This window comes from Plectropomus leopardus, chromosome 2, assembly GCF_008729295.1.
Source record: "Plectropomus leopardus isolate mb chromosome 2, YSFRI_Pleo_2.0, whole genome shotgun sequence".
NCBI classification, from domain to species: domain Eukaryota; kingdom Metazoa; phylum Chordata; class Actinopteri; order Perciformes; family Serranidae; genus Plectropomus; species Plectropomus leopardus.
This window is the reverse complement of record NC_056464.1, coordinates 17,017,603-17,227,281: the sequence shown is the minus strand read 5'-3', so window position 1 is coordinate 17,227,281 and position 209,679 is coordinate 17,017,603. Positions and strand designations below refer to the sequence as shown.

General features: G+C 40.0%; 11 protein-coding genes and 1 non-coding gene across 17 annotated transcripts; 2 read left to right on the top strand and 10 right to left on the bottom strand.

Moving 5' to 3' along the window:
* Positions 1-19,838: 19,838 nt before the first annotated feature.
* tada3l (transcriptional adaptor 3 (NGG1 homolog, yeast)-like) lies at positions 19,839-25,218 on the bottom strand. The gene is made up of 9 exons (XM_042503002.1): positions 24,770-25,218; positions 24,099-24,349; positions 23,632-23,879; positions 23,350-23,455; positions 23,073-23,208; positions 22,233-22,336; positions 20,787-20,893; positions 20,453-20,644; positions 19,839-20,366 (listed from the first exon to the last, which is right to left on the bottom strand). Exons 2-9 carry the CDS (start codon positions 24,306-24,308, stop codon positions 20,174-20,176), a joined length of 1,296 nt encoding a protein of 431 aa, XP_042358936.1. The 5' UTR covers positions 24,309-24,349; positions 24,770-25,218; the 3' UTR covers positions 19,839-20,173.
* Positions 25,219-25,322: 104 nt separating this feature from the next.
* On the top strand, positions 25,323-28,603 carry LOC121955168 (actin-related protein 2/3 complex subunit 4). The gene is made up of 6 exons (XM_042503013.1): positions 25,323-25,427; positions 26,327-26,445; positions 26,837-26,948; positions 27,051-27,146; positions 27,766-27,936; positions 28,092-28,603. The coding sequence occupies exons 1-6, from the start codon at positions 25,425-25,427 to the stop codon at positions 28,095-28,097; spliced, it is 507 nt and encodes a 168-aa protein (XP_042358947.1). The 5' UTR covers positions 25,323-25,424; the 3' UTR covers positions 28,098-28,603.
* Positions 28,604-30,098: 1,495 nt separating this feature from the next.
* LOC121955139 (6-phosphofructo-2-kinase/fructose-2,6-bisphosphatase 4-like) lies at positions 30,099-48,038 on the bottom strand. Of its 4 annotated transcripts, none has more exons than XM_042502989.1 (14): positions 47,854-48,038; positions 39,954-40,070; positions 39,744-39,840; positions 39,586-39,652; positions 39,418-39,492; positions 39,273-39,329; positions 39,069-39,190; positions 38,112-38,319; positions 37,877-38,023; positions 37,682-37,786; positions 36,300-36,429; positions 35,175-35,237; positions 34,982-35,046; positions 30,099-31,336 (listed from the first exon to the last, which is right to left on the bottom strand). In XM_042502989.1, the coding sequence occupies exons 1-14, from the start codon at positions 47,906-47,908 to the stop codon at positions 31,277-31,279; spliced, it is 1,368 nt and encodes a 455-aa protein (XP_042358923.1). In that variant the 5' UTR covers positions 47,909-48,038; the 3' UTR covers positions 30,099-31,276. The 4 variants fall into 4 exon arrangements, with proteins under 4 accessions (XP_042358923.1, XP_042358905.1, XP_042358914.1 ...); XM_042502971.1 differs by lacking the exon at positions 47,854-48,038 and adding an exon at positions 42,847-43,157; XM_042502980.1 differs by lacking the exon at positions 30,099-31,336 and adding an exon at positions 32,251-33,080 and having other exon boundaries at positions 47,854-48,037.
* Positions 48,039-51,800: 3,762 nt separating this feature from the next.
* On the bottom strand, positions 51,801-71,404 carry mapkapk3 (MAPK activated protein kinase 3). Its single transcript, XM_042502953.1, has 11 exons — positions 71,227-71,404; positions 70,638-70,984; positions 64,225-64,364; positions 59,290-59,354; positions 58,985-59,064; positions 58,751-58,877; positions 58,491-58,566; positions 58,233-58,357; positions 57,005-57,090; positions 56,800-56,880; positions 51,801-52,451 (listed from the first exon to the last, which is right to left on the bottom strand). Exons 2-11 carry the CDS (start codon positions 70,950-70,952, stop codon positions 52,296-52,298), a joined length of 1,251 nt encoding a protein of 416 aa, XP_042358887.1. The 5' UTR covers positions 70,953-70,984; positions 71,227-71,404; the 3' UTR covers positions 51,801-52,295.
* A 96-nt stretch (positions 71,405-71,500) lies between these two features.
* Positions 71,501-108,618, bottom strand: dnah1 (dynein, axonemal, heavy chain 1). The gene is given in 80 exon segments (XM_042502941.1): positions 71,501-71,974; positions 72,397-72,631; positions 72,829-73,035; positions 74,012-74,156; positions 76,008-76,138; positions 77,279-77,449; positions 77,971-78,147; positions 78,363-78,542; positions 78,656-78,826; positions 79,875-80,006; positions 80,617-80,775; positions 81,054-81,198; positions 81,309-81,505; positions 81,619-81,770; positions 81,919-82,114; positions 82,458-82,683; positions 83,329-83,489; positions 83,599-83,748; positions 84,016-84,135; positions 84,297-84,422; positions 84,718-84,849; positions 85,408-85,586; positions 85,589-85,598; positions 85,732-85,811; positions 85,814-85,898; positions 86,547-86,738; positions 86,841-87,026; positions 87,285-87,395; positions 87,504-87,695; positions 88,772-88,943; positions 89,093-89,301; positions 89,826-89,961; positions 90,454-90,650; positions 90,794-91,024; positions 91,332-91,510; positions 91,807-91,836; positions 91,965-92,138; positions 92,285-92,442; positions 92,526-92,686; positions 92,900-93,040; positions 93,140-93,241; positions 93,356-93,514; positions 93,952-94,071; positions 94,183-94,377; positions 94,456-94,633; positions 94,720-94,874; positions 94,987-95,078; positions 95,173-95,359; positions 95,488-95,574; positions 95,905-96,054; positions 96,143-96,256; positions 97,132-97,237; positions 97,361-97,549; positions 97,799-97,912; positions 98,033-98,196; positions 98,373-98,513; positions 98,651-98,830; positions 98,928-99,033; positions 99,387-99,508; positions 99,636-99,800; positions 99,895-100,107; positions 101,475-101,728; positions 101,830-102,028; positions 102,122-102,277; positions 102,506-102,647; positions 102,760-102,842; positions 102,938-103,057; positions 103,249-103,474; positions 103,585-103,778; positions 103,903-104,053; positions 104,246-104,544; positions 104,905-105,116; positions 105,235-105,392; positions 105,532-105,787; positions 105,903-106,073; positions 106,162-106,294; positions 106,411-106,561; positions 106,841-107,022; positions 107,144-107,323; positions 108,579-108,618. Coding segments are annotated over 79 exon segments (12,561 nt in total). The 5' UTR covers positions 107,321-107,323; positions 108,579-108,618; the 3' UTR covers positions 71,501-71,852.
* An 11,302-nt stretch (positions 108,619-119,920) lies between these two features.
* On the top strand, positions 119,921-127,013 carry si:dkey-202e22.2 (netrin-4). The gene is made up of 10 exons (XM_042502910.1): positions 119,921-120,446; positions 121,271-121,740; positions 121,983-122,303; positions 122,662-122,788; positions 124,167-124,355; positions 124,613-124,829; positions 124,950-125,077; positions 126,099-126,167; positions 126,278-126,448; positions 126,662-127,013. The coding sequence occupies exons 1-10, from the start codon at positions 120,380-120,382 to the stop codon at positions 126,796-126,798; spliced, it is 1,896 nt and encodes a 631-aa protein (XP_042358844.1). The 5' UTR covers positions 119,921-120,379; the 3' UTR covers positions 126,799-127,013.
* Positions 127,014-127,702: 689 nt separating this feature from the next.
* On the bottom strand, positions 127,703-131,020 carry chchd4a (coiled-coil-helix-coiled-coil-helix domain containing 4a). Its single transcript, XM_042502919.1, has 3 exons — positions 130,874-131,020; positions 130,349-130,447; positions 127,703-129,354 (listed from the first exon to the last, which is right to left on the bottom strand). The coding sequence occupies exons 1-3, from the start codon at positions 130,893-130,895 to the stop codon at positions 128,987-128,989; spliced, it is 489 nt and encodes a 162-aa protein (XP_042358853.1). The 5' UTR covers positions 130,896-131,020; the 3' UTR covers positions 127,703-128,986.
* A 1,845-nt stretch (positions 131,021-132,865) lies between these two features.
* On the bottom strand, positions 132,866-138,851 carry LOC121955097 (protein transport protein Sec61 subunit alpha-like 1). Its single transcript, XM_042502897.1, has 12 exons — positions 138,755-138,851; positions 137,538-137,605; positions 137,366-137,431; positions 137,193-137,271; positions 136,812-136,943; positions 136,525-136,634; positions 135,913-136,066; positions 135,657-135,817; positions 135,343-135,540; positions 134,169-134,360; positions 134,003-134,079; positions 132,866-133,901 (listed from the first exon to the last, which is right to left on the bottom strand). Exons 1-12 carry the CDS (start codon positions 138,759-138,761, stop codon positions 133,715-133,717), a joined length of 1,431 nt encoding a protein of 476 aa, XP_042358831.1. The 5' UTR covers positions 138,762-138,851; the 3' UTR covers positions 132,866-133,714.
* A 13,547-nt stretch (positions 138,852-152,398) lies between these two features.
* LOC121960536 (inositol hexakisphosphate kinase 2-like) lies at positions 152,399-157,368 on the bottom strand. The gene is made up of 5 exons (XM_042510302.1): positions 157,104-157,368; positions 155,675-155,870; positions 154,610-154,770; positions 154,050-154,225; positions 152,399-152,889 (listed from the first exon to the last, which is right to left on the bottom strand). The coding sequence occupies exons 1-5, from the start codon at positions 157,351-157,353 to the stop codon at positions 152,413-152,415; spliced, it is 1,260 nt and encodes a 419-aa protein (XP_042366236.1). The 5' UTR covers positions 157,354-157,368; the 3' UTR covers positions 152,399-152,412.
* Positions 157,369-163,731: 6,363 nt separating this feature from the next.
* On the bottom strand, positions 163,732-163,804 carry trnaf-gaa. Its single transcript has one exon. It is a non-coding gene; the product is annotated as a tRNA-Phe (tRNA).
* Positions 163,805-171,224: 7,420 nt separating this feature from the next.
* On the bottom strand, positions 171,225-189,985 carry LOC121952654 (G-protein coupled receptor 22-like). The gene is made up of 2 exons (XM_042499457.1): positions 189,803-189,985; positions 171,225-173,104 (listed from the first exon to the last, which is right to left on the bottom strand). The coding sequence occupies exon 2, from the start codon at positions 172,991-172,993 to the stop codon at positions 171,473-171,475; it is 1,521 nt and encodes a 506-aa protein (XP_042355391.1). The 5' UTR covers positions 172,994-173,104; positions 189,803-189,985; the 3' UTR covers positions 171,225-171,472.
* Positions 189,986-191,434: 1,449 nt separating this feature from the next.
* Positions 191,435-198,283, bottom strand: cidec (cell death inducing DFFA like effector c). Of its 3 annotated transcripts, none has more exons than XM_042497307.1 (6): positions 198,185-198,283; positions 194,950-195,018; positions 194,702-194,855; positions 194,081-194,230; positions 193,235-193,425; positions 191,435-191,877 (listed from the first exon to the last, which is right to left on the bottom strand). In XM_042497307.1, exons 2-6 carry the CDS (start codon positions 195,012-195,014, stop codon positions 191,697-191,699), a joined length of 741 nt encoding a protein of 246 aa, XP_042353241.1. In that variant the 5' UTR covers positions 195,015-195,018; positions 198,185-198,283; the 3' UTR covers positions 191,435-191,696. The 3 variants fall into 3 exon arrangements, with proteins under 3 accessions (XP_042353241.1, XP_042353232.1, XP_042353224.1); XM_042497298.1 differs by lacking the exon at positions 198,185-198,283 and adding an exon at positions 197,984-198,177; XM_042497290.1 differs by lacking the exon at positions 198,185-198,283 and adding an exon at positions 195,341-195,474.
* Between the last annotated feature and the right edge of the window lie 11,396 nt (positions 198,284-209,679).

Here is a 209,679-nt window from a genome sequence, read left to right as displayed (position 1 = left end):
CAACCACTTGTGTTTTTTGTGTTATTGCACTCAGTGTTGCTACATTAAGAGCACTGATCCTACTGTGGTGATACTGTGAAAAGCCTGTGAGGTGACAGGGTTCACTAATGTATGTGTGTGTGTGTGTGTGTGCGTGTGTGCGTGTGTGCGTGTGTGCGCGTGCCTGTTATCAAGGCTGTGTGTGCTGTTAGATCCTGCAAAGGGGGAGAGGGGAGCAAGAGGCCCCAACTTTATCAAGCCACAACACTACCACCTGCCAGGGGTGCTGGGTGTTCCCTTGGCCAACACGCTTATTTTCGTGCTTTCTCACCGAGTTTTGCAACAAAAAAAAAGGAGTTAGTCAGAACGGGGTTTGAAGCCCCATAACCCAGGGCTGTAATCAAAAGGGTTTTTTTTTTTTCACTCTTCTAAACAAGCTCAGCTAGATGTGTCCCAGCAGCGTCTCTACATGTTTGTGCTTACATCAGCTACTTTAGAAGATGTGTCACTACTAAACCTCACTTAGGCCCGGAGAACAAAACACAGGCAAGGTTGTTCGAAATAAAAACACATCCATTATCTTTTTGTCCTTACCCAGGGTGTAATCTATCCACGCAGTAATGATTTACAATACAGCCTTGAGTTCAATAGATGTTTTTGTGGTGCTTTGTTTTGATTGAAATCCATTCAGACCTTATTTACTCATGAAATTAATTATGTGCCTTTTCATTTCAGTGAGTTTATTTCATATAACTGTATACTGATCCATCATAACAAGGTTTTCTTTCAGCATGCTAAGGTTTTTAAAGGGCCGCTCCTGCTATTTAGTAGCCTGCTGTATTTCAGTTAAGTTCAGAGACGTACTAGAGGCAGATAACAAAACACTTAAGTGCCATCCACACCAAGAATGGTAATTATTGCAATAATGATGTGAGCATCCAAACTGGCGAACAACAACGTTCTGTAGAGTGGCGGCAAGCACACTATGCACAATCCAGCTGTGGCCTTTTTTGAATTTGGACAGATTTTGATTGGCAGTCAGTGTTTCTATTGTTCATCAAGTGGCTCTGTAAGTGTCATTCTTGCTTGATGTAATGTACACTCAACCATTCACTTGATTTCCAACCATCTTTAAATAGTATATTTATATCTAATGTTAAAGTTACTGTTCTTGGTGTGGACTTGCTTAAGGGACAGCTGTACTAGCAGCTATGTGAGGCTATACTGAGCCACCGGAGTGCTTTGAGCTAAATGCTAACATCAACATGTTAACATGTTTTACAATAAAAAAGTAACAGCCTGTAAGCATGCTTATTTTTTTCCAATTAGCTAATCAGCAATAGAGTGGTGCGGGGGTGACGTATTTTCCAATGCAGAAGTTAGCGTCGCCCTGGTTCACTTGTTAAAATACATGGGATTTTTCATTGGATTTTGGATTATAGCAGTCAGCTTTTGTGGCAGACAGAAGTTCATGATACTTGCATGTTGTGTCCAGCATGATATTCTTTGCAAATAAAGACCACTTACATGATTTTTGAATCAGACTGAACAACATTTTTTATCAACAATGGTGTAAAGTCATATTCAGCATGATGACGATCTGTAGTCTCACTTAGCCACTTGTTGACAACGGCCTTTTTTACGACACGTGAAAGCTTCGAAATTCAAGGGTTGGGTATTTATCGAAATATTTTATGTCACAGAACAAGACGTGAAAGTCTCTAAACATTGGGTTAATCACAGATCTTACTTCAGGCATCTCAAAACAAAAATATTGATGTCCAGATGAGGGAACCGGCAGTGCTAAAATGCTAACTCAATTCTACATTTTAGGACTCAGTACCCTGCAGTACTCTATTAGCCTCTCCCTAAAAATACAACTACATTTCCTGTAATGCAACTTCAAGGTGTCTTTTGTCAGATCCTTGACTGATAAATGCCCAAATCTTTTAAACTTCAAACCATCGGTTAGTAACCCACACGTTGTCCTATAAATTCAAAGTGTCCAAGATGTCATCAGGCTGATTTTTTTTTCCCCCAGAAATCTCCCAAAGACCCACAGGAGACATCCTAAAAGTGTTTTCACGGTTTGAGTGAGTATGATGAGTTCACTGACTTTGACGCTGCTTAAATAGATTCAGTGAAGGTGTGTTGATGTGTATAATATATCAGCTTGTTTTTCAGTGATGACAGCGTCTTGTGTTTGTGTTCAGGAGCTGTATCCAGGAACAAGACAGCAAATATAAGTCAAAGAAAAAGTTGACAGAAGCCATGTCAGTGTGTTGGGACAAGTTGCACTTTTTAAAGCTGAATCATGTCACAGATTTTTAAACACACTTGAGCTCAGCAGAATTGATGTCCTTGTTGTTACTGCATTTGCTGGTTGTTACTAGTGAAGCAGCTCTGGTCCCCCTTCTCTTCTTCACTGTTTATCTTTCACTATCTCACCTCCCTGTTCTCTGTTTGTGACTCACGCAAACATTTATTTACTCAACTTTTTCTGCTTGTCATTTGTGGGGTTTTTTTTTCCTCTAATGTCTCTACTTGTCTTCCCCACTTCAGCACTCACAAATGGTCCTGTTTCTCCTCACACGCCACTGTTTTTCTCCTTCCAAGTCTCCTCTCTATCTCTCAATCCCTTCCTCCTCCTTGTGTTCTCCTTGTGAATCCCACCAGAGAGGAGCAGAAACAGAGCCGGGTGTCAGCTTGATGAACGAGGTCATACAGGCCCAGCAGACCTTGTTATGCTGAGTCACCATAAGGGCTCGCTCTCTCTCTCTCTCTCTCTCACATGAACATAGGTTCAGTCAAATCTCACTCACAACACGCTTCTCACTCTGTCATGTAACTGTTGCGTCAAGGGATTCCTGAGAACTGTCATTAAAACAATCCCACCTTATCAGACCGCAGCTCAGCTTTTATCACTACCAGGCAAAGACGCCTCTAGTTTTCATGGGCTGTACCATTTACAGGACAAATATGAGTCGGCGAGAGTTAGCGTGCAAAAAGTGCACTCTACTTTACGTTATCAAATTTGTGATCAGAAATTTAATCCAAATTACCCAAACTTTAAGGTTTAACAATAAGACAGTTTCTTCATAATTTTAGGTGATGCAGTTGAAGGCTTACAGTGAGATTTTTTGGATTTGGAATATATTGCCATAACTACAACATTATATTTGTAGCACAGCTATATGTAAGCAGTTAAGACACTTTATATGCCCTGTATTATAAATCTGTGACTATGACTGAATCAACAGCGATACCCACCATAGATAGCTAGATAGCTATCTTGATGGGTAGCTAGCTTTAGCTAAATCAGAATCAGAGATACTTTATTGATCCCTGGGTGGAATTTATGCTACATTACAGTCACTTTGATGTAAAGCATATATAATTATAGGAAAGAAAAATTATAAGTATGTAGGCCTAAAATACAAAATAAAAATATGTGCATTATGCCACACTTTTAACACGAGTAGCCTATGTAAGAAAAAAATATGTATTATATGCTACTTATGTAAAGTGTGCAGAAAAAATATGTACATTATGCTACATTACACTGTAAGAACTAGTATATAATGTTTTAGAGATATAAAAAATATTGCAGATAAGCTAGTTAGCAACCTTGATGATTTAAGTTACAAAGCAAAGTATTATAATCATTTCTCTTTTTAAAATGTGGCCTTAATTTTAATTTAATACAATATGTAAACTGTAAGGGCCCCCCTGGTCTTTGCCAGCAATATGTCACCCAAATTAACACTTTCCAACCAGGAACACATTCAAACTGGGTGTCTTGCTCCAATCTGTGCCCAGAGACCTGCTGTCTCATAATCTCCTGGTGTCACACATGAAAAGCTTGCTATAAGGGGAGTATTAGTAATAAGTAACGCCGCTATATTCTGTAAATACACTCAACTCATGATAATGATTTACCTAAAAATGTAATAAATAAAAATGTATACTTTTTCTGTTTTCATACATGCAAAACAAATACTGAGCTACAAATTATTTACCATGTCAGGCATAAGTTACACAACTAAGTTAATAAATAAGTTTTGAAAAATAATTAAAAGCTTTATTTTTGTTTTATTTTTCATTTTGGCTTGCTGTTTGGCTATATACTTGCTGTATTGACAGTAAGCAAGTGCAACAGCATGATAAATTACACCTAAACAAAGCAGCGTAATATTTAATTCATAAACCACTGTACATAAATTTAAATGATTTATGACAGTTAATAAGGGAGCCCCTCTTGTTTCATCTCTCTTGGAGGTTAATATTTTGTAGAGAATCATAAATAGATGTTTTATGAGCCCCTTACTCTGTCACTGGCTATGATTACGCATTAGCATTATTTGACGTAAATGCTACCTTGTCAGATGGCCCCTAAAACCCAGCATCTCACACCTGACTGGCTCCGTCTCTAGATCCTCCAGTGTCTGTGTGTCACGACACAGTCCAGTCCCACATGGACCTGTTTGGGTCTGGAGAGTGTTGGTGCCATGGTGTCATGATAGGCTTCAGATACAGGCTATATTTACCCAGGCTCTTAAAAAAAATGACCAGACCACAGAAAACCTGTGGCCTTTTCCCCACGCCAACAACCTATTCAGATAACATAGTCTGGTCTGGAGAGAGTCAGGTCTGAACAACAAGTAGGGCCGGTCAGGTGGCTGAAGGGGCAAAAGTAAAAGTTCCTGTTAAAACAGAGTGATGTTCAGCAACTTAAGACAGTCTGTGGTAACCAGTCAAAATGCCTGATGTGTGAGTTATTTATTTTTATTTGACGTATAATTATAGTTATCTATCACACCCCAAGCTAACTAGGAAAAATGAGATTACCTGTAAGCAAGAGGAACTGGAGCTCAGAGCAACAAAACCTGAATTTCCTCCCAGTTAGGACACCTGTGCTGTGATTAATCATAATCTCAGCCTGTGATGCCACCTCAGCGCGAGAAATGGCGCTACAGAAGGTATTGTTTACCTTGATGACGTGTTGGAGGTTTAAGATTTATCCAGACAATAAGTGTGGGCGGAGGAAGAATGAAGGAAAAACTTTTAACAGTAAAGGGCTACACAAATGTAGAGGTGCATTAAGCACTCAGACCTTTAAGTCATAAAAGTATCACAGTCTAAAAATAATCCATTATAAGTAAAAGTTCTGAATTAAGTAAAAGTACATAAGTATTATCAGCAAAATATACTTTTTTATTAGATTATTAAAGAACCTGATATTATTCTGTTTTTATCACTAAAAAATATTTGAGCATTTTTACATTGTAGTTCATCAATGTGCAGCCAACTTTAAATACTTTAGATGTTCTAATGGGCAGTTCAGGAGTAAAGTCCTTCTTGGTATTGTTTTTCTTAATGTGAAAGTGACTGTAAGTGTCAGATTAATCGTAAAAAATGCAACCTTTCCTTATAGTACATAAAGTAGCAGAAACTCAATTCAAGAACAGTACAAGTATCTCATTGTTCTTAAGTATACTACCTGAATGACTATACTTAGCTTCTTTCCATCACTGCACAAATGCTTCAAACTTGAAAAAAAAGGATTGTAGGATAAGGTAAAATGAGGACACAAGGATTAAAAGCAGTTCAACTGGGTGCAAAGCTGCCAATAATCTCTAACAAGCTGAGCGACCTGATCATTCAAATGAGTACTGGAAAAATCTGCTGTTTCAGCCAGTAATACTGAGCACATAGCAGAGTCTTAAACCAATATACTTCTATCTGCTACTCAAACACGTACCTTTGTCTTTATGTAATTGTTGTTTTAGACAGCAAGTTCACCATGGCCTCTCCAAGGCAGCAGGCTGTTGAGGAAAAACAACAGGCGTGAGTGTAGCAAAGAATTATGCCCCAAGTGAAGCTATATAACTGTTGAACAGCAGGCACTGTGGGGCCACAGTTAAAGGCAAACTTTACTCATTTTCAACCAGCTTTGTGTCATAACAATGCAGTACCTGGATTTCCCTGCTCAATGCTAAGCTCAAAAGTCTGCCAAATGACGCCTCTCACTCGCTCAAGGGCTGTTGTTGAAACTATAGATTTTATTTTCAAATTTTCCCAAGACTCTGTTGCCTATTTCTTGTCTAAAATGTCTTTAGAAATACATGTTAGTGCACTGCTTGGCTCTAATATGCCAACATGTGAACAGGAAGCGGACATGATACTATTCCCTGTATTGTGAAAAAGGAGGCTGAAAAAACTGATATCAAACAGCAGTACTGCACAAATACGAACTGAGGTGTCGAACTGTGTTTGTGTTGTCAGAAACTCATTTGAACATACTGTTTAACTGTAATTTGACACTGTCTGTCCATTTCAAAGCTCGCATTATGTCACTCATCAGCGGGAGTGTTTATTGGTTTGTTATGCAGTGCAGTGTGTTGCATTCTGGTAGTTGTAGGTTTTCTACCTGTCGAGCAAACATGAATGGCACAGTCATTCTTTACTTCCGTGACTTTACTGATATGAGACATGATGCACTGTGTTTATTATTAATTCAGCCTTTGCAGGAGAACAGTTTTGTATTTCTTGTTTAAGGATTTGCACGTAGTGTCTCTTTGACTGTAAGAAGAATGCAATTGTACTTTCTTCCCCATACACAATTTCCTCATTGGAAAACAATAAGCCTTTTTCTTAAATCCAGAAATCAGAAAGTGAAGATGTCACCAACTTAAACTGTGAAAAACAAATATACTGCATAGAGTGGTTCATACTGTATTGACCCTCACTAATGACACTTAGACATGTTAAGGAATATGCAGCTTAGTAACTTTTGTAACTGACTGAAAATGTTACCGGAAAGTGTCTCTGAGAGTGTGCAGCCAGGGCTTTGGATTCTGGGTATAATAAAGATTGAGATATTTGTGGATCAGTGTGAGTTTTCAGGCTCTGGCAGAAACAAGTGCTTATCCAACAGCAGGCCTGTATCCTATCAGCTGCTCTGATGGCCCTACGCAGCACTCTCACACCTCCTGCTCCCTCTGGCACTTCGACTGAGGGCTGGTGATAATGAGGTGAGCTGGAGGAGATAGGTCCAAACATGACTGATACTTGTGGTGAAATTTATCCAAGTTAATGGAAGTAAGGAGGAATTAATTAGTTGGCAAGACAGCAAAAGACACAGCTGGAACAGGTTGCACTCTGGCTGAAATAAAGTAATTAAGTGTATTTAAATGAACAGGAATCATGCACTCTTAGTTCTTTGTAAAACTAGGAGTTCATTTAACAACCATTTTCATCCAAAGAACCCTTTTTTGGAAGAATGAGTTCTTATGTTTCAAATTGTTTCTTTAAATCTGGATGTATCTGGAATCAGTTCATATTATTAATGTTCTGCCATAGTTGATAACTCTACCACCTTTTAATGCCATACCATCCCAGGCCGAGTTTTGGTTCCCAACTCTACTTCACAATTAAAAAAGTAAAGGCTGGTAGTAATAGTAACCTTTATTTTTAGAGTGTAGGTACATGGGTTAATGTATTAATATGTGTGCTGTCTGTGACCTCACTAAAGTGTTTCCCTTCAACACAGTAGTTGTTGTCCTCTGCAAAGTCCCTCAAATCATCCAAGTCTCCAGCTCTGTAATGTGATCTTGTCTCACTCAAGCAGAGCCTGGGGAGCCCCATCAGAGCCATGCTGCAATCACAAGCCCCAACACCCCCACACTCCCCTCACCAACAGCCCCTATCTTACCCCTCAACGGAAAGCAGAGCTGAGGCGCCACAGACACTTTCAGCCTCACATCCTCTCCTCATGTCCATTTCACACCACACCAGCCTGGCAGTGTCGACATGTGTGCATAGAAATTATTTTCTCCCCCCACCACCAAACGTGTAGCGAGTTCTGCAGAGAGATGTTTTGTTGTGTATCATTCTGCACATGAGCAGCTCATGTAGCATGGTTAAAAGCCTGCACAGGGTGAGACAGAGCAGTGCAAGAGAAAAGAGGGGATGCGTGGGTTAAAAGTGCTAAATCCATGGGTGAAGTGAGGTCTAAGTACTGTTTGCAATATTACATATTACTGATTAAAGCCTTGACCTTTGGCCACAATATTCCTGACACTGTATGTATAAGTTGTTTAGCCCAGAGGGAGGTTTGTTGGTCCTGTGACATATTTCCTTATCTCTGACCAACATGCTTGTACAAACCAGCGCCTCCACCTCAACCTCAAACCCAGCCAGTTGCTGTTGGGGAGCAACAGAGAGGAGGAAGGGAAAAAAGGAAAGGGGGAGGGGAGTGAGGTTAACTACAACAGCATCAGCAAAGAAAGAGAGAGAAGCAGAGGCCCAGTGCCTGACAACTACTGACAGCTGAGCTTCCTCTCTCAGCGGGGCTTTCACGACCACAAACTGACACACATACACACATACACACACACACACACACACACACACACACACACACACACACACACAAAGATCGATCCACTTCAGCTGTACACATAGCAACTGAGTGGTCATGCACGAATTATACCCATTTTCTCTCTCATGCAAAATTTGACATTGACTCTGTCAGACTGTGCTGCGGAGTTGTCTGTGTGGAAGAGAAGCTCTTATGTAACAAGTGCTGATGCTCAGTGTGTGATGTTATTCCGGTTCCTTTGCTTGCCTTCGGTGCACAGTCTCAGCTCAGACAGCCACGATGGAACCACTGTGTGTCTATGTGTGTGTGTTTGTCCACAAGTGTCTCAGTGTGTGGCCACAAACACACACACCGCAGGGAACAGCAAGCAACAGGTGTAAAAGAGGATGTTAAAACACAGTGAACCTTTTCCCCCGTTTGACTTCTGAACTTTTGCTGTCACCGCTGGCATACGAGCACAGCTGTGAGAGTGACCTGCTGTTTGCTTCACACAGAGCGTAGCAAACATTACATGTGTCTCTGTGTGGATAAATGCAGTATTAGTGACCTGCTTTTGCACCTTCTGTTGAAGCATGTCAGTCTGTGGTCTATTTTGACCTGCACATGACTGGTGTGTAACGTATGTTGTTATTTAGTGGTAGAACACAGCTGCTGATTTTACAGACGATAACGAGCAGAAAACAGAACAGGCCGTCACTGATAACTGCACTGACAGCAACAGTGAAGGATATGGGAGTAAATCACATTAGTTACTCACACTGATGACACTGATGGATTTGTTAATTTCTCATGAGGGTAAGGTCCTGAGTGAAGAGGTCACCTTTATGTCGCTGACTGCAGCCTGATCATTTACAACCAATCAGGTATTTTCTGTACCGAACAGTGCGGAGCTTCAACTCTATTTCAGCCAGAAAAGGACAGGTTGTTTTATTCAGCTTCAAACACAAAGTGGTACTCTGAATGGAGTCACTAGAGACACTATGTGACTAAAAAAGAAATTTTAAAAACTTTTGTTGCTATATGTATTTGCAGGCTCCATGGAAGTGCATTGGGCTTTAAAGCTAATTTTCATAAAGGCAAAACAGGACACTAGAGAAATTTGCGTAACAGAGTTACATCCATCACGAGATACCATATGGCCCATAGACTTACATGGTAATAGAGACATCTGTAAACCAGTGGATGCATTTTTTTAGCATCACAACACTGCAGCTCTCCTTATATCTGGCATCCTATTAGTAGCTGTTTGAGAGCAAATGAATCCAGACACACCACAGAGTGTTTGACTCCTTCTAATTAGCAATATTGATTTCATTGGTGTTAATATTGGGCTTTATTTGGGTGTGACTGCAAGCGATAGAGGCTTTGCAGCCATACTGGCAGCAGAAAAGAACCAATGATGTTGTTCTTTTCATCACCAAGCGTGAGATAATGTAGCTGTCTGAAATGTTGTTATTCTGATATCTCTAACTCAGAATAACAACTCAGTGGCTGGATATTTATAAGCAGATTGTGTTACTTTTGGACACAACATGGCTAGCTGTTTCCCTTTGTTTCCAGTCTTTATGCTAAGCTAACCAGCTGCTGGCTGCAAATTTCCTAAGATGTCAAACTGTTCCTTTCAGACAAATCCAAGTTTAGAAGACAGATCGCTCTTTAGCAAGACATAATGACTAGGGAGAAGGGATTAGAGAAGTAAAAGAGCCAAAAAGGGGCATCTTTGGATGGAAGCTCGGAGGTTGTGTTGATATAAATTTAAATGTAAAATCCATCTTCTGAGATATTTTTGGCCATCAATTCATCTGTATCTTCCATCCTAATCTCCTCCGCTGTCTTGACCTCTCAAGCCAAGAGCCTCCCCCCATCACTCATTTCTCCCATTACTTTTTTTTGGAGGTTTCCTTAAACCTCTCCTATTTTAGTATGTTCCACCAAACATGATTTGCCCTCTGGTGTAAAGAAAAAACTCACTAAAACCTCTGTCCTCACTCTCTCATAAAACAACGTAGCCCTGTGTGTTTGTGTGTGAGTTTCCACGCACCAACGGCTCTGTCTGTTCCCAATCCTGGAGGGAGTGATCAGCTCTAGGCACAGTGAGGAGGATAGTCCACCCGGATTCACCAGCAGCTCTTTATAAGGACAAGGGGAAAAAGGCCCTGCTGTCTCTATATTTAGATTGACTTTATTGGGCCTCTTGTCTTCGTTTTTCTCCCCCCTCCTCCTGTGCTGCCGCTGTTAGAAATCTCTCACCAAAGCCATGTGGGCGGCCGTCCCTCCTCTCCATAGCTGCGATGGGAGAGTGAGCCTGATAATGATCTGGGCGATAATAACAGAGTAGAGGAAACTAAAGAGAGATTGGGAGGGGATGGAGGGAGGATGACAGAGAAGTGGTGGGTGGTGAGAGAAGTGTTTTTCATTGTGCTCTTCTGCGCTCCTCAATGACTATTATCCACAGTGCTGGTGATGTCCCCTCTCTGCCCCATCATCTTACAGCTTGGAGGAAGTCCCATGAAAGGGGCATGTTATCCGTCCAGCACCATGCCAGGGATCAGGACTGGCAGCCCTCTGATGGGTCCCCCTACTGACTGGGTCTCTTCCAGTCCCATTGCCCAAACTTACATACCATATAGAGAAGCTAATATGACAGACTTGAATCTGTGTGGAAATATGAGCATATATATCCATACATAGTCCTCTTATAAGTCCCCTCTACAAACCTCTGGCCTTATCTCCAAAGGGAAGCATATTTCTCAAGAGCTTTGACCTCTGCTGTCCAAATTTATAGCCAATGACAAACAGCGCTCTAACATGGCACACTCTTATCCACCTTTCTCTCTCCTTCTTATCTCACTTATTGCCTGGTGACTCTAACAAAGTATAGTAAAACATTACTGGCATCTCGCCAGCTCTCAGCAGACTTTGCTATGGAGGTGAAAAAAAGAAAAGAAAGCTGTGTATTAGCATCAGATGGGGGCTAATGGAGTTGAGCCTTAGCAAAGAAAAGACTTGTGAGACTTTAAGCAAACATGGGCTGAGAATTTCCCCTGCTGAGCATTAACAATGCATTATAGTGACTTGTGTAGTAGATCTTGGGTGTAACAGCAATCAAACCTCATGCTGGTTTTAAGTCCCTAATCCTAATCTCACCAAATTTGATCAGATTTGTATCCATTTTGCTTGCATCCTCTTTTTAGATAACAAGACTAAAGATGCTGTCACACCACTGCGTAACTGCCCTGAAAACCTCTACCTGCATGAGAGTTCCCCCCAAAAGGAAAGCGTTTTTACAAGCGTCCCTGCTACAACAGGCAGGTGCTTCAGCGAACACCGGCAGAGGTGCAAGCTATCTTGTAGCTACATACAGTACAGTTGCCCTTGTAAGTTAATAATGCTGTAACTCCAGGCATTTAGACACCAACATTATCAGCTCCACCACTTGTCTTCTTTTTGCCTCCACGATGCCCACTATTTTATCAGCCAAACCTAGGCGAAAACTGCCCAAAGTCCAACATAGTGAACATTACATGGCAGAGAAAAGTCTGTGCACATGCACATGGGCAGTGACCGCTTCACACCCCTACCACCGTGTTGAAAACCGCTTCCCCTTTGCCGCCTTCCCCTCATTGAAATGACTGAAATGCAGTTTAAAGGGCCGTTGGCAATGGTTCTTGTATGAAACGTTAAAGTTTTGTTTGCGGTATGGCCTTTTGTTCACATGACAACAGGGGACCTGAAAACGCAAACAGTTGAAACCGGGTTCCAGAGTGCAATGTAATGAAAACGCCACCGCCTTTGTAAACTGACAGAGGGCATCCTCTGTCAGACCACAAGACCACAGAGAAGAAGCTACAGCCCAGGGACTGCAGGAGGCACTGGTTTCTTGGAGCCTGCAAGAGGACAGACTAGTCTGTATCACAACAGACAGTGGCACGAATTTCGTCAAGGCAGCTTCTCTACATAAATGGATGAGACTTCAGTGCTTTGGCCATAAGCTCCATTTAGCAATTGGTGAGTAGGATGAATAAAAAATACAATTTAAATATGCACATATGTGAATTGTAGTCTATACTAATATAATGGAGTGAATGTAAATGGATGAATTATCAGATGTTATATAATATTTATTATTAATTTATTTATTACAATTGACAAGTGAAATAACAAAAAAATAAAATTATTTAAAGTTTCATTTTGCACTGAAAACTTTTTACATATTGTTTGTTGAAAAGTAGTGCAATAAAAATAAAGATGTTTTCCCTAACATGATGAATAATCGTGAATAATAATTGTGATAACAATATTGATCAAAATAATCGTGATTAAAATTTTGGCCATAATCGTGCAGCCCTACATTCTTCTTTTTGCAGATCCATGTACACAACGATTGTTCTCACTATGTTATCATGTGAACACAGATTTTGTTTTTTGTTTTTTAAACGCAAAGTAAAGGCTTTTCTGTTTTTAGTAGGGCTATTCTCATCTAATCATGGTCTAAGAGTCTGCAGCAGGGGGCTGCAGCAGTATATCCACCTCTGAAAAGTGAAGCCAATGCAAGAGTGCTTTAAACCTGCAATTTTTTCTAATGTCTATGAGAAAATTACCCAGATTCTCACATGATTTATTACCTCACTAAACATTTTCTTGATGAGTTTATGGCCTTAATCTCTATAAAAAAAAAAGTTTTCCTCAATACAGCAGGATGCTTATTTTGAAAATGATGGCATCATTAAGATTAAAAAATACACAATAAAGCACAGTATGCTTTGGGGCATGGCTACTTTATAACTGACAAGTCGCTACAACAGCAGTGTCATCAGCTTCTCAGTCAGATCAAACCCTCAGTCCTACACAGCTCCACCGTCTAGTCCAAATATGGTCACTTCTGGCACAAAAAAAACCAAAAACAAGATGGCGACAGCTAAAATGCTAAACTTGAGGATTTAAAACTGTAGTCCATAAACCAGTGGGTGACATTATGGTGACTACTTACACTTTTTTATATTGTCTATGGTCTAAAGCATATATATTAGCATATAATTAGGCACAGTGGTGCTTTAAGCTTAATGCTAAGGCTAGCATGGCAACATGCCCAGAGTGCTGATGTTAACATGATGATGGTTGGGAGCTATACAACCACGGTCAGCATGTTAACATGCTAATGGTTATGATAACTGCTACACACAAAGTACAGCGTAGGCCAACAGGGGTGTCATTAGTTTTATATCATCAATACTATTTGACAAGTTAATAAATGACCTGATGGCGCCAGAGGATAAGTCAGGGGATCACCAAACTCATTTGGATGTTTCCTGAGGGGAACATGAATGACAAATCCATCTAAAAGCTGTCATGATATTTGGCGACTTCTATTTATTCAACATTTTACCAGGTTGATCCCGCTGAGATTAAGATTCTCTTTTTCACGGCAGACCTGGCTGAGACAATCAAAACAGTGAAAACACAAAGTTGCAGACGGAGACATAAAGGGAGACAAAATACAATTCACAAGCACTGAAATTTTTTTAAAAAAAAGAAAAAAGAACTATCCATGAGTCAGCTCTGGGAGTAAGTTGTACAACCGGGCAGACTAAAAACATCGACATCATATAGAATATTCTTCTAAGTCTCATTTTAGATTTAAAAGCCTTTTAACAACACCAGCTCCTTAAGCTTCAAATCATTATGCAACACATTCCAGGCCAGGGGTGCAGAAAACCCAAAAGGCCTTTTCCCAATTTCTGTTGGAGCTTTTGTGGCAGAGAGCACTTGAACTTCATGGTGGCAGTAGAGCAAAAGTCAGGGGTTGATCCAAATCAGTAGGAGTCATCCTCTGAGGATCATGAAAGTCTGTACTAACGTTCATGGCAATTGATGAGATAGTAACTGAGATATTGTAGTCTGAAGCGAGGCGTTGGACCAACCAACCAACAAACTCACATTGTCATCCATGCAGCCATGCCACCATCATGGTTAATAATGCCATTACAGCTTATATACCACTCTTGTCTAACTGGGTTTGTTGCCCTTCAGTGAATGGCGTGTCTGTGGCTGATTGTGCTTATTTTGTAAAAACTACCCTGGAGGCATGACAGTCTGGAAAGGGGACCTGAGACTCTTTACCTCACTGAGGGGCAAAGCCCAGGCAGGCGGAAGCTGAACGAGTCAAAAACATTTGCATATGAACTACCAAATTCAGGAGTCACACAAGAAAAGCATCAACTGCCATGCAAATGAAAAGCAAATCAGATTCAAACCATACCATTGTAAAGGAGGGGTTGAACAGGTGAGAGCACAGGAGTGTTTTTTTTTGTATGTGCGACTATATAATGCATGTAGTCCTTTGTGGCACTGTCTGTGGGCTAAAGGGTCTGTCAAGTTTTACACAGCAGCAACAGCAGTCCTCTGGGGAGGGACAAACCATGACATCAGAATAGTGGAAGCAGCACTGAAGACAATAGTTCACTGTGCGGGGAGTAGAGCCGAGGCGTGGCCTGGCTGGACAGAGGGTCTTCTCAGCGGAGCAGCCAGCCTTAGCAGCTGTCTCAACCTCTGTCTATATCTCTGTCACACACACACACATTTTCAATTCAGCAGGAAAGCTGACATATTAGGACAAAGGATCAACACATTTATGGTAAATCCCTTTACTCCTATATCTGTGAGTGTGTGTGTGTGTGTGTGTGTATGTGCGTGTGTGTTTATCCACGCTCAGTACCAGCTCAGGAACGCAGGCCCGGAGGTGGAGTAGGAGGAGAGCCATGGAGAAAGAAGCGTACTAACTGGGAAAACAAAGAGCTAATGGACAGAAAGGTCCCCACTGACAGAAGGTCTGGGGTGATAGCAGCATAGATAAGTGTGCACTCATGTAAACATGCAACACACAACAGCCTGCCCGCATGATAGTACCGTATTTACACTCTATTTGCCATCTAGTAATTGCCTGAGAAGATAGAGGGAAAAGGTCCCAGACATGCAGCCGCTGCACGTCTTACGCTAGAACACTGAAGTTCAAGTTATTTACCCAGACTCTCCAGCGGAGAGCCCTCTACTTAAACAGCCGTAAACATTTACAGGGCATGACAGAGAGGAGTGAAGAAGCTCACCACGGAGCTGAATTTCACATGGTGAGAGGAGCGAGAGCTACGTGATTGAGTTGCTGAGGCTGAAGTTAGAGAGCCTCATAGATCTGTGAGGGATGTACCACCTGGGCTGTCAAAAGGAGTCTGCCTGGCCTTTAAAAAAGGCAGCTCAATACAGGATGGGCAAACAGCGGACGAGCATCATTGAGCGTGTATGACCAGTGCATCAACACAAAACCCACCTGCCCTTCAGTTTAGGTCTAATGACAACAAATGCAACAAAAGCCCTGTGCAATACGCCCAGCCTCCAGGGGCCGCCGCGGCTATTTATTCAGCCGTTCATTCACCTATGAGGAGGATTCAATAGGTCTGTGTGTTATTAAAAGCTTTCATACACATGGACTGATGGCATTATGAATTTGCAGAGAGGACACCGACCTAAACTGAGGGTGGGGGGGGGGTGTTACATGATGATTGGGCCATTGTTGCAGCCTCCAGTCTGGCTGTAAGCTCTGAACTCAAGGACACTGATCATGAGCTTAAATATTATTATTAACCAGTCAGCTCTGAAAAGATGGTCGAGCTGTGTTGTTGTGGATTTAGTCAGTTTCCAATCAGGGTTTCGCCAGCATATTCTGTATATCCTACACCTGCAGGAAATCCTACTCTTATTTATGAACTCAGATGTAGTGCACTTTAAAACCGTACACATAATGTAAAAATTAAAAAAGAAAAGATGCTCCCAGACAGCATCCAGAAGTTGTTCCAAATTAGTCAGTATGAATAACGAGGAACCCGCACACATATATTAAAATAAATAATAATAAAGATACACAAATGTAAAACCGAGATGTACAGTATAAGTCAAAGCAGTACATTTTTAGTTTTTAAAAGGAGATGAAAATATGCAAAACACTAGATGTTTAACAAATATAAAACTGTGATATGAACACTACTATGTATATCCATTTTATTTGGTACTATTGCCACATATAAGCTATGTATATTTTGTTTTCTTTCATTTTCAGTGTATAAAACTACAGGGAACTGTAAAAATATTTAATCTAATAAGCCTGGGTGCATGAGCTAAGGCTTCAGAAACCTTATCTGTCAGTATAAACTTCTTTTGGTTTATCACTGCTTCAAAAGTAACAACTTATTGTTTTTAGATATATTTTATAGGCTATGATTTTGAGTTTAGTTAAGTTAAAAATGACCAGAATAAACTACAATCAATACCTATGCATACATGCCTGGCTAGCTAGAAATCCGACAGCCCTTCCACGGGACCTGTGAGTTGATTTTTGCTGGTTACCATATAAAACATCTGCCTTTTTTCGCTGTTATTTGAGTGCTGCACAGTAGAGTCCTGCATTCAGACCCAAGTCTTGCAGGGGCAGGCGGTATTGATGTTGCTGAGAATGGGGTCAAAAAATACTCAGTGGTCGGCGGGCTGCCAGCTGGACAGAGATACACTGTGAATTTGAGTAATTTTTAACAGTTTAGATAAAATAACTATCTGTTTGCGGGTCAGGGCGGGAGTGAAACAGACAGACCCGTGGCGGGAGCAGGTGGAAACAGTCATAAATCCGGCAGGAATGGCATTAAGAAAACAGTCCCGCTCAGGGCTCTGACTAACACAAAGCATATCAATGGAAAACTAGCTTACTGTGGCGACATTAATGCTGTCTATTTAAAGACACTCACCACCACAGCTGGCTTAATAAACCATTCTGTCCGACAAACTACAAACAAATAAACAGTTATTACTTACCTATGAAGTGTTTGTGACCCAATAATCCATATTTGTTGCCATTCTTTTCCAACAGAAACGCTGCTCGTTAACTCCCAAACGTCCACACAATCTTACTCCAGTGAAATCTTTAGTCCAAACGCATTGGTCATCTACCACAAACAGCCGTCGCATCGTTTTAAAGATTCATATTTCATTAACACTGAAGTTTTATATCTTTAATTGGGATTAATAAACACTTGCTAGCCGCCATGTTAGAGAGCCGAAGTTTCGATACGTTACTCACTGAGCCAATAGGAGCTTCGAATGGGTTGCCAGGTGACCTCTAGCCAATCACGGCCTGAGCTGAAGTTTTTGTAGTTTCAAGGTAGGAAAAGCGACAGCGCGCGGCCGAGGCACCCTGGGTCTTGTAGTAAAGACACTTCTAAGCCCCACGGCCCTTTGCTTGTACCATAGACTGTAATACATGTACAGAAATGATAAATAAATGGCTCCTATGTGGTCCAATCAATTGAATTGCTTTCGAAGGGTGTTTTATATACAGTATACAGTATACTGTACAGTAAAGTATGTAAAATACTATACAGTAAAGTCCTAAATAGACATTTATGTCTGTGTTGATTATTTTTCTTTTTTATTTGGTAGATTATTTTATCCTATAATAATAATAATAATGACCTTAGAGAACATGTGGAAAAAAGGTTTATTTTCTGTGATGTTGTTATATACTGAATATGGACTATACAAGGCTTCATTCTATGGCCCCACTGCTTTTTTTCCCAGCTAATACCTCCCAGTTCTAGCCATCTGCAGCATTTTTTAAAGAAAATATTCGGGCAAACATTAAAAAACATGTTTTATTCTGTGTGTTTAAGCTGATATTATTCAATGACAGAAGCACTACAGTGATTCTGGCCATTGAGGAAAAACTGAAAAAGAGAAAGACTATGCATGTACAAAAAAAGTGGAACATGAACGGGTTTCAGTTTACTTTGGGTATTCTTTGGATATGTGTTTTAGATTGATTTTTCAGTAATCCAAAACTACTTTAGGAAAAAAAAAGTTGGCAACTACTGCCGTGGCTGTTAAAACTTTGACACTGGTTGTCGCATGTCTGTGGGGGTCGAGAAACAGCAGTGTGTGTCTGACTGTTGTGAACCGAGTGACCCTCACAAACACAGCTGCACACTTTGAGACACACAGTCTCCAGCTTTATCCTGGGATCAAGATCAGTGAGGATATCTTCAAGTGAAGACTGGACACAAACGGCACTGACACACACTGTGCTGGGCTGACGCCAACCACAGGAGCCTCTGCTGTGTTTAATTCTGTGGCTCCAGACAAGAGACAGTGACTGACATCTAGTGGTGCCTCAGTGAAGAGGAACTCCTCCCATAGTTAATGTGAAGGGGAGGATAAGGTGACATGCTTTTTTAAATGTTTTCTCAAAAAGGGGAAATGAGCCTGAACTAAAACAAAAACTGTATCCATATCTCAAGATATTAACTTACTAAATAATGAAAAAACAAAACTGAAAATACAGTTTCTCCAAACTCTGACGCAGAACATTTTTCATGTGCTATTTTGCATTTTTTGCAAGTCTCAAGTTTTTGCACCAAAGTCCCAAGTACACACTGGCAAGGTCCAAGTCCTAAACTCAGTTATGAGTCCTAAGCAAGTCATAATTTGCCCTTAGCCAAATGTAATGCAATTAAAATTAAAAGAGAGTAATAATATATAAGATTTACAAATCTCATCAATGCTTAAATATGTACTTATTTGTTAAAAGTAGTTATTTTGGAAGTCAGTGCATCTCCATCTGTAATTTTCATCTCACATGTCAACTTAATTTGTTTTGTGTTTACCGCCACATAGTTTTTACATGCAAAAATTATATTTGGTATCTGTTTTGGTTTGGGGAATAAAGGGTGGATTTAATAGTGTTAACATTAGCTGACTCAGGAAATAAAGAGAAATGGATTTATTTGTGGCACACCTATTAAATAATGGATTTTAAAATTTTTGATATTAGGGAAGGTATCAAGTGAAAAGGCTGAAGTCCAAGTGAAGTTATGAGTCAGTGGTGTTGAGGTCAAAGTGTGCTTGCTCATCTTTTTTGATATTGTCAAGTCCTGAAATCTTCAAGTCACTTGAAATCCACAGCTCTGGAGTTTTAGGTGTTTAAGACATGGTTTTAAATTTAAATACATTTGCACTGAGATAACAGCTATAAAAACATTCATCCAAAATTTTTTTTTTTACCATGAAAACACTGGTCTTTCTGATGACCAAAGTTATAGATCCAGCACTGTGTCATGTTCAGGGAAATGGATGCTGCCACTGACTCACTAAAACAAAAAGAGCCCTTTGTTGTAAAGTTTAGTAAAATATATTTGACAAAAAAAAATCTTTCTATAAAATGTGGTAGTTATAGAAAATAGTCAAAATTAGCATACAAGCATGGCAAAATAAGAAATATTAATGATCCAATGATGTTTAACCATTATTTAAATCACTATCAGAGGTCTATATTTCGGTCTGTTATTTTTGACGCTGGTAACCAGACGGCTTCCAGGAAGACTCATCGCCTGCACTGTAATGATGCTCCTCCTCTAAAATGTGCATTTCACACACAAACAAAAGCTTTCTTTAAGTGATTTATTCAAACATTCATGTGTATTGTTTTCATTCCATTACAAAGATAAAAATAAAAAACATAATTTTAATGACAAAGAAAAAAAAATCAACAAAGGAGAAAAAGTCTCTGATGTGTACTAAACGTTAATGATCACATGAGCATTCTGTTGTACAGGACATAAAAACTACTACACAAATGTCTTTAGTCAAATCACGCAGACCTGCAGTAGACTGTATCATACATCATCATAAATACAGCTGTTCACTGACCGTCTCACAGCTGTCACAGCTGCTCTAATCTGTGTCAATCTGTTGGATAACAAACACACACTAACTGTTCCTTTATCCATCCAGTAACTTGAGGATGCTTTCCCTCTCCTTCAGGGCCTTCCAGGCCTGGTCCTTCTCCTTCTTGGTTGGAGTGCGTTTCTTCTGCCTGGCTGCCATGATTCGCCGAAATCCCTCCATGACCTCGTTGTCAGACACCCTGACTCTCTGCCTCAGCTCCTGCTTGCGCATCTCCTCTTTCGCCAACCTGTGAGGCAGCACCAAATACAAAGTGAATACATCTGATGCACAGGTTACTTCACGGTAGATATATCGACTGTCCTGTGTCCTCACCGGAGCAGCTCCTGCTTACGCGCTCTGTTGTGAGCACTCAGGGCTTTGAGCTCTGCTTGTCTCTTCTGCAGCTCGGCCAGGACCTCGTCCTCAGAGTCTCCTCCTGGTCCAGGTCGCTCCTCAGAGTCCAGCAGCCCCTGAGCCACCAGCTCCTCTTTGATCCGAGCCTCCAGAGAGCGTGTGTGAGGAACACTGCAGGAGGAAACAAGACCAAAGATGTGAGATAATGTGGGTAAGCTTGTGTTTATTATCCGACGTCAGATTTTGGGGTCATTGGGTGAAATAACTCACGTGTGAACGTGGTTGCCAACATGCTGTGTTATCTAATAAATACCTAAAAGCTTTTCCTTGGCTTCGGGGAGAGGTCCCAGCACCATCCATAGCATCCTTCCCTGAAATGTCAGGTATAGGAGAATCCTCCATGGGTGAAATAATGTTCTCCTAAAGGAAAAAACACAGAGAAAATATATCATCATGTTTCAGCGTTTTCACAATATTTAAAACATGAATATTTCATATCTCATTTATCATTTGCATTTTCAAAAGCCACTGTGCATTATTGGAAGTTTCATTCAGGAATGATAAAACTTTAGAAGTTCTTTAACTTGCATTAGCAAATATCAGTTTTATTTAGGTGATAAAAAGATTAATTTTGTAAAGTCTTGTTCAAGGCCGAAAAGTCCTCTCTGCGTCAGCAGGCGGAGGAGGAGTTTTTGGTAAAATCAAGACACCTAAAGATATTGGGTTTCTTACATAAACACAACTTTTTCAGGCTTGCGTTAGTTCAATTCTTCACTAAGGTTCTGGGATCTTGGGTCATGGGAGTTATTCTAAGAGTGTAGCGGTCCATAATCGGGGCCTCCGTTACTTTCTGGGTTTACATAAATATGCACCACTGTTGGCAGTTTCAGGAGAAGCAGGTTAGGAGCCCTGCGAGGTGCAGTGGAAGGTCTGCACTGCCAGGCTATGGAATAGGCTACTCGATATGGATGACAACAGACTAACCAAAAAAACGATTTAAATGGGATTTACTAATGGAGAATGGAGTGTGGGTAGCGGACATGCATGGCATGTGTTGTAGGTATTCATGAAGGTAAACCTAACTGGGCAGGTGAGATTTGGAGTAAACCAAAGCTATGTACCCGCTGTGAAATTAAAAATGAATAATCCACTAAAAATTATGTCCTGTTTAAAGAGATCACTTTGTGCTCAGATCAGAGCAGGTATACTGCCACTTCATACTGAAACCTGTAGGTACGGAGGGGTGGAAGAAGAAAGTTGATTTTGCCCAGTGCATGACCTTAAAGTAATAGAAAATGAGTATCACTTTGTTCTGTATTGTCCTTTTTATTGGAAAATTCATGAGGATTTTTTTACTAATACAAAAAATGAAGTAGATTTGATAGATATTGATGACTCACAGCGACTGACCTGGCTGTCTGAGAGAGACATTTAAGTTAGCAACATATTTAGAGAAAGCTTGGGACATGAGGATGGAAGCATTGTTTCATTAGGGGGTACTATGTGTATTAATGCATTTTTATTTGCCATTGTATTTATTCTTTTATTATTATTACTTTTTTAAAATTTCTTTTCTTTGTATAATTTTGTGTCTGTTGTTCAGCTGTAATTATGATTTCTGGCCAGCAATAGCAGAAGCTATCTTCATGTAATGAAATATGTACTGTGGACTATTGTTCCTCTTGTTGTAAAGGTGTCATATAATACCTACACTAAAATAAAAGCATTCATTTATTCATTCAGATTACATCATACTGACCTCTACAAGGGCCTGGAGCAGACGCTGTGTAAGAGGACCGAAGGGACAACCGTCTTCTGGAGATTCATGCTGGGACTCGGACTTTTTCAACAGGGAGTCCACATCTACAGCAGGTGAACATGAAGAGGAATATTTACAGCAAACATAGTTGTTCTCACGTCTGATACCCCCCCGTAGACACTCCTGTATTTTGTGAATGTGTTTTCTTTTATTTGTCCTATTTTAACTTTTAAAAAGCCTCCCGTGGACAATTTTTGCAAATTAGTACATTTTTGCAAACACTAAAGGAAGTGCATCTGACTCTTGAGTGTAAATTTATGTTACAATTCTAATACCACTGTGCTGTCTGTACAAAATGAACATATGAAAGCACGATCGAACGAACGAACGGACAAATTAACTAATGTGTATTAATGCATTTGCAGTATGGCAGTATTTTAGTTTTTAATTTGCATACTTTATTAATAAAATAAAAATTAATTCAATTTTTCACTCTGTTGTCATTTACACACACCTAAATTACACACACATGCACAGACCTGAGCTATACATGCATTAAATGGAGAGATGTCAGAGTGAAGGGGCTGTACATGGACAGGGGCCCCAAGCAGGTGGGGGTTCAGTGCCTTGCTCAAGGGAACCTCAGCAGTAGGAGGTAAACTGGCACCTCTCCAGCTACCAGTCTAAGCCACATACTTGGTCCAGATGGGGACTTTAACCAGCAACCCTCCAGTTCCCAAGCCAAGGCCCTGTGGGCTGAGCTACTGCTGCCCCCAGTGTATTTTGGGCAGAATGGCCTATATTCAGTCATATAACGCGCAGGCTGCAGTCTTGACTCACCTTTAGCATCCAGCTCAGACAGCGGCCCTCCCATGAGGCTCTTTTTCTTGTCGTTGGCTCGAGCTCCTTCCCTCTGCTCCTCCAGCAGATCTTCCTGAGCCCACCGCTGAGAGTAGTGTTTCCCCAGAGCTGGAATCTACAGTTAACACAGACAATATCAACAAACATCTAAAATGACACATTCTACTTAACACAATTAAAAAACAGATTTTGGTCATGCCTTGAGTAAATGAAGGTGAAACATAACAACAGATAGGTATGTATTTGTATGTCATACTTTGAAATACTCAGCCTCATCCTCCGGGGGTTTGAGAAGCTCTTCTAGCAAACGTGTCTCTTCATTTGTAATATCAGCACAATATGGCTCAACTGATGCCCAAAATCTGAAATTAAAAACACATTTTGAAAACAGAGATACCTCCCTAGAACAAACTCATAAATGTTGTTCTTACTATAGCACACTTAGAAGCTGAGTACAATCTGATGGGAGTACAAAAATCATGGAGGCAAAGCAAATACGAGACTACGGGACATATCATGAAGCGCAGCTGCTTCTGACCTGTTGGGTGCATCGTTTTTAGGTGTGCGGGGAATGTCTTGTGGGTCGTCTGTAAACTCATATTCTTGGACTTTAGGCTGTAGATTTTTGGATTTGGGTCTGCCAGGACCTGGACCTGGTGCATGACCGCCTTTGCCGTCCAACTTCTGCTTCTTTGGTTTGTGGCGAGAAGACGCAGCGGGGTCTGGATCTTTTCCCAGCTTCAGAAAGCGTTTGTCTCCCTTCTTGTCCTGCCAGTCTGTCAGGATCTGATGTGAAGGACAGATGGCGAGTTAGCAACCAACAGGGGAGGCAATGGGAACAGTGGTGTATTTGATGCCTTCATCAGGGAAACTCAGACACAGAAAACAGATTCTTGTTAAGTTGCTCATCGTCTTCTTTCCATCTATTTAAAAGAAATCGAGACAATTGCTCAGGTTTCAAAGGGTCAGCTAAAGAAGAGGGGCCCCCAACTTTCTTCCTCCTACCTGTCTCTGCTCCTCCAGGGCTCGGAGGCGGCGGCTGGCTGAAGACAGGAGTGTCTCCAGCTCCAGCTGCAGGGTGTCCAGCTCCTCAATGCCGATGCCATCGTCCTCTGAGCGGCCGAGCACAGCAGTGTAGCGGGGACAAACCTTGACATGCTCGACAGGCTTGAAGTCGTAGTATTTCAGTGGGGGACAGTCCTTCAGCTCGCTCATGATGCTGCTGTGAGACAGAGACCTGGCAGTGTCTGAATCAACTGACAGAAGGAAATGGACAGGGTGGACAGGACAAGAAGATGAGACACATACAGTGGAGTCCAGCTGTGGTCCTGTGTTATGTGTTTAGCTATCACACACACACACACATACACACACACACACACACACACACACACACACGTACATACATACACACACACGCGCGCACACACACGCACGCACGTACTGAACAGACTCATTCACGCACGCACACAGATACACGCACACGCAGGTCTGCCTCATAAAGCGCGAGCTTGCTGGGCCCACACTGCCCAAATTACGTTTACATTTTAATAACGGTCATCATAATTTACAGTTTAATACAAAAACACTTTACGTTCTGAAATTAAGATACTTGAATGGTACCAATCAAAAGCAATAATACACATTTTTAAACATTTGGGAGCTACGATATTTACCGTCAGTGAATGGCGTCCATGATGGAAGAAACCATTGAGGTTGAAGGCGGGGTGTTGCTGAGAAACAGTCAAATGAAATTGCAGTCTATTATCAATATAATAATAATTTCAAGGACAAAGTGTATGAGACTTTAGTTTTAAAAAATCTAGGGGCGTGGTCTCAAGCGTCACTACCCGACAAAATAAAACTGAGATTAAAACGGAAAAATATGTCATTGCTACAATGGTATCAGTGGCGCAAACCATAGTGTGTCATGGTGCATAAAAAATATATTACTGCTAAAGCCGTCATTTAGAAATTCAGATACGTCATATTTAGGTTAAAACATTGTAATTTTATATATTTTATTGAGAAAAACAGGCTAAAAAATGTCAAAATAGGTCCTGAACCAACGGCCGATGAGTGATATGTCTCCTGTGCACAAACCGGAATGGACGCGTCGTAGGGTATGCTCGATTAATCGAAAACGCACTCCACCCGGGCGGAGTCATACGCGAAAGCAGCTGCATTCGTGTTTTGTGGATGAATCCTTCTCTTCAAACGGAGCGTTAAAAAACAAAAACGAGCGCACCCTGTGCGTACCAGACGATGTAGGATTTACGGAAGAGGAGTCCCAGGCGTGGCTGAGGAACTTCCGTCTTTTACGGCACAAAAATGGTAAGTCTCTTGCACCAAATGTATCTTTGTATGTTATTATTTAGCCGCTTATCTCCGTTAACTACGTCTACATTTAAGGCGAGGTTAGCTAGCTAGCTTCGTGTTTCTCACAGACGAGGTTTTCTGGTCGGCGACAGTGAAATGAGAGGACGGGCATCCTTGTTACGGTTTGCAGAAACTGAAGTGATCGAGCTGTCTTTTCCTCTCGGCCTCTTTTCACATCGTTATTATGACTGATAGCTCCCCAAAAGCTCTGTCAGTGGACAGTGGGGAAGGTGTGTGTATGTTTGGCGAAAGTAGGGTGATGGAGATGGACGTAAATATTTTGGATCTGCTGCAATGTCGGTCATCTGTCGACTGGCGTTAATGCAACTGAAATCATTGACGTTTTTAAGGACCGTGTTTTATTTTAATACTTAATAGTACTATGTTTTTCAGTTATGTGGATCGTAGATGAGCCACTTCATCCCCGCATACAGCTTATTTTTGGCCCCTGATCAAAGCTGACCCTGCAGGTTGAGTCACCACTCAACTAACTGGGAGGTTTAGTGTGAACACTGATTTAAGTATCAAATGCATCCTCCAAAATTTCTTGGGTTTATAGGATACCAAAATTGCAGTCGTATCAGTCAAAAATAAATCATTTCATTACAAATTTTACAAATTATTTTATAGCTTGGTCGTTAACAAAATATTCTGACTTCTTTCCCAAGCTTGAGCAAGAAAAACTTGCAACAAAAAAAAGTTTCCTTCCTGAAGCTCAACTCAAGTTTTTCATATTCATCCAACCAAAAGAAATCGGCGTATAAACTGATGACATTTTTGTAAAAAAGTACATTTCTCAAGTCATCATACACAGGGCAACAATACAAAAAATGAACCTCATTCTCTATCCACAGACAGCAACTCTGCGCCCCTACTTAAACGCTGTGAGGGCCACACTGCAGGCGGCCCTCTGTCTGGAGAACTTCTCCTCTCAGGTGGTGGAACGTCACAACAAGCCAGAGGTGGAGGTCAGGTAAGTGTTTGGAGCTAGCAGGCTCACTGGTTTGCCTCCTGCATTGCAGTTTCTCCTCTTTTCTCCTGCCCTTGAGCTGTTTGCAGAGCAGCTACAGCTGCCATGCAGGTGCAGGCTTGTGCAAACTTGCATAAGAAAATCCAAGAGGGAAAAAAAATGACACAAGTGTAGGCAGGGCTGCGAAATTAGCCAGCGGGGACTTGCTGCAGCCTGTTTTCAGGTGTCTTCCTAATACAGGGAGAAGATAAAGAGTTTTTCATGAAGTCACCATAACTCCTGAGGTCCTATGTAGAGTCTCAAGCACAATAATTTCAGTATCTGTAAAACAAAAGGATTTAAAACTGACAGAACTGTGTTCATTTGTAACGGCTGGACTGTGCTGTGGTTACAGGAGCAGTAAGGAGCTGCTTCTTCAGCCTGTGGTGATCAGCCGTAATGAAAAGGAGAAGGTTCTCATCGAGGGATCCATTAACTCTGTCAGAGTCAGCATCGCTGTCAAACAGGTGATTAAAAGCAGCAGGATTTGACTATTTTTAGCTATGAGCTATTAAAGTTTCTTTTTTCCCCTCAAATTCTGATATGCATTAATAAAATCTTCCCCGCAGGCTGATGAGATTGAGAAGATCCTCTGCCACAAGTTCATGCGCTTCATGATGATGAGAGCGGAGAACTTCTTCATTCTGAGGAGGAAACCAGTAGAGGTAAGACAAGAGAGACATTGATGTCAACATGATCTGGGCTTTGTATAAAGGAATTAAAGACAGTGAGTCACAAAAGAGGAATCGGTACAGAGGAAGGATGATTTTAAAAAAGGAACAGCGTGACCATTTAAATACCATCAAAGGGCTCTTCATGCACAGATGTTTTAGAGAGCTGTGTTATCATGAGACTGGAATTTGGAAAAGTTTTGATACAACACCCTGAAAAAAACCCATAAATATTCAAAATTGACATTGAGGGCAAACAATTCCAAATTTTTATTTAAAGATGAATATAACAAGGCTGTAACATGACAATGACGGCTTTTCTCTAATACGACTCTTACTCAAGCACGACTCTAATAAACACAAATAATAAGAGAGAACGAGGAAGCGCAGCTGGCACCGATGTGTCAGTATGTCGGAAATGAAAACCCAAACTGTTTCAAATATTCAGAATTGTTATGTATCAATAAATTAATATTTTTTACAACACTAGTAGAAACTATATACAAACACAACAATCCTCAATATGTACAATGTGGTATTTTGTAATACCTTTTGTCAAATTTCCAAAGTGTTGACCAGTCTCTCCGACTCACTTCTTTGACTGTGATTTCAGGGATATGATATTAGCTTCTTGATTACCAACTTCCACACGGAGCAGATGTACAAACACAAGCTGGTGGACTTTGTCATCCATTTCATGGAGGAGATCGACAAGGAGATCAGCGAGATGAAACTGTCTGTTAATGCCCGGGCTCGTATTGTTGCTGAGGAATTCCTGAAGAACGTAAGAAACTTGTTCTCTGGTTTTATAACTTCAGTTTTACAGTTTTGTTTTTTTCTCTACATCTTCTATATATATATGTATGTGTGTACAAATGTCTATATTGTAAAAGACAGATGTGTTCGCATGGAAAATAATTTGACTTCTCCTCTCCACAGTTCTGATGGCAGTGTTGGTCCCTCACACGCCATAAAAACGCTCCAAAGGGCCAATCAGCACATGAGTGGAGTAAACAGTCAATCAGCAAGGAGATGAGAGGACCATGACCAATCTGGCAGTGACACCCTTTGCACCAGTCTCGAGTATCTCCCTGTACTCATGAGTATCAATGACTGTATATAATGAAATATTTACCAGTTTCATTTTCAGCCACTTAGAACAAATCCCCAAACAAAGGCGGGTCCTTAAAGTATTAATCAAGTTGATAGCCATGAGTACAGGGGCGCCGAGGACGTGTTGTTGCAAACGAAATGGCCAGGTTTTTGTATTTTGGTGTCTGTGAGTCTGTGCGTTCTGTCACTGTTGTTTCAAATTTGTCTCCAAAATTTCTCACACGTTTGCAGAAAGTAGTCTGTGTGGTGTCAAATCACAGACACGGAGAGGAGCTGTCAGAGGCTACCAAAACACATGAATGAAAATAATGAAATATAATAAAACTCTGTTGTTTATACCTTTGGCGTTCTTATTTCAATGCTGTCAGTTGTTCATGGTGAGCGTTTGTGCTGCTGCACTTTTAAGCAGATTTATTCTGCGTCTGAGGAAGTTGATTTTAGTCAGCACTCTGACCACATCTCACCTCATATGCAGTCACTGTTATTTCAGCTGTGAAGAAGAGGAAGTAGTATCGTCATGCTGCTGAATGTGTGTGTACCATTTTAGTTGTGCTCCATTTGGTCACATTTACAATGTTTTCCAACTGATTTGGAGTAATGAAGTTTGCCCCCACCTCTGAGCTTAACTCCACCCCCTGAATATTTCTGAAAAATGTGAAAAAGTGGGACAAGAGGCGGAGGTGTTAGGAGGCGACGGGGTGGATTTGTGGGGCAAGAGTTGACTAGTTAAAGTTTTGATTAGTGTATCACTAGCGTCTTTGTCAAATTTTAATGACATAGATAAGTCCTAACTAGTTGACTCTTATGTCAGCAATGGTTTTGCAAGATTCAAAGCCGATTTAAGACAGCAGATGGCCGATTAAGCCATTTTCTACCCATGACGTGCTGATTTTTTAAATAAAATTTGGTAAGAAATATTAACATTAACATCGGCGCTGATCTCACAGATCCTTAAAAGTCTTTAAAATGTTTAAATCAGTCTTTCAAAAGTCTTTCATGTGCATGAGGAAGTCAGAGGAGAAACCTTAATGGCATCATTTTGATTTTAAAAAAGGAGAAAATGGACAGATAATAGATGGGATCCTGAGGGTCTCTGAAATTCTCAGTCTGTGAATTTGTGCGGGGAAAAAACTAAGGCCTTGAAACTTTTAGAAAACAGACATTGATAGACAAAGGTTGTTAAAAGTGCTCAAATGTATGCATTTAGTTAAAAATAGACTCCCCATCTCTGTCCCTCAACCTTCATGTTTTTTTTTGTCTTGCTGTGTTAAAGAAGGCAAGAGACCGCAGTCTGTCATCACTGTAACACCTCAGAGATGTTCACACATCCAGGCCTCCTTCTTTTTAATTGTGTGAGCTCCTGTAAAGCCTGCTACTTTATTATAAAAATGACCACTGTTGCAATGCAGTGTTGGGTCCTTGAATTTGAGGGAATAAGGCCTGGAAAGTTCTTGAATTGGATGTGTGAATAAAGTGTGGGAACCCTGAGCAGATCAAATTATTTTCTTGACACTCACTGCTGATGATCATATATTTACATTGTGCCAGTTTATGTGTTTGATTCTGATCACGCAGCCTCCACCTCATCATGCACCACCTGTCCCTCACTTTAGGAAACCCACATGGGACAGAGAGACAAAGAAAAGCCTCATTCAACCTCCATCCGTTGACCAATTCACCCAACACATTATAGTGCCAATGCACTCCAGCGACACCTCCACATGTTCTCAATAAATAACAGCTGAGACAATCAGTCATTCAGTTCATCAGCATTAAACTCACTGGCAGCAACATTGATTTGTGACTTTTTAAAGCAAAAATTCAGCTACTAGCTTTTCCAATGTTAAAAGTTTATTTAGTAGAACACCTTTCAAAGAGCAAGGTCACAAAGTGCTTGACAGGAGTAAAATTGTTAAAAATACGACCACGAAAAACAGATCGCATAGTTTAAGATGATGCGCTGGATATCTTTGGGTTGTAGATGATTGGTGAGACAAAACAGCATTGTTGAACACGTCAACTTAGCCTCTGAGAAAATGTGATGCCCATTTCTTCATTATTTACTGACTTTTTTTTAGACTCAAAAATGAATCGATTAATTCAGAAAGTATTGGCATATGAACCAAACATGAAAACAATTATCGGTGCGGCCAAAATAAATAATTGAACCCTTTAATGGCAGAGATAATGACCAATATGTTTACAAAAATATCACATCTTCATTACAGTGGAGCTGGGATGTACATCCGAAGTCACGACTGTATCAACACCAACAGCTCTGAGCTGATATTGCATTGTTGAATTTCCAATACTGCTAATAATCTTCACTAAAAAAAGTGTTCAGATCTCACTAAAAGTTAGAATCATCGGAAGAAAGCTGAGATTTGATTTAACCCCTCTATATAAAATTTAAGTTTGTTTTCACCATAGAAAACCTAATAATGACCCAGTCCATTCATTCATTGAATCATCACATATTTTAAATATTATAAGCTTCATCATTTTGTTTCCAGGTAGGTTTATAACCTTCACATTGCACATTATCACTGAAGACACGTCACATAAAACGATTTCATAATACAGTACCAGGTCACACATGTAGCAGAAAAGATCACTTGATGAAGCCACATGGATAATAATACTTTGACCTTCAGTGTTAATTCTACTGCTGCACAATATCAACACACAGTAACTCAACATATTAACACACAGACAAGAACCTGCCGTGAGCAAAGTGTTCAATTCATAAATAATCTGGACCAGCTGTGCTGAGTCAGCTTTCAAATATGAACACTGAGGCCCGAACACTCACTGTGTTCAGGTTCCTTCAAAACCAAAAAGACGGACAGTTATAGAGAGGTGTGTGTGTGTGGCAGAGGTGTTGACGGAGCAAGAGGAGGCACATCACCCAGACGGTCACCGCGGTGAGCAGGTCGTGCACATTGGAAAAGTGAATTTACCACAAGAGTCCGTCGAAAAGGACAGCGAGAGAGCTAGAGGTCCAGCTGCAGTCAGAGGTGAGGAGGGACAGTCTGCAGGGCGTCTTGAGTCGTACGGTGAATGTTCACATTCTGGAAAGAGGAACGAGTCAGTGTCAGACGACTTTTTAATAAACTTTTACAGGGAATCGATAAAAGCGCTGCAATTTAAGTTGCCATACACAAACACAAGTTACGTACAGTGGCATACTGCAGATCCCTGCTGTTTTTGCACTTGTGATAACTTCTTTTCTTTTCTCTCTCTCTCTCTCTCTGTGTGTGTGTGTGTGTGTGTGTGTGTGTGTGTGTGTGTGCAGACGTTTGCCAGTTCAGAAAAGGTTATACGTTTTAAGTGATGTGCTTACAGTTTGGCCTCAGAGGATTCCACCTCTTTAAAGCTGCTCTGGATGCAGATTACCAGACCTGTTTTACAGCCTTAAGATGCTGCCATCAACATATAATGAACCACGATAGCAGCATTTATTATGTACCTCATGATTTAAGATTTTTAAATGTTTTCTTTAGTCGAATCACACCGTGCTCATGGTAGCATGTCTTGGTAAACTTGTACTTTCTGCAATATCATCTTTTATTCTCAAAAACCGACTAAGCCTTTTAACAAAGTGCCAGTATTATTAGCTGTGAATATCAGCTTTCATTTTGTTATCGCTCTCAATCGAGCCAGAAAGAGATCTGTGTGTGACAGTGAGTGTTTTGTTCAGGCTGATGAATGGCACCCCAGTGCAGCCCTCTGCATGTGAATGAATAGGGAAATCTCTTGAGTTTGCACAGCAGAGTGCACAGGAAGGGCACCGCACTCAGCATCTGATCTGTGGACTGTACGAATAGGAAGGAAGTAGTCAGACACTTTTGATCTCTGAGTAAGATTGAGTCGAGATGTATTTAATCGTACCATCAAGGTAAAGCATTTCACCAAAGATCCGAACTTTCGGAGTAAAACTGCTTTCATGTCAAATTTTCTAAAATGAAGCACAAGAAGAGTGTGGTAAGGATTCGTTAAATTGTGGAGTGGAGTTTATTTAGAAACATTAACAGAAATATCTCCTCTTCAGTGAGATGAATATACTTTGAAGTACCTTCACATTGTTGAACAAAAAAACAATAAAACAAAGTCTGCACTTCCAGGATCTTCATAAGACAGTGTTGGACATCTGAAAACTAGAGACAAACTGTAATAGAGGACATTTAATAAGAAAATTAACATAGAGTTGATTTTTTTCTGTGCAAAATATAAAAAGGCACAACCGTGTTTAGAGTTGTGCGATTCTGTAAAACTGAGATTAGAGTGTCCTGAGTCCTACCAACAGAAATATAAAGTGATACTGATAAAAGTTCACATTGTAAAATCAGTTCAGATCAATGAAAAAACAAACTACATCACGACTCGCTACTTTCATAAACAAAAAAAAGGTGCTGTAGTTTCATTCCTTCATAGCTGAGATTACAGCGTCAGTTAAAAAACAACAACAAAAAAAAACAACCTTCACAGGCTCTTCAGTTATTCTCCAAAAAAAAGGGAGAATGTGCTCGAGACACAAGATCCGTGTCATAAGATTAATAATCAAAATTAGGAACTGGATTCCAGTCAATTACCACCATCATCCCGTCTTTAAATATAAAAAAAAAAACCCAGAAGGATAGAAGAGTGAAGTGTGATTCAATCAGAAAGAAGATGGAGAAGAAAGACTGAGTTTGGCAGGTGCGTTGTGCGTAAAGAGGGGTAAAGGAGGATGGGGGTGGGGTGAGGGGTACTGCCTCATTGGTGAGCTGGCACTGTTAGCAAAGCCTCCTCTGACATCCGCGACACTTCTACGTTCTGTTTGATAAAAAAAAAACACACACAAAGAGGGGGAGGGATCAAAACACATCGGAAATCCACTGCACACAGACTGGGCCAAGACTTGAAAGATGTGACATTTTTGTTCCTGTCTTTGTCGGTTGTGTGTTCGCAGTGAGAGTCAAGAAGAAATTAAACCACTGCAGCGGCTTTTCTTAGGCTGAGCTAATGTTTTTTTTAAATCCAATAAGATGATTTCACATCTACAAAGATATAAGAAAGATCCCGCAAAGAGGGTTTATGAAAAATGGACAATCGACAAAAAATCCCTACCTTCACCTGTGAGTGTGAAGAAATAATCATGATTGTACAGATTTTTTAAGCCTTACATCACATTACTCATATAAGGTACATTACTATATATTCCCTGTCATAGTCCTTGCTAACAAGCCAGTGTTTGCATTTTGACAAAGGCAGTTCTGAATGTCATTTTTTAACATTTGAAGTTTCTGTTGAGGTTTTCAAATGATGCTTTAAATGTCTCATCTCATCATCAAACCAAAAACCAAAGCAAACAAAAGTGTTCCTTAAACCAAATCCTTCATTTCATACCACAGAGGGCCACAATTTATTCATCTATTTTTTGTAACAACTTAAACATCTAGCGTTTGGGATTTAATGGCATGTAGTGGTGAAGCTGCAGATGCAACCAACTGAATCTCCTGTGTGTCAAGCAAAAAAAAAAAAAAAAAAAAACAGGCAAATGTTTAACCTTTTCTAGAGCCAGAGTTTGGTTTGTCCGTTCTGGGCTACTGTAAAAACAATTTGGTGGACCTGCTCCATATGTAGACATAAACAACTCATTCTAAGGTAACAAAAACATCACAATTCTTTTTTAGGCGATTATAAAATAACGAAAATATAGTTATGATTATTATAAACCATTTTAGCCAATAGGTGCCCCTTATTCTACACACAGGACCTTTACATAATTTACTATAACAGCGTTAGAGTAATATTAATGGGATTTATGGTCCTGTTAGACTGGTGCCACACCGCCTTATTCGCACAGATGCGTGCCTCCCTCTGTGTGTGGTAACGCAGGAGAGCAAACAGTTTTTTGACAGCAGTGAAAATGCTTGTTTTGAAAGGCTAAACACTAACAAATGTGGATTGGAGTAGAATATTCCCTCAGATTAAAACATCTTGTGAATTTTGGAAATGATTGCCTCTTTTTTTCCGGTCAGAAACAATCCTATGCAACCATCGGTAGAATCTAATACCGCAAATGACATAATGCTAATAATATTAGTGTAGCCTAATCTTTGTGTGCGACTGTGCAGAAACACAGCGTTCAAACAGAGTCGACTGACATGCAAAATAAAAAAGAAGAAAAAGAAAAACTGCACAGCATTGTAAGATTGATTTAGACTTTGAATATCAACATTTTGAATACATCTTCAAACTGTTTGGTATGGCTGTAATTATTATTTTGATTTTTTACACTGAGAACTATAAATGGCTGTTGTTACTACTTTTATCAGTTCTTTTCAGCATCAAACTTTGGAACCTGATCCGCTCACAGGCATATTTGTTTAAAGGGTGTGAGGAACAGGAGCATTAATCATTGTTGTTGTCCTGAGAACATATAATCCACATATAAGACCTGTTCTGGGCTCATTATGATTCACACCACTGGTTCTAAAAACATGGCCATCAGAAGGAGCGGCAGCTGCAGTGAAACATCACATGACGTTCAGCACCTGAGGCTGTCGGATCAGCCTGTTTGTGAACCATCTCTTAGCTTTATACAAAGCGGATCAGCTGTAGTATGTGTGTGCTTACTCTCTCTGTGTGTGTGTGTGTGTGTGTGTGTGTGTGTGTGTGTGTGTGTGTGTGTGTGTGTGTGTGTGTGTGTGTGTGCATGCCATTATACCCACCTCTGGCTTTTCTCGGTGTGTGTTGACTGCTTCCACATTTAAGCAGATGGACTCCACCTTACAGCCTAAGTATGCACACAGAGGTGTTGTTTCATTAGTTCAGGAGGCAGAAGAGTGTTTGGAGTGTTTTAATTATTGTTATTAGAAATGGATTCATCATGCGCATTAAATGCTAATAGGAGACCAGTCCTACCATAGGCCACCGGCGTTAGCTTCAGCACAGTGTGCAGCGGGCACTTGAGGTACGGCAGCTCCTCTGTGTAAAGAAAAATTGCACAGGTTCATGAAAATACCTGAACAATCAAGGAACTCTTACTGCTGTACATAATTTATAGATTCTATTTTTTTGTCTGTAATTTTTATAGAGGGGACAACAGTGAGGAGGGAAAGATATTACTTAAGTTAACAACTATGCTTTTTTTCTATAATTGCTATGATATATTTGAGAGTAAATGACCAGAGTAATTTATCAAAATGCCTGTTCAACATGTATTAACTTGCAGAAGAACGATATTTTCAACTGTTAGATCCAGTGTTGTTCCTATACCGGTACTGGAGAGGCCTCCGATACTTCTTAAAATGCTGGATCAGGTACCAGCGAGTACAAGTGTCTATGCACTGATGAGATGGCACAGAATTTATGAATAAACTTTAAAGTACTTTCACAAACAAATCAATTCTTCTTCATTGCTCTAAAACAGTAGCCTGCACTGCAATTTGCACTCTGGCGACTGATGTAGAAGAAGAAGAAAAGATTTGTGGTAAATAATGTAGCCTTAGCCGTTGGCAAAATGTCAAAATGTACTCTGTATTTGTGCATGTTTAACAGAAGATTTGAGTTTTTCCTGTTTTTTCAGTCAGATATTTTGCTACAGTGATCTGGTCTACAAAATGGAAATCGGGTCAGTCAGCCAGGAGTGAAACACACTTTTTAATGTGGGCACTGTCCAAGTATGTCACAGATTTACACTGAATGTGCCAAAGTTTACAAAACATTTTATCCAGTGCCTTATGAAAGACCAGGACTGGAGACATGAATACCTTATTATGGTGAAAAGGTAACTGCATAACTACGAGGGGAAATGTACCTTCAAGATAATCTTATTCAAAGTCAAATCTTTGCTGAACCCTATATTTGGAAAAGCATTAAATCCACTTTTCCCTATACTTACTGTATGTATTTCTATTTTGTAAATTTATTTCCTACATCCCCCACAGTGCTTTGTGTTTATCTGTGTATGTTTTGGTGTGTATGTTTCTATATGTGTGCTAAGGTGCTCTACTTAGCTGCCTTCAGGGGTTCAGTTAAAGGGCTGACCTGCTGTCTTGTCCAGGAAATAGGCCAAAAGGCAGCGCATGACGGCCTGGTGACAGATGACCAACACGTTCTCTTGCCGCTCGAGCTCCATGATGACCGGCTCCAACCGCTGCACCAGGTCCTCATAGGACTGAGTCACAGGAGACACAAAAAGCACTAAATCAGACAGGCAGACAGCAAAGTACAATCTAATCTGAGGATTATTATTATGTGCATAAAGGGACAGTTTACCTTTAGAGCTATTTATCAGTGCAGATTGTTGCTGAGTGCTGGCGGCATTGAATTGAAAAAAGTTTGGGAAAAAAAGAGAAAAAAAACGACAATGTCTCTTTTCAGAAATCCTGATTCTGTTTGTTAGAAAGAAAATAGTTCCTACGTGTAACTGCTCACAGCAGTCTGTGGGTTATCTTGAGTAATTGGGTCGCGATTTCTGGAAAGTGACATTGCTGTTATGTTTTCAAAAAAAAAAATGTTGGCCCTATGAGCACCATTTTATTAAGGAGAAAGCAGACATCTCTACGGCCGATATCTCCAACACGCTGCAACTCACACAGACAGCACTACAGGTTGTTGTTATTTTGGGTTGTACTGTCCCTTTAAGACATCCCTGTCCATGTTTATTTTATTCCATTAAATTTATTGTGAGATCATCACTAAAGAAGAACATATTAGCACCTTTAAAATGAAAGTAAATGAATAAATAAATCAGTGAAAGAGCTGTAAATCTGTTCATTACAACTTCAGTGCAATCCATTTTCTTCACACAGTCTGCTGAATAATCGTTTAACAGTTAAACAGACTGACATTTCAGCGGGGGGAAAATCGATACGGGCTGTCTAGACAAACACTTGATTTAACAAGATTCCCCGAGGCTATACATCAGCACTGTCCGCCCAGCAGCCAGCTAATGCCCGTATCCATCTCTCTGTGTTAGATTAATGGAAAGGTAATGGGATGGACTTAAGGTGAGAACAGACCGGCGGGCATTCAGACACACAGTAAACAACCTAACCTCACATTTTTCTCTCTCACACACACACACACACACACACACACTAATGTGAAGTCTTTGTTTACTGTATTCTGGTGTTGAGCCAAATCTGTTAAGAGGCTGCTCGTCCGGGCTGAGGCTCATTAGCGGAGAGTAAGTGGCCGGCAGCCATCTGGATACAGTTTAATTGTGTTTGTGGTTACGTGTGTTTCTATGAGAGAGTGAGTGTGGCCTTATATTCACAAAGGAGCTTTGGGAAATTCCAAAATTCAAACAGAGACACATTGTCCACAAATATGCTACTCTGACATTAACATAAAAAATACACTTAAACAGTTACATAACTACATCACATCATTAGACATAATGGCGTTAGATTTTAGACACTGACCTCTCCTTTCGGGTAGCGATAGCGGTATTTGTCCTGGTCCCTCAGAGCAAACTCCAGAGGATAGTGCTCCTGGATCTCCTCATACATCATCTCCTCACACACGCCCTGAAATGACATCACACGCAGATTTGTCTCCATTAATACCGCACACATCACCAAACAGCTGTGTTCAGCAGTCAGGAACGTAGTACTCACTGCATCGATCTCGTTCAGGACCTTCCACTGTTCGTAGGGCACACTGAGAGCCTCGGCTGTCTGGATGGTTCTCTTCATCTGACTGGTCCACACCTTCAGGTCGCTGATGCCCTGCGCCTGGATGAAGTGGCTCAGCTTCTTCCCAAACTGAACGGAAAAGATTTTTATATTTTCAATCAAGTCACGTGAAAAAAAAAGGAAAAATATCCCCGTTGTTGAAAAAGTTTTGATGTACCTCTTTGCCTCTAGACGTGAGGCCGGAGTCTCCTCCAATTCGACCATTGACGTTCAGCTCGCTCTCACCATGGCGACACAGGTAGATGGAGCGCGGCGTGATGTGAATGTTCATGAGGTAGTAGACGATTCGGCTCTGGATGTGGTCCAACACCCTGTTGACCAAGTACCGCTGACCCACGTCCATGATTTTAATGTAGGAGAGATCCCTGAGAGGAGAGAAAACAAACACACACACACACACACACACACACACACATGAAAACTTCAGTTCAGCATTCTTCATGTGACTGAGCCAAAACCTGTGTTTGGATTTGGGAACCACAGCATCATTAGTAGAGCTGCGGCCAGCAACTACTGATTATTATAATTAATTTTTTCTTTCTTTTTTTTTTTTTTGGTCAATAAAACATCAGAAAATAGAGATTAATGCCATGTGTTATTTCCCAGAGCTCGATGTGACATCCTGAAATAGCATATTTTATCCCACCAAGAGTCCAAAAATACAAAACTATTCTAATTTATCATGTATGATAAAAAAAACATCACATTCTCACATTTAAGAAGTATGACCCCAAAATATATTTAAAAAACAACAAAAAAAGATTAATTATGATTATTCAATGATCAAAATAGATGCCAATCTATTTTGATCATCGAATAATCGACTAATCAACTAAATGTTGCAACCTAATAATTTGCAGTTTGAGAAATAAACTTTTTTTTGTCCATCTGCCACTGGGGCTAGTGGATTCCAAAATCTACCATCTACTCATTACTTCACCATTGGTTTTTTTTGGATGGTAAACTCAACAAATCTGGCAACCACTTGCATAATTTCCCTGCGTTTGGCTGGTGGCTGCAGCTAATTTGAAAACCTATGCTTAAATGCTTAGATAGTTATTCTCCACATTTTTGCACAGCCAGGACGTCTTTCCTAACACACTCTCCACCTCACCTGTCCAGGACTTCATCGAGGGTCTCATAGGAGTTTTCATAACACTTGATCCTCTTCATGAAATCTTCCACTGCTTCCTCTGTGTTACAGTTGGTGTAGTCGGGGCTCCCCAGCTTCACTTGCTAAACACAGAAACGGCAGAAGAGTGAGTGCAACGTAGGCAGAAGTTCATTTCCTTAAGAGATAAAACAAACAAACACCTACCACTATGTTCTCCTGTATGACATCTGGGTCTTCACACACAGACTCTACGAAGAACACCTGAGAAAAAAAGGAGCAACAGATCGAGCTCTGTGTGAATGTAAACTGATGCAGCGTGTCCTCGCAGAACTATGACCTAACAGGTTACCTTGAAGCCATTCTGCTCTGCAAACTGGATGATGGTTTCCCTCCTCTCTCTGGTAGTGTTTGTTGCATCAAAAACCTGTTTCACAGAAAAAGAACAAACATCAATAAGCTCTTATGCAATGCGCAGTGTCTTTGACCTTCCTAAGACAGCATTTAACATTTCACCCACCGCCACTTGGCCTCCCTCTTCTGTGAGATACTGTCGCACATCGTTCAGCGCTGCTGAGGCACACTGGCTGTAAACATCACAGATAACCACAGGAAATGTCACATCATCGGTGGTCACACAAATTACTGAGGAAGTTTGAGGCCACTTGAAACTCTTACCGTCTGATCTTTAACCCCTCCTCGTTGTCTGGACGGAAGAACTCAAAGGACTTGTAAATCTTCACACACTCCCTCCTGTATTGTCCAACATTGAACTCTATGGGAAAAATGGAAGCAAGGACACTTAAATCTAGTGAATCAAGTGTCTTTTCTCTCTTCACTGACGTTTCTAAGATTCAGAAGAGAGCCGACAATGCTGAGAAGTCGTACCTCTGGTGGGCACACCGATCCAGTTCAGATAGCGGGTCAGCTTCTTGGAGATGTAGGTCTTCCCCCTGGCAGGAAGGCCCACAGTCACGATCAGGGTGGGACAGTTGGTCATACATACTGGAATGAAAGATGAAAAACAGAAAGTCATGTGCTGATCACACACAATGCACACGGGAGACGTTAAACCAATTTCTGCGTAAAAACGTGTAACACCTCAGCACAAACATAAAAGGTCAACAAGGTCTTGTTCAACTATTATTTTCACAGCTGCAAATATGCCTTCATCACATCCAAAATCTCTATACTATCTTACATATTTCAGAATTCATAAGAAATAATATTAACATAAATATTAGATTGTCCTTATTATTGATGTGTGTGCAATCGAGTCACACGTCACACCACTCTGAGCATCGTCGGCCGGGAGCAGAGGTCACGGTGGCGCCAGGCCGTGCCCGAGGAGTTGAGAAACACTGCACTGCTCAAGACATCTGGAGAGAGCTAACAGCTAGTTTCCACACACAGACGCAGTGTGTGCACAGATGACTGGGTCAGAGAGCGTGATCAGTTCTGAGGGTGCTCCTTCGCCGTATGCAATGTCTTGCGTACATCGGAGTTGCAACGTCCATGTTTTAACATTCCCTGTCTGTGAAAGTGCAGAAAGACGGCACCGTCTGTCCAAACAGGTCTGCTGCATGCATGGAATACTTTACAAAAAGTACCTTTCACAACTACCTCCCTGATACTGCAGTAACGCAGAAGTATCAGGGAGGTAGTTTTGGCAAGAATCCGACAGGAGATCCACACACTGTACTAAAAGCTCCGAGCAACTTCCAATATGCAAAGCTGACCAAGCAAAATATAGACACAAACATCGCCATCACTCAGGAGATTGTGATCTTCTCTCAGGTTGAAACAATCAGATCAGAGTTGGCTGCAGCTGTCCGACGATTCTCCGTCTCCAGACCCACATTTCAGAGAAGTTTTAAAACTTTCATATATGTATCATACACACAAACGGCCAAAACAACCCCGTGGCTGCGCATTTCAACACAAGTATACTGACACTGAGCATGTGAACCCCCCCCAGAAGAGAGGGGACATTAACATCTGTTTACAAAGAGAGGCACTGCATATTTTTACACATAATACTCTATCTATCACCTACGGGCTAAAATGTAGCGTTTGATCTCAATCCTTTTTTGTAAGTGATTATAGTTTGGAAGAAAAGAAAGCATTTTTTTCTACAGTGTGACCTGAAAGACCTGACTTTACTTTTACAAATCATCTGTATGAATTCCCTTTTCCAAAAAGTTTATTTCTGTTAATGCAACCCTTGTTTTCACTGACCTTTTTGTTTGTGTCATTCTTCCTTTCGTAGGTCCAAATACAAATTTTGTCTCTTTTTGGGCAAGGAATACATTATATTTTGTATTTTTCTACATATTTCTCAACATAGTAGCTTTCAAGATAATTCCATTCTCTCAAGGAGTTACTACATTAACTTAACTTTTGATGAGCTGAATTTAAAATGTATTCAAAATTCTTATCAATTGCTAAGCTGAATTGGCTGTATTCCTAAAAATATTTTTGGGCAATTACTGTTTTTTGTTTTTTTTTTACTATTTCTCGGTATTTTTTTCTACATTGAAGTTTTTACGATAAGTTCTGGATGATTTGTGACATATAATATACATCTGACTTAACTACTGTTGCATTGTGTGTGTGTATATATATATATATATATATATGCCTGTATAATATTGTTTGTGATGTTTCAAATCCCTTTGAGGTATGCTCTCTCCCCACTCTGCAAGTATCAGGCTGTGGGAGTATCAGACAATGTTGTTCAGCTCTGCTCTGAATATTTCAGCCTGAGAGTAGACTGACCCTCAGTCATACAGCCCAAAATCGCCTGTGTGATTAATGTGTTTGTGTCCATATACTGTTTCTTCTGCTTTGTGATGATTTGACAATGCCTTATGATAGTGTTTCCCAAACCTCTCCTCGAGTACCTCGAGTCTCCTCTTCCCGCATGTTTGAGATTTCTCCCTGCTGCAGCACAGCTGATTCAAATGATCAACTTGTTGTGAACTTGTGAAGCTACTTGATGAAAGGCTGATTGTTAAATTCAGCTGCGCTGCAGCAGGGAGAAATCTAAAACATGCACGACTAGTGCTACTGCAGGAGAGGTTTGGGAAACGCTGCCTTATGAAGATCTCTCTCTGCATTGTTAAAATTGCTGGGAGCTTTTACTACAGCAGGTTGACTGATTGCCTCAGTCTGATCACCTTGCACCTGTAAATGTTTTTGGCTGTGCATACCCTCCACCCCCAGTGTTATAGTCTGCCAATCAACTTTTTAGCCCACTGATTAAAACAAATTTCCACAGCGAGGAGACACTGACCACACAGACAAGTGACCTATGTGTGAAAAAAACCCCAGCACATCCACAGGGTGCAAATCACTCACATGACTGCAGGGATACAATTCCTGTTTACCCACAACTACATTTGGCACACAGCAACAACGAGATGGACTCCCCTAGTACCACCAGTCCTTTCTCCTGGCTGCGAGCACCCTTCATCTGCGGGGATCATCGCGTGGATCCTTACATAACCGTGTGAGCCAGATGGCTGCAGCGACAGCAAGACATCTGAGCCACGCGCACCGAGCTCCACGCGCTGATAACCGTGGTAACGTCATCTAACATCACAGCAGGGAGGTCTGCGCTCCGTGCGGAGGGCAGATCAGCGGTAATTATTTCACTTACCGAGGTGCTTCTGGTTTGCAAATGCGAACGTCGGACGAAAGAAACGACACATCTGTTGAAAACCAGTCACCATACAGCTAAACATACAGTTGCTAACCGGCGCCACGTCGCCATACGCACCCTTTCTCTGAGAAATGTGTTTTTCGGGAAGGCCATTTTTATACGGCATCCAGATCTTCTTGAGGGGGTTTTGGGTGAGTTCCCGCGGATTTGACGGTGGTCTGTCCTCCATTCCGGCTGGCGGTGAGGTGGAGGCAGCCGCGGCGGGAGCACGGGGCCTTTTGCCGTGATGCTGCTCTGAAGGTGACCGGTGTTTCATCCGCGCTGCTCCGCTGTGATGGAGATAATCCGGTATGTCTCGCAGCGCAGCGGTCACGTGCTCCGGTCTGGCCACAATGGAGGCCAACGGTCGACCGTAATGACTGCAGTACAGGCGCAGCGCATTTTCTGCTTCACCGTAATTGACACGAGCTGCGCAAAGAGCTCAGACACGTTTCTTTAGGCGGGATGATGCAAATGTAGCAGCAAGAAAAGGCTACAGTGTTTCAGGTTTGACCTCGATTAAGGTTAAAGTTAAATTTAACACTGAAAACAAACAACATCTGATAAAACAACAATGAACATTTTTCATAATCCCACTTGTGGAGTGAAACTGTGGGATAGTTTAAACAGGGAACTGCAGGAATGTCAACAACATTATCCAGTTTAAGCCTAAATGGATGAGGAAGGGCTTTCGCAGGCACTGGTTGTCATATGGATTTAATAAGCAGCCTATGTGTTTTTGTGTATATATGTAGACAACTATGATATATTCCATGTGTATAAATAGATATAGGAAGTTAATGTTTGTAAAGATAAATCTTGTTAATTTTTGAATATGGGAGATCAAATTTGGAATCTGATCTGCACATCAGACTTGGTCATGTAAATATATTTAGCTTTTGTGTATGTGTGTATTTATATGTATAGACACATCAGTATAAATTTGTACACACTTACACACACACACACACACACACACACACACACACACTATAGATAGATAGATACTTAGCTGAGCATACTTTCTGTATCAGTCCAGTAGAACTGTAACACTACAATCTTTCACCCTCCAAATTTCCTAAGCTCTTAAAAATAATATTCTTTGGTGAGCTTTGTTCTGTGGAGGCACAGCCATCTTCCCATTTCAGTAAGGAGGAGATTGTCTCTCAACCACCTGTTTGCTCATAACCAGCAGTAGCTCTCCCTCCTTATTACACAAGTCCACCGCAAGCTCTTAAATTATGCTGACGTACAGTTCCAGGCTGTTATTGCTGCACCATCGACCAGAGAGGAGACCTCATTCCTGTGAGCTGTCTCATCTTTACAGGAATTAGACCTGCGCCTTTCCCACTATAACAAGTCAAACCATCTACTGGGAAAAAACTCTGTACATGCTGACTCACTGTCATGACTTACTGGACATCTAAGCTAAAAAGTGACTGTTAATGTTCTTAGTAACACCTTTGCTTTTCCTACCATAACTAGTCACAATATCTTCTGGGGAAACAATCTATTGTGACTGGGCTGCAACTAAGTATTATTTTCATTATTGACTGATGTAATTTTTCACTATTAATTAATAGTTTAACCTATAAAAATGTTTTTAATAAAGTTTTCCCATTTTCCCAGAGGCCAGAGTGATATTTCTAGATTGCTTCTTTTGTCCAGAACCTAAAGACTCTTCATTTACTATCATAAATGACAAAGAAAAGCCGCAAAATCTCTCACTCAATACACTAGAACCAGCAAAGGTTTGACATTCAGTTATCATTTATCAAAATAGTTGGCTATTAATTTTCTATCAATCAACTAAATGATTCACCGGCAAATTGTTATAGCTCTTGTGACAATTAATACAATCTGCACTTTTTCTCGGTACTGTAATTTTTTCACAGATAAAATAAGAAATCAAGTGACAAATGTTTTAACTTCTCATGGGGGCATTTAAGGTAATCCAACAAGACTGAGCTGACAATGTCCATGAGATGGCAGCATCTCTCTCCCTCCCTCCCTCTGTGTGTACTCAGGCTCATACTCTACCAGTGTACAAGTATGCAATGCAATCAGACTCAACAGGCATGTCACAAATTATACATTTCCTGTTCATGACATGCTTATAATGTGCAGATGTAAGAGTTTTTATTACATCAGGATTATTGAAACTTTAAGATTTGGCTGAGTTACAGACATTATAAGATATGTATAAGGCAAAGAGCAGAGTATTACCAGAAAATTTACTAAAGTTGTTTGTTTTTATTTCAGAGGACAAGGAACACAGAGGGAAATTTTAGTTTAAGTTTGCTTGGACTACATTAAAGCAGATGTGTATTTCAGTGGTCAGCGTCAAACTGTGGATTACAGTATTATTGTGTTGGGAAAATATTTTCAGTTTAAGAAGATAAATAATGACAAATTAATTAGACTGTGTGAAGTTGTCAGGTAGAATCTGTCCCCTTGTTGAATGTGACTTGTGGCTTTTAATTTTTTCTATGTATTTTTTTTCTATCCAAGTTTACTGTAAGTGTTGGTTGTTAAGCAACTGTAACTGACAGACCATCTATTTCTTTTGTTTATATATGTTTTCGGGAAGGGGCATGTAAAATAAGATTATTTCTTCCTTTCCCTGTTCCTTTTCGATCATGGCATGTGAATTAGAGTTGTTTTGGGTGTAAATCTTATTGTTGTGCTTTAACATGACCTGAACTAGTGACAATTAAATGAAAATTGGGGTTGGAAAGTTGTAAGAGGATTTTTGTATCAAGGTGTTTTCTGATATTCTGTCTGTCTCAGGTGCCTTAGGAATGAACGCAGTTCAGTAACTCCACCTTCACAACGGTCTAAGAAACTACAATAGAAATACATCCAAAGTGTCAACAAAAATAACCATTATAAGCTTTACAAAAACAAGACTGTTTGCAGAGTTGTTGCATTGGATTGCACTGTGCAGGTGTGCATAATACAGTGGTGATCCACAGTCTATCTGTGTGTTTATACGCTCCGCGTGGACTGATGCACAGATTAAGTTGAGCTTTACAGTCAGTCTTTAAAGCAACAGGGCCTGTGACCTAAATATGGTGAGATGGAGGTTTTCTAATTAAATAGCTCCTACTCTCTCAAATTCCCTGACTGTGAGTAGACTATAATATATGTCAGGTTCATCACGTCCACAAATAAATGGCACACTAAGTCATGCTGGGGATATATTTTTGGCTTTCTTAGCCGAGTAATAGGCTACAAACGCTGCAGTGCAGAGTTTTGTGGCACATACTGTACATTGTTGGCTGCAGAACAATTGGTCGTGTCATACATATCATATTTAAATGGATAATTTTGATGTTTTGAAGTAGAATTGTATGGGGTAATAAACCATATCATATAACATACAGTAGATGTTAGTTGGCAAGTATATATATCAGTCTTTTTATTATAATACAAAAAAAAGAAAACAGGGAACATGTACAATGCATTGAAACACCCAAAAAAAGTCGGCACAAGAAGTTAACATTTAGTGTGACCTCCCTTTACAGGTAGCACGTTCTTGAATTCTCTTGGACAGACTATCTTAAGGTTTTCTTAAATAATCTTCTGGTATACCAGCAGATTGGTATAGTAAATCCCATATTGTCTGCCCAATAGAGTTCAAGACATGTTAATGTAAAGGAGGTCATACTAATTACTATTTTATTGTTTTATTATGAAATATTTGTGTTTTCAATACTGTATACATATTTCCTGTGTGTTCTGGTTGTATTTTATTATCAAGACTACTGAGAAATAAACATGCATGAACATTATTACCTTGCGGTGGCCTAAGACTTTTGCACAGTACTATGTGTTACAAAATTCTTAGCATTTTTTCCCCAGGTCATTTCCTTGTCATTATTAATATAATTATTATCACCATCATTATTATTATTATTTAGTTTATTTTTAAAAAAGCAACTTTTTCTTCCTTTTTTCTTTTCCTTTTGAACTAATTTTCAGGGAATTTTCCTGTATTTATTTAGTTCTATTAATTTCTTGCTTTTTTCTGGATAATTTCTTCAAAGGGTTATTTTCAAAGGGTTAAAGGTGGCTAAAATAGTTTTAGTTGCTGACCCCTCCATAGCAGCAGATTGCTTATTCCATGTCAAACTTCATCCTGCTTCTCCAAACCTGTCTCCTACTGCATGGAATAAACTGACTATGAATAAGTAGTCCATACAACCTTACTTTAATAAAAAAACTACTGAACTATCCCTTTAAAATAGCTTATCTGCATAAAGCTTGTGCAGCCTGTGTGAAAACAGCAGCTGGCAACCATTCATACTGTATGAAACATGCCAGCTACTTTTCAGTGAGGTCAAATGTGCATACACTTCACACAGGGACATGAACAGGAAACAGCTCTGAGCTCCTCCTCTCCTCCTCTCCTCCTCCTCCTCCCAGCAGCTGTCAGGCTGTGATTGCAGCTAGCAGCGTTTAGCCTGTACTATACTGGACAAGTCATTTCCCAATATAGTGTGTTAACATTACGCTCGGCAGTTAACCAACATCCAACACACCGAGAGACTTACTCAACTCACGAGTCAACACGCAGCGCTTCAGTATGAGCAGACACAATGTTACCGCTGCAGCCCAGTGAGAGCCGTACAATCACAACAAGCATAAACACAACAAACGACCAGAAAACCATAACCCGCTGCAAAATCTCCGTCACGATCTGTGTATGAAAAATCAAAATAACAGCCTCATAACAACCACAGACACCTCGGATCAGCTCCAGCTACACGAAACTAGATTTTTTTTTTTAAATATACATTTCGCAAGCAGCCCAAAAGCATCCGTCTGGCTCTTCATCCTCAAAGCACAACTGCTGCTGTCACAAATGAGGCTGTTTCCTGTAATAACAGCAAAGATTGTCGCCTGTTGTTGTAATGTAGGGTAAAGGTCTCGGTGACAGCGCCAGCACAACAGCAGCACATCGGCTCTTGTTTACGTCTTGTCGTTGGCTCCGCTCGACTCTGCCCCTCATCCGGTTAAAGATGCACAATTTTCACCCCACAGCACGCGCTGTTCTGCCCAAAAAAAGCCTCCGTGTCTTACCTGCTCTGTCCTGGTTGTGTGTGAGCTTGGTGCGGCTGGAGCAGCCTCTCATCATGGGCGTCTGTCTGATGGAGCGCGGTGCCTGGCTGACGGTGTGTGTACGTGCGTCCTACAGCAGCGCCTCACTGATGCTGCTCACCGCTCTCACACACCCACTTCTCTCTCTGTGTGTGCGTTTTTGTGTGGGACCTCGGCCCGGGAGGATGGCTTTTTCCAAAACTGGATGGAGTGAGGTGGCAGCCTACCTGCCCCCTCCCACCCCACACACCCTACCCACCCTTTGACTGCTGAGAAATGTCCCCTCAAGTCCTCTCAGGGCCTGATAACACTATATGGTTAAACTTAGGACATTACAGCAAACATTGCAGCATGCAGTCATACACTAAAACTCATCATCAGACTTCATATGAATAATTTCTATAGGATACTGTGTGAATAGACTATTTTAATACATAAAGTGACACATGTCACACTGTAAAAACTAACACTTGGTTTTAACTTTAAAAAGTGAGCGTCTGGGCTGCCTTAAAAATATTAAGTTGACTGAACTTGAGAAGACAAGTTTAATCATTACAGAATTACTTCTATTTGTAATGTTGTAACTTTAGCCTGTTGAAGGTCTTTTATTCTGAAAAAATTGCATTTTTTAAAATACTGTATACATGTTTCCTGTATGTTCTGGTAGTATTTTATTAAAGAGACTACAGAGAAATAAATATGTGTGAACATTATAACTTTGCTAAAATAACAAAGTTTAAGGTGGCCTAAGACTTTTTCACAGTACTATATGTTACAGAATTACTAACATTTTTAAAACACTTTTTCCAGGCCACTTCCTTGTTATTATTATTATTATTATTATTATTATTATTATCATCATTTACTTTTTCAGGACACCACGTTCACTTTTGAATGTTGCAATGCAAAACTTAGGTCCATACCGGTATAAAACAGGAAGTGTATGGACATTTTCTAGTAACAACTTGCAGAACTTGTTTTTCTGCATTAAAAGTATCCTTGAGTTTTCCTTGGTTAAAGAAACAGTGTGTGGGGTTTGGTGGCATCCAGTGGTGAGGACTGCAGATCGTAACCAGCTGAAACTTCTCCTGGGCTGCGTTCAGCCCTGACAAAAACGTAACAAAATGTTTATTTAAACAGAAAAAGTCATATGTTAAACATGCTGTTGTACATCATTGATTTCAGGTGAGGAAGGGAAAGCCCATTCTTGACTTGAGGCAATTACAGTGGCAGAAATTATAACCTTATCAGCAACCTGTGATAGTGATGATACTAATTGTCAGGCACAAGACCTGTAACTGCATATCTGTGGACGAGAGACAATCACACACACACACACACACACACACACACACACACACACAAAAGACAGATAAAACATACAGGGAAGCAAATGGAGCTCAGATAACTTGGATTGAGCACAACAGAAAACAGTGGAAGGTCAGACGGCACTCAGCTGACCCTAAACACATTCCTCCCTAAAGGACAGAGAGATCGAACCCTACCACACATCCTACTCATCCTACTCTCGCTGCCACACACTGCACACACCCACGCCTCAGGCAGCTCGCCCCGCACACACTCGCTGTGTAACACCCTGGTCAGACCTGTCTTGCTGGACTTTATCACAGAGCGTAGCATAAGATAACACATTTAGATAGTAATGTGCAGAATAAAACTTAGTGAAGTGGCCAGCATGTCCTGATGTAGCCTATCCACCTGAATCCCTTTTGGGCATCTGTAACAGCAGATTGACAATAGCCTTACATGACTGTGATAATCAATATCCAAACGTCATTCTTCTCCTTACAGCGGGGTATTTCATACATCATTTTATTGCACAGTTTTAATAGATATATTATGTTGTTTTTTTTTAATCAGGGGGTAGCTTTGGTCTGACTGTATTCTATAATCATCAGGGAACAATGTGATAATGGGCCCCTGCATGGGCACAAAAATGTATATGCCCTGCCACCTCTCTTTCATAGGAGCATGACACATAGACTTTAACTGGTTCAAAACGCAGCTGCAAGACTTCTGACTAGGATGAGCCGCCAGTCCCACATAACACCTTTTCTTGCATCCCTCCATTGGCTTCCTGTAAAGTTCAGAACAAACTACAATATTGATTACATACCAGGCACTGCACCTCCCCCCCCCCCCCCCCCCCCCGTTACATTTCCGATCTCCTTGTTCCTTATTCCACTTCTTGACCACTCCGATCCTCAAATTTTGGCCTATTTGGTCTATCTCCCACTCCAAAAGCAAAACAAAATGTGATGGTGCATTTGCTGTTTTAGCCCCAGCCCTCTTGAACAGTCATCCCCAGTCCATCAGATTTGCTGAGTCACATTTTAAGCGTCTACTGAAAACCCACCTTTACAGGCAAGTCTTCCTTTACAGCCACTCCATGTGCTGTTTTTTTTTTTTTTTTGGTCTTGTCTGTCCCTTATTGTACTGAGTTCCTATTGTAATCTATTGAAACTTGTGTAATTAATTATTTAATTGGGTCATTTTTGTATCATTGTAGTTGTTTTGTGTCTCTTCGTATTTTCTTTGCATGTCTTTGTTATTGTTTCATGTCTCTGTGTATTTTTTGTCATATTGTGTCTATTTTAAATGATGTTTTTGTCTTTTTGAGGTATATTTGTGTCCATATTTTTGGTTGTTTTGTGTCTCTTTGTAGTTCCTTTGCATGTCTTTGCTGTTGTTTGTATTTCTTTAAAGGCCAATGTTTTTCTTTGAGGTACAGTATGTTGGTGTCTTGTCATTTTGTTTATCTTTGTGATTATTTGAGTCCTCTTTTGGTTAAAACATATTCATTTGAGTGACATTTTGGGGGACAGAGGTGACTTGTTGTTTGGAATAACACAAGTAGGAAGTGTGCCAGATGCTGTTATGTCAACATCACATTAGTGTTAGAGTTTCAGCATAATCATGACTGCACTTGTCTCTACAAAATGACTAATGAAGGAAAAGTACTTACCAGCTGCCTTCCTATATGAGGAAGTATGTCATTTGCAACACACTGTAAATTTCCACCCACAAACACTCTCTGTCTTATTCTATTGTCTGAGAACTTTTACACTTAGACATGTAACAGCAAACACAAACTGAGCGGTCGCGCTCTATTTAGGCCTCATCTGATCATGGCCGACATCCCGTATTTACAGCAGGGAGAGCCAAGTAGTTTTTATGATAAGCTTCCTCTCACCCATCCCCCAAATACTGTAGCTGAACCATGTGATCCAAGTGGGGGAAAGGTACTTACCATATAATCTAAACATAATAATGTTGACCTTTTCCAGACGAACACCAAGTCAGATGGCTGCGTCCCAAATAACTGCTCCACTCCTGCTATTTATAACAGCCTCACAAAGCCTGAAAGGCACAACGGCAAAAACAATAGTCTCAAGGTCTTCAGAAAGACAACATATTGCACTTTAAAGCCTTACTTTATAAAGTTTTATTTACAACCGTATGGACAATCCTCTGCACGGAGTGTGTGTCTGACACATGAGGTTTCCTTAATCAAAAGGCTGCTCTGTGTTATTCATGTTTTTAATGTGAAGTTTAACTGCGGCCCCTATTCAGTGGAAGCATTTTACTCAACCCCCATAAACACACACACACACACACACACACACACACACACACACACACACAAGAGATTTCTCAAGAAAAGTGTCACAACTCATCCATTTGGCACAACCAAACATTACCCCACTGCAGCTTGCATATCGCTCTCTGGCCTCACTGACAGGAAGCAGTGTCTGCTGCCTCTCATGGCTCCATTCAGATCACACATGATGATCTGCGGCAGTGACTGAGTGAAAGCTACGTCTTGATAATATATCTTGGGCCGATTTATGATTAAGTCATTGAAATATACTTCCTTGGGTGGAGGCTACATGATATTAACGAGACAGTCAGTGTCAGATGTTGCTTTATTCCTGAAAGGAAGGAAGCAAACAATGTTAAGACAACGCAGGTAATGGTGAGTGTTCTCGTTTCACAGTCGCTTGTCTGTCTGTGTGTGATTTGCACACTAGTGCATAGTTACAAAAGATACCTCTAATAGGCAACCCAACGTGATCACTACAAATACTTCATGTCTGCACACAGACGCTCTGACAAACCTGCAAGGTCTAAAAATGACATAGATACATAAAAATAATTAAAAACCAATATAACCCCACAGTGAGTAGAGCTGCTGATTTCCACCACTGACAGGAGAAACATGATATGTCTTATTAATGTCCATCTCTGACTTTGCTGGTGTCTCTATTTCGGAGAACATTTCCTCAAAACTCAGTCTTTTAAGTGACCCGAGCAGGGGTATGACCCGAATCAACTTTTCCTTCCTCTTCTGAGCTGCTTTTCTTCCTCATTGGTTGTTCCGCCTGAATTTACCCAAACAGTCCTCATTGACTTTGGCAGACTGTGGACCCACTCTTGGCCCCCGCAGCGGCCTTTTTACGCCTCTTGTTGAGTAGCGGGTTGCTGGAAGTGTCCAGATCTTTGATCTTCACCTGGTCGTAGTCCACACGCATGGTTGCTAAAGCGCTGGTCATCTCCTCCTGTGAGAAACAAGGCAGAGGAGCAGGTGTGTTAGTTCAGTGAAGAGCACACCTGTAGCAGACTACATAGTGCATGGTCAATAATAAACAGGACAATACTGTGATATTAGTATTGTGTCATATTGAAAGAACAATTTTGTTGAGTCCTCCTCTAAACCCATCTTTACAAATGTCATTTTAATTGGTGCTTTAGGAGTTTTTGGATGACTGACATTTCTGCCTTTTCTCCTTTTACAACCAGAATTCAAACTAATCAGCACATACATGTTTAAAGCTGGACGTTTTGTTAAAAACCCTCATAGAGAACCCTAGTAATGAGTAACAAAACCTAGAAATTTGCTCGCATTTCAGCACCTCTGGTCCTCTTGTCTCAAAATCAGTGGGTTGTTGAATTGGTTTTTGGTTTTGTGTCTGAAATAAGGAAGACTTTCACATTTTTTTAATGATATAAAATATGTCAGTAAATGCTCCACTCACAAACTCTGAAGATTTTATGTCTTAAAAAATGCAATTTCTAACAAGTGGTAAAATGAGTCTACAGAACGTCATCACACTGAACACAGCTTTACGGCCACGCTGTGGTGGCAACATTGAATCATGCAACCATGGTGTTGTTTATTTATAGCCTAATGTCAGCTTTTTACCTGTGGTGATTGCATTTTAGCTTCAAAAATCAGAAAACTGGTGTTCACTTGTGAAGATAATCTTGGTGAATAGAATGTGTAAGTATCACAAACGTTTGTTCGCCACAGAGGTTATTTTCTGCAATAATCCAAAAGCTAGTGAAAAAATCTCATAGGCTTTCTAGCAAAAGAACCAGGATGATGCAAACTTCTGCGTCAGCCTTCAGAAAAAACTCATCCCTACGGCACTCTATTTACTTTACTGCAGAGAATTAGACAAGCATATTGATGCCAGTCTCCAATGTCTATGCAGTAAATAGTGGCATAGTTAGCATAAAGACTGTAAACAGCTCTGTCCAGGGGTAATAACATCGGCCTACCGGCACCTCTAAAGCTTGATAATTATCACATTACATCTGATTTGTTTAATCTAAACAAAAATAGTGTAAAAAGGTCTAGCTGTGGTTTGCCAGAGGCTAGCTCCTCGCTAAGACAGTCTGGCACATAACCCTCGGTAAAAACACAACTTGATCATCTTACACATTGGTTTTGGAAAAAACAGAAAGATTAGATGAGATGTTATAAGTGAGCTTTAGAGGTGCTGGTAGGTGGATTTTATTACCTTTTGACAGAGCTAGGATAGCTGTTTCCAGTCTTAGTACCAAGAACACTGAGTGGTTGCCGCAGCCTTATACTGAACGCACAAACTAATAAGTGCTATCAACATTCTTGAACTCTCAATCTCAAACAGTGAATAAGTGTGTTTATCAACATGTCAAACTACTCCTTTGAGGGCTGCTCTGTAGTACACAGTAATTCACGAATAGGTTGGAAGCACTGGGGGAAATAAATAAAGGTTGACAGAGTAGAGAGAAATCCTTCTGAGAACATTTTTATTAGCTGGGGAAAGCTCAAGTAAGTCCTCACTAGCCAAGGCCAAGACAAGCTGGAGCGAAAACAGGCCTCAGACCCTAAAAGATAAACTCAAATGTCAGAAGACTTGTCTGCATTTGGAGCTGAGAGCTGCAGCCCTGGATGTGTCAATGCTTTTAGAAAACGCTTGTCGGTCGTGAGACTGCCTGTGTGGTAAGAATGTAATGTTATTGTGTTTTTTGAGAAGTGGTTGTTCTAAAGTGTGATCCGTGAATTTTTTACGCAACGTAGCACGGCCCATTGCAGAACTGAACAGTGACACTTTGTGTTCATATCATTTTAGAGACATGTCCTTTTCACACTTTATCGCCACAAACTTGCTCATTCAGCTGCTGTGCAGGAACGTGCCATTCCACTCATGATTTTTTTTTGCACATTTACTGAAAAAAATATGTGTTTGCACGACTGAGACATTTTGTACAATACTGGGGCTTTAACCCCACGGTGACTTGATGAGAGCAAACAGCGCTCTTGTTCCTTAAACACATTTCTTTGTGTGAACCATAGAGACAGAGTTGGGAAGAATGGCACAGCTCCTTTGTGTTTAACTATGTGTGTTATATGTAAACTGTGTGTGTGTGTGTGTTGAACTCAACTACCTGTGCAGACTAGACTGTGACCACTGTTTCCCCCTGGTGGCCATCAGGAGACCAGATGTTAATGCACCAAATCAGTGGTTCTCTTTTACACCACATACCACCTCAGAAAATACTGAGCTCTCAAGTACCACCACTATGGGATGTTAGGCCAGCCCAGTACTCCCACAGCAGTAAACTGGACTTCACCGCTGGGCTAGCCCCTCATCAGGTGCTGTAAAGACTTCACTGGAGCTGCTTAAGTAGCCATTAATGTTTGCATTCAGTTAATTCTCATCCACTGAAGTTTCAACAGAAGCTTGAATCTCCTCCCGATCCACACATCTCTTCCTAATACTGCAGCTCCAATTTGGAGCCAGCATTGCAGTGCTTTGAAATCATACATTTTAACTCTGCTTACTACCATCACGGCTTAGGACATAATGGGCAAGAAACAATATACAAACAATTTTTCTCTTATTTTTGTTCATATCCGCAAACTAATTATATTTACTCAAGTACTGTACTTAAGTGCAAATCTGAGGAACTTTTACATTACTTGAGTATTTTAATCTCATGACACTTCTGCTTTTACTTTACAACACTTCACAAGGAAATATTGTACTTTTAACTCCACTACTCATATTAGACGACTAATTTAAAAATTTAGATTTTTGTGCAAAAATATACAAGTGCAGCTTCAACAGTTAGTTAACTAATTAGAACATTTTTTTGCAACTCTTTTAGTTTCATTAAAAAGCATGTCGTGGTTCCAGCTTCTCATATATGTGTATGAGGACTTGTGGCTTTTAATTATTTTAATCATTTTTGATTTATTTAATGTATTTTAACTTGTCTGCATGCGTATTTTTACGTGTAATAATTTCCCTGATTGTACTTACAATCAGACAAATGAAATGACAAATGTTTTGTCATCACAGGTTTTTTGATTCTCCTGTAACACCAGGACTGACACTGGAAAATCATGTTTACTTTGTTTAGGTTTATTAACAGTAGGCCTACGTCAATTTCACTTCTGTAGAATATCTTCTTTCAGCCTTTTTTGGTGGCGTCTCTCCAGTCTTGGCTATGTGCCAGAGTCTTTGCACACAGCACCACACATGCCCTTATATAGTACTTAGGGGGTGTTACCTGTAATAATAGGTGACTTATGATCAAGTGGGATTCAGCATTGAGCACACCTGGTAAGGGGAGATTTTTATGGTTAAAGGTATCTGTTGCACCTGGAGCTGACTTCTCTTAAATTTTCTCTCAGTAGAAAATTAAGAGGGAGTATAAGAGAAATTTAAGAGAGTGTTGCTGAGGCCCAATGGATGTCTGCACAAAATGTTCATTAATGTGATCCAAACAAAAATGCTAAAAGACTGACAAAACATATTTTTAATTAAGTGTTTTCACTTGAAATGTAGTAATCTGAGAGCAATATATGCATGTAATTAATTTATATTCAAATTAATTATTTTCAAAAAATATTTCCGAGATTCCTCTGTGTACCACCAGAGGGACTTCACTTGCCACCAGTGGGTCATGCAACATAGTTTGAGAACCACTGCACTATATATGTATGTATATATATATATATATATATATATATATAATCATTGTAACCATTAAAGGGTCAATCCACTGAATTTACAAATGAAGATTAGTTTACTAGTCATTTTGGGTACTACTCAAATTGTGAAAACTGTTGTGTATGTCTTCTGTGGCTCTGAAGGGGATCTGTAAAGGCTGGGAAAAGTGCCCAGATGATGCCATAAGAATATCATCATGGGTATCTCAACTTGGGCTTGGAACCTCCAAATTTCAAGAGAAAGCATTACATTGTGAGGGAGTGGAGTTTGGCATTTACTTGGCATGCAGGGTGTCATGAAAGACATTCATGAGTTGCATTATGGGAAATGTAGGATCCAGAGCTTTTGGAGCTTGTCCCATAAAAAGACTAAAAGTCAGGATATCTGACTCTGGATATCAGGATGGACTCAGAATATCTGACTCTGCTTCTGCTCCATTGACTCTGACAAATCTTTTTTAAACTCTGTCTCTAAATAGCCCATAAGTTTGACAGATGTATAAAACTTTGTCACTGGAGCGCCTCCTTAACACTGGGCCAACTTAATGCTCTGACAGCTCTGCAGTGACGGGATGTAATGTTATTAAAAGACCAGAAGGGGTCAGTATTATTGTGCGTCTGACCTTCACATCCTCCCACATCTCCCTGTCTTCAGTCAGGACCCGCGTGGTGTGAAGCGGAGTGGAGGGAACCACCATGGACTTCTACAAAGCGCAAACACACACACACAAACAGATAAAGATTTGAGGAAACAGACACACAGATAAAACAGGAAGCAGTATGGGAAAGGAAGCATACATTGTCTATCTGTACTTGACAGATACTTACATTAATCCAGGGGTGGTTCATAAACTGTGTGATGGTCATTCTCTCATTAGGGTCTGTCTTCAGTAGCTGATGGATCAAATCTTTGGCTGAAAGAACAAAGGCAATGCAAAGTATTAGTAGCAAGATACACACATACAAATCTCGTTTCTTGTGAAGCTTCTCCTGGTCTCAGGGACAGAGTGGCCTACTTCAAACAACTTTTGACACATACTTAAGAATTTAACAAACACAGCACACAGAAACACGACTAATAATGTGTAGCGTGTGTAAAAGTCCCTTTTACACTGTTTGATTCTGATGCTGCTTTTATTTTGTCTAATGCTGGTTTCATTTTATTTATCGTGTTTGCTGCTGTGTTATCAGTTGTGGTGCCTCTCTCAGCCAATTAAAGTTTTGTCTTTGTCTTCATCTGGCTGTCTTGTTTTGGATAAGTTTTAATTCTCCAGAGTAGCCAAACAGTGACAATGAAGATCAGTCTTTCATTCATTTATTGATTCGTTTAATCTTTCATATACAATCACTTGGAAAAGAAAAGTGAGATTGAGTGAAAAAACAGAAAAACAGCAGCATGTGCACAGAGCCATGCACTGTTATTGGCGCTGGTTAAGAGGAAGACACCGGCTGGCACTTGTCTCTTGAGTTATCTGTAAGATATAGAGTTTGGGCAGCATAGTTTACTTTAAGCCTTTAGAGATAAAAACCTCTAAAAACCTCTAATGACCTGCAGGGCAGCACTGTACTTACAACAAAGGCAAACAGTGAACATTGTTTACCTAAAACATAGTTGAAACGTATGTGTTTGCAGAGACAAGCACTTCACGTAACTTTCCACAAGCGTTTGCAAAATGGCTTAGTGTCATCATCTTACTCTTTCTTTACTCTTTTGAACTGCGGCGCTTCCTGGTGTGCAGATATCTGACATTTTTTAAAAGACAGCCTGTGTGGTCTAGGCAGGAAAAGTCAGTCTTTTTAACCCCATACTCTTACATTTGTGTTGAATAAAGCTAAACACACAATAATGTGTTGTCACTGACATATATGCATATTTATAGAGTATTAAATGGTAGTGTAATAGCTATGAAATATTGAACTGTCCATAGATGTGCAGTTGAAGATGTAGGTTTACTTTTGACAATAAATTTGTCCTCTCTGAAGCATGTTTTTGAAAATCGACATTTTCAGTTTTTACATTTGTGTCAGTGTGGACACGCCTGTATGAGCTTCTCACCTTCCTGTGACACCTCTGCCCACTCTGGGTTGGGGAATTCATACTGGCCCATCCTGATCCTCCTCTTCATACCTGGAGAAATGGCCTGGCCAGTGTTGGAGTAAAATGGAGGGAAGCCACACAACCTACAGAGACAAACATGGTGACACAGACACAGCAACTTTAAAACTTTCACCTACATTTTTACAAGTGTACAGAATGCATTATATAAAAACATCAGTGACACCCACCCTACCCAGCCCCACGCCCAGTACTCACAGAATGTACATAATAACGCCCAGAGACCACATATCACATGACTTGTCGTATTTCTCTGGACCCAAAACCTCAGGAGCTTATCATTGGCAAACACAAACACACAGAAATAGATAGAATTATGAATGGCAATGAAATTGGTTTTGAAAAATACATTTACATAAAATACAGTTTTTTTTTAATCTATCTGTAAAACCTGTAAACTTAGGATAAGAACTGTACACAATGCCACTGTTTCCAAGCCTAAGCATAAAGCAACTTACCCACATAGTACGGTGTGTAACAGGGGGTCTGTAGGGGGTTGTGTAGCGTCGTCTCCTTTGCAAATCCAAAGTCTGTTAATTTGAGCACCCCATTTCTTTCTTTAGTGGTGTACAGTAGGTTCTCTGGCTGGTTATGAGGCAGAAGAGAAAGAAAATTAATTGACAGAAGATCCTCTAATGACCTAGAACGGATGACATTGTGCATGACGTGTGGCGGTCTTTATCTCTGTGCACCTTGATGTCTCTGTGAGCCACGTTGATGCTGTGGAGATAATCAATAGCCGTGCCGATGTCCCTCATAATCTCTGAAGCCTCTGGGAAGAAAAGAAGAAAACACACTCTCAAACCAAAAAAACAGTGTCACACAACAAAGAATACAAATGAAATAGAGATCATATAAAAGAAATAAACAAACGTATTTTGACTGTCAAATGTTATCCAAAATGTCTGCCTTACATCCGTCTGTCCTGGGAAAACTGTTCAATTCCTTCTCTCTTACATCCTGTGATGTGTTTATGACACAGTCCATCAGTCCTCACCTTTCTCAGTGAAGGCCTGGTCTCCTCTGGCCTGGATTCGGCTAAACAACTCCCCGCCTTCCATACTGAAAACACACACACACACACACACACACACACACACACACACACACACACACACAGTTTGCCAACTGCACAAATTAAATTAAACACAATGTCTCCTGTGTATAACATACATCAACCTTGAATGAAGGAAATTAATAACATTTGAGCATTTCTACAAATTTTGGTAATCACTAAGCTATTTTCTCTGTTGATGAACCTCAACCTGTCATCATAATAACATTATCACCTGTGTAACTGTGTGTGTGTGTGTGTGTGTTTTTTTTTTACATGTTATATCATTTTTCTTCTTTTCTGCTGTTTTTTTTTTCCTGACTTACGAGGTTTACAGTGCATGTCTAGGTGATGTGCACTTTAAATAAGCTGAAGTTGAAGTTGAGCAGATCAGTGTTCTTCATTTAAATATTTACTTCTTTTCACACTTGGAATCTGCCTTTTGCATGGATAAATATAGGAAGAATGTTTTTCAAGTTGTTCTGCCAAATAAATGTTTTCCTCATATGAATTTCTACTTGCATCATGCAGCGCAGTGCAGACACTGTGAAACAATAATGTGATTAATAATGGATGATTTTTGGGATATTTTCGACATTTTTTTTTACGCAAAGCACCACAATTACAAAATGGGTAAACTACAAAGGGGAAGAGTAGACTGAAGAGGACTTTACCAAAAACAAACAAAAAAAAGAAAATGATCAGCTGATTTAATCATAAAAATTACATGTTAATGACAGCATGTAAATCCCAGCAGTGTTGTAGTCGAGACCACTAAAACTAAGTCAAGGCAATGGTATGACCAGAGTGAGTCTTGCACTGCAGGAAACACTTAAGATAAAATGTGGAACATGTAAACCACAGGCACTTCTCAAACTGATCCTGAAAGATTCCCATTACTATAAAAAGACACACAGACAACAACTGATGGTTCCTCTATTGTCCTCGTAAGGGTCGCGGGGGGGCTGGAGCCAATCCCAGCTGTCATCGGGCGGAAGGCGGGGTACACCCTGGACAGTCGCCAGACCATCGCAGGGCCGACACATATAGACAGACAACCATACACACTCACAGTCACACCTAAGGGCAATTTAGAGTCACCAATCAACCTGAGCTGCATGTCTTTGGACTGTGGGAGGAAGCCGGAGACCCCGGAGAGAACCCACGCAGACACGGGGAGAACATGCAAACTCCGCACAGAAGGGCCCCCCAACCCTGAGATAATCTGTTAATTTTTTGGGGGGGCTAAAAAAGCAATGAGCAGCTTGGTAAGAAATGTTCCACAAATTACAAGAAATTAGTAGATTTAAAAAAATATATTTTTTAAATCTATGGAAAAATATATTTTTAATGATCATAATTACATATTCAAAATTATTTTTACAAACATATTATAATTATATTATAATTTTAAGCCCTTGTTCTTTTAAAAACTTTCTTTCTTTCTTTTTAAATTAATTTTCAGGTATTATTGCTGTACTTTTCACAAATTTCTTGCAAATTTTGGGTGATCTTTTCTTCTCCTGATTTTGAAAGAAATCAGGCCAATTTGCTCAGGTTTTAAAGTGGTAACCATCTTTATAGTCTTAAACAGTCTCAAAAACAAAATCCTGAGTCCTGCTGGTTTGAGATCAAGACAAGACAGAGTCAAAATGGGGTTGATTTTAAGCCCAAGATCTTTAAAAACACGGTCTTGGGACAAAGACTGATGTTGAGTACTACAACTGACAACAATAATACATTGCCACAACAAATTTGATTAAAAGATACATTTACTGTTTGCTTCATCTACACAGTTTTACACTGTGAACCACTGGGTTGGATTTCGGTGGAAATCCATTGAGTTGTTTTGCAGCTCAGAAGCTCTTTGGGGTTTCACCCACAGTTTTCAGTTCCTTACAAAGAAAAAAAGATAAGTGAAATTGGAATTATAAAAATACAGAGTGAAAGTCTATATCAGTAAAACAGAGAGGAAACCCGGATCAAAAAAGGAAGAAGGAAAAAGCACCAAAATCTTCTCACTGAAAAGAACATACAGGGTTTATGGAACTGTGTTTTATTATTTTAACTATAATGTGTCTACTTTTGGTCTCCTCTGTAGTCTCATTCATTTCTGCTTTTATAATTAGTGACTTCGACAATAATACACTATTTAGAGATTTCATACCTGAGACCTTGACCGAATTCTTCAAAAGCTCAGACACTCACCAACAAAAATGTTACAGTTTCAGAATCACAATCACACATCAAACACTGAAACTCTCCCCCTGGTCCTGTGCTAGATGTGCTCTGCGTGACGCAGATTTGAGTTACTGTGCATGAAGTAAGAGCGTACTTTCTGTGGTTTATGAGCATCCAGATGAACAGATAGCTGATAAGAAAAATGTGTGTGAAAATGTGCTTAAACTGACTGTGATGGGCTGAACCGCTGTCCTCCTCTGACCCTTGCTCATACAGGAAGCAGCGAGAGAGCACACACACACAAACACACACACAAGGCCACTATATACAGGGCAAACACAAACAGTTGCAGTGTCATTAAATGAGATGATGAGAACCAGTTAGTCACTAGTTAAAATTCCTTTGAGCGGAGGACAGTGACATTTCTCTGTTTTCATCCTCTGAGGTTTCTCTCTATTCCTCTGAATTACTGCACGTTTTTTTTTCCATTCACAAGTGGAAGGCAATAAAAAGTACAAAGTTTAACTACATGTACACACATACACACACACACACACCCAGTGTTTCAGCAGTGTCATTGGAGTCGCTCAGGGGTATTATTATGTACAGTTTGTAACGACATGTGAAGCCCAGATGGAATTCTGTCCCTCTATCTCACCATCAGGCCTGACGTCTTCACTTTGTCCCATCTGGGTGTCAGGTCTTATGACTGACCTTTAGACTGCCCTAAGCTAAGAATTGAGGGGTAAGTGCAGTATTTTTCACCCTATTTACCTATGTTTTGGTCTTTAAGAGACCAATTGGAACTCTTTTTTTTAACAGCGGTCCACTCCTGAGTAAGACAACTGCTGTCGGTAACAGCAAAACAGACTGCAAGATAAACACTCGGGGCATGTCACATCATCTATATACATACATCCACAAACAGTGCTTGTTTTTGCCACTGACAGGCACAAATAATCATTTTAAGTGTCTGAAAAATTATGGAAAGGATCTCTTCAGAGATCGACCTTTTGGTAAGAGAGTAAAATCCTTTTTGTGTAACCAGAAACAACTCTGAAATGGCTATCGCCAAACACACCAGATTTCATTTAAATAACCAGTTATCTTATCACTATAAAACATTTAAAGTGAGCAAAAACAAAATAAAACCCAGAAGGACCATCTTGGTTTGTTGCCCTAATGTTCCAACAATCACTAACTCACTCTGGTTTGGTTGAAATAAACAAGGCAACATTTACAAGCAAAAAAAAAAAGAATTAAAAAATCTGTCCGAAGCCGCAAAACATATTTGAGCCTTATAATTAAGGTAACAGTAAGTCTGTATTAGCCTTTCCACATTACCAATATTTCTAAATGTGCATTCATTAATATGTCCACCACAAGGTGGCCACTCTGCAGTGGGCTGTGCTCTGTTCACTGACCTTGCAGCACAGCAGCTGAAAGCAAACAAATCTGTCCAGCAGCTGTCAAATTTTCAGTTGGTAAAATGTTAAAACCTTGTTTTTAAATTCGGTGTAAAGGCAACACATTTTCACAGCTGGAAAATATAAGAATCCCTTTAGGCTGACAACAATTAAAAATTAAAATCAAAAACTGTTATTCATATCAGTATCATTTTTTGTTAAAGCCACAGTGTAGCCGCAGGTTGCCTACCCCTGAAATGAACTCTTGATTCAACAGGTTAGATGTGAAAATCTGCTGGCTCTATACACGTTAAAATGAATATTTAAAAGGAGTCTGGTGGAATTGGTGTTGTTGACTTTACTTTAGTAAAGTTTTGAATGATATTACTTGTTAAAGCATTTCTAAATTGTTGGTATTTCACCTAAAGGTGCAGTCATTGATTGTATTCTAATACTCTTTGCCAAATTTAGCAAATACCTCTTCATAGTCCACTAGCAGTCTGTTCTGTCTGTGTGCTAAAAAAATCTGGTGTTCATTCAAAGCCCTGACTCTGTAAATGGTGAACAAACAAAAAGGCTTGGACTGAGCTACAGAACACTTTTCCAGCTACTCTCCCCTTCCTGTCCTCGCCCCGGAGGAACAAAGCTACACCATGACAGTAACGAAACCTAAAAAACATCTAACTGCAGCATCTGGCGGAGCACTGGTGGGAGGGGTGTATTTGTTTTGATGCTGAGTATCAGCGATATTTCTCCTTAATCGCAGACTCCACCTTTAAGTAAAGGATGTGAATACTTCCTCTGCCGCTAAGTGGGACAAGTCTGTATTGGTATTTACTACAGAGCTCTTATTCTTTATATATCACAAAGCAATGCAAATATTCCAGTGGAAACTTGTAGGATCTAAACAGAGTGACCGTCACTTCCCATTTTCTGGTCACAAACATCAGTTTAAAAGAGGCTTGTCAGATAAATCCATAACATCCTTTTTAAGGTCTGTGCTCTGAGCTACACAGTACTGCAACGTATATTTTATGTCTGATATTAAAAAAGCAGGACACATCACAATTCAATGGAAATCTACAGTGTCAACTTTTCAAAGTTCATATTTGTTTTTTTGTTTTTCTAAATAATCAGTGCATTTCTAATTATATTTTTAGATAAGGGAATGTAATCATTCGGTTTATCTAATAACTTACACTAAATATCACCACAGATTGAGACATAATAAGATATACAGACAGGTTGGGTGTGTAAAGTGATGGGTAGAGCTGTGAAATGTACATCTCACCACTCCATGATGATGAGCAGGCACTTCTTCCCATGATGCATATTCTCATACAGGCTGAGGATGCGAACAATATATGGTCCTCCGGACACTCGCCAGTGCAGCTCCACCTCTCGTCTCGCTTTGGGGCTGTCGTACAGAATCTGAGAGACACAGAGAGAGAAAGAATGATGATGAATGTATATTTAACAATTTGAAACCTGAGCAAATTTAGCTTGATTTCTCACAAAAACATTGAAAAAAAGCAATAAGCAACTTACCAAGAAATTACCCAAAAATTAGCAATGTCACTAAAAAAAAAACATTGCAAGAAAATGATGTGAGAATTACCTAAAAAAGGTGATAAAATAAAAAATACTACAACTAATAATAATCATGATTTTTTTCTGTAACCTTATTTTAGGTAAATGATTATAACAATTGTGAATATAGCTTTCTTGATAGTTTTCCCAATTTATTTGATAATTTTCTAATGATTCTCTCTCTTTTTTTAAAGGTTGTTTTCTTTTCACTTTTCACACGTTTTTTTTAGCAGTTTGCGGGACACTTCACACCAAGTTGCTGTTGGCGATTTTTTTCAGTTTTTTCTGAAAAAAATCAAACCAATTTGCTCACGTTTCAAAGGTTTAAAGGCTTGTGAAAGGCATCTGAAGGCAGCACAAGAAAACTAATTTCGATCCAGGTTTCGAAAGGTTAAATAGTGATTCATTTTCAGTGTATGACGTACCTGATAAATTCAACACATTCACTTCTATTAATAAATTCCACGCTGGGTTTATATTGTTGTTTATCTTTCAGTGAAATCACAGCGTCATTGTGGTTTTTTTCTGCTGACTAAATTAACAATTAAGAGCATTTTCAAATACAAAACTGTAATAAATAACAAGTATTACTTATTTGGTTAACAACAAAACAATATTTTGTTTTTCATACCTACCTATACCATAAACTATTGTCACACATGGTTGAATGATTATTACTTTTTTTAGTAATTAACCCTCACTGGTATTAATCTAGTGAAAGAAAAATAAAAATAAAAGCTGAACAACAATGCAATTATTGACCGTCTTCACTGATCCACTTGTGTAAGACAAATACATATAATCTTTAATAAAGTCAGCCTGGATACATGATAGGGTGTGTGTTTGACATAAGCAGATGCTTGTAAACACACACACACACACACACACACACACACACACACACACAGCAGGTGGTGGTCCTTGACATAACACACATCTTCAGTCAGGATGTATTTTTGGATGTGATAGGCATGAAGCGATCTCCCACTGTTCAGGAGGCCTGAGCCTGGAGTACATAACACACAGCGAGGCTGACTCATTGACCCATGACTGACACACACACACACACACACACACACACACACACACACACACACACACACACACACACACACACACACACAAACAAACCAAACAGGTGATTTTAAAATTCACAAAACGCAAAAAGACCATTTGTGAAATTTCAGATTCTGTGGGTGGAGGTGAAATAATATCACAATTCTGGAAACGTCAAGTGTCAGAGCAGCCCACAATGTTGTCTTTCAGCTCACTAATGTGAAAGAGGAAGTGAGGGCGTGAGGGAGTGTTTCAGAGCAGTGGGGTGTTGAAAGTAGAAGTTAGGGGTTTCCGGCGTCTGATCAACTACTATATGTGTCCTAGTTTGTAAAGTAAAGCAGTGGGAAGGCTTGTTTCTGCTGTGTCATTTATAGTTTTATGACTTTAATCAGAGCTGGCAGCATGTGAGCTGGTTTCTTTAATTTCCTGCCGTGAACCCGAATTGGCTACAATAAAAGAGGTCCGTTTTGGATTAAATACACATAAAAGGGGAGACAGAGATGATTAAAAGAATAAAACAGACGCAGATAATCTCTCTTTCTTATGTGAGGGGACATACATAGACTAAACGCACGCTTGTCTCTGATCCTGCTGTAAACCAATCAACCACATCCTCACACTCCTCTAAACCAATCAGATCGCTGTACTTAACACACACTCACACCTTGACCTGATAATGAGTTTAACAGCACACTTCCTCTTAACTGAAGCTCCCTCCTCAATAACACACACACACACACACAAATGGCTCCAACATGTTTACACTGCTTGGCAAGCGCTAGTCTGCATGTCTTAATAAAAGGTGGTTTATCTTTACAACTTCTATCAATGATTCGCTGTTCATAAAGTCTACAGCAAAGTGAAGTGGTATAAAGTTAGTCAGTAGGTGTTCGTATACATTGTGTTCTATTGATTGTGTATTCCTGCTTTGTGCACCTATAATAATACAGCATTAAAGGTCCTTAATATTATGACAGTTTAATATTAAGACATATAATCGCTTCTTAAAACAGTGCTTTGTGCTAAATGCCGACATCAGCGAGTCAACAAGTTCACAATGACAATGCCATATATATGTGTGTGTGTGTGTGTGTGTGTGTGTGTGTGTGTGTGTGTATGTAACCCATTAAGATCCTTAATAGGAACCTGTTTATATATTTTTAAATTATATATATTGGACATTTATTTCTTTTTGGCATTTCATATATTATATATATTTTGGATTTGCAAATTATATTTTATCATATCTTAAATTCCTCTGTTATATCAACTAAACAGACAGCAGTGATCAAGTGATTTAGAGCAATACTTTCAGCTCTTATGAATACTACAGAGATCTTCAGGTACAAAGCATCTCCTGAGGCGTTCATTCAAGGCCACCTCATGGAGCTTCAGTGCTGTAGCATGTTTCTCCATGTTACCTTTAAAGCAGATAATGAGCACGCAATTCACAATGAGCAGCTGAAGAGTCAATGGACACATAAAGCTCAAACCTCTGAGACTGATTAACTTGTTAACCAGCACACAGATTGCCCGCAGAGAGCCTGCGTAAGATCTAACTGCAGTTTTCCCGCACAAGATCTCCTCCATGCAGCGTCTGACCAAACCACTGAGAATTTCTATGACATTGGCCTCAGAGGAAACCCAGATGTGCCATCAGCGTGCCAAAGGCCTGACCACAGAGGTGAACACGAACAAACATGTGGAAGGGAAGACTTTGACTATGAATGGAGGCCTGTGCGCAGAGCTGTAACTTTGTACAGCTTTCCATGCTCTAAGCTGGAAGGCACTTGAGGCACTAAAATGGAACAATGACCGGCCAAATAAGTGCTTCTACTGGTATTAACAGTTAATGGGGTCTGAGGACTCTCCCAGGTCCCTCCCCTCCCAGGAGCCAGAAAAATCCAAGTTAAAAGAATCCTGATTAACTGAATTACATTAAAAGGATGGCTCCCCTCCAGCTCCACAGCAAAGTGGATTAAACCTACACTCATCCATTACGTTTAGCGCTCAGAGCAACACTTAATTAAAAAGCCAGTGTGCTGGTCACCCCCCCCCCCCAAAACACTCTTGATTATTTCCTTTAGCTTTCTATTTGCCTTGAGATTAAAAACATACAAGTATGGTCGGAAATTAGAATTGGAACAGCAATAAAATAGAGTAAAAACTATCAGTTACGTTCTGTCAGATAGTCCAGTGCAATCCAATTTACAGGCACACCAACACAGACGCTAGTAAGAGCAACTACAGAGAAGGCATATTGTGATTTCATGAGTGTTTTCTTTCTAATCGCTCAAAGCTTTTAAGGGTCTTCAAAGAGCTAAGAGGCTTCAGATGCTGAGAGTGGAGAGTTTGTGGTGTTTACTTAAAGCTGGGGTCACCCAGACCTGCTGTCAGCTTTCCCCGGTGGAAGCTGAAACTTGCCGAGCAGTAGGTGATGCAGTCAGGAGTTACATGACTACAAAGAACAACATTTTCACAGATGAACACACCTTCTCCTAACAGCCACCAATACTTTTCTAGAGCAAATCCCTCTTCTGTTGTGGTACAATGAAAATAGCTCAGTGTATTCTTAAAAATTCTGACATTTAAAAAAAAATCAGCTCTGACATGGGAAAAAATGTCAAATTCAATTCAAAAAGTATTTTTGGTGACATGTATATTACTATGGAAGCCCATTTCTGCCAGTGTGATGGAAAAAGATACTATTAGTCATTATAATGAGAAAATTTATCAAAATAATAAGTTAATATGTCAAAATAATGGCAGTATATCAAAATAATGACTTAGTATCTAAATAATACTGAGGAGCTTTCTCATAATAATGACTTAATATATAAGTATTATATATTATATCTATTATATATATATAATAGATATAAGCTCAATAATTAGACATAATTTAGTATCTCGAGACAGTTTGTCATTATTTTGAGAAACATTATCATTTTGAGATACTATGTCAAAATTTTAAAACATTTTCTCATTACTTTGAGATATTTAGTTATCATTTTCAGAAATGTTTTCTTAAGTTTAAGTTACTAAGTCTCAATTTTGGGAAACCTTTGCATAATTTTGAGATACTAAGTCATTATTTTATGAAAGATTTCTCATTATTTCAAGATACAAATACATAATTCTAAAACAAAGTTTCACACTATAATGTCTTACAGGACCCTTTTTTCATCACACTGACAGAAATAGATTTATATCATTCTCTCTGCTGTGATTTTAAACAATAATTGTTTTTTTCTCCCTCTCAGACTGACATGACGCTATCAAGCATCCTATCCCTCTTGCTCTTGGCCTTTAATGTTTTGTTTGTGACTTCGTATTTTCTGCTGCAGTTTATCTCTCTTTCTCCTCATCGGTTTCTCTTTCTGCCCCAGAGCCTGTGTCTACAGCTCTGCTTGTGACACTGCAGCCTGCTTTGGCACCTCAGATCCAGATGGATTACTGTAAGCCAGTAAATCTCTGAGTCTGTGCCCGGGTGGTGACAGTCAGACGACCCGTGCTTGTGTGCCTCTACACATGTATGAAGGCATGCCCAAGTTTCCACTGCCCCCAGAAAAAGGTGTCACTGTTAAAATTCACGTGTCTCTGTGAAGCACCGTAACATGTTATGGCATATGGCTGGTGCCTGTGCACCTCTTAACTGGCATCTGATCCAATGACAGACTGAGATTTCATGAAACACAGCTCCATGATCACATTCAGCCAGTCCACATGCACAGCATGTGAGTTTAGAGGGCAACATGTGCAGTACCCAGTGTGAACAGCAGGTACACATACATGCACCAAGTATAGACAACAGATGCAGTCATAGTCTTTCCCAAAAATACACACAAGAAGCAGCATGAGCATAGATCAGTGCACCGATCAGTGACTGAGGGCCATTCAAAGGCACAAAAATGAGTTTTGGTTGTCACTATCACCATCACTAGTCCTGTATGTCTGAGACAGATTGTCAATTAAGGTCAAAGTTCTTCTATAATATGGCTTAAGACTTTCCAGACAGGTATTCATGCCTGGACCTTGTAGCCAATGTAACAAACAGTGTGATCTATTGTCTAAAACTAAACAGATATGTGGATTCAGCAAGAAAATCCTCCTCTGCTGCTGGTTATTCCGTACTGATAGACAGGTTTGGACACCAGACAGCAGTTCTGGAAGAAGTACATATATATTTTACAGAGGTAAAAGCAGTAATACTACAGCGTATATGTACACTGTTACAAAACAATGCATTCAAAATCTTACTTAAGTAAAAGTACATAAGTATTAAGGGTGTAAATCATAGGGTTTCATCACAATACGATATATTGATTCTTTGGATAATGATATCTGACCATATAACAAAGTCTGCCACATTTCAATTTTGATTCAATTCGATTTAGGGGCCCGCGACTGATATGATGATAGTGTATGCCTATTTAACACAATCAGTGACAGAAGAAGCTGCCACCCCTTTCTTGTATGCTTTTGGCCATTCAGAGTGATAAATATATTCTTGGATTATAATTATTGATGCATTAATGTGTTTACCACTTTAATGTTGCGGGTAGTAAAGGTGGAGCTAATTTTAAATACTTTGGTTGCTGGGTTATGGATAGACCAGAATTGATTTATTTATATTTCAAGTTATTTATCTGAATTTGGAAAGTAACAAATATCTAAAGCCGCCTGATAAATTGGAGTATTGTATTGGCGTAAAAAGTACAATATTTTTCTCCAATAAAAGTACTGTACAAGTGCTTTAAATTGTACTAAAGTGCATGTAATTACAACTTCTTCTATACACAGTGAAACATTTCTCAAATCAACTTGATGTTTGTAAACACAAACATAGCCTAAAAATGTTCAAGTACTGTCATTTGGGAAACAGTCTTCAATTATGCTGTCTTTTAGTGACCATACCTTAAACCTCTATGGTTAAAAGTAGTGACTGGGCTGGTTGAACTTTACTTATGAGGTGTGTAAACTGACCTGGAGGGTCTACCCTCTAAACTACCCTGTTTATAACGTACACATACAGTATGTGTCATGTGACTTCAGTACCTTCAGTGCGCACTTCTCTCCCGTCTTCTTGTTAAAGCACTGAAGGACTTTGCCATTGATCCCTAAGCCCAGAACCTGAGTGGAGATCTTGTAATCGTCCGTCACTGCGTTGCGCTTTATCTCCAGTTTGGGATGAGCGGGCATGGCGAAGTGTGCGGGTTCGCTATCAGCAGCTGGGGGGGCGGGCTGCGGCTGCTGCGGCTGCTGCTGCTGCTGCTGCTGCTGATCCTTCGGGTCGTCAGCCGGGGAATCCGGCTCTGCCTCAGCCTTTGGCGCCTGCAGCGGAGTCTCCTTTCCGTTTCCATTTTGTAGCATGGTCACACCGACTTCTTGTAACCAGCGGTAGTCTGGGGGAGAAAGCGTGAGTAATTTACCAAAGCAATGCGATGACGCCTGCTGCTCTCCGGTAATTGCGTAAAGCTGAAGGCAATCCCTGAGCCCTGCTGGAGCGTCTGGTTGTCCTGGGCACCGCAGTCCCTGTATGGACTCCAGAAACTTACTCACTGTATCTACAAAATAGCTTAGAAAACTAACAAAACATTTTTTTTTTAACACTATAACAGTTTCTTCACAGAACTGAAATACCCGCCTATTTTTCAAAAGAACTATTTTGTCAACCGGTCAAAGCTGTCACTTCAGAAAAATCCAAATAATATGAATGTCACAAAAATCCAGTTAGGAAAGTCTTTCTCTGACAGCAGTGGTGAGGATATTCTTTTGATTCTGCTGATCTCAGCTTCCCGTTGATCAGAAGTCCTTTGGTTGTGCTCACATGGCTAGTCACTGTCACGGTTTGCCGAAGCACCACCCTCCGCCAGTCATATTTCTCAACAGGCCCTATGTGCAGGTCTTAAAGGAGCAGGACGTCTAATCTGTTCAGTGAGCTCTGTGGAGAACAAGGGAAGCTGGTTGAGGACATATGAGAGAGTAAAGGAGGAGATTTAGAGCAAAACTTACATATTGATGGGAGGTCCTGAGGACTTGGAGAATGAGGAAAGCTACTGGACTTGTGAAGTATCATGAAGTGATTTAATCATGCAGTCTTACACATAAATATTACACTAATATAACCTTGTGAAAACAGTTTATTAAACTCATAGTCTCGACGAGCTTATTTTTAGTGACATATGGTGCAAAGACAAAGTGTCTGTGTTTGATTTGATCGCTGTGCACTGTGAAACAATATTTTGTGTATGTAAAAGTGTGTGTGTGTGCTCAGTAGTCCAGTGCACAGATAAGGGCGACTCCCCGTTTGATCCAGTGTCTCTGACTGCAATCAGTAGGCAGCTCCACCGCGATCACATAGTTGGTGGAATGACCGGTTGTAGACAGAGTCCCTGCAAAAGCAACACAAAGCAGTTCAGTGACATGAGGACATTTAAATTGTTTTTGTACTTTTCCATCACTGCACTAAGTTCAGTGTTTCTGAGCAGTGCCAGCATAAGGTGTTGGATACGTGCTGCTGTGGGTGGAAAATACAGAGCTGCACTTTCAGACGCTTCGTGAAACAAGACACTAACTGGAGTCTATTTTGGGTGAGTAATAAAACCGCTAAAAGGAGATACACACAAATACTGGAGTGAGCAGCTCAACGTGTCATCACACTAAAAACAGAGTCAGTACACAAAGTAAAAGTTTCAGTTAGTCCATTTTCTTGACTAAAACACAAATTTCATAAATAACTTGTTAGCCAAGCACCATTTAATATTAGTTGTAGTATAGACGAGTCCAGTCACGCTGAGATTGTGTGTGTACTAACCAGCACGTGTGAGGGTCTTGTAGATGGGGCAGACATAGACCCCAGAGGTTGGAGGTTTGCGGTTGGGTTTGGGGATTAGCCAGATGAGAGCCATGTCTGTGTAGAGCTCCTTGGGCCGAGACTCTGTGAGCTGACCTCCTTCGTTATCCCAGCGAGCCCCCTCCAGGAATAGACCGTGGATGTAGCAGCCTGTGTTTGGTTTCTCTGTTATCTCTGATGCTGACTTCACTACAACCTGAGGGATAAATGAGAGATGAGGAGGAGATGGGATGATAGTCAGAACGAACAACTAAAAACTGAAGGTATATGTTGATATACATACACGGGGAATTTAGAGTGGAAAATATTTAGCTGAAATCAGTATGTTTTAGCCAGTTGGGAAGAAACTGTGAAAGTGACACAGACTGTTAGTCATACAGCTTACTGTCTGACCTCAAAGTCAAATCCAATTGTGTCGATGGATGTGCCGGAGCGGCGGGCGTAATTCTGAAGGGTTCCAGTCAGGAAAGCCTGGGGGAAAAAGAAGCCGCTAATCCAGAAAACAGGTGGAATGCCGTTATGGATCCATCTCTGCAGGAAATTGATCCTCTGAAGCAGGTCTGATACCCAGGATGCCAGAGGCTTCAGAGACGGGTAGGCCTGGAGGTGGAGAGACACATGGTCCGTCAAAGAGCTGCGTATTCTTAGAAAGCAGAGCCTGGAGTTACTTTAGCAGAACAGAAATGTCCCCAAAAGTTCATCTGATATCACGTACACTGAAATCTCAAATGTCAAATGTCTCATTCTTCAAGTCTCATCATCAGCTGCATAAAACACATGGATCGATGTCATAATATTAATTCAGTTCAAGGCACACTGCCGTATTCTGTACTTTTGACATTTTAGGCTTGCATTACCTTAAAGGAACATTAATATAGCAGCAAACAACTGTTTGCTATGTAAAGACACAGTGGAGTAAGTAAGTGTGTGTTATAATCTGAGTTTCTCTGTTCATTTTAGTTGTAGACGGCCTGGCCACATGTACATGAGAGTCCACTGTATGTGTCCCGCTGGCTAGCTACTCGCCGCCGTGCTGCACATTGCTCATATGGCGGTTATTGCTGATATATGTTTGGCAGTGATGCATAAGCATAGTGCCCAATTTTGAGCTCTGTCAGGACTATTGGTGTTGTTATCAATATTGGCTGCTAGCTGCCAGCTCAGCCACTAAAGAGTCATGTGCAGATAATCTCTGAAACATAGATATGCACTGAATATTGTAGAGAGTTCCTTTTAAAAAATATTTTTTAAGAGACTATGTGCACATTGACATAATGTGTGTGAGTAAAAGTTTCTCTTTGAAATTATCCTGGATGAGCCACCCTATCTACAGAAATGTTAAATGTGTAAAAATGTGAAAAAAAAATCTCAATATGATTTTTAAGTAAAAAGAGAAAACTTCCACATTAAAACTGCATTTTGTGATGTATCCATTATCGGGTTGTCTTCAACATGTCATGCTACATAATGTTTTGCAGTAGTTGTAACATGCCATCTGACCACTGGTGCCCACAAGATATTCAGAAGGAGAATAACTGTGTGTGTGTGTGTGTGTGTGTGTGTGTGTGTGTTTTGCCTTGGCTTTCCACATATCAGGCACCACATTGTTGAACAGGCTGTTGGCCATAAGCTCCAGTTCTGATGACATCACCACTAAACCCTTCAGAGCCTTCACAATATCACTGAGACTCTGAGAGATGACCGCCAGGAGCTTATTGTATCTGAAAGACAAATGATACAAGGACTAATTACTAAAACAATAAAGAGTTAAACTGGTAATATAATGACTGATTACACTCATTCATGTATCCTACTTTTAAACAATTACAAGAACATGTGCATCATTCATGTTTATTCATTTGATCAAGTTATGCAAAAACATAACATGACAAACATGCATCAATTCTAAACCATGAAGTGAAGTAAAAATGTAACATAAATACTTTAAACAATTCCTCTGAGGGCCCAAAATAGGTAGTTGTGTAGTCTAAGTGTAGTGTAGTAAGTAGTGAAATAATTTTCCACCCTGATATAACTAAAATATAACAAATATGTTAGATTAAGTTACATATCTAAGAAATAATATGTAAATTACTAATATATAACTTAAAATTCCCAGATGGAGTTTATAAATGTAAAATTAATTCATTGATCAGTCAAAGGACAAACAAGACACACAAAGAAAAAGACGGCAGCGTATTGCTGCCACTCTAGAATATAAAAATACGGATCAGTATTACGTTATAACGTGATACGTTTATTGTTCTAACAATAAACTTATCACGTTATAACATGAAAACACATTGTTAGAACAATAAAAGTCACTTCATTACATGATGCTTTTATTGTTCTAAGAATATAAATTATCAAGTTATAAAGTGATACTTTTATCTTTCTAACAATATAAGTTTTCACATTAAATTGTGATAGGGTTTATTGTTAGAACAATAAACCTATCACGTCATAGCGTGAAAATATGTTATGACAATAACTGTATCACGTTATAACGTAATACTGATCCATATCTTTATATTCTAGAGTGGCAGCAATACACTCCAACAACAAAAAACAAAAAAACAACAACCTACTGGCCACCAAAGACGTTGCTTATAACATGATGACAACAACTTTTAAAGGAAAACTTAGAAAAGCTTTGACTACCCCACAGTATACAAAGGTACATAATGCATTTGTGAGAGGCTGGTAGGACTGTGAACCAATACCAATGACTCAGCAGATACAATGCCAGGTTCAGACATTTCTGGCATCCCAAACTCTCTGGACAAGTTGCTGACATCACAAGCTCCAGCAGCTCACACGTAACCAAATGAAAAAGTTGTTATTTTCACAGAATGATCACAAAGCCATATAATTATGATTACTGGCTGTGATATTTAAAGGTACAATTTCAGCTACTGGACTCAAATAGAGGTATTACATTACTGGTTACACATTTAATTACTGTTTTTTAACCTCAAAGGTGAAACAATTTTACATTTGCATTTGGAAGAATCACTGGGACTATTCTGGGCACTTGACTGGCTGCATATGGTGAGCTTAATATTGTTAAAGATGATTTCAGTGCAGCACAGATGGCAGTTTCTTTCTCTGATCTCCAAGAATTACAAAACTGTAGACACTGTTCTGCTGCTAGATGAGTATTTCCTTTTAATATCTTAAAATAAATGGTCATATTATGCAAAAGATAAAGGACAGATTCATTTGCTGATATGACTTATTCGGGGTCATCCAAGCTGATCCCCGTGTGACTGATACATGATGCTAGATCAAAGCACTGCCAACACACACAGAATAAGTATTACTGTGCTAGAAAAGTATCTTATACAAAAGCCATTACAACTGATTGCACAGCTACTTTCAGTTGATAAAAACTGTGACCAGACAACTTACTGTTTTTACAATAAAAAGTTAAAAGAAAGAAAACGGAATTTTCCTCCATCCTGTCACATCTTTTGAGCCCTGATCGTGAGTGTACAGCAACAGAGCATAGTGACGTGTGTTGTTATTATACCTGGGAGACTTGCAGTGTGGTTTGCGATTTTGTCTGTTACCTGATGACCTCCTGGATGAGCACAGTGTTCATGGACTCTTCGTAGAGGACCGGATACTTTTCCATTACCTCCTGAACACTGAAAGGCTGAGGAATCTTTTCAGCAATGCCCGCCACGATCTCCTCCACTATCTACGGTACAGGAAGACGCACATCAGCAATGAAACAAAACATACAGGGTTCCCACACATTTAGGACAAAAAATTGAATGAAAAAAATGTCAAAACTTAAACAAAAACAAAACTTAATGACTTTTCAAAGGACCCTAATAATCTTTTTTTCTTTCTCCACTTGTCCATCTTTTTTTTCGTATCAGATTCAAACTCTATTCATATGTAACTTCAGCTTGTTGGCATACATGAGGGGAGAGACAGATCACATGGAGAAAATGGAAAAATGTGTTTGATGGTAAACAAAAATGTTTTCACACGTGTATAAGAGCTACGTACATTACATCATCAGCTCCAGACAATGAATTTGCAGGTATGTTGCATTATTTGGAAGGTTATACATGTAAGATTGTTGTAACAATTTCATAATACAACAAAATTCAATAACGTTCCAAAACTTTCAATGATTTGTACTAATTCCATGACTTTTCCAAGCCTGGAAAATGTGATTGTGAAATTCCATGACTTTCCCAGGTTTTCCAAGACCGTGGGAACTCTGAAAATGTGAAGAAGAGTTCCCCTGTGCATCTTTCAAAAGCATACAGCTAAAACAGACAGAGAACGTCAAGGGAAAAACAAAGGGCTGGTGGACTTTGATTAATTTGCAGTATTTAATTAGAGTAAACAAATTAACGTTTCTACACATATGTCTTCAAGAATCAAACATTGTCTTTTTTACTCTGATTAAGACAGTTCTGTCAAAATGTTCGTTTGTTTGCACAGTTGGAAGCTGCAAATTTATGAGTGTTGTCAGCCGATTCTTTCCCTTGAAACTCAAGAGGTCACATCTGTAGTCTAGGCATATAGAAATACACACATCACAACCAATTTCCTGACGAGGTGACTCCAAATTGCTCAGTTAAGTATGTTTGGCTAAAAACTTGTTGATGAAGAAAATTATGTTTCCTGTTGTCCTGTACATCTCAATCTGTATTGAATTAGTGTATATACTATAATATGATTGCCTGATATCAGACAGAATATTCAACAAGTTACACTCAGCCCATCAGTCAACTCAAACTCGGGGTGGACCGATATAAAGGTCTGGAATCAGACCGCAGGAGTCCTATAAAGTTAAGAACAAAGAAAATCAAATCTGTACCTCCTCTAGAGTTTTGCCCCCAGAAGATGCAGCTCGAGGCTGGAGACGAACCACGGCTCCCAGCAGGGCAAAGGTCTCATTTTGGGCGAAGCTGATGTTAGCGTTGTCATGGAGACCAAAAATCTCAGGTGTATCATTGATGGGCAAACCACGAATGTACACCAAGTAATCCTAGAATCAAATTGCCATGACAACAAGTCACTCACTCACTGTCATTATTAGTTTGATAGTCAGTAGTTCAGAAGTTGGTGTGACACTATAAATACTACAGCATATAACTTTCAGTAATTTTGTTGAAAAAATGATCTTATACACAGCCTGTGGTTCAGCTCATTTCATGAAATTAAAGTCAGGCTTCTCAAAAGAAAACTGTTGTTCATGTGTCACTGTTGCTGTATCTTAAAGGGTTGTTCCAAACAATTTAATGCCATGGATAAACATTGCATGACAGTTATCTGCTTTTAAAGGAATCATCTATTTTTGTGGTATGTTGCTTAATTACACATATCTCTTTTACTGTGACTCACCTTAAGACTCAATATTAGATATAAAGAACAGTGAGTAACCGTGTGATGCTCTTACTTTGAATATATATGTATTTTGTATATGATATACAAACTGATGCAGACAAAGGTCAAGTCTAATGCACTCCTCTTATCACAGTCTTTTCAGTGCTTCAGTGCTTATCTCACCTTGATATCCAGATTTGTGTCTATCTGCCGGTAGACTCCAGACGTAGAGTAGACATGATCATCAATAAGCACAGCGGGACAGTAGAAATCCTCCAGCACGCTGAGTAGACATCGTCTGTCCCAATCATCTGTCACACGGCCGCCATAATTAATCTCCCCTGCAGTATATTTTAGCACCTGGACAGGTGGAGGACAAGAACAGGAGACAGATGAACATTCTCAAACACACACACACACACACACACACACACACACACACACACACACAGAGAGCCTCTCTCTCTCTCTCTCTCTCTCAGGACAGGATCACAGTGATTGTAACTGATGTAGATTTGGAGCTACTGTTGTTTCAATAGGTTGTTAAATATAAGCAGACACCTTCTCTCCCCCACCTTATATGGGATGTCCTGGTACTCGTCCAGGAACATTTTGAGTTGGCTGATGCAGATGTTCAGGTCTCCATCAGTGAACTCGTAGGGAATGTTAAAGCCTAACGGGCCAAACTTTCGCCGCTCCAGAGCAATTCCATGGAAGAGACACAGAGACAGGAGCAAAGACTTGAGGTGTGTTTTCTGGAGATGAAAGAGGAAAAGGTCAGAGATGTTACATGTTGTCAATAATATACTGGCAGGTTTTCTAAAGTATGAGGTGGGAAATATAATAAGCAGTAAGAGACAAAGCAGACCTTAGTGGAAGAGGAGATAAAATCATTGGTGAGCCTCAGGTAGGTTTTCTGGAGATTGGCTTTGATTCCCTTGGGAGGCTCAATGGTCATCTTTGACCCATTTTGGAGAATGGACACAGGGAACTTGTTGCTGGGAAGACTTGTGAGCCACAGACGGAAGTCCTTATGCACCTGTTTTTGGATTGTGGGGCATGTGGTAGGCAGCAAAGGTAGTAAACTAACATGGGCAAAGTAAATGACAGGGTTGTCTGACATACAATCAATGTTCCTACACATTTTTCAGTTCAAAATTCCATACTTCTCCAAACTCAAAATTTCAGACATCTAACTTCCAGCATCATTCAGTGAAGCATCCATCACTGTAATGCAAAGAAAGATAAAAAACCAATGGTGCTCCTCCTACAGGCCAGTTTCTTTATCAAAATTCTTGCCAAAGTTTTGGACCGTAGATTGGAGAATGTTCTGCTAACGGTCATATCTGAAGACCAAACTGATTTTATCAAAAACCACCACTCTTATCTTAATGCATGTCGTTTGTTTAATATTTTGTACTCTCCCTCCAACGCGGTCTCTGAATTTGTCCTTTCTCTGGACGCCGAGAAAGCTTTTGACCATGTGGAGTGGAGGTACCTGTTCGACTTTGAAACTAATTTCATCACAAGGATTAGATTATTGCATTTGTGCCCTACCGCCTCAGTCCTCACCAACTGTCAACAGTCCCTACCTTTCAACCTCCAACTGGGAACTCATCAATGGTGCCCCTTAAGCCCACTACTTTTTGACCTGGCCATAAAGCTGTAGCTGTAAAGAGTTCACAGGGGTTTGGAGGAAGGGAGTTAAACTCAAAGTGGCTTTATACACAGACAATCTTTTACTTTTCTTATCAAGCCCCTATATTTTACTACCAAATGTGCTATCACTACTCATCCACTTCAGCCAGTTTTCAGGATATAAACTAAAATTACACAAAAGCCCACCTGGCTGCCTGGCCATGAAAAACACTGTTTGTATGAGCAATTTATTTTAAGAATTTCAGAATTTTAAATTTTGGAACACAGATTAGGGGTAGTAGTCTGGAAACACAACTATTTTTCCAAACTATGTTCGTTCTTATCCAGACCTTGAAATTACTAAAATCAAACTCCATGTTTTCCACATTGTGCAAGAACCCAGTACAGTACTACTGTAATGCATGGTATGTGTCTGCATATGCTCTGACCTTTACTGGGTTGATGTTTTCGATGAGTCTCTCCAGGGCAGGCATCCAGCTGGGCGCCAGGTGACAGTTCTGGAAGAAGACCCACTGACCTCTTTCCATAGCGGTGTGCATCATGATCTCAGCCCAGGGGCCCTGAATCACACAAACAGCAGCAGAAGCAAAGGCAGATGTGAAGACAACAACAAGACTTGTGATCTGTATCTAAAGAGACAGGAAATATTTTGACAGTGGGATGCAGCACATCTATCTACAGCCAGTTTGACATTTCCAGGAGTCTTTTAGGAAGGTTTGAGAGCCCTCGATTTTATGTGGACCTAAACCGAGGACATGGTGATAGAGCACCCCAGCATTAGCCAGGTTTCTAACTCACATAATTGTAAGTAATGTGATAAACACACACTAACACCTATTGAACAGCCACAGGGGTAGTGTGTTGCTGGGAGAAATGTTTGTCTGGCCACTTGGTTTCAGGTTTGTGGAGGATGAGTCAGCATTTATCCTAAAACCTACACATGAGGTAGAATCTAGAATCTATCAAAGTAGTATTGTGCATTTTCGTGGGCTAAAGCCATAAATAGGGAAAACCATTAGCACAGAGGGGACCATTCTCAACCAGACAAATGAGAATGGCATGGCTCTGTGAGACAGTGTTTTACAGTGCCTTTCTGAAGGGTCACAGAGAGTGTAAGAAGGGGAGAGTGAGGGTGAGAGAGAATTCACAGGCATTAACCCTAGCCCTGACCTGGCCCTGGCCCAGAGAGATGGCACTCATTTTCTTGGAGAACTGCATGACATCAGCAAACTTGTAGAGGTCAGCAGCAGGGTCAGTCCCAGGGGACAGGACGAAGATGAGGGGAGTGGACGGGGACGACTCAGTGAATACCGCAGACAGGTCTGACGTCTGTGGAAAAATGGAGAGAGAAAGAGTATCAAGCCATAAACACTGCTCGTGCATACTATCAAACAAACAACCGGAAATCATTTCTAGCTGAAGTTAGCATAGTTAATTCTGTGCTTCAAACATGAACCAATGTTTGCACTGCTGCAGACCCAGCCAGAACAAACTGAACCATTATTAACACACTTGTAAGCCACTGTCACAGAGATAAGGCTCACTTTGTGTCGACACATAAATATTGGTTTTATTATCAACATAAAGGCAAGAGGGAGGTATCCTACCTGAGGCTCTATGAAACGTTGTCCCAGCTGAGCTGAGACAAAGTCCTGTAGGCCTTGAACAAGGCAGTCAGCCCTCAGACAGCGCAGGACCAACAATTTCTGGAATGAGTCCAGCTTTGTGTCCCACTCTCCTGGGAGAGGCTCCCTGTAGGCGAAACATATGAACACACCTTGTTAGATATTGGAAACTTCTGCACAGTACAAATGAAGGAAACAAATGTGAATTTGTTAAGAGAGTGGTTATCTTATGCTTGCCTGTGAGGCTGGTTGCTGTCAAAAATTCTCTTGAAACCCTGCAGATGTTCAGTGAAGCTCTCTGCCAGGTTGCTAAAGTTGTCCAGCGTGCTGAGGCCCAGGATGTCCTGCCAGGCACGCTCCGAAAGCCAGCTCACTGCTGGGTTGGTCAGCTCTTGGACAGGCATTCCTCCAGATAGTAGATAGTGCCACTCAGCCTGCAGCAGAGACACATGCCCAGATTCACTATATGTACTAGATTAACTCAACTTGTGTATTTGTGTACTACTTAAGAGGGGTGTGAGAAACTGCATACTCATCTGTTGCTCACCATGTCAATTTTGTTCTCATTCATCATGATGCGAGCACACAGGAGAAAGGCGAACATGAGTTTGTGCTTCTCAAACAAGCTGCGACACACATTGCTGTATAGGCTGAAGGTGAAAAATTCATTGATGTTGGCGATTCTCTGCTCCACTGTGTCTATGAGATATATGAAAAAATAAACATTTAAATCTGGTTTCAGCGCCATTAACCAATTTCCATGATTTTTCCACCTGCACAGACATAATTCTGTGTATAATCTTGTAATCGGAGAGGATAATGGAATTTACTGTGAAAAGTGTCCTACCTGCTCTCTCAGAGTTGGCAATGCCAGCCATGAAGATGCCAAGGAACCATTCAAGTGAGTACTGGTACATGGGGTCAACGTTGCACAGGTCTGATACACAGAAGAAGAGGATTTGTGTGCGCACAGCCACCGGCACATACTCCAAACGGGTGGCGTCAATGTCCTGCTCTGTCTGCTCTGCTGCTATCACTTTGGCCTGCCAGTAAAACCAGTTTGCATTAATACAATATCCAACAATAGTAGCACATTAGTTTGATGGCACATCACCAAAGCATCACACACTGTATGAGGTTTTTAATCTGGTTATTTAAGACCTTGATGTTGGGACATATAAGATATTACATCAAGTCCAACAGTAAGCGGTTGTCCAAGTATCTTGTTGCATCGCGCAACATCTGATGCACCACATCGGTTTCTCCATAATATATGTGTGTGTGTGTGTGTGTGTGTGTGTGTGTGTATATATATATATATATATATATACACATACATACATACATACATACATACGTACATACATAGCTCCCCCACTGTCTGACCTTGATCTCTCCAGCTTTAATCTTGGAGGCCCCTAACACTTGAATGAGCTCCTCGTTGTCCACTGGGTTTCCCTCTGTGGAGCTGAGTCGGAACAGAATCTCATCCTCAATTCCTTTTAGTTCCTGTTTCATCTTTGCATTGCTGATGATCAACTGGTTCTTAGCCTCCTCCAGGTCTGGACGTTCTTCAGCCACAACCTGGCCCAGTAACTGGTCCTCTAGACCACTGGAAAGACACACGTGTGCATTTACAACACAAACACACACACAATAAAACCATAATTGTCAGAATGAAGGTCATATCCCAAATTGATGATGAAAAATTATTGGTTCTTTTTGGGGAGTTTTTCCTTGGGTGATGTGAGGGTCTAAGGGCAGAGGGATGTCGTACACTGTAAAGCCCTCTGAGGCAAACCTTGTTTTGTGATAATGGGCTATATAAATAAAACTGACTTGACTTGACTTGACTTGGTTTTCTGTCTGGTAGACAATCACAATCATTTTTTAAACTCCTCTTAAAATCCTTAGCTCACAGTTTTATTTTAAGATATAGAATGCAGACTATTTTGGTTGAGTATTTATCTGCAATTAAACAGCTGAGACTGAAAGACTGTCATATGAATTTTCAGACCTACCAAATACATGAACTTGCATGTCATTGCTTTTAAATGTTACTTATTATTGCATGTTTTGCACTTGTAATACTTCAATAATCAGACCACTTGTGTATTTTGGATGCAGGGTCCATTGAGTAAAGCAGTAAGACTCTTCTGCCAGATCTCAGCAAAAAAGGAGCTGAGTAAAATGTAATGTAATAAATGATTAAAGTAATGACAAAAATAAGATATGTTATCTATTTAAAATGTGTTACCTGGGTGATAGGGTAAAGTTAATGAGGGTAACTTTGGTGGACACCTCTGGAGAGTAGTGTGGGTTCGGCAGCTTGGTGGTGATGTACATCTTGAAGCTTTCATGGTAAGGGATGACTGAATCACCAAGCTTCAGCACTGTGCCGCCTTGCTGCTTAAATGTCTAAGGGCCAAACAGTCACTTAAGCATACCAGTATGTGGTAGATTTTTGTATAACAGTGTCGTACAGTGCAAGTCATTTTTTATTTGTAAAAGATGTGTGTGTAGTCACCTGTTGCAAAAGTACAGGTTCTAAAGCAGGATCTAACTCCTCTCCCACATTCTCTAAGAGGCAGGGTTTACCAAATTGAATGGCGTTCTCAAGACTACGGAGGAAGTCCCGGTCACTTAGCTTCATAACCTCCAATCCATTGTCCCTCTCCTGGGTGACAACAGGAAGTAAGTATGAATGAGCAGTGAATTAAAATGACCACAGAAACCATGAGGCTTTCCAGAGGAGTTGTGAGTGATGTGGATTAAACGGTAACCCCAGATATATACCCACCACCCACTGGATACTGTTATGTTAACTCTCAGTACTGGTACATAAATTATCATTACAAACAATACATGTACTTTTCATGTTGTTTTATCTCACTGGCACCCTCTGCAGTTACAGATGGATCAGCACACAGATAAGCATCCTCACCATGTTTTTGATCCACGTGTTGGCTTGCCCCTGAGGATCAATGAATAAAGCCCAGCGCAGAGAGTATTGGGCAATCACACCATTCTCTACTGAAAGGTTATCCTTAGGCAAACCGGATATCTGTACACAAAAATGACAAAGTATGATGGTAGAAAAGGTAAATAACTGAATTAATTTAAGCACTCAGAAAAAAATTACAGTCCAGTGGTCTTATTGAAATTTAAGATTGGTCTTAAGAGGCTTAGACGCTGAAAATCAGCTTACAACATATCGGTTCTCACCTGCCATGAGCGGATCTTGACCGCATCTCCCAGGGTGCTGATCAGGTTCGGTTCATCAGTGTGTGGAACACTTAGCTCTTTGAAACAATGCAGCCACTCCTCAGCCATGGCAGTCCTGTACTCTCCCTAATCACAAAAACAATATTCAGTCCTAGAAATGTCATTAATTATAATTGGTGTGTGTGCATGTGTGCAGTTTATTATGGGTAAAGCAACTTTTTTGCATTCAAAATTTATTGTCATGGTATGGCAATAAAAAATGTTATAATTGGAGTGTTGTCCTGATTTTGACTGCATTGAGATGCACTTTGAGGAATCAGCACCCAGTCTGAAAACATTTAATTGCGAGTGAACACGTTATGTTTGATTTTAACCTAAGCCACTTTTTCCACATGCACTCACTTAATTGCAACCAACTTACAGTGAATGGTCCCAGGTACGCCACATATCCAGCAGATAGAAGCACATCACCTGCCACATTATTGACCATGTAATCCAGATGTTGCACTGTTTCTTTCCAACGCACCTTCTCATCTGCCAGTCCTCCTATAAGCTGGAGAAGAAGATCAATGCATCAATATGATATAACTATCAAATGCATTATCTTTAGTGGTGCGATTTATGTGGTGCTAATACTGGGTTTTACACACATTTTTATTTCTGTATCCAGTTGTATTCTGCTGTCCCATACTTAGAACTTATTATGTGAATACATATATATAAATGTTTGTAAAACATATTTTTATGTATTATGCAAACATGCATATAAAATATCAATATTATACTTTGATATGTATGGGACAGCAGAATACAACTGGAAACAGAAATAAGATTTATTTGCACTGTATGCTTGATTATCTTCAAATGCATACAAACAAATCTACATATATTCAAAGTATACTGTACTCTGTATCTACTATTTCCCTTTTGCATTACTGCTTTTAAGTACTTATTACAACACACTTGTTTAGGTTATTGTACAGTATGTAGCCCCTCTAACTTCGATTCATTTGTTATCTGTATATGTTTTTTTATGTGCTGCTGTAATACTATATTTCCCCCTGGGGATCATTGAAGTGCTGTCTTATCTTATCTTATCCCTCCTTCTGACCTTGTCCGCTCGGACGAGGCGGGCCTCACACAGTTGGTACTTGTTGTCCAGCTCGTCTTTCTTAGCCACACAGTCCTGGTACTTGGCCTGCAAAGTCGCAATGCCGCCCTCCACCGCTGCCAGCTGTTCTTTTGCTTCATCCAGGATGCGCTGTGTCTCTGCTAAGTCATTCTGGGCCCCTGAAGAGCTTGCTGTGCACATATTTACACCATAATATTTACATCTACATTTACATCATCTTTAACATTTACATGACTCTCATGTAGGTACAGTGATGTCTAACATAACCATAGCAATGGCTAAAATGTGGATTTCTATTTTTACCCTTTTAGGTTCCACTGCCTTGGCCACAAAGTGATATATATGCATGGCTCGCACCCACTGGCAAATAGAGGTACAGGCTTGGAAACTTTGGCAATGGAGGCCGGCTGGAATTCCTCATTATCTATGTAGGGCTGGACTAAATTGATCACGTTGTCTGGGATGTTGTCCTGCAAAAATGATTGTTGGAAAAAGCTGATTTAATACATCTTACAAACAGGAAATGACCAAATCAGCTACAAACATACATTACTTTACATTTAGAGAACTTTAGAGGTTTACATCAAATTGGAAAGAGACAATAATCATGTTCTGGAGATACTGTAATAACATACAACCGTGGATTTAAAACATTTTTTTATGACTGCACCCCCTTTAAAATACTTTTCTAGCTAACTACCCACTGACCAGCACAAAAAGACACCTCTATAAGGGGGTGTAGTACAGTGCTGCATCATCAGTGTCTGATTTACTAAACAACAACAACCTTTAACTGAAAAAAAATCAAAATGCTACATTTTAACTGTTAGAATCCATCACTAAATTCATGGCAAACCATTTTTTTGTCATCATGCAACAACATTGAGACTGCATTGTACCTGCATTGAGCTTTGTCTTTTTTATAAGTTATACTTTAGTGATACAATTATTTTAGGAATCATGACTTATATTATTTAAGTGAACAATTTTAAAACATTGAACATAACCTCTTCAGTACTTTAGAGTTCCACTAGCAGTATGCATACCCCCATTTAAGAAACACCAATAAACACTCAATACAATGACACAGCACTAAATCCACTTAATGTTTGCTCTACCTTATCATACTTGAAGAGGCTCTCCAGAAACTTGCCAGGGTCTTGTAGCAGACCCTTACCAGGTTCCCAATAGTCGTCAACCTTTGTGCCAGGCTTCTCTCCAGGTACCCTTTTGGGTTTGATGCCCTTCATAATGCACACTGCCTCAATAACCAGCTTCACCCCCTGGGGAGGTCGCTGCATGGCTCGCACCTATGGAAAGAAAACATTCAGGAGGTTATAATCTACTTGTAAACTAACAATACAGTACTATTTGAAGAATATCTTCAACCAGTCATCATCTAAATCCCTCACTTCAGTGACATCATTCTTGTTGAGTGACTTGAGGCTGGTGAGGGCAGCATCTAGGGCTGGCAGAGCCTCATCCAAGTCTCTCTGGGCATCTGCTGCAATGGCTCCTGCAAAACGGGCTTGCTCTGAAGCCTTGGCCTCCTCTGCTTGCACTGACTTCCGGGTTTCCTCTGCAACCACTGTGTCTTTCTGTCAACACAGAGTATAAATCACACTCAAGGTCCATAAGTTATAAGATGTGTTTTCTAAAAAACAGCTCATACATGTATACTAACACTAGAATAAAAACAACATTGGCCCCAGTTTTTGTTCCACTATTACTGACATTCTGTAAAAAACAAAAGCATAAATTTCCATACTTTATATATAGAAATGACACCCTATGGGATTCATACAGAGACAGTTTGAAGCCTAACTGTAAGACTTTTTGTGTGTTAGTTTTCTTACTTTGATGGTCTCCATAGTGACTTCAGTGTCCTTAGCGGCCTCCTCCAAAAGAGGTCTCATCGTTTCCAGCTCCTCCTGCATCTTACTCACATCCTCCGCTGTGCTGAGAAGCTACAGGTACACAGAACAGCAGGTAGTCCGTCAGTGATAATTAGGCATATGAACACAAACTACATATTGAATTTCCATTATGGTAATTTTTTTGGATAAGCATCTTGCCTTGTCTAGGCCAGTCTTCATGCGCTTACGAGCCCCACACAGTTCTTGCTTCTTGAGTCCAATGAGATCTGAGAAGATGTTGAGCAGTTCCAGGTAGCTCTTTGGTGTGACATAGTTGTGTCGAGAAAGCTCTGCCAGGTACTGTTCACACTTCCTGGCTACGATCTGGTGGATCTTCACACACATCAGTGTCTAAAGAAGGCAATTAAATAAGGGGAGACTGTGCTTCATCAGAAGTTATTTTAGTATTTCAAGTTTTTGATTACAGTTTTTCCCCCTTTTTCCTTTTCTTTTCAGGCGGCCAGTTTCCACTTATTTAACTCGAGGTATAAAAATGCATTTGCAGAGACTTAAAACAATTGCTTGAGTAAGGCGATCCATCACAGCAACCTACTTGTTGTCACTGGTCTCTCATTGTTACATGGTTATGCTGTGAAAACCTTTGAGATAACTTTACAAATTCAAATAAATGTGTAGTACACAGGCTTCATGGCCCCAGCAGTCCTCACACGCACCTAGTATTGCTACATAGTAATACTTCCAATCTTTTTACACTAAAGGGTTATTTCCTTCCCAAACAACGCATTATCCTCATTTATGCCTGAACAATTTCCTTGATGGTTACCCCCAAATTCAACCAATATCATTTTATTTTTACCATTTTATTACATGTGAAATATTTGAGAAAGTGAGGGAAGTTAGCCCAGTTCATGTATCATTATTATATGGCAGTTAATCAGCTGTATGCTGATCACTGCTGGTTGAACTCCATTACCATCCAACACATTTTGACAATAACTATATTGTTCACAACCAGATGTTGACTGTGTTTGATTACTTTCCTCAAGAATGTTGTTGTGACCCACATGCCCGTATCTACTGTCTATGGTATCTTATTTCTTATTGTAAAAACTAAAACACAAAGATGAACCCTTGCCAAACATGGACTCAGTGTGACAAACAATTAGCCAGTCACACGTAAATATAAAATTATAAGCTGGTCTCACAGTTACAGAGGTTTTATATTATATGAAATTTAACTTGTTGACACATTTTGTTTATGTCCAGTAGCTGTTTGTTTCTACACATTATTTAGATTATCAATATTGTATTTTTCAACACACAAAACCCATTGACACACATGCACGCACGCACACACGCACGCATGCGCACACACACACACACACACACACACACACACACACACACACACACACACACACACACACACACACACACACACACACACACACACACAGAATCCTCACCAGTCCTGTCATGACTGTGGGGCTGGCTTCTAGCTCAGGCAACTCATTCAAGAACGATGTGGCTACAGCTTGCAAAGCCTCCTCTGGCCAGGCGCTGAACCAGTCTATGGTGCAACATGTCACCAATGAGGGAAACTGCCTCAGCCGTGCACGGAAAACCTCACCGATAGGACTGTAGAGGAAGGAATGAAGAGGAGAGGGGTTAGTGGGAGTAAGTGAGAGAATAAAGATGTGTATAAGAAGAACAATGTGAAGGCCACAGTTAGACACTTCTTTTATTTGTCTTTTGACATTGTGATCAAACTTATTACAATTACTAACCTCATGCAGAGTACAGTGTGGATGTTGCTGCGGACCCTCCTGATGTATGCAGCCATAAGGTTGGATTTAGTTGGCTGCTGGCCCAGATCTTGCACCACTGGCTTCATGGCTGTCAGGATGCGCTCCTGCTCGTCTGTTGCATACAGGTTTGGGACGTCCCCAGAGTTCAAAATGCTGTTGATATCCTCCAGGAATGACTCACTCTTAATCTGGGAAATTGACACAAAGGTACTAATGAGTAAAATGCTGCATTGTCTTCTGCAGGTAATAGAAATACTGTCCATTGCATCATGCATTACATGCTTTAGATCATGTAAATACCAATACAGTATGCTTTGAATCTCTGTTCATGCTTTATTCAAACTGACTTTAAATACATGCCAACACTACAACAACATTCCTACCACACAGCCCCAGCACAGTTTATGTGGTAGTGATGCTATTAAACTACCAAACACATGGAAACCTGTAGCTCAGTAGGTAGAGTTGGCAGTCCGATCCCCAGCTGAAGTATCCTTTGGATACTGACCCCCAAATTGCTCCTGATGGCTGTGTATGAGTGCAAGTGTTTTAAAAACTGAGTACCAGGTGGCACCTTTTACAGTAGCCTCAGCCACCTGTGTTTGAATGTGTGTCTGAATGGGTGAATGTGACACATAGTGCGAAAGTATGAGTGGTTGAACTCAATCCGTACATGCCGTATACTGAATCATGTGACAGGAGAATTCTTTACCTGTGTGTCCACAAATAGGAAGGTGATCTGCTGGTTCTGAAGGCCGGCCTTCAGCATGATGCTTTTAATATCATCTCTCCACTCTGTCTGACCGTAGTTTTTAGACAGCTCAATCTGGAAACACTCATACTCTGACCTGAATATGGACAAACACACTTTGAGAACTAGGGCACAAGACACTTAAAGAATAACACTGGTGTTCCTGCATGTTTTAGCATATTAACAGTAGAATGTGTTAATTCATGGTTGAACAGCCTTAGAAGAATTTTCTGTTTTTTAAAAAATGTTTTAAGCAATACCTAAACTATTGTTCAATAATTAATAAATGATGCAATTTTGACAAAGCAGGCAACAGAACGTCCATTGTTATGTATTACTATTTCTCATCTCTCATTCTGTTTTTATAGTGTGCTGAAATTAATGGAAACCATCAGCTGATCATAAAGTCAAACATCAACCCAAAAAGTTGTGTTTGCTTTGAGAAACAGTCAGCAGTAAAATAATAGTATTGAAAACATGCAAAACCATCAGTGTGATCTTTAGAAAAAAGCAGATTTATGACGAAAAAAACTCTGTTTCATGAAAGTTACATTTTGCTTGTTAGATGTACAAAATATGACAAACTCACATATGTGAGGCCAGCTTAGTAAGTGACTGTCGCCCGCTCCCGCCCACTCCAAGCAGCAGGGCATTACCCAGAGGCTGGCGCACAATACGGCTAATACGACACACATGCTCAATGGCATCCATGAAGAGCACCAGCTTCATCTTTTTGGTATTGGTCTGGTTGTAGTCTTCCATGTATTCCTCCATCACTTTCACCAACTAAATTATATAATATGGGGTTAAAAAAACAATTAAATTAAATCAAGCATCCTCACAAAATACAAGGTAACTACCAATAAGCCAACTGTGTCAGTGGTTTAACATACTTGAATATATTTCTAACACTGATGGGCGCCACTCACCTTTTCATTGTCCTCAATGAGTGTGTAGAGTTTGTGGTCAGCTCCAGGAATCATGAAATCTCCATACAAAACAGGCTGGCAGGGCACAGCCTCTTCAAACCTGCAGTCAAACTCCTGAATGCAATCCTTCAGTAGCCTGTTGAACCAGTCTCTGTCCTCAGCACACACCAGGCGATCCTGGAAAACCCGGCAGCTTTCGTGGTACCACAGCCTTAGCAGCTGCAACTTGTCCTAAAATCATCAAAGTAACTGTACTTTTATTAAGGGGATTTTGAGATGTAATTTTAATGACATTTCTGCTTGGTTCAAACTTCTTTAAATATATATAATTATTCTGGGGCACCCATATTTCTTGCATCTATTTTAAAGGGGTCATAAGCCATACAGTACATTGCTGATACTAGTTGTTTCAAAAGAAATTAAATTTGTAAGTACTTAATGGATCAATTGACTGAACCAGAAAGGAAATACCAACACTGTGTTTCATTATAGAAACGTGCTTATTTCAATTTAATGTGATTCTGTTGGATCTGACTACCTCTATCATTCCAGCCTCAGCCATGAGGATGCCCTGAAAGACTTTGGACAGGTCTCTGAGGTTGAAGGTGTAATGTGACTTGGCTGGAGTTGGGAGGAGCTGGGAGGTAATGGTAGAGTAGACTCTGATAGTAGTGTCGACAAGTGACTCATTCAGGGGCTGGATTGCTGGCACAGGTCCTGATGAGAAACAGCAGGATAGAAGACAAAAGTGATAATAATAAAACATGAAATGTTAAAATTTGTTTTCTGTAGGATTTGAGACAATGCTTTATCAGAGGACAGTTTTACTTTAGTCAATGGTTTGTTTTCAAATGTTCTGCAGGAATAAAATGACTGAAAATGAGAATTATTCACACATGTGATTTGTATCTTCTTATATCATGCAAGCTCAACTAACTGATGCTGAGTATTGAACAACATCTCACAAACTTTGCACTCTTAATTTACTTCCTTCCTCTGTGTCCCTGACTTACTGCCTGGCTCCCTTCTACTCATAAGTCCATCTGAAAGAGAGCAGAGTTTCAGTAAGAAAATGTTTTTTTTCATAGCCTGATATAAGTATCATCTACTCTCCAATCTCCATTCTGCTGTCCTACCAGTGAATTTAAATACAATGGCAGACCAAAGTTACCCATCCAACTGCCCAGAATGGTGGAGAAAATCTTTTTCTTGCTGCCATCTTCCATTTCAGTAAAAGACAGGAAGTTGAAGTGGCGTGTGAAGCGCTGGGTGATGGGGTTTCGGCCTCCACCTGGGGGTCCCATGGCACAGGCAAAGTTGATATCAACAATGCGCTTGAATGTCCCTATGGAGAAAGGACAGGAAAACAAATATGAAACCTAATAAATAACAAAAGCCAAACTATGCATTAAAACAGCAACAATTATTATTTTTGGCATTAAGAAACACTTAAAGAAAAGCAAGGTGGGAAAAGGCCTACAGTTTTCTCACCTATCTGTTTCCTGTCATACCAGCCTCCATGGTCCATCCATTGCCTCAGCAATTCAATAGGAGGCTGAGCACCATAGGTCTCCAACATGGGCATGTTTAGGTCATCAATAAATATGATGAAGTGCTTCCCTACTGGAGGTCCAAACACACCTTTCCGCCTGACACACAGTCACATGCATTGTTAAGAAGTGGTGGGTCACAGATACATTGTTGAAGTGTAAATAATGAGTAGCAAGCAAACCTTTTGTCTAGTTTACTGTCTATGTAGTCTTGCGTCTGGTTGGCTGAGGTGCGGGCAGAAAACATGAGGAAGTGTGTGATGTACTCAGCAGGCATGTTCCTCAGCAGCTTGTCTGACATGGTCAGGGTCTTTCCTGTGCCAGTTGGTCCAATACAGAGCAACTGGATCACACATACAGACAGACAAAAATCTAACCTAATGCTGCATTTTCAAAGGAATAAAGACATTAAAACATTTATGAACGCATTCTGAATAAGTGCTTCAGTGTAAAATGTTCACAGTTTATATTGACAAGTGATTCCATTTTTCACAATGTTAAAATAAAAAAAATTGTAGACAGACGTGTGAAGCTCAACTGCAATCAAAGTACTCACAGGTTTCTTATTGGTCAAAAGCATATCCATGAGGAAAGACATTCTCACTGTATCAGGAATGGGAACCATGATGTCAGCATAATTTGTCTCTGGGGTTATGACAACACTCTCTGCGTATTTCATCCAGTTGACCCATTGAACCTAGAGTGAAGGCAAAAGGATAATTGCATTAAATGCATAAATGTATTTGATGGTTTTTGTTGCATAGAAAATCTGTATGATTATGTTTTATCTGTTTACTTTTCTTTCCTCGTCTTCATCATCATCCTCAAAGTTACTAATCCCCGCATCATCAAGCCTGTAGTCATACACCAGAGACTCCTCTGGAAAGCATAACTCAATCTGAAGAACAAATGCATTTACATTAATCTCTGTCAAGATATAATCCAACTGTCAATACAAATGACACTAATCTATTTTGGTATTAGGATGCCAAAGCGGAAATGCTGATATGACCTTTTCATCTGCCATCTTGTTCTTGAGCCAGGCACTAAAGCGTTTACGACTGCCTGCATCTCCTGTGGCTCCTACGCTCCACACCAGCGAGAAAAAGAACCAGGGCTCAATCAGCTCCTTCAGGCGGTCCAATTTCTTTTGGAGTGGTGGCTTCTGGTCCTAAAAGACAATATTGGCCAAGACAGAATATTGGCCAGAGGATCACAATCGACAAAATGCATACATATAAAAGAGTGGAATATTTTTTATCAACTTTCCTGCGCATGAATTTACACCCATGAAATTGTTGCCGAAATAGTGAAAAAGTTATTAAATCGCAGAGCATCTTCTGTGTTTTTTCACCACACATGACTGCAAAGACAGATATTATAATAACACATAAATTAAATAACACACAAATTAAATTGCCTTTTTTTAACAACTCAAAACCTGATGCTTATAGTTGCTTGTACAGCTTCCCTAAAGCACTCTCAATTGACCATCGAAACTTAAAATACTGCTTGGGTTGTAATTGATTCAAACATCATATTTGCATTACAAATCTCTTTATATTCACTTAATGGGGTTTAATCTAAGAGGAAAAAAACTGCACGCACCTCTTTAATTTTGAAGGGACTGAAGAAGCAGTCCATAAGTTTAAGCAGACTACAGGTAAGGTTGCTGTCCAGAGATGTGATGACCTCCTTTACAGAGGTATGGACAAATGTGATGGAGTCCTGGGTAAAATATAAACAAAAGCAGAATATTGTGTATAGCATCATAATCTACTGTATTGAAAACCTTTAGGATTCCCTGCTAATGTCTGTCAATTATGTCAACCCTCTGACCTGCAGGAACCTGGAAAATAGGGAGTCGAGCTGCTCTGTGAAAGGTTTCAGGGCTTTAGGGAGCCGCTTCAGCCAACACTCTGTAAATGGAATGAGGCCGAGAATACTGGGCTCAAGGTAGACCATACCGCAGCGAGACACTGTGGCTGGAGAAGCCACTGCCAAGTCTTGCACCTCAAACATCATGGTCATCACCTGCAAGAGGAAAACATCTTAATGCACATGGTACAACAAAAGGGCCAAAAAATTAGGACTGTGAAAACTTAACCGTACATCAGTGAGCTTGATGATTTCACCAGAGCTAAGGCACAGTTTTTTGTTGTCATCCAGCACAGTGTTCATGTTCTCAATCCATACAGCGTCCACTGGTCCATCAAACATGTACCACTTTTTGTCTTTGTCCATGGATGAGGCACCTCCACGGATAACAGATGAGAGGATACCATCCGTCCTATAGGGGTGGAGAAAATGTGTGTATTTGTAAGTCTAACATTTTACATTTGTTCTGTAGTTTATGTAGAACAAAGAATCACTTACCACTCATGTGTGAGCAGGTCATACTCCCCATAGAGCTGTCCCATGGTGATTGACTTTGGGTTGAGGACATATATCTGAACCGCCTCATACACACCACCGCTCACAGAGGGCTGGCCCTTCAAAGCTGTTATTGCTGCACCTAGTATCTCATAACACTGACACACACAACTCTAATACTTACAAACAGGACTCTACACTGCAAAATAAAAATCAATTAAATCAATCAATCAAATGATCAACATGCTAGTAAAACTGTAAAAGACTCACCTTGGTTTTACCTGATCCAGAGGGTCCAACCAACATCAGGCCATGTCTTACCACAGTGGTCTCATACAGTTGAATACACTTATTAATATACCCTGCAATCACCACAATACTATCATCTACTCATCCTTAAAAAACAGGTACCTGCACATCTGAAAACATATTTTCTTAACTTCCAGAAAAACTTACCATCCACATCTTTGAGGTTTTTCTTGGTGCAGATATTACGCATGGACTCTTCAAGTGTGCCATAGTTGATTGGCTCCTGTTTTGTCTTCGGAAAAAGATCAGACACAATACCATTGAAGAGCTTCAAGTCTTCCTGTAAAAACTTTGGTACATTGACATCTTGAATGGCTCGCAGACAGATCAACTCCTGGGAGACAGCGAGATTGCAGAAGAATAAAATATTAAATTGGACAGGTAGTTTTTCAAACTTAATTCAAAATCTGTCATATTTTCTGACATCTTATTTCCATCATAAACAAAATAAACATTTCCAACCTCATTCATGATGGGATTTTCTCTCTTCAAGTTTCCAGCAGCTGAAATCACAGTCTTCACAGCTCTCATTCCAAAGTCATAATGATCCTTTATAGACAATGAGCAAATGTCAGCACATCTTCATATCTTTGTTATTCCTATATACATACACTTAGATTCTCATCTTTCCATTTATATGTAACTATGTGTTTGGCATTTTTTATAGTGTAATGCTGTAAAATTAAAGTTGTATTAAAGTTTTAAAAAGTAATGTCTATCACAATATACATATAATATACGCATGCCAGTTTAATTTGCTTTTTCAATACCACATATGCCCACTTTAATAACACAAACTGCATGTTTTCTTGGCTGACAGAAATTGATGTGGAGATTCAGCTGATTCTTATTCAGATTTCCTTTGAATCTATACAATACCTGAGAGCTCAGTTGTTCAGAGGAGAGCTTGAAAGTGGTGGTGATCTTCTTGGAGAGGAGTTTGGCATCACTGAAGCCGAATGAGTACAAGGAGATCTCAGCTATCATAGCATAGTCAGGGACCATCATAGCCACAGGACGAAACAGTGCCTGTAAAAGATACAATCTCCTTTGTTCAACCCTAACTGGTTATCCTCAATGTTATTTAGTTATTTAAAATTAAATCACTGTTTCATACCTTGAGATTGTCGGGCAGTTCAGTGCGTCCAGCATAACCAGGGTTCATAGTGATGAATACGGCGCAAGAAGGGACAAGAGGAATCTCTGCCCCCTCAAACACAAACCTCTCTGCCTAAAATCACAACATACACCTATTATTTAGAGATACATATAACTGCTTCTTTATGCGTGGAATGCAGATGTGGTAAAAAAAAACAAAAAACAAACACTCTTTACTCTTACAATTTCTCCATTCTGCAACTTCATAATATGAAATTACTATATTATTATTAGTTCAAGGTACAAACTGATTCCAAATAATACATGTAGTAAAACTGGTCACTATCAGAATATAAATAATTGGCATTAACTTCAATTCTGGAAATGTTAAGTCCTGTAGTTGACTGATCTACTTTCTATACTGGTGTGTAATGTAATCTAGCTACATAAACAGCATCTTTTATGATATAACTGTTCATATAAAACATCATTCTGTTATTACCAACTTTAAAGACTAGCAGTGTATTTATTTTTTTTATTAAAGTCATAGATAACTTAGTTGTTTTTACTGACAAATATAAGCAATATTTGTCATTTTAGAGCAACATGACCATCTCTGACATATGTGCAACACAGTATTTTATCTGTTCTTGTGTTGGCTTTGAAATAACACACACACACACACACACACACACACACACACACACACCCACACACACACACACACACACACAGATATATATATATATATATATATATATATATAGTCCCACTTCCAAGTCTCTGGAATTGCTCTAGAGGGTTAAGTCCATTGAATCAAATATATAAAGCATGTAAAAATTACTGAAGCAAAACAATCATATTTGTTTTTTTCTTGAAATGCAGTCGAAATATATACATGATGTACACAACGGCTTTACTTATGCACAGAACTTCTACAACTCAAGCACTCTGTGGATATGTACAGTAGGTACCAGTGTGTGAAATTCTAGTGAATTAAATTCTCACCCTTTGCTGTTGGGCTTTTTGTATAGTGGTAATCTGCTGTGCCACCACTGATAGCACTTCCACATCTATCCGATTAAACTCATCAAAGCATGCCCAGGCCCCAGAGCTGCAAAAAGAAACACAAAAAAAGCAACATGAATGTGATTAGTGGGAGATTTTGGATATTTAACAGCAGACAGACAACTGCAACAGCAACAACAGACATCACACTTTAGTAACTGCCTCGAACCTGGCCAGTCCTTTGAGGAACTTGCCCATAGCAATGAAGTCTAGCTGATCAGAACAGTTGAAAACAACTGTCTGAATAGCCAGCGCCTTTCCCAGATCTTTGGTGGTTTCTGTCTTTCCTGTCCCTGCTGGACCTGCAGGAGCCCCTCCAAACTTTAGGTGTAGAGCTCCTGTTAGGGTCAGGTAGCATCTGTAAGAGGCAGGAAGTAAGGTATTGATTAAACAAAAGATCCGCAAATTGTATTAAAAGTTCCGAGTACACTTTAGTTGTACAACATTTCGATCTAATAATCTTTGTCAGGCAAATCATCATCACAGAGCAAAGCCAGCCATATAAAGACACAAGCACATTCATATCTCAGTCGGAAGAATGGTATTCAAATGATTACACAACATTCAGGAAAATAACAGAATGGACAAAAGTAGACTTAAAAACTACCTGTCAGTGAGCGGGGTAATGACCAGACGTCCAGAGTTACCAAGGTACTCATATCCATACAAAAACTCTGCATTCACTGCATGGATGTACAAGTCATCTTTTGCCCAGTAATACCTACAAACAGTATCAGATCAGTATCAGACTGACTCTGCACCCACAGAATTACAAAATGATGGTAAAGACTGACAGAAGTGAAAAGTAAAAGATTACAGAACAACAAAACAAAAAGATAACCTGAGCTGGCTGATCCACTCAAAGTCATTGATGCTTGAGACCTCCTGCTCCACCAGTTTGGCCGCAACATCCTTAGCATGGACCTCTATGACTATGAGGGCGGACAGCACTGCTCGTTGCATCTTAGACAGTGGCCCTCTCACCAGCTGCACCAAGTCACCCAGCTTCAGAAACAAAAGGGAACATTTTAAGAACGTCAGTACACAGTATACAATAGAATGGCCAACATTCGATGCAAATGTGAGCAATAAATAATGGAAAGTGTATGTTTTTCATTAATTATCAATATTTAAAATGTTATTTAGTTGGAATATTTGCCAGTCTAATACTACGTCCACACCTGTGTCTCTAGCTGGGGATAAAGACGATCAGCCAAAACTCCTTGCTCCAGGGCCTCAGACACCTCAGCAGTCCAGAAGACTTGACAGCCAGCTATCACCACTTGACCAGGCCACGCTAACACCCACTCTGCACGTGGTTGCTGAGAGGTCAACAGAGCACACACAGATGACACAAAAGCTGTAAAACTTTAATATTCCCACATTTTGGAATTCTAAACAAGTGATAAAAGAGTACAAACACACTAAAAACATCAAAGTAAGAATCAGGGTCGCAGACCTCAGGGTAGACTTTAAGTGAACGGTCAATATTATCCCTCAATGTGGCTTTCATAGATTTCTCGACTTCCCTGAGCCAGTCCTCCACATTTCCAGTCGGCCACACTGGCAGGAACAGCTTAACCTCCTCCCCTTCTCCAGAGTACATGTGAGTAATCTGTAGATCCGACTGGAATTGAAGCTGAGAACCAACAGAAGTCTCAGTCATATGTAGTACATGTTACACTTTCAGTACTGTAAAAGCAGAGTAACTGTTAAAGACACTGGCCATAAAATACCCGTGCGATGTTCTCAAAGCATTTGCGTAAATGCGGTTGTACAGCAGTAGGGTCTTTGGTCTGGGACAGAATCTCCAGGAGCTCATCATCTGACAGGAAGTAAAATCTACAAAAAAATATGCACTGTACAGTAAATTGTCTGTGTAATCAACAGTGTGTCATAATTTAGCTTAGAGATGGCCACAAATCATCCACGGGTTATTGTACATAAGAAGCCTTTACTTTTTCAAGATATTTGCTTGTTTTCCTTCTGGTACCATAGCTTTTCAAATTTATAGCAAATGAAGAAAGTTTCTTTGGCCACTCACTGTTGGTGAGATTGTGGTATCATATGAAAATGTTGTATCAATACATATCTTCCCCAAGGAATGATATGTAAAGTCATGTCATAAATCTGTTATCACCACAATCACAAAGTGAAAGCCAGGAGAATTTTAGGACACCTTCAGTGAGGCTTACCTGGGGAAGGCACCTCGTTTTTTCTCCAAGTATTCACTGAGACCCTTCTGCACCTGTTCCAATAATGTGTTGCACTCCTTTAGTTTGTCTAGCAGACGTGCATCTGGACACAGCTCAATCACCTTGAGATAAACGTAGAAACACACATTAAACAGTTTACAACAAACACGTCAGTATTATCTCTCTACATTATCTCTGTATAAAACCAAAACCTCCTCCTTTAATATGAAGCTGTGTGGAATCTCTGACCTTTCGATTATTAAAGGCATTTTTCATGACTCTCCTCCATGTCTGATCCATTTGCTGGTATCTTTTTCCTTCCACAGGCAGCTGCTGGTTGATATCATCAGAGCTGAAGATGGGCTCCAGGTAGAGCCAGGAGCGCTGGCAGGTCAGCCACTCCTCCAGAACATCCTGCAAGCACCAGAAGAGGGCAGCAGCACCACATAAGACACTGCATGAAAATGACAGAAGACACAAGACCCTCATTCAGTGTGTTTGTGTGTACTTGAGTTATTCTGAGTTTGCTCTCCCAGGAGTTGATTCGGTCCTCAAAGGCTTTTTTGAAGGGAGAGAAGGACATGCTCTGGGTCATAACAATGTGGTCATCCAGTAATTGTGATGCTTCATCTGGGCTCTTCAAGATGTAGGTGCCTGTCTCTTTGTAGGGCAACACATCAAAGTCTACTGTTGACCACTCTCGTTCCATCTTTTCCAGGGCCTGGGTGAGAAGGAGTGAAAAAAAAAAGTAGGTGGAGTTGTTGTGAGCTAAAAATGAGTGGCTTACTCTGTTATGTGCGTCTCAATACCCATACTACCATACTATTTAGTATGCCAGAGAAAGATTTATGTATGTCCGAATACACAGTATGTCAAATGCAGCATGCTAAAAATACCAAAATATTCCACTGCATCCAGTCGCATTTTGCAGCATGCAAGCCAACATGTTTTTGTGGCTACTCTGACCCACAATCCCATTGAGTTGATCATAAATATGACCAACAACAAAATGACATAACTATGAAAGTAACAATGACAGAGAAATGCATATGTAGTCTCATTCTACTGCTGTGAACATATATTAGATTCAACAATGTATGTGGTTATAACTTACACATATAACTTACACATTACAAACTAACTGAACAGCTCTCTGGATTAACCTCCATCTCTTATGATCTTAATGAATGGTTATGTGTTTTATCTCCAAAGTAATGGATATATCATCGAGAGTGTCAATGTTCAGGCCGCAATGTTATAACAAAATAGTATATCGCACTAGTTTGCATTATTGTATATAAAGACTGACAACATGACAGCTCCCCATAAGTGAAGCCAAAACATTTCAATCGCCCCCTGGTGGTTGGCTGCTGTATAGATCATAAACCCCACCCCCACTTCAGTTTCTGATAAGTTAAACGTTTTTTGATGATATATATATGGTGCCAACAGACATATGACTTAGTGCTATTAGAGGTCCAGTGTGAATTATACAGCCCTGAGTTTGGGTTAACCCTAAATTACCAACTTGAGTGTAAACAGAGCCAGCTCTAATCCAAGAGCAAATTCACTCAGTATAAAAAAATACACAGGTACTACTGGACACCAACCAGACTACATAGGGGGGTTTACTAACTAATAACTCATGTTGCAAATGCCAAAAAGAAAAGGGCACTTTTTTTAGACTGTTTTTGAGATTGTCTGCCTAATAACCCTTTTGGAGTAAAATTCTTAGACACATGAGTAAGTGTATTCAAGTAATTAATTTATTTTTTGGAGGGAATGATGACTTTTGTGATGCACTCTCTTGTACAGCCATTTTATTCTTATTGCTGCCAATGGAATGTCTCATCTGATATGTTAACCTGCCATGTACCAACCCATTCAAAATCAATAAAATTTCAATTAAAAAAAACATAGAAGAAGAAAAGGGACAACTCCTAACCCTGGGTTAAGGATAGCCCTGGGAAAAGAGAATGGCGCAACAAACTTTGCTTTTCCACGGTGGCACTCTGTTCATCAGACATCTGAAACAAACACAACTTCACACTTCATAAAATACTATACATGACTCCCACTCCAAGGTACCTGTTCAATGGTGTACTCTTTCCCAGCCACCTCAGCCACATGAGCTATGTCATCCACGTGGTTCTGTAGGCCAAGCTCCATGCAGCGGGAGAAGGTTAGGTTAGCTTTGGGCTTGACTTTCATCTGAATGCGTTCTGAAAGCATCTCCCAGTGGCGGCTCCTCATCCCTGGGTTTCTCAAGCCCTGAATCAGAGGAACGTAAGGAAGGAAGTCCTCAATCTTTCTGCGGATTACAGTTGCCACCAACTGGCAGTCTGGTGTTGCGAAAGACAAAGAAAAGAACATATCAGACATATTACTATAACAACCACACTTAACTTTATCAAGTTTGAATGGTGATAGATGTACCACCTACCAGGAATATCCTTGAACTGTTTAATACATTTGTGCATGGTCTTGTGGGCATCTGTAACGTTGTGCTCAAGCTGCTCGGGGTCTATGGAAGACAGCGGGTCATTGAGCCAGCTCTCATGCCAACGTAGCCAGTCTGAGGTTGTGGTCCATAAATCTTTAAAAGGCTGGAAATCCTTTACCAGCTTCTGCAGCCGATCGTACTGTAATATACATTTAGATTTCATTATCAGAAAAACAATACAAATGTATATTGATTCTCAGTATGTTTATTTGATGGTTTCTCTTTCACTTACATTAGTGATAGGAATACCAAACAGACGTTCCCTTGCATTGTAGGTTTGAGCCATTGTCTGACACTCCTTAAGTTGCTTGCTTGTGCGCCTCATCTCATTGGCCACCTCATGGGCATGCTCAATGTCTGCATGACCCGCAAAGCCAGCAACCAGCATCTATAAACACAGTTGCTGTGATTTAGAACGAAATGGCCTCAATTTGCTCTCCTGAACTTATCATTTATAACATGTTAACATAATAGATTAGAGATTGTTGGGTGGACATCTCACAAGATGACCACTAAAAAAATAAAAATCACAAAGGACGTCTACTATCAGATGTGGCCAAACAAGGCTGTATGTTCAGTTAATGTTGAAAAAAAAAAACTTGTTGGCTCAGCTGACCTGTAGAGAATCGAGCTGCTCCTCAAAGTTGTTCTGATTAGCCAGCTGGATCTTATGGAAGCGCGCCTCATCCTCCACACTCTGGACCGCTACTGCTTCCATTTGGCCGATTATTTTATGAGGCCACCCTATAGCTCTCCACCTGCAGAAATAAGTTACACTAGCAATGACTATAATAACTCCTCAGTTTCCTCTGATCACTCTAACCACTGCAAACAACTTTTCCAAACATTAGCATGTTATTTTACACTTACTTTTTAGTGACATCTTCATCTGAAACACAGTAGGAGAGCTCTTCTATCAGCTCATAGTCAGACAGGGTCTTGCCAATAAGTTCCTGTTGTGGACGCATTGGAAAAAATAATCCGATTTATTGACAAAGTATCCCTTCATATGACACATAACAGAAATAGCCAGTCCATAAATGCGCACCTTGTAACTCTTGAGCTGTTCTGGGATTTGCTTCATCCAATCCCTTTTTTCAGTCAGTTCCTCAATACTATTGGGCTTCTCATTTAGCTTTCTACTCATTGTGTTGCACTCTTCACATGCCTACACACATACAAGACAAAACATATAATCGAAGTTAAGAAGGCAGGGATGGGGCCGCTTTCAAACTGAAATAAATGCAGGTCCTGTCTAAAAGTAATTAACAAAGTACTTCAATATGAGATACACATGCAGTATATACTGAATTATTAATTTCTTATAAGTGTTTTCTGGTCTCTAAACAAATGACTTACATCATCAACCTGCTTGCGTAGCTTCCGAACAAGGTGGTCCAACATTGCATTGGCTAAAGCCTTTCTTTTGTTGCACAGAGCCAGACGTACAGCCTCCACACGGACAACAAATGGACCAATAACAATGGAGGATGGCAGAGAGTGCTCCAGCCTTTCCTTGTCTTTGAGATGTTGTTCCACCTCTTTTTTTATTTCTTGAGATGTCTGCTCTGCATGTGTATGAGATCTGACAAAGAAGATTTAAATTACTCCATTTAATGAAGAAAGCATGCTGAATGGACCATAAATCTGACACCTTGTTGGAGAGCTTGCATTAAAAATTTCAAACAGACTTACTTGACATAGGTTTCTATGTCCAAGTTGTGTAGCTCTAGGTGTTTTTCATATTCAGTAGCATAGGCCCTGAGAGGTACGGCTGCTTGTATCAGGGCACTGTGGACCTTCTCTCTCAGCTCAGTTACCTCTGGTTCCCACAAATTCACTGATTCGAGCAATGGATCACCACCAATGAACAACTTCTGCATCACAAACTGGCATGGACAAGAGAGGAACGGTTAAATCACTGTCCTGCAAAGTTAACATGTCATTATCGTCATCCATTTCCAATGGTGATTTAATGCTCTACGATTCTGTTGATTACAGATTTTATTTTACCTTATCAAGTTGCGGGACGTTGTACGTGGCCAAAATGGCCTTATCAAAAAGGTTAATGATGGATGTTGCAAAGTTCTCTGGTGGAGTGCTGTAATGAACCCCAGTCTGATCCAGAACCAAGTCCACCAGGAACAGAGGATTCTTTTTTGGCCTAGAGAGAGAATGGAGTAATATTACCAACACCATACTAAATCCTTCACACACTCCTTAAAATTGGACTAAGCATACTACAAGATATAGAAACATCATAAGAAATCACAGATGCATACTGACATAAAAGTGTGTGAAAATGTTCAAATAAATGTGAGTGTGTGCCAATGTGTGCAGGCGCATGCCATCTTACTTGTAGGGGCTTGTGACAAGATCATGGCCCCAGACCAGGTCCTGAGGACATGTCAGCATACTGTGGCAAGCGTTTAACAGCAGCTGAGTCAGGCTGGCCAGTGAATCCTGCACAAGGAAGCGCAAGGAGTCCTGCTGGTTAAAGCGCACCACAGACATTAGTCTGTACAGCTTAGACATCTTGTACATCTCCCAGTGGTCTTCGTACACGTTGTACGAGCCCGGGCCAATATTCCCCAAGTTGGAACGTATACTGTTGCTCAGCGTGATGATCCATGCCTCCCTGAGAAACAAGTTTATCTGGAGAAAGAGAAAAACACTTGATACATCGTTATTCATGTGAAACGTAGGCGTCTTCTTCCTCTGCAAGTTTTTTTTTTGTCATTTCCAGTTAACATGAGCTGCATAAAAGTGTCCATGATTAAATGTGAAATTGTTACCAGTATCACAGAAAAAAAGAGATGTTGATGTTAATCTTTTACAAATGGTTTGACCACAAATAAGTTGCTTCATAAGTTGCCCTGATGACAAACTGTTTTAGCACGGGTCATGCTTAAATTAGGACAATGCATTCAAATTCGTATTTAAAAGAAATCAAAAATTTAAAGCTACTTAAACCCTAGTATTGGCAGAAGAAAAGCAATTCCAGTATTACAGTACCTGGGTGTGCATTTGAGACTGGATGGTTTCAAACTCGTCCAGTCGCAGTGGTTTGATTGAGGCAACATTGAATAGCCTCATGGTTGCTACTTTGTTGCACTCAATCCATATTTCAGATAATGCACAGATGACCTGTGGCTTTGTCAGCAGGGAACGGAAGACAACAGTAGCTTGGTTCTTCTTAAAATTATGATGAGAAACTTCAATGCTCTCTGTAAATAGATAAAACAAACCAGTGTTTAGATTCTGGGGTGAATGTCAGGTACAGAGCTGTACTACATTTGTTAAATCTTGACACCACTGACTCAAAGAAATGTATAACTGTCTTACCTTTTTGCGGTACATTCTCAGGATCCCTCTGTGGCAGGGTGATGTGTGAAAACTCCTCAGGGTGGCTCATCACTACTTTATCAAAGCTCATGCGGTTCATTGTACAGTCGTATTCAAGTTTGACCTCCTTCTCCAGATCCTCTATACACTTCTCTAGACTGAACATTACATATTTTTTAGACACCTTATTCACCCTACTTGTTAGTTCACATTTCAATTCAGAGGGATCTTTAATCAAGTAGGTCATATTGAACAAGTGGATTGTGACAGCAGTAATATGACACTGGCTTTACTCACATTTTCAGTCGAAGCCCAGGGGTTGAAAGGGTGTGTCCTTTGATACGCTGGAGACTGCGGGTATCAAGAGATGGTGTTCCCCTCCAGATGGGCATGCAATCCACAGACAAGTGGTAAAGAAGCAGGGCTTCTGTGTCCTTCCTCAAACACAAGGCAAACTGAATCCGTTCAACAAAGACTCGTGGGTCCTCAGCACTGAATAACAATCGGATCCTGGGTACCCAGAACTGAGTGCCCGCTCGCATGGAGTTTTCTTCTGTAAAACACCGGGAGATGGAAGACATACACATATGATCAATATAACAATTGGTAACAACGAGGACAAGATAAGATAATACTGTGTCATTACAGCGCAAAGACATGAAACCAACCACAATATTTCCTCTTTTTGTGTTCTGCATTCAAAATAGGATTTCCTTCGTCATCTGTCCGTTTGCTTTCCTGGTGGACTTTCTGAACCAGGTACTGGCATTTCTCTTTGCAATAGTCAAGAACCCCAACTAAATGCCAGTTGTACTCCAGAGGGTAGCTTTTTGGGTCCTCTTCACAAAAGAGAGAGAAGAGAGTAATCGTCAAAGAACAGAAATGAATGTCTATCTCTGTTGACACAGTATGACTCTGACATTTTACCGGAAGGAATCTTGTCTTCTATAGGCAGCAGGGCTTTTGCAGGAATAGGTTTTCGATCAGGTGATCCTTCAACATTGCCCAGAGCAAGCCAGTCCTCTGGAGACCTGCAGTCATACTCCTCATTGTCAAATATCTAAAAGCGAAAAATAGGAAAAATGAGTGTTGGTTGTGCTGTTCCCCAAAATATGGGATGTAATGGTAAAAGGCAACCAAAATGCCACAGAAAAAAAGCAGCAGTAACTGACTCACCTCCAGAGGGAGATAGGGTGATACAGGATTGTCTGTCGTAGTCATATGCTCATCACTGCTGCTCAGATGTCTTGGTATTAGGAGACTGGAGTATATGCCTTTTTCTGCCAAGAGCTGTTCAAAGTCTAACTTTGAATATTCCCTTCGAAGTCTATGAGAAAACAATATAAAACAATAAAAATACATTTTAAAACAGACTGTTAAAATAAAGTGACTCGTGGACCTCAATAAACAAGCTAATGTACAGTAAGACAAAACCATTAAATATGTATCATATAATGGAATCCAGCGTCTTACTTCAGCGCATGATCAGTGAATCTTGACACACAGTATATGGAATACCCTCACTGTGGGAAATGCAATCAAAGCTCTACAACACTAGATGAATCATCCGCTTCTGTCATACATGGTGCAAACAAACACTGCATACCTCTCTATCGCTAACTTGCGGGGGATCTGGCCAGAAATGGTTTGGTAAGGTATCTGGACCTTGGGTTTATCTCCACCACAGCAGAAGTAAGAAGTCTGTGAAAGCTGTTCAGCAGGTCCATGGTTATCCTTTTCAACAAGGCCCTGTGTCATCTGCTGGGTTTCAGGTCCCGCTGTACAAGGCTAGTCAATAAACAGTTACTTTTGATTTTGGTCAGAGAACTACAGAAGATCAACATTTGGGTGTCATGGGCTTCATAAATGTCAGTCAGAATTAGAAGCATCAAATGCATTGGGCTTTTACCTGGTACTTGGATGTAGTGACGATATCTGAGTAGATGCCTTTTTGTTCAGTCACAGAGCATTTACTGATTGGAGGGAGTTTGCACCTGTGACCTGGAGCTGGAGGCTTGAGCTCTGGAGGTTTGCTGGGGGGACGAGGCACCAGTACACCAAAACCAGGCAAATATTTCGTTGCCATCCTCTTGGAGAAAAAAATAATTTATGTGGCAACAATGGAGCCTGGATTTAATAATTTCAGCTGCTTCTAAAATAATCTGAGCAGTATGGACTATTTCCTCAAAATACTTTATGTTACGTGCAAAATGCAGTTGCCAACTATAAGTTAATATTTACATTACAGCAATGGAAGAAGAAATATTCAGATCTGTTACTTAAGTAAAAGTACAAATACTACCCTGTGAGAATACTTGCTTACAAAGAAGTCCTGCATTGAAAATGGTACTTAAGTAAAAGTACGTAAGTATAATCAGGAAAATGTACTTAAAGTATTCAAAGTAAAAGTACCCAATGCAATAAACACACACACAATCAAAAAACTCAAAAATTATTAGAAAAACAAACACCCCATAAATTCAAATTTAAAAACTAAGAAGAAAAATATTTTGTAAAATCCAAATTATCTGTACAAAATAGAAAAAACACCCCCAAACTCAATATTATTTAAAAATAAAAAAGATAGAAAAAAAAATCAAAAAAAAAATTAAAAACAAAAGAAAGTATAAAACTATAAACAAAATTGAAAAAAGCCCAAAACAAAACCCAAAACTCAAAAGCATCTGATAAATTTGAAAAATTCTTCAATGTATATCAACTGACTGGCAGTTAATTTCCTGTGAATCACAGATGCAATGATTAATCAACTAATAATTGCAGCTGTACTAGTATAAACTGTTTGGTAATTTAATTTATAGCAAAACATCATATTTTATAATCTCTTATGTTTTTTTAATGCACAAGTCTTACTTTGTAAAGTAACAACTGTGGTCAGATAAATGTAGAAATGTAAAATTATGCAAGTAAAGCAAAAGTACATCAAATTCATACTTTAGTACAGCACTTGAGTAAATGTACTTAGTTACATTCCACCCATATTTGTTTCTGTCCTAGGAGCACCCATAGACTTTAAATAGCCCATGGAAGAACCTAACAAACTCATTTTTAATTTAATTTTCCCATAAGTAAGACACAGCTCAGGTTATATTTAAAAAGAAGAGTAGAAACCAACATAATTCACAAGCAAATTGCTGCACACTAAGTTACAGTGACAAGCGTTAGCTTACGCTAACAAAGGGTAACAAACTAGTAAAACGACATTCCAACGTAAGGTAGTAAGCTAGTGCTAGCTGTTAGCACATTTAGCGCATCACCAGCGCTCAAACGTTTGCTATTTTAATTTTATAAACAACAGGGAAAAAAACACTCTTGACATACGTTACCTTGTTTTAAAGTCTACATCAAGTTGTAACGGATCTTTAAAGTATCCTCTACATGAATAAAATACTGTCGAGACGAACTTGTGAAATCTCGGTTTCTCAGTGAAAGTTAACTACTGGTGTGTAAGCGTTGCACGCGGCAACAGTTGTCAAGGAGACGAAGACGTAAAGCCCCACCGACGGCACGGAGAGCGTCTCACAGCAACCTGAGGCTTTGAGACAGACTGAAGAAAGACCAGACCAAAAGAAAGAGCTTTAAAATGTCCACTCAGTGAACAAAAGTCACACACTCTTGCACGAAAAGAAAAGAAAAGCAAGAGAAAAGTACAAAAATAACCGGAGGCAGCCTTCCCTGTAATCTGTAGGCCTAATAGTGGCTATTTTGCTGCATAATGAGAACTTGAACAAAAAATTAAACGTATCAGGTTTGTCTTTGCCCTCATTTTTCACAAGTTTAAGATTTTAGACTTTTGTCATGCATGCTGTAGATATATCTCTCTCAAATTTTGTTTGCTAATTTGTTAAAAATCTTTATTAATGAGCACTTCCCTTTTTTCCAGGATAGGCTGATATGATGTGGCATATCAAGATGCTGATTAAACAACATCATTACTGTGGTACCTTGGATTGATTAAAATAAAAAGTCTCGAATGTAATTTCCCTGAATTTGCAGGCAGCGGTCAGCACGCCAGTGGCACGCTCCCACAAAACTTAAGGCATCTGTTGCAACGTATTGTGCGATCAAACCGCACATTTTAGCCTTTTGTTGTGATCAGCCCAAGACACACCTGTATAGTGGGCTACTGATGCAGTTAAGTCAGGATCTTGAAATGCCACACTTGTCAGATAGATTGATTATCATGGAAATCGAAAAGTGCTCACTAACACAGACCGATTAACAAACAAAATTTGAGAGAAATATATCTATTGAGTGCATGAAAAAGTCTTAGATCTGTAACTTAAACCAGCAAAAATGGGAGAAGTGATGTGTTAAAATTTTGTTCACTGTAGCCTACCAAAGAAAATTTAACAGTGTTGTCACATTATAGCATTAATAATTTTGTATACAGTATATCTGAATATATCTCTTATGGGAAAAAGTGAGTGGAATAAGAAAGCTATGCAGGATAAATGAAGTGAACTTGTCTTGCTCATATCTGAGGGAGGTGATGTGGCCCAAGGGCCCATTGCCTCATAATCCGCCCATGAATAAGACAATTTCTCATCAAACCACCCCCAGTCTCAAAATTCTATTGTCCTCTGACTCAAACAGCTGATTAACTGTGGGAAACAAGAATAGCAATAATCTGAAAGCAAAAGAAGACCTAAACCAAAGTCACAGCTCAAAAAATTAAATACAGTTTTTATATATATGTATACATACATATGTATTTTGGACAGGTTAAGCATCTAGGAGGTTGGTTCTCAAAAGTGATAGTAAGTTTACATAATCACCACAGAAATTTCACATGACACTGTTCTCCACAGGTAAGCACCACAACACTCACATCCCATGCTGCTCATGTTGGAGATAGTGACGGTAATGGCAGTAATGATAAGCTAATGGAATTTGATTGGAATGCATTCTTTCCTGTGTGCGCTTTTCCAATCTCTTCCTTTCTCACTCATGTATCCACAAGGGGGGGAAACCCCATTGACCCGTGCGATCCCCACACTCCTGGGTCACAAGGGCATCATAACCTCGTCTGTTTCCCAGGGCAGATCACAGGCATCATGCACTGCGGCCCCTGCTCCTGCCCCTGGCCTCTTTAGTTGAAACCCATCAGAGCAGCCTGAGATTGGGTAGCCAAGCACAAACGAATAGTTTCATGTGTCTGAACCCTCACGTGTCACTTTCGAAGGACATGCTGCCACGCAGATAGGGATAAATTAAGGTCGAGAGGGGACCAGAGAGTCATTGAGGAGGTATAGTGTGGCTGGGATCATGAGGACAGGGGGTCAGAGGTGAATTACGTCACTGTAATGAGCTTTGTGAGAAGGCCGCGAACAAAATGCTTTACAGTGGAGACAAAGAACAAAGGTCAAAGAGAGTGACTTGATATGGATCCTATGGATTCTGTGCAGCTTTCATTACCGAAATAGGACTGCTGAAATGTTTAGTAAGAGGTTTTCTGCTTCATTGGCTTCTTTTCAATGGAAAGTAATGACTTTAGCCAACATGGAAGCCTAAACCAAATAAAAGACTTCCCCAAGGGTCGAATTTACCCACATCTAATAATGGCATTATCATATCAGAGTGGCCTCAGTACTCAAAGCATCCTGACCACAGCAATTTATTAATCATTAGCACATGTCTAATGGTCGACGAAATCAGTGAGGAAATCCAGGTTCCAAAGAAAACCTCAGAAGAACCACAAGTCTCTGATGAGGTGGTGGTCCTCGAAACATGGTCGCCTACCAATGTTCGTTTGGTAGCCATCTCTGGAGCTCACTGTGGAGTTGATTGGAGAGATGTGGCCAGCAGCTCTGGGTGTGTGGAACTGATTAAATCCTAACAAGCTTCGTTGCAGCTTTGATCCACCCTGTCCTCGTCCATTTCTCACATCTCATTCTAACAGTCCATCAGCAGATATAAGCCGCCATGAAAGATCTGGCTCAACTATTGAAGAACATCAATATTAGTCACTTACATAACCACCCAGATGTATTATCCATCCTCTCCCCTCTTCATCCTAAAATCCTCACACTATTCATCCACTTCTCTTCCTCCCTCTCTCCTACTTTCACAGTATTGGGATGTTGTGAGGGTCATGGCTCTGTGAATATAACTCCCATTTTACGCTAATGACATCAGCATGTGCTGCTAACTTTAGCTCCTCCTGAGGGCCAGATGTTGGCTGATGGGATCAAACACTGGCTCTCCCCCCTCTAACTGTCACATTGTTGGGAAAGCCAGGAGGGTTTAGCAGTTGCACATATTCCCACATACCTCCAGGAGAAACCCACAATCCAACCACAAATGCTGGCACGCCCTCAAGTCGCAGTGTGATTTTATTTTTGCATTTGCACACAGAAATGGAAACATACAAAGGCATGCTGTGGTTTCCAGTAAAGTCTCATTAAGCTTTCTTGAGAATGGATTGAAATTTTGTTTAGTTATATCTAAAGAAAGTGTGGAAAAACATGCAGCCGCAGTCATTTGCCACAGAGCTATAAAGCCTTCTTCATGACTTACACTAGAGTGTAAGGAATAAATAAAAGTCCTGGACATAAATTTGCCAATCCTAGGATGGTGAGGAAAGGGTCCTCCTTACTCTGCCTCTGACTGACTTACTCTGACAATCTTCCTAACTAATCCAACCAGTGAAGGCAACGAGTTCACGCCACTCATAGGGAGAGTAGCGCAAGTCATTCCTTCATTATCCTAGGATTCACAGATTTGCCTCCAGGACCCCAGAGTTGTGGACTTCAGCTAGACTCATGTCACAAATTTGATGACTTTACACTTGACAAAATCCAAAAAGACCTGCAACTCCACTTGGACATTAAAGCTAATGACTCGTGACTACACTTGGACTTGAGTCTTTTGACTTGAGAGTACTTGATACCTTCCCCCAAGCTGAAAGATTTAAAAGTAGAATATTTTAGAAATGTACCATTAATTAATTAATTATTTCCCTTCATTTCAAGTGGACACTTTATTCCCCCAATCCACTTTGTTTGCATCAATCCCACAGCATCCAGTCAGGTTGCAGGAGAGAACTATGACGAACTAATGTCATGTTACTGAGCACCAGTTGAAAAATAAATAATAAAAAGATCATTTCAAGTACAAAAACTACTCAGTGGTCAACAACAAATGAATAGGATGCAAAATGTGCAGGTGAAAATTACAAATAGAGATGCAACAACTTCTAACAGACTTGTCTTTTTACAAGTAAATACAATTTCCTAAAAAGAATTCATGATTTTTGTAAATGTAAGATATCATTACTCTGTTGATAAAATGGCATTACATATAATGAAGAACGCATAATGACTTTAGGATTTGAGACTTGTCAGTCTTGACTTTGGACTTGAGTACAAAGACTTAAGGCTGACTTGTGACTTGCAAAAACAATTAGCCTACCTTTGCTAGGGCCCATTTCCAAAGCACTTTCTCTTTTATTGGGCATCTGATCTGAGTGACAACACCACTGTGGTCAATGAATGTCACTGCTGTCAGTTCATAGATGAAACAGAACCACCATGAGGGCGGCTAGTGTATCGTTAACATCACGGTGTTTTGTAGCAGCGCACTTTACGAGAGCAAAGCAGATACCAGCAACGTATGAGGCTGTCTCCATGCAGATTTGGTTTTTGACCAGTCATATGAGGTACTGTTAGTTAACGGTGACCCTTGTGCCTGGCTATACATTGAAGTTGCCGTCACGGCTTGGATGACTCACAGGTGGACTCTTAACATGCCAGTAAAGGCTTGTTTAATGACCTGAGAAGGGCCTCAAAGAAGCGAAGTGGCCAGACATGAGAGACAGACTGGAACCCCCAACCTGTGGGCCAGGACCTCAAACAGCTGCGTTTGATTTTTTCCTCTCATTTGCTACATTTGTTAGTGTGACCCTAAGGAGGAGAACTTAAGTCAGAAAACATAGGAAAGAAATATTCATCACAGCGGGAGAATCTTAGTGATGTTAGGTTAAAGAATTGAAGTTGTTTGTGTGTACGTGAGCATAAACACTATATTAGTGGCTCCCTGCAACTAACTGACATTGAACTCCAGTGAGTGAAGTATTTATCCCAGCCTCATTGTGCTGACCTCTGACCCCCAGCACACTTGATGGTAGTTAGCTTATTTCAGCTTGTTTACACTTGTGCCAAGCAAAGGACCTTTGAATCCACTGAAGTTCTTTGAGACTTGCTGAGGTGTCCCCAAATGGAGGCCAGCAGGGTGCATGGCCTCTTTATACAAATACTAATGAAAATAAGTGGCTGACATGAATGTCTTTAAAACGCTGTGGCATGCTCATTTTTTTAAGCTTGGTAGCGAGGAGGGTTATGGCGAAATTAGACACCCTAAGGCATCCAATGGTACCAACCATGTTGGCATAGCTTGTCAGGTTGGGAGCTAATTAATGCCCTAAATTTAGGCAAAACTTTGGTGGGGGAACAACTATCACAGTCCTTTCCAAAGGGGTAGCTTGAACTCTCACCTCAAGATATCTGAATGAAAATGGGTTTTATGGGTACCACAAGTCTCCCTCAAACCCTCCGAAAGCTTGTTTCTGTTAAGTGTTTTGTTCTTTGCAATCAATGTGCTCCTTCAGATTAAAGCTGTATATTTGTCTTTTTAAGGAAAAGGACTAGTCATTAAAGAACAATCAGTCAAATGTTAACTGTATCTGTATTAGTCTGTGCACATCAGATAAAAAGTATTATTATCTGTAACATAAGAAAACAAAGTATATCAGGATGCAATATCTTAACTCTCACAGTAACATAGTTTTCATCTAGCCTATCGCTTCAACAGCATAAGCAAATTTATGACATTTGGTTGTAAACATATAGATATATAAATTAAACAAAGTCAAACAGTTGAAGTGTTGAATCTCAGCTAATAAGCTGATGAAATATTGCAAATACTCTATAAACTAACTGACTATCCACATAAAATGTTACCGGCATAATAATATGTTAATTGCAGTACAGGAGAGACTTTATGATCTCTGCAATGAAGTGGAAAAAAATGTGTATATATCGGTATTGGCATTAGCAATCAGCTAAAATGAACTGGAAAATGTTGCTATATCGGATATTAGCAAACATTCCAATATTGTGCACTCCCGTTTGAGACAGTTAAAATAAATCATGATGTACACCAAGTGACTATGCTTTATCTAAGTGGGTGTGCTAATATAAGACAGAAGATTAAGAAGGTGGTGAGTAGAATCTGTAACACATGTGCATGTGTGTTTCTGTGGTAAAAAAAAAAAAGAAAACAAACTGTGTGTGTGCTGGCATTCCAGTTTGTTTATGTGGGTAGGCAAGGGAAAGCTGAGAAAGCGTTATCAAGAAGTTGTGTCTGCGTTTGTGTGTGTGTGCACGCTTGTGCTTGTGTTTGTGTGTCAGTGACAACTTGTTTATGAGAGCCCGATGGTGACGCACAAAGTAAATCTTGAGCTCGTTAGTTGATGACATCATAGACAGATATAAAGAAGTCATACAGGGACACGAAACTGAGGGGGGGAGTGTGTGTTTTCAAGTGTGCTTGTGGGTGGTAGGTTAATTTGCTGTCTGATATTAAACAGGAGTTTCAGCTATAAATAAGTCAACACCACTCAGCTGAAGCCTCCTCGAGTGAGCCGCTCTTTAATATTCCTGACATTCCTCCTTGTTAAGAATTAATAAAGAATAAATTGAAACAGTTCTGCATGGTTTCCACTTACACATAACCCACAAATCCACACACAAGCTCACATATGCACACATTATTGGCTTGGCAAGTTGCCTGAGTGCTTTACCGGGGCCTTGATTCGTCATCCTGCCTCATCTGGCCTCTATCAGTTTTTGGTCTGACAGCTTAATCTGTGTCATTCATCCTCTCACATCAAAGAGGCAGCATGCAATCTAAACCTATTATGCTCACACACTCACACACAGAATAGATGTGCAAGTCACATTTTAACAGACTTAAACTGTCTCTTTGTGCTTATTAAAAAGCCCTCCATGACATGAGGATCACAGAAGACATGAATAGTGAGGAAACTGTCTTTTATAAGCTGTCCACACTGATTACCATACTGTCACAATAATAATAGATTCAAACAGTTCAACTGAAAGTATCCAAAAGAATTACAGTCCTCTTGGTTTTATTGGACTTGAACTGTAGACCTCTGACTTATCACCTTGACATTTTAACTTCAAACTATGTCAACTGGTGGCCGTAAGGGTAAAGTATTTAAATGTAAAGAGTGAAAGATAGAGTTTTTTGGGTGTCCAGTATATACTGTACAGCATAACTGTGTTCATTATACTGTAAAAGCAATGAGTCTGTCTTCAAATATTCAAAAGGATAATTACCTCTGACCTCAGTGCTTAACTGAGGCACACCCTTTTGACCGTGGCACTCACTGATTGCTCTTTTGGCCAGTGGATAACGTCATAGGAGACTGTACTGTTTGTCGTTATAGTCTCCATAACAACAATGCCATAACAAGTGAAGACATTTAAAATAGACTGGCATAGACTTGATTGTTCTGAATCCACACATACTAACTGAGTAGATGTATTATTTGGAGAAACAAATCAAGCATGGATTTTACTCAGTGGGCCTATACTGGGCAAAAGCCCAAGGGCCAAAAGAGAATCAAAATGACCAAAAAAAGCTTGTTTCTCACTGGACCAAAAAACCTTAACACCCACTTACATCTGGCTTTTTTATTTAATGGGAAAGGTTATATGTGGCATTTACTCCTGGGATAAATGACTCTGCCATAGTCACGGGTATTTATCTGCTCCAGCTCTGATTGGGAGTAATGGAAATACCAAATTCAGGTGGACGCACTAATTTTAGCCCCTTTGCTGGAACATTGCAATGACTGGCTGCCACAAAGTACCGTCCATCTCCATCCAAGCAATGGTCTCACATTTAACATTTAGTTGGCACTGAATTTGAAAGAGAGACTGAATAAGTAACAGATATTAAAAAAAGTAATCACTGTAACATTTTCACTGGTCTCCATGCTGCTTTCTACTGTTTACTAACCTGTTTTCTGGCCTGTCAGTGATGTCAAACATGACACACCAGAAAAAAAAAGGACAGACAGGCATACTCGTCTAACATTATTGCTACTTGCTACTGGCAATGGGAAAGGAAGCTTTCACCTAATTTAACTTATTCTTACAGTGTTTGAAAAACCTGCATACACATACTTATTTTTGTGGGAAAATGGTTAAAGAAAAACAAAAACACCGGAAAGACAAACAAAGAATCTGTAAAGAGATACAAAATAACTACATAAAAGGAGGAAAGGGGGACAAAAACAACCAAAAAAAGACCCATTATGACCTTGAAGAAACACAAACCCACAAAAAAAGAGGCAAAAACCACAAAGTCTGTGTGTCTTACTTGTTAAGGAGATGTGATGGGGCCTTTTGCATATCTGTGCTCAGGGGCCCATTGTCTCAAAACCCGCCCATAAAATCAAGGCCTGGCTTGTGAGGCCTAACCACAGTAAAATCATGCAAGAAAGCAGCTAATCCTCTTCATCCCTGGAGTAAAATATATGAGCTGACATGTAGAACACAAAGACCAAGAGAAGACTCGGAGATGGAGAGGTGTGGAGTGACACCGTGTGCTCGACACACACATGTACGAGCAGCCTGGACAAACATTGAGGATTATAAGAGCGAGAAAGGTGGAGTCCCTGTTCGTCTGACCCCAGCTCTCTAACCCCCGGCCCCCATTAAGCTCTGGAAATGAGAGAAAGAGGAGCAATTAGAGAGGCAGTCACAGGGCAGGTAGGGGATCCCTGTGACCTCTCCTTGCTGGTATTTGACCTCTCACAGCTGGGAGCCATAATAAATATACATCCTGAACATTGCAAGTATGTATTTTCTGAAAGGTAATGGGAAACAAAGACATTTTCTCTCCGCACTGAAAATGACATGTTAAGTGTGGTGTGGACTCTTGTTTATTCTCCTCACGTTCTAAACAAGCACTTTATTGGCTGTGGGCTTCTCTGCATTCCCATATCGCAGAAATTACCCTTAATTACAATTCAGTCAATTAAGATGTCAATGTGTTTTGCATTTTGAAAGCGAAATGAGCAACAAAAAATACTTGCACTTGAACCAGCTGCTCTTAAAATGTTTTACAGCTCTGCTGCAAACCTTGACCTCAAACCTCAGTGACGGAATTTGGTGCCTTTACAGAAATCAGCATACAGTATGTACTTCATCCAGAACCAACCTGAGTCTGTCAGTGAAAGCAAAATCACAGCTGGACCACACCGATGATTTGACGCTGTGTTTTATCCATTACCCCCCTCTTCTTCAACACACAAATGCACACAGGTCCTCCCGTCCTGCATCCCATGAAAAGATGTGAATCTCATTTCAACATGTGAGCCAGAGCTGACTCCAAATGACTACAAAGCAGCCATAAACTCTGTCTGTATGCCACTCACACAACCTGATAACAGCTAATCCCTCATAAATGGCATTACCCTAATCTCTGTAAAGCTATTCTTAGCATAAACTGCACCACTGGAGTGAGACGAAAGGAGAAACTGTGAGAAGCCAGAAGATGGAGACTGTACGGGTTTTATTGTGTGAAGGCCTGCCAGACACTGTAGCTGGTGTTAGAGCAGAGAGCAGGAGGATGGAGAGATGAAAGGACAGACCAGTGAGGGGTGAACAAAGACAAATGTACAGCAGAGAGCGATGGAGTGATGTATGAGGTGAGAAAGTGTAAAAAAGCAGAATAAAAGCTTTAACTGGAAGATACATTTAAAATCAGGTGGAGAAATGTCAGATTAAAGGGGTATTTTCGTTTTTTAAGTGGGGTTGTATGAGGTACTTCTTGGCTGTAGTCCACCATAAAAAACTAAGCAATGCACTGATGTAGATGGGGTCAGCAACAAAACATATTATTGCGCACTTAAAAAACAGGCCAGTGTCTTTTTAAATGTACAATGAGATTCAACAACAATGAGATTTTTATTTCTTTACTTTAATGCCAGACAGATGTTTTCAACGGGAAAAGGAAGCGATGATATTGCTCTCTTCAAAGCCAGATTCCTTTGAGAAATACAGTGATTTAACACTGCTGAATGCAGAAGCTGCTACTGCCTTAATCAGTAAGTATGTGTGTGTTATTATGTGACTTTGGTGTTTGAAAGGGTTGGCTTGGACTCACCAAAGTCACAATAACACAAACTAAATGATCAACACAGCAGCAGACCAGCAGCTCCCGTGTTTAGTAAGCTAAAATGATTTTTTTTCTAAATGAGTCTGGTGACTTTGACAGGAGCATAGATGGGAACTGAAGCTACCCTATCAGAATGATTTGTCTGACAGAAAGGCAAAGCAGTAAAAATACTCTCAGTATAAAGTTTGCTTAAACTGATATAGATTTTTTTTCAGGTTGGATTTTTTTAGGTGGCTAAAATACATTGTTTTGCTAACCCCCATCCACAGCAGTGTGTTGCTTACAGTTTGTCTCAGCTCTTAAGACTGCTTCACCAAACTGGGAGCGTGCTGACAGACTTTTATTGTGTGTAACACACTGACTAGGGATAAGTACCGCATACAACCCCACTTCAAAAAATCCAAACTATCCCTTTGATGAGGATGGACAGCTGGAGCAAAATGATGTGAATGATCCACTGCTATTAAACATCATATAGTATTTTCTGTCAGCAAAAATAATGGTCCATATGCCATTCTTCTGTAACTCTGTTTTTGTTCTCCATTCTGCATGGAAAGCAAGCAGGCAGGTCTGTAAACAATTTGTATGGCATTAAAGACATTTATGGAAAGCAATCCAATTCTGTGCATCGACTCCAATTTTCTGAGCCCCCTAGTATTTGAAGCTGAGCCATAAAACTGAAGAGACAGGGTGTTTATTCTTCAGTATGCCAAGAAAGGAAAATACATCAGGCTCAGCAAAGCACTTAAAGATTTCCTGACGTGTGTGGTTAAAAAGAATTTTAAAAAAGAATGACTGTCATGTATCACACCATGTGTTGATTATCCAGCACTGTAATGAAGAATGGCAGAGTAATCTATCCAGTCAGGCAGAATGATGGGAGAAAGGCTCTTTTCTTGTCCTAGTCATTTGCATGAAACTCCAAGCTGTCAGATTCTTTCAGTTCCACAATGCGCCATCGCGCTGCAAATAACTACACGGAGGACTATTTTTGTCTCCCTCCTCAGGTTTCCAACTAGACTTCAAAGAGACCTTTAACTTGGAATTACTGCAGCTGAAAAACAGGAGGGCAGAAGCAGATAAACTAATTTCCTCGCCCCATCACGAGGCCCTAGTAGGAGAGAAGGGACCTGGTTTAGCTGGTATGCGCTGTGCGGCTGGTTCGCATTATCTGCGTTGATGAACGCGTGCAAGTCGCAGGTCTGTCCTCGCCAGCATGCGCGCGATCTTTTGTAAATTCCCAGTGGATGAAAGTCAGCCAGTGAGTGGAGGGAAAAATACACCTTCTCAGTCCAGGGGAGTTTTGGTCAAGTGTTGTTGCAGTCTTCGCAGTGTGTGTGTGTAATGTATGTGTGTGGGCGGGGAGGGCGGTGGATAAATAGAGCGTGCACTCCTCTCCTGTGCGTAAATTCAGGGAGCGCTGGACCTGACTGCAATACAGAGCTCTCAGGTTGGCGTTGAGTTAATTTAAACATTCACATGAGCTAATTAGTACGGAAATGAACTTTATTGTAATTTCCATCACTTTTTTATTGCGTAAGATGGATGAAGACAAACTATCATGTGGAAATTAGTAACATTTCGTGGCTAACATGGAGCCTTCACGGACTAACCAATGATTCATATTTGGCTGCAATGGGGACGCACAATCCACTTCTTTCAGAGAAATGTACCAGCTGCTTCTTAGGATGCTTTGAACTTTAACACGGATTTTTTTTTTTTGTGCCACTATTGTCGCTTGGAGAACATTGGAAAATACTCCAGGATTTATCTTTGCGCATTGCGTAATTGGCAAGGAAATGCGCTTGTCTGTTAGATAGACTACGCATAATGTTGAGACTAATCTCTGCTGGAAGGCGTTTATCGCACCGTGTATGTTGTAAACACAAATTAAACAAGAATTAGAGTGTTTAGTATGTGTCGACATCAGATGCTGGTGGCGCTCTGTTGGCTGTTTTTGGTTGTGACGAGGAGCGGAGCAGGTGAGGACCGTGCATCATCACCATTTTTGCTGATGCTGTTCGGGGCTTTTTCTCTGAATCAGATGCGTCATTCCTGTTGAACTCAGGTTTTTCCCCGTTGTGGTTAGGCTTTGTTATTGATTGTGTGACAGTTAAGGTGACTCAGCTGCGTTAACCCTTTAAAACCTGAGCAAACTGGCTTGATATCTTTCAAAAACATGGAAGAGGGGCAATGAAAACACACACACACACACACACAGAGAGAGAGAGAGAGCGACACTCCCTATAGCTTTATTTTTAATCTAAATATTTTCATTTCTCACAATTTTTCGAACATTTCTTACCAAGGTGCTCCTTGCCCCTTACCCCATTTTTTGGATAGAGATTGCATCAATTTGCCAAGGGCTTAAACGTTTAAATACTAGTGAAAGGCATCTGAAAGCAGCACAGGAAAAGTAATGTGTCTCCAGTTTTCAAAGGGTTAAATGTCAAAGAAAATTATGTCTTACATGGTTCTTCATTTGCAGGTGACATTTTATTTGCATAGTTTTTGCTGTCCTAGAACAAAGTCTGTGTTTTGCAATTGCATGTAACCGGAGAGTATTAATACTGTCCAATGGGAAAAGTGCAGGATTCTGTGTCACATCAGCAGTGGCACAATGCTCAGGCAAATTAAATATTCATGGCACAATGAAGAGGACTTTGTCCTTGATGTCAGTGCTGGAAAGTGCATGTTCCTTTTTAAATGCTTTTCTTTCACCAGATATGCTGTAAAAGCACTGATGTGTGTTAGCTAATATACTCTGCTATATCATAAGAATCTAACAGATCACCCTCTGTGTCAGTTTCCAGATGTGTGGACCACGCCTGCAGTCCACCCATTGGGAACCTGGCTAGTGGCAGGACTCTCCTCACTCACTCAAGCTGCTGTGGGAACAGCCCTTGCCCCCATCCTCCTATGATCCCCCACCCCTGCCCCGAGTACACCCACCCATCTGCTTACATGACTGATGACCCTTTCTTGCATCCAGACACCTGGTGGGCATCAGGTGCAGCCATGCCGGAGCAGCAGGATGAGATTCGGTTGGACCTGGAAACACAGTTCTGTCTTTCCCATGTAGTCTTGGTGTTTAGGTCACCGCGGCCTGCTGCCATGGCCATCGAGCGCTCAGCTGACTTTGGGAAGACATGGGAAGCTCTTAAGCTCTTTGCGCACAATTGCATCATAGAGTTTGGTTTGCCTGATGATTTAATTCAGCCAGGGTCTTTGTGTACATCCCGTTATACCAGCGCTACACCTTGCAGTGGAGGGGAGGTAAGAAAATCTAATAATGTCTTGTTTTGTCCACAACCCAAAGATATTCAGTTTACTATTATAGAGAGGTAATAAAACTGAACATTTTCACATTTGTTTTCTTAAAAGTCATTCAAACCAATTAATGATCAACTTAGTTGGTGATTAATTTAATAGTTGATTAAAATACAACTGATTGATTAATTGTTGCAGCTTTAGACGTATTATCTTTTGATAGATTAGTGCTCTGTTTCTCCTTGCAGGTAATATTACGGACACTTGACCCCAGCAGTGCTAAAACATTGGATGCTTACAGTCCAGAAGTCCTCACCCGCCTCACCCTCACTAACCTCCGCATCAGACTGCTAAAACCTCAGAGCTGTCCTGCATCTCTAAACCCCCCTGCAGCCTGGACAAGCCACACAGCCTCAGCTCCGACTTCCACTTCCACCACAGAAAGCCCAGACTCAGCACCTTATGCTATTTATACTTTACTGGCCAGAGGGACGTGCCTGTGCCACGGACATGCTGAGTATTGTGGACCACAGAACAGCAGCCAAGACACAAGACAGGACGGCAGCACGGTGAGTTTCTTTTCCTGTGTGTGTGTGTGTGTGTGTGTGTGTGTGTGTGTGTCTGTGTGTGTGTGTGTGTGTGTGTGTGTGTGTGTGTGTGTGTGTGTGTGGGTGCGTGTTGAAGAGTCATTTTTTCATTGGCCTGTGTTCTATTACAGTCTTGTATAACACACATGTCAGGATGTTAGGTCCAGATGTAAAATGTACTCACTGATGGAAAAATTGCCAGTTAAAGAGCTTTAAATATCTTGATTTACTCTTTACACCACCTGTCTGGACCTATTTTATGGCCGTCTCCAGACAGCAGGTGCCTGTAATGTCCGCTTGTGTAGGTGAGGTAACTGAGCTGCACAGATGTGTTTTCCAGGTGTCTGGTAGGTGCCTTTGTACTCACCACACAGAAGGAGATCACTGTGAGAAGTGTGCCCCGCTCTACAACGATCGTCCCTGGAGGCCTGCCAACAGCAGCAGCGGGGAGTCCAACCCATGCCAGAGTAAGTGACCACCAACAGGACTGCACGGCACTCATCTTACTGATGAAGAAAAAGTCAGAGAAGAGCCTTAAAAATTAGCTTCATTAAATGCTTTCTTCTTATTAAGGCTTAAAATAGCTGAGCTTTAAATACATACTGAAGACATATTTAGATAGCAGTAATTTAACAATAAAGTTTATTTAGCTCCTTTTATATAAGAAATGCAGCATAAAGTTCTTTACAGTAATGGAGTTATGCATTAAATGCTTCACATAAAAAAATGACAGTATGAACATAAAACAGGCCAACAGGACAACAGGTAAAAACAAAAATAAGATGAAAATAGAAAAGATAGAAACTACAGAGAGCATCATAGCTCAGGAAGAACATAAATCACAAAACTGTGAAACCATAGATCACAAGATCAAGTGAGGCACAACATTTTAAAAGAACTGTAGCACATGAAGCATAAAACAAAAAAGTTTACTACCTGTATAGGGAAAATAAAAAAATAAAAGTGAAATGCATTTTAAGCTTTCTTTTAAAACTATTTAGCAAGCTGGCTTCTCTGATGTCTACGATAGTGTGGTCCATTGTTTTGGGACATAATTGTCAAAGACTGCATCCCAAATTTTCTTTTGACTGTTGCTGGGAACCTCAAATAAACCAGCAGCAGATGATCACAGTGTTCTTGGAGGTAAATTTGGCCAGGGAATGAGTACTGTAGCTTGGTCCTTAGGGCTTTGTGTACAAGAAGGATGACCTTGAAATAAACTCTAAATGTTATAGGGAGCCAGTGCAGAGCAGCTAAAACTGAACTGATTTGCTCTCTCCTTTGGTTATGGTCAGAAGCCAAACTGCAGAGTCCTCCTTGCTCCTGTCTGTTTTAGATTTGTAGATGTTTGTGTCGTCTGTAGACTGCTAAAAAAAAATTGCCCTTTGGAATTAATAAAGTTGTTTGAATCAAACTGAATTGAGTTGGCTTTTTTTTAAAAAAAAAGGCATGAATCAGTTTTTCAGCATAGATAAACAATATAATTTACATTCACCACTTTGTTGAGATGTTTTATTTTTAAATCAGCCCCAAGGCATACAAACAAAAACATGTTAAACCACCTTTATCATACATATTGAGAGATGGTCTCATTCTGTGGTTGCATGTGGTGTGGCTGCTTGGTATACCAGGGTCCACCTGTGTTACAGGTCTAATCTGTAAATTCTGTTTTGGGTAGACAACATCAGCACAGGTTGCAAAAGTATTTTGACAAAAGTAGACTAAATAAAAATCTAATACAGACTTTCACTCACTCATTCATGTCCCCTGTTATTTTCTCTCTCCTCCCCATCCGGAGGGCCTCACTTTGTCTCTCATCTCTCTGATCGTGACGACATCAAACAGAGTGTCAGTGCCATGGTCATGCAGATAGCTGTCACTTCTCTCAGCGGGCATGGCTTTCCTCCGGTGGCACCAGTGGGGGCGTTTGTGATGACTGTAGACACAACACTGTCGGCCGCAGGTGCCAGCGCTGTCGCCATGGCTACCACCGGCACCCATCCTTGCCTCTCAACTCCCCCCACGCCTGCACACGTAAGACGACTCAGAAAAAACCGAATGTGTTTTAGACTAGTCGGAAAAACCAGACGAAGGAGGTTTCAGGATATATTTGATCTTAGTGGAATTAATTCAAAGTTAGGGAGGTTTGTGGATAAAATAAAAGGAACCATTTTATTTCATAGCTCCATCTACTGGCATATGTTTGTAAATTCAAAATTTGACAATAAAATTAGAGCTAAAGTAAATGTTTGAGCCGCAAACACAACTGTGTCTGTGTCTCTGCTTCTCAGGCTGCTGGTGTGATCCACAGGGCTCTTTGCCTCCTCATCCTGGAGAGGAGGGACCATGGTGCCACCCTAGAAGTGGGCAGTGTCACTGCAAATCTGGTGTAGGCGGCACAAGCTGCAGCCACTGCCTGCCTGGCTATTGGGGTTTTGGAGAGGAAGGCTGTAAACCCTGCGCCTGCCCCCACAGCTGTGATCTAACCACTGGGCAGTGTTTAAACAGGTTAGCTATGTGATTAATCCATGACCAAATTCTTTACTCTTTAATGCAGAACAAAAAAACTGAACTCAGTGTGGCTGCTTGCTAACAATGAACCTTGACTGCTCACTTCCACTTTTGCAGCTACTCAAATAATCAGGTGTTCAATGTGCCCATTGGTGGAAAAATCCCTGATCTGGACCACATGTTCACAATAGAAGAAGACGTGCAGTGGTCAAAGGAGCTTGCAGTCTCTGCTCTGCATTATACAGGTGAATGTTTTTACAACTGAATGCTGTGTTTCTCATTAAAGGGTAACTTCAGATTTTCAACCTGGACCCAATTTTCCCATGTTTATGTATCTTAGTAACCAATGGGAACAACAATCTTTGAAATTGGTCCAGTGTTGTGAAGAGGGCGGCGGCAGACTGCAATGTACCACATGGGGCAACTATGCACCTCATTTTACATCCACTTTAAGTGTTTGTTTTAACACTGATAGGTTCAGATTGCAAGGTGTCTGAAAACATTATGGAAATGATCCCTACAGGGATAGAACGTCTCATTAAAGAGTTGGTTCTTTTTTGGTTAACAAGAAATAGCTCTGAAATTGCTATTACTAAACCCACCAGACTCCATTTAAATAAAAAGTCATTTAAGCGTGCATAGAGCCAGTGTAATTTCACGGTTAACTGGAGGAGTTGAGAGTTTATTTAGTCAGAGCCAGAGCTGGTAATTGATGGAACAGTGGAAAGACAAATCAAGAAGGTTTCTATTAGTTTTATTTTGTTTCTGCAGACTCTGAATGAAGTGTGTTTTACAATGATAAAACTGCTATTTATTTGAAAGGAGTCTGGTGAGTTTGGTAATAGCAATTTTGGGCTTGTTTCTGGATAAACAAAAAGGATTTTGCTCTTTTACAAAAAGTTCACCCTCTGAAGTGATCCTCAATAATGTTGTTCCACATTTATAATACCAATCTGAGCCTGTCAATGGCAAAAAAAACAATGGATGTGAAGTGACAGTGCATAATTTCTACTTGTGATTACATTGAAGCCTGTTTCATTGCTGTAAGCTGCAGCCCTCAATACAATACTGGACCAATTTAAAGAAACTGTTGTGCCCATTAGTCACCTAAAAACACAAAAACATGGGACAATAGATTCCAGAATATTTACGTTTCTGTGACATTCATCTGCATTAAAAGGCTTGAAAGTGAGGAATCACAGTATTTCATCAGTGTAATTATGGAGATGAAGGTGGATCAGAGCATAACTGAATGTCTTTACACAGGAAAGTGTAGCTGTAAGGAGAAAAAGCTGAGAAGCGTGTCTGACCTGTGTAAGACCAAACATGATTATGGTAAGAAATAAGGCAAATTTCTCATGTTCAATAACTGCTTAATAAATTGAAATCAATACTTGCTTCAGAATGCCTCCTCATCCTCTGTTTTTCTGTGTGACCCATGACAGTGATCAAGGCCAGTGTGTTGTCTGCTCATGATAAAGGCAGCCACGCAGAAGTGCAGGTCAAAGTTCGCAAGGTCCTTCGATCAGACCAAGTGGCGCTCTCCTTGGGGACCATCAGCATCTATCCTCTGTCCTGGACCAGCCGCGGCTGCACCTGTCCTATCCTAAACCCAGGTGGGACTAGTTCCAAAAAGGACAAAGAAAAACAATTTGTGATAAAGTTTAGGAAACACAGTGCTGCTTAGGGAACCGTTTTCTTAAAGAGACTTTTAGCATTAAACCATTATATTCAACAGTGACACAAGTGTTCGAAAACATCAAGTTCACACCAAAACGATAGATTTGCTATCAGATTAAATCAAAACACAATGTTTACCTTTTCACCAGGTATGGAGTACCTGCTGGCAGGCCCAGAGGAAGCCGGGACAGGCCGTCTGCTTGTCACCATGCAGAGCGTGGTGGTCCCATGGACACCCCAACTTGGTCTACTTATATCAGAGGGTCTGAGGAATGGATGTCCATGAACCAAATGATCCAAACACTGACAGACTTCAAAGTATTTCACAGAGCTGATTGAGTCAGCGGACAATTCAGCAAAGGGACTGAGATCACTGGATAACATGCTGTGTGAAACTATTAAAGAGTCAAACTCATGACGAATCAAGGTCACAGGATTGAAGGAAGTTACTCCAAATGTGTGAGTGCGCAGCACAAAATAAAGACTGAAATGAATACCAAATATAATTTGTTAAGATTTGGGTCTAACAAATTGTAACTGATACTTCACCAGCATGACTAAGCTATGACAGTTTGACACCAAAAGGCTGTTTCTTTAGGGTAAAATTATGATGAGGTTTAAACGGTTATACACGAGGATGATTTGTGACATCACAACTTGTCTGACAACCAATTGTGGCCCAGTGCGAAATCTCACACAAGTGTGACATGGAAATTGAAACCTACAGTTCACAAACAGGGAGAAATAAGAGACAAAAAAGAAAATATTATGTAGACACTTTTTGTTGGAAAAACTATATCAGATGCATATTATTTTTTCCTAGCAGAGGGTTTTTATATGTCATAAAACTATCTGGAGGGGGGGGCTTGATTCATTATTTATATAACTTTTGTTGTGAATGACAAATATAACGCATTTAAAAAGCTTAACTTAGGTATGTTGGATTCAATAAAATGCTAATAAACCAAACATATACTAAAACACAGGTGATATAATGAGATAAGTGATGGCTTTAAAGTGATGGTGTGGTTCGATATGATTAAATAACCACGCATTTTCTTCAACTTGTAAGTCTAAGCAATTTCAGTAAGAAAAGCCCACATAAAATTCATCTGATTGTAAACGTGTGAAAAAGAAAATCACTTTAAAGTGTGTCCTGCTTTGACTTTTGAACAAAAAAGAAAAAGTTGAATTGTTGGACAATTTTAATCTGGACACATCTGAGAAAAAAACATCAAGTTTTTTTAAGGCCTAAATGTCACTTCATGGTGACCACAGCATCCAACTGGAGACTCCAGACAGTGTTTAAACGACAAAAATGTTTATGCAGTGACAGTTAAATGTGACACACCACTTTGGTCTAGGCCGGATACAGCATCAATGAAATATGAAAATTATTGTTCATACGGCAACAGATGGAGATGGAGACCCTAAAGTTACTACAAGATGTCAACAAACAGCTAAGAGCATCTCTTAATATTAGTTGAAACCGTTAGGACTGGGTATTATTTTTAAAAAATTGCAATATCAGTACCCTTAAAGTAATACAGAAAGAGTACTTTGATACCTTTTTTTTCCCCGACTTCATTTGACCTACAAATACACCGCGTTCGGCTTCACCACACCACAGACTGTACAGGTTGTAGCTTCTGTGGTAGTCGGCCAATCACACTTTACATTAAACTGAAGGATGCTTGTAGTGATTGGCAGCGAGCAAAATCGTATAGTCAACTTTTTCTAGATCTGGGTACAAGACGGATCAAATGCAGGTACTGTTTCAGAATCAGAATCAGAAATGGAGAAGTCTTGACAATACTTGGTACGGGGTTATTTTGGTCAGTTCCTTGAAGGTGTCGCATACTGATACCCAGCCCTCGAAACACTAGCCTTGTTTTCTTACCAATTCCATGTGTTTTGGTCTCTCAAGTGATGGAACGCAAAAGGGATTAAACTGTTAAATTGATGTCAAAACTGAACAAGAAAAGCAGAACAACGCTCCCATCAATAAATTGAGTGATTACTGCTTGAATTTCTGTCTGATTGAAAAATTAGAGATAAATCAGTGTTAAGTGATACTCCTGACCCGCCGGCATTAACAGGACAACACACATAACGAAGCTCTTGTGATTGAAAACACGCAGCAAATTAAATTATTGCATATAAAGTGAGTCTTTCAACTAATGTCCCTGCAGCAAACGGCTTGGCCCGCTGTTATTAAATCATATTATTTAATGATTTCTGAGTGCTCACCAAACAAAGCAGCCTATCATTCTGCACATACGCTATGTTTCTCAGCATTCACAAAGTCCTTCCCTGGAGCCTGTAAATATCACCCACGGGCAGTCAGAGCTGTGTCAGTAAGCCCTCTCTGCAGGCTGAAACAGGAAGAGCGACTGATCACAGCTCCTCACAGAGAGTCAGTGATGCCGGGCAGTGCTCGCACACAGAGAGGCCTGAATGACAACTGATGGACCTTAGCTGGCAGTCTGGTTGTCTGTAGGCGACGTGCTGTCAGATGAGACAGCTTCGGATGTTGAAGCGGCTGGGGTTGAGTCAGTTTCAGGAGGTAAGGCAGAGCCCTCAGTCGGGGCAGCGGAGGCAGAGTTGGATTCTGCTTGGGAGGAGCTTTCTTTATCTTCTTCCTGAGGATAGAGCTCAGGGTACCTCTGCATGCACTCCTGCATGTTGCGGAAGTTGTCAATACACTCTGAGCCTTTCACCTCTTCCTTGCTGTAGTGGAAGCAGGAAAAGGCCTCCTTGAACTGAGAGCCACACGGTCCGCTGGCCATGCCGCCCAGGCAGGGGCAGTTCCAGTTGATGTCACCATTTGGCAGGATCAGACCTAATGACATTAGAAAACACACAGAATGGACATAATGAGCTGCCCCCCCAGATAAGACTAGCCCCTACATTGCCTGTTTTTAAATCTTGTTTTAAATAGCTTGTTTTTTCCCCTTCCTTTTTCATCCTCTCTTATTTCATTTATGTTTTTTTCTATTTATTATTTTTACCACTATTATTTTTCAATTTATTTATCGATGTACAGCACTTTGGTCAAATCTGTTGTTTTTAAATGTGCTTCATAAACAAATTTGGATTTGGAAAATGTCAAAACTTTTTTTTACAACTTTCCATTAAATTTCCTTGTGGAAAAGCATGCACTTCACTGTGTCTGTGGCACTTAACAAATGCCACCACATGCTGTCACATTCACATGGAACCTGTCATTAAGGGGAAGGCTTGTCCAGTATCAGTCATGGAAAATAAAAACCGTGCAAGTTTCCATTTGTATCAAACAGCAAATAAGTTGTTTGAGTTTATTTGCCTTTCTTGACATTGTACGCCTTGCAGGGTGACTATTAAACATAAATGATACATTGTCTGGGTACACCTTTGGGTCCCCCAGGAGGAGCAGAAAGCGCTGCTGGAGAGAGTGTGGAGTGCTTTGTTCAGCCTGCTGCCCCTGCGACTCGACCCAGTCCCACAAATGTGGCTGAGAGCGGATGGACAGTTTGATGGATATATTCTTTGGTTCTAAGACGATGTACGTTAAAGCTACATTACGTCAGCTAACATACAGGAAACACATTAGCCATAATTTCACTGAGGGTTAACCCGAGAAGTTTACTGTAACAATTACTTTCATTACACACAACACAATTTCATGGCTGTTCCAAAACTTTCAACGACTTCTACTATTCCCACGACTTCTCCAAGCCTGGAAAGCAAGATTGTAAAATTCCATGAGATTTCCAGGTTTTCCATGACCGTGGGAACCCTGACAGGATGTTTGGGAGTCAGGTCCACTATTTCCACAATGACTAAAAATGACTAACCCTGTTCCTCATAAGGATCATTGGGGTCATCTGCGATGAGCTCAGCGTTGCTGGGTGCCTCATGGTCCTCCTTGGTCACAAAGATGATGCGATCTTTGCCTTAAATGACAAAAAACACAAAACAACATCACAGGTCAACATGAAGCTAAAGCATAAAACGTGGTCCTGAAAGAAATACCTGCAATATCTGGTTGACAGTGACCCCTGGGGGCCACTTTAACAGTCGCTCTAACATGAGTTGACCTGCTCTGTGTTTAATAGCTCTGACAGTAACCAGCAGGACCGCAGTTAGCCGTTTCTCCCAGTATTACTTTACTGTATATTAAGTATCTCCCACGCTATACCTAATGATAACCCTTTACCACTGCTGAGGGCTTCCTCGCAGCTAGCCATGCAGCTAACCTGCAGTAATCTGCGGTAAACTAACGCTGTTTCTGGAGGGTTAGCCTAACGTTAGCATGGAGGCTCGCTCGGTGACATTGCCCAGCCGAGGAGTGAAAATGAATGAAACAAGACTAAATTTACCCTCCTGCCTGCAGTACGACATGTCTGCCGCTGTTTTAGTCCGTCGAGCCTCGCCGTCTGTGTTAAAGGATGACCGGTGTGAGAGGAATTACTTAACAATTGCAAGGATCTCATTTGACAAGCTACCCGGCGTCCGACAGCCTCTGACCTGAGTCACATGCGGGCGCACGATAATGACGTCACCCGGTATTTTTAAATAAATAAATAAAATAACCATCGTTAATATAGGTTTTCTATTTAAGTAAGCACAAAAATAACAGCAAAAATATTTCTTCTAACTCAATTTCAAAATTATAATAATTTAATAATAATAATTCTAAAATTATCTTCCAAATAGTTTTTTTCCTCAAATGAAATTAAACTGCACATACGATCTTTAAAACTGATAAAAGGAATCAAAGCACAAACGCTGTATAATTAGAAAATTATTAGATAAATTGATGTATAATTAGAAAAAAATCCCTCTGTATCAGATGACTAAGTTAATCTACATTTCCTCTTAAGTATTAATCTATTTATTTTAATATTATTAACATTATTACCCCCCCCCCCCTTTTTTTTTTTTGTTTAACATTTCCAATCAGAACCTCCAGTTAAAAGCACTTCATTTGTAATCCATTTTCAGTCTTGTTTTGTAAGATGTTTACATTTGTTTACTATTCTCACTTGGCAATTTCTTTGTACTTTCTGCAGTTAATGAATGTTGTCATACTTGTCGCTGTCCTGGCCAGCCTCATCAGGCAGCTGGCTGACATGGTAGGATTGTCGGTTTGATTACACTCACCTCGACCTGAAAGGCTATAAAGGCTGGCCCAGGTGATCTCTCTTCCTGTAGCAGACATCCACCCTGCATTGTTGGTTTTGGTTTTGCACTTTCAACACCTCGAAAGCACACCTGACACACATCCATGCCTGGCTTTCACTACTGATTTTGCTGATTTCCACACTCCTTTGTTCATTTTTCAAATGTCTCACTTTAATAAATTACAAATGTTTTTACTAAATCTTGTGTGGACTCCCTACTTGCCACATTCACTGAGCCAATGTGTTATAATCTTCAATAAAAATGTTTTAAAAAGAAGTTTCTATTCTGGTTTTACAATCATATGACCTTGTTTTTCTGTACATACCTACCAAAGCAATCAGACTACACATTTTTTTTTTTTTTTTTTGTTTGTCCATTACATCCCTCAGAAGGGCGATTTATTTCTGCCACACTGCTGTGCATGACAAACTACACGTGATCAGCTCAGACATCCCAAAGTCGAAGAGCTACAAGGATTCAAAATGGTAGACTAAAAAGCAAGTTGAGGGAAAATATATCTTTAAAATATGTTCTTGATGACACAATTAGTTATCCATCAGTGTACTGTCTCATAATTTGTTGTGGTGACTCCCATTCTTCAGATTACAGGATATCTAGAAATATGATGTCGTTACAGGTAACTGGACTTCTGACTAGTCTAGAAGACATTTCTTATGTATCCCTGTTTTCATTGTCATATTATTAAGCAACATTTTATGTGATGGAAGAAGATTGCTGGGTGTGATGTACTGACATACGCAGTTTCAACAGCAAAATCCAACCTTTTAGTGTTATAGGGTATTTTACTATTTGAAGCAAGATTATCTTTAAGACCCTACAGTGACCTCTAAAGTGATTAGTACAATGTACAGCAACTGAATTAAACAATAGCAGATTTGTACAGAGCAATCTGGACTCCAGAGGCTAATGTCAATGCAACAGCCCTAGTTAGTTGATAATCATGTCAGAGCTTGTTGTTATAAGTAATAGTCTATAGTCGTACTGCCCTTTAGTGTCAAATCTAACTTAAACTATAAATAATGAGAGCTACGACCAATCGGTTCCTATGCCACAATAAATTATTCATTATTTGATCCACAAACAGTATCCTGTGGTGGTCGCTGAACATATAAGGACAAAGCACAACGGGAAGGTTATAGTAACAAAAACACAATTTCCAAGTTTTTTGGAAAAAAAATCCTGTTTTTTTTAATAACACAATTATGTCTGTTACATAAAGTAAAAACCAAAATGAAACCCCTTTTCGTCCCTATCAAACCCACCCTCATCCCGACCATCTCGGCAGTATTGTGCAGCGATTCAGTCTGGGAATAAAAGAGCATGATGACACACAGACAAACACTTTCCTTTGAGGACCCAGAGACAGAGGACAAACACTGTGCCCTACTTAAGACCAGAGTGATATAAACATAGTCCATCATTTAAAATATCAAAATAAAGGTAAATAAAAGCCACCAACAGCTTGCCTGAGATTACCAGAAACCTTATCAGGAATACAAGTATATTTTATTTATACTTTTCCTCCTTACTAAAGGCCCCCAGAACCCTCAAGCATGATTGCTACCTTTGATGAACATGGCATGGCTTTCTTTCAACTCCCCCGAAACTTCCAGGCAGTGCTTCCAGCTTGAAATAAGCACTTGCATGTTTTCACCGTCTTATTGTTCCTTGAACATGCTGCAATGAGAACAATGCCTGAGGTAAGTCAAAGACAGCACCCCACACCTGTGTGCTTTTAGGCATTCTTCAGCTGATAAGAGTCAGTGGGGACTTAGGCAGCCTGCGGAGAGATGGGTAACGGCTATTGGGGGAAAAAGGGACTGAGGACACACAATACTATGCTCAGCGCTGGGAGTAACCGAAACGGTTCAGCATTGACATGCTAGAGAGGTAATGGTGGAAAACACAGGTCCCAGCTGCAAAGTGCACTGATTGTGTGAATTGCAAAAAAAATGCAAAATAAAAGAAATGATGGGGAGGTGAATGTTTTGTGTCTGATGTGTGTCAGAAGGTTTCTAGAAGAGCAGTGCTCCCATGCTGCCCACTTCGCTCTGCTCCTTCACAAAGATTTCAAAGTACTGGTAGATGATGGTCACAGCCAAGAGGATTCCTGTACCCGAACCAATAGCACCCAGGAAGTCAGCCATGACAGACAGCCCTCCTATGCAAAGGCCACCGAAGGCAGCAGCTGTGGGGATGTACCTGTGAATCGTAAATTACATAATACATAAATACTCTGGAGAACACCTTTCCATATGCTGCAAGTGACAAACATGAAACCTTAGATTCTGTTTGCTCTGTACCTGTTAAGTTCATGCACCATGGAGGTCTCTCTGTGTCCCCTCATCACCATCTGCTGCTCCTTCAGCTGCTTCGCCACCTGACACACACAACGTGTTACACACAGGTTCATTTCACGCGGGACTGACACAGAGCAAGTTGTAAATGCTTCTTTAAACAGAGACTTACATCTTTGGCAGAGGATCCTGAGACCTCGATCCAGGTCTTGGAGAAGAAGGCGCAGGAGCCGAGCATGAAGACAATGTAGATAACAGCGTGAACCGGGTCGTCCAGGACGGAGCCAAACGACTCTGGAGGAGAAAGGTAGTAGCAGAGGCCACCAACTGGGTAGGCCCGAGCTGGTCCGCCAATTGAGGTGTCCTAAACAAGAAAGATTTTGTTAGTCAGAAGCTCAATGTTCATGGCTGACTAAAGCCCTATCAACAGGTATTTTTGAAAACAGATATTAACCGTCACATTTTGGCCTTTTGTACACAAACAGAGTTTTAGGTCACTAAAACAGAATTTCTGAAAATGCCTTCTAAGTTGCAAAACTTTTTAAACTCCAGTTACTTATATGTGTGGACATGTAAAACCAACCATTCGGGAAACACTGACCTGATTTCCCTGATTCATGCATGGCCTTTGTTGCTTTGTATAATGATTATGCACCAGAAACAATAACAACAATGATGGACGACCGGTTTGTTCACATTTTGTAATTACTGTTTGGTCTAATGACCGCTTCATTGCTGCAACACCTCACAGTCCAACAAACCCGTCTGCTGTGGAAAATGTGATTTGCTCCACCTCAGCGTTGTCTGCAGTTTAAAGTCCAGCAGAAACAATCGTTTTGGTTGAACCAGCAGGTGACTGGACATTTTCCAGAGTGGGATTGTTGTCAATGAGGAGTGAAAGAAAAACTTTCACATCTCCAGAGCATCATTCATATGTTAAAGTGAGCTCCTTTATCTTTATTTTGAAGGGGAGTCAACGCTGGTGAGATCTCCAGTAGGTGTTCTGAAAGAGGTGACATTAGCCTGTACACTTAACTACCTTTGCAACAAGGGAAGACTGCATAAAACAGCTGGCAGCGAGCATGTGAAGTTTTTTTTGTGATCCTAGATATTTTTTAAAACAAAGGTTAGGTGAAAAAAAATCTATTTTTAAAACAGAGGCAGAAAATATCAGTTTTCAGAAATTTCTGTATAGGCTTGGACAGGGGCCACAAAGCAAGACACATAATCTGACTTTAACCTTTTCATTGAAATAACAAAACACTCCTTAATTAATCCCCCTGCTTTTTAGACATATTGCATGGACTGGGTGTTTTGGAGGCAAAGCATCCATTATATATACTTACAGACCAGGTTCCCAGGAGGTTGACAAGGAAATTGCCGCTGAATCGCGTTGAGAGCATTTGAGAAATTACGTAGAGGTTGGAGACCAGGGCAGACTGCAGGATGATGGGGATGTTGGAGGTGTAGAACAGTTTGATGGGGTAGGTGTTGTATTGACCACGGTAGCGTGCTGACTTTATGGGCAGGTCCACCCTGAAGCCCTGGTGAGGTAATAAAGTGCACCAATCAGTAAGATGGTATTTATCCTCCAAATTCCCCCACTGCAGTAACAGCAGGTAAGACAATGGACAGTATTTAAGTGGTGTTGCCAGCTCACCTGGAAGTATATGACCACTGCAAACACAAAAACGGTGGCGATGAGGTTCATGAGGTTAGGCAGGTTTTGTCTGTAGAAGGCCTCTCTCAGGGCGCGCACCTTGTCCGTGCGGGTGGCCAGAAGATGAAAGAGAGCAATGATTGCTCCCTCGAACTCAGTGCCTGGATAAACGACAGGAGTCACAGGGTCACAGATGAAGATTTGCCTCCTTTATCAGCACTCAGCTTCGTAATGTGTTCGTTCCTATTACCCATACCTCTGCCAGTGTTGACAGTGGTGGGGCTGAAGGCCTTCCAGACGATCGTCTCACAGATGTTGGTTGCAATGAAGAGAGAGATACCCGAGCCCAGACCATAGCCCTTCTGCAGCAGCTCATCCAGCAGCAAGACAATCAGACCTGCAACAAAGAGCTAAAGAAAGGGACAAGAGACAACCGGCTGTTTAAAGGGGACTTCAACAACAATCAACAATCTATACACAACAACTTGTTTGATTTTTTTTTTTGCCTAACCCTTGAAGGGAAATTATATTTTTAATTGTTTATGTGCTACAAGAAAGAAAATAAAGGGAAAACATATGGCACAAGAGCAAACATGTTTTATATTAAACTTACAAGTGCTTCACACAATATCCCAAATTAAACATTAAAACTAGGCTGAGTGACAGACCACTATAAAGAATGCAAATTAAATATTTTTGCTGACAAATGTTATTTCAGGAGGCAATTATTCATGTTTTTTAGAGCCTAAATGACCTAAAACACAATTTCAGACACAGAGCCTAAGCTTTGGAAATGTGTGTGTCTGCTTCCAGATGCACACATTTCCAGAGGTTAAGCTGGACAGTTGCAGTGAGAGTTGTTATTAACCTGGATGATGATGAGCAAGCATATCCCAGCACCCATCTCTGAGGGGTCTCCATACATGCCAGTCATAACATATACAATGGCCTGTCCAATAGTGATGATCATTCCAAACACTGCAAAGAGAAACACAAACAAAGAGTTGCAATTGGCAATCTTGCAGAGACAGCAACTACTGCAGACTGAACAGAGTATTGTGCCTGCCATCTTCAATGCAAATAAAAAATCTCCACCGTTTCAAAATAGATTTGACAAGTTCTAAAGATAGCAAACAAGGCGAGCAGTAGACCTACATTTCTGGGCTCCATTGAAGAGGGCTCTGTCTTTGGGAGTGTCTCCCACCTCAATGATCTTGGCACCAGCCAGCAGCTGCATGATAAGACCTGAGGTCACGATGGGGGAGATGCCCAGCTCCATCAGAGTACCTGGAAGTCGGAAGTCAGCAGTCAGCTTAAGTGTCAGTGTAAATCTCATTTAGTACAGAAAAAAGGCAGCAGCATCAGAAACAATACAGAAGAGCCTACGTCTGTTGACCTTTGACTCACACATGTGATAACAAGAGAATGTCAGGTCTGATAACAACACTGGAATTAGATTATTTCTACTTGTGGGAGCTGCACAGGACATAAAACAACAGTTTGATTAATTCTGTTTAACATATACAGCTTAAGCACCTCTGTTGGAAGCCAGGATTACTCTCATCCAGTAGAAGGGATCTGCTGAGTCTGATGACATGATGCCAAAGAGCGGAATCTAAATCAAGACAAATATATAAAACAGATCATGTCACAAACCACTATCACCACTAGGAGAACCAGTAGGTTGATTGTGATAAACAAATACCAACCTGGCAGCACACCAGAAAGATGAATAGTGTGATGGCAGTCCATAGTACTTTTTCTCTAAATTGAATCTGCAAGATTAAAAAAAGAGTCAGAGATATCCATTCACGTATACACAGTACAGACATAATGCAAATTAGCAATGTATATGATTTAAAAATTAAGATCGAAATGTACCTTTCTTTCTGGTTTCTGGATTTCTGGCAAGACCGCACAGAACGGCTTGATGACCTCCAAAAATTTAACTGCAGAAAGACATTAGCAGGTTTTAACTCAATTCAGCTCAACTCACCTTTACTGACGTAACACCTTTCATACAAACATGCGGCCCAAAGTGCTTCACATGGCAACATTCAAGTAGCAGGCACAATTTAAAGGAAGACAACAATATATAAACTTGCAAAACTAGAAAATTGCAATAGGACAAAAAAAATTAAATGCATACAAACCAAAAAAACAAAACAAACAATTAAAGTATATAGAATTAAAAAAAATGCACCAAAAATAAACATCAGGGCTAAAATAAGGTAAAAAAATCAATCATTAAAACTTAAATAAAGATAAGACTTTAAGCTTACTCCGAATTGAAAAGCATACTGTTTATAATAGACAGAACTAACATTGCATTTCTAAATTTTTGCAGATCTCCTTAAACCGGGTTATTTTAGATGCAACGTCATCACTATCAACAACCAGCTAACCAGCTGAACAGCTGGCAGCGGTCAACTGGGCAATTCAGCAACAAGCTGCATTATCTCAGCAAGATCTAAACATAAAAAATAATAAACTTGAGCTAGGTTGAGAGCAATTTGTATCCAGTGTGTGGTCATTTTTGACAGCCTCTCTGTGGTGTTGTTTATCAGCTGTGTCAATCACTGAAATTGACTTTGACAGCAAGCGCTTAAACACATGACATTGAATTATAATCAGATCCTAGTCTAGTCTATTTGACATTGCAAATCTGTGCTCATATAGAAACACAAGAAGACAGTCTCAGCTTGTCTTTGCAGTAAACTACCCTCGTTGAACAGTAGATAGAGTTAGCATGATGCTAACAAGCCTTCAATCACAAACCACTGCACAATGAATCACTTTAAAAGAGGAAGGTTGGGCGTCTGTTGTGAAAGACAAAGACGAGGTGCTAGACACTGGCTTCTGACTGTGAATCAAATGTTAGATAAGCCCAGCAAGACGAACCTGATTAAAATAAAAGCTTCAAATTAGCCCCCGTTATGAGCTAGCTACAACTTGCTACCTGGAGTTAACCTATCCAAGGTTAGCTAATTAGCTTGCCGACGAGCGCTTTATATCCGTTATTGTTCGCGACTAAAACAAAGACAGCGGGTATTTTATCCACCCTCAACACGTGTAAACAAGAGAAGAATGTCACGTACTCCCCATGGTGTCCTTTGGCCAACTCCTGCCGTGTTACTGGTACCAGTTTGGGTGCTCAGTGGAGTCAGTGTGGCTCCATCCAGCCGCTCCGTCAGAAAAGAGAGAGCACAGAGACACGTCACCAGACAAGGCGACGCTGAAGTTGGCCTACGATTAGGGGCGGCCGCTTCAGCAGTTAAGGGAAAAATTACTAAAATGGCTTAGCGGCCGATGTTTGACTTTTTGCATCTCTTGCATCTTTTTGCATCTCGCTGTTGTGAAAGCATGTTAGACATTTAAGGTAAATCTGTCTGAAACCCTCTTTCACATTTGTGAAACATTTATTCTGTTTGTCAAAATGAAAACAACAACAGTGACATTTTCATTTTCTTTAATTTTCACAAATAGAACAAAGGTTTTACAAATATGAAAGTGGGTTTTCGACAATCTTAAATATCTAACATGCGTTCACAACAGTAAGGGGCGCAAATAGCCGAGGATCGGTCGCTAAGACATAGAAGTTCCCTTAACTCTCCCCTTAACTGCTGAATCGGAAGCAACGAATCGAAAGCGAACTTCAGCTTCGTCCAGACAAACCGATAACACACGTCATACGTCCGAGACACACGCAGCCACTGGTATTATTAAAATCTATGCACTGCACACTGCAGGATGCGCTCTTACGTGTCCACGAAGACACTTTATTTGAGATGCTTAATAAATACAGTCCCCTTGGACAACGCACGATTTTACATTATTAACATGTATAATCTAACCTTCTGTAAGAAAGAGCTCTCCCATCCTCCTGAGGGCGCCCTACTCCAGACTGTTCATTAACTCTGACCAGTGGACCTCTTAATGTGTGAGCCTTTCTTCTGATAAAAACCTATGGATATAAGTCATGGAAGCACTGATATAATATTTACATAGCATCAGGCAAGGAATAGATGGAAACTGAAAAGAAGACAGATGTAAAACTGTCTGAATTCTTTTTTTAATTGGCCATATTTCAATTATAACAGTAAATTGTACAGACTTATATGTCTATTTCATTTGGTAACACTGCAAACAGTTTTTTTTCTCTTTCTTTTTTTATTTGTTTGGCTATTTATTTTGCTTTTTCTCTGAAGTAATGCAGCTACACAATCAGATTGACAACGTCCATTTATTTTACTGATGTACGTCAGGGTACGGTATGATTATTGAGGGAAAAAAAGAAAAAGTCATCCACACCGTCACATATGCGGTAATGGACTATAACCAAGTATTGTAATTTTGAGTTTTTGAGATTTGGTAGGCCTATTTTATTTTACTTCCTCTTTCTTTATCAAAACATCTCATATTTTATGTGCAAATGTTTTAGCAGTATCGTGTTTTATTTTAAGGTTTAAGGATATCAGCTATTTTGTAGACTTTTAAAGTCATCTGTTTGCAGATTTAAAATTCCATAATACATTTGTTGTACTGATAAAGTGCGTGAAGTAAGGCTGGGCAAAATGAAGAAAATAAAACATCACAATTTTTATTTGATTTTTTGTTACCAAATACCTTTATATCAATACTGCAATATTATTGTGGGGTCAACTATTGGTGCTTTTACAAAGTCATTACACCATGAGTTTTTAAAAAAATTTTTTTTATAAATGTTATAAATTGATATATTGACCAGGCAGATAAAGGCTAATATTAGAGCAGCTCAGAATTTTTCTTCAATTTACTGTAATACAGCCTTTAAAACCAGGGAAACACATTTGGAAAAAGATATAGGTCTACTTTAATTCTAGAGGGGAATTTCTGTTTTCTCACTCTTTTTTTCTTAAAGATATTTTTTGGATTGTTTTTTTTTTTGCTCATGGATACTACGGCTTCCAGTCCACACTCGGCCCAAACAGGGACTTAAACCAGTAAAGTCAAGCTCTATAAGCCAAGACTTTTTGAACTAAGTGACATTTTCTTGACTGGAAATCAAACCCTGGATGGGGCGGTAAGCATGCCAAAACCTAACCACTAGACCACCAGGGAGTGAAAGTACAACAGTGATAATCCAATGGTACTTGTAGTGTCACATCACGAAATTGACATATTGTCCAGTCCCAATCTCAGTAGACTATTTTCTGATGCTGTCACTTCTCATCACTTGTGTTGGTTTTTTGTTGGTGGTGTGGGTGTGGACACTAGGCTACATGATGATAAGTGGGATTCTATCAGATGCAAAGAAACAAAAGATTAGAATAAAAGTAGATTTTGCAAATAAAGGCTAGTTAATGTTTACTGAGATGATTTATCACTTTCAAGTTGTAATGGTGGATTCTTAAATTGAAAAACCCTTTTTCGTGACAGACATTTTGACATGTAATTGTAGGAAAATCACAAGTGTATTTAGTAACATTAACGGATAATTCTATTCAGAGAAGGTAATAGTGCTGTGCATGCTGGCTTACTGGAATAGCTCACTAACACTTCATAGAACCGAACCATCGTTAATGTTATCAATTTCTGTGCTTTTTCTGCAATGGTAAGTCAAAATATCTGCAGTGAAAAAGGTCCATGGTGGTGAGCACCTTTAGCTGCACAATACTGATGGCACATGTAACTAGCACAACAATGACTGAAGCTTTTAGCCATGTGATCAGTCTCAACTAACTCTGATCCAGTGTTTTGATAACAGTGATGTTTCCCCAGACAGTTGCTAAGGCTGGTTCTGTGTGCACATGGAGGACATTTGTGGACATTATTCACTGAGTGTGATGCCCCAGAGGGGTCATCGTGGGGAGTTCTGGTAGTAATGTCTTAAACTGTGATTCTTATGCAGCTCCACTCATTAGTAACTCAGCACACCGGGGCCCAGCGTTGTCTCCCTTTTGTTGTGACTGCTTGAGCCAGGTCATGACAAGTGGTTCAAGCAGCCACAACCAAAAAGGGAGACAACACCATGCAATGTTCAAACAATACTTTATTTAACCGATTAAACCAAATTAGACCAGATTAAATCGCAAAATAAGTATCTACAAGGTGGGATGTGGAAATCAGTAAAGTCAGTGGTGTGCAGGAGTGGAATTTGTGTGTGTGTGTGTGTGTGTGTGTGTGTGTGGCAGTGTTGTAAAGTGTGAGCATAGCAAAGGGAAAACTTAGACCAGCATTACCAAACCCAAAACATGGCATGCTGTGGAGTCAGCTAGGGGAGACAGAGAGACCTGGCTGCAGGAGCTTAACTGCAGCACAGCAGGCTCAGGTGTGCTGAGTTACAAATTAATGGAGCTGCAAGAGAATCACAGGTTGGACACTCCTACCAGAACTCCCCATGATGGCACTCATGGGACATCACACTGAGATAGACCCAGGGCCACACTATTTATATTGTTAATTTGCATATAGACTAACAAAAGTAAGAGGACATGTTGTGCCTCAGGTCTGAGTGGTAAAAGTCTAACAATTTTTGATTAGGCTGTACAAAGGAATCAGCATTAATTCCTCCTAATTAAAAATGTTTGGATTTTCTCTTTAGCTAACTCTGAAGGATTATAAGTATATTACTTTGCATTAGATGCAATTTTTTTTGTCTTTGCACAAAGAACTAGTACCAACACAACAAAATGCAGTTTAATCAGATGTGCAAAAAGCAGTTGTGCAGTGTATAGGTTATACAGAATATAAATAATACATTAAGAATAAAGCAAGGAATATACAAAACAAACAAAAAAGAAGAAAACATGGAATAAACAGTAAGGGGTATGAATATGCTGGATATATGTATGAGAAGTATCAACAGTGTCTGTGACTACACTGACATGCATATATGAACAATGGTATGAAACGAGCAATCGTTATAGTAGGCAGTGTTGTTAATCCTTTGAAACCAGAGCAAATTGGCTTTAATTCTTGTAACGGGGTGTGGTAGGACCCAATTGCAGCACAACAGAGCAAGTGAGTAGTTGGTAATGATCTTTATTTAATCTATTGGCAGGTTGAATGGAGCAAAGTTGAGTTCTCCTGAGATTTAAAAAAAATAATTTTCTAGATTTACGTTTCTTGCAATTTGTGTAACATTTCCAACCAAGTTGCTCATTGCCTTTTTCCCCAGTGTTTTTAAAAGAAATCTCACCAAGTTGATCATGTTTCAAAGGTTTAAATACTTGTTTAAGGTGTCTGAAAGCAGCGTAAGAACAGTGATGTCACTCTACGTTTTGAGGGTTGAGTATATACAGTATAGTGCAAGTGCAGTATAAATAATGCTAATACTAAGACATTTTATACAAAATAAATAGCTAAAGGTATCATGTAAATGAACGTGAAGGTCTTATGTAAATACACTACTGATGGAGTCTTGTCCATAAAGTAGAGGAGGGGGACAGAGATATCAATGTATAAAAAGAATAGTAGTCGTAAGGTCAGAGAGCATTAAATTAGAACCCTTGGCTTTAATATTTGATTTTTTATTTCGTAAGTTTGTCATAGCACTTTGTCTGACACCATGCAGACATCTGAGGCTCTGTTTGGAAGACATGGCCACTTATGGCTAAAAACTAGCAAGCTAAAGCCTAAACCCAAACTGCTGTAATAACCCAATCCAGTCTAGGCTTGGCGGTGTAATAGTTTAATGTGAGCCGGAGTAAAACCCATGGAGTGATTCCAGAGGGCAGGAAATCTTCCTTTGTTTGACCTTTGTGAGTGAGCTTGAATAAAGAGTGTGTTTAGTGTTAATCTGTGTCTCTGATGGTTCATTAGAGTAATTAAGCGGTCAGTGTAAATGAGTTTGACAGAGTGGACCAGCATGCCTTGGGTACGACTAGGGCCTCGGGCCAGGCTGAGACCAGACGCCTGGCAGACAGCGTCACAGTCTCTGTTATGTAATACACCAATTATATCTTGGCTCAGTTTTGCTTTTGCTGTCCATTTCTCTGCTTTTCTCTGCTTCGGTGACCGGGCGAGTAAGCCGAGCCTCTGTACACTGTGTTGTAATTTCATGTACTGTATGTATAAACAGTCAATCTGAATTTATTTAGCTGTTAAATCCTTCTAGACCTGGATTCATTTAGTATCAACACGGGTTAACCCTTTGAAACCTGAGCATATTGGTTTGATATCTTTCAAAAACTTGGAGAAAAAGGTAAAGACCAACTTGTCAAGAAATGTCTCATATTATTACAAGAATTAGTAAAAAGTGACAAGAAAATTACCCAAAAATAGTTTTAAAAAAAGAGAAGAGGATTATTTGAATATCATCCCAGAAGTGTGAAAAAAAGTTCAGAGAACTGTACTTATATACATGTTACATATGATCACTATTCTGAGTAAGAATAGTGATCATGCAGATCGGAAGAGCGTCGTAACGCCAATTAATAATATCCAGCACTTTTTTCAGTCTTTTTTAAAAAAACGTTTTCTTTTGTTTATTTTCATGTAATTTTCTTGTTCTCATGTTTTTGAAAGAAATAATCCAGTTGGCTCAGGTTCAAAGGGTTAATTGAAGCTGCAGTCTGTGTATGTGAGAGAGTAGGCTCAAGTGAAACAGTAGCGATTTAATCAACGATATCATGTCATGATTTTATCTGCCAATGATAGGCCCAAATAATTGTTGGTTGGGCCTTCATATTGTAATATTTGTTTTGATCATTTATTTCTCCTTATGCCTCACAGATCTGCTAACATCACTGCAGTCCAGGGGGGGGGGCAAACTTTGTCACTTTGAAGGGCCAAAACTGAAACTTAACAGTGGGCAAGTGGCCAAAAGCAAGACTCTATGTACCGTAATGTGTTGTATTGTCAAGATACAAAATGGGACTTGGATCCCAAGTTCCCTTAATTGAGATCCATTTTGTTGGTGTGCCACTTTTGCTGTCTCTATTTTTTCTTGCCTCCTGGGCAAAGTGTGACTCTGCCCAGATTGTGGGAAAAAATAGTTATCTGACATATCTGAAGAGCATTTCTATTCTGCAAAAAAAAACCCAACCAAAACAGCATGAACAGCACATGCCCCACTTTGAGCAGCCCTGCTGCAGAGTGACTCTTTTCCTTGTTTCATATTCATAACTCATGCCTTTCTGAGTTGTGACAAGTTGGCCTGATTAGAGGAATTTCAGTAGTCTATTCAGGGCAGCTGAACCTAAAAACAGATCCTTTGTACAAAATAGTGCACTCAATGGCTATTAATATCTTTACTCGTATTGTTGGTTGTGAAAAGGAAGGACTCCTGATAGGCCTTAGAGCTTAATATATCTCCCTTTGCTGGAGACAAAGTACTGAAAATCAATTTAATTCAATTTCCTTTATATTCTGTGAAGAAGTAGATTGAGACAAGTTAAATAAATCATAGGACAACCACTTAATACAGTGTCTATTAAAAGTAACGTTTAAAGTGACTACATATATAAAATACTGAATACTTGTGTGTAGATTTCAGGAGGGACACAGGGGACACACCCCTCAATATTTAGAGCATGTGCATTTGTCCCCCCAATGAAAACATATGGGTAGCAAAGGACATTTATTTTGACAAAATGAAACACATTTACATCATAAATTGATGCAGGAAAAGCACAAATTGATGCATAAAAAACACGAGACTGCAGGAAATTAAGTTTTTGATGCTCAAACTTTTTGTGCCAGATGACCCCAAACTCATATGAGTTGAAACCAAACCTACGTCCTTGAAAGAATAGATGTTTTCCTTAAAAACAAAATAACAGCACACTTCAATCATCAGAGGTGCAGCCGATTTGTTTTAAAAGACATAATTAGTTAAATGGAGACCACCTGAGTGTTTTCAGGGGGTTCAGTCGATTGCTGTATAAACACACCTGTATTTTTGGGGAATGCAAACACATATTTTACATTTCTATGATTATTTATCAGTAGCACATATTTCTGCTTTATCTGTCTTCTCAACACACTGTCCTCTCACTAAAGCAGCTACCTGTATTCTCTTCTATACTGAGCCAAAAACCAACTTTCTTACACTTGCCCACACACACACTTTATTAGTGGCTGAACTGAAATCATATACAGATTTTTAAGCAGGTCGGAGATTAATCCCCTCAACCGCTGCTGTCTTATTCACATCATATTTCTTCTTTTCTGCATATGAGTGAGAAAGACTAGGGAGGCATGCTGTCTGTCTTTCCATCTTTCATCTCTGCCTCATTACTTTATTGACCCATTTATGTAACTGGCTGTGTGGAGCCTGTCACCACGGAGGACACTCACTTTAGAGCCTGTCAGAACAGGCTTGGCTTTATTCCCGTAGTTCTCACTTTCTCTTGACAGTGTACCGTTCATTTTGCCAGTCTCATTCGCTCAGTTACACTTCTTTTAACACAGAGAAAGCATAGACCATTTTTTGTCTTTGTTAGAGGGGGGAGCAGGGGATCGTTGGGGGGAGATAGCAGGTTATCATCATACGCCACAGAGAATTGATATAGATCATCTGAAAGCTGTGAACCTGAAGTTTAGTTTGAGCTCATCATTGTGTGTAAAGTTTTTCACGTTATATAGTAAACATTGTGTTACGGTTAGGCGCCTGTTCCCAGGTTGAAAGTTTCAAGTGCTTAGGGGCTTAGAACATTTAATCAAAGTATATGATGACCATTACCACACTGAACTATATTCCACTGATGTCTCACATTGTTGCAGCAGTTTTTGGGTCGATATTTTTTGCTGAATGTGACTAAAATCCCCCAAAATACCATATCAAGAAACCAAGACCCTGAAGAAAACCATAGAAACGTCTGTGCTGTGTAAGAATTGTGTTTTTCAGCATTTGGATGGCGAGCACTTCTTTTCTGGAAACTGCTGAGAAACCTGCTTATTGTCAATATACCCATAATATACAGTAAGGGGTATACCCATGGTGTCTGTAGTTTGTTAGTCTCCTACTAATTGCAATTATCTTATGAATAAGATTTAAAAAATCTTGAAAATTCACACCACATAGAAATGTGGAATATATCTGCACATTTTCATAACATAGTTTGTGTAATGAAAAACGCATATTATAGGAGAATTCTACCCCAAATAAATTTCACTAAGGTTTTCAGGTTGAATTATTAACCCTTAAATATGCAAACTTATCTCTGTTGTGGTGTATATAAAATCAGTCAACATTAATCAAACCATGATAAAATTAAAATTATAGGATTACGTACACATACTATAAAACTATCGAAAAGTAATCAATTAAATTATATTTTCTAATTTTCTTTTATATTAATACCAAGTATAGATGCAACGCTGGATAACGTGAGTATGATGTTGTCCAATCTAAAGTCTTTATTTGGTCACGTGACAAGATGACAAGCCTGACAAAGTGAAGCGCAAAATTTGTCAACACCGGCGAGCTGAGGACACATAGGCAAGCCCAGCGAGCAGTCAGGCCATTTAAACATGAAAGCGTTTCCAGTAAAAAACAGCAGAGAGAGAAAAAAAAACAGGAGAAGGTCGCAAAGCGCCTCATATTAGATTAATTTCTTACAAACAGTCGCCAGACCACGGACAACCCCCCTCCTCGCCTTCAGTGTATGACAACAAACGTGTAGCAGGTAGGCTAACATTAGCAGCGAGCTGGATAACGTTGTTCAAAATAATTTTAACAACAGGCTGTTGTGTCAAATATAAATTTTAAGACGAGGCATACATAATATGTTATCTTACTTTGGGGCTACTTTTAAATTAACGTCTCTTCCCGGTGGATAGCCAGCCCGTGAATTATTATGGAAAGCTAATAGCTTAGTAGATGCTAGCTGTTTCTAGCATTAGTTAACCGTTTACATATTTTTGGTTGCAGGTCCAACCAGTCAGAGACAGACCCACTCAAATAGGTGAGTACAAGTGCTTTTTAAAGGTGATTTGGGGTACGTGTTGGGCCGCCGTGCCCCTGTCTAAGATGTTGTCATAATTTCGGATTCAGGTTGCTGCCACGCACCTTTTTCATTGAGTGCGTGCGTGTGTTTGTGCGCGTGTTTACTTTTGGGGGTTAAGTATGCGCGTTCCGCTTTAGCTGACCAGTTTTCTGGACATGGTGTTGGTAAAAGTATTGTAGCTCTCTTCTCTCCTATTTATTATAATCTCTCCTCTGTGTCTAAGAGGAGTGCGGTTGTCGTGAGTTGTGAGGTTTTCGTACTAAAATTACCTGAAAAAGTCCGCGGTCATTTCAGTAGACAGTGAAATGGACATCTCCTCTGCTCTCAGCAGCTTGTTGTCACGTTTGTCAACTTAAACTGTCACAGCACTGTCCATGCTTCTGGTCACTTTCTCATTGACCTCTCCACTCTGCAAAATCAATAGCCTAACTAACACGTTCCCACTGTAAAAATCCAACTCATGGCTGGTACTTTATACACCTAATTGTGTGTGCATATTTAAGTGTGTGCCAATGCCTATACCTGTGTGCTTCTAACTAAGGAGCACAAGGGTCTTATATTATATTGTAACTAACTTTGTACACAGCATGATTAGCACACAATATGTCACATTTGTTGAAATCAATGAACAGTGCCATGGGAGATGTATACATTATTTCTACAATTCTACAATTCTACAATTTCATTTAGCAGACGCTTTTATCCAAAGCGACGTACAACACAAGCAAGAATTTAGACTTAAGGAAAAAAAAAAACCCTTAGTAAGTGCAAAAAGTGCTTCAGATGTGATTGGTCACAGGTATTGCCGTCTAGTGACAGAAGAAGTGCCGCACAGCCCCCCCCCCCCCCTTTTTTTTTTTTTTATTTTCTTTTTTGAAACGATCTCAGCATCTGAGATTCAACAATCTCAGTATCACTACTTACGATGACAGTCAACATACAACATCACACAACTTTGTCAGTGCTAGATAATCATTAGGTGCTGGGTTTTGGACCTTCTGACTTAATTTACCCCAAAGGGCAAAGCAGAGAAGAGTCAGGTTAAGTGCCTAGGTGTTCTCGGAACAAATGAGTTTTCAATTGTCTCTTAAAAGTAGAAAGGGACTCAGCAGAACGCACAGAGTTTGGAAGTTTGTTCCACCATTTGGGAACAACAGAAGAGAAGAGTCTGGCTAGAGATTTAGAGCCGTGCTGGGCTGGAAGCACCAGGCGTCTTTCGCATGCAGAGCGTAGTGGGCGAGGAGGACAGTAGACCTGCCTCAGGGATTCCAGGTAGGCTGAGTTTTAGTTTTTGAAGACACGTGTAAGTGAGAAAGCAATTCTGTGCCTTTCTCTGCTGGCACCAGGCAGTTGATAAACCCAAACCTGACAGAGAGTTGACGGGGGAAGGTGTGATTTTACACAGCTCTAGTTTACTTATTGTTTTGCTTAAGTAAAGCTGGATGTATTTACATTTTTTAAGAGTGGTTTCACTTCACAACAGTGACAAACAATGCAAAGACAAAGGGCAAACATCATTATTACCTGTCTGTTCACAAAGGCAGGAGACATGGGTGTGACTCAGACTGTTTACAAAGATGGATGACACCTGCCCACTTACTCCCACTACGTTTAAGTGAGGCTAAAATATCCCAGATGGGGGCGCTGACTGTTTGTGCTAGTGATGTCATTCGGAGCCGGATTTTTAGCAGTAGCGATATTTGGGGTCCGACCAGTCAGGAGCAGCCCCATTGAGTGTTAGCTCATAGATTGTAATGTTACGCTTTTGGGGGAACTGTCATATTGTCCATCTTATATACAATCTATGCCTTGGCTTTGCAGGACACTCAATGTGCGTTAACTCAACTGTGCTAACTGAGGGAAGTTGAGAAGGGAGTGGCAGGGCTCGACTCAAATGCAGTTGTCGGGCATGCAACACTCATTTAATTGAAAATTGATGCCATGAGGAAAAATTAAAATCTAAAATGAAAAAAATGAAAAAAACAGAAAAGGGCACTTATATATTCAGAGGCCAAAAGCACAACTGCTGGAGCTTCACCTGTAGTCTATGTGTGCACATGAGTGACAGCATGTATTCAAATTTTAATAAATGGGGGCATGACTCTCCAGGCCCAAAATGCTATGACACTTTGTTGTTGCCATAGTGATTTTAATGGCTGTTATGCAACTGCTCCACTTGGCAGTGGTAACCCTGACAAAGCAAAGGGCTACAAGGACACACATGCACACACGTGTCATGATGGTATGCAAGCACCACAGCAGAAGTGAATCTACAGCACGTGTGTGGTGTAATATACAGTACATGTACACACACAATGTGATAAGAAAATGGGATAAATGTGATGGTTTAAAGCAGCCCACTGATCCTGAGGCTGTTATGCAATATTGGCTAACATCCCCCAACCCCCCTCCCTCTCTCTTCCCAATAGAGTGAAGATGGAATAGCTTATCCTCTTCGTCTCTCCATCCTCTCGTTTATCAATCTCTCTGTCTCTCCACAGTCACACAGCACAGAAACATCACCTGTATATCCTGCTTCAGGCAGACCGTGGCTCTGCTTTGGCAGTCTAACAAATACAGGGGTCTTAAAATGGTGATTAACTATGGTATGTGCTCATAAACCCGAACACTGCCCTTACCAAGACTCTCAAAGATTAAAGGCCACCGAAAAATCCCATATTTTTCCTCATACCTGTGGTGCTATTTACCAGTCTAAATGTGTGAGTTGTAGAGTGTTTGAGATATTGGCCTACCCTTTTAAGGCTTGAAGTTCTGCATAATTAAGGGCAGGTTCTCCGTCAGATCCATCCCTCACCCCTCTATAGCTCCACTGTCTGTTCTAAATATGGTCACTTTGGGTCAATTGAGGTTCCAAAAATGGAAGATGACAATAGCCAAAATGCCAAACTCAATGCTTAAAAACAGACCACAAAACAATGGGGGACTTAAAGTAAAGTTTTTATACAGTTCATTGATTTAATTTAACAAAGTAATGTGTGAAGCTGCATTAAGATTGAAATGCTAAGCATCAAAATGACTTTTGATGTGACATAGTGCTTCATAATTTCACCTTAATTTAAGTGTGTGTGTGTCAGACTGATGTCTGTTGCAGCAGTACAGTACATTTTAAAGAGAGGACACTGAAGTGTTCATTATCTGTGTTCTCTGTTGACACAAGCATAAACTGGCTTAATAGCTCTCCTCCATGCAGACTGCCTGTATTTCACCTGTGACACAGAGGATGTGACTCTGAGAGCAGAGCGTTCAACTCCTCTGTCCGTCTCAGACTGCCATGAGAGGAATTGAGGCAGCACAGCGTGCTGTGTTGTCATCATTTTGTCATAAGAACCCCTGTCTTTATTTTAACGTCTGTGCAACAGATTTTTCTAGACTAATGAAAGTCTATAGATGTTTGGGGAATCTTGTGTTTTAGCTACACGCCACAACATTACATCACATTACGGCCTCAGCTTGGAATTTTCTCCAGTTATTTGTGTGCACAGGACTAGGCCTGCTCATATTTACAGAAGATAAGTACTGTAATACTTTCCAGGTTATTAGTAAATATATGAATTAATCTGTTATCGTGTGCTTGCTGTGGATGGCGCTCAGAAAGCAGCGATTTGTTCACACTCAGGGGACGACCTCCCATCCTGGTTATTTACAAAAGATTTTGCAGCTGCAACATTAAAAGTCTGTGATTTTTTTTCTTGAACTCAGTGATTTCAAAAGCGTCCGACCTTGTCAACATGTAAAAGCAAATATGAAAGAAGATGCAATTGTTAACACACACAAGTATTTATTTTCTTCCCCAACAAACCAAGGACAACACATACATACACGATGAAGCTATCCAAACATGTCAAATAACAATATTAATTAATATCATCATTATAACATACATGACATGGAATGTAGTACTCCTCCTTCCACGTAAGTTGAATGCATTCACTTGAGAAAATCTGCTCTGTTTTCCTGGATTGATGAGATTACTTTATTAACTAAAAAAAAGGGAGAATTTTTGAAAAAAAAAAGATAATAATGTGAGTTAAATGACAACAGAGAAGATTTTTTCGCATGAAAACTTTTTGCATAATTCTGAGCTAATTATTGTCTTAATTGAATAAAAAGTTATTTTTGTGTTATTCACATTATTTATTAAAATACAAAATAACCTTTATCACTGTCCCTGATGCCAAAATGAATATTGTTTAAGTGAAGAAGAACAGAGAGAGAAGGATGGCAGAATAAAAACGTAAAAAAAAAAAAGACTGGAGGATGCTGGCTCACTACCTTTCCTTCCATCCTTTCAACTCTCTTATATAGCCCTGTCCCAGAGTAAACACACATTTGTTCTACACAGTGTGTGTGTGTGTGTGTGTGTGTGTGTGTGTGTGTGTGTGTTTGTGTGTGCGTGTGTGTGTGTGTGTGTGTGTGTGTGTGTGTGCGCGCGCAAAATGCTGATGCCTTCATTGGAAGTTATCATAAGGAAAAAAATTCTATTGTCTCAGACTTTAAACTGCCTATCCTTTTGTCCTCATGGTGAACTGGGTTTAACAGAATGATGGGTAAATGACTGCATCAGTCGCACAGATGGCTCATATATTTTACGCACAGGTCTCTTTCATATTCTACAGACTCATAAACCAGGAACTTTGAGAAGCACCAACAGCAAGAACAGGAAGTGGGTCAAATGAATTGCTGATTACAGTGAGGTCTAATTTTGAAGATGAAAGGAGAAATTTCATTCCTCTTCTGTAGTCCAATCCCCTCCTCTGTGTCATGTGCATCTGTGTCTGACCGTGTGCGTGTCATGTCAGTCTTCAGTCTGTGCTGTGGTTCTCCAGCTCAGAGATGATGGTTATCAGGTTCTGGAGTCCAGAGACGTAGCTGCTATCAGTGCCCTCGTATACCAAACTGTTCCCCTGGTAATTGCTGCAGGTGGCATGGGCAAAATCTATCATTTTTACATCCACCAAGGGGGGGCGTTCAACCTCCACATCCTCATCCTCATCCTCATCCTCTTCTTCTTTCAAAGAGCCGTTCTCAGAGTGTTTTTGGAGCGGCACTGCATTGTAGATGATGAGCAGGGAGCTAGAGTAGAAGCGATAGGATTCACAGGTTTCCACAGCAGCTTTCAACTCTCGGAGCCTGCGCAGCACCGGGGAGAAGAGTTCACGTCGTAGATGTCGTCCGCTGTTGAAAAACTGAAACAAAGAGTCCTTAAAGTCCTGCAGGCTCAGCCTGCGGCCAAGGAACTTGGATATGAACATTAGCTGGCCTGTGTCACACTGGTACACCTGAAGAGATGGAGAGACACAGAGGGGTTAGAAAGGAAGAGAAGGAACAGTGATTACTTGTGTAACACCCAAGATTTGTTTGAAGTGCTGCCTAAAATTGGCTTTTTATTCACATGGACTAGACTAGCCAGCTAAATAGTTTTGCAGATACTGCTAACAGGCACTGTATGTGAAATATAGATACAATATAATTATGAGGATGAAAGTTGTCCCTCCCAACTCCCTTTGTCAAAGATAACAAAAACAGTAGACTAAATTATTGTGTATCATGCACGATGAATTATTACATGACAGGTCTGGAATTAATCTGCAGATACTCTGGTTTAAAATGTGACCAAACCTTTCAATTGATGTCAAATGTGGCCTGCAACATGTGGTAAGGCTTGTTTACAGCCAAGCCGATTTCCAGAGTCCCTAGTGGCTGGTTAACATGGGTGAGTCAGCAGTCAATGACCATAAAAAACAGTCAATAAAACACTTTTGAATCACTGGGACCACAAGAGATCCTTGAGCATACAGCCATACATGGGCAAAATACAGTATTAGGCCGGCTGGCCCAGTAGTAAGTGACATTAGCTGCATATAGACAGATACACTGACAGGCTACAATTATTATAAGAGTCTTACATCATTCCACAGAGGACCCCACAGAGAAATGAAATGTTTTTCTTTACCTTTTGCATGATCTGGTCTGTTTGTTATTGTCTTCCTAAATCACCTCTTGTGAGATTAAGGGACAACCCTTTTTGAGTGTAGACAAAATAACAGACTGGATCAAGCAGAAATGTTTTATTTCTTTAATGTCAGACACTTGTAATGACAATTTGGGCCTGTCAGTAGTTAAAAAAATGAGCAGTTTAGTGGACGTATCTTGACAGTACACTATTGCCCCGATGATTTTATTGCACTCAGTTTCACGGCTGCCAATTGCAGTGCTCTCGCTCAATACTGGTGCTATTTCAAAAATTGTTTTTCCACTTAGTCACGTAAATACTTACCATGGTGAAAAAAGTCCAAGCTGACAGAAAGATAAGACAATAGTGTAGATCTTGTCATTAAACTCTCCAACAGAAAGCCAATAAATGTATCTCCCAAAATATCACACTATTCCTTTAGGACAGAGCCATTAACATTGAAGCCAGTGTTGGCTCAAGGCCCACCTGCATGCCAGATATGTACATTCCTATTAGGTTTGATGTGCTGTGCTGGCACTGCTGTATCTTCATGGCCTTCCTCTCTTCCGGTTCTTCGTCTCCATAGTGCTGTGTGCCCATCTTCAGGTCCAACACACACGGCAATGTGTGCTGCCACGTCAGGTTCTCCAGCAGGATAAATTCTGGTAAACTGAGTCAAGTAGGTCAGCTCACAATACAGTTTTCACTGCATTCACACAAATGCTATAAATATTAGAACATGTACAGTCAAGTTATAGCAATATCAAGAAGAAACTAAACCATTGCTTTTTTCTCCCAAAGTAATGGTTCGGGGAAACATTGATTGCATTAGATAACAGGCCTCAGGTACATGCTGGAGACACTGATAATCATGTATGCTTTTCAGCTGCAGGTACTGTGTCCCGGTGGCTGATTTGGCTGGGGCTCATGCCATGTCCTCTGGCCTGGAACCTTTTAACAATCAATCTTGTCTTGTTCTTGTTGATATTGAATTCTGATGAAATAGGGAAAAGAAACAGTGTAGTTCTCAGTCAATGAAAGGATACTGCATCGGTTGCAGTGCATGACCTTATCCTTCAGCTTCTTCAGGTGGTATTTTTGACCTTCTACGATCCAGGGTTTGTGTTTGAGCTGTGGCACAGCATTATTGTGACTGTGCTCCAGTCTAAAGTAGAGCACCTTGTGCTCCTGCTGCTGCTTGTAAACGCTGGACGGCAGATGGAGAGACAACGTCATAACATTATGGCAAACAAGAAATGAAGAGCAGACACACAGAAACTGCTTGTGTATGTGGTTTAAGTGTGTATGTGGGTAGTAGAGTATAAAAGACAATGAATGAGCAGAAAAGTTGAACATAGAGCAAGTTGAGAAGTTCTCTGCCGTGCACAGACCCACAGGGTTACGTTCAGACAGGTGTTATCTCTTTGAACTCACTTTCCAGATGAGAATGTCAAAAACGTCAACATAAAAATTGTACAGTCTCTTCTTTGCCATGACAGGTGTTTGTGGCTGTAGCTGCTGTGGCGTTTTTATTATTATATATAAGTATATATTATCCTTGTTCTGCTGTTGGTTCTATAATAAGTGTCAGGTTATTAAATTTAATTTGTGTAGCTTAATACTGACCAGTGTACTGGTCACTTTTGTCTGAGTTTTGTCTCTTTTGTGGTAAGGCTGAACTGTTAATCAGTTGTACGTACAAGTAGAAACATGGCATCTATAGAAGTAGAATTTACTGTTGGTTTTGGGTCAGGTTACTTATGTCGTTCTACTAATGTGTACGCTGGCATTTAATGCAGTTTATTTTGTAGCCCAAACATGTCGCCCCCTCCCAATTCCCTTTTATTCCCCTTATACCTGTGTACAGTTTTATTAACCTACTTTTTATTTTTATGTAAGCACTTTTACTTGAGTAAAATTGCTTTCAAGTATCAGTACTTTTACTTCAGTACAGTATTGTAGTTCTTTTTTTCCACCTGTGCTTCTGACTACAGCTTTACCATTCATGGAAAAGTAGCAGCTGTTTTAAATATATCACGTTTAAAAGGGTTCTGAAGTGATCAATGCATAATCTTCACTTAATTTACCAGAGACATTTTCTGTCATCTCACCTCCTGTCCTTGTCTGTACAAAAGCGGTGGCTTTGGCCATCTTTGCTGTAATTTTCGCAGAGCATCTCGCTTTTGGGCTCACTGTTGGTCGAGGGCTTCTTGTTCTCCAGATCTTCCTCGGAGTCACTCTGGAGGGGGTAGGCTTTGAAGCAATGGTTCCCTTCTGCATCCTCCTCGAAGCTCGCTGTCACCACACCTGAGAGTGGAACACAGAGAGAAACAGAAAGACATCTGTTAGAAATGAGCACTAAAGCACTAAAGACAATATGTCACTCACAAAGAATCTAAGCACAAAAGATGACTTAACATAAGCTCTTAAGTGCTAAGAATCACTAATCCTTATCTTGCTGCTTTTTTTTGCAGTACTGTCTAGTTTGTGTCTTCACCCATGTCGCCTTAGAAACACCTGGGCAAATCTTTGACAGAGGGTGGGACAGAGATACTGAGCTCTCAAAGCAGCACAGAAAAGGACGAAGTGAAAGAGCAATCAATCATTCAGTTTTAATGTGCAGGTAGTGACATTAAATTGTGCAACCCACTTAGCAATAGACGTCATTTAAACATCGTCTCAAAGCTTTAGCCTTGTTATAAACCAGGATTAATCATTGACATATAGCCCAATTTTAGACCATATTTTAAAATAATCATTAAATATATTAAAAATACATCAAAACCTGTAAATAATTAACAAAAGTAATGCATGCCACCGCATTTACATGATCAATGTTTATTTTTTGTCTTATACACAGATTATTTTTATTTTTCTTTCTTCTAGGCTAAGAGTAGACTTCTACTAAACTTTCACTTTTCAACCTTGAATAATCACAAGTTGAAACGTGTAAAGAGAAGACGAAATATGATAGACACTGATTTAATGTCTTTTTTCACACGAGTTTGAAAAGAGGCAACAACAAAAAAACACAAAACATCAGAGATACAAAGCACTTATAAAGAGACACAAAACCACAAAGAGATGCAAAACAACAACAAAAAGAGGCTTAACGACTAGAGTGTCTGTGTGTCATGTTCCTATTTAGGAGATCTGGTGGGACCGTGTGTGCCCAGGTGCCCACTGTCCCATAATCTCCTCATGATCAGTCTCTCTACTGTTATTTGTGCTTCATTTTTAAAGATCCCAAAAAGTGTGTGGTGTACTGATAATACAGCCTCCCACTGCGGCACCCTCGTGTGGCACAATTTGGCACATACTTCTGGCAAGTACCTAGAGACAACACCTGAGCAGGAGCAGGGAGCCCTGCTTCCCCAAATTCTCAAACTTTACATCTGACATGCAGCCTGCAAAACACCACTTCCCACCTGACTTGCACATTTGCACATAGAGCAGCGAAATGAAGAAAGAGAAGCACAACAACACACACAAAAAAAAAAACACAGCAGCCACAGCACAGGTTAGGAAAGGATGCATTACCTCTGTACTCAGGAGTGAATGTCTTCAATGCAGCAGGCACATTCTTGTAAAACCAATGTTCACTGGGGAGGAGAGGTTTGCAGATGGTCTTCTCCCCAAGGCGCAAGAGACAGCAATGTCCCCCCACTTGGTGTAGGAAGGGCTCAAGCAGCACCTCATTCTCCACATGGCACTGTTGGTGCTGCAGCTGGTTCTGCTGCTGCTCTGCATCCATGGCCTTCTGGGCCGGAGCCTCCACAGCTGGACCCATCCTCCTCTGGCCCTGGCCACACTACCAAGGGCATTAGGAAAGGAAGGAGGAAACACAACAAAATGCCAAGTTTTAATGGATATTTAATTCCTTTTTATGTCCTTATCAGGAAGGTGTTGTAGCTGAGTAGAAACATAAAGCCATAGAAAGTCCTATAAACGTCAAGGCTTGGACTAGTGCTGCAGACAGAGCAAACAGAGACAGGTCCTGCTTGTGACTCCACCGCAGACCGAATGCTCTCTGACAGCTGAGAGCTGGCTCACCACTGGTAAAGCTCTCACAAGCCTGACACAGGACCCACCCCCATCACAAGCAAGCCACCAATCAGGAGTACCCAAAGCAGGTTTTTGGGTATTAACCCTTCCTGAGGGAAAGGAGCAAGCAAATCAGAGAGGTGGAAGGGAGAGAGAGGAAAAAAGAAGATGTGGAAGCTGAAGACAGCTGTTTTTCTGTCAACATGGTGTTTATGCCCATTTTCAAATTTCATACTGTTTTGGGTATAATGATGTTATAGGGTATAAAGGCTTAGGCTGCTCCATAGACAATGAATTGAGAAGGATGTTACAGGTCAGTGGTTCCAAGTAGGTCGCTGGTACATTCTTAATTGGACCTCAAGTAACTTGAGAACTTACAAAAACACCTTTTTTTTTTAGATAATGGCACAGAGCTATTATTTTGATGTGCCGTATCTGTTTACTGTTGCAACATGTTTTATTTCTTTGTGCTCTAAGCAAACATGATTTCGATATTTTGTGAAGTAAAATAAAATTTGTGGTCATTTATCTAATGTGTGAAACTTGAACTAACGACTAAGGAAAAGTATTGACCCTGTGGCTGGACCAGTTGGTAACCACTGTTATAGATGACACTGAGAGAACCCAGGGGAATATGGCTACATCCTCTGTTTCACAATTTAGAGCAATAGAAAAAAAGTTAAAGAAACTAAACATGCTGTGGGTCCACAAAATAAAGCTTCCATTCATTATCTATGGAGCAGCTCTAGACTTCTGGCTGGTTTCTGGATTTGAGAGAGAGTAGCTCATATTCACAGATATTGATTGAACTTTCCTAAACCATGCAAATAACACATTAGAATTTGAAATTTAGGTGATGGGTCCCTTTAACAGCTTCACAGAACAAGCAGCACTATGCCCTCATACAAAGTGAGGTTTTGGGGGAAGTTTCACGTTTATTTTGTTCTTATAGCACTTTGCAAAACCAAGCAAACAGGTTTTGCACCCAGGTGCTCACATGTACAGACACGTTGCTTGTACATGCAGCAGCCTAAACACACACAGTGTATATGTGCATAGATGTGGTGGAGAAACGGCAATATAAATATAAAATCAAGTATACAATACAATTTAGTCCCATTGAAAGCCAGAGAAATAACGTGGGTCTTAACGTTAATCTACCTACAGAATCACCTCTCATGTGCCAAGCGTGCAGGAGAACTATGACACCAAAACCCAAATCATCCTATCTAGAGCCAGTGTTTGGTTTGCCCTTTCTGGGCTACTGTAGAAGCAACCCGGTGGACTCCTTGGCAGAGGACGCACTCTGTATGTAGATATAAATGGCTCATTCTAAGGTAGTGAAAAAAACACAATTCACATTGTCAGGTGATTATAAACTAATTTTATAAAAATGATGAATATTTTATTATATTTCTGCTAATATATCCCCCTAAATCCTACACACCAGATCTTTAAAACCATCAACAGTCTGTACATACGAGAGCTGAGGAGCCGCTACAGAAAAAGCCTGGTCTTGTCCCAAGGCTTTTTACCCTCACAAACGGCGCACAGTACACGTACCATAGAAACTGATACAAAATACAGCGACAGTAGTCAAATATAAACAATTCTAACTACATAGAAAAATCACCTGAAATAGCCTACAGTTTTGATATTGTAACTTTTTACTGTACACACTATATTTTTGGATTATTTTAATGACTTAAATCATCATAATAATATATGTTGTCACAGAATACTGAGGAAAGCATAATATTTTGGCAGGAAAAACTCCACATGCTATTTTTGACTTATAGAATTAATTAGTATTATTAAATACAGTTATTATTCCGTTATCAGCCGTGGCACAGCAACTATAATTTCATATATTTTGTCATGTGTACTTCCAAGTTGCTATTGTTGTTGTTTCCTAAGTCCCAGATAAGAGTAACTGGAGTTCCTACTTGTCACTGTTTTGTAGGGAACAGCTGTTAGTGTAACAGAGACAGGTTAACACTTGCCACAGTTAAGTGTCAAGCTGGATGCTGTCTTGCCGTATATTGGTGTCCATTAAAGAAGGTAAAACCAGAGAAACTATAGCCCACATATTACCCACAAAAAACTGGAGAAAGCTACCAAAACAAAAAAGTGCAGTTACGATATGATAAGCAAACGATACCTCAATTTTAATGCATCACACTTACAATAGTAGTAGTAGTAGTAGGAGAAGCCATCTAAAAGTGCTGCTCCCAGCCGGAGGTTTGGGCTGCCGGCAGGCTGGGATCCAGTTAAGTAACTGCAGAGCCCAGCCCCTTCCCCACAAGACACCTGAAAGTTGTGTCCGCATTCCACATTCATTTGCTGAGAATTTTCCCTGGGGATAAAATGTTTTAAAAAGTGTCTATCATCCAATTACTGGGGTCACCATCATAACCAGATGGCACTTCCTTCACAGTAACACATTCACACATAAACCAGTAAGACAGAGTGGGAGTAGGTCAAGTGGGAAGATGTTTCATTGTTTCATAAATGTCATATCTGTATTGAGGACCTCATGTAGTCATTTGGTTCTCTTTGACTTAATTCATTGTCTTGTTCAGGTACATTTGTATTTCTCTAAGGTTTTTTTTTACTTCTTTGCTGAATGAATTTAGATGTAATAAAAATGCAAGTTATAGAGGTGTTGGAGGAGGACGTAAAAGACAAGGTATAAAAGAGCACTCACAAATATATCTGGATAGGTCTATTGCATAGCTCATGCTTACAGTAAACATAACATGACATCCTTTGTGCATAGATGCCTCTAATAAATTTTATGCATACGACTATTTTTCAGGGTTCTGAGAACTAGTTTGTTTGATTTTGCCACTGCTGACCTTATCTGCTTCAAGAGCCTCAAAAGATTTAGGATGAGACAAATGATCTAAGATTAGGTTGCACGAGTCTGGATTTATCTGGACTGATTTACGCAGTGAGCCAGGCGGAAATGTATGGAAACACTGACTCATGTTCAGGTACACGGAACATCAGAGACCATGAAGATCACTTGTGCAGACAGGCAGAAATAGAGCAACACATACACAAAAGGCAAATACAAAACACAAACAAATGTGTGCACAAACACACAAACTGCACCTCTGCCCTTCTGGCACCTGACTGAGTGCAGTAGAGATAGGCTGATCTTACCTGACTTTTGGGGACATTTTACAGACTCATCACCTCACATGTCATTGTCCCAGATAAGCCTACTAACCAAATGCTCATGGGTCACCTGCACCTAAGCCCACACTAAAAGTACCTCATGCTGTTGGTAATTTGGGCTGCAAGCTATGGTGGCTATTAATAAACAGAGTTTGCTCCATGCCAAATGCAAGAGACAAATGAGGAAAACAATTCACTGGCTGCCACTGCAGGCCAGTCATTCATGTTGCCCGCGAAAGTCTGTCTGCAATAAGCAGTGCCAAACTTACTCTGATTTGTAATGTGAAACTTTTTTGTTTCTAACAGTTCCAATTACCTAGTCCATTTTTTTATTTGGAGAAGAATAGACCTCTGTGGATAATTTAGCTCACAGTGGGGTACCCTGGATAGGTGACACATAGAGACAGACAAACATTCACGCTCACATTCACACCTACATATATATATATATATACACACACACACACACACACACACACATATATATATCTTGAGGTTGTCCTTTTGTGAGCCTGCAAGGTGTGGATACCCAGTGGGAATAAAAGGAACTGCATCACAATATGAGACTCAAAGTGTTGTTTTTATGTGATCAGTCTGCTGTTGGAAGGTTGAGACAGACACAAGTCATCTCTGCGTGATCTAATCTGCAGCATTTCATTTACTCATAATCACTTGGAGTTTGGAGATTATTTCTCTGACCTTTTTTACCTCCTGCTTAACAAACTCTTAAGTCCTCTCTGCTCTGAACAGTTTTCACCTTATTGGAGCAGTGAGTGGGCTTGTTACTTTCTACATGGTCAGTCTGAGGAGACAATGTGAAAAATGTGTGAAGGGACAAAAGCAAGATCATTCTCTGTCCCTTACACAAACTTCCCTTGTCATATCTGAACTGTATGCATCATGGTTAGTTATGTGAGAGGAGCTCCACAACAAAACCACAAATTAGAAATAGTACTCTTTTCTGTAGGCCAGGTGCCACATTAATAAAGCATCCTCCTAGTGACACAATTCTAAGAAATCTCTTACAATTTTTACATTTTTTAAAAGAATTTCCCCCCATAAACATAGAATAGTATTCAAATATTCTCTTTATAGAGACTAAACTCTGTGATTCTATAATTTCACTGTCCATTCTATGCCCATTATCTCTAAAAGTATATATTTATGTCTACTTTTTTGTTTAATGAACCAATCATACTTTCAGAAATATGTGTTATGCCTCCTAACTAAGGTTAAAGTTTCTGTCTCTACCTTGCTCAGTTACTCTAAGAATTTTTCCTAAATCTCTTCTATGCTATGACTTCTTGCTGGATTTTTTTTTAGAATAATTTAGGTGTTCTCTGAAAGTTTTCTCAGAATATTTTTCAAAAATGGTTGCACATCTTGCAAATTTAGGGACACGTCTTTGAGTTAGGCAGCAACTAAAAGATATAAATGTTCTGCCTTCAGTTCTCTTACTTTGTATGTTTTGACTGTTATGTATCAAATCTTTCAGGCAAATCCTGTGTATGTGGAAACACTCTTGGCAATAAACTAGTTTCTGATTCTGAAAACGTGTTGAGCCACATTCATATGCATTTTACATAAGATAAGCCTTCTAGTATTCTTGTGTCAGCTATACCAAACTTGTTCATGAGGTTTGGTTGACCTCGTTCCCAGCTGTGATGCATTCTTTTAACAACAGATGTTATTGGTTGTCACGTACACACCCTTTTGTGAGTCTTAAAGATTTAGACAACCAGTTGAAATGAACTGTGTTAGGGCTGGGTATTGTCAAGAACCTCACAATTCAATTCAATTTTGATTCTTTGGGTCACAATTCGATTCAGTATTGATCCAGTTACTTTGATATCGATTCAGTTATGTGTGTTGATGTCAGGAATTCATTAATACCTTCTGATATGTGTTCAATAAAGTGTGCATTATCTGGCACCAAAACTTATTTTACCATTACATTATTCTTTATTAAATAAAAATTAAAGCAAATGAATTCGAAGTACAGAAAAGCATTTTTTTTGCACATTTTTTCCTTAGCCAAACTTAACAAAAGGAATAAACATTTATGCAGGATTTGTCGACCTGCATTTGGTTGTGATCCACAATTTTAGCGGTAACAACATGTTGCAAAACATCTGTGTGGTGTCGGCTCAAATGGTTACGTAGGTCCGTAATGTGGTATTGTTGCAGTGTTTTAACAGTGACTCACGAGGCTGACACACCGCAAACCGACTATCGAGTTTGTGTATCCAAATGTCGGCTTTTAATGTTGTTGGTGCTGATTTTAACACACTGCTAACTGTTTGACCGTACTGTTGCATTTTTCCAGTTGCAAATATTTTATTGTTGTGATCACTTTTTTCCTGCCATGATATTGTTATTGCATTGGGTGGCAGATGTGAGTGTATTTTTAAAGAGATCAAACACAAACATCCCTGCAAGATCCAATCTGTAGCATTTTATTAACTCATTGTCATTTTGCTTGGAGAATATTTCTCCTACTGCTTTGAATTTCTGCCATTTTGTCCTCTGCTTGAGAAACTCTTGAGCCTCTCAAAAATCCTCACAGTTGCCCCCTCATGAACTCTCTTAAGGGCTATCTGCTTTGCGAATAACTTGATCTTTACCTGGACCTAGTCTTAACTTTAAGGGGAAATTCTTAGAAAATGCCTTAATTTTAAGATTATTCTTTTGGTCACATAGGAGCAAATGTCTGTACTAGGGAACTTAGTGGCTGCACCCACTAATTATTTCCATATTTATGTCACATTTTCATATCTGTACTTATTTGTATTTGCATTTCAATATATGGTTATTTAATTGTGCTTATGTCATTTGTCATCACAGATCGAGTTGCAGTTTTTATCCGAATTTTTGATCTGTATCATGGCCAAATTACAATGTGAAATGTGTCATGCTTTGTCCTTCAAAACACACCCACTTCTGCCGAAACCCGGGATCGAACCAGGGACCTTTAGATCTTCAGTCTAACGCTCTCCCAACTGAGCTATTTCGGCGTTGTAAATGCATTGTAGCTGGTGCAATACTTAGTTGTACCCAGCAGAGGGCGATGTCGTACAGGATATGAGACACCACTGGCAATATTGACAGACTGGCCTTAATAAGAAGGAGCAAATAACCCTTCATATGTGGCTACACTCTGCTCTCTCAGTGTGGTGCAATATGCTGATAGTATACACTGTATGTTATGTTCAGGGTGAAGTTGACGTCTTAGAAAACATATTTTTGCATTCACAAATACAATTCACTTATTACTTTATTTATTCTCTCACAGTTCCTATTTTGTGATTTGAATTAGGAGTTGTGTGTTTCAGATGCAGTCTGAAATGATGATGGGAATATTCTTGTTTAAAGTTTGAGCTAACTTGGCTTACATGCTGTACATATTTACTAAAAAGAGAAAAAAAAAGCCACAATTCATATAATTTTCACCATTTTCATTGCTGAGCCACTGGAACACAGGGACAACACAACGCACAGCTACAGCTTTAAATTTAACAAAACAAAGACGAAATACATTGGGTTTAATCAGATTTGCATGTTTAATAATAATAATAATAATAATAACAATAATAACTTTACTCATTTGGAAGGTGAAAATGAATCTGAATTATGCCCCCCAAAAGTTATTATAAACAAGGCTGAAGCCAGGCTTCAGAAATTAGTGAGGTAAGACCACATATCTGTCAAAAGGCAACATTTCATGTGGTCAGAAAAAAAAGTATTGTCAGCCTTGGGAAGATGCATCGTCCAGCTGATCTGAAAAGTTTGTTTAGCTTAAAGGGGCAATTCATAACCACATTAAAAATGTATATGTTTCCTCTGACCTGTAGTGTTATTTATTACATCCAGATTGTTTTGGTGTGAGTAACTGAGTGTTGGAGATAATGACCATAGAGACGAGGGGGATGATGGCACTTCAGATATTATTTTAAGCCCTGTAGGGGAATTACGTTTTTGATTTGGCTCAGGCAGGGACATGATGGTCGTATTTTGTATTAATTTTAAATACTGTCTCTACCCTGAAAACTTGCAAGTGGCTTTAAAAATCTCAAAAATGATAATTTTTATCGGATCCAGAAACTGTGACATTTTGTTATGTATGGTGAGGGGATAATGCATTTTCTCCCACTCACACAGGGAGCCTCAAGGAAAAATATCTGTGGTTTTGGGGAGGGTCATGATATAGCTCCTCTGCTCTGATAAATAAATTACAGTCCCTAATAAAACTAGATTGATATCAGCTTCTGGTGCTCAAAAAACTCAACTGCTGTGCTTCTCCAGAGATCATGACCTGCAACACAACTCGCACCAAAACAGTCTAGTTTGCTAAGTAGCAGCTAAGAAGAAAAACGCGTTTTTAAAAAAAGTTTTTAAAATGTTTTAATTTTGGGGTGAACTGTCCCTTTAAGAGGCAGGAGAATTTTCTCAACCCACAAAGGAGGACTTCATTGTTTAGTTTATCAGAAACATTCAAATCAAACATAGGCCTACATGGTTTTCACCTGGAAACTACAGGTGTGAAAAAATTGCAATCTGAAAAGTAACTAGTAATTTGTAAATATCCATTAGATTCAGCAGAGCTAACTCAAGGTTGACCTTGAGCTGTACTTGTGGAAGTTGGGATATTCAAATCATAAAGTTCAAATCTCAGGAGACTGACAGACTGGTGGCAGAAACTGGGCAGAAATGGCCCAGATGCTGCTTTACATTTTGCCAGTCGGCAAGGGAGCAGAGAGTCGAAGATGGAGGAGGTCAGTCAGAATACATATTACAGATGTAGAATGTGTGGCAGATGTTGGACGGAGAGCAGAGAGGCTGTGATTAGAGTTGTTGGCATTTTCACTAACCACTAACAGGTCCAGCAGTCTGACCTGATGTAATCTGAACAGTGATACAGTTTATCATAACAGTTTTATGAATTTGCTCCAACGATGTCTGGATGTTTGGAAAAGCACTGTGTCCAGATGAGCAGCAGGATCTGCTCAGTGGCCCTTCAGCTAGTGCATCATCATATGAGCTTCTGATACACAATACGGTACATTATCATCGTGCTGTTTGTCTCACAGCAGGGTTTCCTGCTCTTTTCAGTACTCCATGTACCCTTTTACCATTCAGCATTAAAAATGCTTTACAGTTATAAAATCAGCGTGCTACTATACACGAGTAAGCTATGCAAAGAACGCAAACATAGCCAGAGGATTTGTTCCCTGAACACAGATGTGTATTCACAGCAACAACACAATGAGGGGCTTTATTCTATTTTTACATGAATACAACTTTGATCCAGAAATCGATTCACAATTCATAGATTTTATCAAAATGTCATGACATTGAGCGTACAAAGAAGAGGGATGTTCTGTGGTTTTATGAGGTCTTATGGCTTTACCCCCAATGGTTCTTCATTTTCTTCTTGACTTGTGTGTGTGTGTGTGTGTGTGTGTGTGTGTGTGTGTCCTGTCCTCAAGTATTCTCTGACTTCCAGTTTTTGACATCAGGGGAGGTTTTACCAGCTGCTGCAAAATTTAAGTTGTGAATTTTGCTTGAATGCCTTGGGGCATTTCTGTTGATTGAATCAAACTGAGTTTCTTTCAGCAGATTCCTCATATGAACTCCAACGGTACTTCATGTACTCTCATAATTTTAAAACACATTTGGTTTCTCATAATTTTTGTGACAGGCCGCTGGTCCCACAGTTTTGCCAATAAGACTAACTCTGCACATGTAGCCATACAGACCCAAACTCTGTTCTCTTTCTATTAATCTCAGTTTCTATACAATGTCTATTTGTTCATCTATCTATCTATCTATCTATCTATCTATCTATCTATCTATCTATCTATCTATCTATCTATCTATCTATCTATCTATCTATCTCAAAAGCTGCAACAAAGATGGGAGTTAAATCAAAAGAAACAGAAGCCAAATTATGCAACTATTTTAATTACTTCATCAAATATAGGTCACTTCTAACATTGACTAACAATTGTTTAAAACTGCACAATAAAGCTGAAAAATGTATATGAAAATTGGCTATGCAAAAGAAGGCATTCTGGAGAAAAGATGCAAAGCAACAGAATACATGTTATTTTCCACATACAAACTTAATATTGAAAATAATAATAATAATAATAATAATAATAATAATAATAATAATAATAGCCCATGTGTAATCAAACATCTTGATTAGTGTTGTAATTTAATTATTTCTCGGTAACTCAAACTGCTAACAATTACATGTTTTCTAATTAAATGACGTGTTACTAGTTACTCCACAACACTGTATATACAGTGGTGTAATGTTAAAAAGTAATAATACTTTTTTATTTTTATTTTTACAATACTTAGGTATTATATGAGAGTATCTGTACTTTACTTGAGTTTTTATATATTTGTCTGACTTTCACTTTTACTCATGAAGGAATGGGAGGGAAGGGAAAACTGGATTTTGTTCTTTAAATATTTTGAATTATAATTAAAAGACCTTGTTTTTTTAAAAAAAGTGTATTATAGGCTCCATTTTAAAGGTACATTATTATTTACCATTGAGCTTGACAATTACATTTGCTTAGTGATGATTTATGTTTTTATTATTGGTGTCCTTATTCTGAAGGTCATGTCATGATGACTTAAATGGCATTAGGTTGTATTGTATTTATTAAAAGGAGCCACTCTTCCCACCAAAACCCAAGATCGAATCAGGGGCCTTTAAAACTTCAGTCTAACCATCTCCCAGCTGAGCTACAGTATTTCAGCTTGCACTTTCATATATATAGGTGCTATTTTGAGTAATGTCTGCAGAGGTCGCCCTCAATCAAATTTTTCATATGTCCAGATTTTCTGTAGATCTTAACAGCAATTTTTTTCAAATGTTGGAATGTAAATTTTTTTAATATTATTTTAGCCAAAAATATGTTAAAATGCAAAAAACATCAACTATAGTAGCAGTGGTCTGATTGTTCTTGCTAGGTTTAAATGCTGCAGAATTACTTTGCCCTGCAGGCTGCATCCCACATGGATGACCTTTTTTTCCCATACTGCAGAGGTCTGCATGGCCTCCCTCCCACACAACACAAAACCCACGCAAAGTTTCCAAACAGCACGCTGGCAGCTTCTCAACAAATGCGTACAGTATAGCTCGCTGAAAGGAGCGTGACATGAGCACTGCCAGGTACTGGAGGTGCCCGGTGCCTACTGAGGGCACCAACAAACTGAACGTGACTGCACCCACTTGAAACAGTATAGGATGACTTCTCATCAGAAAGCATGAAGCCAGTTCAACAGGGAAGTTTGATTTTGCCATGCCAACGGAGACAAGACAATGCTAAAATTAACACATAGAAATTGCACCACCTACTCACTATATTATTTGCCGCTTTCTGATTGTTATGAGTGTACAAATGCATGCAACATGCGGTCTCTGTTCAACACAGACCACACAGAATATGTTAATCCCGAGAATGTGTTTATTTATTGCAACAATATATGCTTGTCTCCAGGATGACTTAGTTGCACTGTGTGTTCGCTCTGGTACTGAGGGAGTAATCATGTGAGCTATAACAACAGTGGTGTACATTGTCCTCATGCTGTTCCCCTCACAGCATGTTTCCTCTTTTGTCACCAAAGTCGATGTGGAGGAAAATGCAGTTATCACAGCTATACTTCTTAGGCATGAGTATTGTTCGTATTGTATATTTTTAGTATCTCATGTATAGCGTGTCTTTGACATTCAACAAACTCATAGCAGGCGGCAAATTCAGACCTTAGTATTTCATATTTATTGATATAATTCAACATTGCATGGTGATACATTCACATAAAAACAACACCATGAAGAAAAACTATAAATATAGCATATTCTTGGTGTACATACAATATAATATATATCTTTGTCATGTGTTTACATTCAAGAATGCATCAATCATGTGCATGTGTGTGTGTACATGTGTTTGTGTGTGTGTGTGAGAGAGAGAGAGAGATCCCATGGCCTCTGTAATGAGCTCCAGTGTGAGAACAGCATCAGAGCAGTGAACACACAAGGATGTAGAACGAAGTCAACAGGAAACACTCGTCTTATTATAAACTCCACAATCAGTCAATGCTCGGCTGTAGTGACAGTTGCTCTCTCATGTGCGCTGGACGCTGAGGTTGCGTTGCACCATGGGACCACATGTCTGGACAAGCCAGCTGCAACTGAAACACTTCTCTACATCTAGAACGTCAGCCTAAAATCACATGCGGACCAAGTGACTTATTCTGTAGAACTCACATGAAATAAATTTAAATCTGCTCAGTATTTACAACATGTACATGAGTGTAAATTCAGAAAAGAAGTGCATGCTTTTAGCATGCCAAAACCCTAACTTGAACAACAGAGATACCTTAAATATAATTGAATCCAAGACAATAGATATGCAGTGAATAGGGGAGACCGGGGGCAATTGTAACATTTTCTGGTTTTGATGTCATCACTCAAATACCTCGTGAGCTATTTGGATCCAATTCTATGTGAGTATTTTTTTGTGTGTTGTACTTTTTGACAGTCATGAATTGTTTCTATAAGCAATGTTCGAGTCACAATATTGACTAAACACTAGAAATCACGTTACATCATCACAGTAACAGACACACTTAATACCCTAATACCCCTAGGGGGTCCTGAGAGTTACTGAAGGGGTGTTGCCAAATTATTGTTGAAGTTAGAATTTTATTTTTTATTTTTACCCAAATATGTTGTGTCAACATTAATCCAACATGTTATTAACAAAGATAAATCAGCCTTTTCATAAAAAAACAACATTCAATTTAATCAAAGAGGCAGTAAGAAAACAAACTTTCAAGAATATAAATACGATCACAACAATTTAACATGAATTGAACAATTAATTTCAGTTACATTAAAACAGTATAACTACTTATATCAAGTATGAGACATCAGATTGTCCGTCGGCGGGCAAAGAGCAATCACCAAAGTGTTTGTAAAAATGTTTCAAGACCAAATCTAGGGTATAGAATAGGCAACTCACTTTACCTTACATAACCACAGAGCACACACATAGCTCTGTCTAATTTCTGATTGGTGCATGTTGAGATGATACAATTGGTCCTGGTCTCCCCCACTATTTTTCTAAAGACTGTAAGTAATCAGTTTTTGTTGGGAATGTGTCAGAGTGGTTCTGATTAAACTCAACGGCTGGTTTTGAGATTGTAATTTTTGCTGATGTTCTGGACTGCATTACATTGGACGGTTTTCATGTTATTTTGTCACCTGTGCATTTTAAATTTTACAGTGTCATCCTAACTAGCTAATTCAGCATGGCCAGCTGACTTTACCCGGAGTGTTGTCAACATTTAATTAATCATAAATTACTTTTTTTTGGTATTTAAAAAGGACCAGGACTACATTCTGGGGGAAAGACTTATTATGTCTGTATGCTAAAAGTTACAGTCAGCAGCTTGTTAGCTTAGCTTAGCATAAAGAGTTGAACCAACTAGTGTTGGAACCATGATGTACTTTAAATTTGTTTATTTTATCTTTAAATACAAGGAGGATATTATACATGTGCAGTTCTAAAATTTAACACAAGGTGGAGCATTGATAGAGGAAGTGCATTTACCTGAGCTGCTGGTAACAGGATTCAGGCGTGTGAGCATTTAGACATTTAGTTTAGCTTAAAGTCAGGACAAGTTTGGCTCTGTCTGAGGGTAATGTGTTATATCACATTTGGTTTCCAGTCTTTGTGCTAAGCTTAGCTAACTGACCGTTGGCTGTAGCTACATATTTACTGTACACATAAGGATGGTCTCAATCTTTGCATCTAATTTTCTGCAAGAAAGTCAATGCGCCTATTTCCCAAAATGTCAAATGTACCTGCTCCAATCAGCATATGCAAAAAAAAATTAATAAGACATTACACCATTTGATACAAATTTGGGAGCAAAAGAATTGCATTTATGTGAAAGAGCATTGCAAGACACTGTAACATTCACCGTTCGATAATGACTAAAGCTAAAGTAAAACTGCATTTAATATTTCACACTAGCCTTTAATTATTCTCTGACTTGTTTGCTGACACATTTACATTTTGTCATCATCATATTATCACTGTGCGTTGCTTGTAAATGCCCAGCATGTCCCCCTTTTAGTTTTGAATATCATAATATCAGAGCAGAATTAAGGCTGAGTCAATATTAAATATATTTAAAGAGTGTTTTTGAGTGTTTGCTCAAAGTGTATTAACATTTTTAACAGCTGCCTTGGAGTCTTTGAGTGGGAGGCAGATCAGATCATCTGCTGACTAAACACATTCTTTGGAGCAGTTAGGTAAGCACCACTATGAGAACGCTCTATCTTAAAATATGTAAACTGACTTTAATATTTGACAGAGTGCAAATTATATACACTTGTGTGTTTGTTGTTGTGTGATTTTCTTCAGATGCTGCGTGCACCGCAGTGGTGACAGCATCCTGCTCTCGCTGCTGCCTGAGGTCTATGTTAGCTGTGTTTAGCATGGGCTTGCTGCTGGTGGTTACATTAAAACATCTCCCAGAGGTGGAAATGTGTTTTTCACATATCTTACACTGGCTTCACGCACCAGTGAGTTTCTTAATGAAACACACCTTTGACTGGCTTTTAATTATTGCCCGGCCTATGCGTGTCAGTCTCACAGGACCTCTGCCAGGCAGCGGTCAGTACCTTCGCTCGCTTCCAGCCGCACCTGTCGGCTGGTTTTTCTGTTCTCCACCCAGGAGTTGTGTATGACGGTGCCCCCGGGTGACGGGTCAACCTGGAGCAGCGATACCACCCTCTTTTTAACTTTTGCGCGGAGGGCACGACGCAGCTTCTGTCGGGTGAAGGCGTAGAGTAGAGGGTGGGAAACGGTGGTGCCGTAAGCCAGGGCTAAGAACCAGAGGCGTAAGCTGACCAGGGCGTCGCTGGGGCCAATGCCCAGGATTAGCACGTTGGTCACAGAGAGCGGAGCCCAACAGCCCAGGAAGGTGGTGATAATGATGAGGGACATCCTGAACACCCGCCTCTGTCGCTCTCGCCGATCCCTGTGTCGCCGCACTGCACGCCTCAGAGCAATAATAGCTGACACGGATGCCTGGACGCCCATAGTGGTGGGCATGGCGGTTGCAGCGCCTGTGTCGGGTGTGACGAGTGGCGCAGAGGAGGACAGGGCAGGGGGGGAGGTAGCAGTGGGGGTCGGGGAGGGGGAAGGGATGAGGGGAGGATGGCTGAGCTGTTTGGTACCGTCTGTGGTGCACTGCTCCCGTCCAACCTCCCCTCCGTCAGTCATTCTGAGCCCCGCCCTCTTTTTTTTCTGTCTCTTGTGGTGCCCCCTGAACCGCTGGCCCCTCTTAATATGGGAGCCGATGCGGATATTTAAAGCCCTCAGTATTCTGGAGTAGGTGAACAGCATCACTGCCACAGTGGTGAAGAAGATGGGCACCTGCAGGATAAGATGGTAGTGCATACCCAGGCCTGTGTGGAAGCCCTGCTCGCCAACGCACAGCAGTGTCTGGTTTCGCCAGGTTGGCACCACCATGGCGCTGAAAGCATGTAAGGACGAGGGCGTCACTTGCCCTCTCTCCTCTTCTCCTACTCCACTGGACCACTCCACCTCCAAGAACGGGATAAAAAACACAGCGACCGAGGTGATCCAAACGGCAGCCAGGAGCAGTGTTGCTCTGCGTGTGGTCAACAGTCTGTTGGCCGGCCGCACTGAGATGTCATATCGGTCCAAGCTGATTACCAGGATGTTGATGGCCGTAGCTATGCTGGCAAAGGTGACGCAGGCCTCGTGGAAGCAGCAGAGCAGGGCCAGGTTTGGTCCCGGAGGCAGCAGAACAACCACCAGAGTGAGGGGCAGACAGAGTACACACACCACCACATCCAGCACATGCAGGTTGACGGTCACCATATTGCTCACCGAGTCCACCAAATTTGATTGAGAGCAGTAGAGCACCAGCACCGTCAGGTTGCTGCTGAAACCCAACACCAGCTCGAGCATGAGGAAGGCGGTGAGCGACACCTGGAAGCTTAGCGAGTATGGTGCGTACCCTGATGCCGGGCTGCTGGCCGAGCCCCCTCCTCCCTGCTCCTGAAGGACTCCCTCCAGGCCGGCCACCGTCCCAGGCCACTCAGTGGTGGCTGGGTCCAAGGTGTAGCTGTCAGTCTCCATGGCGACCTCTCAGCCTTCATATATTGTATCTGTCAAAGCACTGATGAGTTCCCATGATGCACCAGGCCGAGCCTCCATGATGCAGGGATGAATAACAGTTCGGTGACAGCGCTGGGGAGACAAGAACACAAGATGAGAAATGAACTGTGGAGGAGAAAATCAAAACACATTATCTCTCTCGCAGCGTGAAATGATCCTGGACTCGCTTGATATCAGGTATTTAGCTGTAAGGAACAAAACATTTTTTTCTGTGACAGCATATGACACATAGCGATGCCTCATGACCCCTGTCATGTGACACTGCTGATGGTTGGAGGGTTCTGATGGGGTGAGTTAAGTTGTGGAAATGATTAATGAGGACTGGTTTAACCAATGGGATCCCCTGGGCGTGTCAGAGGTGTTTAAGCAATCAGCAGTGACCTGTGTATAAACCAAATTCTGGTGTATCTGTATTTATTGTATGAACTTTTTTTTCTTCACATTTGCTTTGGCAATGTAGACATCTGTTCCCCATGCCAATAAAGTCCCTTTAACTGGAACTGAATTCAACCGTGCTATTTTAAATTAAGTGTGCATGGGTAACACAACAAGGTGTTCAATGCACCATCATTTCTGTTTAAAATAATGTTGTGCTACAGTTGGTCAGGGCTGGATTCAGACTACCAGCAGGTGAAGCAATATGATACAAATGTCTAAACAACCAATTGAATTGATTCATTTAATGGGAAGTTAGCCTATCTTTTCAGAACATTTATTTAAGTTAGAAGTAGGCCATTAACTAATGAAAAAGGGGTAATCCCAAAAGCTCCAGTTGAGTTGGAGTTGGAGAGGCTGTTGATCAAGTCAAATTCTTGTAATAGTGAAACATGGGATAGAAAGAAAATATCTATCCATCCATCCATCCATCCATCCATCCATCCATCCACCCATCCATCGATTGATCATTATAAATATATATCAGCCCCAGCATCTGCAGATTGAACAGGTGCTGCATTATGCATCAATCCAGCCTTCAATCTGTCTCCTATCTGTCTCTGATTACCATTTTTGGCTCAGCCACAGCTCATGAACTGCACACAAGCTGTCAGAACTGCAGGCGGCCACAATGGGCCATCACTGCTGGAGCTCAGGGGAACGGCCGTTTAAATGGGGATAAGTACTCAAACCAATCAACTGCCCTCTCAGTGTACCATTGATAACAAAACATTCAGCAGCTTACACAAGATTGGCCATGATCTCTGCTCTGCCAGCTGTAGCAGACCACATGATTTATTTACCACACCTCTACTGCCAAAGGAATATTAAATGTTGGAAGCTTTCGGAGAAAACTGATGGCCACTTAAGTCAATGTATTTTAGTATCAGAGTCACATTTGAGGGTTAATTCATTAAAAAAGACAGTGTAAGGACATGGAGGAAAAGCTGCAGAATAAACCAAAGGTAAATACCAAACATAATGCAGATTTCAGGGAGATTCATGACTGAATACATGCCCAGCTAACTATCTATTCTAATTTCAGTTGAACCTACTGAAAAAAAGTCATTAAGTATTGTTGATGATAATGATGATGATCTTTCTGTTTTGAAATTTGGTTGTGGGAATCAATGTTGGTGCCTTTAACCCTTTGAAACATGAGCAATTTGGCTTGGTTTCTTTCAAAAACATGGGAAGAAGGCCACAAGCAACTTGAGAAATGGCACAACAATGAGCAAGAAATTATTAAAAAGTTAGAAGAAATTTAAGAATTATAAATGTAGTTCTCTGGACATTTTTCCTTGTTTTTGTAATGAAATCTAATGATCCCCTTCTAGCTATTTTTAGGATTATTCCTGTCACCTCTTACACCTTTTGCAATTTCCATGTCATCTCTTGTCAAGTTAGTCATTATGTTTTTCCCCTTGTTTCAAAGAAGATTAAAGCTATTTGCTCAGGTTTTAGAGGTTTAAATGCTTGTGGAAGGCGTCTGAATGCAGAAGAGGAAAACTGACGTCCAACTAGGTGTCAAAGGGAGCTCTTTTCTCATTATAAATGGCATTACAGGAGGAGGACAAAAGACATTCACTCCATCCAATTACACACGACACTTCAATATCTGGAGCAGTTAATGAAGACTAGTGTTGGCTGCTGTGATTCAATGCTGCAGCTCGCAGGTCATTGATGACTGTTGTTGTGGTTTTTGTTATGTCCTGAACCTGTTGATACTGCTATGCACACAGACAGTATCTCACTGTTTTATTGACAACCACAAGATTAAAGGCAGTGTGTAAAATAGAGTTGATTAGAGGGTGGCCACTGATTGCACCTGTGGGAAATCAACTGAATGATTAAAATCACAGCTTCCTTTCCCCTAAAATCATCAAGAGGTGAAAATCTCAGCATCAAGTGTTTCACAGATTTGTTGACAACCCTGCAAGTCAGGAGTGCAGGAAAACAAACAACACAACAAATCAACTCTCAACTATCAACTGCTGGCAACGAGACGTTCGGTTGAGTGATGGACTCATTTTCTCCCAGTTTCTGTTGCCACGGCAACCACACTACCAGAGTGTAGATTAATGAGGGCACAGGTGCTGTAGTATTGAAGCATGTGACACCGAGCTCTTTGGTGGGAGTTAAAACATCTCTCAACTACAAATCAGAGAGCTTATAACATGTTACAGTCCTACAGAAAACATAAAGGAGACAAAAACAAATGCACATGATGGTACATGTCTGCTTGTCTGTTGACTTTCATGTGTTCCCTGGGCATTGTTAAAAGCAGAGCAGGGGAGGAAGTGGAAGTCCCCTGAGACCAATGGCGCTCTTCTTTAAGCTATTTTAAGTACACAAATTACAGACATGGAAACAAGAGGCATGTTTCTACAGCACTTTCTAAAGCAATAGTTTGGAACTTTTGAAGTGGGGTTGTATGAGGTTCTTATCCATAGACAGTGTATTACATACAGCAGATATCTATTGGCACGTCCATAGTTTGGAGGAGCAGGCTGGAGTCCGACCAGAAAGCTAACGTACTGTTGTACAGGGGTGAGTAAGATGTATTTTAGCCACCTAAAAAAAAAAAAAAATCAATATCAGTTTAAGTGTGCACTATATTTAGAATGTATTCACCGCTTTACCTTGACATCAGACAGAAGTTTCCGACAGGGGAATTAATTTGTTAAATTGCTCTCTTCAGAGCCAGACTCCAATGAGAAAAACTGTGATTTAATACTGCTCAACACAGACGCTGCTGGTCTAGTGCTGCCTCGAACAGTTTGTTGGTGTTATTGTGTGACATTGACATTTGGCTTGGATTCACCAAAGTCACACAAGAACACAAACTGGCAAACTGATTGAAGCAGTGATAGACCAGCAGCTCCAGTCTTCAGCATGCTAAAATGTTTCTCAGTGGAGTCTGGTTGCTTTGATGAGAGCATGGATTGGAGCTGCTAACAGCCTCCTCATCGAAACGGAAAGGTCAAGCAGTGAAAATCCTCTCAAAATAGCGTACATTTTGTAGATTTTTTTTAGGGGGGACTTTTTTCAGGTTGCCAAAATATGTTTTGCTGTGGTTCTCGTCAACAGCATTACATTTCTTAGCTTCCATGTCGGCATTCCTGTTACTTCTCCAATCTGCAGTCGTGCCAACTGACATTTACCGTCAGCTGACACCTTCTGGTTGGTTGGTCGATATGCTTTTTTCCAGCCATATTCTCATTGATTTGACAGTTGCTGGTGTTGGTTTCACAAGGACCTTAAACATTTTTTCCCATCCTTGAAAACAGCAGTTGCTTTTCTTCAGCACTTTAATATGTATATGACGTTTGGTCCTGTGATTGAGTCCTGCCCCTCCTCCACTGTGATTGGATGGCTAGGTGAAAAGTGACAGTGAGGAGTGCAGCTTTTTACATTGAGCCATTGAACAATTTTCAACTCTCATTTTCAATTGAAAAACAAAGATATTCAGATTTATCACTATGGGCTGATTTTACAAAGTCTTCAAAGGACTCTGCAGTTCAAGGCTGGATTCTGAAAGAGACATGAAAGTACCAGAACCCACTTTGAAGCTGCATGACGGCTCACGTTAGCTTCTGGGCTTAACTTTGCAGAGATAATGTTCGTAATGTCATGTCCTTTATGACATTGCAAGCGCTAAAGTTAACTTCTATAGCCTCGAAGGTTTTTCTCATCAGTCTTGTTCAACACTTGGTGGTGAAACAGACTTTTCCACTCACTACAGGGGGAAAAGCTCCACTTCAGTGATAGAGTATTCAGTTTATTTTCAGATAATGTTACATTAGACATCACATATTTATATTACTCGCTTGACCGAAAAACTGCAGGAGGCATTTGACTTGCCCAATATCGGCCCTGTAAAAACGCTTTGCTGGAATCATGACCCAACCAGGTAGAGAGCACTAAGTGCACTGTGGCTTATTAAGTTATCACCTGGAAATAATTTGCAGATTTTTTTCCCCCAGTCAACCAACCTATTGGTTGAGAAGGGTAGATACATTTTCAGTCAACCAAGATTTTCTTTGGTTGAATACAGCCCTAATGTACTGTATGAAACACACTGACTGTGGATAAGTACCCCGTACAACTCCACTTTGAAAAATCCAAACTATCCCTTTTAGCTAGCTGTTGGCAGATACAGATTCATGGTGAAGTCTAAAACTGTAAGAGATATCTCATGGGGATGTAAGGAGAAATGAGGGATGGAAATTGAGGGATACTTGGGAAAGTGAAAAAACAGCCAGTGAAGAATTGACGGGAGTGCATGAGTTCAGCCCTGCAGCCACTTTGCTTGACTCGTGTTGGAGGTTTCCAGCTGGTCTGTTCGTGAGCAGACTGTCTGATTGCCACCAGAGGCTGCAGCTGAGAGAGAGACTGAAGATAAGTGGACAAGGGGGGTGGATTTGGAAATGTAAGGAGTGAATTCTTGTTTAAAAGAGGGCATGCATCACCTGAAAGTAGGACATCTGAAATGCCTTTTGAGAGAACTGAGACAAAGTACAAGAAATGTGAGGAAAGGAAGTAGAAACGAAGAGCGAGCCAGCAGCACTGGTAAACAAGATGTCCCAGGGTGCAGAGGTGGCAGCTCTTTTTTCCACTCTAAACTCTTACAACTGCTGCTGGTTTCCTGGTAGCCTCCAGTACCCAACAGACTGCTTCAGTCCCAAAAGACTTTGCTTATGATTGCCTGAGTGAAAAGCATGATAGCTGCACGGGTTAGATTATAGCACAGGAAAGGTGGACGGATACTGGCAATCTTGAAATTGCAGCGGAAAGCAATCTGGCCGTAGAATGGCACAGCAGATAATTGAGACTGGAGCTCTATATGATGCACAGGTTTTCTCTAATAAAGGAACTGATGTTTTGGCTGTGCTGGGTTGTTTTTGGGAAGCTTTTGTACTTTTTCGTGAGGTAAAGTTTTCTAAGGGAAACAATTCAGTTACATTGGTTTTCTGTACTGTTTAATCTCAGCGAATTAAAAGGTTAAGTTACAAAGTGCATTCATGTGAGGCAGAAGTGTGAAAAATCAATCAATATGACCCTGCTTTGACCCAGAGAGCCTCATGTATGACCCCAGAGAGCACTGCGCTGTTTCACACTGTTCCTTATCCACAAGCTGGTTGTTAAGAATTTCCTCCCTCTTTGAAAAACCTAATTCTGAATGATCCTGGGGATGGTTCAGGTTAAAGTGCTTTTCATTTCTGAGTCCAGATAACACCTTGTCAGAAAGCACCTCCACATCTCCTGATAACTAGCTGTGAGCCAGAGGCAGGCGAGTGTGAAATCAGGTGCATTTCTTAAGATGGCTTCCTAATTATGTCGCCTGCAAGTGGAAGATGCTCACCAGGGAGTGCTCACCAGGTGACTGTGTGTGTGTGTGTGTGTGTGTGTGTGTGTGCGTGTGTGTGTGTGTGACCATTTTCTCACTATGCAGAAGGCAACGATCTCACTCAGACCCTAACATACTAAGAGGAAAAGGTCACATCAAGGAGACTGCATTTCATCAGTGGTAGCCGTTTTTCAGTAACACCTTCTCCATTTACCCGTGTATAATATAATAAGGTCGAATGTCAGCGCAATGACACGTTTTAATAGAAAACTGAATGTAAGGTGAAGCTGTAGAGAACCAAGAGGTCGTGTGATTTTGTGATGTGAGTTTTCTGGACTTGTTAACACAGAGACCTGATTTTTCAGTTTGAATCCTTCTGAGATGTGAACACTTGCTGAGAGTTAGATGAGAGGGTTGGTACCACTCTCATGTCTGTATGGTAAATCTGATATTACCACCAGCAACTGTTTGGATTAGCTCAACATAAAAACAAAGAAACTCCTCCTATCAGCCTTTCTACAGCTCACCAATTAAGACATTATATCTTGTAATCTGTAATATATCTGTAATATCTGTAATTGTAATATCTTGTAGTTTAAGTCATACAAAAACTCAATTGTAAAAAGGCAAGCTGTGGCTTCATTGGGAGTGATATGCTGGAATATTTGTTCTTGGATAGAAACACTAACTAACGCTGGCAAAGAGATAGTTCCAGCATGTAAAAACATGCTTGTGTTTTGTTTCTGTAATTCTGTAGAAAGATTAATTGTAGAGTCTCAGTCCCAATACCGACAACATTGGGTTGTTGGTATTGGACGACATGGGACTGAGACTCAACAATCAACTACGTTTCTCCAGACTTACATACTGCACTTTTGAAATGAACAACTTCAAGTTTACATTATAATTTTGAACTAACTTTACAGTCCCAACAAAACTGGTTTACATTTATTTCTTCCATTTAAAAAAATAAAAATAAAATCTTGTGATCATCATAAATTTACAGAGATTCCCCAAAACTGGTCATGTGCTTTAACCCAAACTGTTGTTTCAAACTCATTGCCAATGTGGTCGACGTTCTAGTTTAAACTGCTTGGCAAAATTTGCACAAAATGTGGGCTTCATTCATTGGAATCTATACTGATTTATTTATGAATCTCCTTCAAATATTAATATGTTCTGGCTTCAGCTGCATTGTATGACTTGTCAGTTGCACGAGCCATGCCGACCATCATGCTGGTGCTGTAAATCAACAGGTGCTGTATAACGCAGTGCATCAACTGCTTTAAGAGTTAACAACATTCATGTTCAATAGTTGGAAGTGGATATGTTAAGTTCACCCTTAGACAAAACGTTTGTTCAATGAATGTGCTCTTTAGCATGTTCTTGCACAACACTGCATATAACTTGTTAACCAGTGAGCGTTACAGTTAGCTTTAAGAGTTGGATCTTGTCGCCTGCTGACAGAGTCAGGCCGTTTCCCGCTCTATCCAGTGTTTATGCTAAGCTAGGTTAGCCAGCTGCTGGTGGCTTTATATTTACCATACATCAGTGGTTTCATCTAACTTGGCAAGAAAGTAAATTTTATTTTTCATTATTAGGCTATTTTTAATTATTTCTGATCATTTCCCATAATGTTGTACTTTTTCTTAACCACCATGTATACTGAACTATTTCTAAAAAAAACCCACCCTAAATCCCTCAGTTTTAAAACTGTGCATGCTGTGCCTTGTGCTTTTAAACAATTTATTGTTTGATAAACTGATGTTATTCTTGGTCACGGCTACAGTCGCTGCCTGACATTTTCAGTGCAAAATGCAAAACTTTGCAAATCAGGATATGCAATATGTAAACAAAATCATGTCATTCTGCTCAGCATTTAACATCACATCTGCATCCTTTTCCCTAATCCTTTGATTTTGATTCAGTTGGGAGGAGTGTCTCTATCACTCCTCCCTGAGTATCTCTGACATCAGGTTTTGCAAACTAATTTAAATAGCAATAACTTCTTTCTTTGTCTATTGCTTCACACTAATGGTCAACAACACACAAGGAAAAATCCTTTTAAGAACAGTGATGCCCATTTCAAAAATTGTCTCTGCACCCAAACAATCAGACTTGAATGAAACAATTTAGGTCCCGGTGGATTTTAAAATGTAATGCTAGGAAAATCAATGCAAGTTGAGGGAAAGTGCAATAAATATTTAAATTAAAACACTCCATTACAAAGCAGCCCCTGAACACTGAGTCTGATTTGATGGTTCGTATATTGGATATTTTTCAGTGCATCACAGCAGGAGGGTTATTTCACAAGCATCGAGAGCTCCCACTTTCTATTCAGATCTAAGAGTGGCTCTTCAACCTTTTCCCCTTCAGTGTAGGAAGCCAGAAACTATGTGACAAGAGACTTATAACATGTATAATTGAACAGCAATAGTCACATCGCCATTCCTCAGGAGCAGCAGATTAAAAGACAGTGAAGATAATCTTGCTATTCCTGTGAGACAAGCTGATGTAACAGGTTGTCAAAATGACATATAGTGAGAAGACAGGAATGCAGAAGAAAAGTACACCAAAAGGGAATTCATTTTTTTATACTTAACGTTGAATTTTTTGTGGGAATACTGTGGAAAATTGTATTTATTTATCAACTAAACTAAAAAAGATCATGATTAAATCAAATCAGGCAACGTGTGTTTGATATGTTACTGTATTGCTCTCAGTGGCAGCAGAACCACACAACACTGAGTGCTAACACTGTAATAAAAAAAATCAAAAATAATGCATTCAACTCTGTGAGACTGTACTCAGGCACATCAGTACTTTAAGCTACATGTTAAAGTGGGCATGCAAACATAGTGATGACCAGCAAATATAGCGTTTAACTTGGTCGCCATCATTTGCTCCTACGCAGTACAGCTGAGTGTGATGGGAATGTCATACGTTTTGAAGGTATTTGGTCATAAGCACATTAAACATTTGAGCTAATGACAGCACTAGATTAAGTCAGGTGACTTTCAAAGGTATTACAATTTATTGGGACATGAGTGTCTGTACCACATTTAATGTCAATATATTCAGTAGTGGCTGAGAGATTTACATCAGCAATAAACTACTTCAACTAGTTACTGCCTACAACATTTCCTGATAAATTAGAGTAAAATCGTGTTTAAATTATTTTCAAAATGCACTTGTATTTGCCTTTCCCAGTAATTTCATGTACACATACTTACAGGGGATTCAGGATGTTACCAATAGTCACGAATGATGTCCATTCTTATTATAATATTAGAAAGGTGCAATGTAATAGTGTTTGAGCAGTGTGTTTGTTTTACCCCCTGAGCTGACAGCACCAGGAACTTTTCGCTCGTGCCATGGGAAAAATCCATCTGATGATACCATTTGGCTGACGTACTGGTGGTGATGCTCTGGTAGCTGGAGGGCACCTTTACACTGTTCATCTGCACACACTTCTTACATCCCAGCAACAAAGAGCTGGTTGAAAATTGGCAAACGATTTGAATAAGTACATTTTTTAAGTACTTATATTTAACTTAAGAGCTTCAGTTTTACTCCACTGCAATTCAGGGGCAAGTATTGTACTTTTCACTCCACTACATATTTTCCACAGCTTTAGTTATTTTGCACATTCAGATTACTAATAAAAACATTTAGTAAAGCACATAATTAGTATTTGATGAAGCTATTAAACAATTAGCTCAAAGTGGAAGAAGTTGAACTAAATTACAGTAACACCATCTTTACCTGCTGCAACATTTGTGACATTTACCCACTCAATCATTATTTACACACCTGTACTATAATATGAATGTACTATAATCTGAAATGGGCGATTCTGCATCATAAGTACTTTCAATTTTGACATTTAAAATAATTTTTATGCACATACCTTCGTACTTTTACATATGTAAGCATTTTAATGCAGGACTTTTACTTTTTGGTACAATTGGTACAAGTAAACGGTAACAGAGTTGCTTGTAATCTGAGTACTTCTTTCGCACCTGAGCCCATGTCATTAAGCTGCCAACCTCTTTATAAGCGAGCATATACACACATTTACTGTGTCTTCACACAACACATGGGTGGCACCACAGGTTCATAGCAGTTTGAAGTAAATCAGATTTCTTCATTAAGATGCAAAGTTATGCAGCAAGGTGCCTGAAAATCTAATCAGACCGTCAACTCAACCGAGGGAAGCTGTGGGGAAAGTATGAAATTTCTGTCATGTACCATTGACGAGAGAGTCAGAGGACACTGCAGTGGCAGGACGGATTAAAATGAATGATCAGGGTTGGCATTGAATGATTATATTTTATTGTAATTAATTTCTAATTGCATTATTTCTAATCCTATTACAGATAATGTCAGATGGCCTTTAAATTCACAACAACAGAAGAGTTATTAAAACATCTGTGTGGCAGCAAGAAGTCTGATCATTCCTTGTCCATTGAGGTCACTATAATCACTTGTCACAGCAATGTGTAATACTTTACATACTACATACATACTTTACTACACTTTAGGAAATAAGTAATGAATAAAATATAAATCTGTCCATCACAAAGCTTATCAGAGCTTTTAACAACGCATTATATTCTTTTCTGTCTGCTAAACTACACCCAACAACTGTATCATCACACAGAAGGAAGCGAGCGTCTACTGTTAGCTCACCTAGCACCACTAAAGTAGCTATATTACAGCTCAGGGGAGATGGACACAGATGATGTTTACGTCTCACGCTGTCACGAGTCTCTGGTCCCTGAGTAGATACACACCTCCTTCTGCATGGCGATTTGTTTGGTGGATGTAGTTGGTTAGAAAGAAATTAGTTCCTACATTAAACTGCTCACAACAAGGTCTGAGCAATCAGGTGATAATTTCTGGAAAGAGACATTGTTGTTGAGTTTTTCAAATGTTTTTTTTTTTCTAAATTTGAGCACCACAAGCCACAAGCTGAGTGCTATCTAGTTCTTTTACATTGGAGAGAAGGCAGACATCTCTACAGTTGATCTCCAACACATTCGACTACTCACACCAAAACAATCCAGATAAATAGCACTACAGGTAAAGGAACTGTCCCTTTCAACCAAGAGTCTGCTGTCAGTATGGGGGGAACTCAGAACATACACACTCCCTCTATGCAGAAAACACCCACCAGCATGTGTGTGCTCGCATCAGTGTAAAAAGACTTCCTACTGAGACATCAAGCTGTTATTTGAGCACGCTCTCCAGTCACCACGCCATGATGGAGACAAAATGTCATGTCAGAGCAAAACACTCGCAGGCCACTGCTCATCCTCAGCACAGTTGGCTGGGGAGAGCCGCACACACACACACACACACACACACAAAAAAAATCCAAACACACACACAGAGTAGTACAACAGAACACCTGCTGAGTCTAAGTGGTCTTGTAGCTGTAGATGGATACAGCGAGGACGAAAGTCTCATCTGGAGCAGCCCTAGAGTGTATTACAGAGCTGTAAATGTTAGGGATTATGTTCTCTGCCAGAAGATGAAATGTAAAACAAATAAAAACTGAATACAGAGTTCCCCACGGACTCTGCCTCCCAGCTGGTCGTTGGCCTTTAACACGTCAGCACTTTGAGGCATGACTGCGACCTTCAAATGACAGGACAGTGACATCATGTTTATCAGATTACTCTCATCATGTAAAGTGTAATGACCTCGTTTAATACCAAAACATTGTTCTGTACTGCCGACATGTCGACATGTTAATGCATACAGTATGCATGTGTGTGGAGACATCATGGGAAATGTGATTGCACAGGTCTAACTGTGAAGCCCTGCTGGGACTGTGACCACTGAAAAGTAAATTTAAGGTGGTCTTTTGGCAAAACAATCCTAACTCAAAGTCCATTTATTAGCTTTTTACGGACTTTTATTATCTCGGGGTCTTCATGTAAACAGATGCATCTCCTCGACAACTGAGCTATTGACTGATGAAGACCATGTGATGCGGTTTAAAGCTCCAGAAATGCTAAAAAAGTGGACCTTAAGTTGAGATTTCTGTGTCAAATTTGCTCTCATCTTTACCCGTCATATTTGGCCACTTGAGCAGAAGCTCCAGTGTTACTAAAGTGACGCCAGGGGCAGCCATTCAGGTTGTATCTCAACAAAGAAGGGGGTTGCTGGATAGGTCTATGCAAAGAAATGACTCTGTTGTTATTAGAAAAGGATTGCAGATGCAGCTAAAAACAAAAAACGCCCAGATTCAAGTGGCACAGATGTGGCTGGAAAGGCAGTAGTGTGTTGTTACAAAACACACAGCTTTGAGTCGCAAAAACACTACAACCAATGTTATTGTTTGTCATATTGGACAACTGGTCTCCTGGGTCGAAGTGCAGTGTTGGTGGACCAATCTATATCAGTATAATTATGGTGGTGACACTGCTCAAGCTACATATTTTGACGCCCTAGTCGTGAGACCAGGCTGGTCAAAGACTATATCCAAGGTCAAGAGGGTTGGACATTTGAACATAGTTGTAGTATCATACTAACCCTATGTAGTGTTGAATTGTTTTTCAGTGTAAAATACGAGTGTATTGACCACTACAGCCATCAGATGATTAAATCAACTACTCTCTGACTGAAAATTTTCAAACTTTTAAGCGTCAGGTTGTAATGTTGCAAGCTGTTCTGTTATTGCATTAAACTATCAAAGTGCTGAGATGTTATGAAAACTTTACCCCCTTCTGTATTTATTGCAGGCCTATTTCACTGTGATATGTGCAGTATTTTATTTTTCTATTGGCTTAATTAAATTAAAAGTAAAGCAGATAAGTAACAAGGACAAAAAGTAACATTAGTTGAAATCAGTGCTCATGTTAGGAAGCTAAGCTAACTAGCCTCCACATTTTGAGATGACTGAAAGCACAGTGGGTCCTCCCAATGTTGAATGTGGTAAAAGGACAAAAGTCTTAATTTGCTAACGGTTGATGACCAACCGTTCTCCAGTCAGTAGTGCACAAAGGAAGTTGACTACAGTGTCAACCCAGTCGCCAGAATAAATGTTGGTGTTGTACATTTCTGCAAACCACATATATGTTACATTTGCAAATTTCATATGTAGATGATAAGTCGAAGCTCAACATTTGATGTTTTAATTTGATGTTGTGACAATGCTGTGGTTAGTGGTTAGTAGAAGACATCATGTTTTGGATTAAATTATCCAGTTTTGTGACATTAAGCATGACTGGAAATATCACAGGGCTCAAACAGTGGTCTGTTGCTTGGCAGCTGAGTTTTACACCATCCCCTCCTCCTGATGAGAAACTCACCTCACATGTAATCAGAAATAGACCACTTTAAAAACACTGATATGATACATATGAAACATACAATTGTAACATATCCATGGTTTGCAGAAAGGCACAATGTCAACATTTTTTTTCTGGTGACTGGGCTAGAAGTTTCCACTAAGAGGTTTGAGGCTTAGATGCTGTTTCCACAAATATATCTGAAAAATGTAAACGATAGCTGCAGTATCATATATGTATATATATAATATGATTTCCTTGCATGAAAAGAGAGAATCCAAATTTCCGTTTGACATCTACTTGCTTTTGCCTTCGAAAATATTCTTAAAGGAATTTTGTTAAAGGAAAAAAATAAATGCCAGATCTAGACATTAGTAAAGTGCTGTGTGTCTTATGATCTACACAAACACATAAACACACACTGCATCTGGACACTCTTAATACAGCAGAGGGTCCCGGGCCTGCCTCACTTATTGGTTTATTGACCCTCTGTTCAGGGTTTTTATAGCCCTTAGTTGTGGCTGCTGTTAAAGCAGCATCTATGCTTTCTATGCAGAAATCTAATTATCATCTTGGTCCAAGTCATAAATATTTTTGGCTCATTTCATAATGGAGCTGAGGAGCAGCTGGAAATAGTGAGCAGGAAGGCATGACATATGGAGAAATACAAAGTGTGCTTTTAAGAAAAAATATGAAGGAGGGTAAAGTCAAGCAAAAACTCATCTTCTTCAGGAGACTAATCTTTAATGTATGTCATTCTTTAAATGACGGAGAGAGGAGAAATCTTAGAGATAAAACTTGAGCACAGTCAGTGCACCTATTGCCATTTCAGTCATTGACCAGAATACACTTGGTATTGGGAAACAAATCTATTATTCAGACAGACTCTCCAAACGACAGGCAATTCAGGTATGAGCAAAGCATCCAGGCTCTCACAGAGGACCTTTGTGTTGTCCTGTTGCCTGAATTATTTATCGCTAAGCTGAAATATGGACCTGAAATAGCCAGCCATTGAAAATCTAAGCGTGGGGAAAAAACAGGGAAAAGAAAACTGGGGGAAAAGAAGCAGAAAATAGACACGAGAAAAAAGGTGTTTTGCAAGATGCTAAACAGAAAGCCACTTTGTGAGAAATGATGAGCTTACTTGACGGCAGAAGGAGACAATTAGAAGACAATTTATCCATTTTGTGTGTGAGCTGGTGACAGCCAGACAGAGAGGGGATGATGATGATGTATTGGCACACACACAGACACACTTCCTGTCTTCGTGTGTCCAGCCTTCATGTTCCCAATCAAAGCTGTCCACAGCAGAACATGGGGACGGCGTGGTGGCAGAGACGCAGCTCAAAGCAGAATGCTTTCATCAAGACTTTTCCCTTTTTCTCTTCGCTTTCTTCCACCGCCACACTGTGGCACTCCCCCCACCCTCCTCCGTTAATCCTCATCTTGCCTGCTGTGTCGTACTGCATTTAGTTTCACTTTTACAGTCTTTAGTTGTGCCTCTGTACATGTCTCTTTATAATTGTTTTGTTCTTTGACATAAAATGCTGTTGCTTGTGACAAACAGCTGGGAGAGAAACTGCGTGATATAACACGTGGATTGTATGAGAGTGTAAATCTCAGTTATTTCATTCTGTGAGGGCAGACTGCAGTGCTGAAATCCTGAATGGGCTATTAAGACTGCAACTAATGACTATTTTCATTGTCAATCAATTTGTTGATTATTCTCTTGATTAATTTATTAGTTGGTTAGTCTATACAATGCCAGAACATAGTATAAAATGTCAGTCAGGCTTTCCCAAAGCCAGAGATGACGTCTTCAAATGTCTTGTTTTGTCTGCAACTTGAAGATGTTCAGTTTACTCTCACAGAGTAGTAAAGAAACAGAAAATATGCACATTTTAGAAGCTATGGGCCTAATCAGTGAATTTTGACTCTGTGTTAAAAAAAGACTTAAACTGATTAATCTCTTATCAGATTAGTTGCTGATTAATTCATTAGTCAGTAACCAATTGATTAATGTTGCAGATCTGAAGAATATTTTTCCATCCATCAAAACTCTAGAAGATACTGTTCACTTTACAAAACACAAAGCCATGCACCATACCAGAAACACCAACTTTCACTATCAATGTATTTGCCGATTATATTCTCAATTCATATTTTGGTCTATAAAATGGGTAATAGTTAAGTCACAATTTCTTAGGACTCACAGTGACAACTATATTGCACGTTCTTGCCAGCAAACAGCCCAAAAGAAATAGAGAAAACCAGTAAATAATCCCAGCTGAGAAACTGAAACCAGATATTTTTTGGTATTCTGCTTTGCAGATACATTGAAGAGTGCAGAGCTTAATGATTTTGAAAGAAAATGTAATTGGGATTATTTTTGACTGATATTGCAATTACGATATAATTGGCGACATTAGAGGGAATTACTGTTTCCACATTATTATTTGCATTTTCATTGAATAATACATTTTTGCATTAATCTATACCAAACATATGTTTTCTTCAGTCTGTTGAATATAATATGCAGGCAAGGACATTTCTGCAGCACTACAATAGTTAATTTTAAATGCAACTTTGACACTCGAAATTTCAATTAGCTGTTAATCAAATGGCTGATTAATCTTGATATCCACATTTTGGATGAAATAAGTATAAACACACATGCAGGAAACCTGTATACCTTAAAAAGTTTAATACTAGTGTAAAATGTGTACAATTGTTGTAACTTTCAGAGAAAAATAATGATTGTGTAACAGACAGTGGAAACCCTTCATGTTGCTTAAGCTCCTCATTCTCCCCTTAAATGAATGATTAAGGTTTAGCTATTTAATTAAAGCTGTATTAATTTTATTGTTCCCTAAAACTGCTAAAATAAAAGAGATATATAACTAGTATTCAGCCATTGATACTACTACTGACAGACTGTGAGAATAGATCACGAGATGTTTATGCATTTTACAGATATTTTAAGGCATGTTTGGCCCCTAGGCTGTTGGCGCACACAACAAAAACACAAATGCAACACATCTCAAACACAAAAACACCACCATCCACACAGACAACCACGCTTTGATGTACAGTATGCATGGTGAGATGTTTGCAGCGGGCTGCAGTGAGGACTCCCTGGGGAGCGTGGGAGAAATACACAGCCTCAGAGCCCGTAACTGTGTCAAGCACCTACTCCCACATACAGCCCGTGGTTTCTAATAAAACCCTGATTCCTCTGCTAAATCGATATTTTGTGGAGCATCAGGTGCCAAACAGCACACGGAGCGGTGCGCTGTGCACTGCACGGGAGGAGTGCAAGTAGGCATCAAATAAAAAAGTTGGATATATGCATCACCAACACAGTGTGTCCAGTTTATGAAGACTTAAATGTCTCCACGGAAGGTTAGAATTGGATTTAAAAACGCTGCGTAAAATTTCAAGCAAGGCAAAAGTTAAACAGGCATTTTAATGTGTGAAATGTACATGCTCCTATCATACGAAATAATATTATCTGGCATTTTAAGTAACTGATGGACTGGATAGGTGGGGGCCACCTGCGTGCCAATATGCTTGCCAAACGGCTGCGCAATTTTACACTACATGTCTTTATTAGACGAACAGCTGTACAGAAAACGGAGATGTTGTTAAAAGGACGGAGATTCATGAGCAAAACTGCACTCTTACCTCTGGAGTCGGAGCCGCTCAGCGATCCATGTCTGCAACCTGTGTGTTGATGGGAAGCGTCCCTCCTCTCCAGTGGAGCAGCCGAGCACATGCTCAGCAGCAGCGGCAGCAGCAGCAGCAGCAACAGCTCCACTAGGGGCCACTGACAAGAGCTGAGCTCAGTCGGACTGACGGACTGAAGGCTGTCCGCAGGAAGAGCTCAGCTTTGTGCTGGAGCCACAGAGGACTCTGCTGTCTGGATGACTTCTACTGACAGGAGGAGGAGGGAGGAGGGATCGACCAACGAGGTCATTCAGATTAAAGGTTTACTCCAAATTTGTCTTTGATACTGGTTTCTGTCTTTGAGGTAGAACTTAGAGCACCAGTCCGCAATTTTTCAATTCAATTCGGTTGTATTTATAAGGCCCATTATCACAAATCACAATTTGCCTCAGGGGGTTTTACAGCATACAACATCCCACTGTCCTTGGGCCCTCACAGCGACTAAAGAAAAACTCCTAAAAAATAAATTAAATTAAATAGAATTAAACGAAATGAAACCTTTAACGGAGAAAAAATGTAAATGGGAAAGAAATGGGATAAACCACTTGCCAAACCTGTTGAATAGACTGGCAAAGAGCTGATTCTGAAGAAACCAGTGTAAATGCAGACAACTGTATTGGTAGTGCCATTTAGGAATACTGTGAACCATAGAAAATGTAGGTTAGAGCACAAGACAGTCAGCATGCAACCCATGACTCATTTCAGTGCGAACAAAAAATTGCACATGACCATTCACTTTTATGTTGAGTGTATATGCAACCATTGTTCATGCAATATGTAATTTAATTGATGCAATACCAATACAAAATAGGAAAATGTACTGATTATCCAATGATTCACCTCATTATATATTTAAACATCCATCAATACATAAGAAAACAATAAACCAAAGAAGGGTATTCATTATATTTCATATAAACATGGACTGAATCAGAAATGACCGATTCTGCACAGGTTTCTGTTCTCTCTGGTCACAATGTTCGTACTGTATAGAACAAAAGAGAAGAAACCAGCAGATGAGAAGAAAGAGGAGTGGACCATCCTACTCTTGACTTCCTGAATATATACCTCAGACTTTTATCTTTGTCAGGTGTATCAGACAGCCAATTTGGCTCAAAATCTGCCCTCAGATTTTTTTCTGCCACCTTCCAGGACAAAATGGCAAAAGTAGCACTTCTGTCACCAGCTGAAGCAATCATCTCTCTCTCTCTCTCCGTCTCTCTTCTCTCTCAGCATAATGGCTTGCTTCCATCCCCTCGCCCCCTGCAGCTGCTTGCTCTTTCTTTGCTCTCCTCCTCTGATTTTCTGAGGCAGAGGCAGGCTGCAGCTGACAGGACAGTACGGACCAGGGGACAATTAGGGAAGCGTGGGAGAGACAGCTGGACCTGTTGCCAATTACACTGACTTTGACCAGGCACCCCCCCCCCCCCCCCACCCACACACACACACACACACACACACACACACACACACACACACACACACACACACACAAAGCCAGCTTAATGGGCTCACACTGCACATCTAAGCTCCCATGTGGACTCACTGTATGTGTACTTAAATGGACTTTCAGGAATGAGAAAATAAAAAAAAAGTCTTACTTTTATTTATTTATCTCCATAGGAAAAAGTTACAGTAGTGAGTAAAAGTGCTTTCTGAGGAATAACTTGTGGTGACAGCTTTGAGGTACATAAATGTAACAGAGCGAGAAAGTGACAGTGAGACTGTTGCAATGTCAACAAATTTCACAGGAAACTGAACATGTGGAGAACAGTTTCATCCGTGACCATCTACAATGTGCCCTTAGTCTACGAGAGGACGATGCTCCACCATTGTCAGCTCTAGTCCATCATCAGTGGGATATCTTTCCCAGCAGCATGCTCTGCAGCTGTCTGAGCCGGCCTTCCTGAGGCAGTGTCAGGCTCTTCTCTGCCCGCTCCTCCTCCTCCAACAGCTGCTCGATGTAGCAGGAGGAGCCCAGCAGGATGTGGCCTGTGGCCTGCATGGAGAAGATGGTCCATCGCAGAACCTCCCTGGAAGCACAATGAAGAGAGAAAAGGGGGGAGTGAATATAGATAGCAAACTTTCACATGCAGAAACAGCTAAAGACAAGCACAAGCACAGTGTTTGAACTACTTAGGGTTTTCCCTATGTATTAGAATATTATCAGAAACAGATCATTTGCTGTCAGAGGTCTGGGGCTCTGGAATGATCTGCCCGAGAAAATTGGGTCGGGCGAGTCTTTTGAGTTTCTGCTTATAACAAACTAATGTCGGAGAGTCTTTATTGATTTTACTTGAGTTTGAATTTCCTGTGAAAGTTTTCTTTTAAAACCTATTTTTTATGACATGTCTTGTATTTTGTTGGCTTGTTAAGCACTTTTAAACTGCTTTGAAAAGCACTTTATAAATAAATATTATATTATAAAAAAAATAGATGTTATGTCTTGAGTAAATGACAGAAAAGCAGAGTCCAAAATACTAGACTATGCTCCCATGAATATTTATTTGAACTACCACCAAGGTGTTGTTTTGAGCTTCACACTCTCCACTAAACGTAAAGATGAAACGTCCCCCCCTTGGTAACTAAAGTAAATAAACATTCATGGAAGGACAGACTAGTATGTGGACTTTGTTTAAACGTCTTTGCATGATCTGTAGTCCAGCACCTAGTGTTCATTATCTGGATGTACGTGCTTTTATATACCTTTTATCATGTCTTGAGTAATGGTTATGCAGAATTAAATAGACAAGCATGACAGGTTAAACAGGCTGACGAGAAAAGGACTGACAGGAAATAAAAAAAAACTTAAAAATGGACCTAAGAATCAAACCCACTGCACTGTGAGCACAAAAGCCCCATATTTGACAACTCTGCAAAATGTAATCCTCTCTGACTGAAGCTCTGTGCCAAAGCTGAAAGAGAGCAGATCTCAGCAGCGATGACATAACTTCCCCCAAAATTAATCTCGGTAAAATCTAGCCTTTGTTCCTCTGCAATCTGATCATTTCAACTCCACCACCCACATAGGTATACACAGCACAATATACATTTAGACTTTGCATGTTAGGGGTTTTATGCATATTACTACTAGAAAAACAGTTGATGTACAGTAAAAAAATGAACCCCCCCAAAAAACTGAATTGTTTGTGGGTGGCTGAACTGCAGAAGGTGATGATTAGCGTGGTATTTTATGGATTAGAAACTAATTCAAATGCAGCAATTTTCATCTCTAACTGGATTAAACTATTACTCTGGCTCCAAAGCGTGCTTCAGTAAAGTCACCAGGGGAATGCTTTGATATGAAGAAACAAACAGACATCAATTACATAATAGTTCTACACAAATGCACAAGAAGGTTTCAGAAACTTGGCCGACTCCTTCACTCACTTCAGCATAGATTTTGCAGCGTAGCAGCGCAGGTCATAGGACACAGAATAGGCACCATACAGGGTCGCTTTGACGTTCAGGCAGCCGATGAAATCTTTGGGATTGGTTTTGTAGAGGTCAAAGGTCAGCTTGGCCACATCTTTCCGCTGCTGTGGCTTGCACGCATTGAGCTGATCCCTGGAGAGGCTGTTCTGTAAGGCGACAGGGACAGAAACACAAGTCGGGTCAATAGGGTACAGACACATTTTTGTTGGTGTGATTGCAGCCGGCAAACTGGACAAAAAGCAGCTCCACCAGCAGACAGCTGGATTGCAGAATGGAGCATTTCCTGCCAATGATGATGGGAATGGTAAAGGACAATGAAGCCAGGTCAATGTGTGGTCACTATTCTAGATTTAGATCAATGCATGCATCCATTTCTATGGAAATGAATTGCTTTTGGGTGAACGGCATTTAGATTTGATAATACCTCTGGGTCTGATTAATATTCAACCCCAGCCTTTGATTCTTCTTGATTCAAAAATTATATAAAGGAGGAAACTAATCTCTGGTGTTCGCCCTCTGCACAATAACTGACATATTGTTCCCCTATTCATTATGCAGGATACAATACTTGCTGATTAAATTTCACTCAGTGTATTATTCTTCAGTCTGCAGAGCCCTGTACCATCCACATTCATAGCTGCAGCATTAAAGCAACAGATATTTGTTCAGTCACCACATCAAAGAATCACTGGCATAACAAAAGCTGAGTAAAAGTAGCGAAGATGAAGATGTTGAGCGTCACACTGTGCAGCTGATCAACAGTGTCACCCAGTGGTTGATGTGAGTCAAACACCATCATACCGGATGTGGGGTCCACTTGTTGTCCTTCTCTAGAGCCATGAGGACAGCGTTTTCAGGCAGCGTCTGGAAGAATTCTTCTGTGTCGACCCCCGTGCCGTCTTCATCCAACACCAGGGCGCTGACGCACGGTGCACTCAACGAGTCGCTGACCTGACAGCACAAGCGCAGACAGAACTTAGGTATACATCACATGGTACGTAACTAGGTCACAGGTCATGTGGGCATATTACTCATTAGAAGACAATTCATATACACAGATAGAGCACTATTACAGTCAGATACCAAATGTACACCTCATTCTTGTGAACTTTCACCAGCATTAGTTCACAGATGGTGATGCAATAAGTGAGTCACAGGCCAGTCTGTTGCAACATTATTATGGTTGACTAAAGCTAAAGAGTAAGCTAGGTGCGAAAAAAACATTTTAGTCAACAAAATATAAAAATAAAAATTCGATTAAAGTAACTGAAAGGACATTGTGTTCTTACAAAACCAGCTGAAAGAAAATAAAAATACAGGAAATGTCCTTAATTTTAGTTTTTGTCAAATTGGACATCATTAACCATCTACTACATCAATATTCCTCCCTGGCCCTCTCAACACTTCACACACACTCCTTACCTTGTTCATCAGGTCTTGTAACGTGTCCGCCATGATGCCCTTCTTCATACTGCGATCAGCATTTGTGACCCTAAAGGGTTTTGGCCGAGGAGCTCGACCCGACAGGAGTTGCTGGGTCATGGAGGCGCTGGCTGAGACGCTGTCTGCCACACGCCTGAGAAAAAGATACAAAGTCATTATGTTAAACACTCAACTATTAACTGGTGATTGTTGACGATCCCATTCACCCCACGGAGCAGTGCTCTTACTTGGAGAGGGAGGACGGAGTCAGAAGGCTGAGAGACCTCATCGCATAATCCATCTGAGTGGTCATTGAACTGCAATTGGAGGAAATGTCAGTTTAACAATAAGACTAAACTACAAGGCAGCACATCATCCCTAGTAAACAACATTACTAACAGGCCTCACAGAGGGCACAAGTAGTAACTTTGAGAGAATACTAATACAGTAAATTTTGGTACCACATGCTCTATTTCATGTCTATGTCAACATCTATCACAACCAACTCTAATCTCTAAAACTAAACCTTTTTTTCCAAAAAAACACTTGACACTAATGTTCAGATAAAGAGACAAAAGAAATCTGCAACATAAATCTTAATGTTTTAAAAGTTGACATTTCGGAAGCTGTCCTCCTGACCCTTTTTGAGTGTAATCCTTGTAGCTGTCCTTGAGATCCTGAAGTGCGGCTCTTAACTCCACTCGACCAATCTGATAACACACGTTCTCTTCTCTTGTTGCTGTTTCTTGCACCACTTGGTCACTGAACTTTGTGCTGATGACTGGTGAGCTAGTTTTAAGCTTTATTGAGTAATTCACCATGAACACTCAAAGTGACACTCCCCTGTGAAAGCCCCAGTTTTCACTGGAACAACTTCTACTGAACAAATAGTCCCCATGAAAACATGCTGACTGTTGTTGGAAATATTTCAAAAGACATTAAAACGTAACTTTTAATGATAAGAGGAGAACACATTCTGTTTAACTCCACTGTATTGGATTGGTGGCAGAAAACCTCTGTCTGCATGGTTAAATAACAGCTGGTGTAAAAAATATGATTTGTTTAGGCTAATAACGGTGAATCAACCCTCTCAAGAAAACACAGGGTTTGTGACAAAACTACCAGAAGTTTGAAGAAGGGATGATTCTAAGGTAACGAAAACATGACCATTCTTATTTTCCCAGTGATTATACTGTAGGAAACATATTATTTTCCATTTCTGCCAATTAATCTGTCTAAATCCTACACAAAAAACCTTTAACAAACACACAGACAATGAAGAAGTGATACCTGCCATGTTTGAGTTGAATTTTCTCAATGCAGTCAAAAGACTTTTTGTTGATTATACAAAAAATAAATTCCCATTATCTAAAAAGGAGAAAATTATAGATTTTTTTTCATATAGACCTATTTTAACTTCAACATCTGAGAAAACTTACAATACTTAACAATTTTCACCTCACTCCCTCTGTCTCAGAGGTTGTGGAGAATATTTGACAGTAATTCAACTGCTGCAAAAGCATAATTCTTGAAAAATTTCCCCATTAGGTCATTGGGTTAACATTCACACGTTATCTTGGTGTACCGCCTTGTGTAGGCAATGAGGGCCCACACCTCCCAGTTATCACATCATGTTACACAACTAGATATACAGGCAGCCTGAGATCACCTGCGTAGTCTCGCCGTCACAACAATCAAAACCCACAAATTGATATGAAAGTTATGTGAAAGCATTATTACCCAGGCACATCTGATGTTTTAGTGGGAAGAAGCAGAGCCACATCTACTATGTCATAGGTAGATTATGAGACAATGAGCACCTGGGCACGGTAACTAATTTGGCCTTAACGGACCAGTTTCCACAACCATTAATGTAATGGGAATTGACATTTGTAGTCCAGACAAACTTCTCTTTGTAAAAAAATGACGACAACTGAATTGACATTATTATATCTGCACAAAAATAGGGTTTTTTTTGCAGAGGTGGGGCCCTTAAAACTATTCAGTTACACATTTTAAGGAGTATACAGTCAAGTGAAACATCACAAAATAAATGAATGATAATAAAAAAAATCCCTCAATGTAGGTTATCTGGCATGCACAATATATCAAAAAGCTTTCTTCAAATGATCATCAAATCAGTCTTGAAGGGCCCAGATTGCATAGACAGCTTAGCTCCTCTAAAGTCATTTAGATTAAATGATGGGACCAACACTCATTTAAAATGTATCATTATGTTTTCTGTCTTGTGACACGTTCACAGTGAATGTAAAGGCTATTCTCTCTGTTTTTCAGTGGGACTTTTGGGGCTCTGTTATCGACATGAATGACTAAGTTTAACTATGTGATAAGAAATGTAAAGTCAGTAACAGCAACTTCGCGCAGAGGGTCTGGTTTAGGGCCACACGAGCCAAGTTCAGCCCAGTAATCCAGCTAAAAATGCTCTTCAAATGGTTTAAAAAGTTAGATTTCTGTATGTTTGTCTCAAAAAACACAAACAACTCAGTGGATCAGAAGTGACCCGGTGTGACACACCTGATGTGATGTTAAAAGAGATTTACCAATGACTGCCCCTCTTACATAAACTTTGGGTTCAGATGAAAGGCCACACACTGCTGTTCTCTCACACAATTCATTGCCAGTGGCTACATTTCAATATCTGTGACTCTGAAGGTTTACGCTCAGCTGAGCAGCATATCATTCACACTCAGCAGACTCCTGCACAACTGAGGCATCATGAAAGGAAACAGAGGACATGAGAGTAAAACTTAATCTCATCACACATAAGGAACACACACACAGTCCTGACGTAATGGTTTTAAGTGCATAATTTGCCAACTGAACAGTCTGTAATCTACTGTTCATCTTTATGGTCACACAACTACAACTGCAAAAAAAAAAAAAAAGACTATCTGCAGTCCGAAATAAAGTGTCGAACTTGTAGAGGTTTGGGGTTCACCTGTTTGAGTAACACAACATAAAACCATCTCAACTGGAGAAAATATACACATATATTCAGCAGTCGGATAGAACAAAAACTCCTGTTGTATTAACAAACTGAGGTATAAAATTTTTTTATTTTACAACCACTTAAGTGGAGTCCTTTGAAAATGAAGCAACTGGTCACCCTAATGAGAATCTGAAAATACCAACATAACATAATGTTAAACTTTAAGTAACAGAAACACAGTGGTTTCTATGCACTACCTTGTTTTACATTGTAGACAGCAAATTATTATATAACCCAAGACAAAGACAGCTTATTTTTATATTCAGACTTACTTTTCACTTGAGTGTTCCCGCAAGTGCAGCCACACGAGCGCCCTCACTACCTCAGCACTAATTAACAACACCTGGATCAGACTAAGGACTCACTGCTGTCTGACCCTTTGTTTGAATGCTTCCTTACGAGCAATTTATAAACATTAAGCTGCTCAGTTAAGAAGTGGACACAACGAATATATTTGACTAATATTAGCTTACAGTTTGGCGAAAGGCAGCTCCTCACGTCGTCAAAGACCTGTGAATTATATAGTTTCTGGGCAGGAGATGAGGAAAACTGAGGACATCATGTGGACAAACGACAAATTGATTAAGTGAAGGCTCCAGTAGCCTATTCTTTATTTTCTCTTTGTACTTTTTTGCACCGTGGGCATGATGGAGAGAAACGCAATTTCAATTCCAGTATGTCTAACATAGGCTACATGTCCCAACTGGCAATACAGCTGACTTTGACTTTGATTTATGGACACAATTCCAATTAAAATTTCAAAAAGAAAATTAAAAGACATAAATTTGAAATTTTTTTAATTTAACCACCTAACTAGGAATAATCAGGTCATAAAAGACTTTAGAAGAAAAAGGAAATCGAAAAAGCAAATTTAGAATTTTAAATGATAATTTGGAAATGTAAAGTGACAATCAGAAAGGTGAAATTTAAAATGCAAAAGCTTAAATGGAAAAGCTCAAACTGAAATCTTAAACTGTAAGGAACTGTCAATGGCAATGGGAAAATATAAGGGAAACATCAAATATGACACTTAAAATGTGAAATTGAAATACTTATATCAAAAACTTGCGTTTCACTTAATCATGTCGAAAGTTAAATTTTATATTCTCCATTTAAATGTAATCTTTTCCATTTTCCCATTTGCATTTTCCATTTGGATTTTAGAGTTGTATGTAAATGAGGAGACGGGGCCTACAGGCTGGAGGGAGGGTCTGACACTGCTGAGGCGCGGGGGCACGGTGTGGACAGCAGGGGGCGCTGATTGCTGAGGGGCACAGTGCAACAACAGTAGAGGAAACGGAGCAGAGTTGGATGTTTATTTTTAAGCTTCATTTGGGAACTACTATTAAAATACGTTTTTGTCACATTTCTCAGGACTGTCACAATATTTTGAGAGGAGTAGGCTACATGAGACAGGTGATCTGTGTTAAAATAATCAGGTTCCTCTGGCTTCTTCTGGTGCTTATGTTGGGAATTATTGAAATCATCCACGCCCCGACAGAGCTCAACCAATCAGAGTCAGGGGGTCTCTACGCAGTGTCAGTCACTGCTCGCGCACACGCTGCGCAGACCCCCTCCCCTCCCTCGCGCACGCTCAGTCAAGCTCACGACTGTCAGCGCGCGGCATCGGGAGGATAATTAGGAACACAAAGGCCGAAAAACAACAATCAACAATGAAAAAAACTGCCCATTCCTCTGCCGACAACGGCGTGCACGGTGAAGACAGAGTCACAAAAGCAGACCGAAGACGAAAAGCGGGCTAAAAAGAAAGAATTCAACCGAGCCCGAGATAAAACGAGGGTAAACACCGGAGCTGCTTTTCCGAGGTGGCCAGAGCTAAAGGGACCCGATAGGACTCCAAACGATGGTGAGTTCGCCTCATTTCTGCATTAAAGCAAATTAATGTAACGCCTGGTTAATTTCTGTTTGATTAAACTTGTAATAAAGCCACGTTGCTAAGTTGGTGACAGGCTATATCTTGCCTTACTCTGATGTTGATGTGGAGCTAACGTTAGCTTGGTCTCGATGGTTAGCATTGTTTCATTGCAGAGTGGCTGAAAAAAATCTGTGAAGTGACCAAACAGTCTTATCAGTTTGGGTTCATTACTGATATTTATGTATGCTCTCACTGTATAATGTTGTCATTATCACTGTTCTACCGCATGGTTAAATCTCTGCTTACTACCGTTTCTGTTACCGAATGCATGCACTGCAAAAAGCACACGCTAACGTTTCTTGTTATGCCAAATAGAAATAGCTTCACATTATTTTCCATAGCAAAACGATTTATCCGGCTTGCTATTGTGTATCTGTCAACTCACAGGCTGCAGTTGTTGGACAACAACAATCCAAGGCCTAGGCGGACTTTCCCATTAGGCCATTTGCCCCTCCCCCCCTCGCCCCCACCTGTCGGCACTACATGGACTATTCCATGATGCGCATCACGGTACTGCGCAGGGCTTATGCGGAAATGATTCCAGCGCGCCAAGAATCAATTCATGTAAACACATGGATGTATTATAGTGAAATCTGTGTAAACAAAATACGAAAAAGAGACTAATCGAGATAAACCATGAAGCTAAGCAACGAGAGCGGTTCACAGAAAAAGAAGACGATTTAGAAAAAAACAGAGTTTTTAACAAACCTGCAATAGGTATGTACCTTTTTTAAAGCAGTGCAGGTGTTGTGCCAAAAAGTGATCATCTCCCAGAAAACTGATTGCCGTCCGTGGGAGCGCAACCAGCTTGTTAAATTTGTATCGCCAAGTATTCATGTCTTCAGCTACTCTCACATGGATCAAACAGTTGTAACATATAAATACATATAACCTGATGTCCGTGGTAAGAGCATAGGTACGTCTTTGTAAAACTTTAATGTTTCTTGAAACCAAGTTTTCATGTGTTAACAATTTATAGTTTGATTAGGCATGACATTTATGCGGTTACAGACAATATTGTTCTTTCCATGGTTTTTTGTGTGTGTAATATGTCTAAAATCTTGTTTACGTTTGGAAAGTAGTCTATCATACTTTCCAGATGGGCAATGTAAAAATGAGGATATTATCTGCTGTTATCCTTATGAGCCTGCATTATATAATCTGCTCTGTGCCCAAGAGTATAACCTCTCCAATCCTTTTTAACCTCCTTTTACCTGTTGAAATACCTTTGAAGAGCCAGTACAACATATAAACACCTGCCAAAAAGAGAGAGTTGTTCCTGCCTCAAAATTACTTCCATGTAATATAATGCAGGCTCATAAGTATAATAGCAGATAATGATCAACTATTTTCCAAATGAAACCAAGATTTTTGACATACAAACAGCGGAACAACAATATTGTCTAGAATCGTGTAAATGTCTTGCCTGATCAAACTATAAATCGTAAATAATTTGGTTCCAAGAAACATTAAAATGCTCTTAGCACAGATGTGTGTATTTGCATGCTACAATTGTTTGATCCATGTGAGAGCAGCTGAATACGGGAATACTGGGCGATACAGTTTTAACAGGCTGCTTGCGCTCCCGCAGACGGCCATCAGTTTCTGGCAGACAATCACTTTTTGGCGGGACTGCCTGTCAACAGACAAGAGCAGCCAGCCGCGCCGCCCGCTCATAGTAACCTTAGAAAAATGAAAGATGTGATAGCAAGATTTGCTGAAGCCAAGTATCGCAAAGTCAAGTTTTAGATGCCAGAACAGAGAGAGAGATAGATAGGAGGTATGAAAACAAACACAGAGAGGAGAGATGAAGACAAAAGGACAGAGACAGAAGAGGGATTGAGACAAAAGCACACAGAGGATATGAAAACAAGCAGAGAGAGGAGAGATGAGACAGAGAGAGATAGGAGATATGAAGACAAAAGCACGGAGAGAGAGAGAGAGGAGACTGACCAAAAACTAAATGTTTCTATGTAACTAAAACAGTATGTGCGTAATATGTGTCTAAAATATATTTCTGTAATGTATGTAATAATTTAAAAATATTGTGTTAGTGTAGTGGGTTGTCAGAAGTCTTGAAAAAAGGTCATTGTATGTCTTCCGAAATCATAAAAAAGAAATCATAGTACAGACGTCAAAAATCATGAATAATTGTCATACCATAGAAAAATGTTATAGTATGGTAAATCGGCAAAAATTTAAAAAAAAAACATCATAGTATAGCACGTCATCAAAAATCATTTAAAAAGTCACACTACAGCATTTAATCAGAAATCATGAAACATTTTCATAGTATACGATGTTGTCATAAATCATGAAAAAAAAACATCATGGTATTGCATTTCATCAAGATCATGAAATAAACGTCATAGTATTGTGGGATTTTGAGTTTATAGTAGTCTTGTTTTGAGGTTTTCAGTTTTATTGTTTTCCGTGTTTCCTGTTTTTTTTCCTGTATTTCCATTCCTCATTTGTCTACATCAGTCTTGCCTATCCTTCCCTGTCAGTCTCTCTTTCACGCCTGTTTCTTTCTAAGTCTCATTTGCTCCACCCTGATGTTCCCAGTCACACCTTCTTTAGTTAACCAGTCACTATGTTTCCCTCCTGTTCCTGTGGACACTTACCCAGCTGTGTCATTGTCTTGATTAGTGCCCTTTGTATATATACCTGAGGGGGATATTTCATCAATGTAGCTTAAAAAAAAGCCAAGCGCACCTGAAAATGCCCAGCTTAAACCACCGCCATCTCCCTATTAAGACTCAAGTCGTTCCGCTAAGTCATTCTAGCCTCATCTAATCAAGGCAGACTTGCATAGCCTCACTTAGTGTTCACAGCCCGGGTCCATAAGAAGCCCCGATGAATGGATGCACGAAAAGACGATCAAGTTAGTCAGGAAGAGGGAAAAATTAGAGCGATGTATTTTTCAGTGGCTGAACAAATGCTGCTTATGGAGCTTTATAAAGATTACAAAGTGATATTTACATTACAGGGCGTGGGAGTCAGCCTGGAGAGAAATGCTGACAGACTAAATGCAATTGGGACAAAAATGAATACAAAATGCAAAATGGGACATCGCCACAACATATCTTACAGTCTAAAATCTTTAAAATGAGAGTGATTGTGAATTAAATGAGAATTAACTGAAACGGACAGGCCTAAATAAAAAACTTTTAAGACCGTGAAAGTGATGGGACATTATTTTTTGTAACCTTAATTATCATCACGTTATATGTAACTAAATCAAACATCTTCATTCATGCTCGTTGTGAGAAAAACATCCAAAGCATGGCGCAAAAGTAAAAATAGGCTGCTGTAAGGAACTGTATTTTCATATTCTTTGACATGCAGCTTAAACCAAGCTTGACAGTTATCCTGCCATGAAGCAGACAGCATAAGTTACCATGGTTACTGAGCAGAAACTCACATAAGCCACGCTCATGGAGCAGATATCTCACTTAAACTATTGAGACTTACCAAAATAAGACAAGCTTTTCCTTATGCCACCTTGATGGAACAAAAGGAACAAAAGGAAACACACAGGGGGGCCCTGTGTCATTTGTTCTTTGTGAGTTTGTCTGTTGTCCATGCTGCTGTTCTCCCTGCTTTTGTGCACCCTGCTGTTGTTCCTGCTGTGTATCCTGCCCATTCATCTTCCTCGTGATCCTCAGTGTTTCCTCGTGTCTTCTCCTGTGTCCTTCAGTATCAACCTGATTTATTTCTGTTTAGTTTTGTTTCATTTATTTATACATTGCATTTTTGGTTACCTTTTTGTTTTTGTGATATTATCAGCATTAAAGCTCGCTTTTTGTTTGTGTTTCTGCATTTTGGGTCCTCATCCTGCCTCACACTGTGACAGTACGAACTGACCAATCATGGACCCAGCAGAACTTTTTGTACCTGTTGTTGAGCCTCTTCTTCACCCTAATGACTCTGATGCTGAGTCCATGAAGATGTTTTTCCGTTTAGCTTTTAAGGGGAAACTAGCTCTGGCGGCAAGATTAATGGAGGTTTGCTGGGAGGTTGTGGAGCTTGAGGTCTCATCCTAAGCTGCCAAGCCTCAGCCCCAGGTTCCTAACTACCAGCCAAAGCCTGAGCCTACATCCAAGCCTGCTGTTAACCAGCCTGGACTTTCTTCAATTAGGCATGGGATTGTTCGAATGCAGCCTTCTTGCCCTGTGCCAGCTAGCCACTGGCATGCTAGCCCCCAGCCTGAGACAGTTCACACGCTGGCTGATTTTCAGCCTAGTGGTGGTTGGGGTTGAGTCTGACAGCTCAACATTTTGGGGAGCCTCGCAATCAGGAGGGTTCTTTCTGGCAAGCATGGTTCTCGACAACGCAGAGGCTCCGTCCCATGCTGGCTCCTGTTCCAGCTCCTGCTCATGTCCTTGCTCCCTGTCAGTGGTCAGCGCCTGGTGACACGGGGCAAGGCCCCTGCCCCGACCCCTTTCCCTGTAACAGCTGGACCACCGCCCACAACCCCTAACCCTGCTACGGTTGGACCACCGCCCACAACCCCTAACCCTGCTCCAGCTGGCTGGCTGCCCACATGTCCTGCTCCCGCTGGGCAGCTACCCACATCATCCTGGTTTGTTCCAGTTTTGTTTCATGTTTTACTTATACTTTGCATTTTTCATCACCCGTTTGTTTTTGAGTCATTATCAGCATTAAAGCTCCCCTTTTGTTTGTACCCCTGGCTCCCCTTTTGTGTTTCTGTATTTTTGGTCCTCATCCTGCCTCACACTGTGACGAGTATAGTATGGTGCCAGAAATTATAAAAAAAATGCCATAGTAAAGTATGTCATCAAAAATCATGAAAAACATGCTGTAGTGTGCCGTTAAAAATAATGAAAAAATGTCATAGTAAAAGTAGGCCGTCTGAAATCATGAGAAAACACCATACTATAATGTGTTGTCAAAAATCATAAAAAAAAGATCATGGTGTGGTATGTCGACAGAAAGTGTCTTAGTATAGTATGCCATCAAAAAGCACCCAAAATGGCACACAAACATCATGGCATTGTATGTCATCAAAAATGACATAGTACAGTATTTCGTCAAAAATAACCCAAATATGTCATAGTATAGTATGTTGTCAAGAATGACCCAAAATGACCCAAAAATGTCATGAAAATGGTCATGAACATGGCCAAAACGGCAATAGTATTTTATGTCGCTCAATGTCAAATTTTCTCGTCATGAAAATGGCTGAAAACAACATATTATAGCTTGTAGAGACGAAGATGATATTGCATGTCCCAAACATGACCAAAAAAGCAAGGCTATAGTATGGCAAAAATCTCAAAATTGGACATGTCCCAAAAATGGCTGGAAACACCTCAAAACAGTGTGAAATAGCTTGCTGACACGCCATAGCATTTAAACTTGCAAAAAACAGCCAAAAACAACATAATATAGCATGTGGAAAAAATGACCAAAAAAGCAAGGCTATAGTATGGCAAAAATGTCAAAATTGGACATGTCCAAAAAACAGCTGGAAACACCTCAAAACAGTGTAAAATAGCATGCTGAGACACGCCATAGCATTAAAACTTGCAAAAAACGGCCAAAAACAACATAATATAGCATGTGGAAAAAATGACCAAAAAAGCAAGGCTATAGTATGGCAAAAATGTCAGAATTGGACATGTCCAAAAAATGGCTGGAAACACCTCAAAACAACATAAAATAGCATGCTGAGACACGCCATAGCATTAAAACTTGCAAAAAATGGTGAAAAACAAGATAATTTTACATGTCGAAACAATGACCAAAAAAGCAAGGCTATAGTATGGCAAAAAATGTCAAAATTGGACGTCCAAAAAATGGCTGGAAACACCTCAAAACAGCATAAAATAGCGTGCTGAGACACGTCATAGCATTTAAACTTGCAAAAAATGGTGAAAAACAAGTTAATTTAATATGTCGAAAAAATGACCAAAAAAGCAAGGCTATAGTATGGCAAAAATGTCAAAATTGGACATGTTCAAAAAACAGCTGGAAACACCTCAAAACAGTGTAAAATAGCATGCTGAGACACGCCATAGCATTTAAACTTGCAAAAAACAGCCAAAAACAACATAATATAGCATGTGGAAAAATGACCAAAAAAGCAAGGCTATAGTATGGCAAAAATGTCAAAATTGGACATGTCCAAAAAACAGCTGAAAACACCTCAAAACAGTTTAAAATAGCATGCTGAGACATGCCATAGCATTTAAACTTGCAAAAAACGTCCAAAAACAAGATAATATAGCATGTCGAAAAAATGACCAAAAAAGCAAGGTTATAGTATGGCAAAAATGTCAGAATTGGACATGTCCAAAAAATGGCTGGAAACACCTCAAAACAGTGTGAAATAGCTTGCTGAGACACGCCATAGCATTTTTAAACTTGCAAAAAACAGCCAAAAACAACATAATATAGCATGTCGAAAAAATGACCAAAAAAGCAAGGCTATAGTATGGCAAAAATGTCAAAAATGGACCTGTCCAAAAAATAGCTGAAAACACCCCAAAGCAGCATAAAATAGCGTGCTGAGACATGCCATAGCATTTAAACTTGTAAAAAACTGTGAAAAACAAGATAATTTAACATGTCGAAAAAATGACCAAAAAAGCAAGGCTATAGTATGGCAAAAATGTCAAAATTGGACATGTCCAAAAAATGGCTGGAAACACCTCAAAACAGCATAAAATAGCGTGCTGAGACACGCCATAGCATTTAAACTTGCAAAAAATGGTGAAAAACAAGTTAATTTAACATGTGGAAAAAATGACCAAAAAAGCAAGGCTATAGTATGGCAAAAATGTCAAAATTGGACATGTCCAAAAAACAGCTGGAAAACACCTCAAAACAGTGTAAAATAGCGTGCTGAGACACGTAATAGCATTTAAACTTGCAAAAAACGGCCAAAAACAACATAATATAGCATGTGGAAAAAATGACCAAAAAAGCAAGGCTATAGTATGGCAAAAATGTCAAAATTGGACATGTCCAAAAAACAGCTGGAAACACCTCAAAACAGTGTAAAATAGCGTGCTGATACACGCCATAGCATTTAAACTTGCAAAAAAACGACCAAAAACAACATAATATAGCATGTCGAAAAAATGACCAAAAAAGCAAGGCTATAGTATGGCAAAAATGTCAAAATTGGACATGCCCCAAAAATGGCTGGAAACACCTCAAAACAGTGTGAAATAGCTTGCTGAGACACGCCATAGCATTTAAACTTGCAAAAAATGGTGAAAAACAAGATAATTTTACATGTCGAAACAATGACCAAAAAAGCAAGGCTATAGTATGGCAAAAATGTCAAAATTGGACATGTCCAAACAATGGCTGGAAACACCTCAAAACAACATAAAATAGCGTGCTGAGACACGCCATAGCATTTAAACTTGCAAAAAATGGTGAAAAACAAGATAATTTTACATGTCGAAACAATGACCAAAAAAGCAAGGCTATAGTATGGCAAAAATGTCAAAATTGGACATGTCCAAAAAATGGCTGGAAACACCTCAAAACAGCATAAAATAGCGTGCTGAGACACGCCATAGCATTTAAACTTGCAAAAAACGACCAAAAACAACATAATTATAGCATGTCGAAAAAATGACCAAAAAAGCAAGGCTATAGTATGGCAAAAACTTTCAAAAATGGACCTGTCCAAAAAATAGCTGAAAACACCCCAAAGCAGCATAAAATAGCGTGCTGAGACATGCCATAGCATTTAAACTTGTAAAAAACTGTGAAAAACAAGATAATTTAACATGTCGAAAAAATGACCAAAAAGCAAGGCTATAGTATGGCAAAAATGTCAAAATTGGACATGTCCAAAAAATGGCTGGAAACACCTCAAAACAGCATAAAATAGCGTGCTGAGACACACGCCATAGCATTTAAACTTGCAAAAAATGGTGAAAAACAAGTTAATTTAACATGTGGAAAAAATGACCAAAAAAGCAAGGCTATAGTATGGCAAAAATGTCAAAATTGGACATGTCCAAAAAACAGCTGGAAACACCTCAAAACAGTGTAAAATAGCGTGCTGATACACGCCATAGCATTTAAACTTGCAAAAAACGACCAAAAACAACATAATATAGCATGTCGAAAAAATGACCAAAAACGCAAGGCTATAGTATGGCAAAAATGTCAAAATTGGACATGCCCCAAAAATGGCTGGGAAACACCTCAAAACAGTGTGAAATAGCTTGCTGAGACACGCCATAGCATTTAAACTTGCAAAAAATGGTGAAAAACAAGATAATTTTACATGTCGAAAACAATGACCAAAAAAGCAAGGCTATAGTATGGCAAAAATGTCAAAATTGGACATGTCCAAACAATGGCTGGAAACACCTCAAAACAACATGAAATAGCGTGCTGAGACACGCCATAGCATTTAAACTTGCAAAAAATAGTGAAAAACAAGTTAATTTAACATGTCGAAAAAATGACCAAAAAAGCAAGGCTATAGTATGGCAAAAATGTCAAAATTGGACATGTCCAAAAAATGGCTGGAAACACCTCAAAACAGCATAAAATAGCGTGCTGAGACACGCCATAGCATTTAAACTTGCAAAAAATGGTGAAAAACAAGATCATTTTACATGTCGAAACAATGACCAAAAAAGCAAGGCTATAGTATGGCAAAAATGTCAAAATTGGACATGTCCAAAAAACAGCTGGAAACACCTCAAAACAGTGTGAAATAGCTTGCTGAGACACGCCATAGCATTTAAACTTGCAAAAAACGCCAAAAACAACATAATATAGCATGTCGAAAAAAATGACCAAAAAAGCAAGGCTATAGTATGGCAAAAATGTCAAAATTGGACATGTCCAAAAAATGGCTGGAAACACTCAAAACAGCATAAAATAGCGTGCTGAGACACGTAATAGCATTTAAACTTGCAAAAAACGGCCAAAAACAACATAATATAGCATGTGGAAAAAATGACCAAAAAAGCAAGGCTATAGTATGGCAAAAATGTCAAAATTGGACATGTTCAAAAAACAGCTGGAAACACCTCAAAACAGTGTAAAATAGCATGCTGAGACACGCCATAGCATTAAAACTTGCAAAAAACGGCCAAAAACAACATAATATAGCATGTGGAAAAAATGACCAAAAAAGCAAGGCTATAGTATGGCAAAAATGTCAGAATTGGACATGTCCAAAAAATGGCTGGAAACACCTCAAAACAACATAAAATAGCATGCTGAGACACGCCATAGCATTTAAACTTGCAAAAAATGGTGAAAAAACAAGATAATTTTACATGTCGAAACAATGACCAAAAAAGCAAGGCTATAGTATGGCAAAAATGTCAAAATTGGACATGTCCAAAAAATGGCTGGAAACACCTCAAAACAACATAAAATAGCGTGCTGAGACACGCCATAGCATTTAAACTTGCAAAAAATGGTGAAAAACAGTTAATTTAACATGTTGAAAAAATGACCAAAAAAGCAAGGCTATAGTATGGCAAAAATGTCAAAATTGGACATGTCCAAAAAACAGCTGGAAACACCTCAAAACAGTGTAAAATAGCGTGCTGAGACACGCCATAGCATTTAAAACTTGCAAAAAATGGTGAAAAACAAGTTAATTTAACATGTCGAAAAAATGACCAAAAAAGCAAGGCTATAGTATGGCAAAAATGTCAAAATTGGACATGTCCAAAAAACAGCTGGAAACACCTCAAAACAGTGTGAAATAGCTTGCTGAGACACGCCATAGCATTTAAACTTGCAAAAAACGGCCAAAAAAACAACATAATATAGCATGTTGAAAAAATGACCAAAAAAGCAAGGCTATAGTATGGCAAAAATGTCAAAATTGGACATGTCCAAAAAACGGCTGGAAACACCTCAAAACAGTGTAAAATAGCATGCTGAGACACGCCATAGCATTTAAACTTGCAAAAAACGGCCAAAAACAACATAATATAGCATGTGGAAAAAATGACCAAAAAAGCAAGGCTATAGTATGGAAAAACTTTCAAAAATTGACCTGTCCAAAAA

Excerpts from the sequence above, each read along its gene's own strand:
- tada3l (XM_042503002.1), bottom strand. The coding sequence starts at position 24,308 with ATGAGCGAGCTGAAGGACTGTCCCCCACTGAAATACTACGACTTCAAG. Across the intron at positions 23,880-24,098 it reads CCCTGGAGGAGCAGAGACAG|ATCCTGACAGACTGGCAGGA; the intron begins GTAGGAGGAAGA and ends CCTTCACATCAG. Across the intron at positions 23,456-23,631 it reads AAAAACGATGCACCCAACAG|ATTTTGGGCATCAGTTGAGC; the intron begins GTCAGAAGCAGC and ends TTTTAATTTCAG.
- LOC121955139 (XM_042502971.1), bottom strand. The coding sequence starts at position 43,045 with ATGAAACACCGGTCACCTTCAGAGCAGCATCACGGCAAAAGGCCCCGT. Across the intron at positions 39,653-39,743 it reads GAGGGGTTAAAGATCAGACG|CCAGTGTGCCTCAGCAGCGC; the intron begins GTAAGAGTTTCA and ends TGATGTTTACAG. Across the intron at positions 36,430-37,681 it reads ATCGCTACCCGAAAGGAGAG|TCCTATGAGGACCTGGTGCA; the intron begins GTCAGTGTCTAA and ends CCTGTGACTCAG.
- cidec (XM_042497307.1), bottom strand. The coding sequence starts at position 195,014 with ATGACCACTCAGATGGATTATGCGATGAGGTCTCTCAGCCTTCTGACT. Across the intron at positions 194,856-194,949 it reads ACTCCGTCCTCCCTCTCCAA|GCGTGTGGCAGACAGCGTCT; the intron begins GTAAGAGCACTG and ends TCTTTTTCTCAG. Across the intron at positions 194,231-194,701 it reads TACAAGACCTGATGAACAAG|GTCAGCGACTCGTTGAGTGC; the intron begins GTAAGGAGTGTG and ends TTGTGCTGTCAG.
- chchd4a (XM_042502919.1), bottom strand. The coding sequence starts at position 130,895 with ATGTCGTACTGCAGGCAGGAGG. Across the intron at positions 130,448-130,873 it reads GTCGTACTGCAGGCAGGAGG|GCAAAGATCGCATCATCTTT; the intron begins GTAAATTTAGTC and ends TTGTCATTTAAG. Across the intron at positions 129,355-130,348 it reads TGATCCTTATGAGGAACAGG|GTCTGATCCTGCCAAATGGT; the intron begins GTTAGTCATTTT and ends TAATGTCATTAG.
- si:dkey-202e22.2 (XM_042502910.1), top strand. The coding sequence starts at position 120,380 with ATGTGTCGACATCAGATGCTGGTGGCGCTCTGTTGGCTGTTTTTGGTT. Across the intron at positions 121,741-121,982 it reads CACCTTGCAGTGGAGGGGAG|GTAATATTACGGACACTTGA; the intron begins GTAAGAAAATCT and ends TTCTCCTTGCAG. Across the intron at positions 124,830-124,949 it reads ACTGGGCAGTGTTTAAACAG|CTACTCAAATAATCAGGTGT; the intron begins GTTAGCTATGTG and ends CCACTTTTGCAG.
- LOC121960536 (XM_042510302.1), bottom strand. The coding sequence starts at position 157,353 with ATGGGTCCAGCTGTGGAGGCTCCGGCCCAGAAGGCCATGGATGCAGAG. Across the intron at positions 154,771-155,674 it reads TGTACAGACAAGGACAGGAG|CGTTTACAAGCAGCAGCAGG; the intron begins GTGAGATGACAG and ends TCTGCCGTCCAG. Across the intron at positions 152,890-154,049 it reads TGTACATATCTGGCATGCAG|GTGTACCAGTGTGACACAGG; the intron begins GTGGGCCTTGAG and ends CCATCTCTTCAG.
- LOC121952654 (XM_042499457.1), bottom strand. The coding sequence starts at position 172,993 with ATGGAGACTGACAGCTACACCTTGGACCCAGCCACCACTGAGTGGCCT.
- LOC121955168 (XM_042503013.1), top strand. Across the intron at positions 26,446-26,836 it reads AAGCCAGAGGTGGAGGTCAG|GAGCAGTAAGGAGCTGCTTC; the intron begins GTAAGTGTTTGG and ends CTGTGGTTACAG. Across the intron at positions 27,147-27,765 it reads TGAGGAGGAAACCAGTAGAG|GGATATGATATTAGCTTCTT; the intron begins GTAAGACAAGAG and ends CTGTGATTTCAG.
- LOC121955097 (XM_042502897.1), bottom strand. Across the intron at positions 137,432-137,537 it reads TCCAGAAACCAGAAAGAAAG|ATTCAATTTAGAGAAAAAGT; the intron begins GTACATTTCGAT and ends TTAATCTTGCAG. Across the intron at positions 133,902-134,002 it reads ATGGTGCATGAACTTAACAG|GTACATCCCCACAGCTGCTG; the intron begins GTACAGAGCAAA and ends TACGATTCACAG.
- mapkapk3 (XM_042502953.1), bottom strand. The coding sequence starts at position 70,952 with ATGCTACAAAATGGAAACGGAAAGGAGACTCCGCTGCAGGCGCCAAAG. Across the intron at positions 64,365-70,637 it reads GAGAGAAGTGCGCACTGAAG|ATTCTGTACGACAGCCCCAA; the intron begins GTACTGAAGTCA and ends TGTGTCTCTCAG. Across the intron at positions 58,878-58,984 it reads TGGCTCACAGAGACATCAAG|CCAGAGAACCTACTGTACAC; the intron begins GTGCACAGAGAT and ends CCTCATAACCAG.